This window comes from Microchirus variegatus (genome assembly GCF_963457635.1).
Source record: "Microchirus variegatus genome assembly, chromosome: 13".
Taxonomy (NCBI): Eukaryota; Metazoa; Chordata; class Actinopteri; order Pleuronectiformes; family Soleidae; genus Microchirus; species Microchirus variegatus.
Genome location: NC_139814.1, coordinates 20,523,719 through 20,800,883, shown reverse-complemented (window position 1 = coordinate 20,800,883; position 277,165 = coordinate 20,523,719). Strand labels below are relative to the sequence as shown.

The window sequence follows — 277,165 nt, the reverse complement described above, 5'->3', positions numbered from 1 at the left end:
GGAGTTCATGCGGGTGATGACTCCTGGGTAAATAAAAGCCGCGTTGTGACACTGCAGCACAGGAATGTTAACAGCACGAAGTGAAGCGAATCAAAAAAGAGGGCACATTATAGTGAATCTATATGCACCACCCTTAAAGTCCCGGGGAAAGTGATCAAAAATATCTCCACAGGACGATGTATTTCAACGATTAAGTGTTTGTTTAATTCTGCTAAATGTCAGTGTTTGAACAAAAAATGACCATAAACAAACATTCTAGTATCAAATCACCTGTTATGAGTAGAGAAGCAGCTTTTTAATTTCAAATGCAGACCAAATCTTTAATTTAATAAACTGTTTTTAGCCTTTACCCCATAAATCTTTTATCTTTTTTTGTCATATTCTCTATTGTATGTAACAAAGTCGTTTTTTCTCAGATCAGTTCAAATGTGTCAATTGACTCCATGGAATCATGGAATTTAAAGTATTTTCAAAAGTCGCTCTTTACGTGTCTTATTCTCCATCTTTTTAACCCATAGACTGTGCATAAATATTCACGTCGCCTTCCAGTTGCAAAACAAACATTGCGATGCCTCGACAGTGTCACCGCGACAGTTTTTGGCAACCAGAAATTCACGCTCGGCACCTGTGACTATAGGCTCCTCGCGGACAGCGTTAGTTACGCTGGAGTCCACACATACGTGTGTGACGTGCTTTGTCACGTCTGTTGAAAAGGACTTCAAACTAGTTTTGGACCATTAACCCCCTCACGTTTAGTGACATTATAAATCAAGTGAGAAATAGCTTTTTGCCATTGATTTCCATTCAAATTGAGATCAACCAGCCCTCCTCCTTTTGAGCATTATTCGACTTTATTCTATATTTAATATTCTCTGACGCGCGTTTGCTTCACTTTTTTCTTGAATCTGTGACTGTATGTCGATTTAGCTGCTGAATAGACAGAAACAAGACATTTACCGTAACATTGACACACTCACTGGGCGTCATGTTGTCTGTGCCCTTTTCACCCATATCCTCAGTTTCTTTCGAAACCCATAGAAAACATCGAGGACAGTTACATCATGTCCCGTATAAAGGACACAAATAGAAACTGATGCCATGTCTTTACACTCCTACAATTTATTTATTTTTTAAAAAGGGGAAATAGCTCACCAAAATAATGAAGTCATCGTTCTGTTTTTATCCTGCTAATTGGCTCACAGAAGAAGAGATGTCGCTGTAGATTAGGATTGAATTCTTTGTTTATTTTTGCGATATAACTACTCAAATGTAATGATCTTAAGGATAACTTAAATGTATGAAACGCTTCGAGCATGTAGTATTGTTTTTGTTTAGCTGGCACCGATACGGACAGTTGTGAACCTTTAAATAATGGTACCCTCCAGTTGGTTGAAATTCTTTAGTTACTCGTCTGAAGCTTAAGTTTAGGTAATAATTTCAAGTCCGAAAGTCGAAGCATCCTCACAAACCCAAACATAGAATTCCAAGATGGCTACCACTTGCATCAATAGTAAAAAATTCAGCTAATTTTACTCTTTGATAGCATTTCTTGTCTTGCGTGTTTCACAGTAATTCAGTTGTACACATAGAACTTCTAAATTTTTACTAAAGATGTTTATGTTAGCAAAATATCATGTGGAATGTAGTTAACAACCGGTAACGCTAATAGCGGCTAGCCTGAATGCTGAGTCAGCATTTCCAGCGTTCCTGGTTTCTTTATCATTTGAGAATTCTCTGCCAATACAACTACATTATCTGGGTAAATGCTCATGTTCTACTTATGCGTATTATTTTCCTGAATATTACTCTTTTTTTTTTTTAAACCACAAGTATTTTTTAAAAGTAAGAGAGTAAGATAGACATGTTGGGTTTTTATTTAATATTATCATGGCTCGCAGAACAACATTTTCCTAATAGTATCCTATCAGTCAATAATAATAATAATGATAAGGAAAACAAAAGTTGCTGACTCACCATTCCCAACTGTAAAATAACGACAACATAATGCATTTAACAGCCTTTGATCTGCCTTGGAAAAAGCTAAATAGCTCAAAATGAATTAAAAACAGGCAGCGAGCGTCTGTATATAAATAGCAAGAAAAATTATTCTAGATTTCTGAATTGGGCAAAGTTTCATGCGTCTTTATTTGAACGTGCAACAATAACCATAACATTTGGAAAGGTTATGTTGCGTTCAAGTGTCTCACCAAGTCTCAACAATGAATAATAATATCATTGATTCACACCTGTTTCTATTCAAAGGTGACAGCTGATGCGTTAGAACAGTAGTACTCGCTGGCACGCAAATAAAAAAGGCTTATGCGTTTATGATTACATACAGCATGTGGATTAATGTCTCATTCATATAATGTTCCCCTGTAGCTTTTTCTTCCCACGTGTCGTGCGGTAGGAAAGGTAATTACCCAAAGAAATGTTGTCTTCACTTATATAATGAACATCCATGAGAACAATACTTCTGTCTCTGCTTCATGCCAACAACATAATTGTAGTCCTGTCAAACTTTTTTTTCCCCTCTCTGCTCTTTGAGTGCTATTTGTAGCACAAATCATCCATCATGCTGTCTGTCCTTCAAGAGGACATGAAGAACGAGATGTTGAAATGGACACATTTTTTTTTAACTCATTAACTATAAAATACCCTTATGGTTTTACAGTGAAAATTTTGATTAATTCTAACAAAGTTTTAATTGCCAGTTTTACCTTTAAGGGATACTTGCATCAGAATAATACACCTCGATAGTATGACATTGACTGCACTTAAGTATCAGAAGTCATTTTCTAATATAAAATGTATTTAAGTTTTAGTTTAAGTAAAAGTATCTGATAGTCTAACATATTTGTGCTTGAGCAAGAAACTTAACCCCATGTTGCAGCATGTGAATGGGTATAACCCTAAGGTACTACTCAGCCATTTGGTAGACCACACTTAAGTCACTATATCTCATTGAAAAATGCATCAAACTGAACTCACTAACAGTTAATGGGTTCTGAATGTTGTACTTTATGAATTATGCAAACCAGGTTTATTATGAACAGACGTCTCAACCGTTTGGTAGAGGCCTGTATCTGAAATACTGTAGGGTCTAATTAAAAAAAGTAAAAAAAAATATATATATATATATCTATAGATATATATATATATCTATATAGATATATCTATATATCTATATAGATATATATCTATAGATATATAGATATATATCTATAGATATATAGATATATATCTATAGATATATAGATATATATATCTATAGATATATAGATATATATATCTATATAGCTTGTCATTATTGTAAGTAAATAAAATAAAATAATAAAAACTGCAAAGAAGTATAAAAGCAGCTCATCAAGACTAGAAAAGCGCTATATAAATACAGACCATAATACTAACTCTTCTTCTTGACTTTATTTGGTAGTAACGAGCAGCAAATGTAGTTAGAGGAAATGCAGTGGAATAAAAGTTGCTAGAAATGCATTTGTGGGGAACTTTATCTTACATGTGTTTTAAGATAATTATATATTATTATACTGTATAACCTCCCCCCCACCACCTCCTCACCTTCAGCTGCCACACAAACAAAACTCTTAAGTGTATAAATAACCCCCATCACTGTCTGTGTTATTTTGGGAATGCAGTCATTTCTCACATCAAAAGTCACACACACACACACACACACACACAGACGAACAGCCATGCCGTCTGGCTGGTTTCAGGCGGCAGCGACGCAACAATGCGTGTGTGAGCGCGAGTGAATCTGGCCCCCTGCGTCCGCTCAACTTACAGAGAACAAACGCAGCAGGAGACGTATGCAGTAACCGTCACGTGTCCGAACCATGTGACACATTTCAGTTTCTCCCACTAATGATCTGTTCCTTTAACACAGGGGCTGGCATATTTGCACGTGTACGCCTTTACGGAACAAACCGTTAGTGCAGAGGTTCCAACTTGGGGACCATGGGCCTCCTCCAAATCCATTTCAATGGATGTGCTATATCCATACGTCCATCTTCTACCACTTGAGGGTCATGGAAACGTGGCGCCACAGCCCATTCACTCCCACACTCACACCTACGGGCAATTTAAAGCGCCCAAGTGTCCTCTGCATGTGTGGGACTTCCGGTGGAGGAAGCTGGAAAAAAAACATGCAATGTTAAAACACACTTTTATTTTGAAATTCTGTAAAAAAGCAAAAAAAAACATCTTGGATAAAGTTACTGTAATATCATATGGGACATCATTTCAAGCTCATATTGCACCACTGACCCCCAAGGTCATTTGAGACCGATACCCCTGCATCAATACCAGGATATCGGATAGAAAAGGAAGTAAACGTACTAAGATCCTGGTGATAAGGACAATTTGACCATTTTAGGAACACATTTTTCAAAAGTGTACAGATAAAGAGCTTGGTAAAAACAAACATTAGTTACTAAGGGTACTTACCGGCAGGCACGGTGATGACTTTGACGTCGTTTGGATGAGAAACGTGAGCGATATCAGTAGAGATGCGACGGATTTATCTCTAACTGATATAACAAATACACAGAAATACTTAAAATAAAACATCTGCATTATGTGTCTCGTAATAGACCAAACAAAATCTGTATAATGGCTTTTCTGTCTCTGTTTATATACTGTATTTGTATTTAATTTATTCAGTCTGCATAGTGTGATTATACTCTCCGTGTACTTCATTTAATGGGATTCTAGTTTGGAAAAGCTAAAACAGCAATTTCTCCCCTCACATACGCACTCAGAATAGGAAAAACTATCAGAGAAGTCCGAAATACAAAATTAGATAGACTGAAGTTTTATCATTTACAGTGTGTGTGAGTTCAGGAGGAAACGCAACAACAAAACAAGGCACGAGACAAAAAGGACCAAAATATGCATGACTTTTATTTCTGTTATTGTTTTTTTTCTTCCAAAAACTGCAGCATAACAAACTAAAATCAATATGAAAACACACAATACAAAATAAAAATCAATACTTCTCACGATGAGAACAGACAGGTCTGAGTTGTGGATTTACAGAAAGTGAAAAAAAAGTAAAAAAAAAAAAAAGTGTGTGAACACAAACCATGTGTCGCTCACAAGGTCGCGTGTTGAGCCAGAAAAGCTCTGATTCTCTGCAGCAGCTCTTTCTTCACGCTGTCCGGTACGAGTGCTGAGGAGAAAACAATATAGTGTTAATAATAAATAATCTTATATTGTCAGGTGTATTGTTTATTACTTTTAATGGGGACAAATTATTATTATATTAACAACACCTTATAATTAAAGTGCACTGGGCTACATAACCACAAATTAGCCTATTGTTCAATAGAATTGTGTCGTTTGTTGTCATTAGTGAAAGCGAGAGACTTGAAACCAAAATTAAAGGACTATTTAGTGTAAAAGAAAATCCTGCGTTTTTTTTTTTTGATTTTTTTTGGTCCATAAATCAGGAAATTTGATGACTCAGTAACTAAATTTACAGCCATTTGTGTAAAAATCTAAAATCAGATTTTAAATTGATAAACCAATAATTGTTTTGAATTTAATTACAATTTAATTTTACACATTAAAACATGAATCTGAACTTCGGTACTAAAGGTAGGGAAAATTATCCAAATGTATGGTCCAAAAAAACAAACAATTTTTCATCGTTATTGATTTGTTTGTTCTATTTAGCATATGTTAAACACTCAAACGGTTGTGTTACACCTCATTCCTGTCCAGGGAACAAAAGTTCAGCGTTCACACTTTGTTCCTCTTTGATGCGAGAACACATTCTGCTCCATGTTGCCGTGACTGCGTGAACAAATCATCGCGTGTCCCGTGTGTCGACCGCGCCGAGTCACGCTGAGACTCCCGTTTCACTGCCACGCCCCGAATACCCGGGGAGGCCCGTGAAGTTCACTGCACTCGCTCATTCATTAAACCAGTTTTGCGCGTGGTGCAGTCATGCAGGCAGAAGATCGAAGGTTCACAGGTTCTTGTCCTGTGACGCTTCTCTCCTCTGTGATGTCTAGGACAAGAATGCCTATCTGATGTTACTGTGGCCGTGTTTACAATCCTCTAACACTGCTGTGTTTCTAAAGAGAACTCTTAGACACCAGTGTGTGCGACAATTCCACATCTGCATACAGAAAAAAACTCAAAAAAACAAAATCACTACAGTTGATTGGGTTATTGATTATAATGCACTAATAAACAAGCTGCATCTGCCCTCGTTTCCTCTTCGTTTGTTACGCACACATCATCTAGTTAATCGGGTAATTGGTTCAACTATTTGTGGACAACTTAAAGATCATTTTGCTAATACATTCATTTATTATGAAAACACCCACATTTACAACCCTATGTATATGCACATCCTGATGCACTCAAGTGTGTATTTATTTGTTTTTGTGTTGGCTTTTATGTTCACACCTAAAACACTAGAGACAATATGGAAGATAATCTTATCTCATGTCATTTTGTTCTTCATGTGTGAGCGACGTGTAAATCAGCAGCTTACAAAGCCTGGGCATTTCCCCCTGAGCCAAGACAGACTCTGCACTTATGTAAAAATACCAGATTAATGAAGTGCACAGTTGAGTCAGCAGCTGTCTGATGCTCTGCATGTTCTTCAAGTGTTTGAAAAACAGAGTATGTTTATTATTCCTGTGTTTTTGCCATACTTTGCCGTTTTCCCTGTGAACCATATGAAGTGAAACGTACCTCTGCCTTTCGGCGTGACTTCTGTGACCAGGTCCTCCACCGTGACGTGCTCCAGCCCCTTTTCTCTGATCACATCTGAAGACGAGGAGACAAGTTTAGAGATCCAGGTTTACAGGAAGACACAGGGGTTTGCACCAACCTTAACCTAACCACAATTCAAATTGTAGCCCTGAACTTCACCAGAAACAAGATTATGCCTCATTAAGGATCAGTTTTTGGTCCCCATGAGGATGACTGGTCCTAAAAAGGTGTTTACACAAGACAGCTGACAATAATGACTATAAACACACATATGGCACTGATTTTGTAAGGTTGGACAGCCTTACACCTAACGTTAAGATAAACCAGTTGATGCCTAACCCGAACTCACATCTGAATACTAAAACCAGAACGTCAGAAATGAGATTCTGGCTCAATATGACCAGGCTTTGAGGAAGACTGGTCCTGAAAATGCCAGTGGTGATTCAAGAAAGAGTGCTAAATAGTAAACAAGAATGAGTACACACAGGCAGAGAGCAAGAGGGGTGAATACGTTTGTGTAGCTAATCCCAATTTAGACCAGAGACTCAGAAATGAGATTATGCCTCATTCAGGACCAGTTTTTGGTCCCATGAGAACTACTGGTGCTGCAAAAGTCAACGTTCACAGCAGAAAAGACCACAGAAAGGTAATAAATACGAGTGTCACACACGCATACATACATACAGTCGCATACAGTACCTTTGCAGTGTGCTTTCAGCTGATCCTTCCATCCACACTCCACCAGCTTGGCCCTGAGCAACTCTTTCAATCTGTGGCCACACATTCACAAATATTATGCCATTTTCAGCGTTTAAAAATACACAATTTGGTCATTCAAATCACTGCGTACAGAGAGGGGTTCGCTTACCGCTCCCGTTCCCCCATCTCTATCAGCTTCTGGTTTATTGCAGCCCTCATTTGAGAGTCTTTGGACATGATCTGTCTGAAAGTGGACACCGGTTAGTTTACGTGCGGTTATGTAAACAATATACAGCGGGAATATTAATGTATTTAGCTGACAATTAAGCAGACGTTACCTTTTGTCGGGGATGGATCAGCTGAGGGGAGCACGCTGTCCCTTTACTAAACCGTTCCGTCGGAAACCTCCGCACTGCTTACTCGTTCCCGCTCCGCGTCAGACATGTTATGCGAACAACTCCGGTTTGTTATATCATAAAATTTAATTAGGTGATATTCTTCTAAATTAAAGTAAAAAAAAAATACATTTATTTAAACACATGCTTTTTCGAAGAAGAAGAAAATGAAACGACAAGATTTCCCGTGAGCGCTCGCGCAAGTCCGTCGTGAAATACTTCCGTGTTCCACAAACTAGGAAACGTGTATACTTCTGAATTACTCGCCGCATTTATCGCGTTGTACAAACGGTTTATCAACTTTTAGAACGAACCGGTCACAGCCTCAGATGCCATGGCTGCAGCCAACTATTCCCTGAAGGTCAACCAAGCCCTGCTGGATCCAAACTTTGAGAGTTACCGCTTGTCCCTGGACGCCATACCAACGTACAAAATAGAGCTGGATGCCGGTGAGACAAACTTAATTAGCATGTTTGCTAACAACACTAATAACTCATAATTACTGAATAGAAGTCCTGTGGTCACATAATGTGTGCTAAAGCCGCTGTCGCTGTCAAAGTGAGGTTTAACGTCTCGAATAAAATGAACTGCAACGGTCTTTGTCAGTTAATTGAATATTATATTCACAGGAAATATATATTTTGTTTTTTACTTCCTTATTTTTTAAAGGTTTGTACTTTGTCATACTTGACAGTCCTTGACGAATATCTCTGGGTTTTAGACAAAAAATAGAAAGACATTTGTGGGCGTCATCTTTTTTCCTGACATTTTACACCATGCTTGATTCAGAAGTGTCCAGGGTCCAACACACCGGATTCACATAAATGGGTCGTGATTAGACTTCTGTGGTGCTTGCTGATGAGCTGACATTTGAATGAGGTGTGTTGGAGCAAGGAAACTTCTCAATCATGCAGGGCAGTGGGTCCCCAGGAGCAGGACTGAGGAAACCATGCACTACACAACCTTCACAGTAGTTACTGATTTTGAAAAGACTTGAAGTACACACCAACTGACTGGTTTCATGACTGAAAGACTGCAACATGAATGTTTTCTATCATGTATGCCGCTCTCCTTATAAGACTCACAGGACAGTATATCACATTACTACACGAGAAAAGGGCATGTATGCAGCATTTGGCAGTCATTAGTCAATAATTCCATAGTAACCTTTTAGACACATGCAAATCAAGAGACCGGAGACAGACAGTCACTCGTCCTGAACCTCCCCTGTACTCTTTTTACAATCTTTGCCAACTCTGAGTTCAGAGAGAGAACAGGTGCTTCCACTGTAACTTCTTTGAATACACATCCCATTGTTGAATGATTGCTATTCAAGCACCGGCAACAACTGTCTACAATGTGAAGAATACCACAAGAGTCAAATTGTTTTGGACAATAAGTTCAATACAAATATCTGTCAGTAGCAGCAGAGCTTGTCGTCAGAGATGGAGAGATTTCCTGGCGTCATCCGACATCTGTCTTCAGCTCATCAAAGGACAATGAGCTGCAAACCCATAATATTTTAGTTACAGTACCTGTAGATTCTACTTCACAATCATCAACTTCCATCAAACTGCTTCGGTAGAGAAAGGAGGAGAACTGCTTTCATTGTTGCAATGATGGACATCGCACCTGGAATTGTTGTTTACGTTTATTCAAAGTATACCTTTTGTTCAGTTTTTAAAAAAAAATGTATTTGCACAGGGAAGGTAATATGTGAAATACAAACAAAACCTATTGCAATCACAAGAAATATCTAAATGAAATGTGAATTTCTTTAAATCAATTCTTATCTGTTGTTTATTCTCTCTCTGTTTTTTTAGATTAATGCATGTTTTCAGTGTTTTTCAGGTCTTTTTTAACTGGCATTGTTCAATTACTTCTTCAAATGGCTTTCTTCTTGCCACTCGTCCATAAAGCCCAGATTTATGGAGTGCAGCACTAATAGTTGTCCTGTGGACAGAGTCTCCTACCTGAGCTGTGGGTCTTTGCAGATCCCATGGAGTTACCATGGTCCTTCTTGTTGTTTTTGTGGTTGTGCCATACTCTTTCCATTATCAGATGATGGATTTCATATATATATATATAAATAACCTAACCCTGCTTTAAATTTTCAACATCTTTATCCCTGACCTGTCTGGTGAGCACCTAGGTTTTCATAATGCTGCTTGTTCAGTCATGTTCTCCTGTGAGGCCTTCACAGAACAGGTGTATCATATGCTGTGATTAAATTGCACACAGGTGGACTTTATTTACTAATTATGTGACTTTTGAAGGCATTTGGTTACACTGCATTGTACATAGGGCTTTCATCATAAATGTGGGTGATCACTTTTCAAATGAATATTTGTAAATGTAATATTTCCCCCCTAACTGTGTTGCTCGATCATACAAAAAACCCCAAATGTCAATTTGGGGTTGTAATGTGTGGAAAAAGTTCAAGCGGATGAGAACTTATGCAACCAGAGCTTGTAAAACATGTAAAACTTCTTGCACGTGTCTTGCTAGATTGTGGTTTGTCATAATCGGGACCATTATTCTACTACTAAAATAATGTTTTGTCACATATAAAACATGAGACAAGCATTTGATTGACCGTGAGACAAAACAATAGCTCGCTCATGTGTTTGTGCTTCATTGTCGGAAAAAGATAATGATAGCAATTGTCGGATTACCTCACTGTGATTGATAACTGACAGGAGAAATTAAAGTGGTAGTCACGTCATCACCTGTCACTTTTTTTTTTTATCTGTGCCACAGCTGTGGGTGAAGTGATGCTGAAGGACACGCAGTATACCCTGGAACATATGCGCGCCTTTGGCATGTACAATTACCTACACCTCGATCCGTGGTATGAAGACAGTGTTTTGTTTGTGGACTGCAAAGGACGAGTTCTCAGCCTCAACGTCACCCTGGTAAGCTGTTAAATGCTCTTCAGCAGCTCCTCAACGTGCTCCTGCAGCCCCGAGCAGATCGTGCAGCTCGTGCAACACGTGCGTCTGCTTAATTGTCACTTGTCACCGTGTCCTTTCACCCGACTATCTGTTAGCTGTTCGTGTCAGATAAAATGCTTTCGAGTCATATGCTCTCATGTTGTGACAGTGGGATTATTGGCGGATTATTATTGGCACACCAGTAGGTGGTGATCAAATACTTCAAGATCATAAAAGCGTCAGGCCTCACAATGGTTTGGTGGCAGGTGCAAACAAACACATTCTTTATCCTTCACATTTTAAAAGATGCAGTTAAATACTCACTGTTCCCATGCTAAGATGAGTTAGATAAGATTTAGGAGAACTAAAGCTTTTGTTAAAGGTCCAAAAATGTATGAAATTATAATAGGGCTGAAACAAAAATTCTAAATAATTTGTCTATTTTGATAATCGATGAAATGATCTTTGAGTGTTTTACCAATGAATGAATTAAAATAATCGTGATTTGGAGATAAAATAATTGTACTTCATTTATTATTTAGTGTACAGTCACCTGATGGTATGAACTTTTGACTTGCGTATTTCTACATGTGTGTTTCTGCGTTTTGTCCAGTTGTCACGGTGTATTGTCTATATATGTATATATTGTTTATGATACCTGCCTTAAGACAACGGATGAAATGTAGCAAATGCGCTAACCCTGGCATATTTACGTTGATGCTTTTGCTGGTATGTTGATGAACGTGAACTGTCCTAATCAAACACAGTGTCAGGTATATGAAGGCCTGATAAACGCCTCAGATATTACACTGAGCCCAAGCCGCGGTTGCTTTAAAATTCATGTTTTGAAGGATATGAACTAGCGAATGATATGATTCAACTTTCATGTAATATTTCCTGCCTGTTAAAGGCTAAAAGTGAAGTGGAATGATTATTCATCTGCACTGGGTTTTTTTTAAGCCCCGGCACTCTTAAATTTGGGGTTTAGAATCTTTAAATATGGATTAAGTTGAATATTCGAGTAGCATTTTTGCTTGAAATGCCCATTTTTAATCTGAAGGCCACAGTTTCTACTTTGGAAAGAAGAGTGAGGTAACGGATATTCAGCTGCAACATGTTGCTTCACCACTGAATGTGTCTGAATTTGACACACTGTACCTTCTTTTGTCCGTTTGTACGAATCAGCCCAGAAGATGAAGTTCTTCAGAGCCTTGTGTGCCTGTGGTTAATGACAGGTGTGATTACCTGCAGAATTGACTCATGGTTCTGATCCAGGTTTGTTAGCGTGAGCAGAATCAGCCCACTGACGCTGTCCTTCTCCTCCGAGGCTCCTTTTATGTCCGAGACATTATTGACCATGATTAGAGATAATTGCTGCTACATTTGTGTTCTCTTTCATGTCTTAACTGTAGCAAATAATGGTCATCAGACACTGATTTTCTAGCTTTCAGTGGCTCCATTAAATGACTCCTTATGGAAATGCAAAACTCTAATTACAATCATCGCGCGATAATTATCATCCCGGGCAGGAGCCTTTGTGTGCGTTCACGGCGGATTATCACGCTAGCCTGCACGTTGTGCGTACCATCAACGGTTCGCAATCTCTTTGGTACCGTCACGGCTCAGGCGTTTGAGAGAAAACAACCTCAAAGCTGCGTCTTGCATGAGCTATATAACACGCGGTGTCGTGCACCATGGCAACAACACGGCCGCTGCGGCTGCACAGTCCTTTTGAGACCCTGTTACCTCATGCTATGAGTAATCGATGCTCATGCGGCTGCATATCTGTCCATTACTAATAAGGCTGTGAGAGTTGTGAATCACTGCCATGTCACACGGGCGGCCTCATGACAGTTGGTACCTTTGGCCCTTTGTGATGAGCACATGTTGGTCGGGTTCTGCCTTTATAGGTTTTCCTTCTGTGCCACTTTTCATAATATTACACTGTTCTGCAAATGATCTCGTAATGTGTTTTCATTTCAGATGTTAATCACCGAGTTTACCTGCGGGATCTGCCCTTTGATATGAAAGCCGTGGCCTTTCTCTGAATCTGTAGCTCAGAAATCCTTCTCTCATTAAGTCTCTGTGTTTGAGTCTTTGTGAGACATGGACTGAACTGCCTTCATAATTTGATTTAATGGCACTAACTATACAGTCTATCCTCCATCCATCTTATTATTCTACATCATTTGATATCCATTTGTTTTTTCCCACTAGTGCTGAAACAATTAGAAACACATTTAAAAATGCACCAAATTTATATGTGGATCAATGGATTTGGCAAATTTTCTGAGCAAAGGAGTCAATTTATTTAATTCATGGAAATATAAGAAGATAAATATAAACATATACAGTAAATAAAATGAAAGATCCACAAATGTATGTTTAAGCAGATTGTGACAAAAGAATGCTCCAGTCATAGAGGCAACATTGTGCTAAACACTATTGACTTTTACTTTTCTTGAAACCGATTTCTTCAAGTTCAAGTGGCTTTTAGAGGATTTTGACTTGGAATATAAGGTCAAAATTCTCCAAAAGTCAGTGAATCAGTAGCATCTGGACTTAAAGAAACGTAAATGTCCATTTGTTACTGATTCAATGGCTTGGGAGAACTATGGCGTTCTACACGGACATACACGTATCTATAAAAGTAGATTAATTGAATTATAATTAATAAATCAGTCTCTGAAGTCCCTGAAACTGCTGTCATTGTTTTGTGTTTTCCTGGACGCAGCATTGACTCTCGCTCTCTCTCTCTCTCTGTATATATGTTTGTGTCGGTGTGTGTTGTGAATCCAGGACACTGCCCTCGGGAAACCCAGAGAAGTTTTCTGTCTTTCCACTGACTCCAGCCAGTGTGAGGATCGCGTCTGTGCCTCCATCAGCCTCACCTCTGCGACCTGGGCTGCTGTGAGTGACGGCAGCGGACGTCTCTTCCTCCTACGCACCGGCAAGAGAGGAGACGGCTCCCATAGCAAGTGGGAGGTGAGTGAAGCAGCAACCTACACTCTCTGTTTGATTCTCTGTGTGTGTGTGTTTGTGTGTATACATCAACAATAGAGTAGAAAGTTGTTCCGTTATCCAGGAGCCAAGGTGAAGGTTGAGGCCTGATTGCTTTGTGACCTTTTACTGACCTCTGTTGGTGAGAAATTAGAAGTGCAACAAGACACAAAGAACATTTTAGGCCCAGTCCTAAATGACTCCCAACCCACTCCCACTGTGTCCCGACAAATCAAGGAAGGCAGGGAGGGAATAAAAGAGAAGGTAGATTATGGGATGGACCCTCGCTGCTCTACCGGAACACGGAAGCAGCAGTCGCCATGACGATTGACAGAGGCTTTAGGATCGGACTGTGAGGAAGACAATGTTGTCCATAAATTTGAGAATGAGAAGGCAAACAGAACAATTAAATCCTTGAATGTATTAATCAACAACATTAACGGGTAAGTTATTTAGATTAAGATTTCATAATCCATAAATCTCCTCGATTATTTCCTCGATTAATCAAGTACTGTTGGTCCATCAAATGTCGGCAAAGGTTGCAAAAATGTCGATCAGTGTTCCTCAAACCTGGAAATTAAGTCATGCTTTTGTCCACAAACGAAAAATTATTTAGTTTGAATGATTTCCTTGTTATGTGGAGCAAAGAAACATTTTAAATGTGAAAAAATATTCACATTTCTGAAAAATCTGAACACACTGAAAAAAAACCTGAAATCAAATTAATCAAATAATCAATTAATCCACTATTTGTGTCAGCCCTAACTCCTGACCCTTAATTGATCCCACACTGAGGAAATTGCTGACAGTATTACATTACAATAGAACATAAGCAATATAAAATATACAAAATAATAATAAATAACTAAATAATCATAATAATAATGATACATTTTATTTATAAGAAGAAGAGAGTCAGAGTTCCAGATGTCTGGTAGGATTGCGTTCCAGAGATGGGGAGCAGATGTAAAATAATGATGCTCTTATTATAATAATAATAATAATAATAATAATAATAAGTGAACAATGGAACAGGGATGAACCGATGTGCAAAAAAAGTCTTCATAAATATCAAAAGTTCACATGTTGAACACCTTAATTATCTGCTCATCTCACTTGTCGTTACCCGACTTGTTGACTGCACTTTCTATTTAAGCCTTTATTTACCGACTGCGCTGCCTTTTCATGTCTGCACTCATTTATTTACTTCGTCTACACGGTCTTGTCTGTTTTTATAAACCTGCCGGACGACTGAGTTTTCCTATGGGGGATTAATAAAGTACGTCGTCTTATCTCATCTCATCAGGGGGAAGTGAGCAGAACGAGAGATAAATGTGCGGCGACACAACACACACGACTGCACATGTGAAATTTAGTCTGGACGTGACAGGCTGGGCGAGAAACACAAAGTGAAATTGGGAAAGTGCAAATTACTAGGACGGCAACTATTTTTGAGTATATTTATAATCAATTTCTCTGTGATATGGAGCAAAGAAACCAGAAATAATTAACATTTAAGAAGCTGAAAAATCAGAGAACTTTAACCAATAACGAATTAATCGAATAATCATTGATGCCATTAACTAAATTGTTTTAGTGCTAATTGCATGAGACAGTTTTGACCGTTTTTAGTGTTTGAAACCAGGAAAACACATCACAGACGATGCAACACGACATAATGGCATTGAAATATAGACGCCTATGGATGTGAACAGCGTTCAAAAAGTTCCCTGTAAAGACGTCATCGTGTCTCCCCAAACTCCTCATGTGGGACAAATAAAGGCTTTTCTTATCTTATTCATTTATTAATTCATTTCCATCCTGGTAAAATGACTCTATCTGTTGGGCCACTGTTTTCTTGCAGCCAATGTTCAGTGAAAACATGGGCGGGCCTTTCATCATCGTCCACAGTGTCTCTCACATCCAGGCCGGCGTCCACACTGTGGAGGTTCTGCTGCTCCGCATACAGACGGACCCGGAGGAAACCAAAGGAAGTGGACACTCTGTGTCTTTGGACTGGATCACAGTCGACAACACCGCAGCACAAGGTGAGCGAAGCACTGACCTCCTCACAATTCTTATAGAGTGACATACAGAACAGTAGTCACCAGTAGGGATTGCCTGCCTTTTAATGGGCTTTAATGATCTAATCCCAGTTGAGCTGAATGTTTTCTGATGTAAACATTTGTGAGAGGGATTGTCATTACACTGACTAATGAGGCAAAGAGAAAAGGTCAATTGAGAGTCTCACCCTCATTTTGCTGGATTAAAGATGCAGCACTTTGATAATCTTCATCTTTTCTTGTTCATTTACCGCCTCAACTTTACTTTTAATTCAATTCCTTATGGTTTTCAGGGTACAAATATTAATAATTGGTTCAAACCTAATCTTAACATTATTAATTTGTCTAAGAAAACAATAGTAGCATGGTTTCTGGTTAAAATTTGAACAGCATTTTCAAATATTTAGTCATTTCTCGCGAGTATTGCGAGTTAGGTCAGTCAGAGAAACACTAGGTGGCGTAAAAGTCCATGTCGCCACAGAAGAATAAGATAATAAAAATTGCGGTGGGGTTCCTGATGCTGTTTGTCACTCACGACCCGATTCATTAATTAGTTAAATTTTTGTGTGCACGTACAAAAGTGCGGCAACTTCTTGTTCTATTGTTTCTTTTTATGTTGGCATGAAAATTTGCATTTTATTAAGTACTAAAACGAAAATCATATCCTAAAATGTGTATTTATTGTGTATGAATATGTAATATAATGAAAAAGATGACTTAAGAATGCATTGTTTTTATGTATGAATAGGTACTAAATCTCAAGATAACCAAGAAATGTGTCTTTATCGTCTAAGAATAAGTACTAAAATGACGAGCATAACCTAAAAATTTGTATTTTTTATGTAAGATTATGTACTAAAACTAAAAAGATAACCTCAAAATGTGTATTTATTGTGTAAGGAAAGAAACTAAAGATAATGAAATCTGATAGAATGATGTAGTTGCCAAGAGGACAAAATGTCTCGCCACTTGTGTCTGAGTCGTCTTGGTCTCCTGCAGGTCAGGAGAAGAAGTATGAGGTGAGGAAGCAGAGAGTGCTCAGAGGGAAGGTGGTGCCTCACTACGCAGCGGTGGAGCCGCAGGGGAAAGGACTGATGGTGGCGTCGGAGAAACCATTCGTCTTCACGCACGTGGACGGGCGTCCTGTGGAGCAGCCTGAACCAGAGGTGATGGAGGTGGACAAGACAGGTGGGTCACAGGGGGCTGCTGGGAAATAGTAGTGGGTCACAACTTCTCTCAGGACACTGCGTCACCAACCATAACCTAACCACAGTTCACACTAGGGCTGAATAATCGAAAAATCTATACTTTTTTAAAATAATTTTATATTGACATGTATAACAATATCAAATCAGTATTTCTTGTAAAAAATATCTGGATGTTTTATAGGAATCCAAAGATGGACAACACTCCAAATGTGCACTTCTTCATGTACTCATTATTTAATTAAAGCGTGTTCTTCACATATTTCAAGGCCATATGTCAAGGCCTTTTAATATTGCATTTGACGTAGATACTGGATGTGAAGCGCAAAATGTTAAAGCACTTGTATTTATCGCCTTGATCTCTAAATAAGAGGTGCTCACTTTAACAGAAAATAATTGAAAAACAAAAATAAACCTTTTTTTCTCTAGAGCTGCAGGTTGCAGACCCCTACACTAACTTATTCAATATGAAAAGTATGACGTTTATCAACACAACAGCCTTTAAAAGCAGGAAAAGTCACCACTGAGACTTTATCACGATATCAAAAATGACTCGGAAATGAGTTTCTGTCTCGCAAAGCCTGAAAATGTCCGAAAGACACCTTTTCTGAGACCTTTTCCCAACATTTTTCAACATTTTATGGACCAAACTACTACTAAGAATTAAGAGTTGACAGATTAGTTGCAGCCATATATGACCATATATGCAAAAACTCCCTAAACTTCAAAGATTTCATGCTCCTGAAATGTTGCTCAACGTTTGAGGCCTGATGTCCAAATACCTGACAAAGTATAGACTCAATTTCTGCCAAAAAATGCACCTGAATGCCACACACTGGGCCTAGAATATAAGAATAATGTGGTACAAAAGTATGGACGTGGTGTCTCTACAGTAATTACAGTGTGTTTCATGGTTACAGTGGAATTATTGACTTGGCTGCACTCTTGTATCTCACATACACTCACTCTGTCACCACATCACGGGGGCGGTTTTCACACCCGGGCTGAACTTTTCTCCACAAAACACTCGACTGAACGACTGAACAAAACAAAAGTGAGCGTCCGTCCCTCTGTCCGTCCGTCCGTCTGTCCGTGTGCAGCTGCTGCCGCTTTTTTGTTTGGTTTGGTTTTCTTTTTCTTTTTAAACCTTTTAATGTTTTTCAGCTCAGTTACATTTAAAACCTCTGAAACATGTTGGCAAACACTGACTCACATTTTTTACAAAGGTGTGAATACACACATAAGAAAAGCATGGGTGACCTTGACAGAGCTGTGTGTGTTCTTGTATGGGTGTCTTTGTGAGGACCAAAAAAATGTATAAACCATATGGAATGAGGACATTCTCTCAGCCCTTAAAAACTTTTTTTGAGGGCCAAGACTAGGGTAAGGGTTTAGGGAACGCATTATGTTGTGCAGATGTGTATGTGTGAGGTCCAAAAAAATTAACTATTAACTATTACTACTAAATATTTGTGAGGACATTTTTGACCTTGTGGCGACATACTGTCTTAACTTTAAAGGGCCTTTTCAGGATAAAGACCTGGTTTTAGGGTTAGGGTTAGGCACTTAGCACCTATAAAGGCCCTTTTGAATGTCCTCTTTGAGAATGTTGTTGCATATGTGTGTGTTGTTCTTGTCACCTCTTTAGGACGTTTTCTGTCATAAACACTGACCTTGTCCGGACCCGTAGTCCTAGTGGAGACCAAAAGCTGGTCCTATTGAAGCAGAACCTGGTTAAGTCTAGGGCAAAGATCTGGGTTGTTGTTAGGGTTGGGAAGTAACTGGTAATGGTTAAGCTCAGGAATAATTAAGTTTTGTTATGACTGTCCAAATGAATGGAAGTCAGTGTAGTGTCCTAGAATAGCTACACAAACCTGTGTGTGTGTGTTGGTGCAGATGTAGAATAATGGCAGCTTTTTACCAAACCTTATCAAACCTTTCATCTGTGATAGGATTAAAAAAAAGGATAGAAAGTGTATTAGCTGGTAAGCGAGTACAGAGTAAACTGTATTTATACACAAACAGGGGGAAAAGGAGTGCGCTCAGAGTCTCTGAAATTAAAGTGGATGTTGTCGTTATTTTTTTTCGGATGAAATTTTCCATTTGCCGGTCACAGCGGGTCGACGGTTTACGGAGTTCAAACAGAAAAGTGTGAACGAGTGAAGAAAAACAAGCGGAGCTGAAGTGAAATGAGAGATTTGGCAGCTCTGCTCTTTTTTCTTCCCCCCTCCTTATTAGTTTCTCTGTTGATTCAGGCAACAACAAAAAGGTGATAATGATCACGAACACGTCGTCGCAGTTCCTCACTTTGCTGCCAGATATGAAGCCGTTTATTTTATTTTTTTTTTCTGAGTTTCATCAGAACTGCGCTGTGTGTGTGTGTGTCAGTGTTCAAGACTGTGCCAGTAATCACACAGTATTAGTGTGTGCCGTATATGACACTTTCAGGCTCACGCAAACCAGCGCTTTATTGTGAGAATATTGGCACAGAAATATGTGGATAAAGAAGATTACATGATCAGATTATTCTGGTATTATGGTAACATCAGCCTGAACTAACCCTAACCCAAGTTAATTTGTTGTAATTACAGTTGTTTACCAGGTCTGGACAACATATTGATATTATATCTAGAGCTGCAGCTAATTATTATTTTCATTATCGATCAATCTGTCCATTATTTTATCAATGAATGGAGTATTTGATCGGTCCAAATGTTGAAAAATCTTGATTTTTTTGTTGTTGTCAAATGGAGCAAAAACCCCCCAGAAAATGTTCACATTTCAGAAGCAGAAAGTAGGAAGTGGTTGACAATTAAATGGTGGCACTTTTCCTGGTTTTGAAGGCTGTTGCTTTCGTAATCATCATTTATTTTATTGAATAAATCATTGAAATAAAAAAAATATATTATATATTTATTTAAAAAAGAAAAATGCATGGAAATGCCAAAACACAATAATCCTTGTTATTTGTGCTATAGCAGAATTTGATCTTATTTATAGTAAATTTCATTGTTTCTAACACATAAATAGCCTTTATTCAACACTAAAAAGCCAAAGACGTGAAGTTTAATCAAAATCTGAATCTGTATTTATTGCCAAGTACATCAACACATACAAGGAATTTGACTTTGGTGTTTTTGTGCATTTAAATGGAATACAATTCGAAAATGTGTACTGTAACAGAATATGCGCATAAGGTGCAGTGGGTTAAAAGGAATTCTATGCGTTAATGACGCATACATCTGCATTTGTTAACCTTAATATAATAGCTGTATATAAACAGTGGATATTTTATTTTAGAGTGTATTTACAGTGTATTGTCACGCTCAAGAAAACTTTTCATGAGTTTCATGTTCACCTTTATCTCCCCATACAGTATATATCGGGATATAGACTTAAAACATCCAGATATTATTATTAAGCCATATTGCTCTGCCTCACTGTTTACACTTAACACTCTGGAATAGAGGGCGACATTTACATATTCAGTGTGTGTGATGCCAAAATGAATAATAATCTGTGGTAGAAGGCACCGCAAATAAATAAATAAAACAAATACTCATATTAGTAGTAGGGCTGCACAGTATTGGACTTTTTGCCAATATGTCAATATATCAGGAGTGTTTTTTTTTTTTACCTCTGCCCAACTGCAAAGGTCATTTAGTCTCTTCTGTAGTGCCATTTTGTGTAGATATCAATTTTCTTAATTGAGCCACTTAAATAAACATAAAAGGTTAATAGTTTGTGGAGCACACAAGCAAGTAAGTCAGGAAGGAAACAACAATCCAATACTGATAATATCCTGCATCCCTAATTATTAATAGCGAGGAAAAACATCAACCCTGTGATTTTATGTATTCATATTCAGCATAATTAGATTGATCATACTCATGCACAAGTCAAACTTTAGTCCTAAACTCAACCAGGTCCTCCAGGAAATGAGTTTCTTCCCTTTTAGGACCAGTTTTTGGTCTCCATGACGACTACTGGTCCTGACGAGGTCAGTGTTTATGCCAGAAGACAAAAGAAGAAGTAACAAATACAAACTCACTCACACACGCACACTCAAACATGTTGATGGCAGACTCATCTGTGCAATCAGAAAAAGCATAATTTAGCTCTTGAAAGCTGTCGTGACGTCAGTGTGTGTTTAAGAATCGGCTCTCATCGCACATGGATTCAAGTTTAATAAAAGGGTAAAAATGGTTATTATTGAACTCTCGAGACCTCTGACTCTTTGTGGGAAAACAGTTCCGCTGCCTCATCTTTGAGTCACTGTTTGCGATCAATATTTATGATAGCACAGCTTTCTGTTTTCTTCATTCATGGTTATGTTCTCATCTGTGTGGACACGAGACAAAGAGAGACCTGCGGTTCGTCCATTTATTACACGGCCCCGCTGACCTTCATTCTCTCATTCATACGTCGCCTCTCACGTCCACCACCCTCTCTCCCTCTCTCTCTCTGATAAATGATACCACACAGTACAGGCGTCGTCATGGACGACTGGAGGAGGGAAAAAAAATCAGATGGATGTTAATGTGCGACCTGCTGAGATTCTGACACATCAAAAAAATCTGGACCTCGAGAACAGATTCAGAGCAGAAACTCGGCAGGTTTGTGTCTTTTTGGAAATCCAGATTTAAACGACAACTCAATCTGAACTGAAACGCACGCTCTCTGTACGCTAGTGCTATTTTTTCATTTAAATTGTTAGTCACTTGTTTTGTCCATTGAAAATTGAGTTTATTAACTGTTGCTGCCGGACTGTGTGCCGTACATTGACCACATTCACATCAACGACAAGTGTTTTTTTCTAAGAAATGATGCAAATTATTATGTTTTAATGAATTTCAAATGGAGAAATCCACTCATTTATTTGGTTACATGTAACAAACGATTGGTTTGTTAACGGCATCCATCTATTCTGTGGAATTTATAAAATAAAACTGAAAATATTTATAGATTTTCTTTCCTATTATTGTGATTTATCTGCTTATCTTTCATAGATTTAAAAAATCTATTCCGATTTTCAATATTTTCTATGTCAAAATAATTTTGTAAGTAGCTTGTAACCAGTTTACTTCTAATCTCCATTGGTAGGGGGATAAAGTCCGTAAAGACGTAGGTCACATCTGCATCCATTCTGAGGGTCTACTGCAAAAGAAAACAGTAAATCAGTTAATCTTGAGTAATGTCAATATATTCAATTTTAAAAGATGAACCTTCAAATCCTCTAGTTTCTACGTGTTTGTACAAAAACCTACAAATGATTGTCGGTATTGAGTTGGGTTCGTTCATGTCGAGGTAATTTTTTTTGAATGGATGTTGTTGCTTTTCCTCCACAAACAGCTCAACTGTTCTCTCCAACTGCTAAAAGCTGATCTTATAATGTGTCAACGTTACATTCACTGCAACGTGCAAAAATCCAATAGGACACACTGTAATCAAATTAAACATTTACACATCTCCAGAGAAGATTGGAAAACTCCACGTGTCTTAATCTTACATTGTATGACCTTAATCTAGTTAATGTAACGAAAGAAAGCGACAGCTTTATGTGCCAGCGTCTTACTCAGGCTTTTGTCTTAATCTGGTTAATTCTGTCCACGTAAAAGTAGTCAGTGATGGAAGACGTACAGTATTTTTTACACAGTACGTCTTCAGCTCATGACAAATGGCCCTGTTCATTTTCTTAATATCAAGAGATCCTTTAAAAAAAAAAATCATTAGTCAGCACTTGGCTTGGCTCCGCTTTAGAAACGACTCGTGAATTTCTTGGCCAGTGGCCCGACCGCTGCACTAAATCTGATTAAATGTGAGAGTGGTGTTGGAGATCTCATTCTCACCAGCAGGAAAACACATATAAGCTCATCCGTTCATCCCCGGCAGAGATGACACCAAAGAAATCAATTGGTGTTAATGGTTTGAGATTAAAGATGGTGTCGGCTGATCGCTGCACAAGTGCTTCACTGTTGAGCCTCATTTGTACGTAATGGGATATATTTTTACATTTACAAGACATTTTTTGGCACCTTTAATATCCATCCATCCATGTAAAAAAAAAAAATCCTTAACTTCAAGTGCGATACTTATTCATAACTCCACAAAGTGACCACCAAGCTTTTAATCCATAGCTGCAGTAAAGAGTGTATTTTAATGTCAATTAACCACTGACTTGTGTCAGTTTAAGTTTCTCATGTCTTTTACAATTGACTCTTATTTCCACCTTTTGTTTTGATGACAGACACTTATCTTATTTTAACTCTGTGGTGGTTATATAAACACCACACAGTTAAAATAAGATAAATTCCTCAATGTCTCCTTTTATGATTTATGCTATTGAGCCAATGGCAGATTTCCCCCTTGGTGAACAATACAGTTCTATTCTGTTCTGTTCCATTCTATTCACTCATCCATATATCCATCCATACATGTATACATCCATCTGTTCATTCACATATACATCTATACATCCTTCCATCTGTCCATCCACAAATACGTTTGTCCATCCAGCCGTCCATCCACACATCCGTCGGTCTATCCATCATACATCCTCTCATCCATATATACGTCCATCCATCCGTCCATTCACATATACATCCGTCCATCAGTCCATTCACATATACATCCATCCATCTGTCCATCCACATATACATCCACCCATCCACATAAACATCTATACATACATCCATCCATTCATTCATTCACATATGCATCCATCCATTCATACAGTACATCCATCCATCCATCCGTCCAGCTGTCCACTTTTTCACAGCAGCCATTCTAACAGGTCACAGGTGTAAAATCACAGGTATAAATAATCAAAGTAATGAAGGCTGAGTTCCATTTAGCTTCTTCATGTTCACACGCCGGTTCACTGTCTCATCGTCCTGTCTTACTTGACCTGAACAGAGCTGTCATTAATGTGATCAGTAGTGTGTGTGTGTGTGTGTGACCTGTGCCTTTCCAGAGTAAAAAAGGTCAAAATGGCTGCTGCGCAACGAACTGATAACCAGTGCTGGTGTTCTTTTCTTGTGCTGTAATAACTGATTTATCGTAACAGACTCCCATCTGAAGTGTCAGTGAATATTCGGCTGTAATTTCCCCCTTAGTTCCATCATGCTGTCACTCATCCATGTCTGTGTGTGTGTGTGTGTGTGACTCAGTAACAGCTGGCACAGAATCTTCCATTAACTTTATTACCTCGCATTTCTCTCCCCCGTTTCAATTCAGATGCCATTTACTTCTGGCAGCAGACAGTGGAGGACATCACTGTGTGTGTGCGCATGCCTGAGGGCGTCACCAAACAGGAGGTGCAGTTCAGGCTGACACCAGACAACATCTCCGTCGGAGTCCAGGGTTTCCCTCCTCTGCTAGAAGGTCAGATGTATGGGAGCGTAGACCCTGAAGGCAGCACTTGGATCATCAAAAATGACAAAAGGTTTGCAGCCTGGCATCAACACAGTTGCTGTCTCTGAATTGATCTTTGAATGTGAGCACAACAGGACACCTCAGAGTATATAAATGACAGCAACATTGCAGTTGAATGTTGCTTTGTTCACAAATCTTCTTTATTTACTCTCTGTCATGCTCGCTTTCATTCTCTGACCGTCATTTATCTTAAAGGAGACATATTATACCCTATTTCTCCAAGTTAATCTAGTTCCCTGGTGTCCTAATGAACATGTCTGAGACATGCTTTGGTCAAAATACATTAAGGATGAAGCACCACAGCAGTTCAATCACTCTGCCAAAACAGCCTGTTCAGAACGCTCAGTTTTGAGTGTCTGTCTCTTTAAATGCAAATGAGACACAGGAAACTACGTCAGTGTCACTGAGGCTCCGGGAGCTAACAGCAGTTAGCATTTGGAAAAGCGAGTATTTGCCGACTCTAGCCGGCACATTGCTGTCATATATAAAATGTAAATCCTCTGAGGCTGGAAGTTTGTGTAGAACTCTGTGCTGCACTGTGCAGCCAGGAATAGAACACTTTGCGGACTTGTGTCATTATGACGTAGCAATGAGTGCGGAAGTCAACGTTGCATGTTTTATCTCCTGTACTTAGACTGAGGCAGACCACAAAAACATGACTCCCAAAATAAGTCCCAAATATAAGTATTAAAAAGTTGATTTTGCATGACATACATCTCACATATTGTACATGTATAGCGCAAACGAGGGTCAGGGTTAGCTTATGCTAACCGACAAACATTCCTTGCATTTATAGATGGTTGTTGTACAGTCAAGTAACTGCTGTTGCAGTTGGATCTCAGTCGGGCTCCCCCATGATTTTCCAAATATGGTCTGCTCTTTAAATAAAACAACATGGCGGACAGTGGTGACTGAATTCTAGGCTTTTAAAACGCATTGTTTGACAGTGACTGATGTCATGGTGCATCACCACACTGAAGACCAGGAAGGGCAGTGATTGATAATGTGGGCCGATGGGACCCAGCCGCGGGTTTGAAGGTGTTCTTTTCTCCTCCTTTTATACAACAAACATTCACATTGATTCATTGTGGCATAATTAAAAAGCATATTACAAAAAGAAAACATTGATACATGGTTTGAGTAGTTTACATAAGCGCTCGTTCTATTAATCTACTCGTCAATACAAGTTGAGTCATATCCTTCTACTTTAAGAGCCTTCGTCTTCTTCCTTTTCCTCCATTCACTGTAAAAACATGACGTTACAAAGCCTGTTTGTTAGTTTCCTGGTAACTCTAGAGAGGTTTGAAGGCTGAAGTCTAAAGAATTGGACTCAAGTATATATCCTGAAGGCTTCATTCCTTTATTCTTGTAAATAAATCTTATCCCTGCTGATCTGGCAAAGATGGTCATTTAGCATGTACTGCGTGACACCTCCAGCCTGTGACCTTTTTGTTGTGCTGTTTGGCAGCTGTGTGGATGTGTCCGGATGCGCTTTCTTTTATTATATTCAGCTGTTTTTCCATGGAAACTCAAAGGACATTATAGTAGCCAAACAAAATGCAAATAAGACGCGTTTTTTGTTTGTTTCCATTATGAGTAAATGGGCATTTGTGATGTAAATCTCTCAGGGGGAAAGGCATGTTTCTGCATTAGGCTTGTAGATTGCATTTGCATGTCCTTTTACAATGTAAATATGAATACAAAAAAAAAAAAAGGAAAGTAAAAAGCACTCCCCGTCGTGATATCGAGCATGTTTTTCTATATGGACAATGAGTGATGCTCTTTATAGATCAGACAGCTGAGCACCATCCTGGTTCCCTTTTGTCCGGAGCTGAATTAACAAGCTGCCCTTTTGTGTCGCTCTCATATCTTCTTATGGTTCTCCAGCTTTGCACGTGGTTTTCTCCACGACAATAGAGAAGGATTGATTCAGTTTGGAGCTGCAGTGTGCGCTCACTGTGAAGCAGCAGGTTATTTTTATTCCTGGAATGAAGACGTCACAATCGGTGGAAATAAAGCAGTGTTGAATTCTTGGTAAAAAAACGGAAAGCATTTCATCCGCTCATATTCCTCTTCCATATATTTTCTTATATAAGGTCATGCAATAACATTGTAATAGTGTATTCAAATTAAATGGAAATATGACTACAAATACAGCACTATGACCTTGAAAATAACGATGCGTGGGACATAACAGAGGATGAATTTCAACTCTATAATATCCATATTTAATATCCCAATCATTTCCATGTGAAATTATGTCCGGGATATTACATTAAAAATAATATTCTTCCTATAAATGATCACCACAATTACTGCATTGTTGTAATATAAAATGTTTTCTAATTGGAGGAGTAAATAGAAGAAGACAGAAATTGATTAGCTGGTTAATTGATGAAGTCAAATGACAATCATCAGTATTAGTAGCTAATGAACTGCTGTTAAAGCTGTTAAAAAGACATTTTGTGCTGATGTATTTATGACCTAACCATAACTGGATATTTCAAAAACGTCTTTACAGCATGTTACCTGTGTCTTACTGAAGAATTAACATCATATTTAGGGTTACTAGATCATTATATTTTGGTTAAACCAAACTGATTTGTTATGCATTCAGTGCCAAACTGCACACACACACACACACAATGAACCACCAGCGTGACTCAACATGTCCTCGTTGCTTCTGCCGTGACGTTAATTCTGATAGGAACATGCGAGAGTACACCATGACATGTAAGACATGCAAATATACTCATACCTCCATAAAACATGATTTTATTCAAATGTATTCTAATTTTTTTTCCCTTGAATCCATGGAGAATGTTCTTTAATAAATAATGGCCAGGCTCACATGTCCTTACACACGACGCATCCTAAGCAGCTAATTATTAGGCTTGTGCTGTAATAAATAATACAGACATCTTATTAGTTATAGAAATGAATAAATCAAATAGAAACGGCTGTGTTCCTCCAACAGTCACATGTATGTTGCATTGCATTGCAGATGAGATGAACTCATTTGATTTAAAATGTCCATATAATAAATGACCGCTCAGTGCTGCTTTCCTGCTTTTTAGGATTTGTGAAATTCACTTTCAAGCTTCAAGCTGCTCACTTCCTTCTTTAGATTGTATTTTGGGTGTAACGCAGCTCCGTCTGCCCTCCTCTGACTTTTCTCATCAACACTACATTATATTCCACTACACTGCTCCTGATTGGATGTTTACAGGTTGATTGCCTCATTCTCATTTGAAGTGCACGTGTTGCTCTTGGACAATTTATTTAAATTTTTTTGGAAACTGGATTTTTTTGGTTCGTGGCATTTAAGAAAGAGGAGTGACTCAACTCTTCCTGCCTGGAAATTCCTATAAAGCAAATGTTGCTAGTGGCTTAGACCCATGGTTCTCACACTGTGGTTTGTGTACCACGCAAGCTTCCTCTGGTGGAAATTCAGAAACGCTGTTCTACTGTATAATCCATCATATGTCTGAATCTAATTTCACTAAATTGTGTGACATGTGTGTAGGGAATCAACTGACGTTTGTTTTCATGATTATTAATTTTCGTCCATAAAACGTGACAAAAATAATGTTAACAAACCCTATATTTAAAAAAAATGAAAAATAAATAAATAATGATTTCTTTATCATATGGAGCAAAGAAAACAAGAAAATAATCACATTTTTGGGGCTGAAATAGTCCAATTCATCGATTATCAAAATAGCTTACAATTAATTTAGTGATCAATTAATAATCAGTTAATCTTAAATAGATGTTGCTGAATTTTTCGCAATTTGGATCAAAAATTTTAAACAATTAGAGACCTTTTTAAATCATTCAAATTTGGTGAGGCGAGGAGCAGCCTAATCTTCCTGTGATGCGACAAAGTTTCAAAGACTTTCCAGGGACTTTAAACGTCATAAAATGTCACATTATGACTGTGTGTCCTCAGCCTGGAGGTGACCCTGCAGAAACGCAGCGAAGGACCCATGTGGCCGGAGCTGGTGATCGGTGACAGGAGAGGTGAGCTTGTGATGAACGAAGAGCAAGCCGCCCTGATCCATGAAAGACTGACCCACCTCACATCTGAAGACATGGTGAGACCGCAAGCTCAAGATTGACAAATGTCAGGTTCGGTCATGTGTTTGAAATTATGATTCAGCCACCAAACTTTTACTTCCACTTTACTTTCTCAGGAGTCGTGACCTTCCGATCCACACATTGTTAATTCAATCTACCCTTTTAGCTTTCCAGCTTTCCTGTCTCCTGCGTGGCCTCTCTGTCACTTTGCTCTTCAGCTGCTCAGAGACCTCTTCTTCCTGACGTATTGCACACACCGTCATACTGTGGTCCCCAGAGTCGCCGCTCCCAATCTTACGCTGGGCATTTTAAGCCACTTCCTGTCTCACCCTCATTTTCCACTCGTATCACCAGGGTCCACTCAACGCACGCAATGCAGATCAAGCCTGTTTTACATGTTAATAAATGCAAAACAAGTGTTGCCGTAGTCTCAGATTTGTATGACTCTTTCTCCTTTTTTTGTGCAGAACGGAAACCCTGACAAGGACAAGCCCGCCTGTAACACTCAAGAGCTGGAGGACTGTGATGGGTTCCCAGAAGACAGCTCCAGCCTCACACACTTTGACGGAGAATCACTCAAGCCCACTCAGGTGGTGAGTAACATCTCACTGCTTCTCTCGCAGCCACTTTGAGTCTCCAATCCTTCAGGTCTGAGTGATCCTGTTTAACATTTTCACTCATTTCGGCCGTCTCCTTCCATTTCTCATTCCCCCTCAAGTGTGCTGTTGGCTACCTGATGCTCGCTGCCTCTGTGAGAGCCTGTTTTTATTCAGCCCAGCTCCAAGCGAGCCTGTGAGCCACTGCTGGCTTTGGCTTTCACAAGCCACTCGAGCAAAGAGCACCCCATAAGTCCAGTAAATAAGGAACATTCATGCCCACTTCATCTGCATCACCTGTCCATGTGACAGGAATAGTAAGATATTGCACCAGTGGTGCTGGTTTTTATCCAAAGTAGAGTTAGATTTGGGGTTTTTTATTGTTGTGGTTCACTTTTTTCATTTTTGCACAATGCACAATGCACAACTGATTCGTATACATTATTAAGGTTCCAACAGATCCTTAATATATTTTAAAAGCCATTGGATACAGGGATCATACATAATTGCTAATAAAATGTCTGAAATCAATCTTCCTAAAGTCATAACAATGTCCTGAGCCTCATGAATGCCCCAATTCGGGGGAAGTAGCATTTTATGACCTCTTTTCTGAGATTTTCGAATAAATATTTTATTATTTCCCAAATACTTCTTCTCAATGTAACAGTATCAGTATCGCAGAACCAACAAAAATCCACTTTGTGGTCAGAGGATGGACAGATTTTTTTATATATATTATATTTATATGCTGTATTTCAGTGTGTTAGCATGCTTACATTGGCTAATTAGCACTTAATACATAGCTAGCAGTAATAAAAGCTCAATGACAGCAGCTGTTATTGCAGATGGTGTAATATTTATCATGTTTACCTTGTAATTTAGTGTGTTCCCATGCTAAGCAGTGGCTAATTAGCACGTAATGCTGACAGACACAGCTAGCAGGACCACGACACGAGCATAGCTCAAAAGCATAAATGCTAATATCAGCAGCCGTTTTAGCAGAAGATGTAATACTCAAAATTACAGCAGTGAATACACAGAAAAGTATATAGTGATTTACATTTTTACCATTGTATTTTAATCTATTAGCACTAAACGCTGACAGACATAGCAGGTTCACAACGCGAGCTCGGCTACAGTTCATAATAAAACACACAACATATTCATTTATATATTTTATTAATGCTTTTTCCAATTTCATTGAAACCAAATTCTCACTTTGCCCAATAAAAGACTATTTTCCATTAGTAAACAAAGAACGCACAAGCTAAGATTTTTACACAAAACCTTCAAGAGCTGGGGCTTGAAGGTTTGCTAACATTTTATTTGAAATTCTACCCATTCATAAACTCAACCTTGTACTCTTTTTAACACTTTTTTTTTTTTTTTTACTTAAAAATCAAACAGATTAATGAAAGTTGAATTCTGTCTTTGTTCCGTCCTGAACAGAACATTGGAAGGAAAAAACTGCCACAATCATTCCTCAGCTTTATTTTTCAAGGTGAAAAATTGCATGTGTTTACTTCAACACTGGTCGATGCATTTTTATCTCAAAACATCGTTGGATCCTAAATTCCTTAAATGGAATTGAGGAATTGGCGTCATAAAATTAAACGTATTTGTAGAAGCATATGTAACAAACTCTGTGTCGTGAAAATGCCAAATAATGAGCCAAGGTGAATGTTTGTCTCTGCCCAAACACCCGACAATGCAGTTTGCAAAAGCTGAGGTCATTCGTGGACGTTGGTCTTCGTCCAACGCTGATGCTCCCTCTTTCAGTTTCTGTTTCAATGGACAAAATAACCTCTGTGTTTATGGTAAAAAAAAAACACCACAAAGAAAATTCTGAGTGAAAAAGAAGCCATTCATTGTATAATGAAAGGCTGATAATGAGTATTAAATATAATGCACAGTGTCTGTGTCCAGGCTATGATGAAGAGTTGGAAGTGTATAAAAGCCCTTTATGTTTCATCCTCCATTTACGCTGCTAAAGTGCAGCCTGGCGAGCCGCTGCCTTATAATCCTATCTGTACACCGTCCTCCATTTGAAGGACAGTTTGGTCTGCATATGTGCGTGTGTATGTGAGTCACCTCCTATATGTTTGTCATACAGGAAGCCATCATTTTCTTTACTCTTCCCCATCACTGGATCCGCTTTAATCCTTCATTTGCTTTCTCATACCACTATGACAAACCTATCTTTCTCTTTTCTAATTTGCTTTTTGTTTTTACTCATAAGAAACACTTACTCACACACAGAAATACATACTTTATAACAGTCGCATTCAATTTAAAAGCACACAATAAGAATCTGAGGAAACTAAATAAATAATAGGATAGATATATTATTATTACATATATTATAAACAGGGTTCCCACAGGTCCTTGAAGTCCTTGAAAGTTTGTGATTTTTTGAAAATCATCATCAAGTTCTTGAATTTTGTTCAAGGAGGAAGTTAATAGATATTTAGGTAAATGTTAGGTAGATGTACGTACACTCTTAGAAATAAAAGTAGAACCATATAAAGTTATTCGGCTTGTCCTCATAAGAGAACCCTTTTTAAAACCCTTTATTCAGGATCGGGTTTTTTATGGGTTTTCTGGATCAAAATGGTTCTTACTGGAACCATTAGTGTTACCAAGAACCCTTGAAGAAATCCTGAAGAAAGGGTTTTTCAGAAGCAAATGGTTCCAGGTAGAACCTCATCTTTTGTAGAAGGACCCTTAGTGGACCGATTATTGGCCTGGCTGACATTAGGTCGATTATATGTATTTATGCTTTATTTTAACGATTTCCTGGTTCGGCACTGATGTTGGACGAAAAGGCCTGGCTCACAATCTCTGTTCCAGTTCATCCTAAAGGTGCTCGATTGGGTTGAGGTCAGTGCTCTGTGCGGTCCAAGGGTTTAAGGACCTTCCTCAGTTTGATGGAAACAAAAAGTTGGAAGCAAAGCATTGTCCATTTTGTCTTGGTGTGCTGAAGCGTTAAGATTGTCCTTGATTGGAGATAAGGGATCGAGATCAATGCTCGATTGAAGTTATCAAGTGATGGAAGCCTTGCTGACCCCGACATAAAGAGCTTTGCAGACACTCATTCAGATTTTCAAGGTTAATGCCTCGGCATGTACTGTATGTACTGCAGAAGTCTGAATGTCTAAATGATGACACCAGCCTGACGCAGTGTATCATAAGCTCCATTGTCATTGTGTTGCGTAAACGCCGGTGTGACGCCGCCGTTGACTCGAGTGTGTGAAGAGACAACGATGGTGTGAAACCCGTTTGTTCTCCGGTGGCGACAGGATAGCCGCGTCTCCACGAGACCGTCACGTTCTGAAAATCACACGTCGTCGTATCTGATGATATCTGACGTGACACCATATCTGCTTTCAGTGGAACTAAGTGCGTGGGTGGTTTTAAAAGGCTCATCGTCATGGACACGGAGAGAGAGTCTAAATAAACAGTTTTTTTTTTTTTCCCTTTTTGTCCTTCCTCGTTGTCCTGTGGCTGTGAAGGCGAGTGAGCAGCAGCAGCAGCCTCAACAGGAACATGACGCCAACAGTGAGGCGATGACAGAGAGTTGACATTTTGGCTGTTATTACAGACATCTGGCCTCTGTGTGCAGGTGCAAGTGCTTTTCATTTCGTAATGCCACTCTCTCATTTCCTGTCCTTCAAAGACTCTAAACCTCTTTGATGAAAATAAGTTTTCACTAAAAGCTTTTTTACAGACTGAGTCAGGCGACTCCCAGTAATTCACTCTCAGTACTTGTCTGTGCTGCTGACTCTAATTGTATGATTTATTTTATTATTATTATTATGGGCAAACAGAATCACAGTGCTACATATACGTTTGCTTTGGTTTATGCGCCGTTTTTACCAAATTCAAATATACCTTATTATTAGGACCCGAGTACGAGCATTAGGGCCCGGAAAAGGCTCAAAAATAGCCTTTTGTTTCTCTTCAGATTATTCTTATTCCTATTCCGATTGAAAGTTGCCCTCACTCTAAAGAGCCGTCCAGAATTTCTTGAGAATTTTTGACCAAACAGGAAGTCGGCCATGTTGGATTTGGTATCTATTTTGGCGCTTTGCACACACTTTGTAAATGACTGAACTCGTCTGAGCAGGTTTATCATTTGTAACAACATTTAAAAAAAAAAAAAGAAAAGAAATAGTACAAAAAATTAATTGTACTACACATGGCGTCTACACGAACAACCACTTAAACTGACATAGAACGGATTAATTTACTTTTAGAAACTGCTTCTCACTGCAGTTCTTGTTTCTGTTTTGTAGGTGTATAGATCAGATGCTCTATACATATATATATATTTATTTATTCTTCATTTTTTGGCAGTGGGAGAAACTAGAAACACTTCATCCATCTTTATTCACTGCATATTTTTTGGCTTAAATACATACATTTGATTGTGAAAATATCACACCAGACAGATTTACTTCCTTAGACATTAATAAAGGATATAAAACATGATATAATACAGTAAATGTTTCAGTAATTTAATTAAATGTATCCCCCTTCATTCTATGTCTGCAGTATTTTATTAATAACATTTAACTTCTTAAATGGTAGACTGCTGTAGTGAAGTGCAGTGTCATTCATTTTAAAAACCCTTGCCATACTGAGCTTTTCTTTGGTATTTTTTTATTCCTCATCTTGAATTAATTTTCTCCTTTACACTATTTTTTTTCTCACCGGAATCAGTGAGAATTGATTTTCTGTCTTTTAAAATGTAATCTTGTGCTCGGTTTGGCTTCGAGCAGCGAAATCCTCGTCATTCAATAATGATTTTTGTCAAGCAGTAGCTCAGACTCTCTGCTGTTATTATATAGTTACTGATTCTCTGTTCACTTCGTGTTGGTATGTCTTTTTCTTAAGGGGAAAGACATGAAGCCTCCTAGGTGAGAAAATAAGGTTTTTCTGTCAAATAATGAGAGGGGGAAAAAGGCCAGTACAAGGTGTCAGAGGAAATGGCTTTGATAGAGTCAGTCATACACTTTATTAGTCACCGTATAACACTGCTTAGTCACTGACTTTGAAAAGGCAAAAAAGCAATTTAACAGTATCCGGTATCCTGAGTATGTGTGCGTGTGTTCGAATAGTTTTGCTTTGGTGATTTAATTTTTAATAAAAAAAGGGCAGGTGGAGGTGGAGGCTTTTACTCCCTCTGCTGACACATAAAGACAACTTTCTTTTCAGACGTCTGTCCAAGAGAGTCGTACTGTCGGATGTCACACTCATGACTCTTCCGATGACGACACTCTCTGACCAATCGGTGACCGGCAGTCTATTGACGTCAAATTTCCACAACACCACATGTAGCATTTTTGTATTAACGCCTAAAAAAGTTTGCTGTGTTTCGCACATGACTTGTAGAAACCTCGTCAAAAAAAGCACCAGGTACTATCCCTAAAAAAACAAAAGCAAAAACTTGAACTAGAAAAGCACTCGGAGAGCGCAGACCTCCACCAAGGCAGCTCAGCCCCCCATCCCCCACGGATCACGCCAAAAAATTTAATCACTTGTTCCTGGTCACATTGCAGACATTTCCTGAAAATTTCATCAAAATCCTTCCGCGACTTTTCGAGTTATGTTGCTAACAGACAAACAAACACACTCCGGTGAAAACATACCTCCTTGGCGGAAGTTAATTTTATAGAATAGAGAATAGAATAAAATATCTTTAATTGTCATTGCAAAGTACAACAAAATTGAGGTAGAAACCCTTGCATCAGTGCAAAAAATAGAAAGTAGAGAATTTTCTGTTGCAATTTCAATTGTATAATGACAATAAAGATTATTTATTTCCCTTCCTTTTAAAAACTAAAAACAACAAACAAACACTAGAGTCGAGCCGATTTGTGCTAGAAACGTAGAAATCTTATCTCCACAGTCGGGTTAAGCACCTTGTCGTTAAACTGTATTTATTATCGCGCTTTGCTGTCGCTCGTTTGACTCCGAATCAGCGGGCTTCACTGGAGTGCGTCGCTCACGACTGTCGCAGGCTCTCAGTCAAACACACAAGTGGCAAGAAAATGAGTTTTTTGAGTGGAGGAGTGATGGTTCGCTAAATGGCTTGTCAATGTGCGCACGCCATCAAGCATCCACCACCACCACCAACAACAACATATGGGCTGGTTCATGCTGAAGTTTCAATGCCTGTCAAGTGTCTGCGGAGATGGACGAGGCTGCGCTGCCTGACAGACGCGGAGACGCGTCGGCGGGCGTATTCAAGGACAGGAGGTGTGTGTTGACTCAGAGTGTCGAGGATCAGTGTGAAGCGGGCAGATGTCGAAGAGCGATAGTGTCACAGCAATGGTCATTTTCTGTCCCAGACAAATGGGAGGCAGAGGCCAAAATAGCAGCAAGCGCTCACACTGAGCTGTTTCGTCAAGCACGTTTATCAGAGTGAGATGACTGCGCGGCAAATAAATAGACTTTTATGGCTGTTATCACACCGCCATCGAGACAGAGCCTCGGCGAGTACGGCCGGGGTCAATTTCAAGATGGAGAATGGCCTCTGATGGGAATCTCTCATGTGGGAAGAAGCATGTAGAGAATTGAGAGAGTTATTGATGTTTTTTATCATCTTGTATCAATGACATAAACAGAGGAACAACAATCCTGTGAAAAGTAGTTGGAATCAAAACATTTTTCTAATATTTTCAAACTGGAGTTTTATTCTTTGTGAGATCAAGATCTTCTTTTTTTTTTCCCAAGAGAGACCCGAGAACAAAGAGATGAGACTTGAATCATAAAATACATGAAATATTAAAATGACATAGCATGCAATCGGTGTGTAACACTTTTGTGGACATTAAGATACAAAAGACCAATGTTAAGGGTAAAATGTATTATATAGGGCCCACGGATGGTGTAGTGGTTAGCACTCTTGCCTTTGCAGCAAGAAGACCCAGGTCCAAAAACATGCGATATGTGGATTAGGTGAATTGGTCACTCTATTGACCGTAGGTGTGAGTGTGTGAGTGAATGGTTGTTTGTCTCTATATGTGGCCCTGTGATGGACTGGCGAACTGTCCATGGGTGTACCCCACCTATCGCCCAATATCAGCTGAGATAGGTCCAGCACCCCCTGCTACCCTCCGGTGGAGGATAATGGTAGATAATGGATGGATGGATGGATGGAAATTTATTATATAATTAATGAATGGATATATATATATATAGGAAGATATGGTAGCATGTAAACAAACAGGGGGGGGGGGAAGGTTCCCAAAGGCTGGGTTGAGACCCAAAGTTGGGTCGCGGTTGATTTTTCTTTGGGTTCCCAATCAAATTTGCTCCAACCTTATAATTTAAGATTTATATGTATATGTTATAAATTATGTGCTTTAAAATACTTTTCAATAAATTTTATGAAACATCAATTGTATTAGCTATTAGCTAACACAGTGTTAGCCTCAGAAGAGGTGGTTTATTTACCCACCAGTAAAACACTAGCACCTGTACCCCTATTTCTCTTATTTGACATATTTATACAGTAGTTTTCTACATGGTAACAACAAATATTATCTCTCTCTGTGTGTGTCCAGGTGAATCTGAGCAGCCATCAGTATCTGTTCACCGTGGACGTGAATCCCTCGGAAATGCCCTGCCTCTGCCTCCGACACGACGTGGACGCTCTGGTGTGGCAGCCGCGTCCCGAGCAGCCGGGTAACATGTGGGAGCACGTGGCCACCTTCAACGCCCTGGGTAAGAGTTTAAAAAAGGGTCTAACACGTGGGAATTAGTGACCCCTAATGGTGAGACTGCAGATTGTGCATCAGTTACTGTGTGCAGATTTGGCTGCTGCAGAAACTTGGTGGCACAAGATGGCTGCCACAGTGAAGCAAGGCCCCTTTGTCCGATGTCCATGTAAAAAAGCTTTTGTATCGTCAGAATTGGTGTATTTCTGTGGCAGCACTACAGCGCCACACACAGGCCTAGCATATACGCTTCAGCGTTTTGAGACCTTTGTGTCTATGGATACATTCTTGGAACAATTCCGTGTTTATGGAAAACAAAAGTATCATATTGGGAAATGCCTGTTTCCATGTGGCTGAGGCCTTAGTTTACTGTGTTCAAGGCAGACAAACAAACCACGTGACAATGGTACGTGTTGAGCTACACAAAGAAAAAAGACAGTTGACAGTTGTTTGATTCTTAATCACAACATGGCTTCTCAATCGTTGCATCTTAACAGTCATTTCCATGAATAAATAAATCATGAAGATTTGACATTTTTGGAGTCCTTCAAACAAACAAAATCTATTTTCTCATCTGTGATTCCTGCTGCACTGCAGAGTTTCATCATCTTGGTGTTTTGACACACACTTTATCTTGATCAAATAACTGCAGTCTCTTTGGATTTGGACGTTACACTCGGCTGTGCTGTGATTAATTGTCCTCGCTCTTCTCTCTAATCTCTATGCCGACTTTATTCTCTCGTTTTGACAGACTGCGTGATGTTTACTAGTACAGTACCCATATTCTTTTACTGATATCTCTTGGATTTCATATCCAAACATGGCCAAAGTTGGAACTGCACACACTGGTGCCTTTTATGAAGTCACCTGCCAAGTTTTAATCCCATCAAGCGAACCGTTTGACAGTTATGGGGTTAAAAGGGACCGACTTTCCTCACATTTATAGGTAGATGTGAGCGGTCCAGTCATCTTATCTTCTCTTATTAGCCTGAGCACGAGCGTGTGATCAGAGGTTTCACTGAACATCAGTCTCATTTCCATTTTTGATAAATCATCGCAGCTCCAGCTGAATAATTCATCCTCAAAGCCATTAACTCTGTTTACATCTGCCGTCCCGCGGCTCCGCTGCCTGCAGCGCTGCACTGGAGAAGACGGAGGAGCGTCTTAAATGGCTGCAGTCGACGATGAGAGGGAGTTAACGCCGACACTGATTGTAGCTTGAAAGAGACATGGATGTTGTTTGAAAACAGGGTCATTAACAGATCTCTCTCCCTATGGTGCACATTAACCATTCAAATCAGTCTGCGTGATGTGGAGGATTAGATTTTGCTTCACGGATTAAGCTCTCGTGAGAATCTTGGCTTAGACTCAACCCTGTGTTTCCAGCACTGTTTTTTTAAAGGTTTCAACCATTTATCGATTACTCATTTTAATTATGTTTAATAATTAAAACAAGCCCTTTTGACTTTTTTAGCTTCTTAAATGTGAATATGTTTTGTATTATTTGCTGAAGAAACAAGACATTTGAGATCATCAAGCTCACAATCGATCGCAATTTCAATATCTATCGCCCCCCTGTGGACTTCTGAGTAATCAATGAAAGGATTAAAGGCGCCATATGTAAGAATGTGGCCAAAAAGGGTTACTACACTCAAATTGAAAATAGGTCTTTTAGGTTTTATTTTCTCTGTCATTGGAGACTCTACTGACTGCAGTGATTTGTAGACGGTGGTAGGTGGCGCCACATGCCAAAACATGATTTCAAAACATAAACATGATTTGCGGTTTGCTAAAGTTTTTTTTTATTTTGGCTGTACTGGCAGTTTGTTATATGAACATTATTCCTCAGTCTCTGTGACATATTAGGAGGATTTTACGGCCAGTTGCTTTAGATTTATTACATAATGCACCTTTAAAGTTACAATGTGCACGTTTCTGAACCGATTCATTCTCCCATTTTTCGCAGGATACGTCCAGGCGTCCAAACAAGCCAAGAAATTTGCATCCTGCGCTCCGAACTTTTCCTACTCTTCGATTTGCGAGTGTCTCTGTCGCGCCTTCATCTACCGCCAGCCGTCGCCCGTGGAGACGGTGCTCTTCAACCGGAAGCAGGGACGCCAGGTGGGTCAGGTTGCCAAGCAACAGGTGGCCAGTCTGGACTGCGACAAACCCATCCTGGGCTTCAGAGCGACCAATGAAAGACTGTACGTCCTGACCCCTGGTAACCTCTTTGTTCTTAAGGTCAATAATAATTAAGTTAAATCGTCCCTAAAAGCCTCTCATTCCACACTGAACATTTGTTTTCTTCTACAACAACAACAACAAAAAGACTATACCTGTCAACAATGAGCACTTATGTTGCAAATCTTCATTTGCAGTTTGGAAAATATCAACAAAACCATAATAAATATTCATAAGCTGATGTTTTTAAACATTTATTGGGGAAAAAAGTTATTGAATAATATTAATGACACCGTTTTCTCATGGATATTATCATCTCATACTGGATTATTCATAAATCTACATTTCATACATACAGCAAAGTGACCAGTAGGCGACATTTTGTTGTAATTTTTGGTCAATATTATCCATTTTTTTTACTTTGAACTGTCCTGCGGTTAGTTAGAGAGAGACAGTGCGCCTCCTATTGGCCCGGCCCTGAGATGCAGCTGTATTTGCTTTTCACTGTTCTATAAAGGAAAAAGGATAGGACAAAGGACAAAAACAGATAGATACTTAATTCAATAAGACCTTGTCATTATGGGCCTTTCAGAGATTGACTGATTACCTCGGGGTCATCTGTCGTGTGTGAAGAGCGTGCACCTGTTCATGCTCATCTGGTGGGCGGAGCCTAGGACACATTTTAATGGTGATATTGTAGATTGTAACAACAACGTAGGACTTTTCCACTCACTATCCACTTACCTAAGCTCTTCAGAGGGGCTGTCACTTTCTTTTGTAGAGATTATTTGACGTTTTTTAATCTAACCCTTGGTTAAAGTGACCGCCCTACACATCAGGGAACTACGGTGGCCTTTGTTTACGCCATAAGCTTCTGCTTTAAAGTGTTCGTCCATTCAGGCTACTGGTTTTACTTACAGTATGTATAATATCAAACATTTATTTGAAGGCTACGAGAACCAAATGATTTCTTCTGAGGGTTGTGAACAGTATCTTAGCTCTTCCTAGGACTGCACTATTCCGGAATGAGATTTCAGATGGTGTCGCTGGACTCTGTTGGATCCACTCTCTCCCAGTTTGGAGGTTCCACCCTCTTGTTCTCCTATCACCAGCCCTTGATATTTCTCAATCTTACCCACATCTATCACCACTGCTTGATACTTCCTGCCAATAAAAACCAAAGGACCGTGAACGCATGAGTACAAACGTATACAAATATCAATACATTCACAGTGCAAGAAACTGTACATCTGATGATGAATGAGTAGTTCTCTGAAGGCTTTGCGTGTTGTCAGATGGTCAGTGGGGAGTAGGAGGCTGGAGGGGGAGGAAATCCTTCACACACATGTCCATTTTTATTCACATTCATTTGCATAAACACGTTTTACAAATCACACTTGGCTCTTTTTGCCTTTGACTCCATCTTGGACGGACTCGAGCGGGACAAACGTTCAATCAAGTCATTTACCAAATGACCTTAAACTCTTTCTGTGGCTGTGACGAAACACAGCACTGTTAATAAACGCTCAAGCTATTATTAGAAGCCCCGCAGATGGAATGTGATGCACCGCTACTTAAGAAACCTTGGACAGATAATGGAAAAAAGTTCATGTTTTAACCTTTTGTACGTTCTCCGTGTTTATCTGAAAGGTAAAATCCTGCCGATAAACAAACATTTCTGTTTTCTTTGCTCAAGACTGACATTTTCTTTTCCCCCGTTCTGAGAAACCCTGAAGAAGACCTCTCGTCCTCGTCGACCTCCTAATAGATATGAAAAGATTCAACACGGGCGATAATGGACTCCAAAAAAAAAATAGATTCCACTTCCTCTTCTTTCTATTTCATTCAATTAAAAACATGAACAGCACTGAGATACAAAACCAGAGAAAATAAAGGGATAAATGTTTTTTTCGGAATGTGATGCAGCCTCAGACACGGATGAGTGCTCTCACTGAAAACATGGCTGTCAGCGGGGACTTTAGCCACTTTACACAAGGCTCACGTAAGAAAAACGTCGGCCGTCTTCACCCTGGAATATCCTGAGAACCTGTTTGCTTGTTATTTTGCCATTAAACCAACTTTTCCGACTGGAAAATCAGCAATGTTACACCTCGGCACACGGGAGATGTTGAACCACTGCTGTCACTGAGTTCATATGCGTCATTTGGTGACTTCATGCTTTAAAAATCCTTTGTTTGGATTGACTTAGGCGACAAAGTTACCACACAAGGCAGAAGCTCCTGTGTCCATGTGAGCTAAAAACACTGATTTTCTCCATGGACTTCGGTGCAGGAAAGTAATCGGTTGATAAACGTTTATTTCCAGTCAAAAAAGGTTGTCCAAAAACAAGATAAAGAGGCAAACATAATCCTAAAGTCTGGAAGAGGATTAGGGCCACACAGGGAAAAAATATTTGAGTTCTGAGTTTCTGAGAATAAAGTCAGAATTCTGAGGATAAAGTCAGAAATTCTGAGTTTTAAAGTCAGATATTCTGAGTTTTAAAGTCAGAATTCTGAGGATATGTCAGAATTTTGAGAGTAAAGACAAATTCTGAATATAAAGTCAGAATTCTGAATTTAAAGTCAGAGTTCTAAGTTTTAAAGTCAGAATTATGAATTTAAAGTTAGAACTAAAATGTTGTCTAGATAGACTTAAGCAGGTTTATCTTTTATCAAGTTCTTGGCAGCCACGTTTTCAGTGAAGAGAATAAACGTCGGGATGAGCCGATGTGAGAAAAACGTAAAATCCGATGCGTTCATTAAAGCCTAAATGTCACGTAAATGCTTCACTAAGCACACACTTGGTTTAGTGATGCGCTCAGACAGTTCAGCAGTTTGCTTAAGAAATTAATTTAAAAGATGTCAAAAGACTGTATCAGGCTGATGTTATCGGACGATTCTCCAGATTGTGATGGTGGTATCAAACACAGAAAAACTTGTTTTTTTAAATTCCTGTCAGTGTCTTTTTTTTTTCCATTCAGTTGAAGCGAGCAATGACCCAGACTCCGGTCTTATGGTGTATGACATTCGGAAAGGATTGAGGAACTGCTCAAATTGCTCAAATGGCCAGTGATGTATGAACTGGAACAACTCGAGGAAGAGAGTGCACATCGTCTTGTCCAAGTCAAAAGCTTCACAGTTCAACAGTCTTCATCAGGATGAGCAATTTTGTGAAGACTGCAATTTGCGTCCTCGTCTCCCCCCCAGAGTCCTGACGCTCTCTGAGGAGACTCAACCACACGACGGCTGATGGGTAACCGTTGTTATCTCTTAACTCTGTCATTGTTTTCCACAAGAAAATCCTTTTTTTTTTTTTTTTTTTTTTTACTCCCACGTTGATCTAATTATTGATTTACAATTGAATTAGACTCCGCTCCTTGTTTTTATTAGCTTTACCAGCATCCCTAAATTGCTTGGAGGCGATCTTTCGGTTCCACTAATGTCTCTGAGGACGAGCTCTATTTGCTCAAACACTGAGAGGAAAAAAAGTGTCATGGAGCCGTCTGACACGGAGAATTGGATAGTAAGTGCTCGCCGTGTGTGTGCGTCCCCCAGGCTTTTAAAAAAAACTTTAATAAAAGACCATTTCTGAGATTGATAGTCTGACTCTTTCGCTTTCTATCTCAGATTTAATCAGCTCTTCTGAATAAGTTCAATTGGCTGCAGGGTCAGGGAACCTGATCAGGCTCTAAATTAAAGTCGGCTTTCCTGAGACGACGACGACAGCAGCTGATACGGCTCATATTGTTGCTTTCAATCACGCTGTGCAATAAAGGTATGCGCTCGGGTTATTAATGCACGCGTCAAATCAGCCGCACACTGAGTCGTATGGCATTTAAGTTGTCGTTTTGATGAGTTTGATCAGCTGCACTCAGAGAAGCAGTTTGTCGACAGGATTTGAACCACCACCCTGTTTGCTGTGAGGTGACACTGTAACCGCTTCACCACAGTGATGGATATGGAAAAACCTGTGTAATGATGCCGCGAACCATCGCTTGTCCAGATTCAGAGCGTGACGCAAATCAATGAAAGTGGACGCCATCGCTGAAGCTGTGTCAGCACATTCAGTCCTTGAATATCCTGATCCTGGAAAGTCCTTGAAAAGACCTTGAATTTGATGTCGACCAAGGTGTGGGAACACTGGACCGTGTAATTATTGGTCTATCTTAAATTAATAAAGTGTTATACAACCCTTAAAACCCTACCCCTGTTATATATAAGTGCAAAAGGTGACACTTTCATCTTTCTATTGAAGAAAACTGAATCTGCTCCCCTGAGTGAAGCTGCTGCTGTAATTGGCACCTTGAAAAAAAAAAAAAAAAAAAAAGATTGAACAATTAAAGTAAACAAACTCACATATTCATTCTGTCAGACAATCACACTGTGGCTCAATTGTAACCCGGCTGATTGCACATTCTTCTGTGGTGAATGGAGCTCGCTGATGCGATCGGTGGACGATTCGGCGTGGACGTCACCGTGCACGTGCGGTCGTCTTTCCACACGGGTTAGGAAACGTGACTGCGTTGCATGTGCACGTTGTTGTCGCGGCTTTAATGAGACACTTTATACACTGCTGTTATATCTGTCCTGTAATTATAAAGTGACTGCCATGAGGTGTTAGAGTAGCTCGTAGCTGGACACATTCACCCTCGGACCATAAACTGTTGATAATTGAACTTTAGAGATGATATTTATATATTTATATGAACTGACTTTGGTCTCAAAAACAAAAAATTGAAAATATTTGCAAACCTCTTAAGGAATAATTTTAAGGAATTTTTTGCAATTCAGGAAATGATCCATTTGCCCTGATGCACTTTGACAGTGAACTGACTTTCTTCTCAAAAACAAAAAGTATCTCGGAATGACTTGAAATTTATCATCATAATAGTCTGCATCGCCCTGAACAAGGATTCGTTGAAAATATTTGCAAACTTCTTAAGAAATAATTTTAATGAATTTTTGAAATTCAGGAAATGATCCATTTGCCCTGATGCACTTTGACAGTGAGCTGACTTTCAATTAAATAACATTCTGTCTTTTATAGACTTACTTTTGAGTAAAGTGTTAATTATAGAGACTTTAGAGATGATATTTATGGTGATTTCTATTTCCAGGTTAGACTCCCTCTTCTTTTTGACATTATCATAAAGATATATTAAAGTTGAGCATCTTTAGCAGGAAAAATCCTAATGTTCAATGTTTTTTTTCTTCTTGTCATAAAAGACCTGCAAATGAAAAGCCAAGTAGGACAATAAAATTGCAACCAGGTAACGTAGCACGGCCACTTGGTTTACTTCATTTAAATGTGTGATGTGAGACGAGTTTTCCGTCACGGTCTCTCCACACACCGCGTTTTCCTTCCGTGTCTAATTACCCCTAAAAGCCCAAGCTGCGACCTCGTTGCAGTAGAGCTGTAATCACACCAACCCTTGTCTTTGTTGTTGTCTCTGTCCGCGGTGTCATGACGAACATTACAGTGCCATTATGGCGGAACAAGCTCCTTTTTATTGTATTATTTCATAGCTAATGAGGCAGAAAGTTTCTTATCTGGTCACACCTCTCGCTGCACGTCCTCCCTCATTTTCCTCTCCTCTGACTCTACCACACCTCCTCCTCGCTGCCGCATCTCACTCTGTCGACTTTACTCTTCGCCGCAGCCTCTCCTTATTTGCACCTTGTCTGTTTTGACACTTGATTGAGCTGAATTCAGACAAGTTAATATTATAGCACAGATAAAGCTGTTCGGGTTCACTAATGTGATTCGTTTAATTCAAGGCCTGCATCCCTCAAATGTTTTCTTAATTATATCCTGTCATACTAGAACATCGTTTTTAGTACTAATCAGTTTTCTTTTCTACCTGATTGCTGTTTTCTTCTCGCCATATCCCTGAAATCACATGTCAATCACAGCGTTTGGCAGCAGTCTCTTATATGGATTTTTGTGTCCCTGAGTGGTGCACTAAATATTTTAAGGGTGATGAAGGTTGTGTGGGCTTCAAGTTATTAACCCATCACACCTTCAACTCTTAATATTGTTTGAGTGAAAGAAGAAAAAACAGCAGAAATAAACACCGTACATTCAAAAACAAACAAACAAAACATCACTATCATTATTTGACGCTCAATATCTGCCAATTCACCTATGATTTGAACACACTGGACCTTTTAAAATGAGTCAATTTAGATTAAACTCGTCTACACCTTCGTACGAGCCACTCAGCACATATTGCTTTGTAAATGATAGTGATAATGACACAGGGGCACAGTGATCACAAACCTCCATTTTATCCTGGTATATAAACAGTTCAATGTCTCTGTGGACCATCTGTCTGCTCTCTCTAGTGTTTTATAGCCGTTTTCACCTCTGAGACCTGAGCCGACTGCAGACCAGCATCTGTGAAAGAGTCAGGAACAATTTTTTTTTTCACTCTAGAGAAATTGTATGACGCCTTTTTGAAATTGCACTCACACAGGTTTTAGTTGTTTTGTTTTTTTTCCTGTGATGGCTGTAAATTAACAGTTTACTGAAACTGCTCTCAGGCAATTTGTAGAAAGCGGCGTCCTGTAGATATGATGGTGTTATTATAAATCCAATGTTTGAACACAGATGTCGTGTGATCATAGGGCAATGATGGGAGGAAAGATGTGCTTTGATACACATTCTCCACTTATGTCGTTTCATTTTTAAACCATTTATCATATGCGGTATTTATCATGGCCAGTTTTACAGATACTTGAATAAAAGTCATATCTGATATAAAATGATTTAGAAGTAAACTTCTTCAGATAGATTTTGTTTGATAGTAACGAGTAGCCAATGTTTTGGAGTAAAAGTACAAAATGTATTTCGTTTACGTTCCCTTTACTTTTAGCTCCATTTTGGTCACTTCCAAGGAAAATAACTGGCTCATCAAATGCCAATAGAGCTCAACTTTGTGTTTGCTTCACCAGTTAGCTCTCGTTAGCATGAGCTTCTAGCTAAAAGAAACAGCTGGCTCCTCAGCACCACATGTTGAACAGAGTTAGCCACTAGCTGCTAATTTGGCCGCAAATTATGTCTTAAGCAGCTAGGACGTTTAGGAAACAGCAATTACCTTAAAGCAGGTCTGGTAAATTTATAAACTTTACTTAACTATAATGTTGGTATTATAAATCGGAAATTTAATCTATTTTTTTTAAAAGACATATAGATTCAGCTAGCTGCCTGTTAGCATGTGCTAATGAGCAGGGAGCTAATGCTGGCTAGCTGCTCAGCACCGTGTTTTACAGAGTTAGCCACTAGCCGCTAAATGCCCCAATGCGTTAAGCAGCTATAGTGAGGTTATAACAAAGCGATTACCTTAAACTTAAAGGAGTCTAATACGTTTTATATCAAATAGGTTTAAACAGGTTTATCTATAACTATCTATAAGGTTTAGCCAGCAACTTTGAATCTTGGGTTGTTTACAGACATAAGACTAAGCATCCAATATTATTTTTTTTATCCGAAATATATAGAGAGAAAGAAAATAATTCCCAGAAGCAACTTTATTTAGGACAAAAAAGGGATAAAATATACAAATCAACTATATATATCAACATCTTCACAAGATCACATAATTCTAAAAAAGAATAGCATATCGCGAAAAATCATTACTCTATTGTCTTCCTGTGTGTCAGTGAAAGTAAGAATGGCATAAAAAATATACAGACACTGTTTCTTTTCAGCTTGATAATTGCCGTCAATAATAATAACAATCACTTTGAATACACAGGGAACATACACAAGTGCATACATCTACTGATACTCAAGGCATTAACAGCACTGGCACAATCATGATAAACAAACACTGCAGCTGTTATTTGATATGTTCCATATACAGAAGTGAATGGAAAACCCTGTTATTATTGAGTGAAAGCTGCGTCTTCTGCTGCTGCACAACTATACTGTTTTTCCCCCGTGTGTGTATGTGTGTGTGTGTGTGTGTTAAACTGTGCTGTGAAGCAGCCACTGATAAAATGACAGAAAGCACCACAAAGAGCCAAAAACGATAAGTTCACTTTGCTTCGGCCTGGAATCACAAACACTGACGCTTCGGTGGAACTCGCAGTGCTTTACACACACAATACTGCAGCTCTGTAACACTATATATAATCTATACTCATGTGTTTAAGACCAATGCTGCTCAAAACTGTAGAATTACCATAATTAACATATTCAATGTCATTATTTTTTAAAGGGTTTTTGAGTTGCAAGAGTGTTGTTTATCACGTTAAAATTTCATGAAGATGAATACATTCATTTGTGCTTCTGTAAAGGTTATGAACAGGAGCAACAGCATTGGTGCAGGTGTGTCTGTAAACGGTGACATCACAAGTGGGTGTGGCCACAGGTGCAACACACATTAAACCAGGGATTCATTTATAGTGAATGTTAATACGTTAAGAAACTACACAATTATTGATGACACTAACCACAAAACCCTAACATGGAATATATATATTTTTACGCAATTTTCTGATATTTTATGTACGATACAACTAATAATCGATTTATTTCCGCCATTTTATTTACTCAGATGTGGGTAGGTAGGATCTGCTTAATTAATCAATTTACATTAAAACATTTCTCAATTCTTCTGATTCGACTCATTTTTCATCCACAGCTTCGTGTTCTTTTTTTTTTTTTTAACAGCCACTGCGACAGAAAATCTTATTCCCCCGCTCTCAGTCTCACCTTGAAACAACACATTGATATTCCGCACTTCTTAACAGGTAACTAGAGAAAAGAAAAAGTATTTGTTATGCATTTTGCATACTGGAATCCTCGTCTCTCAATCCCTTATGAGTTTCCTGATCAGAATACATGCTTGACAACAGTTACACAAACCCAAAAAAACACACATACAATCACACGACAACAATTCATCAGTACTCACAAAATTATAAACCCCCGCTTTTTTTTTTTTTTTTTTCCAGAATATGCCACAGAATTAGGATGGAAAATATTCAGCATAAATGAAGATGAAGACGGGCTTGGTTTCCACAATGTGCTCAAGGCTGTTTCCACGTCCTTCACGGTACAAATAAGGCCTGTGTTGTGAAGTGAAGGTTTCAGGTGTGTGCGATTCACGCTTTTCATGGAGCGAGAGGAGGAGAGACGGGCGGCAAACCGGTGCAAAGGGTGAAGGTTTTTCCCTTTTTCTTTATTATATTTCCTCAGCAATTTGACTCGCTGTTTGTGCAGGAGTGTTGTCAGATCACTCACCCGGGACTTAAAGCTGGACTAGTTTGGAAGTGGACTCCTGCACCTCCTTTAGATTCTGTTTATATCATCGTGGAGATCAGACTTGTGACAAGAGGGACTTTGACCAATCACAGGGCTGATCTATTGGCTGTTCTAATAAACAGCCAATGGTAAGACTCCTCCTCCTCCTCCACCATCACCAAAAGCGTGGGTCAACATAGGCGGAGATTGCTTCTGTCCGTTGCTCGTCTTGTGGGAGGAGCCTCAACCCAATCTGCCTAAAACCGGATTTATTTATAATTATACGACACGGTTGTTTCTTCTCGTGTAGCCTCAAATTTCACGGACACCTTTCGTCATTTCCGTCGTGCGATGTGATTGGTCATCGCCTTCTCCATGTCGACATTTTGGTCCGAGATGAAACGTCTTCTCCGACTGCTGTTGTTTCTCGTTTTTTCTCTCGGTTAAAGTGAATTCAAAATCTCGTTAGCTCAACATCGCTAATTCTGGCCAAAAGAAGCAATAGCTGCTCGGTCCGTGATTTTTCAAAATCTCGTCTTCCTCCTCAACTGTGACAACGATTTCATCAAACGATGCACCGTAAACTGACCGGTCACTCGCAGAAACCTTTAATTTGAAATGCTACACAACTCGTAAAGTTTTATTTGGACGTGATTATCAAACAAATCTAAAGCGTGGATTGATGAAATACAGATCAGGCTTATTACAGCTAAAAAAAAACAACAACATTGACGCGTGGACGCTGTGTCCTTCAACATTAAGACATCACTGATGTTCACCCAACGTCAAATCTGCAAATGTCTTTGTGTTGATGTTGATGTTTTGTCCGTCAGTGATACCACGCTGCTGTTCGAAGCTCTCGCCACGAGTCCGTGCTGGTGTGGATTTTGACTGAACACGTGAGATCCGTGTTCTCGTTGGCAGTTTTATGAGGTCGACTCGTATATATTTCAAGGGAAGATAAGAGCAGAAAGCATTTATCGGTCCGTTTGTGGCTCACTCTTTGTGCCTCAAAGGCTCTCATCACGCATCATCGGCTCTAATCTGTGTTTACATCTCTCGCTACAGCAGTTCAGCAGGCACTCAAGAAACAATATTCCCATTTAACGGACTCCATTAAGTGATATTTTCCAGGTCTTTAATCCTCAGTTGACCTTCGGACCCCATCGAGTGAACCTCAGGCTTCACTGAAATCCACCTTACTATAAACACACGGATTGGGAAACATCGTTTTCTGGTCGGGCAGCAGATCGTCCGTGACGGTGAGCTCCTCCAGCTCTGTCGCGAAGTGGTCGGTGCTCTCCACCATGGACGTCTCCTTGACGGCGCTGTAGGTGAGCGCCATGCTGTAGGCGGCGGGTTTGTCGGAGCCCTTCCTGCGGCAGCGGCAGATCTTGCGGAAGGCGGCGCGGAACTTCTGCGACATGGCGTTGTAGATGACCGGGTTGATGGCGCTGTTGAGGTAGATGCAAATGCGGCAGAAGAGCAGGAACCAGTTGTCCAGGTAGGGCCGGTCCAGGAAGGAGTTGACCAGCACCAGAGTGCGGTACGGCATCCAGAGAGCGGCGAACAGGATCACCACCACGGCCAGCATCTTAGTCACCTGTAGAGGGAGATGATGAGGAGGGTTCCAGTTAGCATGCACAGAACTATGCAGGATTTGTACCCGAGTCATTGTGGGCCACACGGTTGGTGTAGCGGTTAACCCGGGTTCGCGACCGGTCGGAACAAAAGCATTTCTTCATGGTTCTCCGGTTTCCTCCCACTTTATTCCCCATTTGACCATAGGTGTGAGAGTGTGAGAGGATGGTTGTGATTGACTGGCGATCTGTCCAGGGTTTGACCCCCTCTATCGCCCTATGTCAGCTGAGATTGGCACAGCGCCCCCCCGTGACCCTTATGTGGAGGATAAAACGGTAGAAAATGGAATGGAATGGAGTCATTGTGATGGTAAAAATGTCTTGTCTTGCTGTCTCCACTGCCCCCTACTGTCTGTTAGTGGAAAACCAGCCTGATCTTGGTCTTGAAGAATGATCTTGAATTTGGAGGTCTCGCTAAGTCTTGGGTCTCACAAGAAACACAAATGGCTTTACAGCACACACACAGAGAGAGAGAGACTTGTTTTTGTATCTTAGTGAGGACACAACATTAACCTAAGGCTTTGCCTAGCCCCTTACCATAACCTTAACCATCACAACTAAGTGCTAACCCTAACCCTTAACTATAAACCAACCCCAATTCTAATCCTAACTCTACGTCCTCGCAAATGTTTTTTAGGACCTCATGAAGACATGAATACAACTTCACACACACACACATAGGTTCACCCAACTATTATTTATAGGACAATTCCATTAATTTGAAGAGCCTAAGAAAAGCCTTAACCCTTCCCTTAACCCCTTAATGCTTGAAATGTTATCAACTGAAGAAATGATTACAGCACCAGCGTTAATGGTCTTCCTTTTTTTCTCAGGACCAATCGATGAATGAATGAATGAATGAATGAATGAATGAATGAATCCGTGAGAAGCATTTTTGCTCGTACCATTGGTGGAAACGGTGTTTAACACATTTTCAGGTGACATATGCAACAGTTTATTAAAGTTAATCATATCGTTTGTTTAATGTGTGAAATCCTGGTGACAGATGGCAGTCATGTTTATTTTTCAGAAATTGAAGGAACGGATGAAGATATTTATGGCTATGGTAGGTAAAATTACACACTTTTTTTATTTTTATATACTAATGCTATTGTTTTCACATTTGTTTGTTGAAGATAAACTTGTCCAAGTGTATTTGGTAACACTGTGCAGCACAGTAACACAGGCAATAGTCTGTATCTGACTGGTTATTAATATATTTTTTAACATTTTTATTACAAAAATAATTACCATATTGTTGCTTATACTCATTTTCCCTCTCTTTTTTTTAGATAAAACACTGAAATGTAATATTCTATCTCATCAATAACAGCTAAGTTTATTCTCTATAACCACGGTTCTCAAAGTGTGGTGCATGTTCCACTGTTTTACACCAGAAAAACTCAAATAATAATCATTATTTTAATGTAATTTCTCTATACCAGTGTGTTTGTTAAGAGGAGGAGGATGAGGTCAGTAATTTCTCAGGTGGTTCTTATACAGGATACAAACTTGACAAAGTGACGCACCTGTCTGCGGGATGTTGCGGTGGAGCTGGAGTGGCGCGTGTTCTTGCAGCTGATGCTCTTGCTGTGGTTGTTGTTGGTGTGGTGGTTGTTGTTGGCGTGGTTGTTGCCGCCGCCGCTGCACTGTCCGTTCTTCTTCTTGTCCTTGGGGTCAGAGGGCAGCGGGTTGAGGAAGAGGATGCGCGCGATGAGGCCGTAGAGAACCGCGGAGAGGAGCAGCGGCAGCACGAAGAACACGCCGAAGTCGAAGAAGTAAATGGGCAGGTAGAACTTCCTGGGCACCCGGTAGCCGCACGTGGTGATGGTGACGTTGTCGTACACCAGCTCCTGGATGTCCGACAGGTAGAACCACATCGTGCAGTAAAGACACGTGAAAGCCCACACTAACAGGATGATCTTCTTGGCTCTGGACAAAGTGCAGAGGAACTGCGCTTTGATCGGGTGACAGATGGCGATGTAGCGCTCTATGGTGAAGGCGGTGATGGAGCACGAGGACGCGTTGATGCCCAGGTACTGGAAGTAGGTGATGCACAGGCAGCCGTAGTGTCCGAACACCCACGAGCCGAACACGCTGTCCGTGATCGTGGGCAGACCCGCCGCCGTGAGCACCATCAGGTCCGCCACGGCCAGGCTCACCAGGTAGCAGTTAGTGGGAGTCCGCATGTGTTTGGTGGTCAGAACCACGAGGATCACCATCACGTTGCCCACGATGCCGAGGACGCAGATGAGCAGCAGCAGCAGACTGCTGGTCACTTTGTACTGGAGGCTGTAGTCGGTCCACTCTCCTAAAGTGTGGTTCAGCTGCTGAGGAGCTGCTGTGAAGTTCCCCATCTTTAATCTTAGTCTGAGTTTAACCCGCAGATTGTTGTCCTGCCTCCGCTGCGTAAAAGGGTTTTGGTTTTACGCGCGGCAGAAGCTGCAGCTCCAGATCAGCCTGACATGACAGAGATGTGGTCAGAGTCTCAGTGAGTCTGTGCGCGCGGACACGGGGAGTTTTGGTTTTTGAGCCGCGCTTTTACGCATGAGGGCGGGATTACAGAACATTATTACGTTTTCTGAAGATGATCGAGCCTCAGTCCACACAACCAGAGAACAAAAGATTGGTATCTCTTCCTGTTCATTTGATATTATGAACAGGATTATACATATTACTTTATACACATGAAGTTCTTTGTTTTTCATATAGATTTTGCATCATAAATATTAGGGATGGGAGTCAGTGATTATCGGTCCGATACTGGTCGAAATCACTGGATCGGATATCGAAAAAATGTAAAATCCCATACAATCCATAAGCACATCAGTCGCATGCTTCACTATGTACAGACTGCAGCAATGTAAATGTAAATTTAGCGGCGACATTTTCCCGATAATTTATCTCCAACGACGACAAAATAAAACGGTTTAAGTTTTTCTTTTTTACGTCACTTTCTTTGTTTACCTGATTTACAGCAATATCTGCAAACGGTCCAAATTAGACCAAACCTACTTCAACGTCAAATGGTGCGTTCCATTTACGTTGGAAGTCGGAAACAAGGAGTGACGCCTCAGCGTAGAAACATGTTAACGTATAACAATGTAACCGTACTCTTTGTACGACTCATTTCCTGTGAAACAAAAATACGACTGAAGTCTTTTTATAACGGTAAATATTTGCAGTGTTTGTACGCGTGAGTGGCAGCCATTTTGTCGTCCGAGTTTGAAATCCGATCAATTCGAACATTACTTCTTCCGACTACAACTGTATCAAAATGTTTACTCACGTTAAATGTTTGACAATATGCAAATCAGCTATAGGCTCCACCTCCCACTCTTGCCACGCCCATTGTATAATTAGTTTAGCTAAATTAGACATTTAGCTCACTATTAAAACATTTGACATTAAGTATAATTTTGAGTTATATAATGTTTTAGTGTATTGTTTCCAAATATCTGTTTAAAAATGACATAAATTAACTATTTTGTCACTGATTGGAGTTTAATTTGGCAAAAACTGCATAACCTTTACAACAATTAACCTTCATTAGATACTGTGCTCTCACAGTAATGCGATACATTTTCAGCATATTAATGTGCTTTCACAGTTATGTGGTACATTTTCAGCTGTTTATTTAAATTTCACAGTTATGTCGCATATTACTGTGATTTAGCAGTATTTTTTTTTTTACTTTGTTTAAAACCCACACATTGATAAAGTAGATTTTGGAGTTGCACATGAGCCAGCATGAAAAGCACAAAGAGTCTGTGCAGTGACCTGTGTTTCGCTGCCGTTCTGTCCAGCAACCCGAGGATGAATGTGTGCAGTTACAGATACAACAATAACAACAAAAGTGTGGAGGTGGTGAAGTCTCCTCCACACCAACTGTGCTCCGTTCTGTAGCCTGAGCCGAGGACGGTGACGATCACGCCAACTCTCTCCTCTCCTCTCCTCCGATCATGTGACCGTTTCACTGAGACAAAGTTCCGAGCTGTTCTTCCCGAGCAGCAGGTGGAACGGGACGACAGGGATTTACGTAACAACGATCAGCCCCCGCTGTTTTCTCCTTTTCTGTCACCAGAGAGAAAGACGTTTAATTTTTAGCTCAAGGCCTCGGTGGATTATTTACTGCAACATGTTTTTTTTTCCTCTCACTCTAAATTTACTCTTCACTGTCATTCACTGTGGTTCCATGGTGAAATCCAGTCCAAGTCTTAGACCCTGGACATCCTGCTGTGAAGCTGTGTGACTGAGATATAAATAACATCAATAAAATGAATGCATTAAACCATGGAAGTGTATTTCAAATATTAGGCTAAAAAAGCATTAACTAGAGTTGGATTAAAACAGCAACTGACTGACTTAGGGATGTGAAATGTTGCCATGGCATTGGCCGTTGCTCGGGTTGCCAGGTTTGTACGCAAAAGCAGAAACCCAATGTTTCAAAAACAAGTTGTAAACATTCCATAATTTCAGTCATTTCACGTCATTTTCACTCAAAGTCTAAGTCTTAGAGTCTTAGTCAAGTCTCAAGTTTAACAACACTAACCCTTTTTTCCTCATTTCACCAACATTAGCTCGCTTCTCTATCTTTACCATAAAATGACAACTCAACCGTTTTGTAGAGCATGTTTTGAAAAGAATCTTTGACCCTTATAAGACTTATATTTGTTGAATTACATAATTTTGTGACTAACAACTCCTCTGAAATGATAACATGTAGTGCCGCCGATATGCGTCATCAAAGGATGAGCGAATTTTATCTGTGTCACTTGCTGTTTGAAGGAACTCTTAAAAGGCATTCTGCTCACAGACACAGTGCCAGCTAGTGGATTTTTGTAGCATTGCACAACTACACAAAACAATAGAGATGGCTCATTCAGGTTGAGTTCAGCTTGATGCATTTTTCAATGAGATAATAGTGACTTCGAGTGTGGTCAACCAAATGGTTGAGTAGTACCTTAAAGGGTTAAGTCAGACAGGAGGCAGATTTATTCTCTCCTCTTCCTCACTTATACTCCCCACAATGGAATACATCATTTATTTTTTACGCACTCCAGTCAAAATATGTCAACTCCACTCTGATCCAATGTGGTTTATACAGTAGAACAGTGTGTCCACCAGAGGGCGCTCACGTACACTGTATGCCCTCTAAAAGTGCCAGTTTTTTTTATATATGTACAGCACTTAAAAATGTGTATTAATACACATCACTCTTTTGTTTGCAGACTAGAAAATTAGATAAATATTTTACAATTATAATATATACATATATATATATATGTGTGTAAACTGTTTCTGGAGATATTTAAAATTGTGGTCTGGCAACCCGTTCGTTCAAGAATCACTTACCGTGTTCACATTTACACTCAAATACATGATTATTATCAGAAGATTAAATGTGTGTTTGCTTGAACGGGCTGAGGCAGAGAGAGGTAGAAGTGTAGAGGAAGAGTTGTACTGCCACCTGGCGGACAAACCTGTGCAGCACCAGACAAAACAACTCACCACACAACTGTATGTAGTCTGGTATAAAGTACATTAAAGGGAAACTTGAGTGAAAAAGTGCAAGCATGTTCCCAGAAGTTGAAGTCACTTTTTTTATATAATATTACTTAAGTAAAAGTCTTTTTCTAGAAAAACGCTTCTTCTTCTGATTTTATTTGGTCGTAACGAGTAACAAATATAGTTAGAGGGAATGTGGTGGAGTAAAAGTAAAAGATGATGGAAATAGAAATAACAATAAGTACAGATATGTGAATTTTGTTTTACAACAGATCCTTTCTTTAATTATCTCCACTGAATTGATTTGACACTGTTGTTGCTGCTGCTGCTGCTTTTGTTGCTGTTGCTGCTGTTGCTCTCATTGCTGCTCCTGCTGCTGCTGCTTCTTCCCCCATCACATATTCATAGCTGCACTTGTTTTGTGGCTTCACAGCACAGCCGTCAGAGTAAAATGCCACACTCGGCTTGGACGGCGTAAATAAAAACAGGCCCGCAGGTCGAGAGCACGTCTGCAGGAAATGACAAATCACTTTAGATCATAAACAACGGAGCAGAAAAAAAGAGAGAGAGAGAGAGAGAGAGTGTCTCATGGGAACAGTGTGGTGGTTTTTCTGTGGTGGAGCAGAACATTTGCGGGCCCTCATCTCATTACACGTCTCTCAGTGGTTAGTTTTACTGTCGCTGCTGCAGAGCTGCACTTAAAGTCGTACTTCACTTACAGACACATTCATCTTCTGTTTACGGCCTGCAGGGACTCAACCCCCCCGACAACACGTCACAGTGACACCAGCACACTCAGCAGTCAGCCGCTCACAGGCTGCAGCTCTTTGGCTCTTTGCTCAAAGGCACTGCTGACAGTGTCTCCTTCACTATGTAACTATATGGTAAATGTCCTTTCAGGGCATTACAAACAAGTTACAAACAAGGTATAAAAACAATGAACACCAAAAATGTATTGTATGTATTTTGTGTCCTGCTTCCTGTTTGGGATGTTCGACTTCCTGTTGGCAGTTTCGAGTTTATCGGTAAATGTTTGGTGAAGTTAAAGGGCACTTCCTGTTTCGTGGGGGATTGGTCTAAATTCGCCAAAAATTCAAGTGGTTGTCGTGGCCACGCCCCTTTTGAATCTGCAAGACTCTTTGATAACATTTCATCTTTGACGTGTCGAGTACAAATTGACAGGATTTTCCTCTATAAAATATTTATGTGATTTAGTAATCATTTCTAATATATATGTATATATAGAAAGATATACAATATGTATATATGTATATACAGACTTTATATATATATATATATTTATATGGTGTAGCAATGTTTTCTTTGTATACATTTTTATACAACTTACACATATTACTGCAATTCTGCCATTTTTACCACTATGAATACTGTTTTTTTTTTTTACAGTACAGTACACACACACGTATATATTATGTACATATATGTGTGTGTATTTGTACGTATATATATATATATATATATGTACAGGCATTTTTACAGATGTATGTGGTGTGGCAATATTTTTCTATGAATTCTGTTTTTTTTACAGTGACTTAAGTCAAATATTTATTTTATTTAGCAATTACCTCTTGTAAAGATGCAGTTTTTACAGTAACTTCACTGTAATGTCCTACATTTCTGTGATTTTTGCAGTGTTTCCCTCTTTTAATGCTGCTTTATAAAACACACATATACAGTATTTTAGTGTTGAAGATGGTGAAATGATACTGATGTCATGTACAGTGGAAAAAACAACCTTGTGATGACATTATATATAGTATTATTTATAATGTTTTTTTCCCCTCTCTTTCATCATTTTAATCTTGTAGCTAAGGTGAAATGACAGTTTTGTTTGCGTGAACGAGACGAACGCCTGAACACATCGCAGAGAGGACGGGGATATTTCTGTTGGCTGCTGCTGCTGAAAAGCTGCCAGTTTGGAGAGACGTGAGCTCCTCACTCAGCTCGGCCTGAACAGGATTTGACACGGTTGAGCAGAAAAGCTGCTCGCTGGTTTTTCTGAACAGGTGCCAGTCGACTGTACGTCGTTCTGCAGGATTCTCATTGTCAGAGCATGAAGCGGGAGCTCACTCTCTCTCTCTTTCTCTGGGTCACAGCCACGTTGTTTCCACACGTGTTATTGTAAATGACGAAGTTGGACGTTTCGCTCAGAAAACACAGGGATCCTGCAGTGATTAATGAGGCTGTTTTTCAACCACGGAGGACAATCATTTACTGTCACACACACACACACACACACACACACACACACACACAAAAGGGACCCGTAAAGTGACTGTGTAAACAGATTTAGGTCCCCACAACAACGGGAATACCAGTTACACACACAAACACACAACAAAAAAAACATGTCTTCACCTTAATGTAGTCATTCACATCATAGGGGCTTGATTTGTGTCTCCATAAGGAAGACAAGGCCCCATAATGTGACTGTAAAGAGATTTAGGTCCCCACAAGATAAGGAATATCAGGCACACACACACATACACACTGGTTTCCATGACTTCAGGGGTCATTACATTGACTTACATTAATTTCCTGGAGATTTAGTCTAACCTTAACCTTAATTACTACTGACCTAATCCTAACTTTTTGGTCCCCACAACATAAGGAATACCAAGCACACACACACTTGTTTTATATCTTAGTGAGGACACATCATAGACATTATGTCCCCTAGCTCCTTATCCTATTCCCTAACTGCCTAATCTTAACGCTTAACATAACCCTAACCCTAAAACCATGGTCTTCACACTGAAAAGGCCCTTTAAATTTGTTTGGGCCTCACAAAGATATAAATACAAGTATGTATACGTGCATGTTTGTTCCTCTATTCTTCTTAGGACACCTCATTGACCTCCATTCGTTTGGATGGACTAAATAAAGACTTGGCCCTAAACTTAACCATAACCAGATAATGTCCTCAGAAATGATGTTCTGGCTCATCAAGGACCAGGTTTTGGGCTCCATGAGGACTACAGGTCCTAACAAGGTCAGTGTTTATGACACACAAACACACACACACACACACACACACACAGACAGGTTCCAGTCAGACATGAATCTTAACTCAATCTGGCCTGACCTCTGACCTCTGACCTCCCGCCTCTGCCTCAGTGATCAATGAAATATAAATCATGTTGTGTGTTTGATTGTTTGTTTCCTCTGTGTTTCACAGAAATCAACTGATGTCGTGCTTTTTGTGGAGAAAACAGTCGGTGAGTCTGATTTTCATAAGAAATAAATAAATAACATTTAAAAAATCTTTAATGACGACTGCATTTGATGGTTCTAGTCCTCAGTGAGAGGGAAATGTTTGGTTGCCAGGTTGTAGAAAATACCTCTTTAAACTCATACTTTGGGTTTATTTGTAGTCATTATACTTTTAATTTTAAGACTGGAAATGCATTGTAAAAACCTTGTGCTGCCATGTCGTGGCCCCCAGAGGATGAATCCTATAATGACTGTAGAGTCAGCTCTAAGGACTACAAAAATGGCCACATTGAAAACATTCAGGTTTCCGTTCTTGTCACAGGATCAATGAGATTCGCTGAGACATTCATGGTTCCCTGAGGATTTAATCGTTTGAGATGTTCCTGTTTCCCAGAGGATGAATCATGACGAATACTAAAGGTGAATAGATTTGTTTTCCTCATAATCAAATGCCTCGCTGCCGGTGACAACAGTGACATGCTCCTTTATTGTTTGTTTCAAAATTGTTTTGGAAATTCATGGCACCCAGAGGTTGAACCCTAGATATGAAATGGAATATTGCTGAAGATTATTCAAACGTTCATGTTTCCCAGAGGATGAATCGCTTGACAAAATGTCTCGACAACTTGTTCCCACTTTTTCCTGAGATTCTTTGTACCCAGAGGATGAACCCGAATGATGATAAATCTCATCATTTTTCATTTTTCATCATCATTGTTTTGGAAATTCATGGCACCTAGAGGTTGAACCCTGGATATATTTGCTGGAGATTATTCGGACGTTCATGTTTCCCAGAGGATGAATCGCTTGACATTACAAGGAAAATGTCTTGACAACCTGTTCCCACTTTTTCCTGAGAGTCTTTGAACCCAGAGGATGAATCTGACCTCACGTCTCCACAGATGATAAACCTCATCATTTATTGAATGGCCCGCCTCTTCATTTTGTGCATGTTCCCCAGAGGAGGAATAAGTTAACATCCACTCACAAATACATGATCTTATAAGAACTGATTTGTTGTCAAATGCTTTTTAAATCTAAATAAACTTTATTGTCTGACATAATGGATTAAACATTTAAGCAGATGTTCATTTCTCCAGAGGATAAACCACAACAATGTGTTGAGGTCAACATTAGACTTCAGTGTCTCAGAAACTGTTTTGAATGTATTTCCTTAAAAAAAATTGGTCTTCTTGTTTGTTTTGTTTCCACAATTTCAGCATAGTTTTTTTTTTTTTTTTCAAATAATTCTCGGCACCCAGAGGATAAACCCTAATGAGTTTTGTCTCAGGGCACCAACACAAATAAGTTCTAAATATGGAAACATGTCTCATAGTCTTCACAACAACTGTGCTGTTTTTAGAGCTTTAATTATTGTTCTAAAATTGTTTCTGGAATTCATTGTACCCAGAGGATGAATCCTAATGATTTAAATCACTTCCTCTATTGTTTGTGTCTCAAAAACTGTTTGAATGCATTTCCATAAAATGCACTTCAGGGTTCGGTGTTCCCTTCTTGTTTGTTTCTACAATTTCAGCATAGTTTGTGAAATTCTTGGCACCCAGAGGATGAACCCTAATGGCCTTGGTTTCCAATATCGTGCAAACACAATCAATCAACGACACAATCAAGAAAAATGTCTAATTTTTACTTTATTTTGTGCGATTTTGTGCGACATTTGTGTTCTTACAGAGAAGACATTCTCTTCAAACGTTCAATATTCATGTTCCCCTGTTGTTTGTTTCTGAAATAGTTTCTGACGTTCATGTTTCCCAGAGGAAGAATAATTTAACATCCACTTAGAAAATGATTCTATCTCAACTGATTTGTCGTCAGTGCGAATGCTTTTAAATCTAAGTATACTTTAATGTGATCTGACATGTGGATTAAACATTTTGTGCAGATATTCCTTTCCCCCAGAGGATAAACCACAGTGTGAGATCAACATTATATTTATATTTATATACAAGTGTCTGAAAAACTTTGATTCAGGAGTCTGTGTCCTCTTCTAGTTTCAGTCTTTTCAAATAATTCTTGACACCCAGAGGATAAACCCTGATGATTTCAGTGGCTTTTATCTCGTGCCAACGACACAAACGGGTTTCAAATCTAGAAAAACATCTCATTGTCACTTAAATGTTCAATATTCATGTTCCCCTAGTGTTTGTTTCTGAAATTCTTGACGCGCAGATGATAAACCCTAATGATTTCAGTGACGCCCCTGGCTTTAAAACACAAATACGCTTTAAATCTATTGAAAAACATTGTCATTGTCACTTAATTTTGTGCGTTCGTGTTCTTACACACAGGAAAATGGCCTGACAAAGAAATATGCTTCAGACGTTCAATATTCATATATTTCCCAGAGGAAGAATAATTCAACATCCACTTAAAAAAATATTCCATCTCAACTGATTTGTTGTGATAAATCTAAAAAAGAAAGAGTCATGGATTTGGTTTTCCATCTCGTGCCAACGACACAAACAAGTTTTAAATCTAGAAAAATGTCTCCATCACATGGACGAGCAGAGGTTCTGAGGTTCACAGCTGCATGAACTGCCATAAAAATGTGGTTCGGACTTTTATTTTCCTTCCTCTAGGATTGAAATTTAATCTTCCTGCAACTTTTTTTTTTTAATCAACAAACCTGGCAACCCTAAAAAAAAAAAAAAAGAAAGTTGTTCCTCATCATTATGAATGAATGGATTATTACTGGGATGTGAAAAGACTCAGTCTGTTAATCAGGTGCTGGTTTGTGGTGGTTGTGACCACAGCGCCGTCATCCTCTGCTGCTGATGCTGCTGCTGCTGCTGATGATGAGTGTGAGCATGTGGCGGGGAAACACTGGAGCTGCAGCCTCGTAACGAGCTTCTGGAGCTCAGTCCGTGGGAGGGGTCACGCAGACCTTCCTCTCTAATTGACCACAGGGAGCAGAAGCAGCAGCAGCAGGCGGCGATGCGACGTCGAGGCACAGCCGCGGACACAGGTATTTACACCGCATGCATCCGTTGTTTCCTGCTCTTCATTATTATTAATGTTATTATTAAAAGGTGGAATCAGATCCAAGAGAACGTCGCGTGGGTTTTATAAAGATAAAAGTGTAAATGTAACGAATGAGGAGGTTACATTGTGTTTAGTTGGAGCTCACTTAAAAAAAATAAACAGGGAAAAATAAGGGTGGGTTCATTTTTTTAAGGTTAAAAGTCTCTTTAATCGTTAATTTGAAGTTTAAATGTTGTTTTTTTGTGTGTGTGTGTGTTGCTGACAGAAGTGGACGCATGTGGGCTTTAGACTCGTCGTTGGGGGGGAAACCCAGTCCGTGCTCAGATGGCCGAGGTGGAACTGTTTAACTTTGATCAGCCGGACGCCTCCCGGAGTGTGGTGGAGATCAGCGCCGGAGGAAAGTGGCTTCATCCCCGCGGAGGAGGAGGAGGAGGAGGAGAGGGAGGAGAGCAGTGTTCAGCACCATGGACAGCGCAGCGGAGCGCGGCGCGGATGCAGGAGGAAACAGAAACATGTTTCACGCGCTGCAGAGATGATGATGAGGAGGATGAAGATGGGGATGATGATGATGATGTGCAGCTCTTAGAGACAAATCCGCAAATCTGCACACCGAGTCAGAGCTCCCAAAGTGAGGAGGAGGAGGAGGATGAGGAGGTGGTGATGGAGGAGGAGGAGGAGATCCCGGAACTTTTCTTGCTCTCCGATGAAGACCTCTCCTCTGACGGCTCGGAGAAGTCCGCGGATTACGGCTTCATCATCGCGGTGAGCTGCCTGGTCACCGGCATCTCCCTGGTGGCCATCTCCTACACGGTGCCCCGGGACGTGCGCGTCGACCCGGACAGCGTCTCCGCGCGGGAGATGGAGCGCCTGGAGCGGGAGAAAGCCCGGGTCGGCGCCCACCTGGACCGCTGTGTCATCGCGGGACTGTGCCTGCTGACGCTGGGCGGCGTGCTGCTCTCCACGCTGCTCATGGTCTCCATGTGGCAGGGCGAGATGATGAGGAGGAAGGCGTTCGCTTACTCCAAACACGCGGCCAACAAGTTGTACGGCTCCATCAACCTGAGAGCGGCGTCCAGCCCGAGTCGGGAGTCGTGTTCACATCTGTCAGCGATGGATGAGGATGTCGAGGTCGTCAGCTGAGTTTGTGGACAGAGTGAGACTCTGAAGTGTCCACACTGATCCCTGCCAATGTCCTCCTACAACTGAGGATCTTTAAAGTCTGAGGAAACAGTTTCTTCTCTTTTAAAGGATGAGTTCACTTTTTTTTTCCTCAAGCCTGTCACATTGTTTTAACCTTCCAATTCAAGTCGGTTTAATTATATATGCACAGTCTTTACCTGGACAAAGAAGTGCTTCTGCATGACTGTGACTGTGACACAGGGACAGCTAATGTCCCCTCATGGTGTTGAAATTTAAAATTTTCAGTTTTAAACAACTCACTAAAACAACTCACTTCATTCAAGAGGTTTTAATTTACCTTAAATCGTCTAAGTTTTCCCTTAAGGACACCTGACAGGAAGTTAAGGAGCTGTCTATAAGTGACGTTTTTGCACGTGTAGTGAATTCAAATGAAAAATTCAAATCAGCTCAGTTTATATCAGCTCCGTTCAAGGCAAATGATTGGTCCGTTAAATTAAATAACATTAAATAAACCAGAATATATTTATTTTTTGACAGCTCAGCTCTTGACATTCTCTGACATCACTTTCATGTGGAAATGAACCTGGAATGGTTTTCCAGCAGAGGCTCATGTTTTAGTCAAATCAATTCAAATCCAGTCCAAATTCACCCTGAGTTGGTGTTAAATCTAACTTTCTGTTATATTAACACTATAAGAGTTAAAAATGGTCACACATAAGTCACAACTGCCCTAAATTGACAGCATTGCTATTATCACATTGATTATTTCTTGATTAAGACTAAGATTATAGTTATTTACTTCCATTCCTTCTTACTTCTGTTCATTTCTGACTCAAATTTCGGTAAAAAGCGGTGCATTCGGTTTGTTGTTTGCCAAATAAATAAGTAGATTTTTCAAATTTAAACACATTTTTTGAAAGATTTCTACAATACTTATGTTTTATAGTTTTTATGACAAGGGTTCTGTATAGATATATATGGTTCTAGTCAGAATTGGTGTTAAATTGACTGCAAATTTTACTGTGTTGGGCTTCTACAAATGAATTCTTGACAAAAACACACACGTGTGTAAAAGGTGGGTAATCTGAAGCAGAATCTAAAATATAAAACATATTCTGGTTTGTTTAACACAGTTTTTAAAACCGCTGCTTAAAAGACATGATTCTTAAAGTCCACTGACGTCTTTATCGCACTCTCATACAGGCAGGATTTGAAAACACTGCGCAGTTTAATCATCTCTAAAATAACCTCAATTCAAATGAATGAAGAAGCTGTTTTGGTTTGTTTGTTTGTTTGTTTTGTGTTTTGGTTTTTTTCTCCTCGCAGGGTTAAAGATGATCTAAATTAAGCCTCGATCAAATCGTTCTGAAATCTTTCACACGTTGCAGCGTTTTTAAAGAAAACAGTGACCAGGGAAACAAAGACACACAACAACAACAACAGCAACAACAACAACAGCAGTGGACAACACCCACTTCATGATTATGACTCAGACTGCAGGAAGCCTTGTTTTAACTTTAGAGAAAGACTGTGTCAAAAATGAGTGGATTTTTGTCCTCATTGTTTCCTTCACATTGTTAATAAATGACTTAAATTTGACAATAAGGCCTTAGTGTGGTGCACTGCTAACAAACCATGGACATTATCTCACTCATCGTGTAGAGTCGACAATCGACATGGGAATTAAAGACATCTAACAATGCAGAGAGGAAAAAGAGATTGAGAATCGGAAAGAAAATCAAATCAAATCAAGGATTTGGAGAATTGAGACACCCCTAATGTATATGCTTAGTCGGACTGGAATTGGACTGAAGTCGGACTGGAATCAGACTTGGCGTTTCCTCCCCGGTCTTTGATCCACCTCGCCGTTCCACTGTTTGTTTTTCTACGAGAGAACTCTAACCCTCGGACTCTGCAAGTTGTCCATCTTAGTCAGACTATGGCCTTAGCTGGACTAAACTGTGCACGTGACCCTGTGCACGACGACCGCGGAGATCGCGGGTCGACACAGCTCTCGACTGCACGGGCAGATGTTTTTTTACGAGAGCCGATTGAATCTGAAGCTCCAAAGATACTCTGGTTAACATAATTGTGGCCGTGCTGCTGCTATTTGTTCGTTTTAAAAAGACAGACAGTGAAACCACAGGAGGTTTAAGTAGATTTAGTGGCTGAGCACCAGCGTTGTAAAGCTCCCTTTGAATAGACTCAAGAGGGGTTTTGAGTGCAGATGTTGGGAAGCTCAGAGACAGAAGGAGATTCAGTGAAATCCTGGAGGAAAACACTGCTGTTGCTGCTGCTTATTTATTTGCTCGTGTGAGTTAGTGTGAGTTTCAACTGCTGTTAACCTTTTCCTCCACCGTTTCTCAAACCCCAGTTAATCATCACTACCTTTTTTTTTTCTTCTTCTTCTTTTTCAAAGCATGTGAAAGTCTGCCTGCGACTGAACTGTGTGTGGGAGTTTGTGTGGATGTGTATAAGTGTACATCTGTTATATACATAATATAGTCTCACCCATTCATTTCCTATGGTGGTCACTTTTGACTGGGTTGAATAAACCTCTCAAGAGTCACTCAAAGTGGTGATTAGCAGTTTTATTTGTTTACTTGCTTCATATAGAGTCTTAAAGGCGCCATATGTAAGAATGTGGCTAAAAACGGTTACTACATTCAAATTCAAAATATCGATGTCTTTTAGGTTTCGTTTTCTGACGTAACTGGCAACCTGTGGTTGCTCTGCAGCTGAGACTCTACTGACTGCAATGATTGGTAGACGGCGGTAGGTGGCGCCACATGCCAAAACATGATTTCAAAACATAAACATGATTTGCAGTCTGCAAAATATATATTTTTAATGCAAATATTTTGTCTGTACTGTTGTTGTTGGTGAGTTCAGTTTGTTATATGAACATTATTCCTGAGTCTCTGTGACATATTAGGAGGATTTTATGATCAGTTGATTTAGATTTATTACATAATGCACCTTTAAATATTTAGATCTTTAATATCTATTTGTTATGTTTGGTTCATTTTTGACCTAAGGTGTGAAAAAAACCAGGTGATTAGTAATTATTTAGAAGTCATTAGATCTCTTCCTATGGTGGACATTTTTGGCCAGGAAGACCAAATATGTAACTAATTTGAATAAAACACTGAAAAGTCATTAAAAGTAGTAGTTAGCGATTTTATTTGTTCAGATATCTGATTTCACAGATGTCTGTGGAGGATCAGCAGCTCTTTAAGCAATAAGATCTTACATTTAAATGTTCTATGGCAGACATTTTCAGCCAGGAACACCTTTTTTAGTGTGACTAAATTAAATGAATCACTGAACATTCGTTGAAAGTGTTGATTAGCGACACGATTATTTCCTGATGGTGATCACTTTTGACTGGTTACACTAGGAGTGAAACTCATTTGAATAAATCAATGAATGTAGTGAGATAATATCAGTGTGGAGAATATGGTGAGGTCCGTAAATAGGTCATTTCTGTCTGGGAACACTTAAGGTAACCACTCAGAATTCACCGACAGTGATCGACAGTTGGGTATGTTTTTATTTGTTTGGATGCTTCGTGTGGAGAATATTTACCAGGTTTCAAGGCAGTACCATCTTAGATATTTATTTCCTGTGGTGGTCATGTTTGTCCACAAACACCTAAAGTGTGACTATTTGTGACATAAACCTGGTTGAAAGTTGTGGTTAGCGACAGTAGATTTGATTTTTTCAGATTCTAACATCAGATTAGACCAAAGACTTTACCTTTAAAGAGGAAACCGCAGCTGTTGTTGTGTTGAAACGTCACATCACCTCCAAAGGGAAGGGGGAAGATAATGGATGGCCTTGCTCGGACTGAAGTCGCTGTGAATGAACAATGGCGTCCCCTGCTTACGCTGCGTCACCTCTGCGGTCTGATCCGCTCTCTGCCGGCAGCATCACATTATCCTGCGCGCGACCTTCTGCTGCTCTCGCCTCATTAATGTGATTAAATCAGCTGACCTTTTAATGAAAATATTAAGTTGATTTCTTATGCTAATGTGTCCTCGTCGCGGGGGGGACGCTCTACGTCTTGAGGGGAGGCCGGCGTTTGTTAGTCCTTTTTGCTGCTGTGTGGAAGCAGCAAACCTTGGCCTGTCTGATGACTTACTCTGTTGTCACTGTTCTCCTCTGCCTGACTCACCAACTGTTTCGGTGTCAGTGATTTCTTACTTTCACCAGATTGAATTCTCCGCCGGCTGCCAGGGAACAGCTGTGAGCGTGTTGGATTGAGGATGTGCGGCTGGAGAGATGTGGTAAAGCATAGTAAAAGCAACCGAGCGAGGGTTTTGTTTTCGCCGCCAAGGTCACGCAAACAAAAGTTGCACTGTGGCCTATCGGGGGTCTGCCGGGACACCAGCCATTTCCCTGTCGACGTTACCTCGAGACGATCCCGATGTCGCTCTTAATTTCTGAGGAATTGACATCGCTACTTGACATTTGCAGCTGTAGTGTCAGATACTTGACGATTTGTCTGTAACAGTGGAAATGCCAAACTCTGACACCCTGTCGTCTGTGTAAGAGAATTAAATGGCCCTGGAAATAAAGTAATGGCTTTATAAAGGCGGCCCATTTACTGTGCAGCAGAGGTTCTTTCAAAAGTCCCAAGGTTTCATTTTTAACACTTTTATCATTTCATTACTACGAGCCTTGTAGCTTGAACTCAGTTTAACATTAATCTGTGTTTTCTGGTGTTAATCACACTGTCAGGGGTTCATTGCCTTTAGACGGCCAATATAATTAATATTTCGAGATAATTATTGAAACTCAAAGGTACACACAGTTAGGTATTTGTACAATATATATATTATATTTGATAGCATTCACTTGCATTGACAAAATCTTTGGGCCTCATAATGAAAATGTCAATGAAAAGCTACCAAAACGCAAATTCAGCACTTAGGAATAGCGACATAACAGGAACACACATGAAACTGCTTTTTAGTCAATTGTTCCGTGCCACTCTGAAAGTGGACAATAATGTGTTCAAATGTTTACAATTTATTTTGTTCGATCCCTCAAATTAAAGCTGAGAATCCACTTTAATCCATTCAAATCAATTGTATTTGTATAGCGCACGAATCACAACTTACGCTATCTCAAGGCAAAAACCTTTACAATCTTATAAAGAGAAGAGAAACCCAACAGTTGACAGAACCAGACTCAAAGATCTGCAGCCATCTGCCTAGACAGGTTGGGGTGAAAGGAAAAATATGCCCCATTTGTTCTTGGACGTGCAGTATATAGCTAACTGTATATGAACTTCAAATAAAGTACACTGTCAGGCGTAAAGGAGAGTTCATCTTCCCAGCTATCCTACACTTACTTTGAAACATGTTTGTCCATTTTTGCGTCACAGGTTAAAGACTTATTTTTTTTTACTGTACAATGAGGTTCCGAGAATAAATAACCTCCTGTTGTCGTGGTTGTAAGACAGTAAGGAAATGATCTCTTTGGAAAAAATCAACATGAATGTGAGTTTCCATGTTCTCTCTCTGTGTTTGTGTAGTTTTCTGTCCACATACTCAGTCCACTCACCCTCCGTCCAAGAACATGCAGATCGGGGATTAGGTTTAATTGGACGCTCGAAATTGGACACAAGTGTGAATTTGCAAGATTAGGGTTTTTTTGGCCATATTTTTGTTGAGGGTTTATGGAGCCATTTCAGATTTGCCTCTGTGAACCGAACCTGTCGGAAAAACATTAAACAATATATCAAATTCCCGTCAAGTTTGGAACAGCGGGGTGGAAATATAAGGTGTGAACGCACGTTTAAAACACTCGCACACACACAGGGTAGAGCCTGTGGCTGCTGCTGCTGCTGCTTCTGCTGCTGCTGCTGCTGCTGCTGCTGCTGCTGCTTCTGTGAATGGAGCAGTTGGAGTCATCATTCAGAGCAGATGGCAGCAGGAAATGGAATTGGATTGCTGAAGGGGTCATGTGGGGTCAAGAGCCGGGGGTGTGGCTGTGGACACTGGGGAGGGAGGAGAGAAGGAAAAAGCCTCTGCGGCGGCGGCGGTGGTGCTTTACATCAGCGTCTGGCAGCCACTTATCATCAACTGTCATAGCCACTCATCACAGTGAGTGACAGAGCGGCAGCTGCACTGAACACAAGAAAACCTCCTCAGGCTTCACACACACACACACACACACACATACATGAAACACATGAAACTTGGCCTGTCATAATAAGAAAGGCCATTGCGTCTCTGAAGCCTCTTTTTGCAAAGTCTTGCTTTAAGTTAATGACTTATTCAATAATGACTCTGAGATTGTTGCATAGCAACGGCGAACAGCACATTCGGTCACAGTCACACACACACACACACACGGCTCCTCAGAGAGAGAAAGCACTGAGCACAGCATCGACTCAAGAGAAAAGGAAAAAAAAAAAAAAAACGAGGAGAAAGAAGAACAAGTGGGGAATAAAATCTCCATCCACTTTGTTTATCACCTCAGAGGTTTAAAAAACCCTAATCCTCACAAAGTGACACCAGCGCCTCCTCCCTGCTCCTCTCACACTCTCTGCCAGGGGGTTATAAATACACCTGCTGCTTATCCAGGCAGAGAAGAGTCAGAAGCCTTTTAACCATCACTTTGACTTTTAAGGCTAAATCATCTTCTGTTGAACTCGCAGTGACCCTCTACCAACAAACGGGAAAATGTAGATTCAGTAATCCGACGAGCGGACTCCAAAGAGTAATATATTTATTGTAAATAATTTCATGTATGTGAGAAATGAGTTGAAAATGGACACTTTATGCAAAAATCAAGTAAAAAGAAAATGCAAAAACACTACTTAAGATTCAGAATTCCACTCCAAACTCACATTATTTTCCCCTCAACAACAAATCTATGCCCTTGCACACACACATACATACATACATTATGCTAAACATACGCCTCTTCATCTAAATAACACTCTGTATCACACATATATTTAATATATACATACAGAATAATGATCATAATAAAAAAAAAACAAGGGCTAAAAAAAATGAAAGAAAACAAAAATAACAACGGATATCTAAAAAAAACACTGTGAACTATCTCGTAAAGTTACTGGAAAATACTGGGCGTATAATGAAACATTTTATGATTATATGGTAATATAAAACCTGTGACCTGTAAACATAATATAATATCTGTAAATCAACTATGCAAGATAATAGTACATGATATTTCACAGATATTATTTTGTATGTATCTACATCTATATATATATACAAGTATATGAAAAGAGATTCTTGTTTCTCTTTTCTATTGGTTGAGACGTTTTTGAGACGGGAACTGAGGCTTTTTTACACATTCCCCCATTGCTTCCTTGTGTAATAAGGATGGGACAAATCCACTTTCACTAATTGGTGTGTGTGCAAAAATGTCCTCATATGAGTCTTAATATAAGACATTTCTCACATATTGTACCTTTAAGTGGTCCACATGTCCTCCACATATTCATAAACTGTGCATGCAGCAGACATACATCACGTTTATTAACCACCCGTCTCTGCCTTTGCTTTCCTTCTGCACAGCCCACGACGTGCCCTCCCCTTATTATTATTATCATCATTGTTATTATTTATTTTTTTCCTCTTTTGCCATCGTTGTCCAGGAAGAGAAGCAGAAGGGACACCATAACCATAGAAACGGGGTCAGCCTGTTGCTACGGAGAAGTGTCTGTTAACCACAGCGGCTCAGTCTTAAAGACGTTCTTCTTCTTCTTCTTCTTCTTCTTTTGATGGCAGCCGTAAAGTGCGCACAGAAGGCGGCGTGTTCCCTCTGCAGCACCTGATACGAAGACGCCTCTTTGAACCAGGCGTCTAATTTAAGTCGACGTGTCACACAGCGTCTCAGTACGTCTCCTGTCAAACATCCTGCGTCTTAAGGCGAAAAAATTGCAGGGAGACGCTGCCTCTGAAAAACGACACTTTGCTCACATCAAACATAAATCTGGAGGCTGGAATAACCTGCTGAACACATGCTTTTACTCTTAGTTTCTCCTCACAAAAAGCTGTGCATTTAGTTTTACTTTCAGTCTTATTTTAGTCATCTTGAGATGTACTTTTACAACACAGATATAGAGATATTTTCATATGAAACATTTACATGTTTTATTCGTCTTAATGGTCAAATCCTATTAAGTACAATTTTCCTTTTTTGTGACATTCAGTTTTGAGGACATTGAAACGCGACAGTTGGACGTACGATCTTCAGTTATGACGTGAGTTTTTATTATTTTCTATTTAAAGGTGCATTATGTAATAAATCTAAAGCAACTGGCCATAAAATCCTCCTAATATGTCACAGAGACTCAGGAATAATGTTCATATAACAAACTGAACTCACCAACAACAACAGTACAGTCAAAATATTTACATTAAAACAAATACTTTGCAGACTGCAAATCATGTTTATGTTTTGAAATCATGTTTTGGCATGTGGCGCCACCTACCGCCGCCTACCGATCATTGCAGTCAGTAGAGTCTCAGCTGCCGAACAAGCACGGGTTGCCAGTTACGTCGAAAAAACGAAACCTAAAAGACCTCTGTATTTTGAATTTGAATGTAGTAACCGTTTTTGGCCACATTCTTACATATGGCACCTTTAAAATCGAATATTTAGAAAAGTAACTTTATTATTTGACTCAGGAGAAAAAACCGGCACCAGGTCACTTTCCTTCCTCTTCTCGTCCATTTGAAATGCTTCAAGTGTTTTATTATTGTTTCCTCTCTTGGACCAAGGAAATGGTTTTGGAGTGTAGGAAAGAATTACAGCCTCTTCTTTTGAAAACAGCAAGAACCCTAACAAGATATTTTTTTTTTTTTTTTTTTTTTAAAACGTGCGGAGGACGTTTCAGAATAACGACAGTCAACGCTGCTCAGATATTATTCCTCGCTGTTTTTCGCAGCATTCATTTGTGCTGCAAACTGTAATCTGTATTTGCATGATAATCAAATGTAAAGGTGTGGGAACGGCGGCTCACGCTGACCCAAGGGCTGGTTCCATCTGCTCGTCAGCACACCCACGCAACACACACACACACACACACACACACACACACAGTCCATCACGCACGCATGAGTGTAATATAAGTAGGAGCAGAAATAGGTTTGAGGCTGATCTACTTCTACATTTGCTTTTTCTAACTTGTTACTTCAGCTCAAGCTTTGCCAGTTTAAAAATAACTTGTAAAATATATAAATAAATAGAACTCACAACACTGTAATAAGACAAAGATACATTTCAGCAGAAACAGAGACGGACGGAGAGACTTTTTTTCGTCCGTACTTTGTGTTAATTTCGTACGTCATTGCGCGTCCAGCAGGGGGAGCTTACGGTGACGGACGAAATGGAGCAACACCACCAGCTAAAATAGAGTATAAATGGACTTTTACTCATACTGTCCACCTCCAGTGTGTGTGTGTGTGTGTGTGTGTGTGTGTGTGTGTGTGTGTGTGTGTGTGTGTGTGTGTGTGTGTGTGTGTGTGTGTGTGTGTGTGTGTGTGTGTGTGTGTGTGTGTGTGTGTGTGTGTGTGTGTGTGTGTGTGTGCAGACGTGCAGAGAAGCCAAACAACACAAATCAATACAAGCAGACATGTGGTGTAATTAAGGTTTGTGCCAGAGGCAAAAAGACACAAAACAACAGTAAAAAAAATATAAAGCTGAACTGTGCATGGGTGACTATATTATATTCATCTACATGATAGATAGATAGATAGATAGATAGATAGATAGATAGATAGATAGATAGATAGATAGATAGATAGATAGATAGATAGATAGATAGATAGATAGATAGATAGATAGATAGATAGATAGATAGATAGATAGATAGATAGATAGATAGATAGATAGATAGATAGATGAAATATCTCGTAATAAAGTGAAAAGCATCTTTTTATGGCATGAAACCTTCCACATTATTATATGGTACGGATTAATTTTTTCATGTTTCTGTCATGGCAGCAGTACACTTCTGCATTCCTCTGGCCTCTGGCATGAAAAAAGGCATTTACTCCCACAGAACTGATGCTCACTGGATAATCTCTCTACTGCGATCCATTCTCTGTAAACTGTAGAGATGATTGTGTGTGTGTGTGTGTGTGTGTGTGTAAATTCCAGTCCATCAGCAGCTTCTGACACTCACTTTAATCCCTTTCCTTTTTCGTTCCGAGGCTTGGTTTGAACTTCGGCAGGTTGTCTTTGTCTTTTTTAAATTTAATTCTATTATAAATCCCTCTCTGTCTAAATTTAACCCGTCTTCTGCTAGGAACCTTCCTAGGAGTAGCAGCGGATTGGAAACCTTGCTCAGGCAACGGGCAAACCTCTTAGTTACAAGCACAGTTCCCTTTCCACTTGGCCAGACGCTGCCCTACACGCGTATAACCATTAAAATACTGCCACCTGATTGGCTGATTGGGTATTTGTGTTAACAATCAGTTGAGCAGGTGTACCTAATAAAGTGGCCGGTTAGTGTATATAAAATCTTTGGGGCTACTGACATACTATAGATGGCCTGTTTCGTGAATGTGCAATAAAATTCATAAAAATGACATTGCAACCCTGAAAATAAACAACAACAACAACAAATTGCACCAGAACCAACATTATTCACACATGAAATCTTTGAAATCTATACAAGTAGTTGTTTATCGCACTATTTGATCAAAAACAGCTGAAAACATCTCTCAAAGTAAGACGAAGTGATCTGTTCTCTCGCTGTGTGTGTGTGTGTGTGCGTGTGTGTGCGTGTGTGTGTGTGTGCACTTTGGGTGTTGAAGTGAACAGAGGTGTGTGTATTAATCTCTCCCCAGGACACTTTTGCTTACCATGACTCTGATTTATTCTGCCATCTGTCTCGTGTGCCAACTTTTTTTTCCCCTCTCAGAACAGAAAGTTCCCGAGTGAGAACATCAAAGTTCCTGCAGAATACTGATTTTTTCATGTCAGGTCGTCGTGCAGGCGCTGACGTCAGCGCTGGACGGCGACTGCCTCAGCGGAGGTTTTCTCAGAAGTGAGCACAGACAAAAGCCTTGGAGAGCTTTATATGGACTGAATCAATTGAGTGCAATCTTTTAGTATCAAACACCGCAACAGCATTTTTTTTTTTCTGCTGTAACATTGATTCTTTCTACTCTTCTTTTGTGCTGCCCTATCAGAATCAATATTTTGAAATTTCTGTCTGAGGAGTGCTTCAGCGTCTGAGTGGTGGCTTTTCTCATACTTACCGGATTAAAGTCCGCGTCGCGTTCGAGGGCAAAGTTTTATCGTGTCCAACAAAGGTAAATAAAGAGTTGAAAGTAATTTATTTACTATTAAGGTGAAATGGACTGGCTTCATGGCTCTGGTTTCGGCAAGAGAAGCCACTTTTAAGAGTAAACTGTGAATCAGAATCAGAATAACTTTATTTTTGAACTCGTCTACGGGGCTAAACCACTGCTCTACACTGTATTTTGTACTTGTAGATATAGTGTAGCAACATGACCATGGATTAAAAACTGATCAGTACTATGTGAACAATTGAAACTTGTTTGAACTTTGAACTTTGAACTTTTGAGTGTAAGGGTGAATTCCAATTCCTTGCTTAACCCTCAATCTCAAAAATGTGCGCTCCCTCTAGTGCAAGTTCTGTCCCGATTCTCAGAAAAATTAAGTTGAGGGTCAAGTTTAAAGGCTGTATCGCCCTCAATGTTGAGATTTCCCGAGACCACCCTTGGGAGCGAGGGTTACCCAGAATGCATTGCGTGTTTTGACAGAACAAAGATGGCGTCGAAAGCAGCAAAACGAGTACGCTACAAATTAAGTATTTTCTTTGTTAATAGAGACATAAAAAATTATGAAACCGTTGTATTATCTTAGTTTAGGCCCATATTATGGATTACTGACGTCATTGTTGCGTAACATTTTTGAAATTTTTTTTACGATCTTTTGTCAATAGCCGGCCGGTGCGGACAAGCGATCGTTTGCTATGGTTTACCCTTGTGGTATTTGTATGAGTATCATCTTATAACTAACTGACAACCTAATAACTTGACTGACAAACGGATCGTAATAAATAATCGTGACGTAAATGTGTTCTTCTTCTTTTTTTTGGAGTTGACAGACTGGACGCAGCTTTAGCGTTATTTTGCCCCCCACAGTCTGAAGACGTATCTGCATTTAAGGGGTGTCCCATTTCTAAGTGACAAAATAACCCTCAACACTTGGTTTTGAGGGCCAGTTAAGATTAAGGGCTGAGCTTGAGGGTTAAGATAGGAATTGGAATTGGCCCAGAGTAGCTGAGTCTTTTTGCCATTGACGTGATTTTCCCTTAACTCGGAAGATTTCCGACTTCCAACGACAACTGGAACACACGAGTCAAACAGATATAGTTCTATCTGCGTGACTTTTCCCTCACAGGCGGGCAGATGTTGTTCAGGATGTGACTCGCCCGTGCTGCAGATGAACTGAAAAACACACAGCGTGTGATCACTCTGTGGAGTCTGTTGGTCTCTTTATTAAACTAAAACGGAGGCAAGTTGACTGTGTGCTCGTGCGGCTCGTATTTGAATATATTTACACCTACATGTAGGCAGAATGCCCATCTTTTTCTTTTCTTCAAACTCAAGACTTATTGGACACAAAATATTTTTTTGTCCTTTGCGGTGAATCGCGTGGCTTGTCCTTCACAGCACAATCAAACAAAGATATCTGACATGAACAAAAGGCAGGAGCAGCAGAAATACAGTTTTTGTTTCTGCTGCTTTGCATATGAAAATAACGTGATTCTGTCTAAGTTTCCTGTCTAAAAAACCTTGTGCAATTCATATGACAACAGCATAAATGTTTAATTTTATTCCAACCCTGTCTCCATGAGGATTTCTGTCACGTATGCTATTAGCTAATTAGAGTCAGGGATTTATGTCAGCGATGTCAATAAGATGTATTTTTATTTTCTGCAGCCGCACTCTCTAAGTGAGACGTAAACACTCTCAGTGAAAATTACATTTAAGCGTTTGATTTAGATTCTTCTTCTTCTTCGTCTTCTTTCTTCGACGCTGTAATCCTGCCCGGTTAATGGTGACACATTTCACTGCTGGAGGAAAAACATCCTTGTGATTCCACGTAAGATGTTGACTTGATATTTCATCACCAATCTGTGCAGAATCCAGAGTTTTGTATGGTTTATATTATGGTGTAACTTTAAGGGTCTGCCTCAGAAAACTTGAGCGAAGAGACAGAGAGAGAGAACAGAAGCTGTCAATGTATTATTATTATTATTTTTTTTTTTTTTTTCAATAGCAAGGACAAAAGTCGGGCATTGTTAAATCACTCGCTCTTTCATTTCTGCACATAGCAACCTTGATGCAACCAAATCTCACAGCACTTCTCAGAATAAGGTCAACACCTTACATTATTAAAGGGAGAAACCAATCCAGTAGGGGAAAAAAACTCTTAAAGCATAACACATGTTTCCACCTTAAAGGGGAATTTCAGTTGTTTTTTTTTACCTGAGCCCTAATGTTTGTAAGTGTGGGTGAGATTACGCAAGATCGTGCGAGACCTGAGAGCTGTTGCGGGAAGAAGGATAATAGTTTTTAAGTAATTGGAGAATTGAGTTTTTTCTCTCTTTGCTCTGGTGCTGCTTTTCCATGATGCAGTTCCAGCATTATTCGACTGTATTTGACTCAAACTTGGTATCAAACACGTTGTTTGTAACGTGTTTGACCAATCAGACCAATCGGGGGCCAGCAAATAAAGCAAATTAAATAACATATCTTACATTTTATTTTCTCTCTCATGTTTATTCATTGATATATTTAATTTAGTTTGCATTGTTTTTCATTTTCTTAACTGTGACACACTCAGGGAATCAGATAGTGTCAAACTTCTCAATGTCTTCCTGTCTCTTCCCTTTGCACCTTTTCTCTTCACACTCAATTTCCAAAGTGTTCTGTCAGTGCTAATGTATGTTGGTGGATGATCATCATCATCTTTGGGTCCCTCCTTTCATATAGTATATTCATTCAATATTCATATATGAACATGTCTGCATTAGCTATATTGATTTTACATGTATATACAGTATATTGTCAGCCTTTTATGACCTCCGGTTGATGCAATCTGCTCTGTCCACATCTGGGTCAGACAGAACGCACAGGAAATCTGCCAAGTGACATATTCTTCACACAAATGCAGCCAAGGCTTTTAGAGTTTCCCACAAGCATCGTCACGTCCGACTGAATGAAGAAAGAAAAAGGAAAGAGTGTTCAACAAGAACTGACGACAACCAACTGTTTTTGGTTTTTCCTATCTCGCTAGCTAGGTAGCTCAGTAAATAGCAAGGCTGACTAGCAGAGTGTATCTATTCTAAAATCAACTATTATAGTCTACTTTCATTTTATATTCTATCTATCTATCTATCTATCTATCTATCTATCTATCTATCTATCTATCTATCTATCTATCTATCTATCTATCTATCTATCTATCTATCTATCTATCTATCTATCTATCTATCTATCTATCTATCCAGCTTGCTAGGTATAGATAGGTAGATCTAGCTCTAGCAGGCTGGCTAGCTGAGTGTGTATGTTATTTATTCTAAAATCAACTATTATAGTCTACGTTAATTTGTATATTATCTATCCATCTCATTTCAAAAATGGCAACACTTTCTAATTTTACCTATCTAGCCAGCCTGCTACCTGGCTAGCAGGCAGGCTAACTACAATAAGAAAGTATCACCATTTTCAAAATTAGATGAACGCAGTTTTGCGTCGTGTGTATTTCCGAGTGTGTTTTCCAGTGTGTTGACGGTTGAATCCTGGCGAGCAGCTGGCGAGCCGTCAATGGTCTTCACAAACATGGCTCAGGTAAACACCACCCAGCAGACGCTCTATGTGTTAGCAGAGAAGCTGTGCACAAATTGGAAGTTAATGCGTTGGAGGACGGCAGGAAGACGAACCTCCACCATCAATCGGTTGTTCCCGCTGTTTTACTTCCACCCCCCTCTTCACTCCCAGAGCAGGGAAATTCATTCAGCTGATAGCAGACATTAAACGCAGCATTACGTCGATCAGTGAATGTTGCTTTGAGTTTCAGCCGTGTCTCCTGCCCTTATATCTTTATTAAATCCTTGGCTTCTTCTGTTGGCAGCGACTTCATGTCCAACTGGCTCTTGTTGTCATAAAAAGCAGTGGAAGGCAGCCAGCTGCTGAGACTGAGTAAGGCATTTGTCCTCCAGGATGGACGGAGAGTGGGCGAGAGAGGGGACAGAGAAGTGAGCCAACAAAAACCACATTCACTCCCATCTATGTGTGTGTGTGTGTGTGTGTGAGAACAATACAGGAATTAACTCTTCCATGAGGGAATTCATTGCCCAGCAACTCAAAAAAAAAGTGTCCACACTCATCCGAAGCATTTGAGAAAACAGAAAGTGATGAGAGGACAGTTTTTGAAAGTTTTATGCATATGAAGCCTTTTTATGACTTGCACCTCCATTTAACTCTTGAATGCATTAAGTGCAGACACATGCAAAATGATGTGGCTCGATTGTAGATTGTATATTACAGCAAAATGACTTAGTCTTCCCGCTTGAACGGTGAAGCCCAGGTAGTTGCAGTTAGCCACCAGGGGGCGACTCCCAACATGTTGTCAATTTTGTGAATTGTGTTCCAATTAAGAGAGAGATGGACAATAAAGGTGGTTGCATGTGACATATGTGTCAGGTGGCTGCACACCAGGGGTCTCAAACTGATGGCCCCCCAATCGATTACATGCATTATAACATGATTACTTAATATCATGTTATAATGAAAACATGGCCACCGACCTCACCGTCTTTTAAACACAGTGTGTAGCTGAGGCACAGCTGCCAGCGAGGTGATATAATATATTAGTTTTCTAGCAATGTTTTTTATAACAGTTATAAGAAGACATTTTTAATCATAATTATCCCATTATTAAATATATCATATACAACATTCAATTACATATATAAAAACACTTGTCAGGGCCCGAGCCACGAATGGCAGTGGCCGAAACGGCTCCTGGTACAAATTTTAATTACAATTGTCCTCACTATTATTTATGTAATTGAAAATAAATGTCTGTTTTTGATTTTAATACATTAATTTTGCATCATAAATAGTATTACATCTAGTATATACTAGATGTAATACTAGTATGATGCAATATTGTGAACAGTTGATTTTTTCCCCCCACTTTTTGTTCTCTAGGTCGACCTCCTCTTGACCACGATAGATGCGCATTGGCCCCCAGGTCATTTGAGTTTGAGATTCCTGTTCTAGACACATGAAAGTGCGACTATTTTCTGTTACGAAGGCTGTTTCCATGGTTACGGTAAGGGTTAGTTTTGGCATGAATGGTCAAATCGCAAATCTTGAGGGCCTTCAGTTAATAAGACTATCCATTTTTAATATACAGTATATATATTCATGTCTTTGGCTTTACTTTGAATCATTGCTTCCATATATTTGTACTTTTTTTAAAACTGTTTTTAATTCCACCATGAAGTCATAATTAGTCTGTTTATGATCATTGTTTATGAACTCATGTACTGCAGTGCACATCCTCACAGTGCTGCTGCAGACTCTTGTCCTTCATGTCAAGACTGAAAAGTACAGTCGTTGTTATGTAAGCTTGTATGTCTTTTCAAATAAAAAAAAAAAGATTGCTTTGGGTTTTGACCTGCGTGACCTTAATCTTGAAGCAAATAGCAATGTTTGCCTTTTATTTCTATATTTTCTGTCCAGTTATTGACTTGTTACCTTCATACTCTTACCTTTTGCAGGCTTTTTGACTTCATACTAAATCACTGTATCTCTCCCATCAGCTTTTTAGCTGCCCCTGCATCGATGGAGTCATCTTTCTTTGGCTCCTTCAAATGATATGACTCACACAGAGCCAAGACAGGCAGCATATATAGACAGGATCTGGCTTTTACTGACCCCCCTGATCAGAGCTGGTTTGAGCTAGTAACTTCCCTGGCAGGATGACGAGGACTGTTTTTCCCTGCTCGCTGACTGATGATGATAAAGCTCCCTGCTGTGGTGGCAGCTGCTAACTGTCTGGTCAGTCTCCCCTGACCTTAAGGAGGTCAGGAAAAATAAGCAGAAACTCTTCCTCTGGTTCCTGTTGCAACTTTTGCCCGAATATGAGTCGCCGTTCTCTGCAAGAAAAACGCTGTTTCCTGGTGTATTTCTGTGTATTTGCGTGGTACTTTTGTACGCTATTGTCCAAAGTTAGAAATACTCTGCAGTGCACCTCGTTCTTGGCTGTTTGGAAGGATAATACTCTGAATCTGTACCTCAGCTTGAGCTCTCCAAAAACCAAATGCACATTCATGGAGCCAAAAGCACTTAGAGAAACACAGTGACATTCTGAGAGTTGGGTTGTTGTTTTTTTTAGCTTTCATTCTATAAAGCCACTGATTCTAAAAAAAAAAAGGAAATGTGATCAGAAAATAAAACCCTCATCTCCACTGGGTTGGCATGGATATGAAGAGCAATTTAGTAGTCTGTGAGTTACAAAACCCCACTGGTGTTAAGTTTATAACTTACATTTAAAGGTTTCTTATGTCTGTGTATGAAGCTGTAATGGTAAATTTGATTTCTCTGACTCAGAGCTAAAACTGCCCATCACCCATACCTGCTGAACACAGAATACCAGGTCCTTTGTGTATAGTGTATTGTATATTGTGTATTGTGTCGTTCAGCACCCGCAGGGAGTCGGCTCCCCGATGCCTACAGTGGACAAAGAGGTGTGAAAGCACCGTCTGAAAAGGTAGAGACGTTGTCTATTGGAGGAATGCAAAAGGGGAGTTGCTCAGGTATAAATGTGGAGGGCTCCCTTTGCTCGGGGTCTTTCTCCAGCAAGGATCACTCCTGTGAAGATTGACCTTTTCCTTGCAACGGCAGAAGTTCTCTATTTCATTCTTCACCAGCAGCAGAGACATTTCCACAACAAAGCTTACTGTATGTTCCTACCTTCAGTGGTTAGCTGGAGGCGACTGGATTTGTTTGAAGATGTTTCGACGCCCCTCAGACCTGAAGAAGCCTCTTGGATGAGAAGATTCAGAAGTCAGTGAAGTCCACTCGCCCACAGCTAACTACTGAAGACGAAGTCTGACCTGGATGACTGAGAACCTTCAGAGACCTGTATGATCCCACCACCCAAAAATAAAAACCAGAACACTGAAAGGAAGGAGCTTGTGGAAGAGGGAAGGAGAAGAAGACGAGAGTAAATAGAATAAAAACCCAAGACCTAATGGATGATTGAATCCAGACGGCGGTAATGCAACATTATGGATGGCACCTGCCATTAAACACCACGACTAACCAACTCCACATCAATTCCACATAGCTGCATCACTGCTCTCTCCTAATCTCCATCGTCTTTATAGTCTTGCAATTAGAGTGGCGGTTGTTAAAAACCGTACGCTTCCTCCCTTCAGTCACATATTTTCTTCCTTGAATGTGAACGAGTGTTTAAAGGCAGATGACATCCATAATGTTGCATTACTGCCTTCATCTGGATATTTTCCTATGACAAGCCGCTTTAACATTTAATCCCCAGGTTTGACTATCTGGAATCACCATTACAGATGTCTGTGATGTCATTTTGACTTGACAAAAGTACAGTTTCAGAGTAAGAAACTACATTTGCCATTCATTTGCAGTTATCTGTAATTCCAGGTTAAGATATCGACATCATTATGACGATCTGAAACATATCTAAAAAGGACAGTGATTGTGAAGGAGGATAATTATAGGTGCATTATGTAATAAATCTAAAGCAATTGGCCATAAAATCCTCCTAATATGTCACAGAGACTCAGGAATAATGTTCATATAACAAACTGAACTCACCAACAACAACAGTACAGCCAAAATATTTGCATTAAAAACAATGTTTTGCAGACTGCAAATCATGTTTATGTTTTGAAATCATGTTTTGGCCTGTGGCGCCACCTACCGCCATCTACCAATCATTGCAGTCAGTAGAGTCTCAGCTGCCGAACAACCACGGGTTGCCAGTTACGTCAGAAAACGAAACCTAAAAGATATCGGTATTTTGAATTTTTATGTAGTACCCGTTTTTGGCCACATTCTTACATATGGCACCTTTAAATTTAACTTGAACTTGTGACTATAGTCAATGATGGAATTGGAGAGATCTACAATTGAGTTACAGTTACAACATTTAATATTGCTAGTAAAACCTGAATTACAGATACCTGAAATGGTAGTTTTCACTTTGACCCCTGTCTTGCCATGTGTACCTACCTAACCCTAATGTATACAGACTGACCTTTGATGTTTAATTTGAACAAAGGCTTGAATAATCACTTTCTACAGGATGTACTGATTCTAGTTTTTATTTTTTATTTCTATAAAAACAATTTTTTTTATTATTGTAAACGGGGAAAAAAGAAAGGAGGAAACTGATTTGGCAGATCTGGGTGGTGTCAACGCTAACTATTATTTTTTTTATTGTAAACGGGGAAAAAAGAAAGGAGGAAACTGATCTGGCAGATCTGGGTGGTGTCAACGCTATGTTTGTCCATAAAGTTTTTTTTGAAGCCAGCCAAGATGGCGGACTACGATTTGACAACCAAAATAGCCCATTTTTTGGACCGGCATTTGGTTTTTCCTCTCTTGGAGTTCCTGTCAGTGAAAGAGGTACATTGACACTCGCACGCTAAAGTGCTAAAATATCACTTAGTTGACCATTCGTGGGTATTTATTCCGGAAAACACGGTTAATCTTCTCAATCGGCTAGCTGGGCTAAACTGTCACGTTACGTAGCACGTCTTCTATCTACTTAACTACGCGTTTTATATGTATTTTTTTTTCCTGTAACGGTCATTTTAGACGCAATACATTTCTCGCGTCAACACAAACCAGCGTTGTTGTGTTTTAAGAGCTCGGTTCACTTCGTTTTATCCTCGTTGCTGAGCGTGCTAACATGTAGCTTAGCGGCTACAATAAGCTTTGACGCATCAACGAGAACCAGCATATATATTGATATAATATTATGAAATAAGCAGCGTTTTGTATGGGTAAGCTAGCTTAAGTAACCTTAAGAATTAATATAAAGTACGTAATTTCAAACATACACATAGGGCCAACGTATTAGTCACAACTATTACTTGCTCTATAACATGTTTATCTATTTAGCTTATTCATTTCTTGTCAGTCGCTTATGAATGCGTCTGCTAAATGCTTAAATGTTTCATTAATTATCCAGTCACATAGCAGCAGTTCCATTAAAGCATATATTATGCAGTCATCGGCCACATTATTAGGTATACATATTATTTGCTTTAAGCACTTGAGTGGCCAACAGCAGAAAATCATCTCTGCTGCCACTTGATTGGGTACACTGTGCTATAGTTGGTTGTTTATATTAATTCAGAAAAAAAAATTTTTCTCGTGAATACCTACTTCTACAATGTAATATCATAGATAGAGATGTATATTGGACTTAATGCTGATATTTGATACTAGTATATTGGGTTTAGTGTTTCGGCCAATTGTCGATACCTATAACATGTCTTTCCCTGTACCCAACGTCAATGGTTATTTATTTGTTCATTTTGCAGGCCTAATCTGCCTACTAGGGGTAGGAATCGCAGGATACCTCATGATTCGATGTGATATGCGATACATGCTGCACGATACATGCTGCACGATACATGATCCACGATACCAATAATATCATGATACATCAACAATCATACAGCAATACATCACAATATGTGTCTAACTGAAGAAAACAAAACATCTGTGAAAAGTTAAAAGTGCAGGATTTCTTTATTTATTCACTCCATTAACATGGAGAACAAAGTGCATAAAGTCTATGTATTGAATGTGGATGGAGCATTGCTTAACATAGCTTTCCACCATTACCCCGCTGTAAACTCACTCTTCTTCGGCCAGATGATGACAGCTGTGTTTTATATTATAACAGATATACAATGAGAAGGAACTTCTTCAGGGGAAGCTGGACCTCCTCAGCGAAACAAACATGGTGGACTTCGCCATGGATGTCTACAGAAACCTGTACCCGGACAAGGAAATCCCACACTGTGAGTGGAAAATGAGCAGCAAATAAGCAGATTGTCTCTACAACCATGTACTTTGTTCAAACACATCAAACAGAAGGCAGATTTCTGGCATCAGCAAAAGAATAGTACATGTGTTGGTGTTTACTGTTGCTTCTGTACACACAAAAAACAGGACCTTGGAGGGTGACTAAAGTGCAGATTTTTTGTTTATTATGACATACTTACATGTTGTTGTTGTATAATGAACATGGAAATTGTTTTGTTGTAGCCTTGAGGGAGAAGAGGAGTACTGTGGTGGCCCAGCTGAAGCAGCTTCAGTCAGAGACAGAGCCCATTGTCAAGATGTTCGAGGACCCAGAGACCACAAGGCAGATGCAGTCCACCAGGTCAGATTAACAAACTGCCCTGTTTATGTCATATAATAATACACAATGCATAACAATCCTTGATTATTTGTGTTTGTCTTCATCAGAGACGGGAGGATGCTGTTTGACTATCTGTCAGAGAAACACAATGTAAGTTTTGAGATGATAATAATGTATTAACCTTAACACTGCTCCTCTTATTGTGTATGAAACTCCTCAGCATTTTACTCTCTCAAGGTGGGTAGCACAATGTGTATGTGTGTTTGTTTCCATAACAACCAGCTGCCACTGAGAGCCAGCGGGACTGCTATCCAAGTCTCAGAATGCTGAAACATTCAACAACTCCCACCAATATGACTGTCATTCACTTTGTTGCCAAAGAATTTTCTTCATATTATCCACTGATTAATTACATCTTATTTGTCATGACTTTGTACGTACACACTTTGTCTTTGTGTTGCTTAGAACATGAAAGATGTTGCATCATTCACCATGTCATACTGTCATCCTCACAGCATCACACATTAGCTTTCTTTGGGAGGAAATATAACAAAAACACTTCAGTCCAGGCCCTCTAGACCAGAGGTCTCAAACCTCACAGCCTGTGGGCCACTTGCGTATGTATATATTTTTTTATTTATTTGGAGAATTGTTTTGCATCAGAAGTACTTTTATTGTGAACTATATACCATTCCATAATCAAAACAAACACTTTTATTTTGAAATTGGTGATATAATTCATGACAGAATTGTAAATTCTTATCTCTCAGTGGCCTCCAGGTCATTTGAGTTTGAGACCCCTACTTTAGACTGATTATTGTCACGCACATATTTTGGATAAAACTGCCCATTCTGTGGTTATCAGTCATTTTTTGAAAGATATTTAATGTGTATTAATGAGTTTTTGTTATTTTTTTAGTTTCGTCAAGAATACCTGGACACATTGTACCGGTACGCCAAGTTTCAGTACGAGTGCGGTAACTACTCTGGGGCTGCGGAGTACCTCTACTTCTTCCGTGTCTTGGTAAGAATGAATACATCCTAACACAATGTTGTATCCAAGACCAATTTTTTTACTTTTTGCTCTTGTCTTTAGCAATGTTGTTTTTCCAAAACACAATTCACTCAGTGTTTTTCATGATAGTCTGTGTTTGTTGCCGCTCTCAGGTTCCCTCCACAGACAGAAACGCCCTGAGCTCTCTGTGGGGGAAACTGGCCTCCGAGATCCTGATGCAGAACTGGGAAGCAGCCATGGAGGACCTCACCCGACTGCGGGAGACAATTGACAACAATGTAAGAAAGTTTCCTGCTGTTTCTGTTAACTGTATTGAGGAACAATATGCTGCCTTTGTTTGTTTTTTTCCCTCAATAATCACAATGTGGAGCCACTCTCTACTTCTTCTAACCATTTCCTGGCATGCTGCACTAAGAGGTGTAATGCTGCCCTTCAATCACCTCCATAATCACACTTCAGAGCTCTTGAGCACAGATTGTTTACCCTCTGCACAGTTCAAAGTTTCTTCAGGACGCACTGTCTGACCATTTGTCTGCTTTTAAAGTCACCAACGTTTGCTATTTGTGCCCTTTCCCTTTTCAGTCTGTGAGCTCTCCACTCCAGTCGCTCCAGCAGAGGACGTGGCTCATCCACTGGTCCCTGTTTGTCTTCTTCAACCATCCCAAAGGCAGGGACAACATCATCGAGCTCTTCCTCTACCAGCCTCAGTGAGTGGATGTTTCACCTAATATGACTGCAGCTATTTCTATTTTTCATTACCAATCAATCTGTTTGTTATTTTTAGTTAATCAGTTGTTTTGGTATGAAATTAAGAAAATGCAATCAGCGTTTCCCTAAACTCAGCATGACGACATCCATAAAAAGATATTTTATTTTCTGTCAGAGGAGCAAAGAAACCAAGATATGTTCACATATGAGAAGCTAAAATCACAGAACTTTTTTTTTTTTAAAAGTTAAACAATCAAACCAATTAAGTGATTACAGAAATAACTGGGGAGTCATTTGGTAGATGATTAATAATTAAATTTATTTTTGCAGCCCTATTATCAAATTTAATGTAGCGTCTGATTAGATTAGACTTTATTGATCCCACGCTGTGGAAACTCACTTGTTACACCAGCAACGTAGTCAGAGGTGAACAAAGCAGTAATGAATATGATATAAAATAAGAAGTAGAATAAGCAATACAATATATTAAATATTCAACTTATTTACATACATATCATATTCACTTTTTGATTGAGGCAGTAAATAAAACTACAAATGATCTTGAGCTTCTGCTGAATTCTTTATATTGGTCAAGAACAAATGGGATAGAGAGCATAGGTGGTCAACTATAATCTTCTTTACCTGAATATTTTTTGAATTTAATTCTCTGCATTTCTCAGCACAGCTAAAAACAAATGTTTGTATTTAATTGCTTTGTTTTTCTCTTGGGACCAAGAAGCCTGATGATACTATGGTCTGTTGGGATGGCAACTGGCGTCTGCACCACTGAGAGCTTGCATTGTATTTTCCAGGTACCTGAATGCCATCCAGACTATGTGCCCACACATCCTGCGATACCTCACAACCGCAGTCATCACCAACAAAGATGTGCGGAAGCGGCGACAAGTGCTGAAGGACTTGGTGAAAGTCATTCAACAAGTACGCTCGATTAATTCTTATCTCAAGAGCCTCAAGGATTTAGTCAGTCAGCCCCGTGAATAATGGCTTCTTTCTCACTCACGCAGGAGTCGTACACGTACAAAGACCCGATCACAGAATTTGTGGAATGCCTCTACGTGAACTTTGACTTTGACAGCGCCCAGAAGAAGCTCAGGGAGTGTGAGTCGGTAAGAACTTGTTCCCTGTCTGTCACAGGCCTTAATGACGCCACACAAGTTAGCAGGAAGATGAAGCTTGCTTTTTACCCATGATGATTGCTCACATCAGAACGTTGCAGCCATTCAGCTTCATCAATGCCTGGCTCTTACTGATATTCACTTTAATTTTCAAAGCAGAAGAGTTGTCAGGTTTTGATGCGCGCTTACCTTCTCTCTTTAGAAATCGCTGACGGCAGTTTTGTAGTTGTGCTTGGGGACCACTTTGCACGTTCTCTCATCAGTTGGCTTTTTACCTCGCTTGTTCAAATTGTGCAGCGTTTTGTGAAGCCCTCAGTTCTCCTGTTAGCGACAGACTGAGAGCGCAGTAGTGGAAGAATAAGAGAAATTCATAAAGTCACTCTGTTGTCATGGTTTCTGCTGGTTATTTTTTTCCTCTAGAGATCAACCTATTTGAATTACTGCCTATAAGTGTCTAAACATCACATGATGGTTTTTTTTGCAGTTTTAAACCCTCGACCAATCACTGATGCTAATATTTAACACGATATTAAAACATGCTTGGACTTGTAAACACATTGGGATATTTTTAGATTTTTTTGTGACTCTGTTTACACCACAGCAGAGCACTGAGCAATTGGATTTCTTTCACTCTGTGGAGAAGTAATGGTGCCACATCTTCTTTTTAAATTGCCAGACACTAATATATTCATGCGTTTAAGCTCTTCTGGAGATTTAATGTGGCCAAACACCCTGTCTGAGGTGTCTGTGATGGCTGTGTCTTAAAAACACAGGTAGATACTTCACAGCTTAATCTCCAGCAAAGCACTCTGACGGGCTCTGCTGTGGTTTATGTCGGATGTTTTGCTCCATATTTTTTTCGTATATCGAGTTTGACAACATTGATGAGTGTGATGTAAATGCAATGCAAATTATATCAAAATCATATTCTAAAGGCTGAAAACAACATATTTCTTTTTCACAGATCTGCACAAATATCACACAGTAATCTCACGTCATGTGCAACAACATTTAATAAAGACATGTATATATTCAATAACTTGTTTTATGGCTTAGGCCTTGTGTTAATGGATGGAGATGGATATACAGTAATCAGTGTCTCCATCCACTTGTAATAATTTCCTCTGGGATTTTCCCATGAAAGTTGTCTATTCAGCAGTTAATGGGGTCGTGAAGTGGGGTCTTCATATTTTGGATCTAGTTAAAGCTATTTTTGTCGTTCCTTGGGAACAAGTTTGACCCAAATTTGACCCGAGTTAGAAGCTGTATTTGTGGAGTAAAAATCCAACAAATAGAAAGGCGTTTGTTTTGTTCCACCCCTTCTTTTGTAGTTTGTTGAACTGTGGCCTAACCTTTATCATCCTTACTGTTATCACGTGATGCTGATCTATTTTTAATCTTTTAATTTTTTTGTGTGGGTCTGTGCAATTTAGACAACTTGTAGTTCCGCCTCATCTCTTTCAGTTTGCGCTTTATTGTGACCTAACCTTAACCATAACAGTTATCACAGTGATACTGACTGATAACTGTTTTTACTTTTATTTTGCTGAGTTCTCTTTTGGTTCTGTGTGATATTTTGGGTAGCTCAAAGTCCCGCCTCCTACTTATAGTTCCGCCCATTTGTCCCTCCACCCTTTCACTTGCAGTCGAATGCTATTGGAAAAACTACGGGCCAGTTTGTTTATTTTCTTGATTATGAGAATAATCATTTGGTCCATAAAATGCCAGAAAATATTGATCAGTGTTTCTCAAACCTGAAAATCATGGTTCAGTTATAATGATATTTATGATGAGGATTAATTTAGTAGTTGATTTAATTGAGTAATTGTTTTGGCCTTACTTGCATATTATACTTAAAGAGTGTTTGCAACTTTTGCCTTCCGGATATTTCTTCTCTCCTCTCTAACTAAATTAGCTCCATCAAACTCTCACCCACACCAGTAGAAACTGCTTTATGTGCTTTAAAAAAAAACATACTCGACTGATCTTTGTCACCGAGGGAAATATCAGAGCCTCGGGTGAACTGTGATGACATGCAGTGATCTGCTCTTTCAAGCTTTGAGTGTGTCATCTCTTCCTCCTCTTCCTCATCCTCCAGATCATTGTTTTCTACCAAAGGAGCAACACATGATGATGATGATGATGATGATAAAACCCTCTAACCACAAGAGGATAATACACACTAGATATATGATTTTGTGCTTCTTATAACAACGTGCTTTTAATGAGGAAAACCAGATTTTTATGGCAGGATTTGCAGTGTTTTGTTTTGGGGAATTAACATTTTGAAATAATAAAAACTAGGAAGCTAACACAGCAGGCTGCCCTGAAGAAGTGCTTTTAGAAATAGATCCACACATAGATGTGCTTTTCTCCTTTGACACTGAAGTGTCCACACCGACAAGTTCAGTTAAGCCCGAGGTCTTTGCCGTTAAGCCTCTTCCCTCTTTATGATTTCTTTGTTATATGGAGCAAAGAAACCATGAAATATTCACATTTAAGAAGCAGAAAAATCTGACAAAACTTGTTTTCATTCTTTAAAAAAACACTCAAACTGATTTGTTGTGATTTTCAAAATAGTTAATAATTGTGTACCTCTTAGTGCACACCATTTCTTTGATCTAGGGCTGCCAACTGTAATCTCTAGACTATTCACAAGAGAAGCTATTTTTTGTCCAAATGTTCAACAGTGTTCTTTCCCCAAACACTGAAATAATGATGGAATGATGAATGAGCAGACTTGTTTTGTCGACAAACAGCAGCCAATTTATCCTGTTATTCATTAGTCATATTGGGGGATCTTCATGCCTCACTAGTAATCTATTAATAATCAATAATAAACCATTGCAGCCTGGGTTTTATCGCATTATTACAAATGCATTCCATCGTTCACTATTTCAGTGTTTTGTCATGTACATTTTCCAGAGGACAGTGTCAATGGAAACACTCGACCTGCTAACTCTGGAAATACTTTTCTTTGTCTGCTTTTTTCTATTCATTAAAGCTCTGCCTGCCTGCGTCTGTGAATATTTGCTGTATATACAGTACATACTTTAAGCAGAGGCCTGTTCTTCCTTCAGGTTCTTGTAAACGACTTCTTTCTGGTCGCTTGCCTTGAGGATTTCATCGAGAACGCCCGTCTCTTCATCTTTGAGACCTTTTGTCGGATTCATCAGTGCATCAGCATCAAGTACGTCGTCTCTTTTAAAAGACTCACAGACTGTCAGGAACAATCTTTAAACCTCTTTATGTTTGACGAAGACTTGACGGTTTGTGACTGACTTGTTTTACCTCTATGCGCTCTATTTTTAGACTTTGTTCATGTCATTTTTATTTTCAAATGAAGTAAACAAACTGTTGAAAAAGGGATTCTGCTGAAGCCTTCACACCCCTCCCCTTCTCTGTTGCTCTTTCCTCTCAGCATGCTGGCTGACAAGCTCAACATGACGCCCGAGGAGGCAGAGAGGTGGATCGTCAACCTCATCCGTAACGCCCGACTCGACGCCAAGATCGACTCCAAACTGGTGAGGCCCAGCCGTTCACGGGTCCACGCTCCACAAAATGCTCACTAATCCGTCACAGGAAGAACAAATTCTATGTCCATTCTTTTCCCATATTATATATTCTATATGTTTTTCATTTTGTTTCCCAGGGTCATGTGGTGATGGGAAACAACGCGGTGTCGCCGTACCAGCAGGTTATCGAGAAGACCAAGAGTCTGTCCTTCCGCAGCCAGATGTTGGCGATGAATATCGAGAAGAAGTTGGCGCACAGCAACAGGAACGAGGTAAACTCGCTTCTCTGCGTTAGCGCCAACGTGCCAAAGTGAACTTTACAGACCGAGATTGTATTTGCCACAGAGAGAAGTCGTGTGTGTCAGTAAAAGAGAATTAGGTTGACTGAGCCAAGTCTGTCAGGATCAGGATCATGAACCATGTACAAATATTGGACGTAGTTTGTTGCCTGAGGACAACCTGGAATTAAGGATATATTGAATAGTCACTAGGTGGCAACTCCGTTGATTGGTCGTGTGAATGGAAGTCGGTGGGTAAACTAGTCTTTCTTGAATTATAACACGTTTCACAACATTTTCCATTGCTAGTTTCAGCTCTTCTTCAAATAACACATGAGTTTGGAAGCTGATATTGTCTAACAAGACCACAATAGGAGTTTGTTTTAAACCTCTAAGACTCCGTTCAATTCTATATCGTCTATAGTCAGGATCTGATGATGCTCAGAATACTCAGTTGGGTTTGCACCATTTCTTTGGGGTTGTATTCTGGTTTTAGTCAGGTTCATTCAACAAGATACTCTGAAAGAAAGAAAAAAACATTTCTACTGTCCATGCTGGCTACATCCTGTTGGCTCGTTGTTTGCATGGTCACGCCTGAACCAGAGACGAAAGCTGCTGTTTACATTTGGGGCTGTGCAAAGTTTAGTAACGCTAGCCAGTCTAAGGATGTAGGATGTGACCGTCTGTGTTTGCCTCAGGTTCAAACACACACAAAAAACAGAATTCCAGTTCAGTTTGTGTCAGTTTCAGATATAATAAATCAATCCATTCTGATCTGTAGTTCAGAAATCCTGTTTTTGTCATTATTAAGCATCTCGTCTTGAGATGCATCCGGGGTTTGACTGATCACCAGTTCAAGGCCTGAATAGTTTACATTTCTGGATTGTTTATTCTGACTTTTATTTGACAATTTCGACAATATAACGATTATTCAATGAATCGATTTAAATGTGAATATTATCTGATTTCTTTGCTCTGTTTGACAAAGAAATCATTAAAACTGAATAAGTTTGGTTTGTGACCAAAAGGAGACATTTGAGAACATCATAATTTCCAGGTTTGAGAAACACTGATCTACATTTTTCAAGATTTTGTGACATTTTAGTCTTGTATTTAAAGTTGCACAGAATTCTATCTAACTTTTCTCCATTTTTGCTGTTGTTGTTCATCTGTTTTTGTTCAGTTCTGTTATCACTGACAGATTTAAAAACATTTTACTTTGGATTAAAAATAAATAAATGTAGAAATCTTATTTTTTCTTGTTAACCATTTGTCCTAACATGTCTTTTCTTCTCTTACTGTTTTTTCCTCAGACTCCAAACTGGGCTGCTCAGGACACCAGCCTCTACTAAAATGAAGACGATCATCATCCAGAGGAGAAAGACGATAAAGCACCTTTTTATTGTTGTATTATTATTATTATTATTTAATCCACTCTTATCTTGTTACTGACATTTCAACTCCTGCAACAGAAAACAAACACATTCTTAACTTATTATCATTTATTACACATTATTATCCACATCTAAACCTACTTCCTTATCTGAAATTGGTTTGGTTAATATTATTATTATATTAAACATGTATTTGCCTCTTATCCAGACAAAGTGATGTGATTGTTCCTTCTTTCTTGACCTCTAGAGGGCGACATTTGATCACATTTATATTTTACTACCAGTTATGTTCAATATAATGTCACCTATTTCTCTGTTCTTTACTTGTTTTTTCTTGAAGTGTTGGGTTTTTTTTCCCCTCAAGTATTATTATTATTTTGCAAAGCCACTTTACAGCAGCAAATATTCATGTTTAAAAAGCTTAAACCATGAATATTTATACCATAAAACATTAATGTAATGACATAAATAAATGTTGGTTAATTTAAAGGGCCAGTGTGTTATATTTAGGAGAGTTTGCAGAAAATACAACCCTCAATTATGTTTGTAGAATCACTTTAAAATCAAAGTTGTTTGCTTTTTGTAGCCTGAGGATAAACCTTTTATGTACTATTGCTTAGGGCCTTGTTTTACAGAGATTACCATATTCATGGTCAAATATTGGAACAATTGATTTGTCAGTTTGAGTGTTATTTATAAGTAATCAAAGCGTGTTTTCCAGCTTCCTAAACATGAATATTTACTGGTTTTCTTTGCTTCATGGAACAAAAGAAATTATTTAAACTGAATAATCTTTGTTTGGAGACAAAACAAGACTTTTGAAAACCATCATGGACCAATCGATACGTGGATTGAAACAGATTTATGAATTAAGTGCTTCATTCTAACATGACAATGTGACCTCATTCCCTAGTGAACGCTGAGTGTGTGGCTGCCAGCGAGGTGGCATATACCAGACTGATCATGCTAAATATGTTTGTCAACAATATTTCTACAGTAGTAATTCATTTTTTTATTATCTTTATCATTCACCATTCATGTATAAGCTTATTCAGTGTATAAGAGCTAAAGTTTCCTGTGTTTTTTATTTAATTTATTTACTGAATTTGTGATTCTGTTTTGTTTATGGATTCATTTTGGAGCATAAATATGTTTTTGTTGAAAAATCTTTGTCATTCAATATCAAAACAAATGCTTTTACTGTGAAATTCTGTGAAATATCCAAATTTTCGGAGTAATTCCAACATGATATACCCCCTCGGCCCCTTTGAGCCTCCTGTTTAGTTCAAGTTTCATGGTTTTATTGTAACGGCAAAGTTGTTTCTGTTAAAGTTCAACCGTGTTGTTTATTATGTGTGAATAATGAATGGATCTGCAAATATTTGACTTTGTGCACAAGTGCCAGGTGTAACCAGGTGTTGCACAGTGTTTATTTAAAACCGGTCGGGGGGAAAATACCCAGTTGGCATCTTTACTCTTTCTGTGCTGCTTTTGTCTCGTCTGTAATAAGGAAACATGAGCGTCTGCTGCTGAGGATAATGATGATGATGCTGCTGCTATGTGTTTTTGTCATGCTAATGTGTCAGCCTGTCTGAAGCTATAAATACACATGTAGTGGCGGTGAAGGAATGACAGGCAGCTGAGGTTAGATCTCACAGATGTTCAGGTGAAAGTGCCTCAGGTGTTTTTCTGACTTTGTCCCTCAACATCACAGCCCCCCACCACTGCCCCCTTTCTTTCTTTTTTCTTTTCTTTTCTTTTCCTTGTGCCATGTGAGGCTTCCTTCTGAGGCAAAGCCTGGGAGTGGCTGATGGTTTTTGTGTGACGCTGGAACTCTGAGCCACTCCTCCGAACTCTGTTCCTTACACACACACACACACACACTTTTACAGTGCTCTGTAAAATACACACACACACACACACACACGCTTGTGTGCATTGTGAGCTGACGTGGGCTGAGGTCTGCTTCTGGAACAGCTGGTATCCATCTGTGGCTGCTGCTGCTGCTGCTGCTGCTGCTGCTGTCGTCGTGCCGACTTGTGAGAGGGAAGTTAAACCGGCCCACTGCAGACCCCATTCATCTGCTGTGCTCAGTCACAGTCCCGAGGCTCCGTTTTTCCATCCAGCATGGACGTCCTGGCGGCTTGGGCCGCCACCAACCCGGCTGTTGCTCGGCTCCTCTGGGTCCTGGTCTTGGTGCTGGCCACGCTCCTGGTGTGGCTCTTCTTCTGCTGCTACAGCTGGAACCAGAGCTCCTCGCCGTCGCTGGAGAAATACCTGGCAGGTAGGAGGCCCCCACCACACCACACCACACCCCCTCCTCTTCTTCCTCTGTGGAGGCCTGATGCTGCTGATTGTAAAGTTTAAAAATCAGGCTCACTTTTAGAGAGAAACACTCAGTGCAAATGGAGCTTCTCCTTTTTCTTTTTTTTCTCCTTCTCCTCCACACTCCGGTAGTTGTAAATTGTCGGTTTCCTTTCCAGTTGCAGCAGGATCCACATTTTCCAGAAACTGCCTTCTTGCTCTCATTGGTCCCAGCTTCACTTTCCCTTTTTTTGTGTGTGTTTTGAGGTTACTGTTTTTATAGCCATGTGAGGAGGAAACAATGGCTCTTTCATACTCCTAAGCACAATAAGACATTTTTACATCGACTTTTTAGTGAATCTGTGCATCATTCGTGCCGTAGGAACTACACTCCTCACGTGCTGCTTATAAATGTGATGACACTGCTCGACATGCAGCGTCATGGTAACGTGTGGATGCCTGCAGCCAACAGTGACTCGGGACTTTTCCCCTGTTATTTTGCTACGTTTCCAAAACTGTTGCTGTCCATATCAAAAACTAAATAATAATAAATAGCAGCAACTTTTCTGACTATCTATATGATGCCCTGTCTTTATCACCTCATATTAAAAGGCTAATCTGTCCAATTCAGGAGATATGTTCTTACTCAGGGGTTCTCAAAGTTTTGATACCTGAGGGCCAATTTAGGAACCCAACATTGGACTGAGGGCCGCCAAAGGAAAAAAAAACTGAAATAAATCCCATTTGTACTCATTTTAATTACCAGATTGCAGTTCTACAGTTTAGCGTTAAGTAATATAAGCATTAATATAATGTAATTGAAGCATTAATATAATAACTCTTTATAATTTACTGGGTAATTACCCAGTATTTTGGCCTTTGTTCTTACCTTCTAATTACAGGTTAATACCAAGTAACACATTTCTGTTACCATATATTTACTGTGTAAATAGCTAGTAATTGGGGGCTGTAGCTACCTGCTTATTATCAGCTTATAACCCAATAATACACTAAAATTCACCATATAGAAACCAGGTAAATACCGAGTATTTTTGTTTACACTTATTGGTCTATATCCAGTAATGTCCAATAAACATTTAACAAGCTTAGTAGCTCCTGGATTAAAACTATCAACTGTAATTCATTGCGAGCCGCCAGAAATGTTTCTGCGGGCCGCCATTGGCCCCCGGGCCGCACTTTGAGAACCAATGTTCTTACTACTTTATTAATCCCTCAGGGAAATTCTTTACTACTAGGAACCTTCCTTGTTCTTTTTCCATTTGGACATGGCTACCTATGTTTGATGAGGGAATCACAACTTCATCCCATTTATTTGAGTTTAAATTACCAGTCTTTTGTGATTGAGTGTGAGTTTTTCCCCTTGTTTGTTTCCACACAGTGATGGTGAAGCAGTCCAAAGCTAAAGCTCCAGCTCAGGTGAGAAAATCCAGCCGTCTTCAAACGACACCAGACGTCGTGCCTTAAATTCCTGTCTGCCCATGTTTGACGTCTGCTTTCAGTGTCAGAGTTCACTGCAGCGTGTAATACCCGCGTTAACCTTTAGGGGTCCTCCTTCACTTGCATTTGCTGATGTTTTTTCCCAGACACAGTTTGCTGACAGCATGATTAAATTTGACTCATGGTCATTTATTAGTGTATTTATAATAACGATTACACGTCTGGAACATAATTAAACCTCATTATGTCGTCCTGTAGGCCCATTGTAGGAATTCATAATGGTTTGAAGCCACATTTTTAAGAGATTTTGTAAGATTTAAAGGCAATTTTTGATCAAGAAAGCCTTAAGTTTGGTGGTTTAAAATAAGCACAGTGCCTGAAATGAGGTCCTCGTGCAGTGTTTGAAATATATAAGCTTGCTGCAAATCATGGTCAACCACTCGCAAACCAAATTGCACGGCAATTCTTCCAAAATGTAGTTGAGACATTTTCACTAAAAAAGCCACAAACGTCAGGCTCATGGTGGCACCAGCGGTGGAGTCGGGGGATTTTTTATTTTTTTTAGTTTGACTGTTGGGACATTTGAGTGAAGAAGTGAGAGTCACACTGACTGCTGTCAGTGAGTCATCCTGCAGTCTATCCTGTTTTTTACATTCCTCAGTAACCTAAAGGAAGTGATGCAGCTAATGTCTTTATTTTTGACAGTTGTTTTCCTCCAACTGTATGAGTCAAAACTATATTTTTACTTGACGTGTATTAGATGCACTTGTTGATTTGAGAGAAACAAAATGTTAAAGAGGCCAAAAACCAAAATGACCAAAATTAAAAGGGTTTTTTTCTACACTTTGAGACTTTGATCTTAATATAATGAGCGTACCCTTGGGTCCAAGTGAACGTTAAAGGAAGTTCTCTCATGGTGTTCCTTCACAAGGCAAACATTTATATTTTTAGCTCACTTTGAAATTGATCTTTTAAATTTTTAACTTTTTTTTTTTTATTGTCGTTTGTCTCATTTTGTTTTATTTTATTGGTTCCTTTTCACCAGAATTCACCAAACCTCTTGGCGTTCCTGAGATATCACATCCATGTGCCATAAATGTATATTTTTAGCTCACTTTGAACTTGATCTTGGATTTTTTTTAAAACATCAATATCCAGTCACTTCATCACTGAGTCCAAGTGAACATTTACTCTAAATTTGAAGGATTCTCTACTGATGTTACTGAGGTTTCTCAGGAACAACAGGTTTCATCAGGAGTGTAAATCTATTCCCTTCATCCTTGAATCTGAGTCAAAATCTTTTTTATCATTTCCTTTTCGCCAAATTTAAAATAATTCCCTGAGATATCACATTCCCATGAGATAAATGATTTATTTGTGGCATTTGTTGAGATATTACATTGATAAAATGAGACAGAGACAACCAGATTTGTGTTTCCAGCCACAGCAGCAAATATCACTGTTGCAGAGGCAGAAAAAAGGATTATTGACTGAAAGAAACACAGTGATTTAGACACATGATCTTTTCAGAACTGGAGAGTGACACTGAAAGCTTTATGAAACATTGTCTGCTGAAAATACATCCATTACACCTACACCTGGTCGAGTTTTGACTCACTTCTACCATCTAGTGCAGGGTTCTGCAACCTGCGGCTCTGGGTGCCTCTGCAGTGGCTCCCTGTAGATTTGAAAAGAAACATGTTTATCATTATTTTCTTTCTTTCAAACAATACTTGTTTGTTTGCTTTGTTGTGTCAAAAAACAACAAAAATGTTGCAATAATTTATAGCTTTTTTTTGTTTATAAATAACAGAGCAGTAAAAATGAATTCACTCACATTAAACCATGAATAATGTAAGAAAAGACAGTTATAAGTAACATAAGTAACATCTATGAGACGACGAGAAGTCGTGAAAAAGACGCCTTCACGTCGCGATGTGCGTCACAGGTTCAAAGGTCACAGTGGAGCTGAGCGGCTCTGATGTCTGTTTCACACACAATGTGAATGAGTTCATTATGACTGCATGAGGTTTTCACAGGAATGAATGAGACGACTGTGAGTTGACTGGACAATGAAAAATGGCACTGACACATTTTCATCTTTTAGTCGGACTTTAACGGCAACGTTTTCAAAGTATTGCATGACTCCGTTCATCCATTCATCCATTCATTCATTCTCTACTATTTATCCTTAGTGCTTTGTCAGTTAGTTGGAACCAATTCTATTTTACAGTCATCTTATTTATTAACTTATAATTCTAAAGTCATCTGTTTGTCTGTAAACTTTAAATCAATTCTATAATGAACCGGCCAATCAGGCTTTATAATAACCATTTCAAATGATCAGAGTCTAAAGTCTTCTATTTTCATTGATGATCCACTCTAGTGCCCCCTAAAGGCAGAAGCTGAGAGAAGAAGAATTTCTATTAAAAGTGTAATACAAGTCCAGTTTTTAGGTGTTTTTTAAAAAAAAATGTGGACTAAATATTTAAATAAACAGATGCTGGTAATTTATATTTACAGAGGATTTTCATAATTTAGTGTCTAACAACTAATGACTATATTCTTATTCCAATCCACATGTGAATCACACATTTTGCCCTGAGACTTTTGTACAGTTCTGTAGTTTATTTTTCAGATTCCACTCAGACTTAAACTCTCTCCACTCCCATGTGATAAAATGTTTGATTTGATTATATAGACTTTGCACAAAAATAGTAAAATAAAATTAAAAGGCCGTGTTGTTTGTTTTCAGAGGAAGAAAAAGCCTAAGGAGAAGCCACCGTCACCACCATCAGCAGCAGCAGCCGCAGCGTTGGTGGTGGCGTCTGCACCGTTGGAGGAAGATGTGGTGATGGTGAAGGAGTCGCCTGTGACTCTTGGACACGAGCCGCCGTGTCCGTCCGTGAGGAAGAGGAAGAGGCGAGCTGAGGTGAGCAGAGTTTCTCCAGCGAGCGTCACCGCCACAGGCTACAGAGTTTCCTGGTGTCTGTCGTCACACTCGAGTTTGTGTTTGGGATCCTTCAGAGTTTCCAAGCAACATTTCAAAGGTTTGAGCATTAGAAACCAAATCATGCTCAATTTAACACAGTTTGATTAATGCTGGTTGTTATGGCAACATGAGACTTTTTACATTTTCTGAATAGTATTTAAGGTTAATTTACTGTAGCTCTCCGTAATGTTGATTTTTACTACTTTATACTTTAAATTTAAAAGAATTCAACTACTTTCTCTATAGATTTTTATCCAAATGCAATATTTTTCAACTTATTTTAAATTGATGACCACCTTAGCTGCCTTTATTGTAATTAGAAGGTGATTTTCTGAGATTCCCACTGAAATACATCCAAAAAGTACAATTTGTATATTTTATGATCAGAAATGAAACATTCTATTCATTTCCAAGTGCATTTTTTAATTCTTGAAAACTATATTCTTACATTTAAAACTTTAAACATGATAAATGTGTTTTTTACCTGTGTTACCTCCCAAACCCTCCCCACAATGACACAGTATTAGTTAGGTCACAAAGCATTTTCTACTAATTTGTGTCCAAAAATAAATGTAAATGGTAAAAGTTAAACTTAAAAATCATGTTCAACTGTATAATTCTGATTATTCAGTTCATTTAAATTCACTATTTCCCACATCCACCTCAATATACTATATTTTCCTTGTTATTCAACAGAGTCTAGAAGTTGAACACTTTAGACTCTAGTGCCGTTTTTGCTGTTCATATAATAACATTCTATTATTATTATTTTTATTTTTTATTATTATAACTCCTTCACCTCGTCCACTTCTGACATGACGTTCTTGTTCGATCTGTACAAACATTCAGCACAAAGAACACAAAGCTGGCACAGAGTGACTGAATGAGAGCTTCACCCACACTGAGCCCCAGAGTGAGAGCCTAATCACGGAGGATAAAGCCACACAGAGAACACAGCCGTCGATCATTCACCGTGTTGTGATTACGCAACGGGCTCAGCACGACACATTTTAATTGTGCTCTGCCCCGTTTGGAGCAAAAAACCCTGACGACCGCAAAAAAAGAAACAAGTCGCAATGAGATTAAATGTAAACAGATTTTCTGATTTCCAAATATTGTTCAACTTAATGAACTAGTTTGGGAGTTTCTCTAACTTTAGCTTCTTAACTTAAGTGTGTTATTTATTCCTCTGAGACACTAATGTGTGCATCTTTGTATGAGGTAATTTTGACCTTGTGAGGACTTTAAGACTTCTCTTCTCAACTTATAAGGACTTTTTAAAGGTGCATTATGTAATAAATCTAAATCAACTGGCCATAAAATCCTCCTAATATGTCACAGAGACTCAGGAATAATGTTCATATAACAAACTGAACTCACCAACAACAACAGTACAGACAAAATATTTGCATTTAAAAAAATATTTTGCAGACTGCAAATCATGTTTATGTTTTGAAATCATGTTTTGGCATGTGGCGCCACCTACCGCCGTCTACCAATCATTGCAGTCAGTAGAGTCTCAGCTGCCGAGCAACCACGGGTTGCCAGTTACGCCAGAAAACCAAACCTAAAAGACCTTGTATTTTGAATTTGAATGTAGTAACTGTTTTTGGCCACATTCTTACATATGGCACCATTAAGACTTAAAACTAGGATTAGGCTTTTAGTTGTGATGCGGGTGTGACCTTGCCTATCGCCCTACATCTGCTGGGATTGGCACCAGCGACCGCATGACCAGATAAAGTGGTAGAAAATGATTGGAAGGGTGGTAAAGATTAGGGTAAAGGTCTCGGGAATGCTTTACATACTCACTGAGAATTCTGTACATCCATTTATACCACTTTATCCTCCTCATGAAGGTCACAGGGGTCGCTGGTGCCAAGAGACAAACAATTTAGAGTGTCTTTTATTGTTATTTTTGATAATTTTTGCACAGGTTGTGTGTGTGTTTGTGTGTTTTCTTGTGTTTGCGGCTTTGTGAGGACCAAACAATCGAAAATACCATATGGAGTGAGGACATTTTGGCTGGTCCTCACAATCTTTGAAGGGCTTTCGGAAAGGGTTAAGACCCGGTTTTAGGGTTAGGTTAAGTGTTAAGGATTAGGCACTTTGTTGTGATGGATAGGATTATGGTAATACGAGCATAGAAAATAAAGTTAATAAAGCATAGAAATAATATAAAATAAATAATAAATAAATAATATCTTAAAACACACTTAAGACAGGGTAATTTTGCAGTCGGTGACTATTATCATTGCACTGTGTGTGTGTGTGTGTGTGTGTGTGTGTGTGTGTGTGTGTGTGTGCGTGTGTGTGTGTGTGATGCTACTGTCTCCTCAGTCTAACCTGAGCTCAGTGTTCACATGCGCAGTCATCTTCTTCATCATCATCATCATCATCTTTTTGGTTTAGCGTCAACTTGTCCAGTAGAGGTAGGAAAGAGGAGCGTGTCCATCATTAATGATCGTGCGGGCTGAGGTCGCACATTCCGGCTCGGTCCAAAGCTGTTTTCACCGGATCAAACGTCCCCATATAGAGTCGGTATCGGGATCCCGCAGCCAGGCGCGCCCCCGCTGCGGATGAGGAGCAGGATCAGGAGGAGGAGGAGGAGGATGTTACTGCTGGAAGTTTGATTTTAAATGAGAAGAATCCGCGGACGCTGCTGCTGCTGCTGCAGAACACGGACATTTGCGGTGGTTTATCTCGACACTAAAGCGCAGTAAACCTGGATATTTCTGTCGTGAGTAAACGTGATTCTATTTTTTATTATTTTTTAAATGCATGTTTCTGCCGCATCGCTGACGCTGTTAATCACATGGTGTAGTGGCACTGCAGCCCGGAAATAACCCGAGTTATAATCTCAAAAAAAACAGCAGGTGTTCACTGCAGCTCAGGTGATGTACAGTATGTATGGTCACTCACTCATTCACTCACTCAGGTGTGATCATGCAGAGGCAGTGCAGAGGTTTCTGGGATGGATCCAAGCTTTTTCAGCTTCTTCTGTCAGCTGATGATCCACTCAGTCCTGATGAAGTCCATGAGTAGTTGTGACTTTGAAGGAGGAAGAAGAGCAGAATCCTCTGAAGCTCCTGACTGTCTCTGTCCTGTCTCTGACACTTTCACTGTCCTCTGCTTCAGCTCCTCACAGTTTCAGGATCAAGCCTCTTTCTCTTCAGGGTCGCCTGGTAACCACCGCTCACCCTGATGCTTTCAGTCCTCAAGGATGAAAGGAAACATGCATTGCTTCTTTGAATAGTAATAGGCAGAGGTGTTTCAAGAAAGTTTGGGGCCCCAGGGATGAAAGTTCCCTGGGGGGGGCAGTCATTTCCAGTTTCTGGTTCTGGACCCATAGTTAAATACATTTTTGGATCACCAAGGTCAGACGAAGACAATAATAACATTTTTCTTAATGTCACCTGCACACCTTAGTCTGACTAAAGTCGAGCTAGTCTTAGTCGGACTAACATACCCTGAAAATTTGATTCATAGTTCGATTACTCCTGCATGCATACACTTAGTCCGACTATAGTCAAGCTAGTCTTAGTTGGACTAATATACCGAGATAATTTGATTCATAGTATAATTACTCCTGCATGCATACATTTAGTCCGACTATAGTCAAGCTAGTCTTAGTCGGACTAACATACCGAGATAATTTGATTCATAGTCCGATTACTCCTGCATGCATCCGCTTAATCGGACTGCAGTCGGACTTGGCGTTCTGCGCATGCACCAAAATTTCCTCTCCGGTCTTTGACTTGGAAGTAGAAGATAGACAACGTATAAACTGCAATATTGTTGCCAGGAAAAGAACGAACAACGCGATGGTGTCGGCGAGAGCGAAAGCTACAGAGAAGACCCACATTCGAGCTAACGAAGAGACGGGTACGAAGCGTACAGAACCACAGCACGATCAATCGCGCCGTCCGCTGTTTGTTTTTCTGTGACGTAAAGGTCAGGCAGCATGTATACTCAGACTCAGCAATTTGTCCGATTGCCCGTCTTAGTCAGACTACGATTAACTAGCTTGATTAAACTGTGCATGCAAACCTACAAGTGTTTATGAACGACATTGGCACTACTGTTTTTGTGTTAGCCATCTTCTGTCTAAGGAGTGAACTCATTGTACTAACTGTCTTGGAATGAAGCATCTTGGGGTCACATGTTGCCTCACTCGAAGACGGTCGCTGGTTTGGATCCCGGGTTCGGCCGGGTTTGCATGTTCTCCCCTGTTTGTTTGTGGGTTTTCTCTAGTACTCTGGTTTTCCTTCCACTGTCCAAACAAACATGCAGAGGATAATTGGACACTTGTCTAAATTTGGAGTGAATGTGAGATTGAATGGTTGCTAGTTTCTATATTATGTTGGCCCTGCGAGGGACTGGCAATCTTAGCCCTATGTCAGCTGGGATCAGCCCCCCTGTGACCCTCATGTGGGCGATAAAGTGGTAGACAATAAGTGAGTGAGTGAAACCTCTTATTGTGATCTGATTTTATCACTTAAATAGACTAGAGTTTATCCTGAAGCACAATGATGATTAATTCAGAAACCACGACGAGTCTTTCTTATATGACCGACTTATATATTGAGGCTATACATGCAAGATTCATATGTATATAGCTGTCAGTGTTGCCTCCAGCCAATGGTAGTGCCTCTCTCTGCTGTGTGGCAGTCTATTTTAGAAGCACTACATTTTTTACATGACTCGCTCATTGCACGTAGCTCTAACCTTTCAAACGGCCCGGTCTGTATTTTCCCGTAAGTATTTATACTGCATCTTTTTTTTCTGCACTTGAAAGTGTGAATCCCAGAAGCCACACCGCTGTAAGCTGACCGGTCAAATAGTGGCCGGATGCCCGTGATTCCATTCGGATCAGCCAGTGCACTGACACAGGAAAGTGTGGCGTGTCACTGCGCTGCTTTCCACAGTGTTGGTGTGATCTCATAATGGCAAAACACAGGTTTCTCTGAGGAAGGAAAGATCAGTTTGACTTTTATTCTTCCCTTTATCTTGGTCCAGTGAGCAACACATGGGAGGGTTTGTTCCAGATATTGAATAAACTACCCCAAAGTGTGGTTCTATAGAAGTATAATTGCTTTTTAGGCAAGGGCCTTCCTTTACAGAGGCTGCCATCTTTTACCGTCATGTATCTGAAGTAGTCCAAACTGTCAAACCTGGGGAGAACTTACTTTACTTGTTTTGCTAACTTCCTGTCTGTTGCTGATGACTTCCTTTATGGTATGTGAAGGCCACAGTAGTTTCCTGACGCACTTGGGAACTTGGAACGAGGAAGGATGAGTGAAAAAGTCCTTGTCCTTAAAGGTCCTGCAGTGACCTTTAAGAAATAAATCGGGCGTAGTGTGTTGCAGCTATGGTTGGGATGGGAAAACTATATCATGTTCTTGAGAACTGGTTACCAGTAAGATAAAGATGAATTTTTATATTGTCAAAAGATGTACTATCTACATATACCCTGTTATACTTAATTTCCCAGAATTCCACACCCCAACAACCTACAAGGGTTCTTAAAAGGACAGGCTTGGCCTAACAAGGTCATGTCTACCACCAGAATAGGCAGATTCCTTTTTAAAAAGAATAGTTATCACATATTCCCTTTATTGCTACTCCAATGGACTTATTTAATGATATAGAAATTGAAAAGTAGGATCGATAAGAATCAGAATCGAGCCATGAGTCAGAATTTGAACCAGAATTCAAATAATCCCCAGACATAACATCTGAGAAACCAGCTCTGTGAAATCCTAACCTTGATGTGAACAGTTGATGCTCTGAAGACATTTGTCCTGTCTGTGCTGGTGCAGCCAGCGCCCCTGTGGAGAGCATCCTGTGCTTGGACGGGTGACTCAGCAGAAAAGGGAGCAGTGAGCGTGATGACGTTGTCTGGAGCATCAGCATCAGCAGCACCTGCTCTGCTCCTCCCAGCAGCTCTGTGAATGAATCAACCCTCTGGTTTTTTATGTAATTCAGAAAGCAGCCACTGACTCTAACATGGTTAGCTCTTTTGATAGCACATTTCTCCATAGCCTCAGTGTTGGTGACTGAAAATGAATAAACTGTATTATCAAGAAAATTATTATTAATAATAAATATTTCCAGGTGTTTCCAGAATTTAGAGGCGCTCTGTATCCTGTGGTTTGAGAACAATTATAAATTCATATTCATCCTTCTTCTCGTTCTACCAGGCAATGGATGAGGTGAAGCACAAGCCCAGGAGGAGGCCTCTGGTCAGGGCCGCATCGGAGGAGACCTCCAGCGACCTGGGCTTCATCAGCAGCTCTCCTTCCCGTGGAGACACGCTACCCTGGAACCTGCCCAAGCATCATCGCATGAAGAGGTCCAAGTCTGCCTCTGGAGACGTGCTGGACCCGGCAGAGAGGGCCGTCTTCCGCATCGCAGGTACGGCGCTCACACAGACGGATGGTTTCTCATGAGGAAGCTCTTCTGACAACACATTCAACATTATCTTTTGATATAGTGCTTTTGAGTATTTTCATTCTTAAATCATGGTATGATTTCATGTAGGGCTGCCAATATGTGGATATTATATCTATATCGTGACATGAGACAATTTTATGGTCTTCGATTAAGGTTGTTGCATTGATAATCATCCTAGTTATTATATTGAATACCTTTGTGAAATGCGCTAAATATTATCAATCAAATTATAATACTGAATATATTGGTTTAAAAATACATGGAATTGACAAAATTATATTTTACTAAAGTAACTTAATTACACAAGTTTAATTATTTTTGTTATACCAGAATCTGACATATTTATAGGCAATTTACACGTAAATATCCTTCATTTTACACGTAAATACCCTTCATATTTTGCTTTGGAGCATATTTATAGTGTTTTGTCACTCACCTTTAACACTTAAAACATCTTAAAAGATGACTTCAGAGATACAACCAGCCACCATTATAGCCTAAAAATATCCACATATTATTTAGAAACCATATTGCCTTGCCTTAATTTGGTGTCGTAGAGACTTAGCCAACCTCATGTCCATTCGCATGACATTCTAGGCCACCGTAGTTCTCTGACATGCTTCAGAAAAGAAGGTGGTGAGTCCCCCGTTTGTTCCAATCTGCAGCGTAGATGTTACTAATGCTCACACACTGGACCTTTAACAGCAAACATTTCACGAGACGATGGTGTGGATCAGATCAGATATTAACTCAGTAGACTCCAGACTCTGTTAACCGTGACCCACTGACTCAGCGCTTCCCCGTGGTGTCGGGTTCAGATTCTCGTTTTTCGAACCACAAACGGCAACATTGACCTCACTCCTCACTCTTCTCTGGTTGTCTCTGATATTGATTTGATGGGGTGGGGTACTGCAGCAGTGTGATTGTCTCTGCGGGCTCACAGCACCAGCAGCAGCAGCAGGAGGAGGATTGTTTGACTTACGATTTAGGAAACGGTTTGATACAATATCTGCTTGTTTTATTTCTAGAAACCCATTTTTCTCTTTAAAAATATCCCTTACATGACTCACTCTGTGTCACTGTGGTGTTTTTTATAGACCCGAACAGGACGCCAGAGTCTGATCAAATACTTTAGATGTATCAGTGTTGTCCCGCTGGATCGCTGCCATTACGGCGCTGGACTGATTCATTAGCCTTGTGAGACACACACTCTAGGCTCGAGCCGCAGCTTTATCTCACATCAAATGGAGACAGGACTATCTGTCATCGCGCTGCAGACAAGCACGTAGTGATGACTGACTAAATTAGATGTCACTGACCACACAACAGGGTTTTTGTAGCTTCTAAATAACTCTGATAGATAAATAGCTATAGCAATTTACCCCTGTAATGTGTATTTAACTCTCTTAGGCCTACTGTTACTTAAAGTAAAGGGGTTACTTTTAACACAATTCTTGTGTGTATATATTTGTATTTTAATATTACTTTTACAGTTAAAGAGTTACTCTAGTACTGCAAAATGTTTGCTAGCCAAACACCTTGCTAGCCAAGAAAAAAGACGAATAGCTAGCTTACGTTCTAGCTCTTTCTTTATCAATCCCCAAGATAATTTAGTGTGTTTTAGCAGCACTTTAAACTAGGCCAAATGATCCACAGTCAACTTTCATTGTGCTGCAGACAAGCACACAGTGATAACTGACTAAATTAGATGTCACTGACGACGCAACAGGGTTATTGTAGCTTCTAAATAACTAAAATGATTCCATAGAGATAGATAGCTATAGCAATTTATCCCTGCTCAAGTGTATTTAACTCTCTTACTGTTACTTAAAGTAAAGGGGTTACATTTAACACCATTCGTGTGTGTATATTTGTAATTTTAAGATTAATTTTACTATAAAATGGTTACTTTAGTACTGCAAAATGTACTCTCTTGATAGCTGAATGAACTAGCCAGCTAGCTCGCTAGCCAAGAAAATGGACAAGTAGCTAGCTAGCGTGCTAGCTCTTTCTTTATCAATCCCCAAGATAATTTAGTGTGTTTTAGCAGCACTTTAAACTAGGCGAATGATCCACAATCAACTTAGTAAAACAGGATATATATACAACGTAAAATTAGGTGTTAAAAACTATAATTTGTAGCAGTGTTATGCATAAAATTAAATGCTATGGGGACCAAAAACAGTGCAACCGGATAAATAGCGCAGACAGATATATTTAAGAGGACATTCCTTAATTTTCTGTGTAAACTATACAAAAACGTGTCGTTCACTAATGTTCCGTGTACAGTTACTTTGTCTGTGCTGCTTTCAAGGAACATTCATCTGAAGAATATCTCGGGATCAGCTCTGAACAGATTCATGTACATAAATAATTCAGCAAAGTCATTATTGATTTTTAAAAATTTCACAGTCTTCACTTTGGCTGCTTCGTATTAGCAATATTATTACAGTCCTGGGACAGTATTTGGGAGGGTCAAAATAATAATAATATATTAAATAATAATAACCAGCGTCACCTTATCTCTGGCTCTATCTTAATCTAATTTCACTATACCAGTGTGTGAAGTATCATTCTAAATTTTTCTTGAACTGAGTCAGCTATATATAAAAAAATATCCTCATCTCCTGATTAAGCATCAACATGTAATAAATCTCAATTTAAATGTGTAGATAAAAGAGACTAAAGACAGTAAAGCTGCTCAGTCACCACAGCAGCAGTAATTACTGACTGTGGATGCTTTACTGTCCTTTAGAGGAAAGACTAACTGTGATGATTGTAAATATACAGTATATCTTTGTCCCTCTGCGCTGACTTTATTCCAGAGTGTAATTAGCATTCAGGCAACATCCTGTGAGGCCGTGACCGGCGAAGTTTTACCAAACACAAATCAGGGAAAACAAAGAATACAGTGAGAGGGAGGTGGTATTTGTTCAACCAGAGAACATAAATAAGTGGCACAGAGGTTGTTTTTTTTTTTATTCCACTGTGGTGATGTGAGGAAGAGATGGTTGGCTCCATCGACTGTGACTGGAGCCAAAGCTGGACAAACAGAGACAAAAAAAGACTGAATCTCTGGGAAACACCATCTGGTGGTCAGTGATGAGAAAACAGAGGGATGTTTGATGAGAGAGAGACAGAGGTTTTAATAGAGGTGAATCTTGTGATGATTCTGTAGCTCTCTCTTCTTTCTTTCTGTCCTTTTAAACATGTCTGTGTCTTCATTTACTGCAAACGAACCTCCACTGTTGCTTTATTTATGATTCGTGTACGATAAATGTCAGCTATAAATGGCGTCTTCCATCATTTTAATGGCCGAGATTCTAGTCCACCTGAATTTTAAAGGGAACAGAAATGTCACTTTAATTGGATGTATTGCACATTCATTAATTAATGAATTCTCCACTGCTTCTCAGCTAATCACAAGGCCTTTATTTCTGACATGAAATCCAGACTCCATTTCCTTCTTCTTCTTAAACAATTAATCAATTATTAATCGATTACTAAATAAATCGTCAACTATTTTGATAATTAATTTATTGGTTTGAGTGTTTTTTTTTTGCTTCTTAAATGTAAATATTTTCTAGATTCTTTTCTCCATATAACACATTTTTTTGGATAAAAAACGTGACGTTTGACAACATCATAATTTCCAGGTTTGGGAAACACTGACCAACAAGTTCTCGATTAATTGAGAAAATAATGGATAGTTGCCTTAAGGTGACTTAAATGTGTAATAAGTGGAATGTCCAGGTGAGGAGTGACAGATACACTCTTAGAAATAAGGCTTCCAAAAGGGTCCTTCTACAAGGGCTGAGGTTCTACCTGGAACCATTTGCTTCTGAAAACCAAGAACTCTTGAAAAAGAGTTATTGATAACACTAATGGTTCCAATAAGAACCATTTTGATCCAGAGAACCCTTTAAAACCCCTTTCCTGAATAAACGGTTTTAAAATTGTTCTTTGTGGAACGCTCCAAAAGGGTTCTCCTATGAGGCCAAGCCGAAGAACCTTATATGGTTCTACTTAGCACTTTTATTTCTAAGAGTGTATTTATTCAAAATTGTGAGCCAACTGCAGAATCAGACTACAGATGTGCAGGGATCCAAAATTACATTTACGTCATGTCGCTCCCTGTGCAGACTCGGATGCAGAAAGTGTGACCCAGTCTGACCTCAGTCTGCACGTCTGTGTACATAATACACAGAGAAAACCCCAAAAAATATCACACAAACTTCATACAGAAGCTCCTCAGTTGACCTGGGATTTGAACCAGGAACGTCGAAACAACACACCCATAATAAATTCAAACCCAGTCCGTGGTGTTTAGCGTCAGCGTTGTCTATTTAAGCTCCTTCTAAAAAAAAAAAAAAGATTACTTTCAGTCATAGTGGAGATTGATGGGAGGTTTTTAAAACAGCTGTAGGTGTAGAGGCTGTAACTCACTGGTTTTTTTTGTTTTGTTTTCTGGCTTGAAGCTGCAAAGCTGTGCTCGATTATTCAGCTGACGTGAAGAGTGTTGAAATGCATTTCGCATTCTTGACGTGAGAGATTTATTCGTGTGGATTTTTGCAAAGTTGCAGTTTTTCGGTGGGTGAAATCGTCTCCTGAACGCTGAGTAAACACACACACACACGCACACGCACACACACACGCCGCCGTATGAGAAAATGATAACAGACACAAATGTGCCCAGGCTGCTGTCTCGTCTTTGAGCAGAGCGAGTATGTCCACACTTGTTCACAGTTTATACAAATACAAAAGCTGCACTTACAAAAGAGTGTCATTGTTTCCTCTAAGCAGACACTTAAACCTATGCCTGTTTATGTTTATAACATATTGTGGCTTTATCTCGTCGTCCCACTGACTTTTCCAGGTGGAAAATGAAGTTTGTAAACCTGTCACCCTCCCACACCAAAGTCCACAGAGAATATCATGGATTTTTACATCACAGTAAACAGGAGTTGTTGATCCTTTGCTGCCTTTATAACTAAGTTTTAAATGTGTTATCTTCTGACGTCAACGTTTGAAACTTTTGTTAAGATTTCTCTCACAAGATCACACATTTGAACTTAGTACTAAATGCAGCAGTAGATCAACAACTCCTCTGTCCCTGGGAGATAAAAACGCTGATTTTCTCCATGGACTTTGGTGTGTGAGAGTGAGAGGTTTACAAACGTAAGATTAAGCTGTTTATGGTGAGATTAAGCAACAAACATATTATTAACATACAGTAGACTAAAGAATGTGTTGATTATATTAGATTAGCTCTTTGTTCAGTGGATAAAATCCGGTTTTCTCTCTTTCTCTGACTCCAGCCATGTTTTCAGTGGGGTCAAAGTTTGCCTTCATATGCCAGAAGACAATAAATGAAGTGTAATCTTTCTCAGATTATTTGATTTACTATATGCAGACATGTTTTTAGGGGATTATTGATCATCAGACCCCACTGTCAACCTGCAGGATAGAGCGTTGTGTTTGTCTCAGTGTTTTGGGGTGTGGTTCTCTGGCATTTAAACCCAACACTGTGTCGTCATAGACTTTTGGGAATATGATGTGACTTTAAGGAGAACCGTGACTGTGTAAGTGGGAGTTTTTCATTTTGTCCAAAGCTGTGAATAAAACAGGATCCACTCCAGTTTGTCCTGCCCTAGTTTCTCCAGCAGAAGGAACTTGAATAACCCCACACTGTTCTGTCATTTGTTTTTTTTTCATGGAGGTAGCCATGTGTGTCTGTATCTGGGGTGGAGCGGTGTTTGTGTGTTTGTGTGTGTGTGTGTGTGTGTGATCTACTCAGCTGCTATCTGTCTTTGTGGTGTACGTATACGCCTCTGTGCCTTTAAGAGGAGGGTCTGATATGAACGTATGTGTGTGTGTTTGGGTATTTCTCAAGAAGAGGAGGGGAGTTCTGGTGGTCTGGAGTGAAACCTGGGACACACTGTGACTAAGTGTGGGTGAGGACGAAGGTGGGCACAGACAGAAAGGTGGACACACCACAGCCAGGAAAGGGGTTTTATCAGCAGTGAAGGTGGGGGATAAAACAAGAGGGTGAGCACAGTGTCAGTGGAAAGTTGAAAGGAAAGTTTTGCACACACAGAGGCAGGAGGAGGAGAAGAAGAAAGTGCTCCAACTTTGACTCACTATCAGCCAGACTCATGTCAGTGCCAATGCCCATGTTTGTGCCAGGCCAGCGGCTGCCAGAGGAGCAGGACTATGCGCAAGCCTATGAGAACGTCAGAGAGAAGTATAAAGGTAACGACAGCCCCGCTCGTCTCTTCTTTAACTCGACATGATACTGAAACCATGGCAACCATGTTTGAATGGGAGGTGTGTGTGTGTGTGAGTGTGTTCATGTAAATCTGGAGGAATTATACCGGCATTTGGATGTAGCATAAATTATATTTCTATGCTTTAGAGTCATGATATAATGACTCAAATGACTACCTTATCAAATGACTTATTTAAATGACTACCTTATTTTGTGGTACATTTAGTTAGTGGACTTTTTCTGTGTTTGTAAGGAGTGAGGGAATTTACGAGGTTTCTTGAATGCATCTTGAAGCTTCAATCCCACACAGAAGTGATGCACTTTACCAGGGTCTTTGAATGCATCTCGTTAGCTCAACACACCGTGAAAGCCTGGATATTACTTTCACTCCCTAATCCCTAACAGATTAAATGTCACATCATTTAAGTTTAAGTTTTGCTCCTGAGTAAAAGCTGAAGAAACAAATTCCTCACAATTTTAACCCTAGAACACCATTATAGCAAATACATTTATATGATTTTCACGAAATCCAAGTTCATCTTTTTTTTGTTGTTTGTTTTTTTTGTTCCCAAAGTCCTAATTTTCCAGTCATTTTGGAGCATATTTATATGGTCCCCTCATGATGCTTTTCTTTCATTTTGTTAGACATGACACAGTTTAAAATAACACTACTCAAATCTGTCATGTATTGTCATGTTTTGATATATTTTGATGACAAGTACTTTTTATTGGGTGTATTTATTATCTCGGGTAAAAATTAACCGCCGTTAGTGATGGTGTTTGCCCACTGCATTAATATTATGCTGTGTACTGAAACTCTGTTAGATTGATATGGATGAAAATAACATTGCAATATTATCTGTGTTTATATTATGCAATAATAGTTATTATCGAATAACCTGTGTTACCATCAAGTATGCAGGGCTACCTCTATATAGAGATGAGCAGATACTCAATATCGGTCCGATACTGGTCAATATCACGTGATTGAATCACCGCTGCTTTTGTTTAAATAATAGTTTAAAATTCACTGTCAAAGATCCATGATTTTTAGTCACTCAAACATCATGTTCATATGATGCCCCAGGAAAGTACTTTATTTTTCATTATTTATTGCGAGTTTCACTGACTCTTGCTTCAGAAGCTGAACCTGCACTCGTTCATCAGAGTTAATTAATAAAATACAACACAGATAAAGTATCTGGATTAAGTTAAAGTTAAGTGGCAGACGGCCGTGTTAAGTTAGACTCGTGTGTGTGTGTGTGTGGGGGGGGGGGGGTGTGTGTGTGTGTGCGGGTGTGACGGCAGGTGAGTTACGACAACATCTGGAGGTGGTTTGTGCTGTAGGACACCAGCAGACTGGAGCAGCTGTGCTCCACTGTTCCTACATTTACAGTAGGACAGAAGTGAAGAGGCAGCTCTCTGGATCATGAGTGGTTTCAGGCCCTGTAATCTCTCTCTCTCTCTCTCTGTGTGTGCGACTGTGTCAGGATAAAGCAGGACTGTGTTGCTGCAGCAACAGCTTGGACGTTCAGCAGAATCTCCGGATATGCTGCGAAAACAGCTCTTTTAAAATTGATTTGACATTTTTTGTTTTAAGGACAAAAACGAGATGACGCCAATGAGATGAGCTAATTTTGCTTGGCCTATCTTGTAAATCTAAACACTTAAAGAATGCAATGTGCCCTAAAACTGGAAATGTAAAAAATATTTTACTGACAATAATGACGCTGAATTTATACCACACACCAATGATTTACTTCTGCAGTGAACCAATCCTTTAATACACAGCAGTCATCAATACACAACCCACAGATCCTGCACTTGGGGAGCAATGACTTGCACTTTAGCCCTTGACTTTGTCCCAGGATTCAAACCTACATCTCCCTGTTTACAAGCCCACTTCCCTTCCACTTGGCCACAGGCTGCCTGTAACTGGAATAAGAAGATTTAGGATAATACCAACTTTCTTCAAAAGACTAGAGTACAGAAATCTTATTATTATAGGATTGTCTTTATCAGACAACACACCTCTTAAAAGTCAAAGACTTTTTCAATTCAAACACAGATTTTCCTCCAAAGCAGTTTGCCTCCTGTGGATGAACGAATGAATGAATGAATGAATGAATGAATGAATGAATGAATGAATGAATGAATGAATGTCATGCTTTGCAAAGCTCCTGCTGTGACTCTCTTGTTCCAGTCTGGTGCCGTGTCCGTGTCCGCAAGGCCTTACTTCCTGTTGCTTCTTTTCTTACAGTTGTTTTATGATGAAAAAAGCTCTTTGTTTTTTTAGATTTTTTCTACCAAGAAGGTCTGTGTGTTAGGTAAAAGGGAAGTACTTTTTTAATCCGTATCAGCAGAATCATATTTTTTAAGTTGATGCAAAGTTGTGTTTCCCACGGGCCCTTGGAATCCTTGAAAGTTTGTCAATTTGAAAGAGAACCAAAACTTTCAAGGCCCTTGAAATGGCCAAAGAAAAAGCCCACGTTGAGGAGGTCCTATGAAGTAATGGAACATGCCTGATTTCAAACCCAGTAGTGCTAGACTGTGTATAATGGATAAGCTCCATATGACTCTGTTACACGTGAAAGCTAACTCTGTGCTCATGCACTAGCGTGTGAACCCAATCATTTCAATGGGCAACACTGAAATGTATAAAAATAGCCTCTCGTATACAACTTGTGGCGCAACTGGGAAGCTAAACTAGCTTGTTATTCTCCGTCAGCAGCTCCTCCACACTCTGAATCCCATGTCACACGAATAGAACGTCTAGTTATTCCTGTCGCAGCTGTCGTTCGAGCGCCGTAATCTACAGCGGCAGGTGAAATCGGGCTTCCTGTGCGGCTGATGATCGAGTGCATTTGTGAGGCTCATTGTGTCGCTGTTATTATAGCAACTGAACAAGGTCTAATAGTGTAAAACATACAGCTCTGCTCTTTAAATACTGCTCTGCGCAGTTATCCCTGGAGTTTACTCTCCAGGGATGTCACTCTGCGAGTTATTCTAAGACGCTCTTAAAGGACGTGTGACATTTAACCGCATGTGATGATGCCGATTAAAGTTAGAAGAAAATCATCTGTGTCGCATCCAGTGTTGGATTTCTCCGTGTGGAAAAAGCCTCCTGAGGTTTTTACTGTTATTGTTCATGTTTGGCTGCAGTGTTCATGTTCTTCACATGGAAATGAATGGAAAATCAGAAATAATGAGGCAGGAACGTCGCAGGGCGGAAAGACCTTGGAAAAAAGACTCCCACAAAAACAAAACAACAAAAAAACAGTACAAACACCTACACTTACTAACGACTCCAGTGACCTCGCCTCAGGCTCGGGTGACCTTTCACCAAGGCCTAACTTTCTGTTAGTTTTGCATTCTTCCACGAATTTGAACTCGTAATAAAGGATTTTTATTATTTGTTAAATGTGTTTGGCTCATAAAAACAAAAACTTATGGGTAGGATTTTCACTTTCTGCCAAAAAAAACTCTATAATTGACTTTTAAATCTAGTACATGATAGACAAAAAAAGAGGAAAAGTCCTTGCTTATCAAAGTTAAACTGCAACCCCATTACAGATGGCACCGTACAACTTTTTGGTGTCCAATACCTATCACGATATCATAAAGCTGTTAAAAACACATTTGTGCCATTTCAACATTTCAAAGACATAATTCTCCAACTGTGAAACAAATATTCCTCTGCCACAAAGAAGAAATCAAACAGCCTGTGACATGACTCAGCTAAAATGCTCTTACTGTTGACGTTTGTACACCAATATTCCATTCAGTGATTTTGACTAGTATCAGACCGATAAGGAGTATCGTATTGGCTCATCCTAGTTTCCAGGGGTCCTTGAAATCCTTGAAAGTTTGAAAGAATTTGAAAAAAATATATATATTCAAGGCCCTAAAATCGCCCTAAATAGACACTAGTCATTGAAAGTTCTTACATTTTGTACAAGAAAGATATGAAGTTGATTAGGTAATTGCTTGATGTTGGTAGACTAGGCCTACGCAGAACGTTGAGTCGTGATTACATGGTATCTGGGAAATGAAAACTCCAAGATCTCTGTCTCATCAAAGAAAATTACAAAGAATGACTTTGTCCAAACTCCTGGAAAGTCCTTGAAAATTCCAAGAAGATGTCGGATCCCTGAATAAGACAAACTGAAATTGGAATCTTCACTAGGTTTCACTTCAGACAATGACATCAGTGTGTTTTTGTGCTGATCTCATCTCTTTTCTCTCTAATTAGAATCGAATCCTCAATGTCGATGCTCATTTAAAATGTACAACAGAATTGAATGCAGTCCTACATTTCAGCATTTATATGTATATTTACAAAACGTCAATATAAATATATATTTTGAAGACTTTGTGTGCGCTATGTTTGAAGTGGATTATACATTCGATCGCTCTCCAAATCATGGACAAATTCTAAAATGGCTGACTTCCTGTTGTTTGCAGCCAAAAACTCAAACTTTCCTCTCAGGGGAAGCTTGGCATAATAATGCTTTTCCACCAGTGTTCATACACCTGGCTCATTCCTGCTGCGTGATGTTCCTGAACACAGTCAGAGTCTCAGTATGACCAACATCTGCTCTCACAGTCACTTTATGAGGACTTTTAATGGTTAGGTTTCAACATGAAGTGGGTTCGGTTAATGTCTCTGGGGAAACTTAGGTTAGGCTTAGGAGAGTAGTAGTTATGGTTAAGATTAGATTAGAGTCTCCAGGAAATAAATGTAATGTCAAGTCTAATTGTGTGTGTGTGTTTGTGTAACTCCGTGCTGAGGGGGAGCGTCCACACTTCACTTCCAGTATTTGCCTCAGATCAGTTTCATGGAACTTGACCTCATATTCAAAAATAGTAATAGTCCTTAAGGCATGTGTGTGTGTGCACCTTGTGCACTGAGACAGTTCCACACTCATATCCTGGGGGTTAGATAACGTCCAACTCATTTCACTTTCCCTTTTGGTCTTTTGAGAACAGTTTTGTGATGTCCTCTCACCACACAGGGGTTGTTGATCCACTGCTGCCTCCATCAGTGTGTTCAAATATGATATTATATGACTCCTATCCAAACGCTGGTGCTCTTAGTGAGTCATCTACCAAGTTTGGGGCCAGTTTGGACAGTTTTTTCCGCTTAAAAGACAAACAATCGGGCGTATGTTCCTTGCATTTATAGATATAGATCAAAATGATCATCACTCACCTTTATTTTATTATGACAAGTGTTTCCTTTCTTTCTCTGAATGATCATAAAACATGGAAAGCGACTAAAACTGCATATTTGCACTCTTCACATGGACGCGGTCCAAACGTCTCTTAGCTGTGTGTCCAGTCTCAATGTGACAGAGGACACACTCGTAAATTATCTCCACGTATGTTTGCACCTCGTCTCCATCCCACGGCGGCGCGGAGCACAAACGGAGCAGATCAGTGAAGTGTAGAGGAGACCCAGCGACATCGGCAGAATCCTCACACTCGTCCGATACTTCACACGAGTTTGTGAGGTGACCTGTTTGCTCTCTGTTTGTTCACACTTTCTCACAGAGTGTCTTTAAGCCCAAACTCACTCACTGAGAGGTTGTGTTTTCCTTTAATTATGATTCAAGTTATGATTCAAAATGCACCTGCAAGTTAAAAAACGGGCTGTTGCTTTTTCCCAAAAATCAGGCTTGAGCTAGAGATCGACAGCCTTGCAAGTAGAGCTGAACCATTATGAATAATGTCATTGGGATTATTTTCACTGAAATTGCAATTGCGATATAATACAAATACAAAATAATAATAATGATAATAATACATAATACAAAAAAGAATATCCCCTATATATGATATTTGGATTGGATTCTGCATTTTTATCTGTCGGTGTTAACTTTCCCAGTGTTCACACTCAGTCCACGGTTTGTCCTGCAGGACACTATGACAGATGTCTTTGTAATCTGCCTGTGAGGATGATGATGATTTCAGCTTTCAGTCTCCTCCTGGAAGCTTCGTCTTTGAACAGTCAGTCGCGGTTTGTAGCATTGGATTTCTGTTTAAGGAGGGACCGGTTGTTCATTGATCGGTCCGATACAAATGGTCAGTAACGGCCATTAATCTGACTCGTGTGGCTGATGACCGTGATGTCACCCAATGGATTATGAGCTGATGTTTTGAAGTTTGGCAATTTGTCTCGAGGAGACTATCGTAATGAGGGGGGTGGGGCTTACTGAGAGTGTGAGGACCACCATAAGTGGCATCGGCTGTCATTTGCATCTCAAAGAAAGGAGAAGGCGGTTGGGTGGAGAAACTTTGAGCTGTGATCGAGAACTTTTGAAGTGTGTGTGAGAGCTTTGGAGTGCGATAAAGAAGAATGACAATGAGGAGATGAGAGGAACTGCGATAAAGACGTTTGACCTGTGGAGGGCAGCATTGCACATCTCTGTGTTGAGCCGACTTGGAATTATGAAGCCGAAAAAGTACCAAAATAACCCCTGCCCCAACCTCCATTCTTTGCCACCCTCCCCTTGAGGTACCGGGGTAAAATGGTATGCTACAGTCAGGGTTGAGCTAGAAAAACATCACTCCCTTGCAATAGGTTATTCTTCAACGCCTGTCGTCTTGTTGAGAAAAACGAGCTGCTGGACGTCCTCCTTTGTTGTCTGCTGTGTTACCTTTCTTCTCATTCATTGGTACGACGGCAGTGTCCATGCCCCATCTACCAAGTAAAGGTTATATTCTCAGTCTGTTCTGAAACGTACCATGATGGAAACACGGCATTAGAAGACACTTAATGGAACCACAAAATGGACGCCATACTGTGTTAAAATAAACCTCAAACTCAATTTTAGACCAAAACCTTCACAGGCAAAAGTTTATTGATGTTATAAATGAGACAGGAAGTCGGATCATTTTTCAAAGACTTGTATACAAATCAGCAGTATCGCCCCCTGATGGCCATTTCAAAGAATACACGTTTTAAATCTATATTGGCTTTACTCTCCAGATCCACGATACTGCGTCCATCATTTATGTGCAGATATTGATCTCTATTGTGTGTCAGAGTGTTGGAGGATCCAGATTCCTGGCCTCGCTCTAGTCCTGGCATGTGGAACAATAGTGCTAACACCCTGGTTCTGGCTCGCTGCTCTCAACCACACTTAATGCCAGGAATGTTAGTCGTGAGCTGACTGGCACTGGCTCACTTTTTGTCTGCAGGAGTTCCCAGTTTTCAAGAGGCAGAGTGACATATTCCACAGATTCATAGATCTGCTCTTAGTTTTTCATCTATAACGTTTGAGCCAAGAAACCATATGATCCAGATTATTGGAGACGGTCTTTCCATCACTCCATCTTTTTCTCTCTACGTCGTCTTTTGTGTGTTTGTGTTGTCTGACTCGTGTTGTTCCAGACTAAACAAAAGTATGCAACGCCCGTTTTCCGCTCAACCCACTCTCATTGGTTATTGCGGGGTTCTGCTCACACCCCCAATCACTGTTTAGATCTGTTCAAATCAGCCTAAAATCGGAAGACAACCTCTGGGTTGTGATGGACAGTTGAGTGATTTTTATATCAGGGTGTGGTCGTAGCAAACAGGTTATTTTTAGCCCGTGTGACAGCTGATCCGACTGATTTGTTGTCTGTTTGTTAGTGGACTGCAACAACTGCACACAGAGTTTGATGTCACTTTAATGAATAAAGATAGACCCACTTTTATCACCTCCTCCTCCTCCGCCTCCCTGTGTGTGCAAACCAGCCACACCCACCTCACATCTCACCCCCGCAGCAGCCAGCTGGTTCTGCTCCATTGGTGGGAAGAACCATTTCCCCGGTAGGTGGGGGTTGGAGGTGGGTGTATCGGGTACCTGAGCCTCTGATTAGGAGGGACATGAGGCTTTGGCAGCGTTTCACTGTTGACACCGTAGCACTGAGCAGCTGCACAGGAACAGAAACATCAGCTCAGTCTGGAGTCAGGTGGTTTACTCTGCCACGCTATGACATTTAATAAATAAACTGAGTTTTCTGTTTTTTCAGTTTCAGAATAACTCTTTAAAGCAGATTATCTAGTTTGGGGAAAAATGGGGCATTTATGAATTTGGAGAAAAAAAAATCTGCACATAAAATTAGATTTAAGAATAAGAATGAGTTACGTCATGATTGTAAAGTTTGGAACGCTGTTTGCAGATGTAACTCGTGTGTGTTTATCGCTCATCTCAGGTTATTTTTGGCACCGACATCTGTTTTGTCGACGAGCAGTGGATTCTTGAGGCGTTACACAACAATTATGGGTTCACACATGAACCTATTTACACCACAAGGGTTTTAATGGGTTTAGAAAAGGTACAACTACTTCTTCTTCTTCTTCTAAACATATAAGACACATGTAATTTAGATCCATGGTTCTCAAACTGTGGTAGCTTCCTCAGGTGGTACTTGGTTTCAAACGTTTGAGAACCACAGATTTAGAATATAATTTGTAAAAAGGTAGATTTTGATTATGTGCTGGTATCTTTAATAAGGGGATGTCTCAGTTGGGACGTAATGTGTCTTTGGCATTAAGTCCTTTACACGTGGATCTAAAACTCTTGTCATAAAGTGGGAATTTAAGAAGAGGTTTTTCAGATTTTAAGGCTTCAGTCATTAAATCCTGACACATTTTACTCGTTAGACAGTCACATTTAATAGAGCACTTCAGCACTTCTAGTACTAAGTAAGGAAGTTTCTACCCATTGATGTCACAAAAATGATCACATTTTCAAGGAATCCCCATCTGTTATAATGAACAAAAGTGTAAAAACTCATATCTGTGTCATTAAATATACAGAATCACACACACGCTACCATCAGACTACTCCACATTACAGGTCCAGATTCTTATTTTGTCGTGTTTATATAAGATGGTAATAGCTATAAGCAGGTAACGTTCTATACAGATCCAAAAAGTTCTTCTGGATCCAGTGGATCAAAATGTAAACACATCACTGTTGCTGCTGTATGTAAAACCCAGGTGCTCTTGTGTTGCTACAGTTTGTCCATGAGAACGTCAGTTACACGGTTTTAGCTTAAAATAGCTGAGTTTAATGCTTGATCCATTATTGGATTAAGGAGCAGCCCATTCCAGGAGAGAGGATTTGTCCTTCCTGAGTCACAACACTGAGAAATATTTGATTAAGACACAAAGAAACAGTGATTTGGGAGAGACTCCATGTTCCGTTGAATAATAAAAAGAGGGAGTTTATGAATAATCCAATAGACTTTGATCAGACGTTAACATTTTTCCAATTCCTACACAAAGTCTAATCTTCTGGAGTCAGCATCTCATTTAAACCTCATCGTCACACCCATCTTCTCACCGCTGCTGCCGGTTTAAACTGGATTTGATCTCCTATCAGCCCGACAAGCAGCTATTGATTGCGTATTGATTTGGGAGCGAGGGATCGTTACAGCTTTCCCTGAATCAGATACTGCAGATGCAGCACAAAGAAAAAAAAGCCCCAGTGTCCACACAAAGACGTTGCTTGTCAAACAGGTGTTCTGCAGTGTCGGTGCGAGGGCTTTCTCTGCCGCTTTCTCACACTTGACCTCATTATTTGGCAGCTCAGTCGGGCACAAGCAACCAGATGAAGGATCAGTGTGTGAGAGAGCGAGGTCACGGGCAGAGCTGTTGAATTCAGCAGCTCTCTGTGACTTTTGTTCACCAGCGTTGCCCCTTGTTTCCTATTTTCACTACATGTTTATATTAATCATCCTGGGACTACGTGATTTGTGTGGCGTTTCGTAACAAGTCTTATGTTTATTTCTCGTGGTTTTGTTTTAAACTCACAAAGGGAGGTGGTTTTGTTTCGTAACGCTCCCTTATCAAGATTTAGTGTCAGTGATGGGGTTTGAATGCAATGTGAAATATTCCACTTATTTATTTTTGGTAATGGATGCCAGTTGTCAAAAGTATTCTTCCTGCAGGAGGAGAAGATTTTCAGAACATGAGGTGGGAACTTTGCATGGAGGTCAGGTCTGGCCAAAATGCAATATAGCGATATTAGCATAGTGGGGAAACATGGATGGAGCAAGCCAAAACTAAGTTGCACTGAATTTCACGAAACTCGGTAGGAACGTGTTATAGCCAAAGACAAACAAAAATGTAAATTAGGACCATGGCCTCAACACAACAGGAAGTCGGCCATTTTGAATTTGGTGCCCATCTTGCCGATTTTCACACTTCTGCGCGTAAATGAACAAAGTCGTCTGAGCCTGTTTATCACACCAACATAAAAACATGTGTCAATTTCTATGAGACACATGAAAGATGAAAAGTTATTAAAATATTTTGCGGATTCAAAAGGGCGTGGCCAGGGCAACCGTCAGAACAGGAAGTGCCCTGTAACTTTGGCCGTACATTGACCAATCTGCTCGACACTTCATTTTATTATCCTGGATAAAGGTTTAGTGAGCGGAGTATACACTCTGAGTAATAAAAGTGCTAAGTAGAACTATATGAGGTTCTTTGGCTTGTCTTCATAGGAGAACCCTTTTTGGCTCCAAGTATGGGTTCCACCAATAACCCTTGTAAAACCATTTATTCAGGAAAGGGATTTTAAAGGATTCGCTGGATCAAAATGGTTCTTACTGGAACCATTAGTGTTACCAAGAACCTTTGAGAAACCCTTTCTTCTGGAAAGGGTTTTTCAGAAGCAAATGGTTCCTGGTAGAACCTCAGCCCTTGTAGAAGAACCGTTTTGGAACCCTTATTTCTGTAGGAGCCTTTTTTAAAAGCTTTTATACTGGATGAAATTCAGTCCCCAATGATCAGGCCATGTGTCATCTAAGTGTGATTTATTCACATTTATATAAAAAACATAACCTTGTCACTTTTGCTGACTTCAACTTCAGGAAGTCACTGGAGGCTTGAGCAAACTGCTGAGTCAGAACCTTCACTGTCAACTTATAGCAGTTAAAAAATATCTATATCTAACAGTATAAACCCTGCGCATGACTCCTGTTCTTAGTTCACATCTGTGGTTTAGACAACAAAAGGCCTTTGGTTGAGGTTTTTGGTTTCGTGAGCATGTTGTGTCTTCACACATCACTGTGGTCTTTAATTTGGACTTGAAACCAGACCATGATCTCACTGTAGCCGCTACAAGTTCATCTCAAATACTTCTTTCTGTCTGGTAATATTTTACTCTCACTTGCTTTATTTGACTCATCTGTTCAGCATCACTGCATGTGTGATTTGCCAAATGCATAAAATTAAAACTAGATTATCGAGAGCAGAGGTTCCCACACTTCAGAGATTTTAGGCTCCTAAAAATTAGCTAAAGATTCCACGGCCCACACCCAGATCCTGCAGCACAGCAGATAATATTAGATAATATGCCCTCATCGTAATTTAGATTAGATTAATTTAGATTAGATTCCACATGAGGAATTAATTTGTTACAAAAGAAAAGTTGGTCACTGGTAAGTAAATTACACAATGAGACATACACTCAGTGGCCACTTTATTAGGTACACCTGGACATTTCGACGCCTTGGTCCCCTTTTTGCAGCTTCAGCAGCTTCTTGGAAGACTTTTTAGACGTGTTAATGTGAATTGGTGTCAATACATTCTGATGTTGGACGAGAAGGTCTGGCTCACAAACTCTGTTCCAGGTCATGCCAAAGATGCTCGACAGGTGCATCGAGTTCCACTGGGATGCAGTCATGTTGGAATAGAAAAGGACCTTCCTCAAACTGTTGGAAAACAAAGTTGGAAGCAAAGCATTGTCCACAATGTCTTGGTATCCCAAAGATTGTCCTCCATTGGCGATAAGGAGCCTGGAGACCAGAGCCTGGTTGAACACATGAATTCAATACTTCTGTCCATACAGTTCAGCATCACAACGCATTTAGACAGGCAGACATTGGCCGTGGCAAGGTGGTTGGGTGTTGGTATTTCAGAAACTGCTGATATAGTGAGATTTTTTCACACACCCGTCTCTAAGGCTCACAGAGAATCGTCCAAAAAAACAAAGAGAATTACACCGTGAGCATCTTATCTCTGGGTGAAAATGCCTTTTTGATTTAGAGGTCAGAGGAGAATGATCAGACTGGTTTGAAATGATAGAAAGACGACTGTTAGTCCACTAGGGGGCGAAATGTTTTAGCATGTAGCTAGTTCTTCAGATTCAAAACATTTTTTATTAAGCTTGTTGGATCATAAAATCCGTCTCATCTTCACCAGCCTGAATTTAGCCATGTTTTTGTTGCTATCATCTTATTCTTCTGTGGACCAGCTTCTTCTTAGCGTCCAGGCCTGCTCGTGCTAATCCAAATTTGAGAAATTCAATGTAGTACAATTTCAGTCAGACTAACACATTTAAAAGTATTTTTAACCCAATAAAATCACGTAAAACTGAAGTCATTGAACATGTCTATCCTTGATGCAGTTGAGCTGCAGCAGCAGCAGCAGCAGCAGACACCCTGTGTGTCCTCTGTGATGGGATGTTATGTAAGGAGTGAGTGCACGATCACTGCCACTTTATCAGGTGCACACGTCCCCTAATAAAGTGGCAGTGAGTGGAATGATCTCCTTACGTAAAATCTAATCCGGTTACATTTCCCTTCCAAATCACAGTTAAGCAGCACATAGTTGTTATTTCCTGCTCTGCAGTGTATTTTTTATTTTTTTCGTCTCCTCTGGTGCAGCGACTGCAATCGAGCACTTTATTGACAGATTCTGCTGAGTCACTGTTGTCCTGATGGAGGCTCTTACAGACCGGGATAATGTTGCCATGTGGATAAAACATGTGGGTGACGCCGACTTTGTGAACGTGCTGTTGTGATGTGACGGTGAGGCGTGACCGTTATCGGTCGCGAGGATGAGACGGGGCGACATCAGGGAAGGAGGTGGGAGGAGGATGGAGGAGGGAGAGGGAGGAAGAGGGAGGGTGGGCTGCTCCTTTATTCCACACTTTCTCTGCTGACATGAATTGTGTGTGAGCGGGCAGTGGTGGTGGAGAGAGAGAGAGAGAGAGAAAGAAAGGGAGTGAACAAAATCACTAAGCTGCCAACTCCTGTGGCAGAGCAGAAAGAGAGAGAGAGTGAGGGGGAAGAAGCTGCTGTTTGCAGAGAGAGAGAGAGAGACATTTCCATCCTCCAGTGTCAGTGTGGTGTTGTGGTGCTGAGCTGAGCTGACCTTGCACAGACTGTTTGGGGCTTCACAAGCGTGAGAGAGAAGAGAAGCATGGATCCTGCGAGGTCCATCCAGCATGAGATCACCTCCCTCAAAGGTAACTCCACTTGTTCTCCACGCTCTTGTCGTCAGGATCGTATGCTCTCAGGACCGCCCTTGTTTTCCCACAATGCCTCACTGACGAGGACTTCCTCATGGCGTGTAGGTGAAAGCTGAAAGAGAAAGTCGAGTTTCGAGTGTTTCGTAGCTGTTGTGGAGGAACTGTGATCCTCTCTTCTTGCTTTGCGAATGTTTGTTGTGGATGAAAGGAATGGAGAGCTTTTGTTCTCCTTTGTGTCCAGGGGGCGAACATAGGGGGGGTTGGTGCAGAGGTCAGGGGGAATGATTGTGCTGAGATGATGTGTTTTTTATGAGATTCAGTGGGACGGTTGCTGCTGCTGCTGCTGCATGCGGCACAGTAAATGCTGCAGAGCGACTCATGCTGCTGCATCACCGCGGTAACGCCAGTGATACGGCCAAGTGTTGCCCTGCCCCTCAGTCAGGGATGAGACCGCTGGTGCAGAAAGAAAAGCCCAGGTTTAAGCTGCATATATACTGGTTTTGCTGTGTATGTGACAGAGACGAGGCTCTGTGTCGTCGATCGGCTGCAGCACGTTGTCATGTTTGTTTACGTCAGGAAAGTTTGCTCCTCGCACCGTCCTCGCTCATACGTGTCCCACTGCTTTACACCAGTGTTAAGATAATGAGATTTTGCAGACTTTTCCCTCCTCAAACGCTCTCAAGATGTTTTTATTCTGTATTGATTAAGCTTATCTGCCTTTTAAGATGTTAAACAGTAACATTTCTTGCAGCAGGTATAAATGCTGCAATTAGGCTGTGGATTCACAAACAATATTTCTAACAATGATGTTTTAAAAAGATTTCATATTAAGTTAAGTTGTTTGTTGGAATTTTTTAATAATATATCAATAAATACATTTGTCTGGAGGGAAAAAAAAGGCCACAACCAATATTTTAGTCCTTCAGATTTGTTCAGATCACATGATTGGTTGACACACCTGTCTGTCACTGACTGACCTGTTGACCTGAGCACATCCTTCTACATGGTCCTGCAGCATTTTACTCAATTCTTTTACTAAAAACAAGTTGTAGAGGTGAACCCTCCTGAAGCGGAAACAACACACATTAGTTAGCAAAACAGTTATGATCATTTCTTTAGTCCATGTCTGTAGAAAGTCATGTAGTATGAACGTGGCCATGAACCATTCATTCATTCAGCAGTGATTTCTCACCAGAAGTTCACCCCCATTTTTGTTGTTTGTCCTTGTATTCTTTGAGCGATGTTCCTCCTCGCGTAACAGTTAGCAAGCACCTGTTAGCAAGCACCTGTTAGCAAGCACCTGTTAGCAAGCACCTGTTAGCAAGCACCCGTGCTGTTGTCGTCATCCAAAAAGAGAGAGCGCCACCAACTGGACTGCGAAGTGTCGAGCCACATGGATCGGATATAGGGCCTGACCACTTGTAGATACAGGTGTGTTTACACAGTGACGTTGAGTGTTTTTGGGGGCGGAGCTTTGTCTCAAGGGCTGCTGGGAGTGGGATGAATGTATCGTTGAAGAGGCTGTTTGTGCTAGCTCTTCCAAACTCACTCACTTGAGCTTTAGCTTTGAGACATTTTGAACGATAGAACCCTGTGTTCTCCGTGCAAAGCGTCTAACACCATTTACTCACTTGCTCTGAATGCTTAGTCGGCATTTCTTACTGTAGCGTTTTTATGATGTGTTTTTATTATGTATTCAAGTGAAAAGGTTTCACTAAATAAATCTGCATCTGAAGGGCATGCTAATGCTACGACCCCCCACTCTCTCTCTACCGATTGATGTTTTTATTACAGTCTGCATGGTTGGTCTTACTCTGGTATTCAGGCCAAGGAGAGTGCACTACTTTAGCATTTATCCTCTTTGTCAGTCCAAAAATGAAACTGACTTTATATTTATAAAGACAGAAAGCCAGGACTTAACCAGGCTGGTGAAGCTGGCTCCGTCTGAAAGAAAACGACTGTCTTTAAAAGCTCGTCTGTGCGGAGCTGTGGTTTGTCTGGAGTGTTCTGGCCTCGGGGACAGAGTTACCGTCCAGCAGCATTTAAAAGATCCTGGATCTGGATCTGAAGCAGTCCTGTGCCCACACGGGGAGGCCGAGACGGTTTTCCCCAGAGAGACAAAAGCTCCCTCGCTTCACTGAACTCTCCCAATGGACTTCGTCAACACGTTGAGCTCAGACTCAGTTCATTTGTAAGCGCGTCGTCACCTTCAGATCATTGCTCCCACTGACAGCTATTTTCACTCACTTGGTTCAGACTCAGCTCTTTAACTCAGGAGACTGTTGATGAGTTCTTGTATGAGCTGGGACATGTAAAGCCAATATTGATCAGGGACATTTAGTTACGCCTTATTAACTCCTGCTTCCAGCCTATATGTGTTGTCAATTCATTTTAGGCTTTTAAAGAAAATTCTGAAATGGTTCTCTGTTACAGAACATTTTAAAACCACTATTTCCTTCTTTTTACTTCGGTTTTGATTTGGTCCTAAGCTAGGATTAGCTAGCATTTCTATTTTAAAACAGCGTTTTGATGATGAAAAATAAGAGCAGGGATTTTTGTTATGTGACCAACGACGAGGTAAATCCAATCGGAAAGCGAGTGCAGTTTTCACAGGTGTGTGTTTCCACTTATACAGATTGAAAGGTGAATTTCAATGTAAAAGCAGCATCTTCAAGAGAATTTAATTCTCTGAACTGTAGATCAGTTAACAAGACTTCAAAATCCTGAAAACATACGTTAATCTCAAACATTTAGCAAAGGAAATGTCTAATATCTCATTATTTAATACAGTCTGGTGTATTTAGCCGGCGATCATGAGCCAAATCACGACCTGTTCAGTCGTTTTTCAGTGACTTGTAGTCGAGTAGTGCTTGAATTGTATAATGGAAAAGTGGCATGAGTGATTTGCAGACTCTCCCTAAATTAAATTGTATTTGTTTTTTGTTGTTCTCTGATTTATTTGGTCAAACAGAAAAGGTTACAAACAGGAGAACAACAGGAACACAAAAGCTAAACCTGCTTTGACCTTTGACCTCTGTTTTCTTGTGTGTCTTTTTCAACAATCCCTCGACCGCTGCTTTGTTTTCAGCCCTTACCTCAGTGTTGTCACTAAAACACTTGCTGCTGCTTCTTTCTGAAGGTGAGCCAAACCTGTGATATCCAGTTAAAAAGAGAGGGGGCGGGGTCAGTGCACTTGACCTCTGAGTGGTTTAGTGTTACAGGAGTTAAAAGCAAAGTTTGCTCTCTGACATTTTAGCAGCTCCAATTCCTGGGGTCCGTCAACACATGACTGATCACTGATTTACAGTCTGGTAAAAGTGAAATAACTGTACATTTTTGCACGTAAGATGTAGATTATAATGTGATTGTAGACATTTTTTTGGATTATTGTTGGCTTAGTAAAAAAGAAAATAACTTTGAGCTCTGCAGCCACTCGGAGGTCACAGCTGTGTTTTACTCGCCTGCAGCTCTGGAGATCTAACAAGAGCAGAGACAGACAGACAGGAAGCACTTTGTCATGTCACGTAATGTCATTGTTTTTGCTGCGTCCCAGAGACACATGTACACTATATCCTATTCACACACACTCTATATATCATACTTTTTTATTTGACTTACTTTAATCAGTAGGTGAACAGGTCTGATCAGAGCAGATTATCAGATTAACCAAAATAAAAGGACAACTCGTTTAAAGCTGCAGCAAAAAAAAAAAGAAACAGTAGATTGTTGAGTCTCATCTGCAGGTTATGGGATTAAGATTTCTGACCTGAGCCTGCACCTGAGACACTTCAACCATATTTAACTGCATTTATTGTCCTCTCTTTCATTCGTTTCATCATTTGTCTTGAAGTCCGGCTTCAGGCTTTAAACTGCGTTCACTCACTTGAGTTACATGATACTGAAACTACTAATCGATAATGCTGAAAATGTGCTGCTTAGCCCAGCGTTTAACATCATGACGGGGACATTATCTGGTTTCTTGTCGACGTATAGAAGAACTGTCTGTGTCTGTGGTTTAGATGCGAGTCTTCAGTCTGTCCGACGATGACTAAGCTTCTCTGTCGTGCTCTGTTTGATTATCGCGCAGCAAACGGATCAGCAGTTTTCTTTTTTCCCTTCCACTGATGTAAAGATTGTCACAGCAGAAGACAATAACTGAGATAACTGCTCTGTAATGGAGCTTTTTTTTTTTTTTTTTTTTTACTGTTTATTACACTCTTGTCTTATTTGTTTTACATTATATTTTTATCCTTTTGTGTGTGGAAAAATACTGTTAGAGTTACTGCTAACGATGGCTAGCTCGTGGTACATATGCATCCATGTTTTTTTACAGTCAATTCAGATGTGACATTTCTCCCAGTTTTGACATCCAATGTAAATGGAAGGCACCATATTGTCTAATATAGATATGCGAGGCTTTCGAGTGTTGCATGCTGGGATTGCATGAGTGATAGTTTAAACTATTTCATATTTACAACTTCATTGACTGTTTGTAAAAAAATGTAGAAATCTGTGACCTGTATTTTCTGTACAGTTGTAATCCCTGAAAGTGTCAGGTGTCTTCATTCATTTGGTGTATGTGTGTGTGCTTGTGTGTGTGTGTGTGATGTTGCTGATGCGTGTACATCCTGTCTGTGCCCTGTTTCATACTCGGAGATGAGCGTCTCACATGTCTCTCTCTCTCTCACTCTCTCTCTCTCTCTCAGAAGCTTCTGCCGCTATTTGAGCCGCAGGAATCAGGGAACGCTTTGAGTTTCACATTCCTCACCTGTTTCTCTGCGGCCGGGCGGGCGTTTTTTTTAACCACTGAGAGTCTATAAGTCACATGTTAGGTCATAATAATGTTGATAATAATGAGGATTTTATTCATACGGCAACTTTGGGACAGATTTGACTAAAATGGCAGCCAGTTTGTTTCAGTTTCAATCATTTTCTTTTACATTATTTCAGCATTAAAAGCCTTTTTGACGTTGCTTTTTTTCACCAAGGATCAAACAAAGTCAGTGAGGAATAAAATAAATATAATAAATAAATAAATATATAAAAATAAATACTTGAAAATAGTCCATGTTGACAAAATCAGAGCAAAGAGTGACTCAATATTTGACATTTTTATGTATAAACAGAACTCCAAATTCTCAGAAACTGTTCCTAAAAGACAAATTAATACTGTGGCGTGTTTTCATCTATCTCATTTAAAAATGAATATATAATTAAAAATAAAGCATCTATTGTGGGTTTGAAAAAAAGAAAGAAAAAAAGACTAAAATTACTCCTCAAACTATTTTAATCACATAGTACAGTGTAGGAAAAATCGGTTTAATTGTTGTTTACTTGTATAATCAACAGATTTGTGTGGTATTTTTGCTGAATAATGGCATAAAATAATAATGAAAACACAAATGATCCAGTTGAGAGCATGCGGCCATTGGGAGACAAAGAAAAAGCGATTAGAAATTTCAAATATTTGACTAAAAACATCCTTTTGTTTGTTTTAAATGAAGATTTGAGTGTCAGGTATAATTCAGTGGTGGATGTCGGTGTTAATCCTGTTAGCGCTGTCAGTCATGCTGGTTAATAACTCTGGCCTCCTAATTTAGCTGATGTGATTACGTAATCTCATTAACCTCAGATTTCCTGTAATTCAGAGGAGCAACTGCCGCCGTAATTTGACACGTCCTCTCTCATCATCATCACCCCCTCCTTCTTCTAATCCTCGTCCTGGTGGGACTTGATTACTTAATCTCTGTGCTTTTGTTCAGGTGATACTTACTTAAATATTACATCAACACTTGTTGGGTAGATTCAGAAAAGTGCAGTAGTGTGTCCCAGTTTCTGGAGTGACCAGAAGGGGGCACTGTTAATAAAGCTTTTTCCACTGCCTTTTTTCTGATACTGGGTTTTATTTGTCCTCATTTAATCCCTCTTTTTTTTTTTTTTTTTTTTTTGTTTTAATGGTCCTGTGGTTTACAAATTAATATCCTTCAACTTATAACAGCTCCTTCTGTTTTCTGCTGTTTGTGTATCAGCACGACTTCAGCAGTAAAAGTGCAGTTTCCTCCACTTTCACTGCCAGTTACATTTTAAAGACTGTGTTTTTTTTAATGGTGTATAATTCACGTTTTCACTAAGCCTTTGTCTTTTGTGTTTCTGTGTTTTCTAGGTAAGTGGCTGCTGCTGCCTTCCTCTCTTTACTGTACGTGGGTTGTGAGTTGTGGAGTTTCTGCAGGTGACGACTCTCAAGTCAGGTGACTTTAAAGTGGACGACTGTCAGGTCAGGTGACTCCTGCTGCACATCAGACTCTCGTGATTTGTTTAACGCTTGTGTGAATGTGAGGCTACCTCCTGTTACAGTTAATGTTTCACGACAGTAGTGGAATCACCTGAAAACATTTATGATGCTCATAGTGTTTCTCATACCTGGAAATTACAAAAAGGATTCAGTTTGAATGATTGTCTTTATTACATGGAGCAAAAAGACTGAATGAATATTCACATTTAAGAAGCTGAAAAATCTGAAAACTTATTTTCTTTTTAAAACACACAAAAAAAACAGTTAATGACTAATTAAGTAATTGAGTAATTTTTTCAGCCCTACTATTTTATTGCAGTAATTAATAACAAAATATGTATATAGAGGCTCTTATTTTGAAGGCCAGAGTGACTCTGTGTATGAAGAAAATAAAGTTAGTTTATCACGTTGATTTGATATTTTTTAATATCATTTTTTTGGTTGAATTTAATTTAATAATAAATAAATAAAAAACTCTATGTAACAACATTAAATAAATGATAACATCAAAATGTTTATTTTATTTTCTAAAAATAAAAAAAAGCATATAACATAAATAAATGCATTTTATTTTCTAAGAATAACAAAAAAAAAATACAAATGTCTATTTGTCTTATAAGAAAAAACACTAATATAAAAAATAGCATAAAAAGTGTGATTTATTTAACATAAAGATAAAGGTATTTGTTTTATATGAATGATCACTAAAATAGAAAATAGCATAACGTGTTATTTTGTAAGAAAATTGACAAAAAAATTAATTTTATTCTAAATCTCTGAAACTGTCAAACCCTAACCCTGTTTGACAGGAAGTTGCCACATTTCACGCGTGCGTGAGCAGAACACGTCGCGTTTCCCTCACAGATCGCAGAGTGACAACGCTCTTTTCTTCTTCACCGTTGTGTGGCGTCTGGTTTCAGTTACTGCTGTGGTTTTCACAGACTCAACACAGTCTAATGCTGTTTGTGTCTGTGCCTCTGTTCGTCATCCTAATCCGTTTAGCTGCACACACACACACACACACACACACACACACACACAACCTGGATTTCAAATGAATGCAGCCTTTTTTCTTTTGAACATAATCGCAACAATGATGACCGGGGCTTTGACTGAGCTGCTGTTGTTTGTGGCGTTTATAGCTTCAGGATGTTTGTCTGACGCAGACGTTCGCTCTGATGTTGAGCCAAGAGAATCATCTGGGTCTGACCTGACGCTCGAGGACACGTCTCTGCCCTCGTTCTTCTCTTTAAACCCGCTCGGTATCAACAGGTTTTAGAGTCTGAGGGTTAGATGCCAAACAAACTACCAGGATTTGTCATTTCCAAAGCCTGGGGTGGGACCCCCAGGTGTGTCGCGGGAGATTATTTTTGGGTCCCCAAACAAATTTGCAGAATTTAATTCTTCTTTTTTAAATGAGGTGTTTCTGTATGTGTAAGATAACATGTATACAATTAAGTTGTATTTAATTTTACTACTTCAAAATGATATATGAGATTAGGTATTATTACGTACAAATCTGGGATTAATGGAGGATTTTATAAATTTGCAATACCGTGATGGATTAACAGAAGCTCATTTTAATTTAAGGCCCCTGATATTATATGCACTTTTTACCAGTGGTCAGCAACTGGTAGCTCGTGGGCCAAATCTGGACCGCTAGCATTAATATCCGGCCCGATAGATTAATAAAAAAAAATCTGATTTTTTTATTATTTTAAAATAAAAATTTAAATTGTTGTCTTTCCTTCACGAACACACAAATTCATGCATAATTCATAACTTTTATTCTGAATAGAAATATATTTTTTACACCAACATATCTATTAAAGTTACCATTTTCGTTCAATATTGATCCTTTAGATTAGAAGAAATAAGGTTAGTATTCAATGGCGTATACTTTATTTGTCCTCATATAATGAGTGGTTACATTCAAGCATCAGCACAAATACTCTTTGTTTGTTTTTTCCCCTCAGTAATTGTAAGTTATAAAGCTCTCATTTTGTGAGACAAAGTTATAAAAGTTGCAGCAGCTGCTGAGTTTGCCAACCATCGCCTCAGGCAACAACAGCCAGCAAATGCCCCTCTATATAAAATGGGAGTGTTTGCTTCTCTGGGCCAATTTCTATTTTTCTTTTTTTCCTTTTTTTACTATTGTGCATTTTTGCACAGGGAATGATCTGGAAAAATAGAAGAGAAGAGCTGGACAGAGAGGAGTTTGAAGAGTGAAACCCTTTCACACTGACAGTGTTGGGTTTATGACAAGGGCGACTTGTTATATGATTGATTGATTGATTGATTATATACGACCTCCACCAATGACATCGTGTATATATCACGTTGACAGAGAGGCCTTAGAGTCTTTCCTGGACCAAAGAGGGTTTTATTGCCCTGAGGCAGGATTTTGCCAAAGTGCCTTTAAGTTTTGTCCTTGTTTATCTGGAAGTCAGTGACAGGTCTTTTTGTTCCGCGGTGAATATATTGGCCATTAACCTCAGGGAAGTTCCTCACTGAGAGAGTGCTGTTGTTGACAGATTCTGTTTTCAACTAGTAGCTAATAAGTTTTTGCTGCTAGGCTAATCACCAGAACCATAAAATAAGAGCACATTAGCAACAGTATTTATTTTTTTCTTACTTTTAAGCTTCAAATAAGCATGCCCATATTTATATTTTTGAACTGTTGAACTGTGGTGTGCACACACACACACACACAAATTATGCCATGTCTGAATTCACCTATAAGGAAGGGAGCTAGCAAGCTATAGTGCTGTGCAACAGGTTAACGTACGACACGTTTCCATGACGACTGACCGGAAAAAGACGCGCATGATGTCATGTTTACGTGCCGCAACAGCGGAGTCCAGGCACCGTTTACCAGTTAGCTCCGTTAGCTTCATTAGCTCCTTTTAGCGCCGTTAGCGCGCCTACAGTCGAACTGGAGCGGTCTGTTTATTAAATGAAAAGAGCAGCGCTACAAATAACCAGCGTTACTTTACAGACTCATTTTAACAATCCGGAGTCACGTAAACATGACGTCACACATCTTTTACCGGTCAGTCGTCATGGAAACGTGTCGTGTGTTAACCTATTGCACAGCACTATAGCTTGCTAGCTCCCTTCCTTATAGGTGAATTCAGACATGGCATAATTTGTGTGTGTGTGTGTGTGTGTGCACACCACTGTTCAACAGTTCAAAAATATAACGTGTTTACGTTTGACAGCACTAGCAAGCTAATGGTATCTACCAAACTTCTAAACTGAAACACTTGTTGAAGAAAAACTAAATACATTTTTAAAGTGAGTGAAATAAACTTACAAAGAAGAATATTTGCTGACCAGTCGGAAACTATTTAGTTACTAGTGGGAGTAACGTTAGCATCAGGCTAATATCTTGTTTTTCTGCTGACTCATTGTCCACTTAAGTGGCTGTAGATTCGAGGCCAGGCTGCTGAAAACACTCAAAAACTGCTTTTTGCTTCTGTGTCATTTCACCCTGGTTCCATGCATTTGTACTGTGGGATGTAGGAATCAGGTGAATCAGTGGTTGAGTGTAATTTCTGTCAAAAAAAGAGCATTGATATGTATCTTTTTACTCACTTTTAAATACTCAAGTTCTGGCCCTTTTTGTAGTGGTTATCCAGCATATACTGCACCTTAACAATCTCAGTATGTGGCAACAGGACATGGAGCCATGACAGTGGAACTCTATCAAAGATTTTATCAAAGGATATTGTTGATATCGTGTGGCTAAATATCACGAACCATCCGAGTTATCCTGCGATTCCTGTTCGTTCTTGTTGCGACGAAAAGAGCTGCACTCTTGAATTGCTTGATATTATCCATGTTGTTTTAAAATTGTCATAACCAAGCAGCCACAAAACACCAAATTATCCACAAACCAGGAAGTATAAACTTTAAGGGCTACTTCAGCGTGAGTGATTTACAGTGGAAAAACCACTCTTGGCGTGTGAAAGTGTAGCAAAAACATCCATAGAATTTAATTGAACCACTCCTTTGGCATTCTGCTATTTCTCTACTGTTGACTGGAATGTTCAGTATGCGGTAAACAATCTTCGCTTGGCGAATAATCCCAGTAAATATGCAGAGCGAGAGCAGAGACACTCAGACGTCTTGATTCCTCAGTGGAGTGTGTCTTCAATCACGCTCAGGTGTGGTCTTTCTTTTCAGGTTTCAGGTTTTACAGACTGGAGTTGAAAGTGCGTGCACTCTCCAAGAGAATGTCAGAAGCAGACAGCGCTCTCTTCTTCCTGCCAGTTTGTCATTTTTCATATCTGATTTTTATTGTCTGAGATGTTTTCACGGTCAGTTTGCGGTTGTGGTGAAGAACCATCAAATTCTTCCTGGAAAAGTAAATCTGTTGTGTGTGTGTTGTCAGTTGCAATGCTGCTGCCCCTTAAGCCTTGTACTGTATATATATAGCCATATTTCTATGGTGTCTCGTGTTGCTATGGTTACGAGCATTCCTGGACCGCCACGCCCTATCATGGGTTTTTCGATGAGTCATAGCAGTGACCACACAGGCAGAGAAACGCTCCTTACTTCCTCTTGTGTTGCTAAGTCGAGGTTCCTCTTAATCGCAGGATGCTCTCGCGATCAGATTTGGCAACTCCGGAGTGGCAGAGTGCACAGTCACCCGTCGGCCATTTTAGATGCAGATCCCATGAGACAAACTAAGATCTAATCCATTTGCACAGACGGCACTCAAAACTTTACAATGCTTCGCCTCTTTCTGTCGACTCTGCAGCTGCTGCCGTACTGTGGTCGCCTGGGTCTATAAAGATTCAGGGCTTTTGCCAAATAAATTCCCCGGAGCATCCATTAGCTGCTCCTCTGCGTCGGCCATTTTAGCTCAGTTTGCCCTCTGAACAGCTTGTGTTACATTGATTTTACAGTCAACGTTTTGTGAGCTGAGTGAAGAACTGAGCCTTGAAAATTAGACGGGTCAGTAAAGTTGTACTTTATATCTACGTTCAACAATTGGTGGCGCCAAAGCTCTACTTATGTGCGAACAAACCAAAGGAGAAGAAGAAGAAGTGCAGTCCGATGAAGTCATTGGGTGCTTGTCCAAGTTAAGGGGCATTTCTCCTACATCTGGGTGTTTTTATGAAGTTTAAAGCTCCAGTGTGCAACATTTGTGCAGGGTTTATTGGCAAACGTTGACTGTACTGCCAATAAACAAGTGTTTAATCGTTTTAAAAAGAAAAGTTATTTGGTTTTCTTAGCCTCAGAATGAGCCCTTTATGTACTTTAGGCGAGGACCTTGTTTCACGTAGGCTGCTGACGTGTTTCTACAGCCGTGCAAATGGACCAACCAGCCAGCTGAGCTTACCGTTTGCATTCCCAAGTGGAAGCTTACTACGTAAATGAAGAAAAATGACGCACTTTCTAGTACATGAGGGCCACCGTAGTTCCGTGATGTGTGTTGGACAGGGAAGAGTTTTTGGGAGTATCTTTAGGACTATCTTAGGATGAGAACAAATAATTGGTAGCAGTTTATAATTGTGATGAGCCTACAGCCTGGTAAAACCTGTCACTTTATCATCCTATTGACTCTAAATGTGACCATGTGGTAAGAAGACCTGCAACCAGTGACTGACTCTTGTTGCTGGCAAAAGGTTTGCTGATGTTGTAAATGAAGTGAAAGTTTTTTTTTAATGGACTTATGGCACTTTTCCATGATATAGTTCTAGCACCACTCGGCTACTTCATGGTACCTCCTCAACATGGGCGTGGTCTATGAACCACGACTACGGGGACCCTAAAGCCCTGGGTCACCTGCACCTCATCAATGGGCCGCGGTATATTTTTGCGTACGTATGCTCACTATAACGCTCTCGTCGGATGTCGCACTCGTGTCGCTTCCAGTGACGACACTCCCTGACCAATCGGTGAGTGGCCGTCTGTTGACGTCACATTTTACAATCAACTCCGCTCGCTTGGAACTTACTAAAAAATACCAGTTACCGGGTACTATTGCTAATGGAAAAACAACAAAAACGAATAACGTCAAGCCAAGTCATGCTGGAACTGTATAATGGAGAACCCACGTAAGGCTACATCCACACTACTCTGCTTTGTTTTTGTAAACCACTGGCGTTGCCCCCTGTTGGCACTTTAAGGGAAAACAGCTTTCATGCATTTTCAGCACTGGCTTCACTTTTCAGAACCAGATGATTTGTATATACTGTACAGTCTCCTGTGTGAAACCAGCTTCAGTGTAGACTGATGACCAATCAGCTTCAGTTGTTTGTTAAGCCTCGTACTGGATAGATGTGAGAGTGAGAGTGTGAATGTTCCAGAGTAGTCGAGAGTTTATCACCTCATGTGTCTCATTTAAGCAGCAACACTCCCTGCAGGATTTTCTTTTTTTTCTTCCCCTCCCCTCGCTCTGTTTTGTTTCCAAATCCCAAAATGCAGAGTTGCGTTTTACGATTTGGAAGATCACCATATAGCTTAAACGACTCCCTGTAAAATATGGAGTGGAATGTGGAGAGAACATTTCGTATGAAGGCGGCGTTGACTGAGTTTGTTTAACAGAGGACATTCTCCTGTCCTCCGCCGCCTCCACCATGGCAATGAGCTTTCATCGCAGACGCAAAACAACTTAATTTATCTATATCCAGACAAAGGTGGGGGAAGAGGGCCGTGTTTTTATGTTCACTCACTTTCACATGGCACAGCCAATCAGGGAAAATGATGCTGATATGATGCTGGGATCGAGGGCGAATTTAAAGGGACGTGAAAAGACTTTTGCACCAGAGCCAAACTGTTAAAATTAAAGCAGCGTAATTAACAAATCACAAAAGCAGCACTTTCACTATTCTATGTTTGATTGTTGTATTTTTTATGCAAATCAAACATCAGCATTAGAATGTACTATACTGTGGTTAAAGGTGCAGAGTGTTTGCTTTGGCCTCCTGCTGGGCTGGGGAGGAACTGCATAAGTGCGTGCAATGTTAGAACTTTACTTTTGTGTTAACCTTTAAATAATTGTCATATATTTAGGATTCATTTGTTAAAAGGTTGCACTACAAATTGTTGCATTCATTTGGACGAATTTGGACATTTTATAGATCATTTACAGAGCACATTTTTGCACAAACTTTTACATTGTAGATTTCCAGAGGCCTGATTATTATTATTAAGTTATTCTCTGACTATGAAATAAATAACTTGTAATTTAAGTTTTTGTTTTTTGCTGGAAAAGTTTTTCTGAATGTTAAATGTCACATCAATGTTTAGGAAGGACTGATTTAGTGCAGCCATCTCCCAAAGTTGAAAACCGTATTAAAAAGTATGATTTAATTCATTTATCTGCTGAAGACTAAGAGCCATTGTACTGCCACTTGGTTATGGTGAAAGTACAACTTTAACCTTACATTTTGACTAAATCATTCCCAGGTGTTTTGTGCAGGTACAGAATGTTTTTTCCTCCGTGTCCATTTGACCGTTTAAACTGCTCAAAAATCTGTTTGGTTTGAGTCGGAGCCATAGGACAGGTAATGGAGAGCACATGGGGACAGATTCTTTGCATCCAGTGAAACAACTCAACACAGACCTCAGAGTTTTCATATGAATTCTTGCTCTGCGGGCAAAGTTTGGTCTACCATATGTGATTTTATCCTTGATGCCATATATCAAGACTCTAAGGCTAAAAAAAGGAGGCAAGTGGTTTAGCCACAATTATGATTTACTGTATTCTTCGGCATAATCTTTACCCACCGCTGCAGTATATCATTTCTAATATCGTCATGACAGCCTATTAAAATACCATAGAGTTGGCAGCACATTGTTCACCTGGCATCATCTGCTGTGCAGCCAAAAATACCATGGATCGTCCTGATGTTGCCGTGCCTCAGAAGGGTGTGGAGATCTCCACCGGCAGAGTTCACGTTGTCAGGTTGTCAATCACAGAGAAGTCGACTTTAATGACTTTCAAATGCGTCCTGTTGTCTTTTGTACAAAGACACGCTATGATACTGTCTAAACACCTCATTAAAGTAAAACCATTTAACGCCGACCTGCACGACTGCTCTGTCTCGCAGACGTGTTTGTTTTAAAAGTCGAGAAGGAAATCTGCGTCGCATTCAACAGAAAAGGCCAAAGGTGATTTTCATTAAGAGGATTGTAAAATGTGAAGAGGGATAAATAATTAAAGCTGCGACTGCTGCAAACAGAACAGTGACACCAGATGTTTCCCCCCACATTTGCGAAAATATGGGTGCGATTTATCTCCAGTGAGCCCCCGCTGATGACAGTGAATCAGAGCAGCTGTCAGCGAAAAACACACAGCGACCAATGGAGACAAATAATCGTCCTGCAAACACTTTCCAGACCTCCTGCTTGTAGGTTTACTGTCGAGGCGTGGACTTCTTATTGCTTCCCAGTGTCGATCGGTGTTCAGGGGAAGTTGAGTAACAGAGACTTTAACACAGGCACAATTGTCTTCTCTTAAAGGGAAGAAATGACTCGATGGCTTTTTCCATTTTAAGGTTTGCCGAGTTGGCGGCGGGCGGACGGTGTGGGCTTTTGAAGGGGAAAAAAAAAAGTAGGGAGACCAAAGATTATGGCTGTCAGTTTTCTCTCTCACTGGCCCCAAACTGTAGGTTTGCTCTTTCCAGAAGCCTCTGAACATCTACCAGCTTGTGACCCTGACAGTTCATGTTCAACAACCTCAGCAGGTTTTTTATTTATATATAGTTATATTCACTCCCCCTCGCCACAGTAGCAGTTGTTGTTGTGTTGTTTGTGTTTTGTGTGGACGGTGGTTTCCCCTCACCCCAAGTGTAAATGCTGCTGTCTGTCAATGTCATTTTTGTATTGTCTTACCGTGGTTCAGTTAAAAGTACAATATTTGCACAATTTTTATTGGCACGATATCGGTATTGGCAAATATTGGCTTAAAATGTATTATCAGATATCAGCTTCCGGTTAATTCCACTACAGAAGCGATGGAATGAACTCTGACCCCAAGGAACCTCTTGGATAAGATGAAGGTAATATCTTCACACTTAACAGTGATCTACTGAAGATGACTGAGAACCTTCACGGACATTCTGGTCGAGCCTTTTCCTCTCTGCCTGGTGGAAGCTGCCGTTTCTATCAAGGCGTGGTCAAACCCCAATTATCCTCCATTTCTTATACGATACTTGGACGTTGGAAGAAACTTGAGCGACTGAAGAGGACGCCGCCGTGTCTCGTAATTCACACTGCAGAATTCACATCTTCTCCCATCTTTTGCATCGATCTCGTGTCTCGTTACGTCAGTAATGTGCTGAAACATTTTGTGGTGAACATTCCATGACTGTGATTATGGGCCTTCCTGGAAAAGAACAACATCAGGTTTTTCTGGGGAAGCTGGTGTGAAGACTAACGATGGAGTTATTGACTCCAAATAACGTTATGGCGAAGAATCAAGTGATTGCTGATGTTTTTCAGCCCGAGGACAAAATCAAAGACTGATCCTGAATTAAAACCTGATAATAACTATAAATCACCTTATCTTTGAGCAACATCTGAAGCAGACCGACCTGAATTTGTAGACTCCAGAAGGTTCAGAAGACTTCTGGTAGATGTGGGTGGGCTTTCTCACAAAGGATCATGAAGACTTTCAAAGGGCCTGGTCTGACTTTTTCTTCGTTAAACCCTCCCTTTCCTCCACATCGGCTTCGTCCTCTTACGTCTTATCTTTCATCGAGACTACGTTGGCGTTGCTGTGGTTACCTGCTGTGTTCATAAGGGAGGGTGAGACGGGGATAATTTGATCATCTAAAGATAGAAGCGCCGGCCTTGTCTGGTTCCATACGGCTTAATAATGACCTCTCTGACAATTACGTGAAGGTTAACATCCGAGTTTGAATCTTGTACATAAATGTGTGTATTGATGCAACGATGTTGAGTGATATGAACATAACAGACAGTAAAACACACAGATTGGCTAAACATGCTCCATGTGTTCCATCATTTAGTCGTCTACGTCATAGCAGACGTCTGACAAAGTGCTCGTCCACAGGCTGAGATGAGGAAACAAGCAATTAGATTCCCTTTCTTCAGTCCACATTGTTATCATCTGTATTTAGAATTTTTGGGAATTAACCGACATGCCAATCTGGTGAGACCAACATTTATCTCAGTCCAGCTCCCGAGATCACTGACCGGTCAGTGTGCGCCAGCATAAACTATCTTATCTTAAAAAAAAAACACCTGGTCATGTTCAGCTCTGTTTGTCTGTAGTTTTGAAATGTGTTATCATTTCTTTGGGAAAATACACTTTAAAATTATTATTATTAAAACACATTAATAATGAATATTCTGCATCTTTGCACTTTTTTATATTTACGGTCAATTTAATACTTTTGCAACTTGGCTAACTTCCCATATCGCACCTCTCGTTGCCTACAGTATGATGACAATCACATTATTATAAGTGTCTCATTCCCTGCTTATTTAAGTATTAACATTGACATTTAATGATTTGACCAAAGCTTGTATAAAAATCAATAAATTGTTTACTGCCCCCGCAATTGATTCCACTCAATGTCAAGTTCAATTTTTTATTAAGTCTTTTGATTACAGATATAGTTATATTTCCATTTCCAAATAAACACTTTTATTTTGAAATTCCCTTACCCCCTCCTGACCAGACTAGACATTTTTATATATATACATATATGTGTGTTGAAATAAAAACAGTGGAAAAATAGAGATAATTTCACCCAGATTTACATTTAAACACATGTATTATATATTAAAAATAGAATCCAAATCCCTAAACGTAACAAAACACTGTAAAATCAACATTAAATACAGTGAGTTTTCCACACTGTGGTCACCGACCACAGTTACCATGGTGAAGGAAAAAAAAAATTGCTTCTTCTGCAAAAATCCACATTATCTTACACTAAACTGCCCTGTTTTCACCTTAATAACAAACGTTCCTTATGCGTCTGAAAGTTTCCGTTGCCGGGGCCCGAGCGCGTGACTCAGCAGAGGCCGGGAAATGTGAGTCCGCTCTCAGCCACGCTCAGCTTTTTCCTGCGCCGTTCCTCCACGAGGAGGGCGACGCAGGACAGGGCAAGGCCAGAGGAGAACATGTGGCAGCGTTTGCCACCTTTCATCTGCCCCTTAGTGTTTTTTAAGCTCAGCCTTCAGTGCAAACATTTTTAAAAAGTGAACAGCCACAGCAGCACTCACAGTCCCCAGGTCTGCTGCTTTATGCTTTTTATTTATGTTGTCGCATAAATAAACTAAGAAATCTGAGCTGCGATGGATATGAATAACCCCAGAGATTTCATGGAGGCTTTGATTCAACAAGGTCAAGGTAGGACGCTTTTTTTTTTTATTGTTTTGATTTTTGGAACAGTTCTGTGTTCTTACCAAAAGGTGTCAGCACAGATGTACTTTCTGTAGAGTCTCAGCTTTGTGTCCCAGGACCAAAGAGGATGAAAGAGGTATGGGTGTGTCTTTATCAGATAACGGTCCAGGACTGGGTTTTTTAAAATCTTTCTTAAAAACATTTCTCCCGCTCAGAAAAGCTGCTTAAATCTAATCCCAGATGTTCACCGACTGTTTTATTTCAAGAAAAACGAAGTCTATTAGAAACAAGTTCATAACTTTACCCTTTTTACTCTATTATCTGTTGGAAATAACAGTCTCTGTGTTTTGACGTTGTCAGACTGATTGTTTTGTCTGGTTAACGTCCAAACTCCCAAGGACGAACCCTAACTCCCACTTATGTAATCCTCCCCCAAAACAAAAAACAAAAAACAAAACTTGATAATCTGCTTCCAGTGAAAGTTTTATCTTTTATAAATAACTTCATTACCAAGTAATAGATTCATTAAAATGTTTAGTGTCAGTCAGAGTCATTTGACGTTGACAAAATATGGATTTAACGCCGCGTCGACTTCCTGAATCCTGACATAAATATTGATATTTACATTTTTGAACGTGGTGATCCAAAAAAAAGTCAAGTGGCCAAAGAATGAGATGTTGTGAGTGCTTCTTCTTCTTCTTCTTCTTGGTTGTTTTATGGCAGACAGAAGTCGGAATTTCCGAGTTGACAGGGAGTTCCTTCAATGGGAACGCCCATACTCAAGTTGTATTTCAGAGGCTAACCCGAGATACGTTTGCGTTCATATTTGTTTCCACTGATACATTTTCCCCACCAAATTCTCAAATAATTATTTGATTCGAGCCATTTTCGAAGAAAAATATAGATCTACTATACAGCTGTGAGCGGAGTGGCCAAAAAATGTGCAGTAACAGTTAACCCTTTAACACCTGAGCCACAAAATAATGTCTCTCTGTATCTGGCAGTTATTTACAACACTGTAGTTGTACGTGAACACCAGATTTTGCATATTAAATTCTAAATGCGAACAGTATAAAACATATTTAAAATAACATTTTTGTTGTTGTCTCAATGTGTAAAAACAGGCAAAACAAATGGAAACTGTGCACAGGCAATTTTTCCAACTCTCTCCTCTCTTGCGACAAAAACGCTGATTCTCCTCCTTCCTGCGACAGCGTGAGTGAAATTACCGTAATAACCCCATCTCGACTTTGCTGTGCAACTTTTCAGCTTTTCAGAAACAGTTACACAACACATACCGCCGCTTAATTGCGGTAATTCAAAGTGGTGTTAAAGGGTGAACCATTGCCCAACTCACTTCTTAATTATTTGCAAACTATTTTAGTTTTTTACAATACAATTTCAGTTTATCACAAGTGGGTATTTTATAGTTTCTTTGCTCCTCAGTAACAGTAATATATTTGGTTTTTGGACAGATCAATTAAATCAAGTTTAGAGAACACTTCTTGGACTAAGGACAAAGTAGATAAATCAAGAAACAGATCAGTAATGAGTAACAAAAAACAAATATCAGATGCTCCTCGATGAATACAATGGAGCTCAGGCTTTAATTTATAAGATTGATTCAATAACACAAACAATGAAGCTGTGCAGCTCCATATATCAAGCTGATATCTCCTGGAATCGGCTGCTTATTCACAGTAATGTGAGCACAAATTTGCGTCTGTTTTATATTTAAGTTCACAGCACAGATGTAAGGATGAGACTCATTTGTCAGATCATATCACAGCTTTATCTTCATATACAGGCGAAAATGATGCCTCTTGTTTCAGCGTTCAATCAAAGACGGTTGCAGTGGTCGTACATTATCCTCCATATCCTGTGGATAAGCCACATAATTGCTCTGTGTCCAACTTTTTTTTTTTTTTTATAGCTTCCACAGTGAAGTCTTTGTACCAGCTGGCAAAGAAAAAAAATAATCTGAACGTTTTCCGTTTCTTTGTCTAAATCCTGTGTGAAACGTGCGCACATGGATTCTATCGTCAGGCGAGCATCGGGCATGAGAGGTCTGAGTTTCCAGTGAGGAAAAGCCTCACAAATTAAACCAAACTCACTGGTGTTTTTTTACTCCCCGGCCGTTCCTCCATCTCGCTCCGTCTCCTTTCTCTCTCTCCCCCACTCTCCCGCTCTTCCTTTTTTCTGTGCTTTTCCAGCACGCCCCCTCTGTGATTAGAACACAATGTCGGGAGGTCAGATTTGACTCCTTAGCACTGCAGTATTTTTCTCTAAAAGTAGTGAAGACACTGAGTGGAGATGGACCTGTGCTGTTGTTTCTGTCCAGGACCGGTGGACGGTAGGTTTGACACTACTTCCTTTTTTTTTTCCTTTTTTTTTTAAACCAGGAATGTACCATTGTGGAGTCTGTGTGGGTGTAATTAAGGATGCTGCAAACTTTGAGGAAAATTAAATGAGGACACTGCCACTCCCAACATCTGTAGCGCTTTAGATTTAAAAGATCTCACATGTTTCCTTCTACTGTTGTCACACTTTTACCTCTGCTCAACTTTTACTCTCAGGAAAATTATTAGAGAGGACTGTATGGTGCTGTGGATTTTTTTTTTTTTCTTTCTAGAGTATGTACATAATGCATCATAATATGGGAGTCGTTGAGCAAACACATGGCATGTGAGGAGAGTGGGAGTGGGCTGACTCCGCCCATGAAGGAGTGCTGGAATGATTTGATGCCAGACATCTGTACTTGCTGCCCTGGCCTTTTATTCCCTTTGCTCCATCTTCACGGTAACAAATTGCCAATTTGAGCGGCCAGTCTGCTTTAATAAAGCCTTTGGGGGTTTTGGTTATTTATATTTTCAGATTGGGATCACATGGCTCCCAGGACAAACTGCCAAAAACTTGGAATCATCATTCCTCACTTACAGTGACTCTTTCTTCTGTGCTGCTTCTGTTTGCAACTACCGGTCTTGACGCAGAAACTTGTGTGGGTTCACGTCCGAACACTCTTGCATCAAAGTGACATTGTGCTCACGCCAACAGTGACTTGAGGTTGAGAGCTTGATTTACGGCACACGGTTGCATCACTGTGGTGGAAGTGTGATCATGACACAGGGCTCGGGTTTTAAGTTTCTACCGAGGCTGTGGAGATGAAAGTGACACCGCCGTTGCTGCTGCTGCTGCACTGCAACTAATGTTCCCTGTCTCGTCCTCTGACAACAGAATCACTGGTGTTGATGTTGTTTTGCCTGCAGCGCGATATTTTTGATGTGTCAACAGTGATGGATGTATGTGTGTGTGTGTGTATGTATATTTCCTGCAGTCACAGTTAGAGAAACTCACTCCAGAGTCCAACACACATAGAAATAAGCAAGAAAACAGACAATTTACAGTAAAGACATGGACATAAGAGATAATACTGTAATACATTATTGAAAAGAAAGACATTAGTGCTGGAAGATTTATCTCAAGAGCTCAAATTTCTGCATGTGGATATTTTTGCACCGCAATAACAGTAATATCTTTGTTATGGGACAAATCAATACATTTGACAGCTTTGTTTTAAAGTTTAGGGAACACTTGTTGGACCATTTTCTGATATTTATTTAAAGGTGCATTATGTAATAAATCTAAAGCAACTGGTCATAAAATCCTCCTAATATGTCACAGAGACTCAGGAATAATGTTCACATAACAAACTGAACTCACCAACAACAACAGTACAGACAAAGTATTTGCATAGAAAGAAGTTTTAACCTATATTAACCCTTTTTTCTTTTTTTAAATGAATAAATAAAAACAGTTTCTTTGATTTCATATATTTAAACTTAATGTTTATTTGCCCCCCTGACTGAATATCTGACATTTAAAGGCACAATCTTTGAGTTTTGATCAACATTTTCCACAATTTTATGACTTGCTTTGGACAAAAACAAAAATATTCAACAGATTAATTAATAGTAAAAGTCAATAATATATAAAAACGCTCTTTAGATTCAGCCCTGAAATAGACGCACACAAAGGATTAGCTCTTTAAGAGCCTGCAGGGCCTTGCACAGGTGTAACCTATACTATATTTAGAAACACGTGTCTTTAAACCTGACAGCCAGGTTAAACGTGTCCACAGGTATTTACCACACTTTGTCAGTAAATCGTGTGTAAGTGTGTCTGATTGACACCTTTAAAAATGTCTAAATTAGTGTGTGGCTCAGATCTCCCCCTCCAGGCTTTTCTCTGTTAATGACAGGGCACTTCATGATTTAGAGCTTTTTCAAAAAAAAAATGCAGTTGGAGTTTGTGAAACAGAAGGCTCTTAAACCACTGTGAGCTTTCTGGGAAATCTTATATGCACTGGTGCTGCCGTCCAAGCATAAGGAAGCAATTAGACTTTAAGGAAACGTAGTGAGGTTGCATAATGGGAAGGGATTGATAGAGAGTGGGCGATTTTTTTTTTTTTTTGTGAAGGGAAAAATAAAATGGGGGAGTCATGGCTGCAGCATAAACACTCAGGGAAAGAAAAAGAGGAAGGGGTCGTCCTCGCATGATCTATGACTCGTAAAACCATGATGGAAAATAACTGCAAAGAAGCTTCAGCGGGGAAAAGGGAAACCGTATAGAAGGAAGGAGCTGGAAACTTTGACACACTGTGGCCCCGTCCCATTTCTCATTAGCCCTTGGATAAGTCGGTTACTAGGAGAAGTGGATGAAACGCAACGAGACACCGAGAATGTCATACATCGTGACGAAAGTAGACAAGAGTTTTGGTAGAAACGTGCCATTGTCAAAACAATAAAGGGGGAAATTGACATTGCCGTACTAACACGATACTACTTTTCTGTGTCCGATACCAATACCGATATCACCTTTTGAAATATGAAGCAGTTAACGACACATTTGTGCCATTTCAAGCTATTTCTGGGAAATAATTCACCAACTTCGTAAAATAATGTTCTTCTCCAACCCACAACATGACTTAGCTAAAATGCTGTTGCTGGTTTTTATTTATATAAACTATACTCGGCTCGGCTAATTTTGGCATCAGTCAAGTCATTTTCCGTTACTGTAGTACCTCCGTGCTAGAACTGTATACTGGAAAACCTCCATAAGAGACTGAAAACATGTTTTGTTGTGGTTAGCATAGCAATACGACATGCTAGCTCGTGTTAGTCGATAGTTTCCTTGGATTTATAGCTCTTTTTTTTTTCAAACTAGCTCTAGAAATGGGGATTTTTCTGGGGCACACGCCGTTACCGTCACAAAGCTAACTTTGGTTAGCTAATGTTATAATGCCAATAATAGTTAATAATAATGTTATAAACGCTGGTTACCACGTTGTGTGGCTATGCTTATCACAACAAAACATGTTGGTAGTCTCTTCTACAGACCATAAAATGGTCCACTAGTATTCTCAGGTGTTAAATACATGTTTCTGCTTTGCTAATATGCGTACGGTCCACGATAGTAGTGTAGCATCAGCTAACAAATGTGTTGTTAGCTGATGGTTTGTTTTGCTTTAAATGTGCCATATGTAAGAATGTGGCCAAAAACGGTTACTACATTAAAATTCAAAATACTGAGGTCTTTTAGGTTTCGTTTTCTGACGTAACTGGCAGAGACTCTACTGACTGCAATGATTGGTAGATGGCGGTAGGTGGCGCCACATGCCAAAACATGATTTTGTTTAATGCAAATAGTTTGTCTGTACTGTTGTTGTTGGTGAGTTCAGTTTGTTATATGAACATTATTCCTGAGAGTCCCTGTGACATATTAAGAGGATTTTATGGCCAGTTGCTTTAGATTTATTACATAATGCACCTTTAAATGAATGGTGGCTTAACATGTCTGCTTACATGTTTTTGAATGGCGGTCTCGACTTCTAAATTGTTCCTTGGTTCCAAGGACAAGAGGAGGAAGAGCAGGGGTAAACATAACGAATATGACTGTACTTTTAACTTCTTATCAAAGCTTCTTATCAAGGCCGTGTGTGTGTGTGTGTGTGTGTGCGTGCGTGCGTGCGTGCGTGCGTGCGCGTGTGTGTGTATGCCTTATGTATTATTAACTCCTGCAGATAGTTTGCAGCTCGGAAAGTGGTGAAGGCAATTCCTGTGGGACGAAAGTAAGAGGATAAAACTTCTTTTCAAGCTTGGTCAATACTGTAAATTAGGAGAATTAGAGTCAAACGTAAACCTAAGTGCCAACAATTGGGAAGAGAGAGGAAAAAGAAAGAGAGGAATTGTAAAGTACAGGGAAAGGAGAGAGGGAGGGAGGGAGGGAGAGAGGCAGGCAGGCAGATTGGCCACCTCTCTAAACTCTGTACTGAGTCACAGGGAAGAGCAGAGAGGGAGGGGTGCCCGTTGGTTCCATTCTCTCTCGTAAAAGTCACGGACAACTTGGCTGCAGCGTCCATGATGGCGACACACCCCTAGGAGCTGCCTCCACTCCCCCCTCCTCACCTTTAACCCTCCCTCCTCCTCCTCCTCCCGGGTTCCCGCCCACCTGCCGTCAGAGTCTGGGACTCTCCACTTTGAACCAGGCCCGATGCCGGCAAGCCCCCCTGGAAACGTGTTCCCAGCCCTAGTGGTCGTGGGACACATTGTTACCTTGATCGCGGTCTGGCAGTGGAGAGTTCGCAAGAAGGAAGGTAAGAGCGGCGCTGAGAGAGAGAGAGAGAGAGAGAGAGAGAGAGAGAGAGAGTCGCAGATACGAGCCGTAGAATCGACAACTTTTTTCTGTGTAAATAAGTTTCTCTGCCGGCTGTCCTCACTCGCTGCTCTCTGTGGCTTGTGTGCTGTTGTGGCGCAGACTCCTTCTCACTCTTCCTCACTCACCCCCCTCCCTCCCTCCCGTCTCATTTTTTTTTCCCCCTCATACGTCTCAGTTTCCTGTGGATTGGAGATGTTGCAGTTAACCCTGTAAATGCCGAGTGGAAGCGAGGTGACGTCAGAGCTGGAGAACTTTGTTTGGTTTGTTTTGTCGTCATCAGAGTTGTATTGTGCACACTCCACCAGTGTGGGCTATTGACTTCATACGTGCCTTTAAGAACTTTAAGAGTTTTTGCTTGACTTTGTGTTGCCCTTTAATGTGACTTCATAAGATACCTTATTCATCTGCGTTGACTTGTGCTCACTCCTGTCATGTATATGAGCTTGTGGAGCCGGTTTCTTCTTGGAATGTGCTGAAGTTATGCAGCACTCATGTGCCTGGGGTAAAAAAAAAGGAACCTAAAGGTTACCTTCAGCTGTCCCGTGGGCGTTTCACGTCACCAGACGCACCACGGCGACGTCTGTTATTACTGTTGACACAGCTCGATGGGCACGCCCGTGTAAGCCACACACCCTGAGGTGAATTAAAGTGATGTCTGGATGACAGTCTGCAGGTGCAGCCAGATAAAGGATGTGTGTGTGTGTGTGTGTGTGTGCCTTTTCTGGCTCAGCGTTTGATGAGGAAAACCAGTTTGACTGCAAGAGACTGACACAATAAAGCCATTGAAAACAATGAAGCATAGCCTTAAGTCACATTATAATGATGAGAATATAAAGCATTAGCGAGAGGATGCGTATTGTTTTGTATGTTGGCACTGATGTGTTCTTATTTATGTTATCACTCCCAGTGGTCCAGTAAATTCAAGAGTCCATTTTTAAAGGAAGTCAACGAAGACACACCTTTAGCAGATAAGAGACAATCTTTATAACTGTGACTTGGCCGAGTTTGTTGTGACCGGTTGAGTAACTTTCACAGGTGATGAGATGAGAACCAGCAGCCACAGACTTTCCCCTTGGCAATATGATTGTCTTTAGCAGTAATGTCACACAAGGACAATTAACCGTGTGTGGAAATGTGCTTTTCCCCAAGTGTTTCCTTTATCACAATAATCATCAATATTAACCAGTCTGAAAAGCTCTTCTTCCTCCTGAAAGCTAAATTGCACTTTTGCACATTGCGCAAAAACCCAAGAGCAAATAAAAGCATGATTTATACGACTCTCAGGTCAGACTGTATCTCCAGCCCAGGTCCGTTTATGTAACCTGAGTGACCGTGTGTGTGTTCATGTGAGATGAGCTCAGCTGAAGCGCTGAACAAACACTCGCCCAGGGTTTGCGACTCGTTTGACTGGCAAATTGAGGCAGAACATGACGATGCAAAAGTGAGCCTGGTGCTATCTCTGCCGACCGTCAATATTCAACCGTTTGGCATTTGAGGAGATCTGCTTTCAGCCGCGTGTGCTTGCCGCATTGCGGACCGTGACTCTACACTCTGTGCATCAGAGCAGCAGTGGTCGTGTTCCTTCCTCCAAAGATGTATTTATACCGCAGGCGTAGAAAGACGGTGTCGATTGATTTCTGTCTGTCTGGATGTGAGGTCACTGTTTACATTTCAGGTCCAGCGCAAATCAAACGCCTGCAGCACGCGACAGTGCGTCCGCTGGTAAAGGCGCAGCTTGACCGATCTTGTGTTGGTCGCAGCAACAAGGTGCCTTTGAACGAGTGGGGAAGGTGAAAGTAGGCAAAAGGGTTTTCACACAGAGCCAGGTTTAAAAAAAGCTCATGGAGCGCCACACATGTCTGCTGGCTGAGGGTCGTAAACCTGACACGGGGAGGACTGAGTATCCTGGAGACTGTCATAACAAACCAGAGGAAGAAGGCGGCTGCTTTGGTTTCCCTTCCACGAGGCCTTGCGTAGAACCTTGGGACCTTTGAAAGGAATCTGGTCTCCATGTGGCTGCATAGATAAAGAGTCACATACCAAGTGACTGTGTGTGTCACTATAAAGTAGTGGTTCCCAAAGACTGGGTCGGGACCCACAAATAGGTCCCCAAACTCATTTTAAGAGTACTCCCAATCCCCTTGGACCTCCTTGATTTGAGATGGTACATCTCAAGGGGTTTATATTGTTGTGGAGTGATTCTCAAAGACTGGGTCAAGACCCACAGATGGTTTCCCAAACAAAGAGTTCTGCCAACCCCCTTGAAATTATATGGTACATCTCAAGCGGTGCAGACCTACAGATGGGTATCTAGGGAGAAAATTGTTGAATTTTCCCAACAATAATCTCTTCTTTAGTTAGATATAATCTCAACGTTAAATGTTAAAGTCGTCTCGTGTCTACTTGGGTGTTCCACTCTTCTCTCGTCTTGACACTTTGGTTAATGATTTCGTCTCGAACGCGCCGTCTTTCAACACTGAATTTGTCCAAAACCATTGAGGAAGCCACACCCAGCGTTCACGGACGACTGACGGCTGCTTCTGCTCGACCACATGTCACATGTACGCTACAATAGGACGCGCTGGAGGACTGGGTTTATATTCTGGCGTGCGGTGTACAGCTGTGACTCACTTTCCTTTCGCTGTTGGCCGTGATGACAGATTTAAGGAAGGAGGGCAACTGTACAACTGAAAAGTGTTGGGAGGGTAAAAAAAAACACAACAGGCCATTGTCTGAGGACACAGTCGTAGTGGTAAAACAATAGCGTGCCAGACACGTCCTCACATGCCCCAACAATAACTTAAGTAATTTGAAACACATCAGTGGTAAGACTCTCTTAAAGTCAGGCTTGCCATCTGTCGTACGGAATAAACTCTGTGTATCAAGGCCATTAGAGAATTAAGTAGATTAGATTCGTTCTTATTTCATTACGGTTGGTTGAAGTTACAAATCTGTCGTCTTAAAACTGACAATATCTACAAAGACATTGAAGCTACTGTAAAAAAAACACACACAAATATGGCTTAAAATATGGTTGTAACTATAATACTCAAAGGGTTTTGGCTTTATTTTTACACAGAAACAGCTTTGGGGAGCCCTAAAGTGCTATTCTTGGAAACACTGGGTCCCAGAGTGAGAGAAGCTCAGAACACCACCCTTGTTTTTTTTGCGTCTATGACCAATACGCAACTTTGGGAAATCAATGATATCATAACTCCACCTATTTTTGCTCTTTCATTTGTTGTCGTTTTTGTTCTTTTTCGTCTCGTGTTTGGAAGTTTGTACGCTTTTATGCACATGTCGTCTTCTTCCTCTCCGCTTTTGGTGTTTATCTGTGGCAGCGTTACAGCACATACAGGTTTGGCAGACTCCTTTCTATTTTTATAAACTACCACAGTGAATTTTATTGTTCTCTTTATCTTGTTTTTCAAGTAGCTAAATAGAGAAGAGAATAGTTAAAGGTCCAGTGTGAAAGTATTAGTGACATCTAGTGGTGAGAGTGCAGATTGTAACACACTCAAGACTCCTCCCCTCATCCTTCCCTTTCCTAAAGCGAGGGGTCTGTCTAAGTGGGCGGACCTACAAATGACTCTGACAAATTGAAACCCCGCCCATTTATAGCCCCGCCCCCTCTCTTGCGGTGCGTGTGTACGGATACTTTTATTCTAATCAACTACGGTGGCCTTTGCGTACCAGAAATGATGAAGCCCGTTTAAATGGCAAAGGCATGATAAACATGGCAGCACAAGATGGCCGCCTCCATAAAGCAAGGCCCTTTACTAAAGTATATATTAAAGGCTTTTTCTAAGGATACAAAAACCAAACCATTTCTATTTTAAAGTGATTATACACATATTTAAACATAATTATGGGTAGTGTATTCAATTTCTTACTGGTTTCACACTGGCCCTTTAAATGCATTGGAATGAACTTTATTTTGAAATACAAAGGCTGCTTTTGTGATCGTCAGTGGTTTCCGTCATTAAAAAATAGTCACAGGTTGTGAAAGCTGCAGATAATGTTCTTTAAAATCGACCACTCCCTAACAATAAATAAACTTTCACTGCCAATAGCATCACAGTGTTGTGCTCACACACAGTCACACGGGGCTTGTGTGTGTGTGTGTGTGTGTGTGTGTGTGTGTGTGTGTGTGTGTGTGTGTGTGTGTGTGTGTGTGTGTGTGTGTGTGTGTGTGTGTGTGTGTGTGTGTGTGTGTGTGTGTGTGTGTGTGTGTGTGTGTGTGTGTGTGTTATGACTCTGGAGTTGTGCCACTTTCTCTGCCTGAGAGAGTGACATATTTTAGTGCGGGAATGAGAGAAAACAGGACTCCTCTGTCTCGGAGTTATTTATCACCTGCAGCTGTTGTGGTTTATTGGAGCTGCACTGTGCCCTCCTGCGCGAGAGCTGTCACCATATTCACTGTGACACAACAGAGAAGAGTCTGATGAAGCTCTTAATGGTTTAAAACTGTGTGTTAGACCAGGGGTCTGCTGGTTATGTCATCTGTGGAGAGAAATACGGACATACCAGTGTATGTATAACCCTGCAGTGTGCGTGCGTTTATTCTGGGATGTTCCTCCCTGGCGCGATTTAGTGGCACAGATCATTATTTTACGCGCAGCAGCAGCAGAGGAACAGGAGGAGGAGGAGGAGGATGAAGCTGCTTTTTTCTCTTCATCTGGACTGAACCAAACAAAAGGAGGCTGGACTGCAATCTGACTCGACTCTGTGTCCTCCTCCCCCCTCCTCCATGTGGTTTGGAGAGAGCGCAGAGAAAAGTTTTGGAGGGCTGTTGCTTTCACATACACACACACACACACACACACACACGCACGCACACACACACGCTTATTCACGCGCGCACACACACCCATAGGGGGGCGTTCTCCACACACACAGAGGGAGAAAACTCCGGCACGCGGCGCGTTTACGCGCGGCACAGACGCGCAGCAGAATGGCCACAGCGGAGGAGACGCTCGCGCCTCACCACTGGCACAAAGACATGGAGCAAAAATATTTCTACCGTCGAACAAACTACATCCACGAAATGAGCTGCGGGGAAGTGGGAGCTCATCTGTACAGTCGCATGTGCTGCGCAGGTAAGTCCAGTCCAGTGGAGTGGAGTCCGCTCCGGTCCATCTCCGTGTCCGTGTGTCTCCATCTGTGTGTGAGCGAGGCTGTAACAGGAGGAGCGGTTTCTGTTTGGGAGGGGCTGCTCATGTTTATACTTTCCGTTAACCTTTTCATCGCCTGCGGCTCAGTCCAACAGGTCCTTTCAGTGAAGCCTGTGACTCATGTTTACCCTCAAATCGTCACTTTATCAACGTTTATTCTCGTTTTTCGCATCTTTAAAGGAGTTTATTTGTTGTTTTGGACCCTCGTTATTCTGTAAACATGTCAACAACTGTTATTCCTGCGCTCCATACATCACAAATCAACATTATACATAGAAGTCAAAGTGAATTTAAAAGTTCAACAATAATACAGTCAGCAACATTTGTAATTACATTTATTGTTGTGGTTAGTAATGATAATAGTAATTAGCTTAATTATGGTATAATTAATTACTAGCACCTTCACTCACAAATTGCTGTGGAGTCTTTAAAACCATGAAGCAGAAGGAATCACTAGCAACAACAATTATGATAATAGTAATAAATCAGAGAGAACAAGCACGTTGATTGTTCATTAAGGTGTAAAATATGTTTTGTTTTGATATAATTATTCAGAATCTCACTCTAAAAACTCTAAATTGTGATGATTTTCTCTGTTTTTGAACATTTACTACAACATGACAAACTGTGGTGACCCAAATCACGACATGTATTGTATAATTTGCATAATTTACAGCCCTATCATTAAAGTGATGGTATTACTTCATAGTTTAGAACTTAGTAAAGCAATTATAACTACATTGTAAGCATATTATTTTAAAAAAAATATGCACAAAAACGTTTGGAAAAGTAGTTTGTGGACCCAAGAAAATTCTCCCGCGCCCCATTTGTGGGTCCCGACCCAGTCTTTGGGAACCGCTGTACTAGAGCTTTCCAGGTGGTTCTCAAACAAAAAATGACAGGACCAACAGTAAGAGGAAGTAGATTATAATCAACCAAAGACTCTTAATGCGCTAAAGTAACTGTCAGGTCGTCATTTTCTTCTGACGTTACAGATAAAAGCGTCATGTCGTGTGGGGAATAAAGTGCGTTTTTCACATGATCTACGATGTGTTTACAAACAGACAAACTCACTCCCAGTGAATGTAAACACAGCTCGATGTTTGTTTACCGTATAAATGTGTGACAAACATCTTTTTTTCTTTTTTCATTTCCTATAAAACATCTGTGACTGTTTAAATCACTGAGAAGAATCCAGAGTCTGACTCTCCAGAGGTTTTTCAGGCCAAAAAAAAGAAGAAAAAAAACCCCCACTCATTTGGAAATTCTGCGCTGGCTGCTTCTCCTCTCAAGTGTTTCTGCTGCGTCATAGCAACCACTCTCCCAAATAATAAATCCTTCCCACAATCAATAAAGACTGTCCGTAGACACAAGTCAACAAACAGAGCTCGGCCCACGCTGACCTTGGACCCTGTTTTTTTTCTATTTTTACAGTAGTCTGAGCTGATACGAGACGTTTGTCGACTACTAGTTAAACATTAAAGTAGATTTATAGTGAAGTCGACCACTAACTCCACTCATATTCTGTACCGACGCCTCCTTAACAGCAGAGGGAGACAAATTAGAGCTCATCTTCTGCTTTTTAATTACACCTTGGCTCTCACGTGTGCTCGTGATAAATCCTCATATTTCCATAAGCAGGAGTCTGTAAACAACATGTGTGGCTGCTCATGCCTTTTTATACACAGACCGCCTTCAAGCTCTCATCACTCATCAGACCTTTTTAATTAAGACTGTGGGAGACTTTAAGTGGCAGTAAGTGAAGTGTTGTTCAGTTTGTCACCTGAACGCAGATTTTAGACGAAGTTGAGCAAAAGATTGTATGAAATGACCAGAAATGCACATTTTTTTATTGTTAAATTCATCAGCTGTGCACATGTTTTGTTCTCAGAATCTCAGAAATATGTTGACATGTAGCGGATCAGTAGTAGAGTGAGGCGTCTTTCAAATTGGAAGGTTGTGGGTTCAATTCCAGGTTCTGCTTGAATGGAAAGAATTAATCATTTAGCATAATATTATATATTTAGAGTCAAATTTTAAACACAAAACATGCAAATGAAGGAACCTGTATTTAAAAACACACACAAAAAGGATTTTAAAAAGTAAAATGCCAATCTACAGAGCCCAGTTAGGGTCACAGTGGTAAATGTTGTTAGTTTTCACTTTATGTTTATTTTCAATAAATAGCACTCCCAACTGCATTTTCTCAAGAAATGCATGTTTTGTATTTGCGTGCAATTTGAGTGCAGTATTTGAAGTGTCTGTGTGCAATTATGCAAAAATGCACTTTATACAGACACAGATTAGCATATTTAACAGCTGTCTTTATTTTATAAGAGTAGGTGTGTGTGTGTATTTCCACCTTTATATAACTTTTGTGTTTCTGTGAGCTCTTATGTCCTTCTGTTTTATTTTTTATCTCTTATATATAACATCAACCTGCCGAGGGACAAAAGGTGGGAAATCAGCCTCAGGCTACAACCTAGCCTATTTACATTTTAATGTTTATTAAAATGCATTGTCCCTTTAAATCAATAATATATATATAAATAAATTAAACAAACTTATTTTATCAGATGGAGAAAAAAAAGAAACATATCAGCCCCCTCAAAAAAATGTTTTCGGCTGAATCGAAACCAAACCGTCATTGATCGACCTTCACCTTTATGACGTGTGTGTTTTTTCCCACCTTTCACTACAGTTTGTATTTGCCGTCATTCCCTCCGTCTTATATCGACAGACAGACGCTCTCTCTCCGTTGGCAGCGTCAGGTCGGATCTGTCAGATTTTTGGCCGCCGTTCCTCGTTCCTCTCACACCTTCATTCCATCATCAGGAGTGAGGATGAACGTGTGAGCCAGATGAGGACCTGCGCTGGTCAACATTCCTGTCGTCAGAATGTTCCTGTCGTCCTGACTCTGCGTGCTGTCACATGCGCAGATGTAGATTTGGACGAGGAGGAGAGGGGGGTGGGGGTGGGGTGGTCGCTGCGGTGGTGTTATCTCAGAAAGGCGGCTCCCCCCGTCTCTGAGCAGGGTGGGCGCACCCTCGGCAGGAATGCGTAGACTGTAAAACTATCATCTGCTCAGGTTTATCAGCGCATGTTATCAGCGAGAGGGAGCGGAGAACTAACCACACAATGGCACAGAGTGTGTACTGAACAGCTTGGTGTTGATAGTCGTTGCTGATTATCATGTAACATAAGAGAGAGAAGAGAGAAGAAAATAAGGATCTTTGCCTCCGGTGGTCAGGTCTTGACAGTACAACAACAAATCTAGAAATGCAGTTACGTAAGGAAAATCAAGGGAATCTCTGTCTCTATGTTTACTGACAAGACTTTACCTCATAGCCTTGTGGCGCTTTTCCAGCACGATTCAGCTCGACTCGTTCTTTTGTTGCTTTTCCATCATTGAAAGTACCTGGTGTTTTTTTTAGTACCTGCTCTGTCGAGGTTCCAACTAAAGACTAAAATGTGATGTCGACAGACTGCCGGCCACTGATTGGTCGTAGAGTGTCGTCACTGAAAAAGTCACGAGCACGACGTCCGACACAAGAATCAAACCGAACAAATGCTGAACTGTAGATCAATCAAAAAGACTTGAAATTCTGCACTGCTGAAGGCCGACGATCGTGAGCCAAAGCCAAACCAGTCGTATTTCAGTTCAGCGACTGTGTCAGACGCCCCCTGATGGTCTTACAAGAGAATACACGTTTTCAGGCACATCCATGGCATCAATTTCCAGACCTTGAAACGCTAAGAAACCTACAGAGCAATCTCTAATTCACCTTTTTTTCTGGCATTTTATGGACCAAACAACACATCTATTAATGGAGAAAATAATCTATTGAATAATCACCCTATAATTTTTGGACAAATGTGTTAACAGTGAATTAAATTGATCAAATTTGTACCATTAAGAATAAATAAACACCTATTCTGTTTAAAAAGTAGAAAGGAAAATGTTCCTTAGAAAATGTATTTACAATCTGACTTAACTTTTTCTTCATGCAAGTAACCGATCAAACTCAGGAATGTGCTGTTTCAGTGGGTACATACCTGTACCTCAACATTTTAAAGATACATACATGTCTTTGAAGACACTAAATTGTATTAAAACTGGATCAAAAATGGACTTTCACTAACAGATTGATGATTCTATGTTAGAGTGTATGAGGCAGTTCTTTAAGTCTCTTCTGCAGCCTGCTGAGTCGAGTCTTAGTTCTGGTGAAGGTTCTAGTATCAGCAGCTTCAATTTGTCAAGTCCTGACAAGCCGCCCCTCACTCTTTAGGCATCCCAAAAATCTCCCCCTTATAGAGACTTATATATGTCAGCCTCAGTGAAAGGTGTTTGGAGGATTTAGGTGCTTGAGGAACTGTGTGACAGAACAAAGTGGACGACTGTGTGAGAACACACAAACGTTTGACTTTGTCAGAAACGATTGTAGAGGATTTGAGTGGTTTTATTAACATGCACATGGAAAATATTCAACCGTAACAATTGTGCTTTTCTTTATGCTCTCATGCACAGAGACTGTGCACTGTTTTGTGAGTGCACACAGACGCACAACGGCTGCTTTGTTCCTGCAGCAGTGCGGTCGCTCCATTAAGAGTTATCTGAAAGCCACTTCTTCTCACTGCGTCCTCTGTCTCTGTGTTCACTGGCGTGGTCGAACACAAGCTTTTGTATAAGTTTGGAAACGTATCTCAGGCCAAAAACAGACCACACCACATGTTCCGAAACAAAAGCTCCGCCGCGCAGGTTGTTCTCGTTAGAAAGTTTTTAAAAAGCTTCTATTCTTCCTGCTGCTTGGATTCCCTCCTGTAAAACGCGCCAGACACAGAAACCAAAGCCTTAATTCTCCTTTAAATGCATCCTCATGGAAGAGCAGAGTTCGTAGCAGGTTTATAAACAGAATGAGGACATTGTTCTGACCGTGCTGCTCTGCTGCTTCATTGTCTCGTCTGGCATCTCTGACCACACACTCGCTGAGCTTCAGTCATCAGTGGATGCATCCATCATTTCACTCAATCAATAATGTGCTTTTTTTTTAAATCAATTGGGAACAGTAACCCTCTGTTCTGCACTTACTAACGTACCATAACTCACTCATTCATTGTGTTCCACGTTATCCTCCACATGAGGCTTGTGAGAGGGTCACACCCTGGAGTCACGCCCTGGACAGGTCACCGACAAACGGCCATTCCCTCTAAAATTCCCAACTGGGGTTGTTTTTAGACTGTGGGAGGAAGAACCCAACGAGAACCAATGATCACATGGAGAATTTGACTTGGTGTTTTGGTACAAACTAGGTGTCGAAACGTGTGGTTGTGAGGCCAAGTGACCCTACCATTAGATTGATAGAGTGGGTTGATTTTGGTTTTTTGGCTGCTTCTTCTAGTTCTTTGGTGTCTTTCAGTAGTTGGCATACAGATATATAATGTCATTGTTGGGTTGGGTTGTAACTTTATATTTTATATACAGTATATATATATAATTGCTATATGTTAGAGCAGTTTTGATTCAGAACTATTCAGATGATGTGTTCAAGTACCATGATAAGAGGAGGTACACTCCTCTTAAAAGTGCAAATAAAAGTGCTAAGTAGAACCATATAAGGTTCTTCGGCTTGTCCTCATAGGAGAACCCTTTTTGGCTCCAGGTAGAACCTTTTTATAAAGGTTCTACCTGGAACCCTTTTGGAGTGTTCCACCAAGAACCCTTCTAAAACCCTTTATTCAGGAAAGGGGTTTTAAAGGGTTCTCTGAATCAAAATAGTTCTTACTGGAACCATTAGTGTTACCAAGAACCCTTGAAAAACTCTTTCTTCAGGAAAGGGTTTTTCCGAAGCAAATGGTTTCTAGGAAGAACCTCAGCCCTTGTAGAAGAACCCTTTTGGAACCCTTATTTCTACAAGTGTAGAGACCAATGAAACAAAGGTCCATTCATGCCTGTGATGGAGTTGATCGCGTCAGGTTGAGGCCGGAGCATCAAAACAATCATACAGCACTTGATTGTATGTAAATTCACTCCCCCGAGTGCAAGATGAGTCATTAAAAATCTCAACACAGACAGGAATATTGGAGAAAATGTCTTGAATGAGGTTTGAGCTCAGGTGACAGAGCTGCACCATGTAGGTGGAGAACCTTCGCTCCTGTTCACTCACTCACTCATTCCTCACTTTGTGCTGAATGATAACCTCTGACACTGAAGCCTGCAGGCAGGCATTTTGCAAGAGCTGCTGTGAAAGGACAAAAAGAAAGAAAAAAAAAACAGCCCCAGAGAAAGCAGATGAAGACACATCGGAAAAGAAGGCAGGAAGACTTGTGTTCTCTCCAGCTGACTTGAACACTCCCACTTCACGGCAGGATCCCTCAGTGTGAAGCAGGCGATCACAAACGTGGGCGTCTCACACAGGAGTGGACGACATCGCTGCCTCCAGTTTTTTGTTTTTGGATCCCTGAAGCAGCTGCAGCAGCAGCAGCAGCAGCATCACCACCACAGTATCGATGGAGCCAAGATTCAGAAACTCGTCGGACAGCGTGGGCAGTGACGGCGTCTTCATCGAGGACTTGTACTATCAGGGAATGCTCAAGGGTTACAAGAAAGGTAGAGTTTCTTTGATTTGGACAAACAACCCGGGAGCAATTCTCATTGTTTACATTTGCCTCTGACCGTTCTGTGTTTGTGAAGACGATAGACTCTCTTTTTTTAAATGCACTTTGAAGCCTGAACTTGCACTGAATCCAGTTTTGTCTGTGGTCATCTTCTGCCTCCCTTTAATCAAACGGGCCACACCCCTTCATGTGTCACCGCTTTTCCTCCTTTTATTGGCCAACTGAGCTGACACCCATTCTCAGGCTGGAGAGAGGAAATGTGCTGCTGCACTTGTTGGACCAAACTCTGGTCTGAATATTTGCAGCGCAGGAGAAAAATCAGACGTTTCCAAATCACATCTGGCTGTTTTTTGTCGTCAAAGAACTTATTTAAGGTCAATTATACAATGAGTCTATTGTACGACGGCGTGTTACGGCCAAACTGAAGAACTTTTATTTGAGTCTTTCGACAATAAAGTCGTAATATTATGAGATTTAAGTCATTATTATTATTCAAGTTACATTTTGAGGATTTGGGCTTCAAAAATAAAGAAATACTTAGTCATTTTGGTACAAAAGCATCAGGAAAAAGCAAAGATTGTGAAATAAACTGAGTCTGGAAGAATGAATCACACAGACTTGAAGGAAATGAAGAAAGAGACTTGTTTTAATATTATGACTTTATTCGCAATATTCTCTCATCAATTTGGCCCAAATACGTCTTTGTACTATTCTAACATGTGATTAAGTGTATTTATGTCCTTTTGTGACACTGCAAACGCCGCTTGTGTGGTAAAACACACACAAAATAAATAGCCTATGTGTAGAAGTATGTATCTTTATCTATATATTTGTTTAAAAACAAGCTTTTAAACAGTGTTATCTGATGCAGGGATCATTTGCACTAAAAGGTGCTTAAAAACAGCATTTTATCAAAAAAGATCACATTCCGTGTCGCAGCTGCATTTTTGTAGGAAACATGACAGAGACAGGGCGGCAGCAGCACACAGAGGTCTGAGGTCACCTGATATCTCTCACCTCATCTCCAAACTTTCTCTCACTCCCAAGATGAAACGTCCTCAGCTCAGGTTTTGTCGCTCCAGGCTGCGGAAAAACACAGACAACAAGCAAACACGGTGTGTGTGAGAGGGATGAGTGACGTTTGCTTTTCTGAGTGGTGTATTTCACTGGTTTGAGTTGTTGTCCTGCAGACAAATTGTTTTAGTGATTTAATCTCACTTATCCAACCTGGATTTAAGGTCACGATCCTTTAATCTCATTGTCGGCTAATAGAGGTTTTATTTCTACTATTCTGTCTGAGTCACTGACATGACGTCTCCTTCTTCTCTGTTTTCTCTGTTCTCCTTCCATCTTGTCACATTTTGTTTTTTTGCAAGTTGCAATCACTGACTGATCTAAAAGAAGAAACATCTCACAGTCTCATGTGATTTAATCAGTTTGGGTAAACGTCTCTGTTTCTGAATGCTTTCCTTGTTGCCATGTGGAGACCAGTTGAGTTCCTCCTGGTAAAATATGATGGTTGAAATGTGGTTGATAACGTTTTAGAGAAAACACAGCGCAGCCGGAACAATAATCTGCCTTTAAAATCAAAGCCAAAACAGCACAAGCCCTGCAGGTCAGGACATGTTTCCCGTAGAGGTGCTAATCTGACGGATGTCAGATGTAATCCACGCGTTACGCCTCTCTGTTGTTGTTTTTGAAGGACATGTTTGAAAGATGGATGACTTTAACAAGTCTTTGGTTACATGTTCATCGTTCTGTTTTGTGGTTTTATTTAAAAGAGCACAAATATTCTTCATATTTAGTTTTGTGACTGTGGGAAATGAAATGATTTTTCCCTGTTGGGTTTCATTAAATCTTCAGCCAAAACTGTGGTTTTTGAATTTCAATAACAAAAAAAAATACTTTTTTGTTGCCAATCGTCTTCCTTGAGGCTGAGACTTTTCTGGAAGCTCGTATAGGAACATTTTATTGTCAAGATTATGGGATTTCTTAATATAGAAAAGCAAAAATAACTTCTATTTTAATAATCCTTATTTTTGGAGTTTGCTCCAGTCTTTGCTCAGATACAGGATCTGTTTGGGTGCTTGAAAATAATGATTGAAGTAGTGACTGTATTTCTTACACAACTAATGTGAAAAGTTTGTTTAACAGATGGAAGAAATAAAATAAGTTGGATAATCTAAATAAAAGCTTGTAGTGCATGTGCCCATAGCTACAAATCATGATATTGGTCATTTATATCATAATATCACATTTTTATGTGACAAAAAGAATGAAATAATAAGTTTGAGTATTGTTTGTGTTTGTCTACATATAAATTAACCACACAGCTGTACATTTTACCTTGAAAAGGGTGTATGAAGGCACGCTAGCACTTAGCCCATGTTAGCCCTTGCTAGCTTAACCAGTAGATAAAACTCTCTGTATTCCTCATTCAGAAACAGTGTAGCAACAAAAACTGAACAGTATTATGAGTATGAGTGACTTCATGTGAAACAAATAAGATAGTAGTGCAATTAACAGTAAAAGTGCTAGTAGCTGCTTTAGCTGTTGACAAGAGCGGCAGCCATCTTAGAATCCCATCTCGTTGTTTGTGAGTTGGCTAGACTTTCTGAGACATCGACTGAATAGTATGAATGTTTTAGTATAAAACGTATTTTTTTATACAATTACCACACAGTTAATGACAGTTTTGTCTGTTTTTCTGTCTCTCCTCAGATGAACGGGACCGAGTTCAGAAAAAGACTTTCACAAAATGGGTGAACAAGCACCTGATGAAGGTAAGAACCAACTTCACCCACACTCTGACACAAATACTCCCTTAAAACACTCACAGACAGTTAAGTAAAAATCTTAAGAATCTTTTGTGTCCTTGAATGACCCTTAAAGTTCGGCATGTCAAATAGAGATTCCAGCTGTTTCACACCTGGTTACCGTGTGTTATCTATAAACTACACCAACAATCTCCATAAAAGTCACTGTCTCTCACTCTCTCGGGTCAAAAGTTGCCTGAAAACACAAAACAAATCAGCTCTGGTAAAGGTGCAAAACATCTCAAATCACCTTTTTTGTGCACAATAAAAATCCTCACGTACTCTTAGTATTAACGGCAAGCGAGTGAGTCACGAACACCTGGCCTCGCTTTAGCAGAGGTTTTTTTTTTTCCTGAGCCGGGTTATGGGCCACGGTTGGTCAGGTTTCACATGTGGGCTCCAGACGGCCAGTGTGGCTTCTCAGGGCTTTGTAAGGAAACTTTCACTCCCTCGCTGAACGAATGTGCAGGAGCCTCCACCTCCACACGGCTAAATATGTCCACAGTCATGACACCGGAAAGCTAAAATGTAAAGTGTTCTGGCCCATGACCTTTTAAAGGAGGAAACTGGAAGAAACAGCCTGCTGATATAAGCAGAGTGAGATGAGCAGCTACAAACGAGAGAAACTCAAATAAAGTCTAAAAACAAGGGGTTAACTGTTATGAATCGGTTATTTCATTGCGGGCGTTTTAAGGCTTCCGTTTGGATAAAAAGCTGAGTCACAAACACCCAGACTCTGTGTGTGTGTTACTACGATACATTAAATTAACATCATCTTTTCCACAAGAACCGGTGTTTGTTGAAATGTGGGGAATGTCCTCGATCCTCTGTGCGAGTCCAGTGACACAGCACTTTTTTCCAGAAAACAAAAATCCCTCAGATTTGGGTCTAAATCTCTCATGAACATGAGGTGTTTCACAAGTCACGGTCATAACAGAGTCATGGGATTAAGGTTTGAGGCTCAGAAGGCTTAATCCTCATGGTCAACCGAGTCTCTAACGTTTGTATTTCACTGCTTCACATTTGATTATCAGAGAGCAGACGTTGTTCTGTGTTTAATTTTCACCGCTGTTTATCCTAAAACAAACCAGATTATTCCAAGATCGCTGATAATAAAAAAAAAAGCAGCTCCACAGCAGGATTTAATCAAATCGGATGTTTAAAAACCTTCATCTTTGTCTCATGTCTCATGCAAACCAGCGTCTGCGTGTTTTCTCCTTCTGTCCCTCTCTTTTCTGTCCCTGCAGTTTTATATCTTCTCACATTAATCTGTTTCTTCTTTCCATCCTTCATCCTGTCCCTCAATCCTTTCCCATCAGCACTGGAAGGGAGAGGTAGGTGCTGAGTGGACACACATTCATTCATTCATTCATTCATTCATTTCTCCCTGCATGTCTGTGTGTACATTTGTAATCCTCTCTCCCCTCTTTATTATTATTTTTACCTGAACTCTGACCCCTGAGAGAGCCTAATCTGCAGGGGGAAACTATGTTTTGTATTGACTAAATATGGAAAATACAGCTAAATATAAATATAGTGAGTGATACAGTGCTTCATGGTGACCATTCCAGTCAAATTTAACATCCTACCAAAGTGGTGCCTCGTCATCGTCAAACATCGTAAATGAACTTAACAAGGGCTCATCTAACCGCTCACGTTCCATCACTTTGTTAACCTCGTGTGTCAAATGATTCCATACCGTGACCATAAGAACCAGACATTAACTGCAGTCCCTCGCTGTTGTGTGTTTTGTGCTCTTCCTGTTCAGTTGTTTTTACCTCGTGTAAAAATCCTCGCTGTCTTTCAGTACGTTTCCATGCTCAAGTTAAGTGGAGCTTGTTGGGACAACTGTCCTTTTCCCAAGTGTACGATCGCTAGATGGCGATCGGCCTCCAAAAGACCAAAAGAACTTAAACTGAGAATTAGTTTTTATTATGTTGAGCTCCATTAATTTCAGAATATTTGATTCTTTAAGCCCATTGGGAGGCCCATTGGGAGGCCACTGAGCGCCTACTGTGTTCAGGAGTAGACGTTAAAAAGTTAAACTGTTCAGTTAAATTAAGGGTGTTCAATATCAGATTATTATTCTAGTAAAGCAGAAAGAGAACTTGGCTTTTATCTGAAAGGGTTTCCGGTTCAAGTCCCCGCCAGGTCAATGACAGGTGTACCCAATCCCCATTGCTCATTGTTAGTTGGACACCCTAAATTGACCCCCAAAGAATTTGAGAAATTAGATTTAGTTTTCTTGTGCTGTTGTTGTTGAACTAACGCAATAATCCGATTCTTCTTCTGTCGTCGTGTAAACGTACTGATTGCCAATGAGATCGGCCACAGTTTGAATTGTGTTTGCTTACAAAGGCTGTGATTCCACACTGATCCAAGACTGATGGACGTTTCATCATAAGTTTAATGAAATATCACTGACAACTAAACTAAAATGTCCTCTTCTGTCTTCTGTGCACAGTCCCAGAGACACATCACCGACCTGTACGAGGACCTCAGAGATGGACACAACCTCATCTCCCTGCTGGAGGTCCTCTCTGGAGAGACACTGGTGAGCTACAGTGACCTGTGACCTCCTGCTCCTGCTGCTCTAACCTCCTGACCTCCTTTTCCCACCTGCTCACCTGTCCTGTCCGTTTTACTTTGTCTTTGTTCCAGTCGTATCATTAATGTCCTAAATGTCGAGTCGGACTTGTCTCCAATGTTGCATGTGTTGAATTGGATTCAGAGTGTTTTTGGACAAACACTAATTTTCATTATTTGCTTCCATTTCGTAACCTACCTCTTCTGCACTTACTTGTTTGACCCCTGTCTTTTTTCTTTTCTTTTTTTTAATTTCCTTTATCTAATTCCTGTTTGCTGACGTTTGCCCTGACCTTTCCCCCCTCTGCCTCTGCCTTCCTTCCTACTTGCGATGCTCTCGCGGTGGTAGCCGAGGGAACGTGACGTTGTGAGGAACGTGCGGTTGGTGAGTGGCGCCTGGACTGTGGCTGGCCGCCTCCTCGGGCGTGGCATGCGTCACCACCCCAGGTGGCTGCTGGGTTGTGCATGATGACAGTCACACTCCCTGTTTGTTGTCCCCTGTGTCAAACATCGTCTTCTTCCATTTGACCTGAGCTAGCTTAAAGGCTAACTTTCTCAGTCGCCATGTGCTAGCGTTAGTCGGATTAACTTCTCTTCACAGATGCATGTGGGGAAAAAAAACTACTTAAAGTAGTAATTGGGACAGAGCCAATTGCGTCTTTGATATAAACTCTAAGTTCTTGGGTAATTAAAGGGCCATTCTGTAAATCATCGCAACATTCCAGTATATTCTCTGGGTGCTTTTTGAATCTTTTTAACTGCAAGATAGAAAGTGCAGCTGAAATTCACAGTTCCACCACAAATGATCACGTCCAGTGATTTGGAGGCGGAGCTTTGATGATAGGGTGAATTGAGGGAGTTGGATGTATGTTAGCTAGCGTTAAAGGTCCAGTGTGTAACTTTTTGGAGAGTACGTCGGCAGAAGTTCAGTAAAGTACTTTCTTTTAAATCTATAATTGCTTTTAAATTTTGATTTTAGAATAAAGCATTTTCAGAGGCCGCCATTTTTCTACAGTAGCCTAAATGGACAAAACAATTGCAGTTTAAATGATGTGTTTTGCAACACAAAATTGCTACTCAGATAAAGATGATTACTTTCTTTTAGGTATGCAAAGGACACAGAGGTCTACAGTTAGCTGCAATCTACAGTCCCACCATTAGGTGTCACTAGTTCTTTCACACTGGACTTTAGATTAGGTTACTGTACATTGGTTAAATTTCTCAGCACTCCTCAAAAAGCTCCTTTAAACCATGCGTTTGAGTAAAACAAATCCTAAAAGAAATGGCTGTTCTCATTGAACCTGATGAACCCTCATCTACTAAGCATCTACCAGTTTTGTAAACTTTAGGTAACAGTCTACACAATGTACATTGTGTAGACTTTATAATAAAATGTATAAAAATCACTTTCAATCAAGTTTCATCACTGCAGGTTAATATTTTTGACTAAAAAGCAAAGCTTGCGGCTGGCTGACAGCATAGTATGTGAGCACTCCTGCATGTCATGGCCATCACGCCCAGGGTCTCTGTCATGCGGCTTAGAATAAAGACGTAGATGCTTATGAAAATCTGCTCGACTGGGCTGTTACGGGTCAACTCTGAATCTGGTCAATACGATGTTATAGATGTTTGATCAGGTCAGAGGGGAAAAGTCGTTAGTCGATCTCAGAGAGGATGATTGAGACTGATGGTTGGCCGAATCACTGAAATCATTCATCATCACGCTTTCACTCGCAGACTTCGTGGCTGAATCTTTTAATGCATCTCTGGGTCATGAAGGGTCAGAAGGAACGCTTTGATCACAACCATGCAGAATTTGAACTGCTCCTCAAATTTGCTCCTCTTTTATTTTCACGTTCAAAGACCATGGCTGTGCAGGTTTATCACACAGTAGAGTAGATTGGTTGGTTTGAATCACAGACGGAGAAGTGGAACACTTATAGTAAACACCTGTTCCTCAGTCATGGGGCTTTGCTGTTTGTTGAAGCCTTGTGTATTCACGCCTCCTCCTCCTCATGTTTGGTTTCATCTTGTCTCTCGTAGCCGCGGGAGAAAGGCCGGATGCGCTTCCACAAGCTGCAGAATGTACAGATCGCTCTGGACTTTCTGAAACACAGACAGGTCAGTGAAGAAAAACACCATTTTTAATTTGTATTCATTTCTCTGTTGTTATTATCTTTGTTCGTTTTGTTTTAAGTGCAAACTGTAGCTGTAACTGGTATGATTTTACGTGCAGGTCAAACTGGTCAACATCAGGAACGATGACATTGCAGATGGAAACCCCAAGCTGACCCTGGGTCTGATATGGACCATCATCCTCCACTTCCAGGTACATTTTCAATTTTGAATTAAGGTGGACAATGTTTTGATCCGGTGTGGATCCGAATACCAACTATATAGTTTATGCAAAATGGCCAGAGGAACTCACTCTGGCACTCAGTTCACTCAGTCATTGACCGGATGATAATAACTGTCAATCACTGGCGTCCATTCATACTGTATGTGCCATAGTTTATCCTCTAAATGGGAACATAATGTACAAAACTACATTTCCTGACATTAAAAATTAAAGTGAGATTTTGAAGCCCCTAGAGTACCATTCAAACGGAATTCTTTTTAAAACCAGCACAGTCGCCCCCTGGTGGCTAACTTAACTGCTACTTCTGACCTGCTTCCCTACATTTTGACCGTTTCTCATTAAAGCAACATAAATGTCTTTGATATTCAGCATATCTATAAAAAATAATCCTGACCTGAGGAATTTCCACACAGGATCAAAGTGAAGTAAACTAGTAAACTATATTCTCTGCCATCGACACCTTCAGTAAAAAAAAGGGCTGATGTGCGTATGATCTGTTGCCAACTATAAAGAAACCTTTAAATCACAGTCTAAATTTGAATTGCATCTTCTTTTTTGTGTTGCATTAAAAGTGGAGGCACAGAGCCATGTTGAAAACACATGAATCACTTTTCATGCACCGCTCGTGTTGTTTATCTTATAGCCTGTAACCACATTGGCCCTGAGTTACATAAGATCAGATTCCTGTATGTTTACATTCATCACATTGTAATTAGCCTGCTTCCGCTGCAGCGAAGGGAAAATCAAAGTGCCGCTCGTTCCTTGTTTGGGCTTCAATCACCAGCCTCCATTTGGTCTAATGTTGAAACAGCCGTTGCAGCACGACGGCCGTGTCCAGCCGCCGATCATTTTCAGACTGTATTGAACGTTTGGCAGCGGTCGACCTCTTACATAAAACAACCGCTGCTTTTCGAGTCCTTGAGTGCACGAAGACTAAACACTGAACAAAAGCTATTCATTCATTTTTTTTGGAGGATTTCAGTTTGCTTCTCATGATCCTGTAAAGCTCTATAGGCTGACGTCGAAGGATTCCTCAGATACGCTCAAACATAATTAAAATCCTGTTGGAAAACCTTCATCATTGGACAGATGTTTTTCGGAGGAGTAGGAGGAGGTTTGGATTTCCATTGAGTGGATGAGATGATAGGGTTAGATTTTTGGAAAAGATGAGTGGAGTATATGCGAATACTCTAATGGTTATGTTGGGATGTGGGATCGTTTTTATGACTCAGTGGTTCCCATGAGAAAGTTGGCAGCAGACGTGGGCGCGACGGACGGGAGACTGAAAACCCTACGAGAAGTCACACTCACTAGAGAGTGTCCTCAAATTCCTTCAGCTGTATAGTCTGATGTCTAACTGGGTTACAGCGTAAATAACTTTTAAAAAGTGGGAATTTAGTCCTCAGTAACACCGAAAACCACCGTGTGGAGCCACTCAGTCATCAGGCAGCTCTTATTTTCACAAAACAAACCATAATCTCTTTGTTTTGGCTCATGCCCGTCATCACACACAATGGTGGATTTCCTCTGCGCTCCCCAGGTGCAGCTCCCGTTTTTATTAGTACGAAGGTGACGGGGATTGAAACGTGGAGGCGGAGGGCGGAGGCCGTCTTTCCATTCGGGTTTGAGTCCGAGTCACTTCTCTTTGCCCACCGGGGTTTCCCTTCTGGGTGGAAAAAAGCAGAAGGAAGAATCCCCCCCCCCCCCCATTTTTTTTCACCCTCCTCCACCCTTCCTTTCCTGCAGAAATAATTAGTTCTGCTGTGACTCATCAACGTATGAGTATACACTGAAAATAATACAGACTTTTACTAAAACGGCGCTTGTTCCAGTAAAAAAGATGGAAGTTCAACCTTCACCTAAAGCCGATGTCAGTGAAATACTTAAAGATGTAGTGCGTAACTTCTCTGAGTGAATCCCTCTACGTGACGTACTGCGTGTTTGATTCCACACCGTCCTCTCCTTCCGCTACCTAATTGCAAAGCTAATTTATCTTGCTAAGCTGCACAATATCCAGAGCTAGCGGCTCACTGTGGGTTATGCTAACAACAGCAACACAAAAGGAGTCATGCAGATGCCAGATGTTGCAGGTACAGTAGATATGAGCTCTAGAAGCTGGAGTTTTCTGCATTAGCATAACGTCAAATAATAATAATTTAATTAAAATATACAAAATGAAGTTTCAAGAAGTTTTCTGTCATGCTAATGGCACCGGATACAGCTAATTCCTTGTAGATTTACCTACATTTACAATGTTTTTATTGTCCTCTTTGCAGCTAGAAATCACATGAAATAATGTAGACACCATATATTTCAAATACATGTTGCTCATAGAGTAAATTTGAGCTTTGATAGCTTAAGTTTTAAGCATTTATACAAGTCAAATGCTAACGGCAGGAACAAAACAGAAAGAGTAAGACAAAAGACGACATGACGGACAGCAGCGTTAACCCTTTAGCATTAGCAACAGCTAATTTGCTGTAGATTTACCAACTTTACAATGTTTTCATCTTGTGAAAAGTCACATATCATAATGCAGACGCCATGTATTAAAAATAGAGGGATGCACATACGCTGGATTTTAGCCACAATAGCTTTCTGCGTTAATACAACAATATACACAGTAAGTTACACCAACGATGGCAGTTTTAATCCGTTAGCCTTAGCAACAGCTAATTCACTGTGGATTTACCTGCTTTACAGTGTTTGCATTGTTTTATTTGTCGGTGAAAGATGACATTATTATTACACCATGTATTTAACATGGAGGTCGCCCATAAGTAGATCGGAGCCTTTGAATGTTGAGTTTCCATCGTTAGTATAAGTAAAATAGTCGCATTTAAAAAAAATAACAAACGTACAAAATTAAATTCCATGAGCTTTCCTGTCATGTATCCCTGATTTTTATAGAGAGCCCCACCCCTGTGGTACATGCAGGAGACCAAAACAAACAGCATCCACTTCTCATAAGTACTGTTTGTGCTTCTGATTATAGATATGGCTCTCACACACACACACACACACACACACACACACACACACACACACACACACACACACACACACACACACACGGAGAGAGAGAGAACCTACTTGTTGGTGGTGTATTAATGCAAAGACTCATGAGTGTCAATCAGCTGCAGAATCAAAGCAGTTGCTTGACTTAATGACATAATGTTGACTCGGAGTCGACAGACGATCTGTAATATATAACTCGCAGACGTCTGTTCTGATTAAATCTGCGCCTTATTTATCAGTCTGTCTTCTTTCCTAAAAAAGAGTCGCTGTGTTCTTGTGACTCACAGCTTAAAAATTAGGAATTTTTGCCTGTAGACTTTTCTCTTCCTTCATTTAAATCGACCGCAGTGTTTATTCAGAATTTCAGTTCGGAACATAAGGTATAACTTTATTATACGATAAGTGACTCATCGACAGTCTTGTGATTCCTGTGTTTTAGCAGAGCGTGTAATCAGTTTCGCGTTTCTCTTCAAATTGTTTCCGTGTGCCCTTCGTGAAAAAGCAGCGGTCGTTATTTTCAGTTTAAAATGTGACTCATCTGGACGTCTGGAACTAATCAGAGGGCAAACTGAATAAGTTTTCTTTTTTTTTTTTTAACAAACACTTAAATATTTTTCAATCTACAAAGAAAAAAAGTCACATGGGAAATGCTACTGTACTTAAACTTAATATAAAGCTGTTTATGGCTGCAGCATGTTTGAATTTTCACATTATATGGCTGAATGATTTTGGGTAAAAAAATCATTCAGCCATACAAAATGACAAGAATGTGCATCATATAAAGTATTTTTAACGCAACACCTAATATTAGACCAGAAAATCATATTACAAAACATGTATGTTTGATAAACAAATCAAAATCAGTCATTTTATGCACATGTTACTGTAGAAATCTTGAGTGAAAGGCTTAAAAAATATATCTGGGCATGACTGGTGTCTTACCCAGAGTCAGCTGGCATTAACTCCAGGTCCATCCGTGGATTCTGGTGGGATTGATAGTTGATTTACTACTGTGCAGCTCCACCATCTGCGTTGAATCATAACCATCTGCCGTATTCAGACACTGAATCACTGACTCCTCGCGGCGTCTCTTCCCTCAGATCTCAGACATCCAGGTCAACGGTCAGTCGGACGACATGACGGCCAAAGAGAAGCTGCTGCTGTGGTCTCAGAGGATGGTGGAAGGATACCAGGGCCTGCGCTGCGACAACTTCACCACCAACTGGAGGGACGGGAAGCTCTTCAACGCCATCATACACAAGCACAGGTGAGACGCGGCTCGGCCGTACCGTCACGTCTGTGTCTCAGAAAACACAACCAACATATGGCAAAAAAAATAAGGTACTAATTGAAAAAAGATTGAATTAATAAAAGAAATGTTTGACTTATGTTGAGTAAAAGAAGCCCAGGCCAGACCACACATGCTTTTGGAAGCAGTCTCCATGTAATTTAGGACAAATGTGCATGAAAACACACAAGAAAACAACAGTCAGACACATGTGGAGCCACTAAACTTCTAATATAACGATAAAAAATAAGTTAATATAGGATAAGAAAACATAATAAACACTCATGTACAAATGAGGAAGTTACAGCACAAGGTTTATACAGAGGTTTATACACGTGTGCACCCATAAAAACGGACAATGGACGGGAACGTACGACTGAAAACAGAGGTTCCACATGTCTGTCAGGTGAAATAATAAACAGCAGAAACTCATTTTGTTGAATTATACAACCCTTGGTAAGTTGCCATGGGAATACTCCTTATATGGACATCCTGGGTGTGTGTGTTTATAGATAGATCCTCATCTTCAGGCTTTAGGGAATTTAGGGAGTGGCGATAATTGGGCAGAAGTCACAAAATTGACTGTTTTGAATAAGGGTTAAAACATATTACAACATTATACTAGATGTGGCATTTTGAATTAATGAACTTTATTGTCATTATACATAGGTACAATGAAAATGTGCAGCTTTTGCTCAAGAAAAGAGCCTACGTACGATTAATAAATAAATAAGATAATAAAAATCTAAAATTGCACACACAGTCACAGTGTAGTTATGTTATGCATTCTGCGGCTCGAGGGTTAAAACTATTTCTCAGTCTGTTGTTGCGTGAGACAAAGACTGTGCAGGGTGAATGCAGTTGCTGTAAATGTCTCAGAGTTCAAGCATCTAAACTCAAAATATGTTCACTTTGTCCATCATGGGCTTCTGTAAAAACATAGCGGAAAGTCATTTCACTTCTATGTTACATACTGCCCCTTTAAAAGTGGACTGTTCAGTAATGCTGCATATTTAACACACACACACACACACACACACACACACACACACACACACACACACACACACACACACACACACACACACACGGACGTCAGTGGATTTCCTCTCTGAGTGTAACCATGACAACCAACACGAGTCTAAACTGACCGTCCCCCTCAGCGAGTCCAGGAAAAACTCCGCTCATAGTGAGAGGCTGTGTTTTGGGTGGAGCGGCACTCTGAGCCTCTGACTCTGCAGGATCCGCTCACCACACAGAAAATAACTTGCAGAAGTGGAGCTGGCGCTGGCTTCGGTGTGAAATGTTGGGGCGTTTTCTCTTTGACTGTGGGTGTATCTCACTGCTCTGAGGGAAAAGCTTGCCCTGGAGGAACGCTCACTGGAGGCTCGGCAGGTCGCAGCAGAACGCAGGTACGCGGACGGCTCCGCTGCAGATTCTTTTCTGGTGGATTAAGAACAGCTGCTGAGAGGAGTTCTCCCGAAGAAGAAGAAGGAGTGGAAACAATCAAGGATGGAACTATTTTTCCCTCGTAAACTTTAATTGTTTTGTTTTTGCGACACAAGCTTGGGAAACACTTCAGTTTTAACCATGTTTAAGCTGAAGCGTAAGTTCAACTCAAAGCGGCGTCTGAACAGCGCGTCCAGCAGCACCGTGGGCTCCATCAGTGACCTGGACGACCGCGTGATCATGTTCTGCGAGGACATCCCCGTGGAGAACTCCTACGACTCGGGCCGCGGTTCCCACGCTTCCCACGGCGCCGGGTTCCGATCCAGTCGAGCGTCCCGCGGCGAGGAGCAGGAGTCTGGATCAGAGGCTCGCGTCATCCACCTGAGCAGGGACAGGCTGTCGCACAGACAGGCCTGCTACACAGAGAGAGAGCCAAAGTCTCCAAGCCAGGATTACAAAGAGTACTACATCCAGAGAGTGGTGGAAGTGTACGAATACTTAAGATTTCTATAGATCTTTTCATTCTCTTTGGTTTTTTTCTCCCCTGGTGTGAGGTTTGAAAATTCTATTTTCTCTCTAACAAAGTGCACTCAAAGCGTCTTTTGGCAGAGGTTTCAGAGCGTCTGCTCTCCTTTTAATCTTTTGTGCGAGTGAGTACTCTTGTTTTTGCTTGCCCTCTGCTGAATCAGTTGAAGACAGCCCAAAAAAACAACCTGCCTCCAGCTGCAGAAAGCATGAAATATGTACGGTTTTTTTTTTTCTTCACCTGTTGGCTGTCAAATATAATTAATGGCTGACAGGTGAGAAAAAAAATTAAAAGAAACGATCAGAGAGACGGAGAGCGGAGACGTCATGTGGGAAACATAATTAAATGTGGAAAATATGGTAGAACAGCGACCTTTAGCTTTTGAATGTGTCACTGCAATAACAAGTTTGTCCAGCATTTAAACACAGACACAAATACATGTGTGCATTTGTTTTTATGACCCGTTTGTCAGCGACGGACGGAGATTGAAAGCGAAAGTGTGTGTGCATCAGAACAGCAGCAGAGAATCTGCCACATCTTGACAGGAAACAGGGTGTGTTAGCTTCTCTGTCCACACAGGACACAGGCATTATGTCTTCAACAGTCTCTGCTTTCACCGTCTCCGCTTCACGCACTTAGTTTTCCTCCTCATATCATCAGTTGTCATATCATAGATGATCACTTATCATATATCATGACTTATATTATATATCATGACTTATCATATCATATCATATCATGACTTATCATATATCATGACTTATCATATCATGACTCATATATATCATGACTTATCATATCATATATCGTCACTTATCATATCATATATCATGACTTACCATATCATATATGATGACATCATATCATATATCATCACTTATATCATATATCATCACTTATCATATCATATATCATCACTTATCATATCATATATCATCACATCATATCATATATCATCACTTATCATATCATATATCATCACCTATCATATCATATATCATCACCTATCATATCATATATCATCACTTATCATATCATATATCATCTGTTATCATAGCATATATCATCGCTTATCATATATCATGACTTATCATAACATACATCGTGACTTATGATATCATGACTTATCATATATCACAACATGATATCATATATGATATCATGACACATCATATCATATATCCTATCATGACTTATCATATCATGACTCATCACATATATCATGACTTCTCACATATATCATGAATTATTCTCAAATATAAATGAGTTTTTGCTCTAAAACCTTAAACGTGCACTAACGACAAAAATCCTTGTATTGTATATTGTATAACGCTTTAATTCTCAATAAACCTGGTTCTTATTCTGACTGTGACGAAGCCCCTTTAATGAGTATACTTGAACACTGTCGCAGCATAATCTTAAAAATAGTGATTTGCACTCACTGTTGTCGTCGGTTGTTTTCTGTCCACAGGCCAACTCTCATCGACATGAATCAAGTTTACCGACAGAGCAACCAGGAGAATCTGGAGCAGGCCTTCAGCGTGGCTGACAGAGAGCTGGGCGTCACCAGGCTGCTGGACCCTGAGGGTGAGAGGAGGCACTTCTTACGTTATGTTTCATCATGTCTTTGTTTTCTTTTACATTCATATTCACACAGCAGAAAAAAAAAACCTGATGCCATCTTTTTTTTTACAGATGTGGACGTGCCTCATCCAGACGAAAAGTCCATCATCACGTATGTCTCCTCTCTGTACGACGTCATGCCCAGAGTTCCAGATGTGCAGGACGGCGTCAAAGCCAACGTGAGTTCTCTTTCCTCAAACCATCATCAAAACATTTTTAATGAATCTTCTAAATTTACCTTAAAATAACTAGACATTATTGTATATTTTATGTTTGGGGATGTTTCGATTAATTCAAGTGCAGGTTCTAGAGAAATGACACTGTCTTTCATTTTCCCTCTGTAATTTTCTTCTTTGCCCAGTTAAATCCAACGTAGTTTTTCCTCTTTATATAAAAATAAATATATAAATATAACGCCAAGAGCAAACCACCTTCATTTTCCACAGTAAAACAACAAATCTCGCTATGAAAACTTAAATGGCTCCCAGCAATTACATAATGGCTTTTTACTGTGTAAATTCAGTAGAAGGAAAATGTTCTCCATGTGCATCACATTCTTCATCCTCCTGGTCTTAAACCCAAACATGTGTGTGTTTGTGTGTGTGTGTGCGCGTGCTGCAGGAGCTGGAGCTGCGTTGGCAGGAGTATTATGAGGTGGTCACAGTTCTGCTGCAGTGGATCAGACACCACATCCTCGTCTTCGAGGAGAGGAAGTTCCCCAGCAGCTATGAGGAGATCGAGGTGAGTGGAATGAAACAAAATCAACTGCACAATAATAACAACAAAGATGATGATGATGATGATGATGATGATGATGATGATTTTACTTTATTTTCTCATCTCCAGGTTCTTTGGCGTCAGTTCCTCAAGTTCAAGGAAACTGAGCTTCCCGCGAGGGAGGCTGACAAGAACCGATCCAAACACATCTTCAAGTCTTTTGAGGTGATTTCTCATTTCTCTCAGAAGATGCATCGTAGCGACCCCTATATAAGGGCATATAAGTTTCAGATCTAACCTACAGTCTTGATATCTTGACAATCATATCGACTGTGTGTTTTTCTTCAGGGTGCTGTCCAGGCCGGTCACGTCAAAGTGCCACCAGGTTACCATCCCTTTGACGTGGAGAAGGAATGGGGTCGTCTGCACGTCGCCATCCTGGAGCGTGAGCGACTCCTGAGGACTGAATTTGAGAGGTAAAAACTCCACCTTCATCACGTGTTCTCCTTTTCCATAACTCTCGCCATGAGACTTTTTAACTGCTAAATAAAACCACAAGACTTTAAGAAAAAAAAAAAAAAAAAAAGGAAAACTCTCACTGTGTGCCCATGAGGATGACTCATCACTGTTAGTAAGAGAAAACTGAGCTGGCTTTGAAGGGGTGGGAATTAAAAATCACATTGGGGCAAACACATGACAGATGTGTCATTGCCATGGCAACAATCCCAGAATAAAACGGTCATTTGATGATTTTTGTGTTTTTTTTTTTTTTACTGTAATCACATGGTTGTTCAGGGCGTAGCTTCTGTCTGATTCAGTCCGTTTTCGTTGTGGAGACGTACAAACACCAAAGTCAGCAGAGACACAGAGACAGACAGACAGACACAGCTCCATCATGGCGTTCATGAATCAGGGATACGATTATAAATATTTATCTCGCACAAGGACAGAGTGAGTGTTTTCGTTTTCCACTTCACTTTTTAATCCACTGGTTGAGATTTACTTATTTTTTTTAACGAGCTGGGATTTTACTCCGGTTAATCTGGACGTGTAATATGATATGACTTTATAGTGAAGTGAATTATAAACATGTAACATGAACACCATGTCTGGATGTCTTTTATTCTTAATTTGAAAAATATTTATTTAAAAAACATCTAAAAATTAAGAGTTCAGAAGTTCAGAAGAACGGACTAGCCGGTGTTAGCCAGTGCTAGCAATACTTGTTGCTCAGAGTATTTGCTCACACAAACATGTCATATCAACATGTCCACAGATTAAAAAACTGTACAATACTTCGTGAACAACTGATTTACTGTGAAACAAATACGATATTAGTGCAATTAAGAGGAAAAGAAGCAGAGTATTTTTACTTTTTTCCTGCGAGTGGCAGCCATCTCGAAATCCAGTGTCTAAGTTTTCTCCAACTTTCCACATTTGAAACCCGACTTCCGAACTCCGACTACAATTTCTCATTTAACAGATCCCTGATTTGATAAAGAAGAGCAGCAGATTTAGATAATTGAGTTCCTCCTAATTCCTACAGGAGAATTTTTACCCTCAGGTATTCGACTTTGTTTTAAATTGAATTCTTGACCTTTGACATTGCTGCAGGCTGGAGCGTCTTCAAAGGGTCGTCAGTAAGGTCCAAATGGAGTCCGGGGTGTGTGAGGAGCAGCTCAACCAGGTGGAGACTCTGCTGCAGACGGTGAGATGCAAAAAAAAAAAAAAACTCTTCATGAATCCTGTGATGGACGTTTTTTGAGGCCGCATGCATACAGTGCCGTGCTGTAACTTCCTGTGACGCGTTGTGTGCTGCAGGACATGAGGATGATGAACGCGGGGAAACCGCCTCAGCACGCCGCAGAGATGGAGGCCGACCTGGAAAAAGCAGAGGGAATGATCCGCCTCCTCTTCAACGACGTGCAGCTGCTCAAAGACGGACGCCACCTTCAAGCTGAGCAGATGTACCGCAGGTGCACAAGACAGAAATGAACATCTCTATTTGACATGAATGTATTTGAGAATGAACGTTTGTCATTTTCCTCCTAACTCTTATTTCCTGGCTCCAGAGTTTATCGTCTCCACGAGCGGCTGGTCAACCTCCGCAGCGAGTACAACCTGCGCCTCAAGTCCGGCGTGACCATCACGCAGATCCCCATGACTCAGCAGATCGCAATGACTCAGCAGCAGATCCCCATGACTCAGCAGCAGATCCCCATGACTCAGATCCACACGGCGCAGGTCCTGCAGCAGGCCCCCATGAGGGTGCGGCCCGAGCTGGACGAAGTCACCCTGCGCTACATCCAAGACCTGCTGGGCTGGGTGGAGGAGAACCAGCGGCGCGTGGACGAAGGGGAGTGGGGGTCCGACCTGCCCACTGTGGAGTCACAGCTGGGCAGCCACCGCGGCCTGCACCAGTCTGTGGAGGAGTTCCGCTCCAAGATCGAGAGGGCAAAGGCCGATGAGGTACAAACAGACGACAATCCGACTGACCCACATAGAATCTTGATTTCAGGGGGAAATTCATATAGAAAACAAATTACCAACTTTCTAAAAAATTATGGACTGATACTAGTGTAATCTGTCTTTAATTTAATGTTAAATATGTTGAGCAGGATATTTTTCTCCCTTCAACACAGCAGCATTGAAAAAAGCTGTTTAGTAGGTTTTGCTCTTTTCTTTCTTCCTGTTTTTGTTACTCGTGTTTCTTTAACTAATACCAGATAAAATCTACAATAACGTCACTTAATCATTGTGTCGGCCAAGGTTAACAAAAAAAAAGACAAAAAGAAAGGATCCTGGAGAAATAAAGATAAGATTCTTTTCCCAGATTAAATAAAAGGAGGAAACATGCTTCCTGTTGACCTGTGACCTCTCCTCTGTTCCAGAGCCAGGTTTCTCCTGCCAGTAAAGCAGCTTACCGCGACTATCTGGGAAAACTGGAGCTGCACTACGGCAAACTCTTGGTAAGTTAGTCTCAAAATGAAGAGAAACACAAACTTTTAATAGAAAATAGAAAACCAATGAAGACATTCCAGTTCTGCTTCTGTTAATAAACATCCTCCAAATGCATCTTAACCCGTGTCGTCACGTGTCCCCACCGCAGAACGCCTCAAAGGCTCGTCTGCGTTACCTGGCCGAACTCCACGCCTTTGTCGTTGCGGCGACCAGAGAGCTGATGTGGCTGAACGAGAAAGAGGAGGAGGAGGTGAACTACGACTGGAGCGACAAAAACACCAACATGACGGCCAAGAAAGACAACTACTCGGTACAGTAACTGTTAGATAAGAGAAGAGAAGAAATAAAGTAAACAAAACAGGTTAGCTTTAAGCAAACTTCCCAATTCACTCCTTGTAGAAAACCTTTGTTAATCACCGTACACACTTTTAAGTGGGCAAGTGATAGCATGGCACCCCCTAATGGCCAAAATCAGTATTACAAAAACAATCACCAAATTCTAAAAACCCTTGAAACTTTTTCTAATTTCTCTCCCTAAAGGAGAAAACAATAACACCTGCCTTTCAGTGCTTTTGTAGGAAAAACAAGAAATAATATAGAAAAGTATGAATTAAGAAAATGTTGTATAGTTCTGTCTGTGTGTTGTTGTAACAACTCTTTGTTGTTGTTATTGTGTAGGGTTTGATGAGAGAGCTGGAGCTCAGGGAGAAGAAGGTGAACACTGTCCAGACCACAGGAGACAAACTGCTGAGAGACGGACACCCAGCCAAGAAGACCATCGAGGTAGAAACCGTGAAATTGTTGCACTTTACACTTAGTAGTAGTTTTTATTTTTTAATTTTCATCCTTTCTTTCGTCTGATTTCCCTCAGGCCTTCACTGCAGCTCTGCAGACTCAGTGGAGTTGGCTCCTGCAGCTGTGCTGCTGCATCGAGACCCACCTGAAAGAAAACACCGCCCACTTCCAGGTGAGATATTTACTCATACTCATAAAGGTTCAATGTGTAGGAATTAGTGCCACCTACTGGTCAAAGTCCCAAGCGTGTCATCAGGGAACTACGGTGGCCTTTACGTACCAGAAAGGATGTCTTTAATCTTTGATGGCACAGACTTGACGGCACAAGATGGCAGCTTAATTTTGCGTTCCACTTGTAGTCAGAAGTCAGAGTTTCCGAATTGAGGGGGTTGTTCCTTCAACTGTAGCGCCCCCTCAAGTGATTTGAGGGGGCGCTACACCTGATTTTTCCACTTGTAAAGCCGGAGCAACCCTGGTCTAAAGTATATACAAAAGGCTAACTTTTAAAGCTATAAAAAAACAAATTATTCTCATTTTAAAGCAATTTTACGCTCATAAAAACACTTAGTCTAGTAGTTTATTTAATATGCCATTAAGCCACTCCTTAATGTTCACACAATACTTCTTATTTAATTCAGCTGCTATTTTCTCCTGTAGTTTTTCTCTGACGTGAAAGAGGCAGAGGAGCGGATCAAAAAGATGCAGGACACAATGAAAAGGAAGTACACGTGTGACCGCTCCATCACGGTCACGCGGCTGGAAGACCTGCTGCAGGACGCAGCTGTGGGTTCATTCATCACCGTCTTTCTGCACTTTTAACACATTCATTTACTGCTAATGTGTTGAAGAGAAAAAAGGAAATTGTGATTTCTGTCTAGGAATAGACAAATATATTTATTCTGGTATTTTGTTTGACACAGGATGAGAAAGAGCAGCTGGCAGAGTTCAGAGCTCACCTGGAAGGACTGAAGCGCAGAGCCAAGGCCGTCATTCAGCTGAAACCACGTAACCCGACGACACCACTGAAGGGCAAACTGCCCATTCAGGCCGTTTGTGACTTCAAACAGATGGAGGTGAGAATGAGACACATAGACTGTTTATGTATGAATGCAGTATCTCACTAAAGACTGAGGTGAATCATTTAAAAAAAATCTTGATCTTCCCGCAGATCACCGTTCACCGAGGAGATGAATGCGCTCTGCTCAACAACTCGCAGCCGTACAAGTGGAAGGTGCTGAATGACACGGGCTCCGAGTCTATCGTGCCATCTATTTGCTTCCTGGTTCCGCCCACCAATAAGGATGCCGTGAACAGCGTTGCAGGGTGAGTTAAATCAGCCAGAAAACAACACTCACACACACAAACATAGAGACGCACAAACACACGCTAATGTCCACGTCACCGTCCTCGTCCTCAGGCTGGAAGGAAACCTGCAGAGGCTGCAGATGATGTGGCAGACCATGTTTGTGGACATGAAGAGCCTGATGTCCTGGCAGTACCTGATGAGAGACATCCACATCATCAAAACCTGGAACATCTCCATGGTAACACAACCACCTGTAAAACACTAATTAAATAACCTGTCATCATAGAGTACATTAGTGGCTCCATCTTCCGTGTTCTTCTGCAGTTTAAGACTCTCAGGGTGGAGGAGTACCGACTGGCTCTGAGAAATCTGGAGCAGCACTACCAGGACTTCCTCAGAGACAGCCAGGACTCGCAGATGTTCGCGGCCGAGGACCGAATGCAGGTGGAGTCCAACTACAACAAAGCCAACCAGCACTACAACACCATGGTCACCACTGCTGAGCAAGGTACATATATACGGTTTACTCCTTCAGTGTCAGGAAGGCTTTACAGTAAATACTCATTATTTTATTTATTTTACTCAACATTCGCTCATTCATGGTCATTCGTGTGTAAGTTGACTGTCGGGTTCACATTACAGGCTACGTGCCAACCAGGACAGGTAAGAAGCAGACGTGTAACAGGAGCTTGTGTGTGTTTGTGTGTGTGTGTGTGTGTAACACGGGCTGTGGTGCTGTGACGTGTCATTGTCATTCATTAACTCGATCAGCTTCATCTTCCTCACTGACTTTTTAATACATCTTTTTCTATCTTGGCTCATTGTTGGAGTCTTGTGTCTTTGCATGTGTTTCAGTGATTGATTGAATCGATTAACAACAATAACAAATAATCCTCACAGGATCATTGGCGCATGTGTTCTAGATACATTTACTCATAGAGAAATATTGGATTTGAATGGCTTTTGTTAAAAACACAGCAAAATATATAATAGTGTATAATGTCACCCCTAATAAAAATCATGAAACTAATATTTTAGGATGTTGAATTGTTTGATATTACAGTTGAATATTGACATTGTGTTCAAACGATTTTAAATGAACCAGGAGAGCAGGACGAGTCGGTGTGTAAGACTTACCTGACGCAGATCAAGGACCTGCGAATGAAGCTGGAGGGATGCGAGAATCGAACCATCACGCGTCTCCGTCAGCCTGTGGACAAGGAGCCGCTGAAGGCCTGCGCCCTGAAGACGACAGAGCAAATGGTATGGGCAAGGACAAAAAAAATCCAGTGTGTAAGCATTAGTGACCTCTAGTGGTGAGAGTGAGGAGAGTAACAAACTCCACAGCTCTTTCTTCCCTTTCCCAAGCACATCTGGGAACTACGGTGGCCTCCACACACCAGAAAGGATGTTCTTTTTCTTTTGTGTAGTAAGCTCTTGTTGTAAAATGTGAAACGTACACTTTTGGCTGCTTTAGCATAAGATGGCAGCCTTCTTACATGAAAAGCTACGAAAAACCAAATAATGTTTACTTTAAATTCAATATACACTAATACAAACATGATTGTGGGTAGTATGTTCAATTTCTGCCATTAACCCTCCTAAATGTCACACACTGGCCTTTTAATTTAAAGAATTTCAGTCCTCGATCTGTACCAAAATTCCACAGGTTATTCCTCAGACTTTACTCTGCCCAGACACAAAGTTTCATGAAAATCTATGAGGTACATTTCCAACTTTATGTATTTCATTGGCTAAAATATACCAAATTGTTTTTCTTTGTTTGATGACAGAAAGTGCAGACAGAGTTGGAGGGCCTGAAGAAAGACTTGAACTCCATCGCTGAGAAGTCAGAGGAAGTTCTCGTGTCGTCTCAACAGTCCAGCTCTGCCCCGATGCTGCGCTCCGAACTGGACCTCACGCTGAGGAAGATGGACCACGTCTACGGCCTGTCCTCTGTCTACCTGGACAAGTAAGGCTCTGCGAATCTTTCAGCCCCCCTCCTCTCTGAGCTGTGATTCTGTTTTTATTTTACACATCGTAAACCTGTCGCTTTCAGGCTGAAGACCATTGACGTGGTGATCAGAAACACCACAGATGCAGAGGACACGCTGAAGAACTACGAGACGCGTCTGCGCGACGTCAGTAAAGTGCCAGCTGATCAGAGGGAGGTGGAGCAGCATCGCAGGCAGCTCAAGGTGCTTCAGTCATATCTACATTTAACAGTAGATACTATAGTAAAAGCAAGGCTGGCTATATTTTATATAGGCACAATTGTGGCAACTAGCTCTTAAAACTTGTACTGCAATCCAAATTCCGAATATTGGAGAGCATTGTTACCCCTTCTCTACACTTGGTAATTCCAGAACATAAACATAAACATAATTCAAATCTTTATTTCAGTTTAACATGTTTTCTTCATCAATGATCATTTTATGACTCCATTTAATAAATGTCTGACATAAAGTTCCTTTTAAGCAGCTGTGTGTAACTTTTAAATATTTATATTTATATAAATAAATGTCTGTTAGATTCCAAAAATCAATCAAACAAATATTCCCTGAGTCAGGTCTGATAGTTTTGCTTGACTGAGCCAGTTTTCAAAGAAAGGATGCAGCAAAAACTTAATTGTTGCATTGTTTTTCTTCACAAAGTCCAAACAACAACAACAACAAAAAACAACCTGAAGTTGCACACTATCTTTAAATATGGGCAGGCAACATGTAATTGGCGTTGATATAAAACCTGTGGATTTTTGTAGTTTTTGTAACTCAACCATAAATCTCCACTGTATTCATATCATGTTAAAAAGTCTGTGTTCTTTTGTCTGACAGTCAATGCGCACCGAAGCCGAGGCCGATCAGTTGGTGTTTGACCGTCTGCAGGACGAGCTCCGGAGGGCGACGGCGGTCACTGACAAGATGACGAGGATCCACAGCGAGCGCGACGGCGAGCTGGAGCATTACCGTCAGCTGGTCAACAGCCTGCTGGAGCGCTGGCAGGCCGTGTTCGCCCAGGTCGACCTGAGGCAGCGGGAGCTCGACCTCCTCGGACGCCACATGAACTCGTACAACGACAGCTATGACTGGCTCATCCGATGGCTCACAGAGGCGAGACAGAGGCAGGAGAAGATCCAAGCCGTGCCCATCAGTGGCAGCAAGGCTCTCAAGGAGCAGCTGGCAGACGAGAAGGTGAGAGGAAACAGGCTGTGTGTAGAGGGAGAGAGTCATGCAGCCCCCCCTGGTGGTCACACTGAGAGTACCATCCTCTTTACTCTCAGACTGTTGTGATTATAGGTTAATGTGTTTATAAAAAAAACTTCCTTTTCATAGAAAGACATTTTAACATTTTTATTTATATTTTCAGAAACTTCTGGAAGAGATCGAGAAAAACAAGGACAAGATCGACAGTTGCCACAAGAACGCTAAAGATTACATCGATTCAGTCAAGGTTTGTTCCAGTATTTCAGCTTCACAAGGAATTTTACCTCCTTCTTCGACTTAATTTGTTTTTGACTCCTGTTTTATCCTATTCTTTTTTTAAATTTTATTTAGGATTACGAGTTCCAAGTTTTGACGTACAAAGCCCTTCAAGATCCAATAGCTTCTCCTCTAAAAAAACCTAAAATGGAGTGTGCTTCTGATAATATCATCCAGGAGGTAAGTTTCACAAACAGACAGGACAGAAGACTGTCAACTGTCTATGTTTATGCATAAATAGTAGTTGGACATTTGGAGAAATATGAGTAATTTGCTATAAGAATGACCCTTTTCCCATTTTTGTGTTTTAAAAATATAAAGAAAACAGGTGTTAGCCTACCCTAGTTTAGCTAACTTAGTTTCGCGTAGCTCAATAACAGGAAACAAGTAGAAAGTGCTACTTTAGGTTTATTACAAAGAAATTATTAATTAACCATTAATTAACCAATGTTGACATTTTAGACTGATACCAATGTTTAAAATAACAATTTAGCCTATAGTGATACCAGCTAGATAGATAGCAATGTCTTCTCTTAGCTAGCAATGGCTTCGTTTAGCTAACTTTAAGCTAACAGGTAGATAGATAGATAGATAGATAGATAGATAGATAGATAGATAGATAGATAGATAGATAGATAGATAGATAGATAGATAGATAGATAGAAGCAACATTGCTAGAAGTAAGAAAATTAAATCTTGTTAAAAGAATGATTTAAAAATTATGAAAACGTTGTTATTTTAATAATCATTGCGTTAAACAGTCTGTGCCACTGTGTTTCTTTCAGTATGTGACTCTGAGAACCCGCTACAGCGAGCTGATGACGCTCACCAACCAGTACATCAAATTCATCATAGATATGCAGCGCCGCCTGGAGGATGATGAGGTAACTACACACGCTGAAAAGTTAGAGCAGCAGTCACAAACAACTGTGTCCCTGCCTGTTACCTGATAAATATGAGGGAAATCATTTGTCATCAACTACTGTTGGCGCAGAAACAAAGTCTGATTCTGTGACTCATGATGAGCACATAAATGCAAACATCACATCCCCACTCAGACACACAGTATGTCTCTCATTATTCCACACAGTGTTTAAAATCCAGTCATGTCACATTGTGAAGTCTGACATGGAAATCAGCTCCACTGTCAGTCACATTTTCTCAGCTGCTTGTCCAAATCTTTTAATTTTGGCGTTTGCTTCTTCTTCATTTCCTCTTGAAATCACCAACATTTTGTGATTTGAAGGATCCAGTTTTTTGCCGTTACGTTCTTCCTCTTAACTTTCTATTGTGTTTGATCCTTTTTACCTGCTCGCCAGTGCTTTGTCATGACGAATATTAATCACACGCTTAAGAGATGAATTAACTTCCCAAAACACCAGGTATTTAACCAAAGACGCTCTCACTTCATATCATTCCGCTGTACAACAGATCCATGTCTGTCCTCAAGGGGAAGGTCCGGGATTTTTGAAAACCTTTATCAAACATCATATTGCAGATTTGCAGTATATATTATACATAGTAGGATAGTCAGTGAAGCAGTAGCTCTTTTTTGGGTTTCACTATCTCTGCTTCAAATAAAAAATACTCCAAATAAGAGCTCAATTAGAGATAAATAAGTGTTTTTAAACATTCTGAACTTTCCCTCACTGTCTCCTGTGCACACAGATAACCATTTGTGCAAAACAGTAGAACTCATCTCGTGATATTTGCCACATCTGTTTGCAGAATCACTGTTATTTGCTCTTGGATTACGTCCTGTCCAGGTTGACTTTGTGTTGTATGTTAACATGCTCTGTCATTATGCAGCTCTTTTCTTTTTGTTTTCTTGCTAACAGTTTTCTTGCTAACTTGCAAATATTGATATTGTCTGTGATCCAAATATCCAAGTTCTGTGCTATTTCTGGAATTCATCACGGCGCTTCTTACCTTTTGCATGCAGTTTATTATTTGCTCCCTGTTCACTTACTCAAAATAAAGCAGCTAGCTGGCGACCAAACTTACACTTATTACCTTAAATGTCAGATCCTGATTTAACGAATTATATCAGCCATTTCAGATACAGTTATGTAACTGATACATGAATATTTCTGCTGGAATAAAGCAGCTGCATCGCCATATTCGATTAAAAACTGCATGATATCAAAGTACAGTGTCATAAAGTGCTGTGATGTAAATTGTCATTCAACGTGTCGTACAATGAATAAATTGTTATGCCCCAGTACAGAATTCACTCCACATTTAAACAAGGGTGTAACATATCGTCATGTATTTACATTTTTATGTCACATGTTTTATGACTACTTTAATAGCAAAGATGTATTTTAAGTTGACATGTTCATAATTCTCTTTGCTTCAACTATTACAGAAAGCTTCTGAGAAACTCAAAGAGCAGGAGAGGAGAAGGATGGCAGAGATACAGGCCGAGTTAGATAAACAGAAGCAGTTGGCTGAAGCTCACGCCAAATCTGTGGCCAAAGCAGAACAAGAGGCTCAGGAGCTGAAGCTGAAGATGATGGAAGAGGCCACCAAGAGGCAAGACGTCGCAGTGGACGCAGAGAAACAGAAGCAAAACATTCAGCAAGAGCTGCAGCAACTCAAGAGCCTGTCCGACCAAGAGATCAAGTCCAAGAATCAGCAGCTGGAGGAGGCGCTGATCTGTCGTAGAAGGATCGAGGAAGAAATCCACATAATTAGGATCCAGTTAGAGACAACAATAAAGCAGAAGACGACATCAGAGGCTGAGCTACGGAAGCTCGGAGACAAAGCTGCCGAGGCTGAGACGCTCAGGAAAACCGCTCAGGATGAAGCAGAAAGGCTTCGTAAGCAGGTAAATGAGGAGAATCAGAAGAAGAAGGATGCAGAAGATGAGCTGAAACGTAAGTCTGACGCTGAAAAAGAGGCAGCCAGGCAGAAGCAGAGAGCACTGGATGATCTGCAGAGATTCAAAATGCAAGCCGAGGAGGCGGAGAGACGTATGAGACAGGCTGAGGAGGAACAACTGAGGCAGATAAAGGTAGTCGAGGAGGTGGCGCAGAAGACGGCTGCCGCACATTTGCAAACCAAATCCATGTCCTTTAATGAAAAGGCAACGCAACTCGAGGAATCGCTGAAGAAAGAGCAAGGTACCGTCCTCAAGTTGCAGGAGGAAGCTGATAAACTCAGGAAGCAACAGGAGGAAGCAAACAAAGCAAGGGAACAAGCGGAGAAAGAGCTTGAAACATGGAGACAGAAAGCCAATGAGGCTCTTCGCTTGAGGCTACAGGCGGAGGAGGAAGCCCAAAAGAAGAGCCAGGCTCAAGAGGATGCAGAGAAGCAGAAGCTTGAGGCAGAGCGAGATGCCAAGAAAAGGGCTAAAGCAGAAGACGCTGCACTCAAACAGAAGGAGAATGCAGAGAAAGAGTTGGAAAAACAGAGGAAATTTGCAGAACAAATAGCTCAGCAAAAGTTGTCCGCGGAACAAGAGTGCATTCGTTTGAAGGCTGACTTTGAACATGCCAAACAACAGAGGGTCCTGTTGGATAACGAGCTCCAGCGTCTTAAAAATGAGGTGAACGCTGCTGAATACCAAAGGAAACAACTGGAAGATGAGCTGGCTAAAGTCAGAGCTGAAATGGACGGGCTTCTCCAGATGAAGATCAAAGCGGAGAAGGTGACGCTGGTGACCTCAGAAAAGAGCAAGCAGCTTCTCGAATCTGAAGCGTCGAAAATGAAACAACTTGCAGACGAAGCAGCCAGAATGAGGTCCGTGGCAGAAGAGGCAAAGAAGCAGAGGCAGATCGCAGAGGATGAGGCCGCGCGGCAAAGAGCAGAGGCTGAAAAGATACTCAAAGAAAAACTGTCTGCCATCAACGAGGCAACTCGTCTGAAGACTGAAGCAGAGATGGCTCTGAAAGCTAAAGAGGCGGAGAACGAAAGACTCAAAAGACAAGCAGAGGAGGAAGCTTATCAGAGGAAGATGCTGGAGGATCAAGCTGCTCAGCACAAACAAGACATCGAGGAGAAAATCACACACCTGCAGAGCACATCTGTGTCTGAGTTAGAGCGACAAAAAACTATCGTGGAAGAAACTGTGAGGCAGAAGAGGCTGGTTGAAGAAGAAATCCACATCATTAAGATCAGCTTTGAGAGAGCATCAAGAGAGAAGTCAGACTTAGAGTCGGACCTGAAGAAATTGAAGGACGTTGCAGATGAGACGGAGAAGAGCAAACGCAAAGCCGAGGAGGAGGCAGAGAAGCTGAAAAAGCTTGCTGCCGAGGAGGAGCGCAAAAGGAAAGAAGCTGAGGAGAAGGTGAAACGGATTACTGCAGCCGAGGAAGAGGCAGCAAGACAATGCAAAGTTGCTCAGGAAGAAGTTGAACGTCTTAAACAGAAAGCTGCTGAAGCCAATAAACAGAAAGACAAGGCTGAGAAAGAGGCCGAGAAGCAGGCCATTCTGGCCAAAGACGCAGCACAGAAAAGCACGACTGCAGAGCAGAAAGCTCAAGATGTTCTCAGCAAGAATAAAGAAGACATCCTTGCTCAGGAAAAGCTGAAAGATGAGTATGAAAATGCCAAGAAACTTGCACAAGCAGCTGAGAAAGCCAAAGAGAAAGCAGAGAAAGAGGCGGCCTTGCTCCGTCAAAAAGCCGAGGAGGCTGAAAAACAGAAAAAAGCAGCAGAGAATGAAGCAGCTAAACAGGCCAAAGCTCAAAAGGAAACAGAGAAGCTGAGGAAAGAAGCTGAGGATGAGGCTGCCAAGAGAGCGGCAGCCGAGGCAGCTGCTCTAAAGCAGAAGCAACAGGCTGACGCGGAGATGGCCAAGCACAAAAAAGAGGCAGAGCAAGCACTCAAGCAGAAGTCTCAGGTTGAAAAGGAACTTAAAATGGTTAAATTGCAACTGGATGAGACTGATAAGCAGAAAGCAGTGTTGGACGAGGAGCTTCAGAGAGTCAAAGGTGAAGTGAATGACGCTGTCAAACAGAAGGCTCAAGTGGAGGACGAACTGTCCAGAGTTAGGATCCAGATGGAAGAGCTCCTGAAACTCAAGCTCAGAATTGAGGAGGAAAACCGTCGCCTGATGAAGAAAGATAAAGACAGTTCTCAGAAGTTACTCGCAGAGGAAGCAGAGAAAATGAAGAGCTTGGCAGAGGAAGCTGCTAGACTTAGTGTGGAGGCTGAAGAAGCAGCCAGACAGAGGCAGACTGCAGAGGCTGACCTGGCCGAGCAGCGGGCACTCGCAGAAAAAATACTTAAGGAGAAAATGCAGGCCATCCAGGAGGCTACCAAACTGAAAGCAGAGGCAGAGGAACTCCAGAAACAAAAGAACCAGGCACAAGAAAAGGCTAAAAAACTACAGGAGGATAAGCAACAGATCCAGCAACGTCTTGACAAGGAGACACAGGGCTTCCAAAAATCACTGGAGGTCGAGCGAAAGAGACAGCTTGAAGTTTCAGCTGAGGCAGAGAAACTGAAATTGAGGGTCAAGGAGCTCAGTGATGCTCAGGCCAAAGCTGAAGAAGAGGCGAAGAAGTTCAAGAAACAAGCAGATGAAGCAAAAGCTCAGCTTCAAGTGACAGAAAAGCACACGACAGAAACCGTGGTGCACAAGTTGGAGACGCAGAGGCTTCAGAGCACCAGAGAGGCTGACGACCTGAAGAAAGCCATCGCAGACCTGGAAAAGGAGCGAGAGAAGCTGAAAAAGGAGGCAGAGAAGCTTCAGAAAAAATCTCAAGAGGTATTATCACACAAAGTTACCATTTATTTAACATGTTATAGGAGAAAATTATAGACAACACATGTAACATTACATTTAAAATGCAGTTCTTTACAATTGTTTGCTGTTTCTAAAGTTGCTGCAATTATTTGAGTAACTGTAAAGTTTTAACAAAAATGTTCTTCTTTTCTTCTGAACAGATGGCAAATGCCCAACAAGAACAAATAGAGCAGCAAAAGGTCAAACTTCAGCAGTCTTTCCTCACAGAAAAAGAAGTGTTGTTGAAAAGAGAGAAGGCAGTTGAAGATGAGAAGAAGAGGTTTGAGAGGCAGCTCGAGGATGAAATGAACAAGGCCAAAGCCCTGAAAGATGAACAAGAACGTCAGAGGAAGTTATCGGAGGAGGAGAAGAAGAAACTTCAGGCAATCATGGACGAGGCTGTGAAGAAACAAAAGGAGGCCGAAGACGATATGAAAAACAAGCAGAAAGAAATGGAAGTGCTGGAAAAGAAAAGACTTGAGCAAGAAAAACTTCTGGGAGAAGAAAACAAAAAGCTCAGAGAGAAACTTCAGAACCTCGAGGTTTCCTCCAAACAGAGTGCATCGCAAACAAAGGAAATTGAAGTCCAGACTGATAAAGTTCCTCAGGAGCAATTAGTAGCCATGACAGTGGCAGGGACATCGAAGAGTGTGTTCAATGGTTCAGTTGAAGTGGATGGAGTTAAGAAAGACGGAAAATCACCTCACTTATTCGAGGGAATCAGAGAGAACGTTCCGGCTGAAAGGCTCCATGATATTGGAGTCATAACCAAGAAGGAGCTTGACAAACTGAAAAAGGGCAAAGTGTCTGTGCAAGACCTCGGAAAGACTGACAAAGTTAAATCATGTCTTAAGGGTCAGAACACTATTGGAGGTGTCCTGACACCTTCCAAAGAGAAAATGAGTGTCTATCAGGCCATGACGGAGAACAAAATTAGCCCAAGCGCTGCTATGATGCTCCTGGAAGCTCAAGCAGCTTCTGGTTACATTGTGGATCCGGTGAAAGATAAACTCCTCTCTGTAGATGAGGCTGTTAAGGATGAGGTGATTGGCCCTGAGCTCCATGACAAGATGCTTTCTGCAGAGAGAGCAGCTACTGGCTTCAAAGATCCCTATACCGGAGACAAAATCTCGCTCTTCGAAGCCATGAAGAAGGGACTGATTGAGAAGGAGCAGGCCACCAAATTCTTAGATGTGCAGCTTGCAACTGGTGGCATCATTGACCCGATCAACAGCCACAGAGTACCCCTGCAGACTGCCTACAAGCAAGGTCAATTTGACGAAGACATGAACAAGAAACTCACTGATCCCAGCGATGATTGCAAGTTATTCATTGACCCCAGCACTAAGGAGCAACTGACTTACAAACAGTTACTGGACAAATGCACCAAAGATGCAGAGACAGGCCTGCTGATATTACCAGTGTCGGATAAAGCTGCTCAAAGTGAAAAATACACAGATGTGGAGACTAAAGAAGTGCTGAGTAAGTCGAACGTTGCTGTGCCTTTTGGAAGATTCAAGGGAAGAACGATCACCATTTGGGAAATCATCAATTCTGAGTATTTCACTGAAGAGCAAAGGCGAGAACTAATTCGCCAGTACAAGACAGGCAAGATCACTGTGGAGAAGATTATCAAAATTGTCATCACTGTCGTGGAAGACAAGGAGAAGAATAATGCAAATGCCTTCAATGGTTTGAGGGCTTCAGTCTCTGCCAACGAATTGTTAGAGTCCAAGGTGATAAACAAAGACTTGTTCAACAAGTTGAGTAATGGTAAGATAACAGTTAAAGAGATCTCAGAGATGGAGCCTGTCAAGAAAGCACTGCAGGGAACACCAAGCATTGCTGGACTATTGAATGAACCAACAAAGGAGAAAATGTCTTTCTATCAAGCGATGAAGAAAGAATTGCTATCACCTGAAACTGCACTGAACCTCCTTGAAGCTCAAGCAGCAACTGGGTTTGTAATCGATCCCGTCAAAAATGAGAAAGTCCCTGTTGATGAAGCTGTTAAGTCTGGACTTGTAGGCCCAGAAGTGCATGAACGACTTCTGTCCGCAGAGAGAGCTGTCAGTGGCTACAAAGATCCATATACAGGAAAGAAGGTGTCTCTGTTTGAAGCAATGAACAAAGGCCTTATTACAAAAGACCATGGCATTCGTTTGCTTGAGGCACAACTCTCAACAGGTGGAATTATTGACCCTGTTAAGAGTTATCGTATCCCACACGAAGTTGCCTACAAGCGTGGATATTTTGATGAGAAGAACTCCAAGACCCTGAACAAGAGCACTGGTGAAACAAAGGTCTTTTATGATCCTAACTCACAAGAGGATGTAACCTATGCAGACCTCATGAAAAAATGTGTCACAGACAAAGACACTGACCTCCCATTGCTCCCTCTCTCAAAGGAAGCTGCAAAGGCAAAGGATGAAAAACAGATCACGGAGGCTAAGACTCAAGAGGACTTCAATCAAACCAAAATGGAACTGGAGTGTGGCCCTTTCAAAGGAAGGAAGGTCACAATTTGGGAAATCATAAACTCGACATACATCACTGAGGAGCAAAGAATACAGCTTATTCGACAGTACAGAATGGGGCAGGTGACAATCGAAAGATTGATAACGATTGTAGTAACGATGGTTGAGGAGAAGGAAGACAAAGCAAAAGAAGCCATCTGCTTTGAAGGCCTTAGGGCGCCAGTCCCTGCCAACTCATTGCTTGATTCCAACATCATTGACAAGGCTACATTTGATCAACTCCAACAGGGCAAAAAGACACCAAAGGAAATCGGTGAAACTGATAAGGTCAGGAAGTACTTACAGGGCACGGACTGCATTGGTGGTATCACTATGGAAGATTCAAATGAGAGGTTGAGCATTTATCAAGCAATGAAAAGTAATATTTTACAGCACAGCACAGGGCTGGCATTGCTGGAGGCTCAAGCTGCAACTGGTTTCATAACTGATCCAGTCAAAAATATGAAATACTCTGTGGATGATGCTGTGAAAGATGGAGTTGTTGGCCCAGAACTTCATGAGAAGCTTCTCTCAGCTGAAAAAGCAGTGACAGGATACAAAGATCCATATACAGGCAACAAGATTTCTCTATTCCAAGCCATGAAGAAAGAGCTTATACTAAGAGAGCATGCCATTCCTCTCCTGGAGGCTCAGTTAAATACAGGAGGCATCATTGATCCAGTCAGCAGCCATCGTGTTCCCAATGATGTGGCCATTCAGCGTGGCTATTTCAGCAAACAAATGGTCAAGTCTTTCAATGAACCCTCAGGTGACATTAAAGGATTCTCTGATCCCAACACCAATGAGAGTGTGACCTACAAGCAGTTGCTGGAGAAATGCGCCAGAGATCCCACCTCTGGTCTGTGCTACCTGCCACTGACTAAAGTCGAGGCCCCTGCTCCTGTTGAGAAATCCTATCAGTGCACAGAGGAGCAAGCCCAAACGGAGCTAGCCAACACTCAAATTGAGATACCACACAAGAGTTTTGCAGGCAAGAGTATGTCCATCTGGGAAGTCATGAACTCAAATATGCTTCCAGAAAAGGAGAGGCAGCGTCTCATGGAACAGTTTCGCCTGGGACAAATCACAAAGGACAGAATGCTCATCATCATCATTGAAATCATTGAACAAAGAGAGATCCTCGCAGATCAGAGCATGTCCTGTGATGTCATCAGAAGAAGAATTTCTATTGAAGAGCTGTACAGTGCTCGAATCATTGACTTGCACACGTACAACCTCCTGAAACAAGAAAAGATGTCCATTCGCGAGGTCATGGAAATGACATCAGTAAAACAGTACCTCTTTGGCACTGGTACTATTGCTGGAATTATGTCAGACAGTCCACCAAAGATCAGCATTTACCAGGCTATGAAGAGCGGGAAGATTAACCCTGAAATTGCTTTGAAACTCCTGGAGGCTCAAGCAGCCACAGGATTCATGATCGATCCGGTTAAAGATGAGCTTCTAACAGTTGATGAAGCTGTTCGTAAAGGACTTGTGGGCCCTGAACTTCACGACAAACTTCTCTCTGCTGAGAGAGCTGTCACAGGCTATAAGGATCCCTACAGTGGGAAGGTGATTTCTCTCTTCCAGGCTATGAAAAAAGACCTGATTCCTGAGGATTATGCATTGAGGCTTTTGGAGGCTCAGAATGCCACTGGTGGATTAACAGATCCTGAATACTACTTCCGCCTCCCCTCAGACGTAGCTATGCAGCGCGGATACATCAATAAAGAGACACTTGACAGAATATCTGAGCCTTCTGGTGACGTTCAAGGATACACTGATCCAACTACAGATGAGAAACAGTCCTATGCCCAGCTACTGAAAAGAAGCAGAGTTGATAAAGAAAGTGGTATGAGACTGCTTTCACTGGCAGACAGAAGACTTCTCTTCAAGGGTCTCAGAAAGCAGATTACTGTGGATGAGCTGCTTCGTTCACAGATTATTGACCAAAAGACCTACAATGACCTCACTGAGGGCATCACGACGGTGGAGGAAGTCAGCAGAGACGTGAAGAAATACCTTGAGGGAACCAGTTGCATTGCTGGTGTGTATGTAGAATCTACCAAAGATCGTTTGTCCATTTATCAGGCCATGAAGAAGAACATGATCAGACCAGGCACCGCCTTTGAACTCCTTGAGGCTCAAGCCGCCACAGGATATGTCATTGATCCCATCAAGAACCTTAAACTCAATGTCATAGATGCCGTGAAAATGAATGTCGTTGGCCCAGAGTTTAAAGAAAAACTCATCTCAGCTGAACGAGCTGTCACAGGCTACAAGGACCCGTATTCTGGCAAGATCATCTCACTATTCCAGGCAATGAAAAAGGGCCTCATTCTCAAAGACCATGGCATTCGTCTGCTAGAAGCTCAGATTGCTACTGGTGGAATCATTGATCCACAGGAGAGCCATCGATTGCCGGTTGAAACCGCTTATGAACGTGGCTTATTTGATGAGGAAATGAATGAAATCCTCACTGACCCATCTGATGACACAAAGGGCTTCTTTGACCCCAACACAGAGGAGAATCTTACCTACCTACAGCTGATGGAGAGATGTATGACTGACCCAGAAACAGGCCTCGCTCTTCTGCTGTTGAAAGAAAAGAAGCGCGAGAGGAAGACGTCCTCCAAGTCTTCTGTGCGTAAACGTAGGGTCGTCATTGTTGATCCGGAGACCGGTAAAGAAATGTCAGTGTATGAGGCGTATCAGAAAGGGCTCATTGACCACCAGACATATCTAGAGCTCTCAGAACAAGAGTGTGAATGGGAAGAAATCACCAGCACCTCATCCGACGGAGTTGTGAAGTCCATGATCATTGACAGGCGGTCAGGTCGCCAGTATGACATTGATGATGCAATCTCGCGGGGTCTGATTGACAAGTCGGCGCTAGATCAGTACCGAGCAGGAAGTCTGTCCATCACAGAGTTTGCAGACATGCTGTCCGGAAACATGAGTGGAAGTAGATCGCGGTCCTCCTCCTTTGGCTCGTCTTCCTCCTACACCATGAGCCCGGTGCCGTCCATAAAAACACCAGCAACCGTATGGAACGATCCGACAGAGGAGACTGGCCCTGTCGCTGGAATCTTAGACACAGAAACACTGGAGAAGGTGACCGTCACAGAGGCTATTCACAGGAACCTTGTAGACAACATAACCGGTCAGAGGTTGCTGGAAGCTCAGGCCTGCACTGGAGGCATCCTCGACCCAAATACTGGAGAGAAGTTCTCTGTTGCCGATGCAATGAACAAAGGGCTTGTGGATAAGATTATGGTGGACCGCATCAATCTAGCCCAGAAGGCTTACAATGGATTTGAAGATCCGAGAACAAAAACAAAAATGTCTGCTGCCCAAGCTCTTAAGAAAGGCTGGCTCTACTATGAAGCTGGACAGCGATTCCTGGAGGTCCAGTATCTCACTGGTGGTCTGATTGATCCAGATGCCACAGGCAGAGTCTCTGTAGATGAGGCTGTGAAGAAAGGCACCTTAGATGCACGTACTGCACAGAAGTTACGAGATGTTAGTGCTTACTCAAAATACCTCACATGCCCCAAAACCAAGCTGAAGATCTCCTACAAGGACGCGATGGAAAGAAGCATGATCGAGGAAGGGACTGGTCTGAGACTACTTGAAGCATCGTCCCAGTCTAGTAAAGGCCTTTATAGTCCCTATAGCATCAGTGGGTCTGGTTCAGGTGCTGGGTCGCGGTCTGGTTCAAGAAGCGGATCCAGGTCAGGCTCCAGGAGAGGCAGCTTTGATGCCACAGGATCGAGTTTCACCACCACCTTCTCCTCTTCCACCTACACTTCACCCAGCTACGGCCGTCGATACTGATGAGCCCAGGAACGCCAAGGAATGATAATCTAAGGAAACGAAACACTATAAACCACAGTTCTCACCAGATGCCTAAATCTCAGTGGAATAAAGACTGCCTTTATTCTGCTCTGCATGTGGTAGTTACACAATACATTTTATATATCAGTTACATTGTTTTTTGTATATTTTACATTTTGCTTTTAGCTATCACATAAACTGTTGATAACCAAACTGTAAGCACTTAAGAGTATGTAACAGCAGCATCATTTTAGTGTACATTTTACTATCCTACCCATTCATTTTTCCACAAACGTACATTTATTTCCCCAAATTGGTTGTACAATTTAACACATCTTCTGGACACGCTTTTAAAGATAAAGATAAAAATCCACTCTGCAGAGCAGAATAAGGAGTCTTGTCTCCTGACGATGAACCACACTACAGAGAGTGTCTGCTTTAAGAAGGCCAAGCTTCAAGATCTTTCCTCTTCTGGGCTCCACTGCCTCGTCTAATCTGAAAAATAACTGAACTCCCAAACCCTGGAGCTGCAGCAACATGCTAACCTTTGTCAAATAAACTCCCAAAGAACAACTGAATATGTAGCCTCGTCTGACCATTAACACCATCTGACTGAGTTTCTGGACTGGAATATGAACATCCAACATCAAGACAAACACAAGTCCCAGCAATATTGGACATTTTAAAAGGTACGTGACCGTGGGCCACAACACACACTTTTATTTTGAAATTCTGTGAAGTATTGTCATTGCAATATCATGATATAGCGTTAAGCCTACAGAGGCCAGCCCTACTCAACAGTTGTGCCTTTTCCCCAAACAGTTGGACACTTTTTGTCGGCATTTATTGTTGTGGTATAAACTTCAAGGCGCCATATGTAAGAATGTGGCCAAAAACGGTTACTACACTCAAATTCAAAATACAGAGGTCTTTTAGGTTTCGTTTTCTGACGTAACTGGCAACCCGTGGTTGCTCGGCAGCTGAGACTCTACTGACTGCAGTGATTGGTAGACGGCGGTAGGTGGCGCCACTAATATAATAATACACCAATATTTTGACTGTACTGTTGTTGTTGGTGAGTTCAGTTTGTTATATGAACATTATTCCTGAGTCTCTGTGACATATTAGGAGTATTATATGGCCAGTTGCTTTAGATTTATTACATAATGCACCTTTAAGTTGCACGGGTGACGTTCTCCATCCAGTCATAATGTAAACAGTAAACCTGGAGTTTTCAGTGACATAAAAACTCAATTTACATGTCGACAGAAGAAGAAAACAAGCTCAGTTTTTAAAGATACTCGGCTACGTTTAGAAAAGGCCGTGTCCTCCTGACCAGATAAGGTCGTCTGAGTTTCAGACCCCTGTTTTAATCCACTCACACTTTAGTTGTTATTCCTTTGCTTTTGTGTTTGTGACATTAATTTTGATACTAATCATAATGTTTCTTGTTTTTCTGTTCCAGGTTCTTTGTCTTCACGGATCATCTCGTCTCCGGCTCTTCTCGGACGTCTTCCGGCACTGACCTGCTGTCGTCGGCCATTTTTATGCAACAGTACACTTACACTCACACTTAACTCTTCCAGTAGATTATGTTAAATAAACGTGGACCATATTCTGAAACCCGCATCTAACCCGTGAACACATTTAAAGGCCTAATCCGTGCTTTGTAAGTGCCTGCAAAATACCGCCTGCCGCGTCGCGGCACGGTATGAGATGGTGCAGTGGTTTTCACTGCAGACTGACTTATGCATGACTGAAGGAGCAATGCTACTTATAACTGTACTTTAACTGTTATCAGGTAATCCTTTTTACATCACTACGTCACAATCTAACTCCAAAAGAAAAAGACTAACAGTTCATTTCAGTGGTTTTTGAATGTGTAATAGGTAAAAATCTGCTTTTATTTGACTAGTTTTCCTTTCACACACAGGTAACACGTACGTACTGTATATTGATGATTATGTCGAGCACTGTTGCTTCAAAAAAAAAAAAAAAAGCCATGAATTTGAACGTTTCTTTGAGAAAGATCTTAAAGCTTTTGCCGCCAGACCCAGTATTTCTATTTTCCCGCCACACGTACTTTGTTTTGGTTTGAAATGTAAAGCGACGGCGGAATCCTCCAGTATATGGCTTTTATTTTCGTACTCCGCTTTGCATGTTTTACTAACATTTAAAAGGTGCAAAACTGAAATAGTTGTACTCACTAAAGCGTTTATTTTATCGTTTCAAAAAGAGAGAAAAAAAAGGTTTGAAGGATGTATTTTACTGATGGGGGTCGTCAAGCCTTGTTCAAAATGGTGTATTTATATTCAAATGGTGACAAGGAATTTTATTGTAACGCCTTTACGCTGTGTAAATAAACATGGAAATGATTTTGGCTCTGTGGAGTGTCTTCACTGAGCTCTCAGCGTTTGTCCACATTAAGATATTCAGTATGTTTCATAGAAGTTAAAGCATAACTGTGTTAAAAACACCAAACATTCTTTTATATATATACGTATTATTTATAACATTATAATTAGTATTATACAGCACATAGACAAGTGTAGTGACAGTTTTAAATTCAGTGTGGTTCATAGTCATATTTAAGTGTTTATTACAGACGAGCATGTTTTTTTTTTTATAGATTCTCACACAGGTGGTGAAGTAGTTTTTATTTTACTTTTATTAATATTAAAAAAAAAAAAAAAAAAAAAGAGTTAATGACGTCATTAATGTCTGTGTGGGAACGAGCTGCTGATTGGTCAAGAAAAATCTTCCCACGTGTGAGAAAGTTAGAAAAGATACAAAGTTAATGATGAAGTCTGCACCTGCTCTGACACACACACACACACACACGCACACACACAGACACACACACACACACACACACACACACACACACACACACACAATATATATATCCCCACACACAGCTGCACTCACAGTCTGCCTGAAGATTTAACAGTTATTAGCCGTTAGTTATTGGCGGTGCCTTTGCTCCTCATGTCTGTGTCGAAGCTCCGCCGGCAGCTGAAATGCTCCCGCTGCCGTAACCACGGCCTCATCGTCCCGCAGAAGGGTCACGTCCGCCTCTGTCCCTTCTCTGAGTGCGAGTGCTGGAAGTGTCAGCTCATCACGCAGCGGACTCGTCTCAGTGTCCAGCAGAGGAACCTGAGCAGAGAGAGGAGACACCCGGACTCACCCGCTCCTCCTGCCGCCGAGGAGGAGAAGGAGGAGGAGAAGGAGGAGGAGAAGGAGGAGGAGGAGAACCCCTCCAGCACCAGACCTCCACCTGCACAGATGCTGGGGCCCCGGGCTGCGGGAGCCGCGGAGAGAAGCCCGGACACCAGCGACCTTCCGCTGGATCTGTGCTGCAAACCTGAGGCCGGAGCAGAAAGTCCAGAGATGCAGTCAGAGGCTTTCAGTAAGTTATCAAATATTATTATTATTATTATTATTATTTACTATACTAAGACAATTTGTGCCCCCAAATTTTGAAATAATGTCGTTCTCCATTTCTTTGTTATTTGGAGCAAAAGAAACCGGACAATATTCACATTTAAGAAGCAGGAAAATCAGAGAAACTTGTTTTAATTATATGTAATATATAATTATTATTATTATTATAATTTCAATAATTAGCTTTGATTTGATGTCAAATGATTGATAAAACATCATCGTGTCTATTGGATTTAAATGAGTTAATTTATCAAAGCAAGAGATCACTAAAAGTTAATTCATTGATTAATTCATTGAATATTAATATAATATACAATTCTATTGGCGTCACACTGCACATCTAAACATGACAGTAATCTCAGAAAAATTACAAAATAAATTAATTAAATTTACTTAAATATGAAATAAAAAATGTAAATATATATGTGAGTGTGTGAATATATATGTATATAATATAATAATAGTAATAATTTGACATGATTGCTGCTCTAATGAATCATTTAACCTTTAATTTTTGTTGATTTTTTCTATTCGAGTCTAAATGTAATAAAAATGTCCACTTTAGGAGGTGAAAAGAAAACTATTTTCTCTCTTTATTATTATTGTTCTTGCATTAAAAGTCACCATAATTATGGTTGTTTTTGCTGCAGATGGACGTCCGTCACCTCCCCCTTCTCCTCTTCCTCCTCTACCTCCTCTTCCTCCTCCCCCTCCTCCTCCTCTTCCGCCTCTTCCTCCTCTTCCTCCTCCTCCTCCTTTTCCTTCCTCTTCTTCTCCTCCTCCTCCTCGTCCTGTGATCGTGTGTCAACTCGTGGGTCACTTCCCCAGCTGTGTCCTCTGTCCACACTGTGTCAGGCCGTGGTTTCCACCTGCTGGAGTGAACAACGTCCAGCAGAGGGCAGTGCAGCACCAACCTGAGCTGGGACCTGTAAGTGTTCATCACAGTCTGTTAAAACATAATGTGATTGTGATTAAAACAGTCACTAAGTGTTTAAAATCACAACATTCAATCTATATAATCTATATATAAGATTATATTATCTATATATAATACAAGGACAGTTTATTATGTTGGTTATTAATCTCAATAGTTTTCATCTGTTTATATAAGTCATGTGACAGGACAACAAGGGACATCTTCATCAGGCATTTTATGACTTTTTGGACACCTTACTATGCTGAGACATTTTAGTGACTTTTTGTACACCTGACTGTACTAAGACATCTTAGTGACCTTTTGGACGCCTTACAATACTAAGACTTTTTTGTGACTTTTTGGACTCTTTACTATACTGAGACATTTTAGTGACTTTTTGGACTCTTTACTATACTAAGACTTTTTTGTGACTTTTTGGACGCCTTACTATACTGAGACATTTTTGTGACTTTTTGGACGCCTTACAATACTAAGACTTTTTTGTGACTTTTTGGACTCTTTACTATACTAAGACGTTTTAGTGACATTTTGGACTCTTTACTATACTAAGACTTTTTTGTGACTTTTTGGACGCCTTACTATACTGAGACATTTTTGTGACTTTTTGGACGCCTTACAATACTAAGACTTTTTTGTGACTTTTTGGACTCTTTACTATACTGAGACATTGTAGTGACTTTTTGGACTCTTTACTATACTAAGACATTTTAGTGACTTTTTGGACGCCTTACTATACTAAGACTTTTTTTGTGACTTTTTGGACGCCTTACAATACTAAGACTTTTTTGTGACTTTTTGGACGCCTTACTATACTAAGACATTTCAGTGACTTTTTGTACACCTGACTGTACTAAGACATCTTAGTGACTTTTTGGACGCCTTACAATACTAAGACTTTTTTGTGACTTTTTGGACGCCTTACTATACTGAGACATTTTAGTGACTTTTTGGACGCCTTACTATACTAAGACATTTTAGTGACTTTTTGGACGCCTTACTATACTGAGACTTTTTTGTGACTTTTGGACGCCTTACTATACTAAGACATTTTTCTGACTTTTTGGACACCTTACTGTACTGAGACGTTTTTGTGAATATTTGGACACCTTGCTATACTGAGACTTTTTTGTGACTTTTTGGACGCCTTACTATACTAAGACATCTTTGTGACTATTTGGACACCTTACTATGGTAAGAATTTTTTGTGACTTTTTGGACGCCTTACTATACTAAGACATTTTAGTGACTTTTTGGACGCCTTACTATACTAAGACATCTTTGTGACTATTTGGACGCCTTACTATACGGAGACATTTTTGTGTTTTTTTGGACGCCTTACTATACTAAGACATTTTAGTGACATTTTGGACACCTTACTATACTGAGACATTTTAGTGACATTTTGTACACCTGACTGTACTAAGACATCTTAGTGACCTTTTGGACGCCTTACAATACTAAGACTTTTTTGTGACTTTTTGGACTCTTTACTATACTGAGACATTTTAGTGACTTTTTGGACTCTTTACTATACTAAGACATTTTAGTGACTTTTTGGACGCCTTACTATACTAAGACATCTTTGTGACTATTTGGACACCTTACTATACTAAGACATTTTTGTGACTTTTTGGACGCCTTACTATACTGAGACATTTTTGTGACTTTTTGGACGCCTTACTATACTGAGACATTTTTGTGACTTTTTGGACGCCTTACTATACTGAGACATTTTTGTGACTTTTTGGACGCCTTACTAAGACATCTTTGTGACTATTTGGACACCTTACTATACTAAGACATTTTAGTGACTTTTTGGACACCTTACTACACTGAGACATTTTTGTGACTTTTTGGACGCCTTACTATAGTAAGACATTTTTGTGACTTTGTGGACGCCTTTACTAAGACTTTTTAGTGACTTTTTGGACGCCTTACTATACTGAGACATTTTAGTGACTTTTTGGATGCCTTACTATACGGAGACATTTTTGTGTTTTTTTGGACGCCTTACTATACTAAGACATTTTAGTGACATTTTGGACACCTTACTATACTGAGACATTTTAGTGACATTTTGGACACCTTACTATACTAAGACATTTTTGCCTACACAGAAGTTACCATTTCTAGTCACTAAATAAGAGCATGTCTTGTTGTGGTTTTATGTTACAGGACAACAAGAGAAGTCTTCATCACCCGCTGTCCTCCTCCACCACAGGAGGACACCCAACCACCATTGCCCACACACAATGAGCTCAAAACACAGAAGCTGGATTAAAGCAGATTGAGCCAGTTCATCCCAGGAAGCTGCATTAGTTATGAAAACAGTGACCGCAGGTGTTTCCTTCCCTTTATTTATTTTCAAAAAGGATGCTGTTTGTTGTTGTTGTTGTTGGTGATGGTGATGATGATGATGACCGTGAATGTTCTGCACTGTTTCCTCTTTGTAAAGAGAATGTTAATAATTATTTAGAATCTATTTTTTTCATGTGTTGGAGTTAAATGCAGTTCAAATTCTTCTCTGAAACTTGTTGTCATGAGTTTTTTTTTTAAAGTGAAGAATAAATGTTTATATTGCAAGATTTCCATGTTGCCCATGGCCTACTTATTTGGTGAAACATACTAAATTTCTGCAGTTGTTGCTGAAAAGTAGTTTATGATGATTATTTTATCTAATAAACATCAGACCAAAGCTTTTCATTAAGGTAACAGCAGTTTCCAAAAGTGCTGGTTTTCAATTGGAGACTAAAAAATAGAAACTGCTTAAATCGAAACTCCCCCTGACCTTTCGCTTTTATTGTAAGATAATGTTTGTCCTTAAATTCATAACGAAAGTGAAAACAGATTTTAAGAATGACAGGAGTTTGGCAGTTTGTTGAGTGTTTAATATAAAAAAATGTCCTATTTTTTAAAAGACTGTCTGCCTCAGACAACCTCTTTCAGGACTGCACAAACCTTCAGTGTATAAAATTGCATTTTTGTGACATTTTGGACACCTTACTACACTAAGACATAAACTGATCTTTGCTATTCAGCAATATAAATGATCTGACAATTATTATTTTATTTCTCTCACATGCTTATCATCACAACCATTGTCATTATTGTAGGTTTATAGATAAAATGAATAACATCAATAAAAAAACATCACAGTGAGCGTGGACTGTTTTAATGTTGGTTGAATGTCAACAGTTTGTGTCAAGAAAAACAACTGCAGCATAAATGTTGAAATTATTAAATCCGAAAAAAGGCCTTCAAGCCACTTATTATAAATTATAGTTAAATATTTATTAAAGCTAATGTGTAATTTACTGTCTAAGAACAGTGTGTCCTCAAACAAATAAAGACGTGATCAGTAACTTTCATTGTTAGGTCACTGAGGAATAAAAATGTATAAATCCATTAAGTCAAATAAATGTCTTTATAGTAAGTAAAAGTTTTTTATTCCTTTTTTGGGAAAAGAAATGTCGCGAATAATATTGGAAGATAAAGTTATTTTGCAAAAAAGTTTTTTCTTTCCCAAAAACGTTTTATTTTCCAAAAAATATATACATAGTATAGTATGACGTTATTGTCAAATTTTGGACCAAGATTTGTTTTTCAAAAAGATTGTCAGATTTTGGAAAAAATAGTGTAGTATGGACATTTTGCTCGACAACATAGTATAGTATGATGTTTTGGTCACATTTTGGGCAAAATTTTATTTTATTTTTTTAATTGTCCGATTTTGGACGACATAGTATAGTATGGCATTTTTGTCAAATTTTGGACCAAAATTTCTTTCCAAAATAATTGTCAGGTTTTGGACGACATAGTAAAGTATGACGTTTTTGTCAAGTTTTGGACCAAAAAAATGTTTTTCATAAAAATTGTCAGATTTTGGACGAAATAGTATAGTATGTCGTTTTTGTCAAATTTTGGACCAAATTTTATTTTCAAAAAATGGTCACATTTTGGACGATATAGTGTAGTATGATGTACTACATAGTATAGGATGTCGTTTTTGTCAAATTTTGGACCATATTATTTTTTTCAGAAAAATGGTCAGATTTTGAATGAAATAGTGTAGTATGACATTGAGATCGATGACATAGTATAGTATGACGTATTGGTAACACTTTAGGCTAAAAAAAGAAGATCTTTTTTTTTTTCAATTTTGGACGACATAGTATAGTATGACCTTTTTGTCAAATTTTGGACCCAAATTATTTTTCAGAAAAATGGTCAGATTTTGAATGAAATAGTGTAGTATGACATTGAGATCGACGACATAGTATAGTATGACGTATTGGTAACACTTTGGGCTAAAAAAAGAAGATAATTAATTTTTTTTAATTTTGGACGAAATAGTATAGTATGACCTTTTTGTCAAATTTTGGACCATATTATTTTTTTGAAAAAATTGTCAAATTTTGAATATAATAGTGTAGTATGACACTGAGATCGACGAGATAGTATAGTATGACGTATTGGTAACACTTTAGGCTAAAAAAAGAAGATAATAATTTTTTTCAATTTTGGACGACATAGTATAGTATGACCTTTTTGTCAAATTTTGGACCCAAATTATTTTTCAGAAAAATGGTCAGATTTTGAATGAAATAGTGGAGTATGACATTGAGGTCGACGACATAGTATAGTATGATGTATTGGTAACACTTTAGGCTAAAAAAAGAAGATCATTTTTTTTTTCAATTTTGGACGACATAGTATAGTATGACCTTTTTGTCAAATCTTGGACCATATTATTTTTTTGAAAAAATTGTCAAATTTTGGATATAATAGTGTAGTATGACACTGAGATCGACGAGATAGTATAGTATGACGTATTGGTAACACTTTGGTCTAAAAAAAGAAGATCATTTATTTTTTTTAATTTTGGACAACATAGTATAGTATGACCTTTTTGTCAAATTTTGGACCCAAATATTTTTTCAGAAAAATTGTCAGATTTTGATTTAAATAGTGTAGTATGACATTGAGATCGACAAGATAGTATAGTATGATGTATTGGTAACACTTTAGGCTAATAAAAGAAGATGTTTTTTTTTTTTTTCAATTTTGGACGACATAGTATAGTATGACCTTTTTGTCAAATTTTGGACCCAAATTATTTTTCAGAAAAATGGTCAGATTTTGAATGAAATAGTGTAGTATGACATTGAGGTCGACGACATAGTATAGTATGACGTATTGGTAACACTTTAGGCTAAAAAAAGAAGATAATTTATTTTTTTAAATTTTGGACGACATAGTATAGTATGACCTTTTTGTCAAATTTTGGACCCAAATATTTTTTTGAAAAAATTGTCAAATTTTGGATATAATAGTGTAGTATGACATTGAGATCGACGACATAGTATAGTATGACGTATTGGTAACACTTGAGGCTAAAAAAAGACGGTATTTTTTTTCTCAATTTTGGACGACATAGTATAGTATGACCTTTTTGTCAAATTTTGGACCCAATTTTTTTTCAGAAAAATGGTCAGATTTTGAATGAAATAGTGTAGTATGACATTGAGATCGATGACATAGTATAGTATGACGTATTGGTAACACTTTAGGCTAAAAAAAGAAGATCTTTTTTTTTTTCAATTTTGGACGACATAGTATAGTATGACCTTTTTGTCAAATTTTGGACCATATTATTTTTTTGAAAAAATTGTCAAATTTTGGATATAATAGTGTAGTATGACATTGAGATTGACGAGATAGTATAGTATGACGTATTGGTAACACTTTGGGCTAAAAAAAGAAGATCTTTTTTTTTTTCAATTTTGGACGACATAGTATAGTATGACCTTTTTGTCAAATTTTGGACCCAAATTATTTTTCAGAAAAATGGTCAGATTTTGAATGAAATAGTGTAGTATGACATTGAGATCGACGACATAGTATAGTATGACGTATTGGTAACACTTTGGGCTAAAAAAAGAAGATAATTAATTTTTTTTAATTTTGGACGAAATAGTATAGTATGACCTTTTTGTCAAATTTTGGACCATATTATTTTTTTGAAAAAATTGTCAAATTTTGAATATAATAGTGTAGTATGACATTGAGATCGATGACATAGTATAGTATGACGTATTGGTAACACTTTGGTCTACAAAAAGAAGATCATTTATTTTTTTTAATTTTGGACAACATAGTATAGTATGACCTTTTTGTCAAATTTTGGACCCAAATATTTTTTCAGAAAAATGGTCAGATTTTGATTTAAATAGTGTAGTATGACATTGAGATCGACAAGATTGTATAGTATGATGTATTGGTAACACTTTAGGCTAAAAAAAGAAGATGTTTTTTTTTTTTTTCAATTTTGGACGACATAGTATAGTATGACCTTTTTGTCAAATTTTGGACCCAAATTATTTTTCAGAAAAATGGTCAGATTTTGAATGAAATAGTGTAGTATGACATTGAGGTCGACGACATAGTATAGTATGACGTATTGGTAACACTTTAGGCTAAAAAAAGAAGATCTTTTTTTTTTCCAATTTTGGACGACATAGTATAGTATGACCTTTTTGTCAAATTTTGGACCATATTATTTTCTTGAAAAAATTGTCAAATTTTGGATATAATAGTGTAGTATGACACTGAGATCGACGAGATAGTATAGTATGACGTATTGGTAACACTTTAGGCTAAAAAAAATAATTAAAAATGTTTTCCGATTTTGGACGACATAGTATAGTATGACCTTTTTGTCAAATTTTGGACCCAAATTATTTTTCAGAAAAATTGTCAGATTTTAAATGAAATAGTGTAGTATGACATTGAGATCGACGACATAGTATAGTATGACGTATTGGTAACACTTTGGGCTAAAAAAAGAAGATAATTTATTTTTTTTAATTTTGGACGACATAGTATAGTATGACCTTTTTGTCAAATTTTGGACCCAAATATTTTTTCAGAAAAATGGTCAGATTTTGATTTAAATAGTGTAGTATGACATCGAGATCGACAAGATTGTATAGTATGATGTATTGGTAACACTTTAGGCTAAAAAAAGAAGATGTTTTTTTTTTTTTTCAATTTTGGACGAAATAGTATAATATGACCTTTTTGTCAAATTTTGGACCCAAATTATTTTTCAGAAAAATGGTCAGATTTTGATTTAAATAGTGTAGTATGACATTGAGATTGACAAGATTGTATAGTATGATGTATTGGTAACACTTAAGGCTAAAAAAAGAAGATGTTTTTTTTTTCCAATTTTGGACGACATAGTATAGTATGACCTTTTTGTCAAATTTTGGACCATATTATTTTCTTGAAAAAATTGTCAAATTTTGGATATAATAGTGTAGTATGACACTGAGATCGACGAGATAGTATAGTATGACGTATTGGTAACACTTTAGGCTAAAAAAAATAATTAAAAATGTTTTCCGATTTTGGACGACATAGTATAGTATGACCTTTTTGTCAAATTTTGGACCCAAATTATTTTTCAGAAAAATTGTCAGATTTTAAATGAAATAGTGTAGTATGACATTGAGGTCGACGACATAGTATAGTATGACGTATTGGTAACACTTTAGGCTAAAAAAAATAATTAAAAATGTTTTCCGATTTTGGACGACATAGTATAGTATGACCTTTTTGTCAAATTTTGGACCCAAATATTTTTTCAGAAAAATGGTCAGATTTTGATTTAAATAGTGTAGTATGACATCGAGATCGACAAGATTGTATAGTATGATGTATTGGTAACACTTTAGGCTAAAAAAAGATGTTTTTTTTTTTTTTCAATTTTGGACGAAATAGTATAATATGACCTTTTTGTCAAATTTTGGACCCAAATTATTTTTCAGAAAAATGGTCAGATTTTGAATGAAATAGTGTAGTATGACATTGAGATCGACGACATAGTATAGTATGACGTATTGGTAACACTTTGGGCTAAAAAAAGAAGATAATTTATTTTTTTTAATTTTAGACGACATAGTATAGTATGACCTTTTTGTCAAATTTTGGACCATATTATTTTTTTGAAAAAATTGTCAAATTTTGAATATAATAGTGTAGTATGACATTGAGATCGACGACATAGTATAGTATGACGTATTGGTAACACTTTAGGCTAAAAAAAGAAGATAATTATTTTTTTCAATTTTGGACGACATAGTATAGTATGACCTTTTTGTCAAATTTTGGACCCAAATTATTTTTCAGAAAAATGGTCAGATTTTGAATGAAATAGTGTAGTATGACATTGAGGTCGACGACATAGTATAGTATGATGTATTGGTAACACTTTAGGCTAAAAAAAGAAGATCATTTTTTTTTTCAATTTTGGACGACATAGTGTAGTATGACCTTTTTGTCAAATCTTGGACCATATTATTTTTTTGAAAAAATTGTCAAATTTTGGATATAATAGTGTAGTATGACACTGAGATCGACGAGATAGTATAGTATGACGTATTGGTAACACTTTGGTCTAAAAAAAGAAGATCATTTATTTTTTTTAATTTTGGACAACATAGTATAGTATGACCTTTTTGTCAAATTTTGGACCCAAATATTTTTTCAGAAAAATTGTCAGATTTTGATTTAAATAGTGTAGTATGACATTGAGATCGACAAGATAGTATAGTATGATGTATTGGTAACACTTTAGGCTAAAAAAAGAAGATGTTTTTTTTTTTTTTCAATTTTGGACGACATAGTATAGTATGACCTTTTTGTCAAATTTTGGACCCAAATTATTTTTCAGAAAAATGGTCAGATTTTGAATGAAATAGTGTAGTATGACATTGAGGTCGACGACATAGTATAGTATGACGTATTGGTAACACTTTAGGCTAAAAAAAGAAGATCTTTTTATTTTCCAATTTTGGACGACATAGTATAGTATGACCTTTTTGTCAAATTTTGGACCATATTATTTTCTTGAAAAAATTGTCAAATTTTGGATATAATAGTGTAGTATGACACTGAGATCGACGAGATAGTATAGTATGACGTATTGGTAACACTTTAGGCTAAAAAAAATAATTAAAAATGTTTTCCGATTTTGGACGACATAGTATAGTATGACCTTTTTGTCAAATTTTGGACCCAAATTATTTTTCAGAAAAATTGTCAGATTTTAAATGAAATAGTGTAGTATGACATTGAGATCGACGACATAGTATAGTATGACGTATTGGTAACACTTTGGGCTAAAAAAAGAAGATAATTTATTTTTTTTAATTTTAGACGACATAGTATAGTATGACCTTTTTGTCAAATTTTGGACCCAAATATTTTTTCAGAAAAATGGTCAGATTTTGATTTAAATAGTGTAGTATGACATCGAGATTGACAAGATTGTATAGTATGATGTATTGGTAACACTTTAGGCTAAAAAAAGAAGATGTTTTTTTTTTTTTTCAATTTTGGACGAAATAGTATAATATGACCTTTTTGTCAAATTTTGGACCCAAATTATTTTTCAGAAAAATGGTCAGATTTTGAATGAAATAGTGTAGTATGACATTGAGGTCGACGACATAGTATAGTATGACATATTGGTAACACTTTAGGCTAAAAAAAGAAGATCTTTTTTTTTTCCAATTTTGGACGACATAGTATAGTATGACCTTTTTGTCAAATTTTGGACCATATTATTTTCTTGAAAAAATTGTCAAATTTTGGATATCATAGTGTAGTATGACACTGAGATCGACGAGATAGTATAGTATGACTTATTGGTAACACTTTAGGCTAAAAAAAATAATTAAAAATGTTTTCCGATTTTGGACGACATAGTATAGTATGACCTTTTTGTCAAATTTTGGACCCAAATTATTTTTCAGAAAAATTGTCAGATTTTAAATGAAATAGTGTAGTATGACATTGAGATCGACGACATAGTATAGTATGACGTATTGGTAACACTTTGGGCTAAAAAAAGAAGATAATTTATTTTTTTTAATTTTGGACGACATAGTATAGTATGACCTTTTTGTCAAATTTTGGACCCAAATATTTTTTCAGAAAAATGGTCAGATTTTGATTTAAATAGTGTAGTATGACATCGAGATCGACAAGATTGTATAGTATGATGTATTGGTAACACTTTAGGCTAAAAAAAGAAGATGTTTTTTTTTTTTTTCAATTTTGGACGAAATAGTATAATATGACCTTTTTGTCAAATTTTGGACCCAAATTATTTTTCAGAAAAATGGTCAGATTTTGATTTAAATAGTGTAGTATGACATTGAGATCGACAATATTGTATAGTATGATGTATTGGTAACACTTTAGGCTAAAAAAAGAAGATGTTTTTTTTTTTTTTTTCAATTTTGGACGACATAGTATAGTATGACCTTTTTGTCAAATTTTGGACCCAAATTATTTTTTTGAAAAAATTGTCAAATTTTGGATATAATAGTGTAGTATGACATTGAGGTCGACGACATAGTATAGTATGACGTATTGGTAACACTTTGGGCTAAAAAAAGAAGATAATTTATTTTTTTAAATTTTGGACGACATAGTATAGTATGACCTTTTTGTCAAATTTTGGACCCAAATATTTTTTCAGAAAAATGGTCAGATTTTGATTTAAATAGTGTAGTATGACATCGAGATCGACAAGATTGTATAGTATGATGTATTGGTAACACTTTAGGCTAAAAAAAGAAGATGTTTTTTTTTTTTTTCAATTTTGGACGACATAGTATAGTATGACCTTTTTGTCAAATTTTGGACCATATTATTTTTTTGAAAAAAATGTAAAATTTTGGATATAATAGTGTAGTATGACACTGAGATCGACGACATAGTATAGTATGACGTATTGGTAACACTTTGGGCTAAAAAAAGAAGATAATTTATTTTTTTTAATTTTGGACGACATAGTATAGTATGACCTTTTTGTCAAATTTTGGACCCAAATATTTTTTCAGAAAAATGGTCAGATTTTGATTTAAATAGTGTAGTATGACATTGAGATCGACAAGATTGTATAGTATGATGTATTGGTAACACTTTAGGCTAAAAAAAGAAGATGTTTTTTTTTTTTTTCAATTTTGGACGACATAGTATAGTATGACCTTTTTGTCAAATTTTGGACCATATTATTTTTTTGAAAAAAATGTCAAATTTTGGATATAATAGTGTAGTATGACACTGAGATCGACGAGATAGTATAGTATGACGTATTGGTAACACTTTGGGCTTAAAAAAAGAAGTTTTTTTTTTTTCAATTTTGGACGACATAGTATAGTATGACCTTTTTGTCAAATTTTGGACCCAAATTATTTTTCAGAAAATGGTCAGATTTTGAATGAAATAGTGTAGTATGACATTGAGATCGACGACATAGTATAGTATGACGTATTGGTAACACTTTGGGCTAAAAAAAGAAGATAATTTATTTTTTTTAATTTTGGACGACATAGTATAGTATGACCTTTTTGTCAAATTTTGGACCCAAATATTTTTTCAGAAAAATGGTCAGATTTTGATTTAAATAGTGTCGTATGACATTGAGATCGACAACATAGTATAGTATGATGTATTGGTAACACTTTAGGCTAAAAAAAGAAGATGTTTTTTTTTTTTTTTCAATTTTGGACGACATAGTATAGTATGACCTTTTTGTCAAATTTTGGACCCAAATTGTTTTTCAGAAAAATGGTCAGATTTTGAATGAAATAGTGTAGTATGACATTGAGATCGACGACATAGTATAGTATGACGTATTGGTAACACTTTAGGCTAAGAAAAGAAGATCTTTCTTTTTTTTCAATTTTGGACGACATAGTATAGTATGATCTTTTTGTCAATTTTTGGACCATATTATTTTTTTGAAAAAATTGTCAAATTTTGAATATAATAGTGTAGTATGACACTGAGATCGACGAGATAGTATAGTATGACGTATTGGTAACACTTTGGGCTAAAAAAAGAAGATAATTTATTTTTTTTAATTTTTGACGACATAGTATAGTATGACCTTTTTGTAAAATTTTTGACCCAAATATTTTTTCAGAAAAATTGTCAGATTTTGATTTAAATAGTGTAGTATGACATTGAGATCGACAACATAGTATAGTATGATGTATTGGTAACACTTTGGGCTAAAAAAAGAAGATGTTTTTTTTTTTTTTCAATTTTGGACGACATAGTATAGTATGACCTTTTTGTCAAATTTTGGACCATATTATTTTTTTGAAAAAAATGTCAAATTTTGGATATAATAGTGTAGTATGACACTGAGATCGACGAGATAGTATAGTATGACGTATTGGTAACACTTTAGGCTAAAAAAAGAAGATAATTTATTTTTTTTAATTTTGGACGACATAGTATAGTATGACCTTTTTGTCAAATTTTGGACCCAAATATTTTTTCAGAAAAATGGTCAGATTTTGATTTAAATAGTGTAGTATGACATCGAGATCGACAAGATTGTATAGTATGATGTATTGGTAACACTTAAGGCTAAAAAAAGAAGATGTTTTTTTTTTTTTCAATTTTGGACGACATAGTATAGTATGACCTTTTTGTCAAATTTTGGACCCAAATATTTTTTCAGAAAAATGGTCAGATTTTGATTTAAATAGTGTAGTATGACACTGAGATCGACGAGATAGTATAGTATGATGTATTGGTAACAAGGCTAAAAAAATGAGATGTATTTTTTTTTTTTCAATTTTGGACTGCATAGTATAGTATGACCTTTTTGTAAAATTTTGGACCCAAACATTTTTTCAGAAAAATGGTCAGATTTTGATTTAAATAGTGTAGTATGACATTGTGATCGACAACATAGTTGGTATGATGTATTGGTAACACTTTAGGCTAAAAAAAGAAGATGTTTTTTTTTTTTTTTCAATTTTGGACGACATAGTATAGTATGACCTTTTTGTCAAATTTTGGACCCAAATTATTTTTCAGAAAAATGGTCAGATTTTGAATGAAATAGTGTAGTATGACATTGAGATCGACGACATAGTATAGTATGACGTATTGGTAACACTTTAGGCTAAAAAAAGAAGATCATTTTTTTTTTCAATTTTGGACGACATAGTATAGTATGACCTTTTTGTCAAATCTTGGACCATATTATTTTTTTGAAAAAATTGTCAAATTTTGGATATAATAGTGTAGTATGACACTGAGATCGACGAGATAGTATAGTATGACGTATTGGTAACACTTTGGTCTAAAAAAAGAAGATCATTTATTTTTTTTAATTTTGGACAACATAGTATAGTATGACCTTTTTGTCAAATTTTGGACCCAAATATTTTTTCAGAAAAATTGTCAGATTTTGATTTAAATAGTGTAGTATGACATCGAGATTGACAAGATTGTATAGTATGATGTATTGGTAACACTTTAGGCTAAAAAAAGAAGATGTTTTTTTTTTTTTTCAATTTTGGACGAAATAGTATAATATGACCTTTTTGTCAAATTTTGGACCCAAATTATTTTTCAGAAAAATGGTCAGATTTTGAATGAAATAGTGTAGTATGACATTGAGATCGACGACATAGTATAGTATGACGTATTGGTAACACTTTGGGCTAAAAAAAGAAGATAATTTATTTTTTTTAATTTTGGACGACATAGTATAGTATGACCTTTTTGTCAAATTTTGGACCCAAACATTTTTTCAGAAAAATGGTCAGATTTTGATTTAAATAGTGTAGTATGACATTGTGATCGACAACATAGTATAGTATGATGTATTGGTAACACTTTAGGCTAAAAAAAGAAGATGTTTTTTTTTTTTTTTCAATTTTGGACGACATGGTATAGTATGAACTTTTTGTCAAATTTTGGACCCAAATTATTTTTCAGAAAAATGGTCAGATTTTGAATGAAATAGTGTAGTATGACATTGAGATCGACGACATAGTATAGTATGACGTATTGGTAACACTTTAGGCTAAAAAAAGAAGATCATTTTTTTTTTCAATTTTGGACGACATAGTATAGTATGACCTTTTTGTCAAATTTTGGACCATATTATTTTTTTGAAAAAAATGTCAAATTTTGGATATAATAGTGTAGTATGACACTGAGATCGACGAGATAGTATAGTATGACCTTTTTGTCAAATTTTGGACCCAATTTTTTTTCAGAAAAATGGTCAGATTTTGAATGAAATAGTGTAGTATGACATTGAGATCGACGACATAGTATAGTATGACGTATTGGTAACACTTTAGGCTAAAAAAAGAAGATCTTTTTTCTTTTCAATTTTGGACGAGATAGTATAGTATGACCTTTTTGTCAAATCTTGGACCATATCATTTTTTTGAAAAAATTGTCAAATTTTGGATATAATAGTGTAGTATGACACTGAGATCGATGAGATAGTATAGTATGACGTATTGGTAACACTTTGGGCTAAAAAAAGAAGATCATTTTTTTTTTCAATTTTGGACGACATAGTATAATATGACCTTTTTGTCAAATTTTGGACCCAAAGTTTTTTTTCAGAAAAATTGTCAGATTTTGAATGAAATAGTGTAGTATGACATTGAGATCGACGACATAGTATAGTATGACGTATTGGTAACACTTTAGGCTAAAAAAAGAAGATATTTTTTTTTTTCCAATTTTGGACGACATAGTATAGTATGACCTTTTTGTCAAATTTTGGACCATATTATTTTTTTGAAAAAAATGTCAAATTTTGGATATAATAGTGTAGTATGACACTGAGATCGACGAGATAGTATAGTATGACCTTTTTGTCAAATTTTGGACCCAAATATTTTTTCAGAAAAATGGTCAGATTTTGATTTAAATAGTGTAGTATGACACTGAGATCGACGAGATAGTATAGTATGATGTATTGGTAACACTTTAGGCTAAAAAAAGAAGATCTTTTTTTTTTTTTTCAATTTTGGACGACGTAGTATAGTATGACCTTTTTGTCAAATTTTGGACCCAAATTATTTTTCAGAAAAATTGTCAGATTTTGAATGAAATAGTGTAGTATGACATTGAGATCGACGACATAGTATATTATGACGTATTGGTAACACTTTAGGCTAAAAAAAGAAGATCTTTTTTCTTTTCAATTTTGGACGACATAGTATAGTATGACCTTTTTGTCAAATTTTGGACCCAAAGTTTTTTTTCAGAAAAATTGTCAGATTTTGAATGAAATAGTGTAGTATGACATTGAGATCGACGACATAGTATAGTATGACGTATTGGTAACACTTTAGGCTAAAAAAATAAGATAATTTTTTTTTTCAATTTTGGACGACATAGTATAGTATGACCTTTTTGTCAAATTTTGGACCATATTATTTTTTTGAAAAAAATGTCAAATTTTGGATATAATAGTGTAGTATGACACTGAGATCGACGAGATAGTATAGTATGACTTATTGGTAACACTTTAGGCTAAAAAAAGAATATCTTTTTTCTTTTCAATTTTGGACGACATAGTATAGTATGACCTTTTGTCAAATTTTGGACCCAAAGTTTTTTTTCAGAAAAATTGTCAGATTTTGAATGAAATAGTGTAGTATGACATTGAGATCGACGACATAGTATAGTATGATGTATTGGTAACACTTTAGGCTAAAAAAAGAAGATAATTTTTTTTTTCAATTTTGGACGACATAGTATAGTATGACCTTTTTGTCAAATTTTGGACCATATTATTTTTTTGAAAAAAATTTCAAATTTTGGATATAATAGTGTAGTATGACACTGAGATCGACGAGATAGTATAGTATGACGTATTGGTAACACTTTGGGCTAAAAAAAGCAGATAATTTATTTTTTTTAATTTTGGACGACATAGTATAGTATGACCTTTTTGTCAAATTTTGGACCCAAATATTTTTTCAGAAAAATGGTCAGATTTTGATTTAAATGGTGTAGTATGACATTGAGATCGACGACATAGTATAGTATGACGTATTGGTAACACTTTAGGCTAAAAAAATAAGATGTTTTTTTTTTTTTCAATTTTGGACGACGTAGTATAGTATGACCTTTTTGTCAAATTTTGGACCATATTATTTTTTTGAAAAAATTGGCAAATTTTGGATATAATAGTGTAGTATGACATTGAGATCGACGACATAGTATAGTATGACGTATTGGTAACACTTTGGGCTAAAAAAAGAAGATAATTTATTTTTTTTAATTTTGGAAGACATAGTATAGTATGACCTTTTTGTCAAATTTTGGACCCAAATATTTTTTCAGAAAAATGGTCAGATTTTGATGTAAATGGTGTAGTATGACATTGAGATCGACAAGATTGTATAGTATGATGTATTGGTAACACTTTAGGCTAAAAAAAGAAGATGTTTTTTTTTTTTCAATTTTGGACGACGTAGTATAGTATGACCTTTTTGTCAAATTTTGGACCCAAATTATTTTTCAGAAAAATTGTCAGATTTTGAATGAAATAGTGTAGTATGACATTGAGATCGACGACATAGTATAGTATGACGTATTGGTAACACTTTAGGCTAAAAAAAGAAGATCATTTTTTTTTTCAATTTTGGACGACATAGTATAGTATGACCTTTTTGTCAAATTTTGGGCCATATTATTTTTTTGAAAAAAATGTCACATTTTGGATATAATAGTGTAGTATGACACTGAGACCGACGAGATAGTATAGTATGACGTATTGGTAACACTTTAGGCTAAAAAAAGAAGATCATTTTTTTTTTTCAATTTTGGACGACATAGTATAGTATGACCTTTTTGTCAAATTTTGGACCATATTATTTTTTTGAAAAAAATGTCAAATTTTGGATATAATAGTGTAGTATGACACTGAGATCGACGAGATAGTATAGTATGACTTATTTGTAACACTTTAGGCTAAAAAAAGAATATCTTTTTTCTTTTCAATTTTGGACAACATAGTATAGTATGACCTTTTGTCAAATTTTGGACCCAAAGTTTTTTTTCAGAAAAATTGTCAGATTTTGAGTGAAATAGTGTAGTATGACATTGAGATCGACGACATAGTATAGTATGACGTATTGGTAACACTTTAGGCTAAAAAAAGAAGATCTTTTTTTTTTTCAATTTTGGACGACATAGTATAGTATGACCTTTGTCAAATTTTGGACCATATTATTTTTTTGAAAAAAATGTCAAATTTTGGATATAATAGTGTAGTATGACACTGAGATCGACGAGATAGTATAGTATGACGTATTGGTAACACTTTGGGCTAAAAAAAGAAGATAATTTATTTTTTTTAATTTTGGAAGACATAGTATAGTATGACCTTTTTGTCAAATTTTGGACCCAAATATTTTTTCAGAAAAATGGTCAGATTTTGATTTAAATAGTGTAGTATGACATTGAGATCGACAAGATTGTATAGTTTGATGTATTGGTAACACTTTAGGCTAAAAAAATAAGATGTTTTTTTTTTTTTTTCAATTTTGGACGACATAGTATAGTATGACCTTTTTGTCAAATTTTGGACCCAAATTATTTTTCAGAAAAATGGTCAGATTTTGAATGAAATAGTGTAGTATGACATTGAGGTCGACGACATAGTATAGTATGACGTATTGGTAACACTTTAGGCTAAAAAAAGAAGATCTTTTTTTTTTCAATTTTGTAGACATAGTATAGTATGACCTTTTTGTCAAATTTTGGACCCAAATTATTTTTCAGAAAAATGGTCAGATTTTGAATGAAATAGTGTAGTATGACACTGAGATCGACGAGATAGTATAGTATGACGTATTGGTAACACTTTAGGCTAAAAAAAGAAGATCTTTTTTTTTTTCAATTTTGGACGACATAGTATAGTATGACCTTTGTCAAATTTTGGACCATATTATTTTTTTGAAAAAAATGTCAAATTTTGGATATAATAGTGTAGTATGACACTGAGATCGACGAGATAGTATAGTATGACTTATTGGTAACACTTTGGGCTAAAAAAAGAAGATATTTTTTTTTTCCAATTTTGGACGACATAGTATAGTATGACCTTTTTGTCAAATTTTGGACCCAAATTATTTTTCAGAAAAATGGTCAGATTTTGAATGAAATAGTGTAGTATGACATTGAGATCGACGACATAGTATAGTATGATGTATTGGTAACACTTTGGGCTAAAAAAAGAAGATAATTAATTTTTTTTAATTTTGGACGACATAGTATAGTATGACCTTTTTGTCAAATTTTGGACCCAAATATTTTTTCAGAAAAATTGTCAGATTTTGATTTAAATAGTGTAGTATGACACTGAGATCGACGAGATAGTATAGTATGATGTATTGGTAACACTTTAGGCTAAAAAAATAAGATGTTTTTTTTTTTTTTCAATTTTGTACGACATAGTATAGTATGACCTTTTTGTAAAATTTTGGACCCAAATATTTTTTCATAAAAAAATGGTCAGATTTTGATTTAAATAGTGTAGTATGACATTGAGATCGACAACATAGTATAGTATGACGTATTGGTAACACTTTAGGCTAAAAAAAGAAGATCATTTTTTTTTTCAATTTTGGATGACATAGTATAGTATGACCTTTTTGTCAAATCTTGGACCATATTATTTTTTTGAAAAAATTGTCAAATTTTGGATATAATAGTGTAGTATGACACTGAGATCGACGACATAGTATAGTATGACCTTTTGTCAAATTTTGGACCCAAATATTTTTTTCAGAAAAATTGTCAGATTTTGAATGAAATAGTGTAGTATGACATTGAGATCGACGAGATAGTATAGTATAGTATTGGACGACATAGTATAGTATGACCTTTTTGTCAAATTTTGGACCCAATTTTTTTTCAGAAAAATGGTCAGATTTTGAATGAAATAGTGTAGTATGACATTGAGATCGACGACATAGAAAAGTATGACGTATTGGTAACACTTTAGGCTAAAAAAAGAAGATCTTTTTTTTCAATTTTGGACGACATAGTATTGTATGACCTTTTTGTCAAATTTTGGACCATATTATTTTTTTGAAAAAATTGTCAAATTTTGGATATAATAGTGTAGTATGACATTGAGATCATCGACATAGTATAGTATGACGTATTGGTAACACTTTGGGCTAAAAAAAGAAGATAATTTATTTTTTTTAATTTTGGAAGACATAGTATAGTATGACCTTTTTGTCAAATTTTGGACCCAAATATTTTTTCAGAAAAATGGTCAGATTTTGATTTAAATAGTGTAGTATGACATTGAGATCGACAAGATTGTATAGTTTGATGTATTGGTAACACTTTAGGCTAAAAAAATAAGATGTTTTTTTTTTTTTTTCAATTTTGGACGACATAGTATAGTATGACCTTTTTGTCAAATTTTGGACCCAAATTATTTTTCAGAAAAATGGTCAGATTTTGAATGAAATAGTGTAGTATGACATTGAGGTCGACGACATAGTATAGTATGACGTATTGGTAACACTTTAGGCTAAAAAAAGAAGATCTTTTTTTTTTCAATTTTGGACGACATAGTATAGTATGACCTTTTTGTCAAATCTTGGACCATATTATTTTTTTGAAAAAATTGTCAAATTTTGGATATAATAGTGTAGTATGACACTGAGATCGACGAGATAGTATAGTATGACGTATTGGTAACACTTTGGGCTAAAAAAAGAAGATATTTTTTTTTTTCAATTTTGGACGACATAGTATAGTATGACCTTTTTGTCAAATTTTGGACCCAAAGTTTTTTTTCAGAAAAATTGTCAGATTTTGAATGAAATAGTGTAGTATGACATTGAGATCGACGACATAGTATAGTATGACGTATTGGTAACACTTTAGGCTAAAAAAAGAAGATCATTTTTTTTTCAATTTTGGACGACATAGTATAGTATGACGTTTTTGTCAAATTTTGGACCATATTATTTTTTTGAAAAAATTGTCACATTTTGGATATAATAGTGTAGTATGACATTGAGATCGACGACATAGTGTAGTATGATGTATTGGTAACACTTTAGGCTAAAAAAATAAAATAAAAATGTTTTCCGATTTTGGACGACATAGTCTTGTATGTCGTTTTTGTCAAATTTTGGACCCAAATTTTTTTTTCAAAAAATTGTCACATTTTGGACGATATAGTATAGTATAACGTACTACATAGTATAGTATGACGTTTTTGTCAAGTTTTGGACCAAAAAAATGTTTTTCATAAAAATTGTCAGATTTTGGACGACATAGTATAGTATGTCGTTTTTGTCAAATATTGGACCAAATCTTTTTTTTCTAAAAATGGTCACATTTTGGACGACATAGTATAGTATGTCCTTTTTGTCAAATTTTAGACCAAATTCTTTTTTTCAAAAAATAGTCACATTTTGGACGACATAGTATAGTATGACGTTTTTGTCAAGTTTTGGACCAAAAAATGTTTTTCAAAAAAATAGTCAGATTTTGGACGACATAGTATAGTATGTCGTTTTTGTCAAATTTTAGACCAAATTCTTTTTTTCAAAAAATAGTCACATTTTGGACGACATAGTATAGTATGACGTTTTGGTCACCTTTTTGACAAAAAAACTTTTTCATGAAAACCTGTCACATTTGGACGACATGGTATAGTATGACGTTATTGTCAAATCCTGGACCAAAATTTTGTATTTTAAATGAAAAAAAAAAAAAATTAGACGACATAGTCTAGTATGACGTCTTTGTAAAAATTTGGACCAAAATCACTTTTTTTAAATATCAAATGTCCAAATCAAAGCTGCAGTTTATGATGTTTCTAGATTCATACAAATAATACTGACCAGCAAACAGAAACACAGTCAGTGTGAGTGTGTGTTTTTGCGCCAGTTAAAAAAAATCCTCACTTCAAAGGGGTTTTCTGGCATCTGTATCCGTGAACACATGATCCACTTACAGGAATTTAAAACGTTTTTTTCCCTCCTTTTCAGCCAAAGATTCTTTTTCACTCCCTCATTCTGCACTGCTTGACCTCTGCAGGGGTCAAACCATCCACACTTATATTTAATCAGGGTGGTGGTTTGAAAGGTTTTCAGAACCATTGCTTTACTTTTTTCTGTGGGATTAAAGTTAGATGTAAAAAATAATTGTCTTGCATCTGTCAAGTATGTTTGACATGTTGTTGTATAAAGTACCTGATGTGCCTGATCAGAGAGAACATGGCTGCCACAGAGACACAGAGGCCTCTTAATAAGACTAAGATAATAAACTCTACACCTGCTCGAGGCTGTAGTATTTTCAGAACATGCTTGTCACTCTATCTCACTGTTCAAACATTCCTTTCTGACTGAAAACTGAATGGGTGGTGGCACATTGTAAATCCACTCACTCCCCACACCAAAGCCCATAGAGAAAATCTGCGATTTTACATCACGGCACATGTACCTAGTATTTTAAAGCATATAAATCAAAATTCAATTTAACTGTCAGTGTCATCAAATACGTGTGCTAGTGACTGGCAAGTTCCCCAGGTTCTAAGATAAACTAAGATTAAAGATAATCTCAACATATGACTTATGATAATAAAACAAATGCATGATCTCGGAATATTCAACTATAAGCCGCTATTAGTAGTGACATGTATACACAGTAGGATTTTAATATTTTATTGAAAATAGTCAAAGGTTGATGCAAGTGTAATTTCACACATCTGTCATCTGTGTCAGATTTAAAGCCGGCAGTAGCAAGTGCACACTCGCCCCTGATCCCCCGTGTGACATGAGCAAACACTTCACTGTCAGAGAGCTGGTCCTGCTGCAGAGACGCTGGCAGGACTTTTTGTTCGCCGTAAACCCACGAGGAGTGAGACGCTGGGTGTGTCTGAGATTAACACGCTCCAGTGAGGTCACGGAATGCACAACTAAAAAAACACCGTGTTGTTCAAGAAGGAGCTTTAACCTGGATTAAAACACTGAGACATTTCATCAGAAATCTGCTAATGAGTTTTATCGGGACTTATATGAATGAAGCTGCTGTCCCACTTTTACAAGGACGGCGTCAGCACAGTAAATATGGATGTATGTGTAAGTATTTCAGGGTTAAGAACACCTGGTTGTCAGGTTAGGGTTAGAATTAGGTTTGGGTTAAGGTTAGGTAAGGAACTAGGGAATGCATTATGCCAATGATGCCTAAGCAATGATGTGTCCTCACTAATATATAAAAACAAGTTTGTCATTCATACAAACACATACACATGCTGGTTTTGCATTCTTTGTGTGGACACCTGTAGACATAGGTCCCCTCACCCTAAACATAACCATCACAACTAAGGGCCAATTCCAATTCCTATCTTAACCCTCAATCTTAACCGGTTATTCTGTAACTTAGAAATGGGACACCCCTTAAATGCAGATACGTCTTCAGACTGTAGGGGGCAGAATAACGCGAAAGCTGCGTCCAGTCTGTCAACTCCAAAAAAGAAGAAGAAGAACACATTTACGTCACGATTATTTATTTATTATTTTATTTCAGTCAAGTTATCAGGTTGTCAGTTAGTTATAAGATGATACTCATACAAATACCACAACCACGGACATATTCAGCTGACAGTTACCACACACCACGACTTATTGAAAAGTAAACAATGACGTCAGTAATCCATAATATGGGCCTAAACTAAGATAATACAATGGTTTTCATCATTTGTATATCTCTATTAATAAAGAAAATACTTAGTTTGTATCTGCTTTTTTACGCCATCTTTCATATGTGACACGCAATGCATTCTGGGTAGCCCTTGCTCCCAAGGGTGGTCACGGAAAATCTCAATATTGAGGGCGATACAGCCCTTAAACTTGGCCCTCAACTTCATTTTTCTGAGAATCGGGACAGCACTTGGACTAGAGGGAGCGCATTTTTGAGATTGAGGGTTAAGATTGAAGGTTAAGCAAGGAATTGGAATTCACCCTAAGTGCCTAACCCTAACCCAAACCCAATTCTAACCCTGACTGTAAAACCAGGTCTTAACCCCAAAAGATCCCTTAAAAGATTCTAACACACACACATCGGCTTCTATTCATTTGAACAGAGCCTAAGCACTAACCGCTTCATGTCTAATCTTAACCACAATTCAAATCTTGGCTCTAAACTTAATCCAGTTCCTCAGAAATGAGTTTCTGCCAGGTTTTGGCCTCCATGAGGACTACTGGTCCTGACAAGGTCCGTCTTGTCTGTGACCTATTATTAGTATCCTATTCTCTGTATTTTCACGCAATTATCAAATAAACAGATTGATCTCTTTTGTACGGTCAAATCTCCTGTACCGGTTCTCACTCCTTCAAAGGGGACGAGCTTCTAATGAGGGATTTAGATTAGGATTAAAAACAGAAAGAGCCTCAACAAACACATTAACCTCACCAGTGTGTTTTGTAGTCACTTCTGAAGTAAAAGCAGACGGATACTAATGATGTGAGGCAGACGGGGGCTCTGTGAGCTGCTGGGTGTGTGCTGACATCGATCAGTGGACAATGAGAACACATTCCTGAATCCTGGCTCTGAAGAGTTGCTCTGAAGGCAGAGCGGAGCGGGGGGGGAAATCCTCAGCAATATCCTGTTGAACCTGCAGCAATGTGAATGTCTGAAGGAGGCACTGGAAGAAATAAAGAGTTACAGCATTTTGGAAATGAAAAGGAGTTTTGTTTTTTGGTTTATCAAACTGTCCACATGAGAGAGAGACATAAGAAATCTCGATGACATCACCTCTCTGAAGTTTCTCCGGGACGTTTGAGTCACGGTGAAACTTGAGAGACGAGCGGTGCTCTTTTTCACACCCGTCCAATCCAAGCTCACAGCAGGCGTGGGTGGTTACGGAACGTTGGGGAAAAAAACCTGCACCTCCACCTCCACCTCCACCCAACACTCACGCTGACTGAGCAACACTGCTGCCAGTGTGATCAAACCTGTGTGGAAATTCATCTGGGTTTAGTTTCAACATAGAAATAAATACTTTTAAAGCTGTTTTGACCCATTATGACACAGTAGTAAACCTCCAATCTTTTTACCAAGCTTCCAGAATTCCTTCAACATTTTGCAGTACAGGGTTTTCCAAGTGTGACGGTGGCCTTCACAGACCAAAAAGGACAATGTTCTAATGTATTACCCCGGATTCCCACTGGACGCGTAACAGCCGCGGAACGGCAGCGGCGCGGTTCTGCTTCGTCCTCTGCCCCGGCGTCAATCCCCACCCGGCGCGTTACGGCAGCGGCGCGGAGCCTTGGGAGCCGGCGGTATTCACGGATGATCGCGCGATAATCTCAAACGGACGCGGAGTTCGCGAGATAGACTGTGTGTATAAAGTAAACAACAACAACACAGCTTCTTTTCATTCTCCGATGTGGAAGAACTGTTGATCTGGTGTCATAAATGATTTTATGTTTCTTCACTTCAACAACCAGTCTCTCGTCTCGTCGTACATCATGACTCTCAGAGACGCTCTGATTAATTGACTGTTTACCTGGCAGCACCGGGCACGACGTAATGTTGATGTGAAGTTGTGACAGGCTATATGACCTGCCTATCAATAGCTCTGCGGCGCGGCGAGCCGCTTCTGGGACGCTGCTGAGACGTGCTGCAGCACGTCTGGTGGAAATGCTCTCATTGATTAGAATGGAAGCGATTTGCAACGGCGACCGCGCCGCTGACTTGCCGCGGCACGTAACGCGTCCAGTGGAAATCCAGGGTTAGTGAAGTCATCTTCCGCGCTGGTTTCGTCCATTCGAGCTGGATGTGTGGGCAAAATATAATATGGAATCAGGTTCAGATTTCAGCTTTAGGTGATTTTTGATTTAGCATACAGCTAGTTGTTAGCATGCCAAGCGCTACGCCACGTCTTCCTACCATTTATTCATTTAAGAATATCAATCAATCAATCAATCAATCAATCAATCAATCAATCAATCAAATTTTATTCGTATAGCCCACAGTTTACAAAACAGTTTGTCTCACGGGACTTCACAGTGTAACATCCTCTGTCCTTAGACCTTCGACCAGGCTAAGGAAAAACTACCAGGGAAAAAAGGTAGAAACCTTAGGAAGAACCAGAGGTGAGTGATCCACAGACATGCAGTAGATATTACCCAAAACATACAATACACAATTACAAAGAATAAAGGGTAAAAGGTCTTTAAATGGCAGGATCCATCTGGATCACTGAGTTTGTTGCAGCCTGTCGCGAAGGTTTTTCTGGTCAGATATTTGGGAATGTGGGAGTCCTCTTTCCTGTCCTGGCCTCATCCCGTTTCGCTGGTGGCAGCAGAACTGTAAGAGATATCCAGACTTTTGAGCATAATCTCACATAATCTGTAAACATTTTCAGTACCTGCCTGTATTTGTGTCCCTGTTGTCTGATTCCTCTGTTTACTGGCTTTTTTTAAAAAAAATCTGGGCATTAGCCAGTTGTAGGAACTGTGCCGAGCGTCCTGTTCTCACTGAGCCTGGCTCTGTTCAGACTGAATCCACACGCTCGGTAATAATTTTAATCTCAATTCCTCGTCCCACTTTGAGAAATTACATACAGTAGTCATTCCAGCCTGACTAACGTGTTAAAGGAGTCGTACTAATTGACTTGCTGAATCAAACTACGCAGTAAACGTGCACACAACATCGTCGCAGTGTTGAACAGAGACACTAAAAAACACCGGGTGTGTCTTTACACGTCAATCATGAGCTTATCGCCAAGAAACCAAACCTGAACGGTGTCTGTTATTACAGCGTAAAAGTGAAAGACATTTACAAACAAATGGGTCACTGACAAAGGACAGTTGTAAAGACATATTCAGGTGTTATCTAATATCAACATGTAAAGTTATGATTTGACCGACGATAGAATAATAACAAAAGTCAGAGGAACAAACTGAACTTATCGTATCTTATCTTTTATTATTGATTATAAGTCTCGTTGGCTCTGTACTTTCAATTTTCATTTATCTGTGTATTAGTATTACTTCAGGACAATGTGCATTTTTGTGCAGCGGGTGTGGCTCGTGCTTCTTCAAACAGCAACAGCAGCTTTAAAAAAAAAAAAAAATGAACATCAGTGAAATCTCACTGTCAACAGAGAGATGGACTCTTGTTGGGAGTTTGTTATGACAGAGGGAGGAAACATGATTTACTCTGTTCTTCGCTTCATCCAAAGACTAAATCCCTGAGAAAATAAAGACTGGAACTTGGCAACGACGACTGAAAGATAAGAATCGGAGCGTCAAACCAAACCTTTGTCGTGCAAATCTTTGGGTTGCGAAGAAAATGGACCATTGCATATGGGAAATTGGTCATTAATATCAATAAGGACAGTGTAGTACCAGTTTTAACCATGTGACCTTTCTGCACACTAAGTACTTTTTTTTGTTATTCTTTTTAAATGGGTGAGATTATTTGGCCCATTTGTGCTGCAGACACAAGCTATGAATAAAACAACAGTGACATACTGTCACTAACACATTAGTCGACTTCAAGGTGAAGTTGTGTTTCCGTCGTCTCGATTAGCACAAGACCAAGTTGAACAGGTTGCGTCTGGTCAGGGGTCATAAAACCAAAACCAATAGCTTGAAGACACTAAAATGTTCAACGGAGCTGAGACGAGTCACAAACAATCCAAACAATTGCTTTCAGGGTGCACATATAGTAGATATATGATGAATTCAAAGAACCGATCCTGGTCTCTGGACTGCTTTAGAAGTGATAGTTCAGTTATTTATCTTTGTAAATCAGAGTCCATTTAAAAAAATCTGACATTTTTCCTGGCAGAGACACACGAGCTACGCAGGAGTTTTAATTCTGAAGCATTTCATCCACTGTGAGCATCATTCAACACAACAGGCTGAATTAAATCTAAAAGGTCAAATCTGTGGTAACAAGAAACACCTTTGATTTCATTTGACATTCAACCTTAACCACCGAACTCTGGCATCAGTTCATCACGTACACCTGGTATGAGGAAACTGCTGGTTCTCATTGAGACAAAGCTGATTCAGCAAAGCTAAAGCTTGTTCATCCGTGAATTGATCCGTCTTCAAAAAATGTTTAATGACAGCTGACATTTTGAGGGAATTCTTTCCTGTGGTCCAACTGAAGAAGGGTGTGTTTGTTCCTGCACTTTCTTCATCCTGATCCTGATCAAATCTTCCTTTCCTGTGAAGCTCGAGGCCACCACACCCAGGTCTTCATCCACTCATGGTGCATTGTGTCAGGAGATAAGAATGATAATGACAGATAACCTGTCAGAGTCACCGCACTGGCTGGTGTAAACAAAGACTGTTGAGGCGTGAGACTTAATCGTTCTGATTAACAATTGACTTTTCATAATCGTTGGCGTCATATCACTAGTGTCATAAAACTGGCAGTTAAAAATGAGGCAACAGTTAAATTGGAGCAGAGGCTGTTCCACGTTCATCCCAAAAGGTGCTGCTCGCTGGACTTGAGGTCAGGGCTCTGTGTGGGTTAGTCAAGTTCTTCTGCACCAAACTCAAAGCCAAACCATGAGACAATTCCAATTCTTATCTTAACCCTCAAACTCAACCCTTAATCTTAACTGGCCCTCAAAACCAAGTGTTGAGGGTTTTTTGTCACTCAGAAATGGGACACCCCTTAAATGCAGATACGTCTTCAGACTGTAGGGGGCAGAATAACACGAAAGCTGCGTCCAGTCTGTCAACTCCAAAAAAGAAGAAGAATTATTTATTACGATCCGTTTGTCAGTCAAGTTATTAGGTTGTCAGTTAGTTATAAGATGATACTTATACAAATACCACAACCACAGACATATTCAGCTGACAGTTACCACACACCACGGCTTATTGAAAAGTAAACAATAGCAAACGATCGCTTGTCCGCGCCGGCCGACTATTGACAAAAGATCTTAAAATAAGAATTACGCAACAATGACGTCAGTAATCCATAATATGGGCCTAAACTAAGATAATACAATGGTTTTCATCATTTTTATATCTCTATTAACAAAGAAAATACTTAATTTGTATCGCACTCGCTTCGCTGCTTTCGACGCCATCCTTCTTATGTGAAAACACGCAATGCATTCTGGGTAGCCCTTGCTCCCAAGGGTGGTCTCGGAAAATCTCAATATTGAGGGCGATACAGCCCTTAAACTTGCCCCTCAACTTAATTTTCCTGAGAATCGGGACAGCACTTGGACTAGAGGGAGCGCGCATTTTTGAGATTGAGGGTTAAGCAAGGAATTGGAATTCACCCCATGTCTTCATAGTCCTTGATTTGTGCACCGAGACACGGTCACAGTTGGTATAGTCCTCAAACTGTTGCCACAAAGTTTGAAGCACGGCATTGTCCAAAACACATGCCCAAAGCCTGAAAAACCGCCCGCATTCACAGTAGCTCAGTGGATTCAGATGAACAGTTCGTTATCAAGCTCTGCAGAAGCCTGATAACGAACTGTTCATCGGAATATTGAAGCAGGGCAACATCTAAAACATGCAGGGCAGTGTACACTGAGGACCAGGGTTGTGAAACACTGCAATCGCTAATAGGAGTGGCCAAATACCTTTTTCCAGTTAGTGTTTCATGCAGTAGATCAGGTCATTAAATATTCAGGTGTACAGAATAGTTAAAAATTCCTCACAGTTTTGTGATCACTCGTTACGTCACATTAGTCACCAAACACCAGACTTTCGCTGACGCTGACGTGTGACTCATGTCATCTTTGCATCTGGATTTTGCAACCAGTAACAGCTGGTCTCAGAACAGGTTGTCTGCGTTTCGTGACGCATGTTGATTTTCTTCCCCCTAATTGTTAAAAAGGTGCCAGTGCCCAACCCGTCGACCCCCGCCTCTCCACACTTTGTGTAATCCCAGTTGAAAACCTGCCAAACCTGAGGGAAGCTCTGACACAAAGACAAAGTCCTGTGGAATCACAAGGGGCTTCCGCCTCCGCTGCTAGTCGCAAACAAAATGACAAGATAACGTTCGAGTTTTCATGGGAAAATACCTGAAAAATGCCTGTTCGCCAATGGTCCTCGACGGGTTTTACGAGTAAGAAAACAACTCTGTTCGGATGAAGACAATCGTCTGAATAATGGCCTGACGCTGTCATGTAAACAGAACTTAAAGCAGAATAAGGTCATACTCTGAACAAACAATGATCCGATAAAGACGTGGAGAATCCAGATCTCTCTGTACACATGTAGACATCTTAATCAGATTATATCATCCAGTTTACAGTTTACACAGCAGAGTTTACACAGAGTTTACACAGCAAGAATGACAAAGTTCTCCCCTGGACTTAAAATCCTCATCCTGACCTTTGACGCACTTATGCCCTGATCAGACTACATGATAATCTCAGTGACCCCAAATCTTGCCTTGTCTTGTTTGGGAAGATCTGGGTGATGTTCTCTGTCTTTAAAAAAGAAAAGGGAGACAAAAAAAATCGTGGGCCGCTGCCAAAGCTCAACAAAACGTTCTCCGGTGTCACTATTCTACTTCCTCTTCACCGTGTTTATGTCTGCACGTTACTAATAACCTCTCTGTTCTCTCTCTATGAAATAAACATTTCCCGTCACGATTACCCTGACGAGCACAATTGGCACATAAAAATCAATCACAAGGACTGTGTGTTGGTGAGCTAGATAGGATTTGTAAGTCATATGTGTGAAATATTAAAGGTGCCATATGTAAGAATGTGGCCAAAAACGGTTACTACATTCATATTCAAAATACCGAGGTCTTTTAAGTTTCGTTTTCTGACGTAACTGGCAACCCGTGGTTGCTTGGCAGCTGAGACTCTACTGACTGCAATGATTGGTAGACGGCGGTAGGTGGCGCCACTAATATAATTATACACCAATATTTTGACTGTACTGTTGTTGTTGGTGAGTTCAGTATGTTATATCAATATTATTCCTGAGTGTCTTTGACATATTAGGAGTATTATATGGCCAGTTGCTTTAGATTTATTACATAATGCACCTTTAAGTTGCACGGGTGACGTGAAGTTTTCTCCATCCAGTCATAATGTAAACAATAAACCTGGAGTTTTCAGTGACATAAAAACTTGCAGTCTGCAAAATATTTTTTTTTAATGCAAATATTTTGTCTGTACTGTTGTTGTTGGCGAGTTCATTTTGTTATATGAACATTATTCCTGAGTCTCTGTGACATATTAGGAGGATTTTATGGCCAGTTGCTTTAGATTTATTACGTAATGCACCTTTAACACGTTTCTCCATTCACAATTATCACAATAGTAGAAATTTGACACAATTTAGGTATGATAAAGGCATTTTGTCCCGACGATTACGTCTATATTTTCCCGTCATGACACAGTGACTCCGGGGCTGCAGGATCCAGATCCAGACCTCATGTTAATATTATTAGAATTTGTATTATTAGCAATAACCTTTCTGTCCTCACTCTGCAGGTACCTGTGACTCCGGGGCTGCAGGATCCAGATCCAGTCATTCATACATTTGTAGTACTGTCATCATTATTGTTATATTATATAATATAGTCTAATTTTCTACAACAATTCATGCTACTGGTTCTTTAAAGGACATTGTAATACCATAAAAGTATCGCAACCAATTTAGAGACATTCTGACAGAAGTTTATACAACTACTACAATATTAATGCTACTTTGATACTGTTATTGTACTGGTACTACTACTATACGTTACTGTTATTATACTAGCACTACATCTACATCTGCTCCTGGTCTCTGTCTTTTGTGTTGAACTCAGCTCAGTAGTTCACCTAGAATCAATGCTAAGGTTAAACCTGCGTTCAGCTCCTCACTAAAGACTCTTCATGTTGGTTTTCTTGGTTAATTTTTCACCCGTGTGTAATGTTTGATAAGACAAAGAGGACAAAAAAGGTTTCAGACCTCTCTTTTTGACCAGAACAATCGTTAAGGCTCCGTGTTTTTTTTTATCCCCCCTCACACTTTATCGACACTTTTATAAAAACAAATATTTTTCTTTTGTCTTAAGAGCACAATAGACAACTGCCTGAGGAAGCGAGCAGGAATTCCTGGCATCCTGAGATCTCATCTCCTCTGCTGCTGTCACGGTGCACGGAGAGGAGGCCGTTCCTTTAGGAGGGGGAGGGGCTAAACAGCTGGAGCTGCTGTATAAACTGACCAGAGAGGACTGTGCGAGACGCTGTGTGTCACTGCAGCTGAGGCAGACGTACAGCTATACAGATAACCTGTGCAGCGCGGGGACCGCAGGTGCATTCTGGGACACTCAGGTAAGAAGCTTATATTTTAAAAAGCTGTGATTTTTAAGTGTAATAGTTGTTGTTTTTTTAAAATGATTATTATTTTGTTGAGTGTTCTTAAAAAAACGTTTCCAGCTTATTCATTCTATGAGAGTATTAATTATTATTATTTTTTTAATCTAAAACTTTAAACTGTGTCTAAAAGTCTCTGTCAGACAACATGAAAATATATGTGAACATGCAGCACAATCGGCCGACACCCTCGTGATAAAAAAAAAAAAGGGAAAGCAAACATTCCTGGCAGATTACCTTTGACCACAAATGCAACAATAACGTTTTACACTCATATTTATGTCACTGAGCAGGAATTTCACAAGTCTGAACACCGAAGTCAACGCTGTCACGCTGGCTGTTGACACATTCAACAACGACAATTCCACTTTTACAGCCACAGATGTTGTGTAACCCACGGCGATGCTCGTTTGCACTAATTTATTCGTTCCTTCGCTCATTCGCTCCTGTTTTTTTGGCGTAGTCACAGCTGATGTTAGAATGAACAAACAGCGATAAAGACGGGGCTTACTCACAGAGCGGGAGATTGTGTGGAGGTTTTTTTTTTTCTCTGCGGCAGTTTTGAGGTTTTACATTCCCACAGGTTTTGAAGCCGTAGTCGGAATAATTATAAGGCATTAAAACAAGAATAACAATTCATCAACAGGTGCATTCTTACATGACTTTTGAAAGATAGCTCTGTTTTTTTAAGTGTGGTTGAATAAATTATACTGACACAGAAACAAGGAACAACTTAAAGTCCCAGTCCGTGTCAGATTAGGTTTCAGATTATATTTTAAGAATAAGAATCGCTGCGTCGTCTGGAAGCTGAGGTTTTTGGTCGCTCACTCTCCTGCACCAAGGCCCGTAGAGAAAATCAGTGATTTTGTGTCATGTTGATCCACTGCTGGATCCTTCAGTCAGTTCTACGGCGTTATTTTGTCAGTTTGGTGTTTGAAATCCTTTGTCCGCTACATGCAAACCAAATGAGGCAGCATCAGACCAGCAGCTCCTGTTTTATTTAAAAAAAGAAGCTGATTTTATCACTGGAATTTGGTGCAGGATAGTTTAGTTTAGTATAAGTAGTTTAGAAGCTTCAGTTTCCAGTTAGGAAATGCTGTTCAGTGGTGAGATAAGACAGGAAACACTCTCTTAGTCATATTGTAGAACAAAGAAAGGTTTATTTTTTTAATTAAATGTGTTTAGTCTGCGTCTCAGGGTGGTTTCCGGGCACCAGCAGGATGCAGAAGCAGGGAATGCACTAATCTGCACAAACTATTACTTTAACCTCTTAATATTTTTTATTTTTCTAACTCTAGTACTGTATATTTTTACTGATTGCGATTGGGAAGTGTTTTTTTGAAACGGTGTCCATCAATTTAACTGTCCTCAATCAACACTTATTACTCTTAAAATTATTATTATTATTTTTTAAGTTGTCATTTAATGTGTGGATTTGCTTTGTATCGTATCAAAGTTCTGTTAAATACTTGACCCAGTTAAATGAACAGGTTCAGTGATAGGAAATTATTTGGCAACTATTCAAGCAATGCTAATTCTATATTATTATTTCCTCATTCAACATATTTGGAAATGAAATTTGTTTTTTGGGGGAAAAAAGGTACGGATACAAAAAGATGAACTGTGAGTCTGAGAGGCGTTTTATTAGCTACACCAGACCAATGCAAATGGAGTCACCTCTTTGTCTTAAATGTATAAATAAATGTTATACTATATATATATAAATATACAAGTATAAAAATGTATGATGGATAAAAGAAAGAAAGACATTTTTATAGTCATAAAAAAGTCATACGTTACATTTGTATAGAACAGCATTAGGTGTCGCATGTTCAGCAGTTAAACTTTTCCTTGCACAAACATGCCTCGTCTGCCTCAGGGCAAGAAAGTCAATGTGTACTTTTACTTTTATTTATCTAAACTAATCAAACGAGAGAGTGAAAAGGAAAATGTTCACATGATGTGGCAACGCTTCCGTTTTATGAGGCTGATGTATTTGCCTTTCACGCTGCGATAGGCAAATACAGGCTGTGTGTGTGTAATACAATTCTGAATAAATGTTCAACATCTATGGGGGGGGAAGAGGGAGGGGGGGGATCAAACATTTACAAAGTCAAATAGCAAGTTCAGCACTTTCAAGCACAGACAAGACAGGAGTTCAGAGGTAAAAGCTCCAGTTTACTCAGTAAAGTGAGCAAATTTGTGCTTAAAGTAGCCACTAATTTAGAGCCATTTCAGTGACACTTAATTTAATTTTGAATTGAACAAAACAAGACATTTGAGAACATCATCATTTATAGGCCTGGGATACACCGATCAACACAATCTTACAGTCGTACACCCACAGAGGAGCAATGACCGAGCCCTTGACCCATCCCAGGATTTAAACGAGTGACCCTCTGATTACAAGCCAAATTCCTTTCCTCTTGGCCATGAGCTGCCCATCTAAAACATTTTCATATTAATCTTGACTTAAAAGTTGGGAAAAAAATTATTTCGGGGCCCAAAAAAAATCTCCTGCAAAACCATCTAAGGGGCGCAACCCAGTCTTTGAGAATCACTGATCCATATGTTTCTTGGCCTGTGTACTTTCGGTTCTCATAATTAATAACACACTAACCTTGTTCACAAACCTAGTCCACACCTTCAGTACACTAGGGTTATAAATGACAGGAGGGAACTATTTTTAACTGCTTGGTGCTCACAGGTATTTGTGAAGAATGCTTCAATAAGAGCTGCCAAACTCAACTTTCATGCAGTGAAGCTAATTAACGTGGCAAGAAAGTCACACTTGGAAGTAATAACATACAGAATGTGTCGAGTCAAGTGGTGTCCTCTCAGAGTATATAAAAAAAACAACAGTGAGCGGGTTTGTGAACTTTGTGCCGAGTTCCCTTCCACACCCTCTGATTAGAGTCACTCCTCCGGGCAGGAATTACATCACTCTGCACATAAAATGCAGGCAGTGTTGCACGGTTGCCAGGTTTTGTGTCACAAAAGCAGCTCAACCGCCAATCAAATCCACCCACCCACAAGTACCAAATGGAAAAAGAGTATACTATAACACAGGGCTTCCACTGTTACAACAGCATCACAGTCATTTATGCCAAAAGCATAAATCCTTGAAAGTTTGTAAATTTGAAAAATCACCCTGAATAGAGATGGGTCAGTGAACGTGCTTGAATTTTGTGGAAGAAAACAGTTGATATTTAAGTACATTTTAGTGACTTCAGGGACGCAGGTTTTGAAATTCTTAAGACATTTCCAGACCTTTGAAAAGTTGGTGTGAGTTAACATAAGTAAGTAATAAGTATCAAATTAAATATGTTATATGACATTAGAACAGTTAAGTGTAAATAAGCCATTTGTATATTGAATTACAATCATTTCTGATCTTTCAGTTTCATAGTTCCCAAACTAGGGTCCAAGTCCCGCAGAGATCAAATGGGGGGAACAGAGCTTACTCTGAGGTTATTAAAATGATGTTTGAGCATATTCAATTTAGAAAATCTCAATCACACACTCTGATATTAGATAATAAGAAATGAAATCCCTTTTCTTTTGCTCCATCTGTCTGGTTTGTCTTGGACACAAGCAAATGCTATGAATGATCTGTCTGGGTTTTACAGTTTTGTTTATATACATCACTGATGTATTTAATGTATTACATGATGAGAAACTTGTAAAAGTGGATAAAGTGTTTTCCAACTGTTCCGTAAACCATCTGCAAACTTTCAAATCAATTTCTTACTGGCAGTATTCGTTAAGTTTAAGTTAAGTTTAAGTTAAGTTTAAATATCACTTTCCACCAAATCCACAAGTTGTCGACGCATTGGGAATCATTCCAGTCACTCCGACATTCTGGGAATGTGTTCGGAATGTTCCACTAGAAGTTACCAATTTCAAGAACAATGGGCAGCAAAGCATGATAATTACAACAGCGATGATATAAGGGGTTAAGAAATGTGTTTGTGCTAAGAGTTTTTCCACGTACTGTATGTTGTTACAACACAAGGCACCTGGCTGGTCTAGTTTTAAAGCACTGTAGCTCGTTGTGCCAAAGCAAATACACGACTTGTGAAACTTGTTCGTGAACTGGCGGCGATTAATCTTTCTTATTTATGTCATGGAAATATAATCTTGATTAAGTATTTTTCCTTTTACCGTCGGACACCAAATGCTAATGCGTAAATAGTTCGGAAAAAAGACTATTGTCACTTGAATGACACATTTGAAAAGCCTTAGCACTTAAGTGGTACATCCTATAAGGCATGCAGAATAAAGGTCTCAATTAGAAAGTAATGATAGTATGTTTGTTGTCAACTACTACACCCAACAACGACTACACTATTGATAGAACACAATCACAATAACCAATATTGTTTTTCTTAAACTGACATGGCCGACACATCCGATTAAAAAAGCTTCATGAATGAATGACAATGTCAATCACAAACATTTGATAAAAAGAGAACATTTGTTTTGCTTGCCTTATCTTGACCAGGACGGAGTTTCAAAGCCTTGGACCTGTTGATCTTCATCCCTGACTTTGGAAAAGCCAGGACCTTCCAAAGATCGGAGGCTGCCCAGAGACCCACTGGTAAACTATACAAGTTGTTATGCAAGACAAAGAGTGAGATAAGACCATTATCTCAACAGTGAACTTGAATTTCAGATAAAATAAGAAGATATGTTATCATCAACAGGCATATTTTAATTCATGTTTTGGTTTTGTCATGAAACCAATAAGGGAAAGCGTAAAGCTTCTTTAATAGATAATCGCTAAATATAGGTTGTCATTATTTTCATTATTCATCCCCAAATATCTTGTTTTTAGGTATTAGGTCAATTAGGTATTAGTTTGTTAGGTACCATAGTCAACCTTTACTGACTCAAATTATTTACACCTCTTAGTGTAACACAACCGACTTCTAAAAGTAAAAATTACGCCTTTCTAAATTTATAGAAAAAGTATTTACAATGCATGCAATCTTCAGACCCATATAAGCAACTGTTTCTATGTTATATAATTCTGTAGGTGAAGATGGACAATCAAGACATAAAGCAAAATGGCTTCACAGACGTCCATGGCCCTGTGGCTGGCATATTTCTGGAGAAAACCAAGGAAAAGATAACCATATACCAAGCCATGAAAAAACGGCTGCTCAAACCAGGGACAGCATTAGCCCTGCTTGAAGCACAAGCTGCCACAGTGGGCATTGTAGACCCAATAAACAACAGAATACTTCCTGTTGTAGATGCTGTCAAAGAAGGAATTGTCGGACTGGAGATGAAGGAGAAACTTCTTGGAGCAGGGAAAGCCATCAGTGGCTATGTAGACCCCTACACCAACCAAATGATATCTTTATTCCAAGCAATGCAAAAAGATTTAGTCCCAAGAGATAATGGACTGAGGTTGCTGGAAGCACAGATCGCCACACAAGGCCTGTTCGATCCCACCGAGAAAAAGAACATTTCAGTTGAATCCGCAATTCAAAAGGGCTACTATGAGAAGGGTTTAATCAATGACGGGATGTCAGAGCTCAAAGTCTTCTACAATCCAAGTTCACAAGAAACTCTCAACTACCAAAATCTCCTACAGAAATGCACCATGGAGCCCGATACAGGCCTAGTGCTACTTCCTGTCTGCATCACCTTCAAAGGTCTGAGAAGAGGCATCTCCTCTACTGAACTATTTGAATCAAAGATCATTGACAAAGAAACATACGATGACCTACGAGAGGGAAAAACCACAACACAGGATGTGATGTTGATGGAAACCGTGAAAGAATACCTGCAGGGCAAGGGCAGTATTGCAGGTATTGCGGTGCTTTCAACCAATCAAAGAATGAGCATTTACCAAGCCATGAAACAAGGAATACTGATGCCTGGAACTGCATTAGTTCTGCTGGAGGCACAAGCGTCCACTGGATTTATGATTGACCCTGTAGAAAATAAAAAGTTCACTGTGGATGAGGCCATCAAGAACAAAGTTGTTGGGCCAGAATATCATGCAAAGCTGCGTTCTGCAGAGAGAGCAGTGACTGGATACAAAGATCCATATACAGATGAAATAATATCTCTGTTTCAAGCGCTGTCCAAAGACCTAATCGTCAGGGAGCATGGGATTCGCTTACTTGAGGCACAGATTGCTACAGGTGGAATAATAGACCCAATCAACAGTCACAGACTTCCCACTGAAGTAGCATTTAAGAGAGGTTACTTTAATAAAGAAATGAATGATGTACTTGAAGATTCAGGAGATGACACAAAAGGTTTTTTTGACCCAAATACAGAAGATAATCTTACCTATCTTCAACTGGTGGAAAGGTGCGTCACCGATCCAGTCACTGGATTGTGTCTCCTGCCTCTCTTTAATAAAACAGAGAGAGTGAACTTCAACTTCATTGATTACCAAACTAAAATGGCCTTCAAAGAAGTGAAGGTGAACGTCACATGTGGGAAGTACATGGGGATGAGGGTATCTCTGTGGGAACTGTTGATGTCAGAATACTTTGATGAACAGCAGAGACGTGACATCATTCAGAAGTACAGAGAAGGGAAGCTTGATATCAAGATAATCATTACAACAGTTCTGGAAATCATTGAAAAGTCTGTGAAAACAACCACAGTTGTCTTTGAAGGTATCAGAGAAAATGTCACAGCCAAACAGCTTCTGGAGGCAGACATCATCAGTGAAGAGGTCCTTGAGGATTTGAAAAAGGGAAAAAAGTCAGTGAAAGACGTGATGGAAGACGAAACGGTAAATGTGTACCTACAAGGAAAAGGCAGCATTGCAGGTATTCTGCTCCCTGATTCTCGAGTCATGACCATCTACCAGGCCAGACACAGAGGACTGCTGATGCCAGGGACAGCTCTGATTCTGCTGGAAGCGCAGGCAGCAACGGGATTTATTATTGACCCTATCGGAAACAGAAAGTTTTCAGTGGATGATGCTGTAAAAGCAAAGATTGTGGGGCCAGATGTTTGCCAAAAGCTGCGCTCAGCAGAGAAGGCAGTCACTGGGTACAAAGATCCATATGATGGAAAAATAATCTCTCTGTTCCAAGCGATGCAAAAAGACCTCATCGTAACAGACCATGGAATTCGGCTCTTAGAGGCTCAGATTGCAACTGGTGGCATTATAGATCCAGTGAACAGCCATCGGATTCCTGTCCATGTGGCCTACGAAAGGGGCTATTTCAATGAGGAAATGAATGAAATCCTAACCGATCCAAGTGATGACACCAAAGGATTTTTTGATCCCAACAATAATGAGAACCTGACATATTTGCAGCTCATAGCCAGATGTGTCACTGATCCCAGTACAGGTCTTTGTCTTTTGCCACTCAAGAGCAAAAGCAGAAAAATTACCATTGATGATAATCTTCGAGAAATGTTCAACATAACAGTTACTGTCAAGTACGGCAGGTTCAAGGGCAAGCACACAACACTGTGGGATCTGATCAATTCAGAGTATCTGTCTGAAGACAAACGACAAGAGTTTTTCAAGCTTTTCAAATCAAGAAAAATCACACTTGAGCAACTCATCATCACCATTTTAGACATCGTTGAAAGTAAGGAAATAAAAAAGCAAGCAGCTCTGAACTTTAAAAGTCTCAGAGGAGAGGTCTCTGTTGTGGATCTTTTGGAGCTTGAAATTGTGGATGAAGAAACTTACAACAGCTTAATCGATGGACGTTTGACAAGCACTGCTGTGATGCAAATGGAAAGAGTGCGAGACTACCTTGAAGGAAAGAGTTGCATAGCTGGGGTGCTTCTTCAACCCTCAAATAAGAAGATTAGCATCTATGAGGCACAGAGACTTGGTATTCTTACACCTTGCACTGCCCTGTGCCTCCTTGAAGCACAAGCAGCCACAGGTTTCATTGTTGATCCTCTGAAAAACAAAAAACTTACAGTGGAACAAGCTCTCAGAGAAAATGTATTTGGTCCCCAGATGTATGAAAAGCTTTTGTCTGCAGAGAGGGCTGTCACCGGTTACACAGATCCATACACTGGTCAAAAGATCTCACTTTTCCAAGCCTTGAAAAGGGATTTAATTGTCAAACAGCATGGCATCCGTTTAATTGAGGCCCAAATTGGCACAGGTGGCATCATTGACCCCGTGAAGTGTCTTCACCTACCTCTCCAGGTCGCATACAAGAAGGGATATTTTGATGCAGCGCTAAATCAAATTCTGATGGACCCAACTGATGACACAAGGGGCTTTTTTGACCCAAAGTCAAAAGAAAATCTCACATACATGGAGATGTTGGGCAGATGTGTCAAAGATAAGGAAACAGGACTGTTTCTCTTGCCACTGAATGACACACCAAACGCTACAGAAAACCCTAATATCTATACTGACACAGAGATAAAGCAAGAGTTTGAAAAGACATCTGTGAACATATCAGTAGGACGCTACTCAGGGAAATCCGTTACTCTATGGGACCTGATTCACTCTAGGTACTTCACACCAGAACAGCGGCTTGAAATCATTGAAAAATACAGAACAAAGACAACTAACATACAGACTATAATCACTCTAGTGATTTCCACCATTGAAACTCTGGAAAAGAGTGAAACTCCCGAGATGATAATGGGCATGAGAAAGCCTGTCTCTGCACAACAGCTTTTGGATTCTGAAATTATTGATGCAGACACATTCAAACAAATAAAGGAAGGAAAACTAACCTTTGAAGCAATGGCCCAGCGAGAATCTGTGAAAGGATTCCTGATGGGAACAGGAAGCATTGCTGGAATCAAAGTGTATCCCTCACAGAAGGTAATGAGCATACATGATGCAAAAAAGGAAGAGCTGTTGACACCTGGCATTGCACTTCTACTACTGGAAGCACAAGCTGCAACAGGATGGGTAATTGATCCACTCAAAAACAAATTCTATTCTGTTGATGACGCAGCAAGAGAGAAATTAATTGGACTAGATATCCATGAGAACCTTCTCTCGGCTGAACGTGCAGTCACTGGCTATAAAGATCCATATACAGATGCAACAATATCCCTGTTTGAAGCACTGAATGAACAGCTGATTCAAAGAAATTATGGCATTCGTCTTCTAGAGGCACAGATAGCAACTGGGGGAATCACTGACCCAAACCTAAGTCTCAGGCTGCCTGACCATGTTGCTATTAAAAGAGGATATCTTGATGAAGAAATGAGAACACTTCTGTTGAACCCAACTGATGATGCAAAACGATTCCTTGACCCCAACACAAAAGAAAACCTCTCTTACCGTCAACTGATAAACAGATGTGAGAAAGAGGCAGAAACGGGGCTACTTCTTCTACCCCTGCATACAGATAAATCTCTTGCATTCCACACAGATGAACAAATTCAGCTTGCATTCAAAAACAAAACCGTTACCATGAATGTAGGAAAGTATAAAAACAAAGAGGTCACATTGTGGGAGGTGTTGCTTTCTGAATACATTTCAGAACAAAAAAGGAAACAGCTCATACAGCAATTCAAGACAGGAACCCTGAAAATGGAAGAAATCGTTGAAATACTCATAGTTATCATTACAGAGGTATCGTCCAAAGAAAAGAAGTTCAAAGGACTAAGAAAGCAGGTCTCAGCCAGTGAGTTGTTTGAATCAAAAATCATCTCAAAGGAACTTTTTACACAGATTATACAAGGCGAGGTAACAGAAGAGAATGTTACAAAAATGGAATCCATTCAAAAATACTTAAGGGCAACAAACTGCATAGCAGGGGTAAGAGTGGAATCCACAAAGAAGGTAATGAGCATCTATGAAGCAAAATCCAAAGGCCTGCTCACCCCTGGCACTTCACTCGTTCTGTTGGAAGCCCAAGCTGCTACTGGTTTTGTCATTGACCCAGTGAACAACAAGAAACTTTCCGTAGAGGAAGCTGTAGCTCAAGGAGTGTTTGGCAGTGAGTGGAAAAAAAAACTGCTTTCAGCAGAAAGGGCCGTCACAGGCTACAGAGATCCATACACTGGAGACACAATTTCTTTGTTCCAAGCCTTGAAAAAGGATCTTATAGTAATGGAACATGGAATTCGGCTTCTGGAAGCCCAGATTGCAACAGGGGGCATAATTGATCCACTCCACAGCCATCGAGTGCCTGTACAGGTGGCATATGAAAGAGGTTACTTTGATGAAGAAATGAACCAGATTTTGTCTGATCCTGATGACGACACCAAGGGCTTCTTTGATCCCAACACCCAAGACAACCTCACCTACATGCAGTTGATAGAGAGATGTGTAATTGATCCCACCACAGACCTAAATTTGCTAGTCATTGTTAAGAAAGGAGAGTTTTATTTCTTTGTTGATGAGTCGACAAAGCTCATTCTGAAATCTACAACAACAACAAGAGCAGGAGGTAAATACCAAGGGAGAACCATGTCACTGTGGGATCTTCTTTACTCCAAATACATCACTGAGGAGAAGAGGAGAGAACTTGTGCAACAGTACAAGTCTGGATCAATCACAATTGAACGTTTTCTGGAAATTATCCTGACAACCATTCAGCAGCAGACAGCCTCTTCATTAACAAGTGTCACATGCCAACCACCACAAACCAATGTTGACAGCAGCACATCAAAAACCACCATCACCACTACTACCATCTCTGAGACAAGTCAACTTCCAAAGTTCCATGGTATCAGAAAAGATGTAACTGCCAAAGAGCTGCTCAAATCCCAAATCATCACTGAGGACCTCTACAAAGGTCTTAGCTCTGGACAGGTCACAGTGACTGAAATCAGTGAAATGGACTCGGTGCGGAAGTACCTCGAGGGGACCAACAGTATTGCTGGAGTGTACCTGCAATCCACCAAGGAGACGCTGAGTATCTATGAAGCTAAACTCAGACGCCTACTGACCCCAGGTACTTCTCTGGTTTTGCTAGAGGCCCAAGCAGCCACTGGCTTTGTCATTGACCCAGTGAAAAACAAGAAACTTTCAGTCGAGGAAGCTGCAAATCAAGGGTTAGTTGGTAATGAGTGGAAAAAAAAACTGCTCTCAGCAGAAAGGGCTGTAACAGGATACACAGATCCCTACACCGATAAAACAATTTCCTTGTTCCAAGCCTTGAAAAAAGATCTCATCGTGAAAGATCATGGAATTCGTCTCCTTGAAGCACAAATTGCTACTGGAGGAATAATTGACCCAGTGCACAGTCACAGAGTTCCCGTACAAGTGGCATATGAAAGAGGTTACTTCGATGAAGAAATGAACCAGGTTTTGTCTGACCCCGATGACGACACCAAGGGCTTCTTTGATCCCAACACCCAAGAGAACCTCACCTACCTCCAGCTGGTAGAGAGATGTGTAATTGATCCATTCACAGGTCTAAGTTTGCTAGTCATTGTGAAGAAAGGAGAGTTTTACTTCTTTGTTGATGAGTCGACAAAGCTCATTCTGAAATCTACAACAACAACAAGAGCAGGAGGTAAATACCAAGGGAGAACCATGTCACTGTGGGATCTTCTTTACTCCAAATACATCACTGAGGAGAAGAGGAGAGAACTTGTGCAGCAGTACAAGTCTGGATCAATTACAATTGAACGTTTTCTGGAAATCATCCTGACAATCATTAAGCAGCAGACAACCTCTTCATTAACAAGTGTCACATGCCAACCACCACAAACCAATGTTGACAGCAGCACATCAAAAACCACCATCACCACTACGACCATCTCTGAGACAAGTCAACTTCCAAAGTTCCATGGTATCAGAAAGGATGTCAGTGCAACTGAGCTGCTAGCATCTCAAATCATCACTGAGGACCTCTACAAAGGTCTTAGCACTGGACAGGTCACAGTGACTGAAATCAGTGAAATGGACTCGGTGCGGAAGTACCTTGAGGGGACCAACAGTATTGCAGGAGTGTACCTACAATCCACCAAGGAGACGCTGAGTATCAATGAAGCTAAACTAAGACGCCTACTGACCCCAGGTACTTCTCTGGTTTTGCTAGAGGCCCAAGCAGCCACTGGCTTTGTCATTGATCCAGTGAAAAACAAGAAACTTTCAGTCGAGGAAGCTGCAAATCAAGGGTTAGTTGGCAATGAGTGGAAAAACAAACTGCTCTCAGCAGAAAGGGCTGTAACAGGATACACAGATCCCTACACTGAAAAAACTATTTCTTTGTTCCAAGCTCTGAAAAAAGATCTCATTGTGAAAGATCATGGGATTCGTCTCCTTGAAGCACAAATTGCTACTGGAGGAATAATTGACCCAGTGCACAGTCACAGAGTTCCTGTACAAGTGGCATATGAAAGAGGTTACTTCGATGAAGAAATGAACCAAGTTTTGTCTGACCCTGATGACGACACCAAGGGCTTCTTTGATCCCAACACCCAAGAGAACCTCACCTACCTCCAGCTGGTAGAGAGATGTGTAATTGATCCATTCACAGGTCTAAGTTTGCTAGTCATTGTGAAGAAAGGAGAGTTTTACTTCTTTGTTGATGAGGCTACAAAGCTCATTCTGAAATCTACAACAACAACAAGAGCAGGAGGTAAATACCAAGGGAGAACCATGTCACTGTGGGATCTTCTTTACTCCAAATACATCACTGAGGAGAAGAGGAGAGAACTTGTGCAGCAGTACAAGTCTGGATCAATCACAATTGAACGTTTTCTGGAAATCATCCTGACAATCATTCAGCAGCAGACAACCTCTTCATTAACAAGTGTCACATGCCAACCACCACAAACCAATGTTGACAGCAGCACATCAAAAACCACCATCACCACTACTACCATCTCTGAGACAAGTCAACTTCCAAAGTTCCATGGTATCAGAAAAGATGTCACTGCAACTGAGCTGCTAGCATCTCAAATCATCACTGAGGACCTCTACAAAGGTCTTAGCACTGGACAGGTCACAGTGACTGAAATCAGTGAAATGGACTCGGTGCGGAAGTACCTTGAGGGGACCAACAGTATTGCAGGAGTGTACCTGCAATCCACCAAGGAGACGCTGAGTATCAATGAAGCTAAACTCAGACGCCTACTGACCCCAGGTACTTCTCTGGTTTTGCTAGAGGCCCAAGCAGCCACTGGCTTTGTCATTGATCCAGTGAAAAACAAGAAACTTTCAGTCGAGGAAGCTGCAAATCAAGGGTTAATTGGCAATGAGTGGAAAAACAAACTGCTCTCAGCAGAAAGGGCTGTAACAGGATACACAGATCCCTACACTGAAAAAACTATTTCTTTGTTCCAAGCTCTGAAAAAAGATCTCATTGTGAAAGATCATGGAATTCGTCTCCTTGAAGCACAAATTGCTACTGGAGGAATAATTGACCCAGTGCACAGTCACAGAGTTCCTGTACAAGTGGCATATGAAAGAGGTTACTTCGATGAAGAAATGAACCAAGTTTTGTCTGACCCTGATGACGACACCAAGGGCTTCTTTGATCCCAACACCCAAGAGAACCTCACCTACCTCCAGCTGGTAGAGAGATGTGTAATTGATCCATTCACAGGTCTAAGTTTGCTAGTCATTGTGAAGAAAGGAGAGTTTTACTTCTTTGTTGATGAGGCTACAAAGCTCATTCTGAAATCTACAACAACAACAAGAGCAGGAGGTAAATACCAAGGGAGAACCATGTCACTGTGGGATCTTCTTTACTCCAAATACATCACTGAGGAGAAGAGGAGAGAACTTGTGCAGCAGTACAAGTCTGGATCAATCACAATTGAACGTTTTCTGGAAATCATCCTGACAATCATTCAGCAGCAGACAACCTCTTCATTAACAAGTGTCACATGCCAACCACCACAAACCAATGTTGACAGCAGCACATCAAAAACCACCATCACCACTACTACCATCTCTGAGACAAGTCAACTTCCAAAGTTCCATGGTATCAGAAAAGATGTCAGTGCAACTGAGCTGCTAGCATCTCAAATCATCACTGAGGACCTCTACAAAGGTCTTAGCACTGGACAGGTCACAGTGACTGAAATCAGTGAAATGGACTCGGTGCGGAAGTACCTTGAGGGGACCAACAGCATTGCTGGAGTGTACCTGCAATCCACCAAGGAGACGCTGAGTATCAATGAAGCTAAACTCAGACGCCTACTGACCCCAGGTACTTCTCTGGTTTTGCTAGAAGCCCAAGCAGCCACTGGCTTTGTCATTGATCCAGTGAAAAACAAGAAACTTTCAGTCGAGGAAGCTGCAAATCAAGGGTTAGTTGGCAATGAGTGGAAAAAAAAACTGCTCTCAGCAGAAAGGGCTGTAACAGGATACACAGATCCCTACACCGATAAAACAATTTCCTTGTTCCAAGCCTTGAAAAAAGATCTCATCGTGAAAGATCATGGAATTCGTCTCCTTGAAGCACAAATTGCTACTGGAGGAATAATTGACCCAGTGCACAGTCACAGAGTTCCCGTACAAGTGGCATATGAAAGAGGTTACTTCGATGAAGAAATGAACCAGGTTTTGTCTGACCCCGATGACGACACCAAGGGCTTCTTTGATCCCAACACCCAAGAGAACCTCACCTACCTCCAGCTGGTAGAGAGATGTGTAATTGATCCATTCACAGGTCTAAGTTTGCTAGTCATTGTGAAGAAAGGAGAGTTTTACTTCTTTGTTGATGAGTCCACAAAGCTCATTCTGAAATCTACAACAACAACAAGAGCAGGAGGTAAATACCAAGGGAGAACCATGTCACTGTGGGATCTTCTTTACTCCAAATACATCACTGAGGAGAAGAGGAGAGAACTTGTGCAGCAGTACAAGTCTGGATCAATCACAATTGAACGTTTTCTGGAAATCATCCTGACAATCATTCAGCAGCAGACAACCTCTTCATTAACAAGTGTCACATGCCAACCACCACAAACCAATGTTGACAGCAGCACATCAAAAACCACCATCACCACTACTGCCATCTCTGAGACAAGTCAACTTCCAAAGTTCCATGGTATCAGAAAAGATGTCACTGCAACTGAGCTGCTAGCATCTCAAATCATCACTGAGGACCTCTACAAAGGTCTTAGCACTGGACAGGTCACAGTGACTGAAATCAGTGAAATGGACTCGGTGCGGAAGTACCTTGAGGGGACCAACAGTATTGCAGGAGTGTACCTGCAATCCACCAAGGAGACGCTGAGTATCAATGAAGCTAAACTCAGACGCCTACTGACCCCAGGTACTTCTCTGGTTTTGCTAGAGGCCCAAGCAGCCACTGGCTTTGTCATTGATCCAGTGAAAAACAAGAAACTTTCAGTCGAGGAAGCTGCAAATCAAGGGTTAATTGGCAATGAGTGGAAAAACAAACTGCTCTCAGCAGAAAGGGCTGTAACAGGATACACAGATCCCTACACTGAAAAAACTATTTCTTTGTTCCAAGCTCTGAAAAAAGATCTCATTGTGAAAGATCATGGGATTCGTCTCCTTGAAGCACAAATTGCTACTGGAGGAATAATTGACCCAGTGCACAGTCACAGAGTTCCTGTACAAGTGGCATATGAAAGAGGTTACTTCGATGAAGAAATGAACCAAGTTTTGTCTGACCCTGATGACGACACCAAGGGCTTCTTTGATCCCAACACCCAAGAGAACCTCACCTACCTCCAGCTGGTAGAGAGATGTGTAATTGATCCATTCACAGGTCTAAGTTTGCTAGTCATTGTGAAGAAAGGAGAGTTTTACTTCTTTGTTGATGAGGCTACAAAGCTCATTCTGAAATCTACAACAACAACAAGAGCAGGAGGTAAATACCAAGGGAGAACCATGTCACTGTGGGATCTTCTTTACTCCAAATACATCACTGAGGAGAAGAGGAGAGAACTTGTGCAGCAGTACAAGTCTGGATCAATCACAATTGAACGTTTTCTGGAAATCATCCTGACAATCATTCAGCAGCAGACAACCTCTTCATTAACAAGTGTCACATGCCAACCACCACAAACCAATGTTGACAGCAGCACATCAAAAACCACCATCACCACTACTACCATCTCTGAGACAAGTCAACTTCCAAAGTTCCATGGTATCAGAAAAGATGTCAGTGCAACTGAGCTGCTAGCATCTCAAATCATCACTGAGGACCTCTACAAAGGTCTTAGCACTGGACAGGTCACAGTGACTGAAATCAGTGAAATGGACTCGGTGCGGAAGTACCTTGAGGGGACCAACAGCATTGCTGGAGTGTACCTGCAATCCACCAAGGAGACGCTGAGTATCAATGAAGCTAAACTCAGACGCCTACTGACCCCAGGTACTTCTCTGGTTTTGCTAGAAGCCCAAGCAGCCACTGGCTTTGTCATTGACCCAGTGAAAAACAAGAAACTTTCAGTCGAGGAAGCTGCAAATCAAGGGTTAGTTGGCAATGAGTGGAAAAAAAAACTGCTCTCAGCAGAAAGGGCTGTAACAGGATACAGAGATCCCTACACCGATAAAACAATTTCCTTGTTCCAAGCCTTGAAAAAAGATCTCATTGTGAAAGATCATGGAATTCGTCTCCTTGAAGCACAAATTGCTACTGGAGGAATAATTGACCCAGTGCACAGTCACAGAGTTCCCGTACAAGTGGCATATGAAAGAGGTTACTTCGATGAAGAAATGAACCAGGTTTTGTCTGACCCTGATGACGACACCAAGGGCTTCTTTGATCCCAACACCCAAGAGAACCTCACCTACCTCCAGCTGGTAGAGAGATGTGTAATTGATCCATTCACAGGTCTAAGTTTGCTAGTCATTGTGAAGAAAGGAGAGTTTTACTTTTTTGTTGATGAGTCGACAAAGCTCATTCTGAAATCGACAACAACAACAAGAGCAGGAGGTAAATACCAAGGGAGAACCATGTCACTGTGGGATCTTCTTTACTCCAAATACATCACTGAGGAGAAGAGGAGAGAACTTGTGCAGCAGTACAAGTCTGGATCAATTACAATTGAACGTTTTCTGGAAATCATCCTGACAATCATTCAGCAGCAGACAACCTCTTCATTAACAAGTGTCACATGCCAACCACCACAAACCAATGTTGACAGCAGCACATCAAAAACCACCATCACCACTACTACCATCTCTGAGACAAGTCAACTTCCAAAGTTCCATGGAATCAGAAAGGATGTCAGTGCAACTGAGCTGCTAGAATCTCAAATCATCACTGAGGACCTCTACAAAGGTCTTAGCACTGGACAAATCACAGTGACGGAAATCAGTGAAATGGACTCGGTACGGAAGTACCTTGAGGGGACCAACAGCATTGCAGGAGTGTACCTGCAATCCACCAAGGAGACGCTGAGTATCTATGAAGCTAAACTCAGACGTCTACTGACCCCAGGTACTTCTCTGGTTTTGCTCGAGGCCCAAGCAGCCACTGGCTTTGTCATTGACCCAGTGAAAAACAAGAAACTTTCAGTTGAGGAAGCTGCAGCTCAAGGAGTGGTTGGCAATGAGTGGAAAAACAAACTGCTCTCAGCAGAAAGAGCCGTTACAGGATACAGAGATCCCTACACTGAAAAAACTATTTCCTTGTTCCAAGCTTTGAAAAAAGATCTCATTGTAAAAGATCATGGAATTCGTCTCCTTGAAGCACAAATTGCCACCGGAGGAATAATTGACCCAGTGTACAGTCACAGAGTTCCTGTACAAGTGGCATATGAAAGAGGTTACTTCGATGAAGAAATGAACCAGATCTTGTCTGATTCTGATGACGACACCAAGGGCTTCTTTGATCCCAACACTCATGAGAACCTCACCTACCTCCAGCTGGTAGAGAGATGTGTAATTGATCCCATCACAGGTCTAAGTCTACTCCCCTTGAACAGATGATGGCAAGAAAACCGTGACCATAGACTTTGTGTTTGGTTAGCATATATACCATGTTTTTGTACTAATTTCCTCAGTACATTTTTGTTAAAATAACAAAATAGTTTCAGTGCATGTATTTCACAATTTTACTTTTATTTCAACCTGTGTTGACCACATAGCATATGTAAATATACTGTATGGACAACACAGCAATACTATAGCAATAAGTGTTTTCATTTATGGTTTTATTCACCACTTTCTCTGTTCAGTACTATAGGCCGCTTAAGTCAGCATACATCTGAGTGGTAGCGGTGGTATCAGTTTGGGTTTGAGACAATTTAATTTAATTGATTTAATGATGTTTGATTGGTGGGTTGATGGATTTGAGTTTTTTTTAAATATACACTCAATATATTATTCTCAGTAAGTGAAAGATGGGAATAGTACATTGTTGTTTTAAGGCCCGTTTACACTTCACTATGGCAACCATGCATTTCTTTTTGCTTGCAGTTTTATTTAAAAAAAAAAAATTTGCTCTTGTGTGTCTCAATAAATAATCAAATTAAGATAATAGTTTGTCTTTCTTTTAATGGTAACATCTTATGTCGGTGAAACTCCCATCAAGTACCCATGATAATTTCAGTTCAACCAAGTGAAAAAGGTCAACCTGGTCTTTACAGTAAAGAGGACAACAACCCCAAGTGGAAACAACTTGCAAGTGGTGCTGAACATAATTTATTTCAAAAAGATTTGACAAAAATGTTTTTTTTCAAATTATCCAATGTAAAAAATGTAGAAAAAGGTTCATAAGAGAAATTCTGAAATACACAACTGTTTGAGAGCAACCCAGGCTCATGATTACATTGACATCTAAGCAGTTTAAGAGAGTTTAAGTTATTACAAGATTTGTAAATTTGAATCTTACAGCTTAATGATTTTTAAAGTTAAGGCATGCATGAATATTATAATAATATTGTACCACAGAGCCATTAGAATAATAAAAATATGGTGGACCAAATGAAGTGGTTTTGAGATCAATATTAACTAGTATGCATGTGATCGCAATGAGACCTACATGTGGAATGCACTTGTGGAAACTTGGTAAAGTGTTGGGACAAACTGAGTTGCATTTTATTTCCACTCTATACTCTTATTATTTTTTTACTTAAATGTATCTGAATTAGATGTCGACTGTGCTCTTACCTGGCCTTAATACAACAGCAGCAACAGGATTCCAAACCTCTGGTTTCTTCCCTCTCACAATAAAGGAGTGCTTTAGCACCTGTTACACGTGAACAATATACACATTAAGAAACATTAACAATAACAAACAAGTGTAAAAATCACACTATTAACTAAACCATATACAGTAACAGTAATCCACAAAGAGGAATGTGAGTGTGAGTGTTTTGAGGGGATGGACAAAACGAAGAGCAGAACTACTCCAGTTTGTCCAGTAGCTGGCGAATGTCTTCTTGGCCACGATAAATTCTCTTAACTCCTCGTGGAAGGTAACGGCAGGATGTAAGGTTGAGGTAGTTAAGTCCAGTCATTTGGCCAACGACTGACCTGGAAAATAAAGCACAGATATAATTTTCTTAACCTCATAAAATCCTACGAAATCTAATGATTATTTAAAACAGGCAGCACTCAAGATTTCTAAATGCAAAAGTATGATTTAAAATCAGTTCTGTATGTTTTCCAGGCTCTTGAAAGTGTCCTAGTCGACTACAACAATACAAATGTGTATAACTGTATTAATAGAGGATAAGCAATAAGCAACAGGAAATAAGTAAACGGTGTAATAAAAAGAAAGAAACAATAGCAATATAAAAAAAATAATTAGTGTAAATTGGGCTGCAACAATTATTCCATTAATTGATTATGAATCCTCAACTATCTTGATAATCAAGTAATAGGTTTGAATGTTTTTTCAATAATTGAAAAAATGTTCTAGTTTTTCAGCATCTTAAATGTGAATATTTTCTGGTTCCTTTGTTCCACATAACAAATAAATGATTAAAAGTGAATAATGTCAGTTTGAGGACAAAAAAAGACATTTGAGAACATCATCATTTCCAGGTTTGGGAAACAGATCAACATTTGGGAAACAGATCGACAACAGACCAAACAAGCACTAATGGAGTGAAGTGAAACAGCTTGAATGTACAAAATGTATGTCACAGTGGTTTTAGTTCTATAGTATTGCACTGCACTTTTCTGTGTATTTCACAGCGAGTACCTGAGGGCAGGTGGTGTGATCCTTGTTCCACTCAGGTTGAGTGAACGCAGCTTGTCTGCCTCTGTTGCCTCAGCGAGGTTACTCATTGCGATCTCCAAATCCTCCTCGGAAAAGAGCTGATTTGCTATGTCCAGCTGCTGCAACGTCTGACTCCACTTCTGGGTCACCATATGAAGACCCTTCTTCGTTGAAAGCCCGATGTGGCTGCTGAAATACTGTCCCCAGAAAAGACACTCGAGCTCTGCCAAATACATCGAGAAAAAACTGGATTTCAAGCTCTGACACTTCTGTGTTTTATTAGAAAATATAATTATTGCATTGATTTAATAGAAATGGAAATGTGAATTATATACAAAAACTACAAAAATTAAACCTTTCTTGCACATATTTCTATTACATTACATCTGACAATCACACTTGTGTAACTTTACAACCACAATTAAAGAGTATAAATGTATAACTTAGGCCTACCAGGACAGGGTAATGTTGAGAGACCGGATGGTGATATTCGCGAACAGCCTCGCAAGTCCAGCACCCGCAGCCTGGTGGAGCTGAAGAGAATGTCCAGCAGGTCTTTGTCGGTCATGTAGGAGTAAGACGTGGTTGCAATACACAGCTCCTCCAACAACGGGAAGCCTGACGTGGAATCAGCACCGCGACGCACCGTCTTATGTAGAGGTCGGACGTTCAGCATGCGGAAGGTCTGAAGGTAAAAATGTGCAAAAAAACTTTAGGGCTAACACTGTTGATTAATCAAGTACATGTTTGGTCAAGAAAATGTTCTTTAATTTTTGCTTTGTTTGCGAACTTAAATTACTGAGTTTTAATGATATATTTATTATCTGAAGCAAAGAAACCAAAAACATATTCACATTGAGGAAGCTGAGAAGCAATCAATTATGAAAATAGTTGACAGTATATAGTTTTTTTTAATTTAATAAAGTATATAAATATTTGAATTCATACTAGATTTTTTATTTCAGCTTTGATAGTTACATTGAAACAACACACTAGTCATTTTTCTTACCTTGAGTTTCGGGCATGCCATCTGTAGTGCGTGAATGCAAATGGCAAGTTCACAGTTTTTACTGTCGAGTTTTGTATTCACCTCCAGCAACTCCAAATCCGGACAGCATCCCCTCTGGGAAAAAAAATAAAAAGTGTTGTGTGTGTGTTTCATGGTGTGTAATTGACAAAAAAAAAAGAAGAATGGACAATGTCTTACAGATAACGCAGCAAGAAGTCGGTCATTCTTTAGTGCATGAGTGAACCAAATTTGCTTGATCTGATGTCCATGCTTTTCAAGGTACTCCAGCAGTCCTTCAACCTGAAACTACAGCAGGGGAAAAAAGTTCTACTACTTATTTTTCTCCGTCTAATGAATTCTGGCAGAATGTACAATAACAAGTGCAATGCTGCCCTCCATAGTTCAAAGTTTGTAATCACATTTCCTCTTGGTGGTTTGTCAGAAATTTAATGTTCAAATCCTTCTTCTTCCAAAAGCTTTACACTGCTGCACATTGACCAGTTGCATGATGAAACACCAAAACTGCCCCAATGACAAGGCGATGACTCCTCTCAACACCGACCCCAAGGAAACACATGTAATCCTCAAGGCAGTAAAAAGGTTCCTCCAAAGTTCTAACCCTAACCCAGTTTTGAGAGAGAGGAAGAACCCAGAGAAACCAAAGACCACAAAAAAAACAAGATAGAGGAGTCGAGAGGATCCAGTGCTGTTTTATGTGTAGTAGTATGTTGTCAAATGTGAAAATGCTGCTTTTGTACAGTCTGATATCAGGCTATTTTTTTTACTCAGACTTTAACAAGTTATCATACATTGAGTGAGTTGGAATATGAGTTTTAAGATAAGCAACCACAGCCTTGAAACTAAGCAGTATAGTGAGGACTAATCCACTGGCTGTTCTGCGACGTACCTCTGAATACTGAAGATTTATGCTCTGCAGTGAGCTGCTGTGCTGACCAAGGATTTGGAATGCTCCTGCTGTCAGGCCAGTGCAGTAAGAGAGTGTCAGGGATCGAAGGTGAGGACAGGACTGTGAAACAACCTGAATTTGATCACAACACAAACAGGAACACAGTAAATACAACTGTTCACACTGAAAAACAAGTGTAATTGATTTGAAAAGCACAGCAAGTATTTCATTTACTGGGAAACATTGATCATTTTGTCATCAATAACATGCATGTATATAGTATATGATAAAAGGGGGCCCATAATTGTGTTAACTCTTGACACAGATATTAGATATAAATATATTATTATTAGTCTATTAATGTTCAGTGATATAATAAAAACAGTTATATTGGTGTAGTCATTTGTAGTCAGAACCCAACATTTTTGAGGGTCATTCTGAGTTTCACTTAGATAGGAAAAGGATTTCCAACTCGGAAACTTGGAGCAACATCTTAACATGGGATTCTACGATGGCTGCCACCATATAAACACTGGTAATTTTACTGTTGATAGTATTACTGCTTTAATGTCTAATAATAGACATGTTGCTTGTTTGTGTGCGCAAAATATGTACAGCTTTGTAATTGAGTGGTATTGCGTTTGCTTTTCCGACTTTCACAACTGGAACTCTATGAACTGTGGGGTGTTGTCACTCACTCTGTTTTGAGTTTAGATATAAACAGCTTATCTCTCTGACTTACCTCTACTGCATAATTAGCGATCTTTGACCAGTGACAGAGAGAGAACTCTCGCAGCTGAGAAAATCTAGACAAAAACAAATACAGTTTGTGTAAATAGTAAAAATATAAGCACAAACCTCTTGAGAGAACAGATATTATATACTGTCAAACAGCTAAATTTAACAAATTAAACAGACCTGTTTTGCGCCAGCCAGTCAAAAGTGTCCTTAATCTTCTTCTCAATTTTAGGTAGCTGTTTTTTCCCAGGTGCCACCCAGCAGTGACCGACAGACACTTTCCGCCACAGGACGGGACTGGAGGCAGCGGCGTTCCACAGTCGACACACTCTGCCCACTCTGCAACACAAACACAGCAGGAAATGATAATGTAGTTCCCTATGGAAATCATGGCTGCCAACCTCTCGTGACACTCATGTGGAGGATAATCCATTAAAAAATGGCACACAATAATATCAATATTAACTGTTTTATGTGCTAAAATATCATAAAACCAATTTGGCAACCATAAATGCATTTCTCGCATCCCCAGCTCTGGAAATGACTGAGCTATATTATCATAAGTAATAGCACCAAAGTAGTGAATTTTTTTTGACAAAATCAAATAAAAATTGTGCCAATTACCTGCATAAGAAAGGCATGGCCCCATCTTGAACGACCACCATATTAAATATATTTACTAACACCTCCTCTGGTAGACTTTGACCCCATCTGTGGTCCAGCGATTTGTGAGGCACAAAATCAGCAGCGTCTTCCTCCATTTTGGTAACTGGATTCTTCGCTGGCTTCGGTTTGGCACGGACTGTCTTTAATTTCTTAAACTGTGTGGATTTTAACTTTCCTTTAACAACCGTTTTCTTCTTGATTCTCCTCTTATGTGGCTTCCAGACGGAACCATCATACTGAGAGGAGGCATTTGATATAACGAGGAGCATGTCTTCTCCTTGTTGGACAGTGTAGCCAAGCTGGGAAGACCTGGACACTCTTGCCTTTTTATGCTTCTTCGCCTTTGCATTTTTTAGCCCAGCAGATTTCCTCTTCAGAGGTGACTTCTCTGACTTTGATCCGTTTCCTTCTTGACCCGACACAGTTGAAGTACTTGGGGCAGCTTCGTCATTGCTTTCACTGTGGGTTGAAGCTTCTGCCTCAGGAGAATCCATCATACACTGCTATCTAGTCTTTACAATTGGCAACATTCTAAGAAATCCCAAGTAATGACATCAGCATCTGCAAGTAGAATCAGAAGAACATCAGCAATTATAATATACTTCTATGCTATAACTTCTTAATCGTTCAGCTCAGGCTGTATTGTTTCACAGTGATACAACATAGATATTGTACAATAAATTCACTTTTAAAGAGGCAATAACACAATTGCTTAATGCTTAAAAGTCTGTTTTGATGTAAATTAATTTAAAAAACAATAGTGACTCTAAATGCACCTCATTGACTATGTGTAAACAGTCACGTTCACGTACAACCGTTGTCGGACGATTGTGAAGAAAACGACGCACACACCTAAAAATACACACACCCTTTCATTTAATTGAACATGCGGACTACTTTGATCATCATCATTTTATTAACGCAGACGCTAATTTGTTGGCTAAATGAATGAAGAAAGGCTACTCTTCAAAGGTTAGCTCAGCTAACTTGTGTTACAGCAACTTCAAAAGTCACCGCGCAACACAACAGAGCAGAAAAACGACTCCGCGCGTAATAACGGATACCGCTACAAACAATGTCCGCTGTTTTCTGGATTAAAAACTACCGTTACTGACTCTGTGTTGTTGTTTTTTGACATTACCTGCTCATGTTAGCTTGTATTAGCAGCTGGTCTGTTAGCCGCCTCCTCCAGTCACAGTAGTAATCCCACAATGCACTTCACTGTCCTGTGATTGGTGAAATTCTCGACAAACGCCCGCCTTCTGTAAACGTGTCCAATCACAGAAGCAGCACATTGAATTCCACCACTACACCAACGCGTCAAGTTGTTTGGCTGTTAGCAGTGGAGCTGGTTTGCTAGTCTGTGGGAAGGAAGGAAGCACGAAATACATGGTATGAACTTATGTTTTTAAACGACATGTGTTCACTGCCCCGACGCTTCATGGCGCTACAGCAAAACCGCACTGGTCATCTGCTTATTTTGCCTATAACGCTGAGTTGTCTGCAGGTGAAGCTGTTGCTAACAGTAGCATTAGCGATTAGCACACGCAGCTCATATTAGCATGCTGAGGTTGTACCACGTACACAATAGCATATTTTGTCACAACTGGTAAACTTGATGAACTTTTTCGGGGTTGTTAATGTGGAGTTAATTTGTTTAGGTCAACACATGTCAATATATGTACATTTAATTTATTTTAATGCATTCGAATGTAGTGATATATATGTTACGTAAGCCGAGGGCGGCTATGGTGGCTACTATATTTTTTCAGCCTGTTATCTCGAGATCGCGTAATTCGTATCAATATATGTAATACAGGCGTCTTTAAGAATAAAAAAATATATATTACGAATCGTAATTATGTTTTGTCAGGATTGTCATGACGGGAAATGTTTATATTCCATGCCTCGTAATGTACAGTTAATGAACCGACAGAGAGCTTGAGTCCAAGCGTTATGTCACTATATTTGTTGTGATTTTCTAAGCTTGTGGATAGATATTGTTTGAAAGGTTAATTTTGTTTCCTCTTTCAAAACAGCTCATGATGGAGGAGGGCGAAGGTTTCTCCCTCAGTGAAAAAGCAGTTGTCACTGAAGCCAATCTGAGTAAGATGAGACTATTTGAAGTTCAATGACCATATGTTTGTCTTAATATTTAATGTGTTGTAGACGTTGAACGTTATTGGCTGTTATGTCATTCATTCACATCTTGTTACCGTAGCTCTTGGTAAAACATTTTCTCCTCACTTGCTATCTTTACTGTTTTTCAGGAGATGAGTACTATTGGAAGCTTGTTGCCGATTTTATTGGTCCTCAGTCCAGGGAAGGATTAGAGCTTGATTTCGCTCCATGCAAGAACAGACTTTTGATTCAAGTGGGACTTCTGAGAGAGGATAACAATTTTCCGTGGATTGCGATCTTGCGCTGGCTCAAAACCATTTTCCCCAGATACCACTCAGCTGATTTTCGACGTCTGATTGAAAGAGGCATCGCAACAACCCTGAGTCTGGGAAATGCAGCGAGGCAGGCCTTCCTGGAATCGGAAGTCAACTTTAGCTTTGTTGGTCCGATATGCGACAGCATCGGAGTCGAACGAGGACATCTTTTGGAAATGAGGGATTTTTCTGAGCGAGCACAATTAATAGAAGTCACAAATGGACTGATTCTTGAGTTGAGCAACTTTATCACAAGAGAGAAACTTGCCCCAATCGTCATGGTCTCTTGGCTAAGAAACTTCAACCCAGAGTTTTGTAAAAAAGGGGACATTCAAAAGGCATACAAAGCCATTAAGCCAAAGATAAAAAAGCTAATGCTGTATTACCGTAATTATGAAACAAGACGTAAGAGGAGGAATGCAGCGATGGAGAATCTGCTTCAAACGCCATTTGAACTGGTGCGGAAAAAAATCCCTAGGATTCACTTAAAGAAACGCATAAGAAAAGATGACATGCACAATACTGAAAAGGTTAAAATAAAAGAGGAGTATGAGAGCTTTGAAATCATGCAAGGTGAAGGGTCTGAGGACAAAGGAGTCATAAAGAAAATGATCGCGAAAGAGCATGTCTCTTCAGGTAGTGAAAATGATGAGAATACGAATGGATCCAGTGATGAAGAGGAAACCGAAGACTTGCAAGGAGCGGCTCTGACCCTGCTTGACATTGCAATGTTGTCTGTTCAAAAACTGTCAAGTGTGTATGGTGGGAAAACTGCTGCATGCAAGCAAGTGTCTGTAGATCTCCTCAGAAATCAGTATACACTAATGTGCAAGGTGCATCCAGCCATGGCAGAGTTTGAAAACAAGGTTGGCGCACTCCGCGAGGAGATGTCACTGGCCCCGCCTGTGGTGTTCCTAAACTACAACGCCAATTTTCTTCTTGGTATCTATGATGCAATTGAGCAACATATTGTTAACTTTGAAAAAGAGATCACACTTTCAACGGGAGAGAAACTTGGCCGTGAGAAGCTTCCAAAGTTCAAGAACTTTGTGAATCTGCAAGAAAGTGCCACTTCACGTTACATTCATATGGCCTGTGATGTCCTGAGCTCCCGCACGGCTGATTCCCAGAATTACAAAAAATGTTGGATAGCCTTCTGCGAGGAAAAGAGAAACACATCAAGACTTGAAGAAACCGAGTCAAACAGATTTATCAGCTACTTTGAAGCTGCAGCTGGTCTTACACACCATCACAAAGAGATCGCTCTTTTCTTCTCTGACTTGCTGTCACTGGACAATGACGAATGCCCAAGCATAATTCTTGAGAGCGTTGCTGAGGATGCTAATGATGCTGTGATTCAGTGCCTTGTGTGTGTTCTAGCAATCATTTACTGCAAAGTCCTCGGTCCTTTCTGGCACCTTCTGAGAAGTGCAGGAGAATACTCGCTCTTCCCCAAGTACATGCTCTTCCTCTACCAAAGGTTCCTGGATTGGTCCAAAGATCCTTCAACTCTGCTGGAGCCTGAAGAGGCCACAAATGTTTTTCTGCAGTTGCCATTGCAAGAGAAACACTTTGATGGAGTGTTTCAATACTGTGGTCAGTGGCACACAAATCGGGACATGATCAGAGCTTGTTTGAAGAGAGCAATAAAGGCGATAGCAGCCGTCGCTGACGAACACCTGAAGGATTTCCTGCCAGGAGGAAAATTCTCCCAATTCTCTTCGCCAGATTTGAACCCACAACTAGCAAGTTGTACGTTTTCTGTCCTGATGGCAGAATACCCCTTTGGGCATGCCAAGCCTTGCAAAAAGGAAAGACCCGACAACTCCCCAAAACACTCCTCATTTAAGAACTCGTCATCTGAGAGCTCTGAAGAAGATAGTGAGGAGGAGGAGGCTGGTCTGTCTGTGGAGAGTGCTGAAGAATCTCCCGATTTGCATGCTAAACAGAAACAACACTCAGGCCCAAAACAGGTTAGCAACGTTCAAAAAGAAAAGGCAGTAATAATACAGAAAGAGGAGATAAAGGAAAACATGGACAAGGATTACATAGTAGCCACGGTGAACGACAACGGAGGGCCATGCAAGACGCGGCTCGATCTCGACAAACTGATGCTGAGTTACGAACGCAAATCCAAGGTAGAGAAACGAGAGAGACTCCGTTGTGAGATACTGTACCAGAAAATGATTCTCAACAACACAAGCCCACACTTGAATTGCATTTTCCAAGGCACGGGAGACATGAGGCAAAAGCTAGTGCGTGCACTTCCTTCTGTCAAACCTGGGTACTCTCTGGTTTTGGCTCCTAAAAAGACATATAAACGTCCTGTGCCCCACGTGCCAGCTGAACCTGCAGCAGCAGCTGAGGAGATGGAGCAGCAGCACATGAGAGAAGACGTTGTGCTCGGATGTGACTAACTCACTTTTTTTTTATAAATAAGCTCCAACACGCACAGTGGCCTCAATTAAAAAAAAAGGATAATTTGCCAGATGAACCAGTGTCTGATCCATCACGTTTAAAATATCAGTTTACAGTATGGTTTTCATTCTTCGATTGATTGTAGCTCTTTTTTTTTTTTACTTAAATGATTTTTTACATTTTTATTTTACCTACAATAATCATGTTGACTTTTTTTTTTTAAATTACTAATGCTGACTTAATGTTGTCAAAAATAAACACAATAATGAACAGTTGTTCGTGTTTTGGTCTTATTCACTTTACATTTAAGTCGTAAAGCTAATGTGTCCAAAATGTGACTGTAGGTTCACTTAATAACTAGCAACACATAATTTAGTTTGTTTTCATTCTCAATCACATTATGACTGTTTTATTGTCAGGTTTGAAAGGAACATCCATCAGCAATGTCAATGACTTTACGCTTACAAAAGCATACATAAGGACTTTGCACTTGCAAGGACAGACTAGGACCGTGCCATTATGTGAAAGAAGGAAGGTTGGATTGGTTAGGTTAAGTGCAGGACCGTTTAAAAGTTTGATTGAAATGGTAAAACAATAGTAACAAATGCATACAAATTAGCCTTTAATGAAAAAATGGAGGCGAACCAAAATATCCAAATCTTCCCATCGTAATCTGTGAAAACGCGATGGTGCATTTAAGACTATCGGACATTGTTTATAAACCGCAAATGCAAACGTGTACAACTAGAAGCGTCGTTAGTTGGAGCTGTACTATCCTCTTAATGGATTAGCTTCTTTCCTTTAACGGTTAAATTTGTTTTTGTTTAGTACATCCGAAAGAGCAGCAACTGTGGGTGAAAAAAGGTCGCCGAGAGATTGTATTTTCCATGGGTTACGCGAAGGCAACTGAAGGGGCGGGAACTTTGCGTGAGTGTCTATCGTTCTTTACGTTGCCTAACACCAGCGTGTGTGGTTCGTGTCGTCGTCGCGATTCCCCCGTGTCTTCTTTGTCGTCCTGCCCGGTGTCTGCGGTACCATGTCCGGCAGCTGGTGGAGCAGCGCCGCGGTGACCCATGGACTCATGGCTCTGTTCGCCATGGGCTCCTGGGTCTCCGTCAACAGTCTGTGGGTCGAGCTCCCGGTGGTTGTGAATGTGCTGCCTGAAGGTCAGTTGTACAACTTCCACATAACATATGGTACATTATGTGGTCGCTGGTCGGTTATACGCAGGCCTTTATTACGATATTCTGCGGTTATAACGTGTTTTTTGTCAGGGTTTAATCACTTGTTCCAACTTGCTCCAAGTCAAGTTAGCTTGATATCAGCAAGCTAATCATTAACAAGACAAGTGTTTTGGTTACCTCAGATAAATGTCAGTCATAGTATACAAATAAACGCGATTAGTATTCAGATTCTTACGTAACGATATAACTAATTATCCAAACATTCAAAAAGCAGACGCAGGGCGAATTAAATGGTATTTTGCGTATAAACTCATGTGCCACTTTATTAGGTACACCTAGCTTAAACTGCTGCAATCTCTAAATTCAAGTAATAAATCGTCCGTTTATGAAGCTTATCATGTTATCATGCTGCTGATTGTGTTGCTGTTGAGACGTGTACATATTTGTTGTACCATCAATATAATAACTTCCATCATGGCCAGTTTAGTTCAACCAACATCTAGTATTTATGTCTTAGACATGACGTTCATTCCCAGTGAAGTTTATCCAAATCTGTCCTTGACTTTTTGAGTTATACAGTTCATGGACAGATGAATGTGGATAAAAACACAAAAGCCCAGGCAGAAGTAATCATATAATATTAAAGGTACAGTCGGCAGGATTGTTTTGACATCATGAGTCAATAATACGTTTATAATAACATTGACGCACATTGTAAATCAAGTTATCTGAGGGATTACTAGACTTCTGCACCTTCACTAATGGCGCTTTTCCACTATCTAATTCCAGCATGAATTTTTTCATTAGTGATACTAAAATGTCAACGGACTGCTGGCCACTGATTGGTCAGAGTGTCGTCACTGGAAGAGTCACGACGTCCGACACAAGAATCAAACTGAACGGCAGACTGTAGATCAGTTAAAAATACTTCGAAAACCATAAAAACGTGTTAATCTCTAACATTTAGCAAGGAAATGACTAAAATCTCAATATAACACAGGAGTCTGGTGTATTTAGCGACAGCACTGCTGAAAGCTAGCAATCGTGTGCCGAATCACAACCCGTTCATCAGATCTCGATGTCCACTTAAAGGGGACTTTAATGTTACTCTAACTGACATTTGTCTCTTCTTATTTCCAGGTTGGAACCTGCCTGCTTACCTCTCAGTGCTGATAGCCTTTGGAAACCTGGGTCCTATAGCAGTGACCATCACGCACCACTGTGCCCCGGGACGTTTAAACGAACGTCTGGTCATCCACTGCATCCAGGTGCTGGCAGTGGTGGCGTCAGCCCTCCTGGCCGTCTTCTGGTCACACACCGTCATGATCGCGGGAGTGGAGAGGTCGCTACCGTTCCTGGTCTTCACCTTTGTGCTGTCTTTTGTCTGCTGCACGTCCACCGTCACATTCCTGCCTTTCATGTTCCGTTACCCCCCTCAGTTCATCCGTACTTTCTTCATTGGTCAGGGCCTCAGTGCCTTGTTTCCTTGTGTCGTGGCCTTAGGGCAAGGCGTTGGCAAGCTGGAGTGTAAAACCGTGAATGGCACGGTGACGCCTGATTATTTAAAAGAGAGTTTTCCAGCCCAGAACTTCTTCTGGTTTTTGTTCGTCATGCTGTTGATCTCGGCTCTGAGTTTTTTTGCTCTGACAAAAAGACAGAGCGAGTCCCATCGACTGCCACAGGAGTCTGACAGTTCTTCAGAGGAGCTGAAGAACGGACGAGAGAATCACCCTTTACACAACGGAGAGACACCAGTGTCTCAGGAAGAGCAGCAGGTGCAGAGAGAAGAACAACCGCCTGCTCAGACCTTCTGGACACCGCGCAACATCTACCTGCTGGCACTGCTCGCCATCTCCAACGCCCTCACCAACGGGGTCCTACCGTCTGTGCAGAGTTTCACCTGTCTGCCCTATGGCACCATGACCTTTCACCTCTCTGTGGTCTTTGGCAACCTCGCCAACCCCCTGGCCTGTTTTCTGGCCATGTTCTTTGTCCTCAGGTGAGATAATACAAGCAACAAACTCTTAACCATAAACAACGTCTGTGACATTGTCAAACACAGTAAATTCACCACACAGTGTTGATTAGGGATATCTCAGTTTCCCTATTTATATCACCACGAGTATCTACCGATACCAATATCAGTCCAATACAGTCATTTTTTCAAAACTACGGCGCTGCCTTCAGGCATCTCGAGCACTTAAAAGACATAATTCTACACCTGTGTCACAAATATTCTGCTCCCATAAACAAGTTCCCATCATGACATTTATTTACATTTCTACAGTATCCTATATGTGATGTACAGGATTCTTGGATTGTATCACATTATACATTTTTATCTTTGCAATAACCAATCCAGTCATCTGTACTATCAGTACAGATACTGAGCATTGTATGTCATTGTCAGTCCATAAGCTCCACATGACTCGGTTTTTCCCCGATATAGCAATTTTTAGATCTTGTTGCCTGATAACATTCCCACACTGCACACAGAAAGTGATTTGTTTTATGTCAAGACAGACCAAGGAAACAGCAACAGCACGCTAGTAAGGGAGATGACTGCAAACAAGTTAGAATTTGATTGAAAACACAAAGCAGTGCCAAAGAAAAGTAAAAAAAAAAAAAGACTTGTGATGGGATAAATGGTTCTTACCTCTGCCCACCGCTGCATTTTCACCGTATTCACCACCTTTGATATTTGAGGTCATTTGTATGTTTGATTTTCTTTGTTTTCAGAACATCGTCAGCTCTGGGGATCGTGTCATTAGCAGGAGGAGTATTTGCTGCGTACCTCATGGCGTTAGCAGGTCTCAGCCCCTGTCCTCCTCTCCTGGGAAACCCCGCTGGTATCGCTCTAGTGGTGAGCGTTGATACTCATTTCTAGGCCTTAACGCTGCAACCATGCTTTCCTGATTTCATTCAAAAAGCTATACATTCTGCTAGAGTTGTTTGGGGGCTACAGAGACCTTGGGGCCATATAATCATAGATTTTTTGGCCCATATATTTAATCCATTTTGTTTTTAACAAATAATACAAAAAACTGTTTCACTTTAGTGACAGTTATTAAACAACACTCATGGTCTGTCTCTATAATCTACATTGTATGTCTGCAAAAACATAAACAAATCTTTGAATTAAAAACCAGGGCGTTTTAATCAATTTGCAAAATTGATCAGGTTTCTGACAACAGAAATGGGTCATTTGTAATCATTTGCAGATTAATAACTGATAACCAATTGATGCCAATTATTAAAAAAGGCAAATATTGACCTAATTATTCAGCCCAATCAGTTCATCCATCTACAGAGACATTTATATGACAACGTTTATTTTTTTGGGGGTTTAGCTGGCATCTGTTATATTCTTTGCTGCCCCCTTCTGCATTTGACAATGATTTGGTTTTTAACCAATTGATCCAACTCGTGATTGATTCTGATCTTTAACACAATGAAACTGGTCTAACTTCAGCTTCCTGTTTGCGCCCTCTACAGGTCATCTCCTGGATTCTGTTCACAGGTTTCTTCTCCTATCTGAAGGTGGTGATTGGGACTCTGCTTCACGAGGAAGGTCACGCCGCCCTCTTGTGGTGCGGCATCGCCATACAGGCCGGCTCTCTTGTCGGAGCGGTCACCATGTTCCCGCTGATAAACGTTTACCAAGTGTTCTCCAGTGCTCAGGAGTGTGTCGATAACTGCAGTTAGCAGGACGACAATATTTGACTATTTCACTCTCTTAATACAAATGCCTCACAAACCCTTCGTTGATTCTCGAGGCTGAGACGCCTCAGAGCCTGAGAGAAAAAGAGAGAAAAAAACATTCCTTTATAAAAGAAGCACAGTGTTTGTACACTGGATGAAAAACACGTATGATGCGGTGAAACCACAAGTGCTTTGTATGATATTTTATAATGAATCATTGTAGTCAAAGTTGTTTACACTGTTTACACTAAAACGTCTGCTGATGTTTTTTCCCCCATTACAAGAGATCATGTGGAAAGGTTATCTACTCAGGGAAACAGTCACTAACTTATTCATCCACAGCTACAGCTCCTGAGGCTAAAGATCCAAACGACAGTCCCTGCAGGTTAAACTGTGTTTCTTTTTCACTTGTGTTATTTACGTCTATGTTTTAAAATGTCTTCCCTCTTGACTCCGTATAAGAAATAAAACACAGGAGCATTAGTTTAATCAGAATCAGAGACAAAATGCAGTTCAGTCAGTGCTATTGCAGTAAATCTACACTCGGCAGATGAAGTTACATGTTGAGCACATGAAGAACATGTCATTTATTTAATGTAATTTTGTGGTCATTTTAAAAACGATCATTCACTGATTGTGTTTGAACTTAAATACGTGGCCTTGATTAACAGCAAAGTAATTAGTGAAAAGACTGGAGAAACAAGGGATTTTGTCATCTCCATCTTTTAGGGCTGCAACAATAAATCGATATGTTTTTTTTAAAAGAATAAATCAGTTACTAAATTATTGTCAACTATTAACTAGTAATGTGTTCAATCGGAGTGTTTGCATTCTTAAAGGTGAATATTTCCTGGTGTCCTTTCTCCATATAACAAAGAAAACATTAAACTGATTCAGGAAACACTGATTTTCAACATTTTCCGACATTTTATAGACCAAACTACCACTACAATAATCAAATAAATAATTGCCAGAATAATCTATACTGACAATACTTGTTAGTTGCAGTCTTACTAACTTAAATTTACAATATTACCTTGTTTGTACATGTACCTTGAGAAGTTTACAATTTACCTCAATGTTTTAGCAGTTCATTTCTGATGTGTTTCTTTTGTTTAAAGTCATATTTGTACCAAATCATAATCATTGACACCCATTGAAGTTTATTTTTTATTGGATGATGAGTAAATATATTGTTATTTTAGCTGTATACAGTTCGTCATTGTCTCCGTCTCATGCTGTTGTGGAGAAACATTCTCACAATTTTTGTTTTATGACCTCAAAGCCAAGTTCTCTTTGTTAAAATGTTCTCATGTCATTAACGTTAGTTGACGATCCCCACATGAAGGCATGTGATACAGTGCTGTTGCATTTCTTTACATTTTTGACATTAAACAGTTGGTGGTGAACACGTCTTTATTCTGTCAATGAAACACACACACACTTAATCTCATTAATAATTCTAGAATATAATTGCTGATCTGTCGCTGTGGCGCGTGATATGGAAAATACACGTTAGCATTCTATTGTATTTAAAAAACCGGACGCTTATCACAAATAAACTAACACTAAACACTGATGTTAGTTCCACATTTTAAACTGATTTAAAAAATGACTTGTTGCTTTGTGTCTTGCTCCCATAAAGAAATTATATAAAAGAACACTATCTCTCATGATTAGCCTGATTTCGAAACTAAGCTAGCCGCTCTTAGCTTAGCAAAAATAGAGGAAACAGGAGAAACGGTTAGCATAGCGCTGACAAAATTTAACAATGGCTAAATAGGGTTAACTCCCTAAAGCTCACCAACATGCTTTTCTCTCTTGTTTAATCAAATACAAAAACTTAAATTTTAATAAATACTCTTAGTTTATTCATTTACTTTTGCCAGACTTTTGCTTTGCTCTCAATCTTTACCCTAAGCTACTATGGTAGTTGGCTGCCATTGTAGCTTAAGGCACTTCTTGTTAACAACTGACAATGAAAGTATTTCAACAAATGTTCAACTATTCTTGTAGGAGCCAATGTGGGGTTAGGTTTTGTGAATATTTGGATGTGATATTTGTGAACAGCTAATGTAGCTAATGTCAACAGTTGGCCTTAAGCCTTTGATTAAATATGCATGGCTTTGTGGCCCTTTGTTGTTATTTTGTTATTTAGACAAAAGGCACTTTGATATCTTTGCCGGCTTTGATACAAAGAGGTATGGAGATATATACTGAAAATATCTAGCAGGGTTAGGTCATCATGTGTCCACTGGAACCTGGAAGCTCTCAGTGGCTTTGGAATTAAGTGTGCGTTCACCAGTATAATTCTTTTAATTATTACATTACATATTAGCTTTTGTTAATTTAGGCACATATCCCAAGTCACAACTTGGCTTGTGTGGGGGAAGGTAAACAACTATGCAACAATAAATCAGTTTTTATTTATTTTATTTCTAATCTTAAAGGTGCCATATGTAAGAATGTGGCCAAAAACGGTTACTACATTCAAATTCAAAATACAGAAGTCTTTTAGGTTTCGTTTTCTGGCGTAACTGGCAACCCGCAGCTGAGACTCTACTGAGGGCAATGATTGGTAGACGACGGTAGGTGGCGCCACATGCCAAAACATGATTTCAAAACAATTTTTTTTAATGCAAATATTTTGGCCGTACTGTTGTTGTTGTTGTTGGTGATGAACATGGCCAGTTGCTTTAGATTTATTACATAATGCACCTTTAATTGTAAAAAAAAAACCAAAAAACTTTTAGAATTGTTTGAATGTTTTTCATTTAAAAAAACATGATGTCCCCTGTTTATATGTGCAAAATGTCAGAATTAGGCCCAGACTCCTAAAATACAAATAACTCAGATAATCACAAGGATAGTTTTTTTTTCTTTTATAATAAATAATGCAGTTTATGCAGATTTTCAGCACGTTTTTCAATGAAAACCCACAGCTGATTGATGTTGTTATGCAACTGAAGGTTGTAAACAGATTTTCACCTCTGCTCCCATGATCTCCTTAGGCAGAATTAATAAATTCTGTAGATTCCTGAACGTCGCTCTCTCTCATTGACAAACTACTTCAGGGGGAAAGAAACAAAAATCGCAGCATGTGACGCATGTGACTGTTCGAGGATGATCTGACGTCCCAGCTGAGACAGCGATCAGCTAACTAAACATTTGTCTCGGTTGGCTACGTGGTCCCACACACACCCACTCACTCCAACACGGGTTTAATCCCTGGCTGCACTCACAGTTTGCTGCACAGGACGACGGCTTCTCTCCAACACACAAGCATGTGAGTATCTGCAGAGATATCATTGTTTTGACTCAATTGTGTGAAATTGATCATGAAAAAAAAAATGTTTTTGATGATTAAAACGGGATTATTTTAATGATTCTGTAACGTTGTAATATCCACACTTGGTGAGCAGCCTTTAAAAGAAATGGATTAGGATTTTGGTTTCAAAAATAACTGATAAACCAAGTTTTTTTGTTTGTTTTTGTCAACATTTCTCTTTTTACGATAAACAATGTACAAGTCAGATGTTTTCTCAGGTTATGCAACAGATTACCACAACAGCAGGTGGTCACGTTTCCTCCGCTCTAATGCTTCATGTTTTAGGTTTAACCCTGACGCTGCCTTTCAAATTAAACAGTTTTCAGAGTTTAACATTTCACATGTCTGACTGAAGGTTTTACTTAACTTAAGAAAACTATAAACATTAACTGATGTTTATAGGGAAAAGTCACAGATTGCAGTGATGTTTCCTCGTGGTGACATATTAATGATGGGATTGCACTTTGACTTTGTCTTTGTTACAATACTGAAGCATTTTGTCGTTCTTCTGCGCTGATGACGCAGCAATAAAGAGCCGAACAAACACAATCACATTTGTTACTGTGACTTGAAAACCACGGCACAGAGCTTAATCCAAAAATCATCTTACAGTTGTAGCAATTTGTTTAAATTCCTCAAATTCTCAAAAGTCGATTCTCAAATCAAAATTAATTAATAGTACTTTAGTCGTGAAAATGACACCTTATGCTTAACTATAGAGAAACTTCACATTTCTGCCAATTCAGTTGATTTTCACACAGTCTAGCAATTATGTTTGTGTATTCATGATAATTTATTCAATTTCTACTTTTAATAAAATATTAGCTACAGGCTACACATCTCACATACCTCATGATTATGTAGATTTTGTTTCATTTGACACTTAAAGGCGCCATATGTAAGAATGTGGCCAAAAACGGTTACTACACTCAAATTCAAAACACCGAGGTCTTTTAGGTTTCGTTTTCTGACGTAACTGGCAACCCGTGGTTGCTCGGCAGCTGAGACTCTACCGACTGCAATGATTGGTAGACGGGGGTAGGTGGCGCCACATGCCAAAACATGATTTCAAAACATAAACATGATTTGCAGTCTGCAAAATATTTTTTTTAATGCAAATATTTTGTCTGTACTGTTGTTGTTGGTGAGTTCAGTTTGTTATATGAACATTATTCCTGAGTCTCTGTGACATATTAGGAGGATGTTATGGCCAGTTGATTTAGATTTATTACATAATGCACCTTTAAGTACGTACTTTAAGCTAAAAGCTACCTTTAGCATGCTAGCTTCAGCAGCTAGCATGGATGCTGTTTATCATGAGTTACCGTCCAATTTTTTGACATGTTTAGCATCATAAATCAATTTAATCTTATTTGTATGACATCAAATAACAACTGTTTTACTGAATGTATCGCAAACAATACAGAGGTTAATAATGGACTTTGGTGCAGAAGAGTGAGAGGTGTACAAACTTTTGAGATGGTCTAACAGCGAGATAAAGCTACAAACATATTCTAAAGATATTGTCAAATTAAGCCCTAATCTGCGCCTTTTTGTCTTTCTCTATAGAAATCGGTTTCCAAACATGTCGCTGCTCACGCACCTGTTAGCGTGTCTGTTCGGAATGGGCTCCTGGGTTTCCGTCAACGGCCTGTGGGTGGAGCTGCCCCTCATCGTCAATCACATCCCAGAGGGCTGGTACCTGCCCTCGTACCTCTCCGTCCTCATCCAAATGGCCAACGTCGGGCCTCTCTTCGTCACGTTGATGCATCGCTTCCGGCCCGGCGTCCTGAACGAGACGGCCGTCATATACGTGATCATCGGCCTGGGGACCGTGGCGAGCTTCCTGCTGGGTTTCTTCTGGAAGGAGACCGTCGTAGTGGCAGGAGTTCCTCGCAGCGTAGCCCTCCTCGTCTTGACCTTTTTCCTCGCCGCCGTCGACTGCACTTCGTCCGTCACGTTCCTGCCCTTCATGATGAAGCTCAAGCCTCAGTATCTCACCACCTACTACATTGGGGAGGGTGTGAGCGGCCTGCTGCCTGCTGTAGTGGCTCTGATCCAGGGCGTTGGAGTGGTCCACTGTGTGAACAACACACAATCCCTGAACTCCTCCAACAGCTCGGAGATCTTTCACCTCCACGCCCAGTATCAGCCCGCAAACTTCTCAGCTGAGGTCTTCTTCTTCATCCTGAGTGCCATGATGCTGGTGTGTCTGCTGGCTTTCCTGCTGCTAAACTACCACCCGGCTGTGCGCAGGGAATATTCCAACAATCAGTACACCAACGGGGTGAAAGAGTCATCTCAGAAAAACAGAAATAGGGCCGAGCATAAGGCCATGATGGACCCCTACAGACCTGCAAACCAGAAGCGCAAAAGCAGCTTTGGCACCGGTGCTTACAGCTGGATGCAGGTGTCGTACATCTTTGGGATTCTGGCCTGGATCAACGCTCTGAGTAACGTGGTGCTTCCCTCGGTGCAGTCGTACTCCTGCATGCCGTATGGAAACAACATCTACCACCTATCGGCCACCATGGCTGCCGTGTCCAACCCTCTGGCCTGCTTCATCGCCCTGTTCCTCCCTATCAGGTCATTATTTTATCTTCAATTTCTGCTTTATCTCGCTGTTAGACCATCTCAAAAGTCTGTAAACCTCTCACTCTTCTGCACCAAAGTCAATTATTAACCTCTGTATTGTTTGCGATACATTCAGCAAAACAGTTGTTATTTGATGTCATACAAATAAGATTGAACTGATTTATGATGCTAAACATGTCAAAAAAATTGGACAGTAACTCATGATAAACAGCATCCATGCTAGCTGCTGAAGCTAGCATGCTAAAGGTAGCTTTGAGCTTAAAGTACGCACTTAAAGGTGCATTATGTAATAAATCTAAAGCAACTGGCCATAAAATCCTCCTAATATGTCACAGAGACTCAGGAATAATGTTCATATAACAAACTGAACTCACCAACAACAACAGTACAGACAAAATATTCGCATTAAAAAAAATATTTTGCAGACTGCAAATCATGTTTATGTTTTGAAATCATGTTTCGGCATGTGGCGCCACCTACCGCCGTCTACCAATCAATGCAGTCAGTAGAGTCTCAGCTGCAGAGCAACCACGGGTTGCCAGTTACGCCAGAAAACGAAACCTAAAAGTATTTTGAATTTGAATGTAGTAACCGGTTTTGGCCACATTCTTACATATGGCGCCTTTAACAACAAAAACTGCCAGTTAAAGAATGCTATGTTGGTTTTCATAATGTTTTAGCTTTTTTTAAATATGCAAACAGCAGCAGATTCCAGTTACAAACCACAGTCAGAGTTGTGTGATTTTCTGTCGCAGGTCTCTGCTGCTGATGGGAGCTCTCACCGTGATCGGCAGTGTAGCTGGAGCTTATATCATGGGCATGGCCGTGCTCAGTCCATGTCCACTGCTGGTCAACGGTGCCTCAGGTGGTGTCGTCATTGTGAGTTTCACTCTCTGAACCTCATTCAGTCAAATATCCTGCATGATCTTCTCACTGAAAACCTCAAAAAGAGCAGACTCCGGGTTCTCACCTCTCTCTCTCACTCTCTCACAGGTGTTGGTCTGGATCCTCTTCATTCTCACTCTGTCCTATGTGAAGGTGATGATCGGCGTGATCCTGCGCGACGAGGGCCACAGCGCCCTCGTGTGGTGCGGGGCGGTGGTGCAGCTTGGTTCCCTGCTGGGAGCCGTGACCATGTTCCCACTGGTCAGCGTGTACAGCTACTTCTCATCAGGAGACGCGTGCAACACAAAATGTGCTTGAGTCATAGAGACATGAGGACTTTCTTCAGGGGGAAAAAAAGAAGTTTCAAACCTATTTATTGTTTTTCTTCTTCCTGAATTCACTTTTTTCAAGATGTATAGAAAGTTACTGTCCTCATAAATCAGAAGAAAACATGTGAGGAAAGTTAAAACCATATTATTTAAGTATGTTTATTTCCTCTCACTGTTTGACAGCCTTTTCTCCTGCAGTTTGTAAACCTCTCACTCACCAAACTCCATAGAGAAAACTAACATTTTTAACTTGAATGGAAACAGGAGCTGCTGGTCTGTTGATGCCCCTGTTGGCACGTCTGTATCACTTAAGTTTATCCAAACAAAGGTTTTTCTAACTCCAAAGTCACACAATAACACACTTGAACTTGCTGATAGAGGCAGAAGTCCATCAATAACTCCTGTGTGCCAGGCTGTAAAATCACTGATTTTCTCAATGGACTTTGGTGCACAGAGAGAGCAGCTTACTAAACTTCAGTTCCAGTCAAAACAGGCAGTTTAATGGTGAAATAAAGTTTGGAACACACTCTTAAAATACTGTAAACTTAAGCAGATTTAATTTGTTTATTTGGTTTGTTTAAAATCCGTTTTTTTGCGAGTACCAGTGTCATTTAAACCTGAATTAATGATTTATAATTGTTCATTCAAATGTGTTAATGATCAGATGATATTGTGTTTGCTGTCCAAGAATCATGTTTTTAATAAACACAGGTTTAATAATAAATAAACACATACAGGTGACATAATCAGAATTGGCTATAGACAACACATGGTGGGTAGTTTTGGCAAATTAAAGAGGAAATATCAGACCAAAAGAGACAACTAAAAAAAATTGCACACATGATAAAAACACTTACTAAACTCTCTGTAAGTGTCCACAGACTGCAGCTCATTACAAAACCAGTCACTTCACTTTCCATAAATCTGTGTGGCTTTTCCCGGAATAAAGACGACAAACGAAACACCATTTCCATATTTCCATCATTTCGGACACGAATCTGTGAAAAATATGACGTTGAGTTGATTTACATAACATTTAACTATGTTTAAATATGCGATTAGATCATCGGAGGCAGAGGCAGAAACATTACTGCGGTTTCTTACACGACACAGTCAAATTTGTGCTTCACAAAGCGAGGGCAGCCGCCCCCTGGTGGAGCCTGGAGGGGTTTGCAGGTGGCAGCGATGACGAACAATTCTCTCTTTCCCGATATACACCATATGGACAAAAGTGGACACAACTGTTAAGTGTTGAGTTCAGGTGTTTCAGTCAGACTTTGGTCTCCAATGAAGGACAATCCCGACGCTTCAGCAAACGAAGACATGTTGGACAATATTAGTTCTTCCAAAAGTATGAGGACAGTTTGACGAAGACTCTTTTCTGGCGCGGAAGAACCTGAGTGACCTTGAGCCACGTCTTCTCGTCCCACATCAGTGTCTGAACTCAGCGATGCTTCCACAGAATATCCACTACACTCTGAGAAATAAAAGTGCTAAGTCGAACCATATAAGGTTCTTGGGCTTGTCCTCATAGGAGAACCCTTTTGGAAGGTTCCACCAAGAACCCTTTTAAAACCCTTTATTCAGGAAAGGGGTTTTTAAGGGTTCTCTGGATCAAAATGGTTCTTATTTGAACCATTAGTGTTACCGAGAACCCTTGAAAAACCCTTCCTTTGGGAAACGGTTTTTTCAGAAGCAAATGGTTCCAGGTAGAACCTCAGTCCTGGTTGAAGGACCCTTTTGGAACCCTTATTTCTAAGAGTGTAGACAGGGACACAAATGAATGAGCTGGGTCTCAGAGGCTACGTATTTGAATACGTCACTACAGGTTAATGGTCACGCGTCCACAATACTTTTGTCCTTATAGTGCAGAACGAAAAGATTAAAGTATTTCGGCCTCCGCTAGATTCTATAATTCATAGCTAAACTCTCTGAAGACTGTGGATCAACATGGCGTGACGTGAAGGTCACCTTCATTTCATCTGGCGCTTTTTCTTCCACTTCTGCCACTGGAACAACTTTCCCTGAGCGAAGAGGACAAAGATCGGATGCACAACACTGGCCATGGACAACAAGGACACACATACAGGTGTGGTTATACACGTGTAAACATAATCATCGGCGACTGTGATCTTCTGCATGATGAGCACCGGCATGTAGAAGAACATGCCGATGCTCATCATGGCCTGCATGGCGTCGTAGGCTTTCTTCCTGGCAGGAAAGGTCTTGTCTCCTGGGCCGGACTTCTTCAGCGTCCTCACAATAGTGCTGCTGCTGTGCACGATCAGTATGATCATCAACACCATCACGGTGGACGGCATAGCACCGATGATCTCGCTAGGAACGCGGGGCATATGCTGGGTGAAAACGTATATAAAGCTCGCGGGCAGAGTGAAGAACCAGACGGCAGCGGCACAAACCTCGCTGTACCTGTACTTCCTGAGCAGAGGGTAAGACAGAGGGTGAACCACGGCCACGTATCTCTGCATGCAGATGAAGGACAAACTCATCGGGCCTCCGATTTGCACAAAGACAAACAGGAAGGTGAAGACCTTGGTGTGGTTCTGCGGCATCACGAAGAGGAAGAAGAAATGCAAGAGCGAGAGCAGGTACTGGACGTTGTGGAAGACGGCTAAGTTGGCGTTGAGGATGTCGGGCGCCTTCGGGGACGTGAGGCTGCTCCACATCAGCTTCAGGACCAACGGCTGACCCACGACGAACGTGGCGATGTCCACGACGGACAGGAAAATGCTCTGGACTGTTCCACAGTTACCGTCAGTGGAGTTTGTGAGAGTCATCGCAGCAGAGTTTGGACTCACACACAGATCACCAGAGAGGAGCTGAACCAGGACATTTCACTGTTTAGTCCAAGAGGAAATATCAGCACATGTCTCAACGTCTTCACCTCTATAATCTTAGAATTCTGTCATTAAAAAAAACCAAACTAAAATGATAAATAAAATTAAATGATAAATAAAATAATGTATATACATATATATAACTGTTTTTATTTATCATATATATATATATATATATATACATTTTATCTACAGAAAGACATAAGGTAAAAGTGTCAACAGTCCACAGCTCTCTAATCTAAGAATTCTGTCATTTAAAAAA

The 277,165-nt window shown here is 39.7% G+C and overlaps 11 protein-coding genes across 15 annotated transcripts; 8 read left to right on the top strand and 3 right to left on the bottom strand.

Moving 5' to 3' along the window:
- Positions 1-4,963: 4,963 nt before the first annotated feature.
- Positions 4,964-7,686, bottom strand: LOC310935856 (transcription and mRNA export factor ENY2-2). Its single transcript, XM_083899841.1, has 4 exons — positions 7,616-7,686; positions 7,447-7,517; positions 6,727-6,801; positions 4,964-5,188 (listed from the first exon to the last, which is right to left on the bottom strand). The coding sequence occupies exons 1-4, from the start codon at positions 7,681-7,683 to the stop codon at positions 5,112-5,114; spliced, it is 291 nt and encodes a 96-aa protein (XP_083755967.1). The 5' UTR covers positions 7,684-7,686; the 3' UTR covers positions 4,964-5,111.
- Positions 7,687-8,167: 481 nt separating this feature from the next.
- nudcd1 (NudC domain containing 1) lies at positions 8,168-39,132 on the top strand (the record flags this gene model as incomplete). Its single annotated transcript, XM_083900198.1, has 10 exons — positions 8,168-8,290; positions 10,602-10,756; positions 13,574-13,759; positions 15,639-15,822; positions 16,837-17,025; positions 24,279-24,486; positions 28,429-28,573; positions 29,024-29,149; positions 36,724-36,883; positions 38,843-39,132. Exons 1-10 carry the CDS (start codon positions 8,176-8,178, stop codon positions 39,130-39,132), a joined length of 1,758 nt encoding a protein of 585 aa, XP_083756324.1. The 5' UTR covers positions 8,168-8,175.
- Positions 39,133-49,483: 10,351 nt separating this feature from the next.
- trhrb (thyrotropin-releasing hormone receptor b) lies at positions 49,484-52,303 on the bottom strand (the record flags this gene model as incomplete). The annotated part of the gene is made up of 2 exons (XM_083900307.1): positions 49,484-49,909; positions 51,476-52,303. The coding sequence occupies 2 exons, from the start codon at positions 52,301-52,303 to the stop codon at positions 49,484-49,486; spliced, it is 1,254 nt and encodes a 417-aa protein (XP_083756433.1).
- Positions 52,304-62,015: 9,712 nt separating this feature from the next.
- Positions 62,016-62,831, top strand: LOC310935628 (transmembrane protein 74; the record flags this gene model as incomplete). Its single annotated transcript, XM_083899561.1, has 1 exon — positions 62,016-62,831. One exon carries the CDS (start codon positions 62,016-62,018, stop codon positions 62,829-62,831), a length of 816 nt encoding a protein of 271 aa, XP_083755687.1.
- Positions 62,832-82,459: 19,628 nt separating this feature from the next.
- Positions 82,460-92,637, top strand: eif3eb (eukaryotic translation initiation factor 3, subunit E, b; the record flags this gene model as incomplete). Its single annotated transcript, XM_083899979.1, has 13 exons — positions 82,460-82,549; positions 83,841-83,958; positions 84,206-84,323; positions 84,410-84,452; positions 85,222-85,326; positions 85,470-85,595; positions 85,900-86,024; positions 86,838-86,964; positions 87,051-87,152; positions 90,242-90,351; positions 90,583-90,685; positions 90,814-90,948; positions 92,268-92,637. 13 exons carry the CDS (start codon positions 82,460-82,462, stop codon positions 92,304-92,306), a joined length of 1,341 nt encoding a protein of 446 aa, XP_083756105.1. The 3' UTR covers positions 92,307-92,637.
- Positions 92,638-111,492: 18,855 nt separating this feature from the next.
- On the top strand, positions 111,493-200,601 carry pleca (plectin a). 5 transcript variants are annotated; one of them, XM_083899725.1, is made up of 36 exons: positions 111,493-111,810; positions 163,934-163,995; positions 165,348-165,362; positions 166,493-166,582; positions 166,964-166,999; positions 168,658-168,735; positions 168,851-168,943; positions 173,092-173,258; positions 176,726-176,841; positions 176,950-177,056; positions 177,499-177,618; positions 177,724-177,819; positions 177,943-178,070; positions 179,209-179,302; positions 179,416-179,570; positions 179,667-180,063; positions 180,486-180,563; positions 180,704-180,865; positions 181,234-181,338; positions 181,427-181,522; positions 182,008-182,133; positions 182,271-182,423; positions 182,519-182,673; positions 182,768-182,894; positions 182,981-183,164; positions 183,299-183,319; positions 183,762-183,919; positions 184,450-184,628; positions 184,716-184,854; positions 185,491-185,847; positions 186,023-186,106; positions 186,211-186,315; positions 186,921-187,019; positions 188,504-191,851; positions 192,031-198,914; positions 199,691-200,601. In XM_083899725.1, the coding sequence occupies exons 1-35, from the start codon at positions 111,714-111,716 to the stop codon at positions 198,223-198,225; spliced, it is 13,722 nt and encodes a 4,573-aa protein (XP_083755851.1). In that variant the 5' UTR covers positions 111,493-111,713; the 3' UTR covers positions 198,226-198,914; positions 199,691-200,601. The 5 variants fall into 5 exon arrangements, with proteins under 5 accessions (XP_083755851.1, XP_083755852.1, XP_083755853.1 ...); XM_083899726.1 differs by lacking the exon at positions 165,348-165,362; XM_083899727.1 differs by lacking the exon at positions 166,964-166,999.
- Positions 200,602-238,860: 38,259 nt separating this feature from the next.
- eppk1 (epiplakin 1) lies at positions 238,861-252,093 on the top strand (the record flags this gene model as incomplete). Its single annotated transcript, XM_083899560.1, has 1 exon — positions 238,861-252,093. One exon carries the CDS (start codon positions 238,861-238,863, stop codon positions 251,608-251,610), a length of 12,750 nt encoding a protein of 4,249 aa, XP_083755686.1. The 3' UTR covers positions 251,611-252,093.
- Positions 252,094-253,028: 935 nt separating this feature from the next.
- fbxl6 (F-box and leucine-rich repeat protein 6) lies at positions 253,029-258,375 on the bottom strand (the record flags this gene model as incomplete). The annotated part of the gene is made up of 10 exons (XM_083900271.1): positions 258,311-258,375; positions 257,128-257,730; positions 256,684-256,842; positions 256,508-256,571; positions 255,766-255,897; positions 255,057-255,164; positions 254,859-254,972; positions 254,303-254,534; positions 253,832-254,072; positions 253,029-253,158 (listed from the first exon to the last, which is right to left on the bottom strand). The coding sequence occupies exons 2-10, from the start codon at positions 257,664-257,666 to the stop codon at positions 253,029-253,031; spliced, it is 1,719 nt and encodes a 572-aa protein (XP_083756397.1). The 5' UTR covers positions 257,667-257,730; positions 258,311-258,375.
- Positions 258,376-258,489: 114 nt separating this feature from the next.
- Positions 258,490-262,280, top strand: LOC310936255 (uncharacterized protein). Its single transcript, XM_083900283.1, has 3 exons — positions 258,490-258,561; positions 259,209-259,275; positions 259,440-262,280. The coding sequence occupies exons 1-3, from the start codon at positions 258,559-258,561 to the stop codon at positions 262,019-262,021; spliced, it is 2,652 nt and encodes an 883-aa protein (XP_083756409.1). The 5' UTR covers positions 258,490-258,558; the 3' UTR covers positions 262,022-262,280.
- A 778-nt stretch (positions 262,281-263,058) lies between these two features.
- On the top strand, positions 263,059-268,051 carry LOC310936185 (solute carrier family 52, riboflavin transporter, member 2-like; the record flags this gene model as incomplete). The annotated part of the gene is made up of 4 exons (XM_083900205.1): positions 263,059-263,188; positions 264,347-265,205; positions 265,946-266,069; positions 266,702-268,051. 4 exons carry the CDS (start codon positions 263,059-263,061, stop codon positions 266,909-266,911), a joined length of 1,323 nt encoding a protein of 440 aa, XP_083756331.1. The 3' UTR covers positions 266,912-268,051.
- A 3,770-nt stretch (positions 268,052-271,821) lies between these two features.
- Positions 271,822-274,034, top strand: slc52a3-2a (solute carrier family 52 member 3-2a; the record flags this gene model as incomplete). The annotated part of the gene is made up of 3 exons (XM_083900304.1): positions 271,822-272,822; positions 273,587-273,710; positions 273,825-274,034. The coding sequence occupies 3 exons, from the start codon at positions 271,822-271,824 to the stop codon at positions 274,032-274,034; spliced, it is 1,335 nt and encodes a 444-aa protein (XP_083756430.1).
- Positions 274,035-277,165: the final 3,131 nt, after the last annotated feature.

Excerpts from the sequence above, each read along its gene's own strand:
- LOC310935856 (XM_083899841.1), bottom strand. The coding sequence starts at position 7,683 with ATGTCCAAAGACTCTCAAATGAGGGCTGCAATAAACCAGAAGCTGATA. Across the intron at positions 6,802-7,446 it reads GCTGAAAGCACACTGCAAAG|ATGTGATCAGAGAAAAGGGG; the intron begins GTACTGTATGCG and ends CCTCGTCTTCAG. Across the intron at positions 5,189-6,726 it reads AGTCACGCCGAAAGGCAGAG|CACTCGTACCGGACAGCGTG; the intron begins GTACGTTTCACT and ends TTTTCTCCTCAG.
- LOC310936255 (XM_083900283.1), top strand. Across the intron at positions 259,276-259,439 it reads TGTCACTGAAGCCAATCTGA|GAGATGAGTACTATTGGAAG; the intron begins GTAAGATGAGAC and ends ACTGTTTTTCAG.
- pleca (XM_083899725.1), top strand. The coding sequence starts at position 111,714 with ATGTCAGTGCCAATGCCCATGTTTGTGCCAGGCCAGCGGCTGCCAGAG. Across the intron at positions 177,057-177,498 it reads AGGACGGCGTCAAAGCCAAC|GAGCTGGAGCTGCGTTGGCA; the intron begins GTGAGTTCTCTT and ends CGCGTGCTGCAG. Across the intron at positions 186,107-186,210 it reads ATTACATCGATTCAGTCAAG|GATTACGAGTTCCAAGTTTT; the intron begins GTTTGTTCCAGT and ends AATTTTATTTAG.